The sequence below is a fragment of the Ambystoma mexicanum genome, chromosome 1q (genome assembly GCF_040938575.1).
Source record: "Ambystoma mexicanum isolate Mex_15411 chromosome 1q, UKY_AmexF1_1, whole genome shotgun sequence".
NCBI lineage: Eukaryota > Metazoa > Chordata > Amphibia > Caudata > Ambystomatidae > Ambystoma > Ambystoma mexicanum.
The window spans coordinates 1,053,048,439-1,053,336,796 of record NC_090922.1 but is presented as its reverse complement, the minus strand read 5'-3'; positions in this window follow the sequence as shown (position 1 = coordinate 1,053,336,796).

Here is a 288,358-nt window from a genome sequence, read left to right as displayed (position 1 = left end):
ACAATCGCGGGGAATGGTGATCGACCTGATAGCCACGGACGGACACATTTCAATTGCCAAGACAATGAGAGAAGAGTACAAAAATATAAATCACCAATTTGACGTTTGGCATCTTGCAAAAACAATCAATAAAGAAATGTCGGCTGCAGGTAAAAAAAAAGATATGCAAGGTATTTCACAGTGGTCCAAGTCAATCAGCAACCATCTTTGGTGGAGCTCAAAAACATGTGGAGGGTCGTTGGAAATTCTACTGGAAAAATGGCGGTCAGTAATGCTACACTGTAGCAACGTTCACCGCTGGAACACAAACCAACATTTCCACAATTGTGAACATGGCCATTTGTCCACAGAGGAGGCACGGTAGAAGAAGTGGTTGATTCCTTCATCACCCACTCACAAAGCCATTGAAAAGATTGTATTTGATAAAACTATAACAAGAGATTTGAGGGGACTCACGGAATTCTGCCACACAGGAGATTTGGAGGTGTTCCACAATATGTGCCTAAAGTACAGGCCAAAACGATTGCATTTTGGCATGGAGGGCATGATAAATCGGACTCTTCTAGCGGTCTTGGCACATAACCATAATGTTGGCCGTCAACAAAGTAGGACGACCGGAACTTTAGGGACGCTTCGCTACAATAAGGCCTTCACTAAAAGAAGTAAACAATGGGTTATCAAACCAGTGTTTGAGGATACGCAATATGACTTTATTGAGAGACTTATTGTTGATGTCCTAGATAGGCACATACATGGAGTTGTAAACGAACCTGTGCAGGGGACAACTGCATTGCCACCCAACATTGCCTCTGTTCCATGTCCACCTAAAGAAGAGCTCATTGAGAAATACACATCACGGTTTAAATGATTGTAATTTGATTGTCTGTTCTCTCGAGTCTCCTCATGTCGCAGGCCCATTGAATATGTGTATCTATGTAATGTGTAAATAAAAGTGATTGCTCAGTGTACATGCAATGTGTCTCTCCACCGTTGCCCCTCCCTTCACCGTGCAGTTGTGCGAACCACCCGGGTGTCACCTGTGACTTTGCTCTGGAATCTCCTCATGTTGCAGGCCCATTGAATATGTGTAACTATGTATTGTGTAAATAAAAGTGATTGCTCAATGTACATGCAATGTGTCTATCCAACCTTGTTCATTAGCGCATTAAATTAAACCAAACAGTAATATAAATCATTTTTCAAAAAATATAGAATGTCTCCGTATTTATGGTTCTCTGGGGCTGCAAATGCACGCAGACAAAATGCAAAGATGGAGTGTAAATTTCAAGTCCTGTGAGATGGCCTTACACTGAATGTAGCTAACTAGGAATGTGTGCTCGTTCAAAGTGAAGGTCAGCTGCTTTGATTTTTTGCTCCGGTGCCGGAATGGCCCACGACTCAGTATAAGGTTCTATTGTTATTTGACCTTGACAGGCCGGGACCATCCCGAAAGACTTCTTTTTGGGGGTGTGGGGCAATAACGTAAGAAACGATAATGAATATAATTTCAGAAACGAAAGCCATTTAATGTTCGTTCATTAGAAGAAATAACGTCGGCATAGAAGGAGTGGTATTTCGGGGCTGCCCTGCGCACAGACACAATGGAAAATGCAAATATAATGTAAGTAACTCTTTAGATGAGTTTATACCGCAATTTAATTACTATACAGTAGCTTTAAAGACGGGTTAAGTTGTACTTGTTCGTTCTATGTGGCATATTGTTTTGTACCGCGCACTATCTTGAGGAGAACCATCTCCTTTTACGGAAGCACCTCAAAACCTTCCTCTTTGCTTCTGCTTTCTCTCTCCCTCTCCCCTGCTACAACTGGTCCACTGTCTGCGACCTCGGTCCTGGGCCCTTCCACTCTCCACCTGCACTGCCTCCCTGTCAACCCCTGCACTGGGGGACTGTCTCAGTATCCTACAGCCCCCCCTTGACGTATAATACCCAGTTGCACTGTCCTAGCTATGAAATAATTTCCCGACCTAATATATAAAATGAATAATTTTAATAAAGATCTGATGGTGAGACTAATTTCATTTTTTATATTTTTAAAACAGGTACATCCTTCATTATTGTATGTGTCACGGGTACCAGACACCGGCGGATGGCTTTTATAACCGCCAGTTGCTTCTCCGCGTGAACAACGTTACCACCCTGACCATTTTATGGGACGATCGCCAAGTACAAGTATGCCCTTACGCGGTACTAACGGCTAGATGCAACATACAGACCGTTGTGGTGGCCTAGTGCCTCGTTATTGGAACAGCCATGCGATTATCAGTGCGACCGAAGAGCTTATTTTATTGTAAACCAACACCCTGTGTACTGCACACGAACATCGCTTGCCTCAAGATGAACTATTTTGGATCGAGAGCAAAGAAAAATGCAAATCGCTGAATATTCTCAAAACATTTGATGTCAAATAAATGTACTTTGCCAAATGTACAATCTTGCCGTTTGCTTTTAAACCACAGTTTCATATTCCGAATTTTGGCGGTGTATTGTGAGATGATCTAAGACCCTGTGTAGAGCAAAGGAACATCGCGTGCCTCAAAACGAACTTTTTGGAACGTGAGCAAATAAAAATGAAAATCGCTGAATATTCTCAAAACATTTGATGTCAAATAAACGTACTTTACCAAATTTACAATCTTGCGGTTTAATTTAAAAGTACAGTTTCATATTCCCAATTGTGGCGCGCTGTGTTGTGTGAGCTCATCTGTGTTGATTTCCGGGTTCTGTGTGGAGTCACGTAGAAGACGCCTGGGCGCGTTTGCCTACACAGCTCAGTCACGTCACGGATAGAGGCGGGGAATATGAATGTTTTGATAAAGTCTGTTTCAGGGGCGGGGGATTTGATTTAGTGCCGCAAAAGCAGGTGAGCCAGGGCGATGGGGGGAAATGATAGGATTATCAGAAAATGGCGGCTGATTTCGAGTGCGTTAATGGACGAAAAGTCGGGTAAGGTCCATAGGAAAGTTTTCTACGATCTACCGAGTTATGCTTAAAAACACATGGCCGAACCGTAGGGACAATAAAAAAAAAGTCCCGGAACTATCCTTTAACACTATTGCAAGAGATTGGAAGTACGGAGGAGGAACTTGAAAATAAACCAACAAAAAAAATGACTAAAAGAGTATTGTGATAGAACTAGTAAATACAACAGGAAAGGGTAACCCTAAGGGCCAAGGAGATAACTATTATATCACGAACTAGCCTGTATTTGGAATAAATGGAGCTAGCTCCATATCTGCCCCTATGTCCCAATTATTTAAAAGCTGGGTATGGTGTGGTCATATATTTTTACATTCCCAAAGGCATCTTGGTGATCAAACTCCTATCCCTGAATTGATAAAAGAGACACAAACAACTTAAATTGTGGTACAGCAAGAAAGTATCAAGTTAGTGGCAAAAAATAGCATAACGCTATAAGTCTCAAGCGTATATACAGGAGTACATTCTACTAATGTGAACATGGAGCAAAAGCAATCTGCCACCCCATAGTGCCAGTCTCAAATGGGGCTGTCAAAAAGACGATATGAGAGCCCAAAGATTATGTAAAACTATGTAAGATGTAACGTTTTTTTCAGAAATCTTAGGTCATGATGAAAAAGGGTCCTGCACAAAAGGGAATTATGAAAAATGCAGCGGATCACGTAATTCACCCTCGCCTTAATGGGCAATCAATGTAAGGCACACAGATCAGGGTAGTAAGGCACTCAGATCAGGGTAGTAAGGCACAGAGGTCAGGTGACCCACAAGACTACGCCATTTGGCTGATCCTCAGTATATGTAAAGTTGTAAAGGGAAGGCCAGGATAGACAACATTACATTAGTCTACTTGGCTCAAAATAAATGTGTTAATCAGCTGAACTCCATAAGGAAAAGAACAATAATTCAAGATTCTATGTAAAGAATGGAGGTGGAAAGAACACGCTGTGGTAAGCTCGCTATTGTGTTGCGCGAAAGACAAAGATGATTTGAAAAGAACACAAAGATTGCCTACTTGTGATACTGAAGATGGGCAGGTGCCTGGGGAGTTGGGCCAGAGCTTTGAAAACCAGAATTCCTCAGTCTTCAACAGCAGGTTTTCCGCAGTCCACTGAAACAACACTACTGTCATAATAAATCTTTGCTTTATGCTCGGCATGCTCAGTTATCTTTAGTTCTTATTCTGGTTGACTTCTGTTGCTCATCACCTCACCCTTCATTCCAATTTGTGTTGATTAGGGTTCACTGCTTCTTTTCTGCAGTGGTTTCAGTGCTACTCATTTTACCACACCTTCTCTATTTCCTGTGCAGGAAGTGAGTCTTCCCCTTTTGCTCTGCAAGGCGGTGTTTCCGGAGGGTTCAGTTCTTGATCTCCTTCTTTTCTCCCTTTGTTCTACTCTGCCTTCCTCTATTGCTGCTTCATTTTGCCTCCTGTGTCACGTCTATGCTGATGATTCACAAATCTGTGTTTCCTTTCCTTCCTTTGCATTAGTTCTTCCTTCCACTCTCAGTCAATGCTCTTCTGTCGAGTCCTTGATGCATTTTCCTTCCTGCATCTTAATGCTTTCAATACAGAGGCCCTCACCCTACACCAAGTGTTGACATCCCACGTCCCCCTCATCAACTCTCTCCTCCTCCACCCCTCTGTCATTCTCTGCTTGCAGTCTGGGGGTTGTTTTTGTCCCTTCCCCATACTTTTTCTCTTCACATCTCTAATATTGCTCATTCTTGCCATTACCAACTTTACATTTATAATGCCTATTCCTTTCCTTCCTTTCATGCTTACACAATGCTATGTTCATCTCTTGTCCTAACTCCATTACTGCTTAGCTCTCTTAGATGATGGCCATTCTTTCCAGCTTGCCGAGCTACATTCCCTCTTTAAATCAACTATTCACATTATTTTTCGACTTTCTAACCTGACCTTTATTATTTTGCTTTCGTTCTGTTTTTCTGGCTTTTTTCGATTCCTGTCTTCTTTCCCTCTGCATGGTTTGTCAATACATTCATGGCCTTGCCCCTACGTGTTTATCATCCCTAGTTACTATGTGAAGTCAAACGTGTACTCTACCCTTTCTCCTTTCTCTTGCCTACCCTCTCTGCGCTCAATCACACTCTCTTCATCACATTAAACACTGGAATTACTTGTCTGTGGCTATTTGACCCTCTCTCTCTCTGGAGAATGTGGTTATGGCTCTTCAACTCTCGGTAGAAGAGAAATAAACGCAGTTTTCTGTCGAAAGCAGAGTTTAGACTAGACCTTAAGAACGTTCTAGAGTGCACATGGATTGTGCTTGATTAAAATAAAAAATTCAATCATATTAAAAAGACTGTAGTACAAAACCAATATATGAAGCTGCAAGTGATGGTAACATCTCATAATCAGAATTAATTAACTCATCATATACCCTCACTTGTTAAGAGAAAATTATGCCGGTTTGGCGTCATTTAAATCACTCAACGTTTGTGTGCTTCGAGAGTACGTTACACGTTTTCAGAGATTTATTCGGAAATATTAAAGTTTTGTCCAGGTTTGCTGTTGATATCCCCTGCATGGATTTATGTCCTGCCATATCATGGTAAAGTGCTTTCTGCATACAAAGCAGACATCCAAAAACAAGCAAAATAACCTGTCAAAATGAAGGGTTTAACTGGCCCCTTTACCAAGTGTGCAATGCAAAGCAATTAACTAAGAGAAGGGGGGGCTGGTTCCATATCATGTCAAACTCACTCCCAACACCACCTGCACTTATGCCAGCGGAAGCATGAGGTGTACACCACGTTTTCATCATGTTATGCCTTGGGTTACTTTGCAAAGTGGAATGTAGGTTTGGCCCTTGAAAACCACACAAGGTATGAAAGCAAGGTATATGTGCTTCATGTGTACTTCATGCTGTTAAGGTGCTTCACCTAATTTCCAGGCTTCCACAGAAACAAAGCGGAGCCCAAAGTGTGCATATCATCAGGAATCCCTTGACAGCCAGAAGTATAAATACAGTCACTGCTCACACATCATGCCCAGCATCAGCAGTTTTTCTTCTCCTGACAATGAGTCTGCCTACATAAGCCCATGGAGCCATTAATTGTTGTTGCTTACACCCTGCCCCCTGGGTCCTCCTGTTGATTTCTGACTCTCCACCCTTGACCACTATTTCCTCCCTTTGACTACTACTACCGCACTCTGCCGCCATGGCCGATATGGCCCCTCTTGATGGCCACTACACTGACCCTGCCTCCTTAATTGCTACTATACCCTTGGCCAGTACTATACCCTCTGTAACAGTGTGTTTCCCAATTGACTGCAACTACCACCCTTGAGACCTACTCTTCATCACTACCCTCTCTGCCCACTGCATAATAAGCACCCTTAAATTATATTACCCAATTTGACCACACTACTCCCCTCTCCGTGACCATGTCCTCCTTACTACTACTAACTACTTCCTTCAAAATGTTGACCGCTTGAGCACTCTTGACTGCAAAAAAGCCCTCTCTGGCCACCATGGGCCTCATTACGACCCTGGCGGAACGGGTTAAACGGCGCCGTAAAAGGTGACAGCGCCGTTCAACCCGTTCTGCCACATTACGAGGTCGCCTCGCGGGACACGGTAAGCACGCCTGGGAAAACCAGGCGTGCTTACCGGGTCCCGCGAGGGGAAGAGGGAGCAAACAACGGGCCATCTCGTAATGGCCCGTTGTTTGCTCCCTCTCCCATCCCCATTCTGCCCTACAGGGCAGAATGGGGATGAGGAGTACGGCATTACCGTCACCCGCGAATGGACAGTTACCGGCCCATTCAACTCGTAATGGGCCGGTAAGTGCCCATTCGCGGGTGACGGTGACGGATGCGAGTTTGGCGGTAGTCGTGCCTGTTATGTAGGCAGGGCTACCGTTCGAACTCGTAATGAGGCCCCATGACTGCTACTACCCCCTTGATGGTTATTAACCCTTCCATGCCCTCTGTGATCTCTCTCAACTGTTAATTGTATCCCATCCCTCCAGCCTCCCACCTGCCTGCTACTGGCACCACCACCTGGACCTTGCTGCTGCAAACATCCCAGGCTGGTCCTCAGTTGATGTCCTCCCCATCTTCAATCATCCACCACAAACACCGTTACATATGCCAATGCAATGCTCCTGCACCCAGATTGTGTGGCCCACTTCCTTCTTCACCGGTTTGCCTTCTTCTTTGCTCCTCACCATCGGGAAACCAGCTGGTCATGAAATAGAGAAGATGGTCAACGTTCATTGACAACCACCCTAAGGTGCTCATATGATATGATATGATGTGATGTGGCCTTTATAACGCGCCTGTGCACAAGTGTTTCAAGGCACAAAAAGACAAGGAGGGGGAAACAAGGCAGGACAAAATAACAAACTTACTAGGCCTTGTGTCATTCAGATCGCACAAGTACGAGGAAGAGGGAAGGGGAAGGAGAGAAGTGCAAAGGGTGAGGGGAAGGCAAAAGTGCAGTTAACTCACAAGTGCAGCCAGCGGATGGCTTGTAAGTGTAGAGAAAAGGGACTGTAGGATTGCAGATACAGACCCTTAAGTGCTGCGGAGCCCAGAGGCAGTGCAAGGGAAACTGGACATGTGGGAGTCTGGGCCCGAGTTCAGAGGGTGACCAGATGACCAGTGCGTGGAGCATTCAGGTGCATCAGCAGGGGAGAGGAAGAGAGAAAACTGAAGCGAAAAGGAAGGTCTTGAGTTACTTACGGAAACAGAGGTAGTTCTGCTCAAGTTTGAGAGAGGCACAGAGGCTGTTCCAGAGGGAGGCCCCAGCCGACGAGATAGATGTGCCCCCAACTCTCTGCTTGGAGAAGCGTCTGACACTCAGAGTGTTAGAGGTAGATGAGCGGAGAGCTCGAGAAGGAAGATGTTTTGGAAGCGAAAGTTGCAGGCCCCGTAAAGCCTTGTGGACAATGCAGAGGGTCTTGATGTTGATCCTTGAAACCACAGGGAGCCAGTGAAGAGATTTCAGAATTGTAGAGATATGAACCCTGACCTTCAGGCCAAGGACAAGTCTCACAGTCCTGTTCTGGATAAGTTGTAAAGGTCGAAGAGTAGAGGCAGGAAGATTTAGAAAGAGGCTGTTGCAATAGTCTAGCCTAGAGAGGACCGGAGCTCTGGAGACAGTGAGCTTCTGGGAGAAAGTGAGAAAAGGAAGAACACCTCTGAGGAGGTGCAGCTGATAGTTTGACTTCTTAGAGATGCCAGAGGTGTGAGGAGAGAAGGAAAGGGTGGATTTGAAGATGACACCATGGTTCTTAGCCTCACAGGAAGGAGGAGGAAGAGGGCCCAGAGTGGGCAGCCAAAGAGAGAGAGGAAAGGAGGGAGAGGGTGTCCCAATGAGGAGGATCTTAGTCTTACTAGCATTAAGGCATAGATCATTGGTGGCACACCATTCCTGAATTGCAGCCAGGCAGTCTGGTATGAGAGAAGAAGCAGAGGTGGCTGAGAGGAGCCTGAAAGAGAGCTGAGTGTCATCTGCATAACATTGAAAATGTGGACCAGATAGTAGCGATGCGGTGGGCAAGAAATGCCAGGTAGTGGTTGAAGGGCCAGGGAGAGAGTTCCACTTCTGAGCACCTGCATTGGGAAAATGAATAGCCTAGAACCATCTGAGGAGCTGTCTAAAACACTGATTTCTTCCTTTGACAATATTACTATTTCTATAGCGCCTCTTAAGAGGAAATTTAAGAAAAAGATGTCTCCAGAAATGCCTGGTTTTCGGAGGAGATCAGGAAACTTAAGACTTATATGCACAAGTTTTTTTATGCCTGGAAAAAGAGCTTAGCTCCCTCGTCCTTAGTCACGCAGTAAAGGGCTGTCAATGAATATAAACATGCTGTTATTAATGTCAAAAAAATAGCCTTAACAACAGAATCACTAATGCACAATGTGAAACTAAGGAACTTTTTTAAATTCTAAAAGAGCAAGCAACACCATTTGGGCAGGACACCCCCTCTACTATTAAGGACCCTGCTTGGTGCACATTGATTCACAAAGCAATGCAGGGTAAACTTAACAAAATCAGATCGGACATTGTCAGAAAAAAATAAATGTACTCTGTAATCACTGAAGTCTCTGCTTCCCTGGTCACTAAGTCCCAGGCCCCTGAGTTTAACTTCACTCCGATAACTGTTGATGAACTGGCTATTATCATCAAGAAACTTAAGACTACCTCTTGCAAAGGTAACCTGTGTTCTGCATTTATCATTCAATCTTGCTCTGTCACTTTATATTAGATGCTATTTGCAAGTTTATCAATGCTTCTTTTGCAGAGAATTCGGTTCCATTGGATATAAAAAAGGCCTGGATCACACCTATTCTCAAAAGACATGGGTTGTTTGATGATAATCCATTGAACTTTAGACCAATCACCAACACCCCTTTTTTATTGAAGATTCTCGATATCTGTTCATCTTAATTCCTATCCAATTCTTCATCCATTGCAGTCAGGTTTCTGGCAGGGATTTGGAACCGAGTCCGCCCTCTTGGAACTGAAGTCAAGATTAGTAGATCGCCTTGACAAAGGCTTGCCATCCCTTCTTATGTTTTTAGACCTATCTGCCACCTTTGACCTGGTGGATCACTCTATACTGATCCCCAGGTTGAGGGAGGTGACAAACCTTTCCGACAAGGCAGCAATGTGGCTCTCTTCTTTTTTAAATAATCAGAGATGTAGAGTCTACTCTGGTGAGTCGGAGTCTCCCCCTACAATGTTAGAATATGGTGTGCCTCAAGGAGCCTGCCTCTCGCCTTGTTTGTATAACATTTTTACTGTCCCATTCTTTAAACATCTTAAGCTCAATGGTATAGAATTCACCAATTACACTGACAATACACAGTGCCTTATACCATTGTCTGGTAATCATGTGAAGGGCAAATGTTATCTTAATAAGGTCTATACCACCATAGAAAACTGGATGGTTAAGAATAACCTCCCCTTTAAGAAGAAAACGACAGAGCTCATAGTTGTGGGCTCTAAGAACTTGATTAATAAACTGGGTCCTGCTTATGATAATTTTTGCCTACAGGACGTTAATATCGTAACACAAAAAAAGGTTAAAACTCTGGGTGCAGTGCTGGACCAACATCCTAATATGAAAGATCATGTTAACGTCTTCGTGTCATCTTCTGCTTATTACATACATCTCTTGACTCATCTGCACCCCTTTGTTACCCAAGAGAATGCAGAGACCATTGCTAGAACAATAGTGGGTGCAAAAATAGATTACTGCTGTAGTCTGCTGGCAGGTATTAATAAAGCAGAATGCAAGAGACTGCAGGTTATACAGAACAGTGTGGTTAGAGTAGTTACTGGCACCGCTCGAATCTAGACTTCTGTATCGTCTTGTTCTAATTGTACATAAATGTCAGTTGGGAAAGATGCTGATGTACCTTCTGGCCCTAATTAAGGAAAAGGGCCACCTTAAGTGCCTTAGGTCCAACAGCGGAGATCTGCTCAATGTTCCTAAATTCAATACCATTAAGGCCAGTAAAACAGTTTTTTTGCATGCGGCTCCTAGAGCTTGGAATTAATTACCTCCTGATCTCAGGGTTATTGAATCTACTGAAGTTTTTAAAAAGAAACTGAAGACTTGGCTTTTTAATTAACTTGTTATCTCTTCTAGCCGTTTGTGTGGCTCTGCCATACCCCCGATGTGTATGCTTCTGTGTAGTTCTGTGTATGTTTCAGCGCCCTTAAGCCTTCGGGTCCATGGATTGCGCGGTACAAATTATTTAAAGTAAAGTAAAAAGTTGGACTCCTGGGGAAACCACAAGTAGAGAGAGAGATAAAGAAGTGAGAAAATACCCCAGTTGGACCTGAGAGGGTCGGTCGGTAAGAAAGGACATCAACCAGGCCAGGGCCTGATCAGTAATACCATGGTTGTCCCGGAGAAGAATGAGCAGGATGGCATGGTTGACCGTGTCAAAAGCAAAGGATAGATAAAGGAGAATGAGGACAGAAGGGAGACTAGAGTCAAGATTGGAGAGCAAGTCTTCACGGGTGTTCAGGAGAGCAGTTTCCGTGCTTCTGGCAGCTCTAAAGCCAGACTCGTGATCATGGAGGCAACCAACAGATTAAATATGTAGATTAAACTGGGAGATAGCTAACTTTTCCTAGAGTTTGTCCAGGAAAGAAGTGATGGAGATCGAGCGATAGTTAGCCGGAGAAGAAGGATCGGCTGAGGGCTTTTTTAGAAGGGGGTGCACAATAGGTCCTGGAGGCCTTACAATCATGGCCAACCAGCACAACAAGTTCTGTGGAATTGTCCTGTAAAAAGTAAATCCAGTGACACCCACCCCATGCTGGTTGTCCCAGATACAAAAGTCCTGGGGAAATCTAGAGGAATATCTGGAAGCTGGTCATGAGACACCACAAGGAGTGCCTGGCTGCAGGACATGGCAAGCCCTCAATAGAGCTGTAGCTGCAGTCATGTGTGGCACAGGCACTGACTAATTGATCACTGCAGCTTTGGGGCAATTTGAGGAGTTTAGACGGCTGTTAAAAATGAGGACACAGCATGCACACAATACAAAATGTTATAATGTGATTAACAAAGAGCGTGCATTAGTAGAACAATGTTGCCAGTGGCAAAGTGCACAGTTGCTGAATTAAACACTAAACCAACCAGATCCCTACTCTCATGGAAATGTGATATTGCCAAGGGATGCTCACCGAAGGCTTGTCCTCCTGTCACTTTGCACATGGTTTGAGACACGCATTTCCACCTGGCATGTGCAAGTAGCCAGAGGTTGATTTCATATGCATTAACATGTCTATCACCACATCCTATAACACTGGAGCGCCTGAAGACATTTACTGTTCCAACTGAGTATATTCACTGTTGACATTCATAATGGGAGAATCACTTCAGCCAACGAAAAACTCTGGACCATTAATGTGTGCATTTTCCAAAAGCATATGCAGTAACCACCTAACCCTACTTTACCGAGGAACATGGCATTGTGTATGCCTCCATCTGCATAGTGTGGTGCCTGTGATGACTATTTACCAGATGGTTGTCTAGCTACATGTAAATAGCCATAGGAGGTCAGTGCAACCAGCTGGCAAAAAGCTTGGATGGGTCCACAGATATATGCCCTGTAATGTACTGAACTTCCCTCTGTGCAATACTTGGTACCGCAACAAAGTGCAAACAATGGGTCGCATTATGAATTTGGCAGTGCAGTAAAAAAGCAGTGGTAATTCCGTTATTTTGCGGGGACCGAATAACCAGAGTTTCTAATGCACTGCCGAATTCCGAGATTGCAGGAAACATGGAGGGTTTACCTCCAGAAGAAACTGGTGGTAAATCCTCCACGTTTCCTCCAAAAATCTGTGAAATTACCACAGGGGAATTCACACTCACGGTTTTTCTGTGAAATTCTCCATGGAGCACTATGGACTCCAAAAATAGGGATTTACACCAGCCTACCACCATGTGTAATCCTGCTGTAAATTTGCGCTAGCAAGTCGAAGTAATGGTACTCGAATTTGCCAGCATTTCGGCGGATTTGCCACTGAAATACTGACAAACTCGTAATGAGGTCAGTGTACGGTCATACCGGTGGACATGTCTGGATATTTATGTTTTACACCTCACAGTACAAACAAGTGAACACTCTTTGTGCTACGTATGCATGGTTAAAAACAATCATCATGGTTTCCCCATGGAATCATCCACTTTTTAGCATCCGATAGAATTGAATTCACAGGAATACATGTATGTATTCCAGAATAAATAACTCATGCTGGAGTAAAGGCAATCTTTCATGCCATATAGAAGTGAATGTAGAAACCTACATTTTGTTCTGTGCCACTGCTCCAGTTAAAAAACGGATCACAATACCATGCATCATTGCATGTATGAAACCATGTTCACACCTTTCATGCATGTTAACATGCATTCTTTAACACTCTAGGAACTTAATAAATACGTCTAAATGCGTGTATGCCAGGAGTGTAATGTCATGTGTGCTTGTGCCACACCTCAAACTGAATATATATTGAGTGTGCATGTACTGTGTGATGACATAGGAGAAATGACAGGGTCAGCTGTCTTTACAGAGATCATGCCATCACTCACCTGACTAATACATACCCACTCTGTGTGCTGGTATAGGTATGATTTGTCTCCAACAAGCAGCCCATTTTGAGTGTTCACCCATCAACATGAATGTAGAGTGCCCTGGTTGATGCCACACAGCGGGGATAAAGTGAGAGGGACATTAACAGGACACGATTTCATCAATGCCATGTCCATCCACAGTAGGCTGAATGTTAAACGCCATGCTGAGATTGCAATAGAAACTTCATGTACAGGCATAGCAATGTTGGGCAGCTGGTATATATTGAGCACAACCTCTACCCATACTGACACTGCTTCACAACATAGAGTCCAACAATAGTGTACCAATATAATCACATATGCAGAGAGGTAAAAGTCGATAAGTCTGACATAGATGTAGCCTTCCCGGAGTCTCTAAGTGCTGACATACCAGTCTACCTATTCCATGACCTCGCAGCATCCAGCTCCCTGGATTGCATATGTATGTGGCACTGGAGTGGGATTGTGACCTCTGCCAAAGGGTGGGGACAGGAACATGGAAATTACAAGGGTGATTTTGGTGTGCAGCCTTTCAATGGCACGTGTGCAGGTGCATCTCCCTGAGCAGCATTAGCCAACGTCACTGTACATCATATGGTTGGAACAGAAGCTTTTATCTGATTTCCGATGCATGAACTCCAAGTTTTCCTTTGAGGTCCTATTGTATGTATAAGATGATGTGCTTACAAATCTTCACTGTCTATATTTAGTGCAGTTATTTTTTCCAAAATACCAAACAATAACATTAGCATGTTTGTGGACCAATGTTGCTGCAGCAGTATACCATAAAGTGGAAGCTAAAAAGTGGGAGCGGATGTGAAGCAGATAAAAGTGGTATGCACGTATCTATGCACACTAACTTGCTACGTTCACTCACAGGGACACAGTGGGACAACCTCAAGGAGAGAGAAGATAGGAAGGTGCTGATGATGAAGAATGCACGAAGGAGCAGTCGATCCTGGTCCAGACGTATTGGGATGCATTCCTACCACCTACCCTCAACACAAAGCCCTTGACCACCTCCAGCAAAAGATGACAGTTGCACAGCCATAGTGATGCAGACATATCAACAATGTACATATCCTTAGATATTGTCACTTTGGCTGAACAGTCGATGCAGCATACTAGTGATGTTGGGAGACACGTTCTATGGAGCAACCTTCCCCCAACTAGATAGGGAGCTTGCCCCGCCTTATTCAGAGCCGCAGGGATGAGTTACTACCCAGAACTAAGCATACGTTTTTCCCCTCTCAAATTATCAACACATTGCACGAAGGCAGCTCAATCACATGTCGAGGAGAATGGGAGGGAAGCTTGTTCCTCAATGGCGCAATTATGAAAAAAATATCCACCTGTCCTTCATAAATTTCCAGTGTGAGTTGGAGACACCCAACAGGCTGTTGGAAGAATTGCCAGGGGAGGTGTGCGCAGCAAAGCAAGAGGCTAGGGAAGCAGGTTGGTTGATGTGACTAGGCTGGGAGGATGGCCAACTGGTGCAGAATTATGCCTCTGCTTATACCTGTGCACAGGTGATGGAGGATACTCGACGTGTCTGGGAGAAGACCACCAGCCACAGTCAGGCTGCTTTTCATGGTGCTGATACTTTCTTTTCAGTGATGCACCACTTAGTCCTCAATAATGCCACACTCTGCTGCCTGAAGGTGGAGGCCATCCTGAGCCACACCTAGTTACACATTGGCATGACCGGGCTGCTTAGCTGCCAAAAGCTGTCCCATCTCCATTTGCAGAAGTATTTAGTGAAGGATTCTGCCCCACCACAATTTCCACCCTCCCTTTCTGTAATGGTTGTTAGCACAAGGTTCATAACATGGCTCAAGCATCTACTAGGAAACACCTACCTTGTTACCTCTTGTGGGACCAATCTCACAGGGGTGCGATGTAAATGAGGAAATACCTAGAAATCCCTCCACAGACTCATACTAGAAAGACCAGCCTGTGGTGAGACCTCCAGGGAAAACCCCCGTAGGGGAAAAAACCCTGCGCAGAGTGGCTAGAGTTCAAAGTCTCCTGCAAGCAGCTCTCCGGATGTGGTCTGGACTACTGCTGCCTCAGTGATTCCCGGAACTTTCTTCGGCCCGGTTTCGGCTATGGACATTTAGTGGAACAAGAGAAAAGATAAGAAAAAGAGGAAAGATATGAGCGGAGGAAAAAGCAGAGGGATAGGAGTAGATCTGAACAAGGCTTACCTGGATTTCCAGAAAGAGGGGCTCCGGACGTCGCAGATGGCATACCCCACAATCGTGGGATGTAGTGATAGGGAGAGACAGAGTGCCTGCAAGTATGGAAAGAAGTGAAATTGTTAGTGAAAGATCTAACACAGAAGAGAGATCTCTAATATTCCCGGATAACTATGGTGGAACCTTACCCCCAGATAGAAAAAGTTCAGGCCAGTTTGTCTTGTAGGCTCCTCCCGAGGAGATAATAGAATGCGTAAGAAATCCCTCTGGGTATTTCCTATGGACTTGCCTAATACAACGATAATAGAGTTAAAGTATTAACTTCTAGTTGTCCCAAAGACAGGATGAGATTGGAATGGAGCCGTTGGCCAAGAACACACGTACCCCGTAGATAAGAGAATGCTACCGGAGGAATCCTTTCCTCTGCGTAGTTTACACGGAAGTGAACCAGTCCCGTTACGAACTTCCAAAGGGGGAAACTAGCCAGATCAAAGACAGAACAAAGAGTCTCAGACGGATGACAGATAGATCTTATATAATATCCATTAAGGGTCAGCAAAGTGAACAAGAAGAGGTAAGCGTACTTAAGAAGCGTAGCTGGTCTCGAGCGAGGGAAGCAACACATCAGGTTGAGCTCCGAGTTTCCGGATATGCATTGTGCGAGTCGGGGGGCGTGGTCACCGACTCGTCTGCAACAGCCTGAAACACTAGACCGCGGTCTCCAGTATCCAAACCAACCATGTTACGTGGATGGAAAGGATTCCACGCTGCAAATCCACCTCGTTGTTGCGGTATCCAGACAGCGTTTGTCACACTTTCATTGCTCTAACATCTGCACAGCAGTCCCCTGCTCATCCGGCTTCAGTCTGGCTTCAGATCTGGACAAAGCACGGAAACTGCTCTCCTGAACATCCGTAAAGATCTGCTTTCCAACCTTGACTCTAGCATTCCCTCTGTTCTCATCCTACTTGATCTCTCCCCTGCCTTCGACACGGTCAACCACACCATCCTGCTCAACCGTCTCCGGGATAACTTGGGGATCACCGATCAGGCTCTGGCCTGGCTGACCTATTTCCTCTCTGATCGACCCGCCTAAGTCCAACTTGGGTCCTTCCTATCATCAGTCTTCCTCTCCACCTGTGGTGTCCCCAGGGGTCTAACCTCTCGCCCTGGCTTTTCAACCAATTCCTGGCAACTCCCACCCGCTGTATTGCCATTTTCTGCTCAAACTTCCAGTGCTACGCAGACGACACTCAATTCATTTTCAGGCTGACCTCGGCCACCTCCTCCACCTCTCTCATCACTGATTGCCTAACTGCCATCCAAGATTGGTGTGCCGCCAACGATCTTTGTCTTAATGCCAGCAAGACATATATCCTCCTCATTGGCACACCATCACCTTCCTTTCCCCTCACTCTCTGGCCGGCCTCCCATGGCCCTCCTCCTATCCCCACCTGCGAGGCCAAGAACCTTGCTGTCACCTTTGATTTCACACTCTCCTTCTCCGCCCACATCGCTGATGTATCAAAAAAGTCAAACCTCCTACTGCACCTCCTCAGAGGTATTCTTCCTTTCCTCTCATTCCCCCAGAAGCTCACTGTCTCCCAAGCGCTGGTTCTCTCTAAGTTGGACTATTGCAACAGCCTTTCTTAATCTACCTGCCTCTACTCTCCGTCCTTTACAACTTATCCGGAACAGGACTGCGAGACTTGTCCTTGGCCTCAAGCCCTGGGATCGTATCTCTCCAGCTCTGAAATCTCTCCATTGGCTCCCAGTGGATGCAAGGATTAAATTCAAAACCCTCTGCATTGTCCACAAGGCTTTCTGGGGCCTGGATCCAACATACCTTTAGCTATCCCTCTGCAAAAACCTCCCATCTCGAGCACTCTGCTCCTCTACCTCTAACTCCCTCAGGGGCAGTCGTTTCTCAAAGAAACGAGCTGGGGGTAGATCTCTGTCTTCGGCTGGGGCTCCCTCTGGAACTGCCTCCCTGCCACTCTAAAACTTGAGGAGAACCATCTCCGGTTCGGGAAGCACCTCAAAACCTTCCTCTTTGCTTCTGCCTTCTCCTCCCCTCTCCCCTCCTGATTCTACTCTCCCTCAGCTCCATGCAACTGGCCACCCTCTGTCCTCTGGGCCCAGGTACCTGCTCATCTTGCCACCCTCACGCACTGCTTCCCAACACTGGGGTCTATATCTGTACCCATACAGCTCTCCCCTTTTCTTCCTGCACTTTCAGACCTAAATGGCCTGCTGCCATAAACCCAGCACTTGCCACTTGCTGGCTGCACTCCCATTGTTTGTTGCCTTTTTATTTATTATTTTATTATTACTTTTGTTTTTGTTCCCCCTTCCATGCACTTCTCCCCCTTCTCACTCTACCCTGCACTTGCACGTTCTCAATGTCACTGGGCCTAGTTAGATAGTTGTTTTTGTTCCCCCCTGTTCCCTTTCCCTGCCTTGTCGAGCTCTGAAATACTTGTGTATGAGCGTGATAGAAATAAAACATCAATCAATCAACCAATCCGACCCTCTGGCGCCTTTCCTGCCATCAGTGACTTAGCCACCTGCAAAATGCAACTAAGCAGAGCCCAGCAATGCCATGGCAAGAGACATAACGCATCTTCCCATCTCCCCTGGCAAGTTTACCATATCATTTTTCGCAATGTATTCAGCCTGTATTTATGTTCCATAATTTGAATCTTTGGATACATACAGGACTTTCTCTGTAAGAATGTAAAGATAGACCTTTGTTTCCCCCAAAATCATCATACTCTTTCTGTGTTGTAACCTGTCATTTGGCCATGATAATTTGGAGAATTTTGCCTCAACCACAGTGAGGTAGATGCGATCTTCCCACCATTACATATTAGACAGATGTGTGTTTGTTTCGGAGTTGGTCTGGTTTGTTTGTTTGTTTGTGGATTTTGAAATGAGGTAGGGGCTTCGACCATGGTATCGTTCATAGAGATGCACTAACCTCTAAAAGAAGAAGTTGTTGATGACTTCCTTCTGCACGGCCAGGCTATCAACTTTCTGATCTTGGTGCTGAGGCCCTTGTGCTCTTCGTCACAGCCATGGCCCCATCACCACAGTCTGGATCATCCTATGCTGCATTGGGCGTGGTCACGTTCAGTCAAATGTCAATTTTGTGACACATGTTCTACGTTGGAACAGACCTTCTCCAGCCGGTACAGATACCTAAACTGGTTCCACAGTGGTGTCATCGGGAAAGTGGGCATGGTGTATTTGGTGCCACCTGTGGAGCTGAGATTATGGAAGTGATGATCATTCTAATATGTCTGAGGGTTTAAAGGCTGGCTAAAATACCCTTCTGGGGGCCCAGGAGGAAATGTTCATGGGAATCTCATAGAAAACACGCATACTGGTAATCGACAGTATGATAGGCATCCTATGTGGCACAGCCAGATTTCCTGGCTTTGAAGTGTTTCATGACATACATGAAAGGGAACTAATGTCCTCTGCATGCTTCAAGATCTGTAACATGAAATAATATGTTAAGTTGAGAATTATACTGTGCACCGTCGTCATCAAGCGAAACGCGCACGCGTGCGATACAAGGAAGGCGCTGTGCTAGTTTCACGCTGGCCGTGCGCCAAATCCATGCATGTCGCACATGGGCACACACGTCATCAAACAGCGTGCGCTACGCGCACAGCAAAAGCGCACATAGCGCGGCGCACACAACAAAAGTGGGCAGAACAGTGGGCGTAACACGCGGAATGGGGAACAACGCGTGAAAAAGAAGGCGTAACTGGGGAAGTACTCCAGGGAACTACACGGAACGCCCACACGCACGCGAACAACCCATATTCATGGATTTGAATACGTGAAACCCGCGCACGGCAAGAGACGCACACAGGCGTCAACTCGTCCGCCACACGAATGCAGGCGGAAGCGTCCCCGCACAAAGTATAAAAGTGCGCGCAAACAACAAACACGTATATACAGCTACGATGAATGCCCCATTTGTCGCAGCACTGATCGTGGGACACCGCAGGAGGAGGAGAATAGCCAGGGCACGCATTTTCTCACCACGGACAAGCCTTTTTGGGATGCCTGACGACCAGGTCTACGGCAGGTATAGGTTTCCACCCCACATCATCCTAGACCTACTCAGGGAGTGGGAAGATGACCTTACATCCCCCACCCGTTGCTCCCAGGCATTGAGCCCCTTGGAGAAGGTGCTCAATGTCCTGCATTTTTTGGCCACTGGGTCATTTCAGCGGACCACTGCCATAGTGGGGAGGTCTCACAGGCCACGCAGTCACGCTGCCTACACCAGGTCTTGGCAATCATGACAGCGCGCCCCTCAGTCCGCAGGCACATATACATGCCCAGAACACCCGCAGAAAGGCAGGCCGTGGCCCTGGATTTTTACAGGGTGGCACACTTCCCCAAAGTGCTCGGTGCCATAGATTGCACCCATGTGGCCCTACGTCCACCTAGGGCCACTGAGCACATCTACCGAAACCGCAAGCACTGGCATTCCATCAACGTACAGGTGGTATGCGATGCAAAGGGAATCATCACCTCTGTCTATGCAAACTACTCTGGCTCCACCCATGACAGTTTCATATACAGAATGTCCACCCTGAGCCGGGCCCTGGAAGCTGGGCAGCATGGTGACACATGGCTCCTAGGTGAGTATAAAATGCCTGTGCACATGCATGCAAGTCACACACAGACAAATACCCAAACCCTAATAATCTCAACTATTATGACCTCCCCAGGGGACAGTGCCTACCCTCTGAGCAACCACATGATGATGCCAATCTGGAACCCCACCACACCACCCCAGGTAAGATACAACGCGGCCCATATTGCAACCAGGGCCATAGTGGAGCGCACATTCGGAGTGCTCAAGTCACGCTTCTGCTCCCTTGAACGCTCTGGTGGGCAGCTACTCTATGCACCCCCACTAGTGTGCAGGATCATTGTGGCAGCATGTGTCCTGCAGAATGTTGCAACACGGCAGGGCGTCCCGGTGGACATGGTGGTGCCCCCACATCTCCAACCACAGGCCCAGGCGCTGCCCATGGGAGGGGATAGGGCACGTGACGAGGAAGCCCGGACCCAGCTTGTGGCCACATTTTTCACCTAAACTCCCACCCCTGTGGATTGCACACAGGCCTGGCACATACCAGGTGACAATCGATGATGACAAAGAGACAGTCAACTGTCACAACCTTACCACCCTGAGATTGTTGCCATGGAAGTGCCACATTGTGTGCATCCCTAGCTACTTAAACACAAGCTATCCTGTGTGACCAAAAGACACACATATGATATATGATATGATATGGCATTTGTAACGCGCCTATACACAAGTGTTGCAAGGCGCAACGAGGCAGGGAGGGGGGAACAATGGAAGACAGACAGCGATCCTACTAGGCCAGGTGTCATTTAGATAGCGCAAGTGCAGGGGTAGGTGGAAGGGAAAAGTGCAAGGGGAAGGGGAGGGGGGGAGTGCAGTACAGGGTAAGTAGAATAAAAAATAAATAAATAGGCCAGCTGGTGGCAAGTGCAAAGGTAAGTGCAGACAAGTGCTGGGAAGGGGGGGCTGTAGGGATACAGTGACAGCCCCGCAGTGCAGGGGTTGCCAGGGAGGCAGTGCAAGTGGAGAGTGGCTTGGCCAGGGACCGAGGTCGATGAGAGTGGCTCAGTTGCAGATTCAGTGCAGTTTCAGTGAAGAAATTAGCAAGGGAGAGGGAGAGAGAAAGCAGAAGCATAGAGGAAGGTCTTGAGGTGCTTCCTGAAGTGGAGATGGTTCTCCTCAAGTTACAGGGAGGCAGGAAGGCCGTTCCAGAGGGAGGCCCCTGCCGCGGAGAGAGATCTACCCCCAGCTCGTTGCTTCGAGAAGTGGCTGACCCTGACATGCAAGGTGTGAATCACACACACCTGCAGAACAGTCCATGACCATCACTGTTATGTCACTCAAACCCTCCCAAACACAACATGACATGGCAAGCAATAGCCATACACCAACACAGTACCAATAAGGTACACATTGCCATGTGAAAAATGTAAATTGGCATCAGACAATGATGCCTGACATGGAATCAGATGAAATGATTGACCAACAACCTCCCACCCAAAATAAGTCATTCCCAAATGCATCACAAAAGTAGTAGCCACAACATAACAAAGAATGCCTGTCTACATGCACATTGTGCATTGCAAAATCAACACTGCAGCTTCTGTGTGCTGTGTCCAACTCCTGCAACACACTGCTCAGCGCACAGCACAGTGAACAGCCATTGTGTGTGATGCACACCCTGAGCATCACATCTAAGCGACAAACCACATCAAAAAGGAAAATAGGCATGTACAGGATCCATAATTGGTCACTGAAAATGTGCTGCAGGGACACAGGGGGCAGCAGAAGGCAAACAGAGTGTACATGTGGATATCGAAGAGTGGTTGTACATGTAGTGCATCATAGTGCGAGTGTGCGTGTCAGCAAGGGCATGCACTCAACATATGCATGTGCAATCAATTGACCATCAGTGTCCTCTACACATCACATGTGAACATTCACCATGTGTACACCCCAGCATGTCAAACCACAACTATCCCCTCACACCTGAAAGGTAAATACAACACATGAACATGCATTGATCAGCACTACACATCATGTGCATAGGATACCACAATTACAATGTCAGGGTTCCCATCACACTCCAGGGCAACGCAACTATCAACACCAAAACCCCCCCCTCCCTCACAAATGACCATGACCCACTGAACAACTGCACCTGGGTCATGGAGCCTTCAACGCTCAATTTCACCTGGCCACAGGATCACCATTCCCCTTCGTCACCATCTCCCACCTTGTGTGACAAAAGTTGCCTGCACCCTCAGAGTCCACCTTCATTTGCAAAAACACAAAATCCAAGGCAGAAAAACGAACCAGAACAGCCTCCAGTAGATGTCTTGAAGTAGCAATACCTCACAAAATCCAAGTACTACCACAATGATGTAACAGCCAAGGTAGCACAGTAAAACAATGTCACAACAGGATGTGAACCATGTGTCGTACATAACATAGAATGATGCACCACGAACGGATGTGTACTGTCACAGCTCCCGTGTACATGCGCAGGAGTGGCACGAAACAACCAACCCCACCGTGGCCTGGGTGCCTGCAAGGTCAAACTCACACAGGCCTCTGAGACCCTGGTGGGGAAGGAGGGTCAGGGATATGCAGTTGGGACAGCCGTTGGCATACTGGATAACTGGAATGAGGGGCAGGAGAGGGGAGTATGAATGCCACGTGAAAGTAGGGAATGCACTAAAATGGAGTACTTGCATTAACACATACACAATCATAACAAACTTGTACATCATTGTCAGGGCCTTCCAGAGTCCAGGTGCAGGAGTGGCACGAACCAACCACCCACTCTAGGGTTTTGGCGCCTGCAAGCTTGGGGCTTACACAGGCATACACAACCCCAGCAGGGAAAGAGGGTTAGGGAAGGTTGGTTGGATAGGTACGGGAAGCAGGAACACCGGGTAGAGGTTACAGGGTTTAGAATTGGATAGAACTCGGGGTGATTATTGAAAAAAAAAACATACCAAATTGAATTACACATTCATCCATGCAACATTGCACCCCCCAGCAAGCCTATGTAGAGCAGTTTGAAAGAAAAACCACAAGACACTCAGCTCTGGTTTTGAGTGCTGGCCCCCTGCCTGCGCACTCTCAGGTCCGGTTACAGGAGCACTTCAATGCTGCAAAGAGAGCCACAGTTAATAATCAGTGCGTGCCCATAACACACAAACACACCACCAAATATGCCCCATAGCAACAAACTACTTTACAAACAGACAATCTGGTGTGGATGCTTCGTACCCATACGTAACATTCCCCCTGTGATGGTTCATACACAGTCAATGCAGTAAGTCAGGCGCCGTGGGTGCATGGCAAATGGAACACCAATGTGTCACGATTCACACAACATGCAATGTTCCCTGGGTAAGCCGACAGACGCATATGACAAGGTATGACTTCAGAAAAAGTTGTGTCCCACCATGACCATAAAAGAATTGGCAGTTCATGTTTCAAAATGTACATGGAAATGAAATGCACTGCACCCGAGTCTGTCCCTTGCTGTATGTCCGTGTGAGCTGCTCCTTTCCATGTCTTGGAAGGCAGCATGGGTGATACAAGTGCCTCAATGGCCCATGATGGACCGGAGGGTATGTGCCACTGCCCCTGCAGGTGCCCCAGACAACCTTACAATCAACTAGCCATCAGTCCACCAACACATCTGAGCTGTATTGTGTGCTTCAACACCAATATTCGTCCAAGCTCACCCTCAGTGCTGCTACTAAGCCTGCATGTGCAACTGGCCTGGTGTAAGCTTTGCTGTGTTGTGGCCCCCCTGTGCTGCTCACCTTGCCTGGAGTTCCTTGGAACACGTCAAAAGTTCTAGGATGTATGTCTGCAATCCCTGTGCCTCTGCTTGCGCACACATGTGCATGTGGGCACCAACAAACGTGTCCAGAATCCAGACGTCCAATGGGCCATGTCTGCTGGCAAAGGTGGTCTGGAGGCTCATCCCCCTGCAGAAAGGGCATGAAACACATGATTAATGCTTTAGAGTCATCTGTGTGTGTCTCTTCAGGCATCTCATTACTGGACCATGTTAGAGACGTACATCAGAAATCACACCATCAGTCCGTCTTTCACATCCAAATTGTGGAACACACTATCTACGGCATGAATTGCAACAATCACGTGTACAGTAAAGATAAGAAATATACTACACAATGCATAGCAAAGAATGTACACATTAATCATGAAACACCCCATCTAGCAAAAGCAGAACAGTGGTCAATAACACCGCAATCATCCGCACTAGGGGTGTTAACACAAGTTACACAGCACCATACATGCCACAGATATGACAGTCCAAAGCCCTTGTGTAATAGGCTGTTACACCGAACCATCCTTGCGAGCCCATGGATAAGGGAGGCAGGAGTGGCATATGTGAGTCAAGGACCCCAAGCAGCAAACACATACACAAGGCAAGCCTGAAGGGCCCAGCTGGAACAGACAGTGGATGCTTTCAAAAGCCACAAAGCACCGCACCGTCACATGAAAGCACAATAGACAAGCAATTTTAAACTATATTAACTAATTACACTAACTATGAAAAACCTACATTACCTAATTAAACTAACTATCAAACAGAAACTTAACTAACTAAACTAAAAGAAAAATCAAAAAAGGCCACATACGACCCGGGGGGAGGGGAGGCACCCAGGAGGGGGGAGGTACAGGGTGCTGCTCAACACCCACATGTGATGATGCTGAGCCAAAAAAAAAACCTCCATGGGCTCAACGCCTGCACAGCCCGACCTATGTGGGAGATAGATGGTCGTCCGAGTCTGGCTCATCCTAGAAAGGAGGACGTGGCACAGTAGCCTGGCCACGCCTAGCCGCAGCTTGCCCCTCGATGGCAGCAAGTCTGCCGGACGGGTGAGCCTGGTTCTGTGTGGCGATGTGACGTAGGTCTGCATGCAGAACCTCACGTGATACACGTGCTTCCTCTTGCAAGGTAGCACGTGTAACACAGAGTTCCTCCTGCAAGGCCTGGCTGGACAACCGCTGCACCTCCCGGCAAGCCTGTAGCTCAGCTGAGATGGTACGCTCAAGCTGTGCAAACCTTTCCTCTGCCCGCTGCCTCTGGGACATCAGAAGGACACCCAGAGTGGATTTGAGGGAAACATACTCCTCCCTCAGGGCATCCATGTGCGCCTCTGCATGAGCAGCAATTGCTTGACGCAGAGACGACATTTCAGCCTGGCGTGCCCTGTCTGAGGCCGCCATGCCCAGCTTGAGCGAGCGGGCCGTGGACCGTGCCGCCTGCTGCCGGAGAAGCACCTGCCTAGCAGGGGAGAGCACAGATCGGGCCACACGCTCCATGCTCTCAGCGATGTTCTCCATTGCTGCCCCCTGCCGTTCTGAATTGGCAGTCATGTCTTGCTCCCACTCAGTATACTGCGGTTACGCGCGGCGACCGCGTTGCTTGGCTTGACCCCTGCGGGACCCAAGGACCGGGTGTCCTCACTGTGTTGGCACTGCCCGCGGCTGGACGACTACATGCCCCCGTCGACGTGATGTCCCAGGCACATCAGTGAATGGTGTGGAGGGTGACCCTGCATCCCGATCCACCACGGGCGGAGGAACCAAGACTATCTGACCCCTCAGTGCAGGTGTCGCGGACAGAGGAGTGTCCACATCAGAATCACTCACTCCTGACACATAGACTTGATGCTCATCCAACTCGACATGGACGTCAGAGTAGTCATCAGGGCTGGACTCATAGGCAGCCAGAGACAAGATGGACTGTAGCACTTGGGGGTTTTTGTGGCCTACCACCCCACAACCCCCACTTGTGCCGGGTTGATGTAGTGGTAACAACCCTGTGTCTGGCATGACAACACCATCCTCCGCCTCCATTGCGTCATCACCTGAAAAATAGAGAGGAAAAAGGTCACTACACATGTCAGAAGCACACAACACACACACACACCAACAACAAACACATCAGGCAGACATGTGACACACAAAATAGAACCTGGCATGCATGCTGGGTCGACTTTGAATTGCTTCTGTGATCAGACCTGTTGAAAGGTGGCAGTTTGCATAGTAGTGGGTCTATGCAGTGCAGCAAATGTGTATGTCACTCACTACCTACATGTACAAGAACTCCATGGTGTGTGTCAGGAAATGTGAAGGCAGTGCAAGGTCAAATTCAGGCATCACGTGCACTGTGCATTCAATGGGTAGCATATCTACAAGCAAAGCACCCCTCCACCCAAGTACAAAAGCAGGGATGCCTAGCATTGTATCAAAAGGCTGACCATAGACCTGTGTATTGACAGGCAGTGTTTACTGGCATCAACAGCTTAATGTGATTCAAGTGACAACACTGCAAATGATGATGCGACAGTAAGCAGGACACATGATGAAAACTCTGGAGGCCGCCCACGTATGAAGAAGACACTACAACAGTCGGACAGAGTCATTGGCCATTAAACAGGCTGAGACCTGTGACCCACACAGATTGTCAGACCCTAAACACGTGTGCAACGCAGTACTGAGCCACAGTTGACATGGGAAGGCTGATGAGATGCCATGCAATGTATGTCACCCAGGACTTGTATTACAGTGATCATCCAGTCAAGGACACATAGGGGCATGCGTGCAATGCACATGGAGCATGAATGGGCACTCATGTCCCTGCGGGGCATCTGACCTATGCACAGTACAAGTGAGATACCCTGCATCAAGTACTAAGGCTGTACCACACAGCATATGTCTGGCAGATTGTACGCTGGAAGTTAGCATGTACACAGGACTCATGAACAGGAAAGTACACAATGGCAAGATTGAAGGAGACCAGTGCAAATGTGGAACTGGGGTGCAGAGTGGCGGAGGAGGGGCAAGGGAGCATGCCTACATGGAGTACCCGCATGCAGGCAGAGGACACATGCACGCCAGTCATGCTATGACATTGTGCCTGGGCTGAGAGGAAGGTCACCCCATGCCACATGCAGAATGGCCAGTGAGCTGGAACATGGACCGGAGGGGTATACTGGTAACCAGCATGTGAGTAGGGTGCAATAGTGGGGATGGGGACAGTCCCCGTCTGCTCCACATGTCCACCATCCAGCAGAGCAGACATGCATCACGGATGCATTGCATTACTTGCACATCAGAACCATGTACACGTCACATGTGGCAATCATGCACAACACATCCCACAAGTAAAATGCACACGTCCTCAACAAACACGCATCAACACTCACTGGACTGGGCATCAAAGTCCAGCATCTCTCCCACTCCTTCGACCGATTCAGGTGGTATGAACTCTGCAACGAGTGACTCATGCGGAGTGAGCTCTTCCTCCTCTGGTGCAGGCCCACCGCCAGTCACCAGAATCAAGTTGTAATTTGAGGCACGCTTAGCCTTAGCGCTGCGTTTGAGGTCATTCCAACGCTTTTTGCACTCTTGCGCCGTGCGCACCTCATGGCCGAATGAACTGACATGTTCTGCAACATGCTTCCAGTGGGTGTCACGGTGGGCAGCCGTAGTCTGACTATTGGCACCCACTACCATGTCACGGCTGTGGCCCCGCACGTAGTCCACGAGGAAGTCCAGTTCCTGCTTGCAGAAAGGCTTCTTCCTGACGTGCAGGAGGTCGTGGCTGTGTGTGGGGTCCCAGCCTGTGCTGCAGGTGCAACCTTCCTCCTCTTGGACTGTGGCGCAGACCCTGGCTGGCTAATGCCGCCCTGACCAGTATGGCCAGTGGGTTCGGTGGATTGAGCCAAAGGAGTGGCAGGTGGAGGGACGACCAAAGGCCTGACTTGTGTCAGTGGCAGCTGGGTGCCTCATCTGCCCCTGCACTTGCCAACACCCGGCTGTTCGGGGCAGCAGATGACATAACTGCCCCAGGGACATGTGTCTTGGTCACAGCAGCCCTGCATGGCCCTACGGTTTCCCTCCTGGCCTGTTGTAAATCTTCCAAGGGCTCCTCAAGTGCCAACGCAGCCTGCGCTGGCAGACCCTGAGCCTGGGTGGCGGTGTCCACAGCTCCACCTGCAGCTACCACTACCCTTGGGCCCGTGGCAGTCGATGGAACGGACTGCCGGGCCACACGGGCACCGGTGCCAGATGCAGAAGCTGCATCTCCCGGAACCAGAGGGGGTGGTGGCATGACTGCACCGACACATGGCACAACATTGTGCTCAAGTGGCGCACCCCTGCCTCTTCCCCCTCTGTGGCCGCCCTGGACACCCTGGAGTCCCCCTACTCCCTGGTCACCACAGCCACGTCCCCGACCACGCCCGCCATGAGGAGTACGCCCAGCCGAGGCGCCCCTCACCTTTGCTGGCCTCCCAACCATGGCACAGATGGAGTAGTGCCGGCACATATGGAGTAGTGCCAATGGGAGGTGTACAGCACAATTGACCTGGGCAATTGGGGTGAAGGGGGTGGGAAGCAAGATGTTAACAACCCCCCTGCACCTGTAAGGCTATATGTGACCACGGTGATGTAGTGACGGGTCACGCAACGCTCAGGCACCCCAAAACTTCAGTAAAACCGTGCACGCAACCCTGCAGCCTACGTGCGTGGAATCAACCTCCCGCAGTACGCGGTGGCACCCAGTAACACGAATAACGCGTACGCGTGGGACACGCAGGCTACTATGACCTTGAAAATGGGTGCGATACACAGGGGCACCCGCAGTGGGAAAAATAGCGTGTGCGTCTCACCGTCTGACTAGTGCGATGCAGAAAAACACGCGTAGCCAATACCCCCGCCAAAAGAAGAGATACGTCCTTGATAGCTGTGAAGTTTTGATGGCATGGGAAACAACAGGAAGCAGCAACACACGTCGGTCTCCACGAAAGGCACGTACAGCGAAGTGCTGCTCCCGCTCACCTTTAACCCGTGCTGAGGGAAACGCCCGCGCGCGTCACATCACTTACGCGCATGGGCCCTTTCCTCGGATTACACGCATTCACACACAGACGTGCAGTTTTTTCACCATCTGAACCACTAAGCTAATGTCACGAGGGAAACACCCGCGCACACCCGCGCACGTCACCTCACAGAGGCGCTTTCGCTTGAAGGGCCTTTGGTCCAATGAAAGCGCGTACGAGTGCTGACACGCTTACGCACTAGGGGCCTTTCCTCGAATCACTTGCTGACGTGCACATTTTTCACGTGCCAAATCACTCCGTATCAAGCTGGCCACACGTTCACACACAGAAGACCACGCTCCTGCCCAAAAGGCCGAATCACTGCCCCCCAGAACCCCGAGCACGCTCCCACCTGCCATCTGCTGCTGCCTGACTGCCTGCTGCCCACGTGCCCTGCTATTTGCTGCCTGCACATCAGCCAGGGGTGCAGTTGCTGTGACCACCCCTGCTGGAACAGAAGACTCCCGACTGGGATACCATCGCTCCACAGCCCAGCCCCAGGACCCAGTTGCCCACCCACTCGTGCCTCTGGGATTGCCATGTCGGGCACTACACCATCTGGCACCACTGGCAACCCCCAGCCAGAGAGGCAGAGGGCCACCAGCTTCAATGCCACCGAAGTTGGTGTCCTGGTGGAGCAAGTCCTGGGGCAGTATGATGCCCTCTTCGGAAGTTTGCGCGCCGACAAGGAAGGACAGACTCAGATCTGGACAGACATTGTGACTGCCATCAACGCAGAGGGGGTGGCAGTCCGCGACTTCCAACATGTCAAGAAGCGCTGGGAGGACTTCAGGTCCAGGACCCTCAACAAGGCCCGGCGCCTCTTGAAGGCAGCGGATGCTAAGGGGCGCCGGGCCACCTGTCGGAACATCAGATGAGGGTCCTGAAACGCATATTCCCAGCGCTCCACGTCCATGTCCTTGAGAGGCAGACCCGTCCGGAGTCGAGCGGTAAGTGTACATGCATACTGATTGGAAGCTGTGCCAGTAGTATGCAGGTTGTACATGTGTTTTTCTAGGGCCATCTATGGATGTGCATGTACAGGGCTGTGAGGCAGACACATGCAATTCCTTTCATGTGTGAGACACATGGATGGTGTATGTGTGGGTAAGCATGCAAGCCAAATGCAGATGTGTGAGCACACATGTTTGGATTACTGTGTATGTCAGTTGGCATGGTTGTGGTGTCACACATGGATGTTGGTTCCAGCTGCATGTATGTCCACCGTGTACATGTGCATGTGTGTCTTTTTGACAAGTGTGCAACAGTGATGCAACATGGATGCATGTGACACTGATATGTGGAAAACTGATTGGCAGATGTGACATGGATGCCGATCTCAACACGGCGACAGTTGGCGGAGGTGTACACATTCATGTAAGTGTGGTGGCGTGTGTGCATGTGTAGTGCACTCCCTGTGTTTCATGTGATGTCTGGCTCACCTTTGGCTGCTCATGCTGTTGTATGTGTATGGATGGTGCTGGCTGTTGCAATATGGCTGTGGAATAGCTCATGTGTGTGAGTCAAAATGACATGTGTGTTCGGGATTGTGATGCCATGTCTGAAGTTTGACAATGCCACTCGTGTACAATTGTCATGTGTGTATGAGTCCATTGTACAGTGCCCTGATGCCTGTGTTTTTATTTCTCCCTGTCTGCAGCGTCAACTGATGAAGAGGGCGGGGGGCGTGGCTTGGAAGCCATGTGAAAGGACGTTCCTGTATGGGAGCTCCCGCTGATCCGTACATAATCCGACTGATACCGCGCAAGGACCGCTGTGATTTGGCGAAGATTGGGAAGACTGTGTACATGAAGTTCGGCTGCATGCGAGGACACATTTTTACACGGGTTCGTTTTGCGCACGTGTACTTAAGAGCCGAATGAAGCACTGTTGGCGAGACCTCGACGGACGACAAAATGGCCGCCGCCGCTTGACGAGGGGACAAAGGAGCGGTAGATCGGGACCACAGCATACGTGCGCCCCCTCAGCGGTACGAAGGGGGCAGCGCGACCCTGCCCATCTGGGGGGAGCGCTGGACAACAGCAGTGCCTGAGACTGTTGGGCGAGCTGGGACTCTCAACTGAGTTGTGGCGTATGGGCATAGTGCCTCCCTGGCCTGGACCGGAGCGTGGCCAGAAGGACGCTCCTGACTGGAGATATGTCGAACAAGCTTCTGAGGGCGAAGAATAAACAGCCCACGCTCGACGAATACGCCAAGACGCCGCCTGGCCCGGAAGGTGCCAGGAGCAAGGATAAGGCTCAGACCAAGGAGATGGCCGCCGGAGGTGCGAACCAGGAGGTCCTCGCTGCGATCGCGGACCTGAAGGCGACGTGGGAGACCAAGCTCCAACTTGCTGTGGCCAAATTGAAAACTGCTATGGAACTACAGGTTGGGGCGGTGCAGGAGGACGTGAACCTCCTGAGGCAGGATGTGCGAGCCCTGGCTGAGCGCACGGAAACTTTGGAAAGGGAGATGGGCCCTACTGTGGCGGACTGCACTGCACATAATCGTGATATCCATGCCCTGGTGCAGCGGGTGGGCAACTTGGAAAGTAGGGCTGAAGAGGCGGAAGGACGTGCCCGGAGAAATAACGTTCGTATCGTGGGCCTGCCGGAGGGGGCTGAAGGCCAGAATCCCACGGAGTTTATTGAGAACTTGCTGCTGCAGGAGATCACTGGGGGAGCCCTGTCGCAGGGGTTTGCGGTGGAGAGGGCGCACAGGGCCTTGATCAGGAGACCACCGCCGGGGAACCCACCTAGGCCTGTGATCGCCAAGATCCTCAATTATCGGATCGGGAAAGGATCCTCGAACACTTTCGTAAGGGGGGCACCATACGGCGAGGAGAGGCGACCATTACTGCTTACCCCGATTACACCTTGCAAGTGCAGCGCAGTCGCATGAACTTTGGGGCGGTCAAGAGGCGATTGCGGGCAGCAGGGTACAAGTATATGTTGCTTTACCCGGCCAGACTGAAGGTTTTCTTCAAGACTAAGATGCTGTTCTTTGACACTCCGGAGGAGGCCATGGAATGGCTCGATGCACAAAACTGTCCTCAGGATCCAGATGAGCGGACGGCGGATGGAACGGGAAGAGATAAGTGACGCTGCGGGCCCGGTTGGGCTATGAATATTGGGACTGGAATATAGTCGGTGTGACTTTGTTATGGTAGTGTATGCGTTAGGACTTTGGAACATGGTCCATGTGCGCGGATACGGAAGTGCGGGAGGGGAGCCTCCGGGGGCTGTTCTTTCTACCCCAGTTTGAGTTTAGGTTAGTCACTGTGTGTGGGGTGACACCCTGTCGGGTTCTCTACTTGGGTTCCAGAGAGAACCGAACACAGGGATGCCTGAGATCCAGGGATGGAGCTGGGCAGTTGGTTGGGCTAGGGGGGTGGGGTGGGTCAGTTTTTATATGAGCCTGGGAGAGAAACTGGGAATGGGGGTTTTTGGGGTAGGGGGGAGGCGAGTAGACCTGGGAGGGAGGAGGGAGCTACTGATAAATCATGGGGGACCTTAGGATACTAACGTGGAACGTTAGAGGGCTTAACAGCTACCTTAAGCGTAACAAGGTCATGTTGTACCTAAAAAGGCAAAAGATAGATGTCGCCTTGTTACAGGAGATGCATCTGACACGGGATAAACTGGAACTGGTGGGGAGAAAGTGGAGAGGGACAGTAGTTGGATCTACATATTCTGCCTATGCTAGAGGTGTGCTGGTTTGGGTTGCACCACATGTCCCGTTTAAGCTACTTGGGGAGGTTGTGGAGTCTGATGGGAGGCTGGTCATGGTAAGGGGGCTTGTGGAAAATAAAGTAGTGTGTATTATAAATACTTATGCTCCCAACCGTGACACGGCGACATACTTTAGGACACTGATCACTAGACTTGGTGAAGGGATGGGGGGTCCGGTGATTTGGGGGGGGGACTTTTATTGTGTACTAAACCCCAAGGAGGACAGGTCGGATGACAGGGTGGTCAGGCCCAGCCCGGCGGCTAGGGTACTGCAGGCGCTGCTGGTAGACCTTGGCCTGGCAGACGTGTGGAGGACGAGACACCCTGGCGTGAGGCAATATTCGCATTACTCGGCCCCGCACCAGCTACACACAAGGCTGGATTATTTTTTCGCCACTCCGGACGTTGTTGCGGAGTGTGACCAGATAGACTACAGGGCGAGAGTCCTTTCGGACCACTCGCCCCTGGTCATGAGATGGCAGCTTTGTCCCCCACGTGCGCGAATTCCAAACATGGTGCCTTAGGGCAGAAGCGCTCAGGGATCCAGTCTTCAGAGAGGACATGAGGGAGGAGATAGTTGCTTACTTTGAGGCGAATACAGGCAGTGCCAAGTCGGCTGGTACTTTGTGGGAGGCCTTTAAGGTTGTAATGAGGGGGGTTGCCATTGCGAAATCCAAGGGATTAATGGGAGGGGTCCTGGCTGATCTGCGTAAAGCCGAGATTGACTTGGAGAAAGAGCTGGGGGAGGGTGGGATGGATACGGAGGAGATCACTAATCTGCAGCAGAGGTGCGCAGAACACTGGGACAGGCTCTGTAATCTGAATTACAGGAAGTACATTGAGAGGTTGCATGCCGGGGGGGACAAGACGGGCAGGCTTGTTGCTTGGCTGTATAAGAGCGAGACCCCAAGATCCCCGATCCGATCAGTTATCACTGAAAAGGGCGTGGAGGAGGACACCCAGGAAGGGGTGAATGGGGCATTCGCGGAATATTATCAAGCATTATATGAGGATCGAGAGGGGGGAAGCCGGGAGGAGATAGAGGTAGTACTTGAAGACATAGGCCTGCCCAAGATAAGTGACGAAGAGCGAGAGGAGATGGATGCTCCGATCACTCTGGAGGAGTTGCAGGACATTGTGCTGCAGCTACCCACTTGCAAGGCCCCAGGAGCGGATGGGTTCCCCAGTGAATTTTATAAAGCGTATGGAGAGGAGGTGCTCCCGCCCATGCTGGCGATGCTTAATGAAGCGTTCGAGGTGGGGCGGCTGCCGGAATCGCTCAGGGAGGCGATTATAGTACCGCTCCCCAAACCCAATAAACCGGGACATGATTGTGGCTCCTACCGGCCCCTGTCGATGCTGATCCAGGACGGCAAGATCCTAACAGCTGTCCTGGTGGCCAGAATGCGGAGGGTGATAGGCAAGCTGATCCATCCTGACCAGACGGGCTATGTCCCGAATCGGAATATTACTCAGAATCATAGACGCCTTCACAGGGTGGTCGAATGGGGGTGCAATGAGGACAGCGAAATGGCGATAGTGGCGTTGGACGCGGTTAAAGCGTTCGACTCTGTGCGATGTCCGTGGCTGCTGGCGGCTTTGGGGCGGTTTGGACTGGGACCAGGCTACATGAGGTGGGCCGAGCTATTATATAGTGCGCCTCTGGCTAGGGTCCGTACGGGTGCAGTGGTGTCAGATAGATGGCAGTTAGGTAGGGGCACAAGGCAGGGGTGTCCTTGGTACCCAATGTTGTACATACTGGCCCTCGAGCCCTTAGCGATTTACCTCCGGCAGCAGTACGATCCGGTGGTCATAGAGGTGGGAGGGGAGTGCCATCTTATATCCCTGTATGCAGACGATATGCTGTTATACCTGAAACATCCGGAAGAGAATTTGCAGTATATCTTGGAGGTATTGGAGAGGTACGCCTGGTTGTCCGGCATAGCGGTCAACCCTCAGAAATCCGCACTATTCCCGTTAGGCAGTTATGTGGGGATACCGGTGGAGAGGTTGCCAGTGCTGCGGATCCCGTGGGCGACGAGCTCCTTCCGGTACCTGGGCATTGACGTGTATCACACGACCGAGGAAGAACACAGGCATAATACTGAGCTAGCTGTGGGAAAGATTGAGAAGTGCATGAGGTTCTGGGAAAGATTGCCTTTAGCGATGATGGGTCGTGGAGCTATGCTTAAAATGGTGGTGCTGCCCAGGCTCCTGCATTACTTTAATAACATCCCGTATATGATACCTAGGAAGTTTTTTGCTAGGTTACATAGTGTATGTAGGAATTTCCTATGGCACGGCACGCGCAACAGGGTCGCATTGTGGAAATTGCAGAACTCTTATGAGAAAGGTGGCGCGAAGCTGCCGAACTTTGAGGCCTATTATATTGCGGCGCAACTGCAATACATGGCCAGGTGGCTCTTAGATGAAGAGACCTCCGAACACAGGCTGCTAGGGAGAGACTGTTCCCCCTTCTATCTGCGGGAGGTGATCTGGGTGACCGGTTCATGGATGAGAGAGCGTCCTAAGATGCTAGCCCTTGGCAGGAACATATGGCGGCGTGCCTGTCGGATGATGGGTGACCCCTTGCCGTGTATGCCGCAGTTACCTCTGGTCGCCCTGGCGAAGGAAGACGGGCAGCTGAGGGCTATTATCCGGTCATACTGGGAGTCAGTGGGGTTGGTCACTATGGGCGACATCTGGCAGGATGGGACCCTGATGGAGTTCGATGAACTGGAGGCAGGGTCGGGGCTACACAGGGGTCAGTATGTAACATATCATAGGGTGGTCCGGGAGGTCCGGAGCACGTGGCCCGAAACTACTTTGGCCGATGAACCGGATGCCACGCTGGAAATAATGTATGACGCATCAGAGGGTGGGCACGAGGTCTCTAGGTTGTACGAGATGTTGATGACAAAGGTTGGGAAGGATTTGGGGCACCTGAGACTGGAGTGGGAAGCGGAGATGGGGGCCTCGATGTCGGATGGGATGTGGGAGCGCGCCCTGGGGTACCACAAAAAGGTATCGAGGAACGCCAGGTTTAAGCAGATACAGCTCTATATTACGCACAGGGCATATATGACCCCCCCTTAGAATTTCCAAATTTCTGGATAATGGGCGCCAGGCGTGCCCCAAGTGTAACGAAGAGAATGCAGACATGATACACATGTTCTGGGCATGCCCAGTGATTGCAACCTACTGGGGTGAAGTGGCGCGGAGGCTGGCAGGGAGGGGTATCACACTTAAGGTGGATTCGGCTTGGGCCTGTCTGCTGGGAGGGTATCCCAGGGCGCGTAAGCTTTGACATGTTGAGAAACTTAAAGATCTGGCCTATGTGCTTGCCAAACGTAGGATAGCCATGGGGTGGAAGAAATGTCATAAGCCGCGAGTGGAGGTCTGGTGGCGAGATCTCCAAAAATGGGCTGATGCCGAAACGACAGTGTGGCAGGATGGCAGTATGGCAGGGGAAGAGGAAGAAATAGGCTCTCTCACGGCATGGAAGTTATTGTTAGCTGAGCTGTTTGGTGCGGGGTCGGCCTCGGCTGGACTTGAGAGCGATGAGGCCCCATCGCATGGAACGGGCACTGATGGCGGACACTCTACAGGCTATTAGGGGGGAGGGATGGGGATTGCAGTGCCTTATTTTTTGTTTGTTTGGTTTTGTTGTTTGATGTGTTTTATATATGTTTCGTTGTAATGTTGTTTGGTTGAGATAAAATAAAAATATATTTAAAAAAAAAAAAACTGATGAAGAGGGCGGAGAGGGTGCTGTGGAGCACAGCGGCAGGTATCGCACCGCCAGCCGGAGACGCAAGGCCCGGCTCCCCTCCCAGGTTGTCATCTCGTCGGGGAGTGAGGAGTCCGGTGCCGCATCCCAGGGAGGTGGAGGTTGGAGTTGGACTCCTCGGCAGAAGAAGGGGCAGCTGAGACCCCACAGGGCCCAACGGAGGAAGATGGCATGGAGTCATCCAGGTTGGTGGGGGGTTTGGTGGAGGAGGAGGCCGTGCAAGGGACAGAGACGGGGTCTGGAGGTGGGGATTCCACTGGTGCTAGTGGTGCAGTGCAGGACCAGGGACAGGAGGCAGCACAGGCCGCCACGGAGGTGCCTGTGTGCAATCCTGTCCCTGATCCTGTCACTTCATCATCTTGCACCAGCAGGGATGCCTATGTCTAGACCCGTTCTCAGGGAGGGGATTGGCTTACACCAACTGGCCTTCCTCTCCCTGCGTATGTGGCTATCCGGCACCAGGTTGAGCCTGTCCTGGGTGGGGTGGCGTTGCGTCAACATGCCATGCGAGGTGACCTGCAGTCTTTTCATGAGGAGACTGCACGTCTTCTCGCATGGCTCGTTGACCGCGGTGACCCACTGGGACAGCTCACCAGGGCCGGATTCCTCCGTTTTCTGGACCTTGTTCAAACCCCCTCCTCAACTGAACCCCCTATGCCCCAGTCGTCCTCCATGCCATCTTCCCACCCATGTATCACCTGGGTGCCCTGTGGAGCTGCCTCTGACCCTGCAGCCAGGCTGGTGGACAACAGATCCCTGCCACAGTCGGGAGTCGGACGTCAGCAGGGGTGGCCACCTCCACAACTGCACCCCAGCTGGAGGAGGATGTGCAGGCAGCAGGAGCCAGGGCACAGGCAGCAGCACAGCAGCAGCAGCAACAAGGTGGGAGCCATGATGGCTCGGGGCCTTCATCATCGGAGGGGCAGGCATCGGCCGGAGGGCAGGAGGGCCCTGGACGGGAAGTGTCTTCCGTGTGGCAGTGGTTGGGCCATGCAATAGATGCAGAGCGGCAGCGGGCGGAAGAGGCATGGCTCACGATGGTCAGGGCGGAGAACTCCATGCGTAGGGCCCTGAGGCGGGCCGAGTGCCTCAAGGCCATTCGCAGGGACCTGGAGTTCCAGATGTCATCGTCCCTGCGAACCCTCAGGGCCATGGAAGAGGACCGCCTCCGGGACATCGAGCAGGAGTTCGATGATGCCCTGACCCGGGACATCAACATGTGAGCCGTTGGACTTGCTCGCTGCCCTTGTAAATAGTTGGATAGTATTAGGTTTCCTTTGGTTTTTTCTTTATTTGGGACCTTTAGGACAATGGACCACATGTTTGTATATAGTTTTTTTTTATTAGGTAGGAGTTAGGGTTTCATTTCTTCAGTTGGGATCATGGACCCTGGATTTTTCATCTGTATATAGTTCACTGTTGGATTCTACTTTTTTGTTTGGATTTCCCCATGGAGCAATGGTTTTCACTTAAGTTTTTCCCTTGGATTTAATTTTTGGAACTGTGACTTTGGACGCCTTTCCTTTGTTTGTTTGTTTGTTTGTTTATTTATTTATAATACGTTCCAGACCTATAGGTTACCGGGCGCAGCAGCAAGTATATGCAAGACTTACAATGTTACAATGTTACATGAATAAGTTTACAATATTACAATATTACATGAATGTACAATTACCGGTTGCAGTATTTACATGAATGTACAGTTGGCAATATACAGAGTTAGCAGTTATAAACATAGGGTTACACACATCTGAGTACATTAAGTAGGGCTACACTTGTGAAGGTTCATTACATGTGTCTAGTCATTGTTAGCGTTAATGTGTTTGATGAAGTTCCTTCTGAAGTGTGGGAAGGGTTGGTCTACTCTTAGGTTGGGTGGCAAAACGTTCCACAAGTTGGCAGCTCTCACAGGGAAGCTTGCGCCACCGATTTTAGCAAGTCTAAATCTGGGTACTACCAGGCAATTGGAGTTGGCGAGTCTCATGGGTCTAATAGATGTTTTTCTTTTTATTTTGTCCGTCAAGTAACTAGGAGCAGCATTATTTAGGGCCTTATGGGTCAAGGAGATCATGTTTATGTGGATTTTATTATCCGCTGATAGCCATTTGTGTTGCCGCCTAATAGAGGAGATAAGCTCCCTCTTCTTTATGCCTAATGCAGCTCTAAGAGCATTGTTTTGTAGTGTTTGGAGTCTTTGGGTGGTGGCTTTATTGGCACCACTGTATAGGGCATTACAGTAGTCGGGAAAGTATTAAGGCTCTAGCCAAGATTAGACAGCTGGTATTGGACAGGAAGGTCTTGCCTGCTCTTATCAATTTACAGGTGTAGGCAGTAGTGGAAGCTAGGGAGTTGACCTGTTTAGTGAAGGACAAGGTAGAATCGAGGTAAAAACCAAGTGTTTTTACTTCCCTCGAGACTATGATAACATTTCCATCTATGCTGAAAGCTGAGTAGTCCGGGCCCAATTTGTTAATATTGGCTTGTGTACCCAGAATGATCAACTCTGTCTTATCATCATTCAGGCAGAGACCATGAGTAGCCATCCATGCCTGAATGATGAGGTACACTCTATTCACCAACTCCCTGTCCCTACTATGATCCCCAGAAAGTGGGAGGAGAATCTGTGTATCATCTGCATAGTTAGTGTAGGTGATACCAAGATTGTCCAGATCATCGAACAGAGGTTTGGTGAATATATTGTATAGAGTCGGGGAGACGCAGGATCCCTGAGGGACTCTACAGGTGATGGGTATAGGGTCTGCTGCTGCCGATGGGGAAAAAACTCTCATAGTTCTCTCACTCAGAAAGGATTCTATCCAACTGATAGCTTGGGTGGAGAAGTGAGCGGCAGAGTCCAAGTGTCTGCAGAGGACCTTGTGGTCCACAAGGTCAAACGCAGCTGAGAGATCTAGTAGGAGGAGGAGGGCTGTCTTACCTTGATCTCTCAATTCGTCTATTTGGGTCTTTAAATCGATAAGGGCTGTTTCCGTTCCATGTAGTGGGCGGAAGCCAGATTGTCTAGATCCTAGTATTTTATGCAGTTCAAGGTATTTTGAATCTGTGTATAGGTCACTTTGTCCAGGATTTTCAACAGAAATGGAACTGTAGTGATTGGACGGTAGTTAGTAGGGATGAGAGGGTCAAGAGTTTGCTTTTTGAACAACGGGAGCACCCAGGATTGTTTTAAATTAGCTGGGATGATGCCTGTGGCGAAGGATGCGTTGAGAAGTTTGGAAATAAACGGTGATAAATCTCTGGCAGCGTCTTTTATTAGCTGTGCTGGGCAGATGTCACCTTTGCAATTCGATGGTTTGAGGGTGAGGATGCTTTTTTCTATCTCTAGTGTGGTGGTTTTGGTGAAAGAGAATTTGCTAGACTGGGGCTTGTTGGTAGCCTTGGGTGGTGGCAGAGTAGGAAGGTTGAACAAATCTTTTTTCAGTTGAATTTTATTTTGGAGGGTGTTAATTTTGTTGGTTAGAGCATGTTGGATATCTGTGCACCAGGTCTGATCTTTAGTACAGGTGTCTGGTATGGCAATGGGTGACTCAAGTTCCTTCAGTATGGAGAAGAGTTCCTTCATGCTTGAATTAGAGTTGGCGATACAATCATTGTATGAATTCCTCTTAGCCAGACAAACTGCATTTTTGTATTGTCGGGAAATAGATGTTAGGTTGGCCTTGTTCTCATCAGTTGGGCATAGTTTCCAGTTAGATTCATATTTTCTCTTGGTGAGGAGTAGGGCCTTGAGTTCAGGAGTAAACCATTTATTTAGATGGGCTTTAGGTTTGCTTGTACGCATTTTAAGTGGGGCAATTTTGTCCATAGTATCAGTCATGATTTTGTTATACTCATGCACTAATATGCTGGGGTCTAGGTTGTCAGGCAGTGCATTTAATGTTGGAAGAATAGCGGGTATGACATTGTCTATTGTCATATTCTTTTTATTTCTTGTTGGGCATGAAAGTGCCATGGGGACGACTGTAGAGGATGGTCGGGAGGTTAGGAGGTTGAAGGACACTAGTGAATGGTCAGTCCATGATAATGCCGAGATAGATGAGATAACTGCTGTACAGTTTGAGTCAGCGACCCAGTCTAGTATTCTGCCTTTCGTATGGGTTGTTGACTTTTTGGGAGAATCCTAAGGAGTTAATAGCGTGGGCAATGGTCGCGGCGTGCGCATCTGCTTGGTCATTAAATCCTAGGTTAAAATCCCCTAGTACCAGCAATTGTGAGGTGGTTTTGGCATTGAAGGTTAGTAGCTTTTGCGGATCCTCTTCGAAAGTCCCAAGCGGACCTGGAGGTCTATAGATTAGGTGAATGGTTAGGGATTGATTATTGTTTATGAGGAGTTTTGCAGTGAGGGCTTCACAAGATTGTAGAGTTTGGGCAGGGGCTAGTCTTAGCGAAAGACTCGATTTGGAAATGATGGCAATTCCGCCTCCGCGGGTGCCCTCTCGGTCTTGCCTACATATAGTGTAACCGTCAGGGATGGCTAGCATAAGTGATGGTCCTGCTGCCTTATGATTTGTTGTTTTTCATTATTTTACAGACATGCATCTTTTCTTTTTTAATTTCCATTGTAGTTTGTTTGATTTTAATTCCATTCATGTTGCTTTTAATACATTTTTTTCTTCCAACTTCGATGTGTGGTATCATCTCATTGGTTTCATGCATGTCATGATATGGGTTTTGACATTCACTTGCACCCTTTGTGTGTATGTGACGGACATGTGTTCATTTAGATACTTGGCATTGAGGTTGTATCATGTAATTGGCATTTCTAAGTGGGTGGATGCAATACTTGGGTGGGTGTTTGGCATGTGGAGGCTGCCCATAAGGGCCAGGGATCTAGATTGTGATGACGTGTTGGCTGGGGGACATGTGTCGGGGCCTGCTGGCAGGTGCCCTGCACTGCTTGGGGGGTGGGGGGTGCAAGGGGACATGAGTGGGGGCCTGCTGGCAGGTGCCCTGCACTGCTGGGGGGTGGGTGTGCAAGGGGACATGAGTGGGGGCCTGCTGGCAGGTGCCCTGCACTGCTTGGGGGGTGGGGGTGCAAGGGGACATGAGTGGGGGCCTGCTGGCAGGTGCCCTGCACTGCTTGGGGGTGGGGGTGCAAGGGGACATGAGTTGGTGATCAGTGGTGCAAGCGGACAGGTGGCTTGTCTGTGGTGCATGGCCATGGTGGATATGCTGCCTGCGGGACATGCCCAGGGGTGCGGGGTAGTGCCCTGTGGTGTGGTCTGCCTGCAGGGGCCGTGGAAGGTGTAAAGGGAACACCTGGGAGGACCCACACTGCCAATTCACATGTAGGAATCCCCTGCACCCCCGAAATACACGTACCCCACTCGCACAGGCCTATCGCGTGTGGAACTTCCCGCGCACCCCAGAAATACACGTACCCTGCTGAAATTGCGTGGTAAACTTGCCCCCACCCCAGAAATACACGTACCCTGCTGCAATCGCGTGTGTAACTTCCCACGCACCCCAGAAATACACGTACCCTGCTGAAATCGTGTGTTAAACTTGCCCGCACCCCAGAAATACACGTACCGTGCTGCAATCACGTGTGGAACTTCCCACGCACCCCAGAAATACACGTACCTTGCTGAAATCGTGTGTTAAACTTGCCTGCACCCCAGGAATACACGTACCATGCTGCAATCGCGTGTGGAACTTCCCACGCACCCCAGAAATACTCGTACCCTGCTGAAATCGCGTGTTAAACTTGCCCGCACCCCAGAAATACACGTACCCTGCTGAAATTGCATGTTAAACTTGCCCGCACACCACTTGTGCACTTAATTCTATGAATTACCCCCATTGTGTTCACAAAACCCAACAATGGTGTCAACTATAATTGATAAATGAACCATGAGCACTCCAAATTGAAGTAGGTGAACACTGGATCCAGCGCCACTGTAGTACAGGGTTCAAAACCCCCCACACCCGCCCCTGCACTCAAAAAAGCATACTTTTCCAAAACTGGGACTGCAGGAGCTCTGTCCTTTGGAACCCTATACAAAGGCAGCAGGAAAGATAGTAACAAGCAGAAAAATATCTATAATTCATGGATAAATTAAAGTGCATAAGATAGCACAGAGATTCAAAGTTCCGTCAAGCTCCAACCGCCAAACCCAATTATTTGTTTTGTAGTTTGGCTAGACAGCCATGTGCAGTTTTGAGTGTTTCAGTGGGTTGTTTCACTAGCCCTCTGGGTGTGTTTGATAGGTGAGAGTTGTGGGGTGTGGAAGAGAGAAGGGGGGGGGTGATTAGTGAGTTTTGGGTGGTCTCTACATATTGTGTACCTATATTATTGTTTCTTTCTGCAGGTATATTTCCTGCATTTTCATTGTTCTGGGCTTTCAATTTGTAGAAGCGGGCATTGTATGAGGCTGGGGTCTGATTGTGGGGGTGGTTGTTTTATAGTTGGTCTATGCTTATATCTGCAAGTTGAATAGCCAGGTGTTTAGTTGTTTCCTCAAGGTTAAGTGCTCTTCCGTCTTTCTTATTTCCTTCGGGGGTTCAAGTTCCATAGTTTGGCTATCATATGGAACAAGGCGGTTCCTCAGAATGTTCTTTTCTTCTAGTGTCTTGTTTCTATTTTGGAGTGCAGTGCTAGATCTTAAATCTCTTCTCAGTTGGTATCCTGTGATTTTTGCTTGGAAGAATTCAGCTCCTTGTACATTTAGCGATGTATTGGCAATGCAGAGGGCTTTGCATTTTCATTACTTGTAGCCAATATAGACTTCTCAGGGCCGGTGCAATATGTTCTCTTTTATTTCATCTCAGGATTAGTCTTGCGGCAGTATTTTGGCTGAATTGTAATATTTTGGTGAGGTGTTTAGGCATTCATAAGTAGAGTCTATTTGCATAGTCTATTCTTGATAATACCAAGTAAATGATTGAGAGGGTTCTGTGTTGTAACTTGCCCCTTGGCCTGGCTAATTTGGAGAACTTTGCCTCAACCACAGAAAATGATTGAGAGGGTTCTGTGTGGGAAATTGAGGTAAGTGGAACTCCTCTTATTTACTGTAGATGGCAGAAACATGTTTTTTCTATTGTGTTGACTGATCGTTAATTGTCTTGTGATTGATACGGGGTACCACAAGTCAAAGAGTGCAAGGAATCGTACCTGGATTGGGTGGCCTACTCATGCATGGCAAGGGGTAGATGGAAGACCAGTCATGTGGTGAAATAAGTCTGATTTGGAGATTTTAAATGTACAGGGTGTGCCCCAGCTCTGACACAAGATTTCATGGGGCCCTGGTCCATAAATAACAATTAGGTTGTCCACCATGACTTATTTTTCCATTAGGCCTGTGGCACTATCAGAAGGTGAACACCAACAGTCTGTATGTCTGTTCATGAATGGAGATGCTCATGTAACATGCAATTGTTTGGTTCTTATTCTGGCCCAGAATCAATGTTCCTTGTGAGAGTCCAATGCCAGGAATGCAATGCTAGATGTGGGCAGGCCATGTACCAGACCAAAAGACTTTCTAGAAAGGAAGGTTTTTTGGTGATCCACTTTTTATCACTGTTGGCCAACTGATATATCCCATGTGCATCAATATGTATACCCGTCCATGGCTCCATTTTCATATCCATCAAGCCCTAGCAATGACACCTGGCCACCGTGTTCACATCCTCAGTCACTGCCCAAAGGTAGCAACATGGCCCCTTCCATTTTGAATATTAGTATATATGTTGCTGTTACCATGTATCACTTTGTTATTATTGCGTTGAGGAGGGGCTGCTTATGGATTAATCCATTAATTATTCCTAGTATCCTCTATTATATATGTCCATTGCAGAGACAACCATCTCCATGAACTGAAGATACATATATACAATGTTTCCACTTTATGATGGCCTCTGACGTGTGCCAATAAATGTTGCCTTCACATATTGAAACAATAACAGGATTGACCTAGAATGGAACTTAGTCTTGGCAAAGCCTCTATGTCGGGTAAACATTAACCCTCACCCCTTCTCAACAAGATCTCTATTTATTTTACAGAAGAAGTGCATTTCTGTTTCTGGTAAACCTCAGAGTGCCTCCTGGTTCTTGTGTTTATATTTAACATTGCATTGCCTTAAGAAGTCTGAATCAGACCATAGTGTTGGACGATCACAAACATTAGTCTTATTAGCAAAGGCTGTTTAATTGGGCTGGTGCAGTGAACAGTGCAAAATATGCTTTTGAGACTGAGCCTTACTAGGGCGCCCGACCTCATTTTGACAAAGAATGTGCATCAAAACTCGCTGAAAAGATGATGAGTGACACAACTGCTCTTCTGCAGTAGATGTTGCTCGTGCAGCTTGTTTGTAATTGCATCATCGGTATGATATATTTGTAGTTACAGCATTTGTTTTCTAAAGGAAAAATAAAGTACAGAACATTCATTGTGATATTTTTGTAACTTATAATTATATTGACATATTTCTATTAGAATTATTGAACACAATTAGTTGTGCTCATTGAGTGGGATCACAGATGCCATTGCATACATTAAAAATCATACATACATACTAATCAAGATTTTCTTTCAAAAGAAGGCTTTGGAAACTGAATTGATCTATTGTGGTTCGATTTCATATTTACATATGAATATTTTGTATTTGAGTGATTCATGACTGCTGTTGATGGATATTTAAATCACAGTTCTACCATATTTTATTTCTCTTTCATGCTGGTAGGGAAAAAAGTTGATTAGCTGCTTACGATTCTCAGGCAGCCCAAGACACTTCACAAATATAGGTCTGTGACTTGGTAGCGCCCATCCTTGATCTTGTAAGCCATTAAAAGCAATAGAAAAGAAAGTCATCAGTTCGAACTCATGGAAGATTCAAGGAAGCAGCCCTCCTTCATCACACCATTTAGGACATGCACACTTTTGTGAATGTCATTTGGGCTTGAGGCAAAGGTCAACCAAACAACGATGCACTGCCTGTTCCAAGAGGGCAAGGGAGTAGAATACTTCCCATGTTATGCTCTCATTTTCACAGACTCTGTACAATTATGTGTTGGTGTTTCCAAGGAAGCACTTTTAAGAAAAAGGATTGTCATTAAAGAAGAAAAAGTCAAGGTTATTTTGTGGATCTGTGGTATATACAGGTCACAGTATGGCTGCAAATGAGTGGAGATGGTATGAATCTTAATTCTTGGGCCAATACTCTTTGCTGCAAGTCTACAACAGTGGCACAACAGTGGCAGATGTTATTTATTTAAGTATTTATTTATTGATTTACGGGAAGGAACTATGCTCTTTTGATCTCAACAGGACATACAATAGATGAGATATCAGAAAGTGACGGGAAACAGTGTGGTTCTTACAATGTGTTGAGTTCAAGTGCCGTTCTGACCAAGTTGTGGTGGGATAAATGGACTAGTCACTGAGGATAATACATGAGTGGAATTTTGTAGATTTAGGACAATCAACATTAGACATTTCTAAGTGCAGGTAGACAGTATAACCAGCTATGTTAGGCATGTGATTATGATGGATGAAGAGTTACAGTGAAGGCAGAGAAAGAGAGGGAGAGAGGCAGGTTAGAAGCAAGGGAAGCATGTTTGCTTAAAGGCAGATGAGTGGTAGTTTAAGAGGATACCTAGAAGCAAGGAGGTAGGCTTTCAATTTGGCTTTGGACAAATTGGTGTGAACTATTTCTCAGATGTTCAGGGGAAGATAATCCCAAGCAAATGGCGTAAGAATAGAGAAAGAGCAGAAGTGAGAGGAAGTACAGGGAGGGCGAGATGCCACAGGAACAGTTGAGAAGGCAGAGTAGAGATTACAAGAAGGCTTGTAGAGTTGAATAGAGGAGGATAGATACAGTGGTGCCTTAACATGGATAGATTTGTGAAGACATTTAAATCTGGCCCTGTTTCACATCGTCAGCCAGCCAACCTGGTGGTAGTAAGAGGAAGTAAGTGTGAGATGAGGGAGTTCAAAGAGAGGACAGAGAGCATATTTGGGGAGACCAAGGAGGATGATGGAACAGTAGTCCAGTTTAGAAAAGACAAGAGTTGTCAAGAGATGCTTGGTGATGTTGAAAGGAAGGCGGTGTCTGATTTATCTAATATTTAGGTGGTTGAGGTGAGCCAACTTTGCATATTTGTTGATGAAAGTAGAGAAATTGTAAAAAGAGACATAGTTGATGCTGAGGTTTCTAGAAGAAGATGAGTAGGGGAGAGTGTCAGGGGGTATTGTACAGGCAGGGGAGAAGATGAGAATGAATATTTGGCAAGATAGAGCACCTCTGTTTTGGAAGAGTTTAATATACATCTAATATGCAATGGCAGAGAGACATTTGGACATTTTGATAGAAAGATTAGAAGAGAGTTCAGGAAATGAGAAGACAATTTGAGTGTCATCTGCAAAAAGTTGGTATGAGAACTCAAAAAATGAGAGTAGTGTCCCAAGAGTAGTGATGTAGAGTCTAAAGAGCGGAAGGAGGTCCCAAGACAGACCCTTGTGGAACACCAAAAGTTAGAGGAGTGAGTTGAGAGATGATGTTTTTTCCAGGAAACAGAGAATTGGTGAGGTGCAATGAAGGATTCAATCCAAGCAAGGGTTTGATCATAAATCCCAAGAAGAGAGCAGAGCCAAGGAGTTTGAAGACATTCATTAGAGCAGTTTGTGTGGCATGACAGGAGTAGAAACCTGCTTCTAAGGGGTCTGGAAGGTTGTGGATACCTATGAAACTGGTGAGACAGTGGAACACAACCCTTTCCAGAACTTTCGAGTAGTGTGGACTCAGAGACACATAGCAAAAATGTGCTGGCAAGTTCAGGTCAATCCCTTGCTTTTTTAAGAGAGGGATGACTGTCGCCATTTTGAAAATAGAGAGAAAGCAAGCAGAGTCGAAGGACAAGTTGAAGTGTTCAGTGAGGTAAGAGGCCACTAAAGGAGTAATGGCTTGACTAGCTGAGGGGCACGTGGGTATGATGGGGCAAAAGAGGGGTTAGCCATTATCTATAGAGATAAGATTTCTTCAGTATTAGTGTGACTAAAGTAGAAGATAGACGCAAAGAATAATGTTAGACTAGGTGGAGTGTAAAATATAGAAGGATGGAGTGTGAGGAAGGTAAGGCAAGAGCCTCTTATTTTGGACATTTCTGCAGCACAGTATTCAGCTAGTTCATTATCTGTCAGAATGGAGTTAATAGTCATAAGTTTAGGAGTAGTGAGGCACTCCCAAATAGAAACAAGACACATCAAGAAAAGAACATTCGTAGGAACCACCTTGTCCCATCTGATAGCCAAACTATGGAACTGGAACCCCCGAAGGAAATAAGAAAACTGAAGAGCACTTAACCTTGAGGAAACAACTAAAAACTTCAGTTTAGAGTGCCACACAAATGCCTATCCCTATCATTACAAGCAACAAAGTGACAGTGGTCAATACATTTAATTTCTTAGGAATACTTTCATATTCCTAGTTGGCACAGATTGTGACTAATTACGTTAATTGCAGCTTTGGAAGTTAAAACAGGTATGCTGTTGTCGGGCTCTTTTATCATCACGAAGTTGGCACTCCTGTGATTACCCAAGGCCAATTTATGATTACCTTGCAGCACATTCAAATTAGCTTACCTTTCCTTCAGTGGCAGGATGTCATTCAACAATTGACCACATTTAGCCATAATAAACTAAATAAGGACTATCCCCTACTTAATTGGAAATGGGGAATTAATACAAAATTCGAAAATCAAAGTATGTCCCTATAAGAAAGTTATTTAAGCATTGGAATGCATCCCCATTATTTTATTAAAGGCATGGTGGTATTGGGGCATGTGTTTACTTCAATGCCTGTCTGATTAGACTCAATAGCATAAAGATCTTGCAATAGAACAAATTAATCTTTGTTACAATTCCCATAACAACCAAAGAAAAGACACATTTTTATTTTTCATTGATCAAACGTACATTATCATTAAAAACAAGACAGAAATATACATCACAATGGTGTCCAAATGTGTAGAAAACAATCACAAATGTATACAATAACTGTGGTATCAAATTAGGCTAAACAAAGAGAAAAACATTATTATAAGAGCAGGCTCAAAAATGACACTGCATACAAGGCAATATCAAGGTGCTTCTTAATGGTAAAAACCATCCATTGAATCATTTGAGGGGCTTTCTTTCATGAAGTTAAAGAATCTCGCCCCTTTAGTGAGTTTGGAGCCTCTGGGGTTTACGTCAGTCTCTAGTGCTGCAAGTCAGAGACCCTCAGCCTGTGGTGGCAAGTATCATTTGTTATGCAGGGCTGGTTACGTTTTGGTCGTGCCTGACAGAATGGTTCCGCCCTCCTCAGGCCCAAACAAAGAAGAATTTGGAGCAACCCCTGAGGAACAGAAATACAGGGGGATTACTGATATGTGGGTTCTTCAGCATGACGCCAGAGGGAGATTGTTAGAAAGTATCTTGTGCCCACTATCACCTGATTCAAAAACCCGGTAAGGGGAAAAGAAGAAAGAGCAGATGGTTTGCTTGCAATCTGAGACCAAATAGACTTTGCTTTAGAATTTCACATTTAGCCATGAAGCAGTATGCTTTATTTGGCATTAGGAGATAGGATGCAAGATACTGTTTCAAATGTTCTCATACATTGATGCTTACAATGGACAGTGATTTACCTCACTACGATATTTTTAACACCTAATAATAATATATTACCAATAGCATACTAATGGTGTATTTGGAAGAAAACTCTTAATTTGTATGAGACAAGTATAGCATGAGTCGTGTAATAACAGACATCCATTTTTGCCTCAATAACTCTCCCCACTTAAGATTAGAGGCACCTTGAATCATAATAATTCTGCCATAGAGTCCATGAAACATCTTATGCTATGTGAAAAGTTAACTGGTGATAGACTAAATCATTTTAAGGATTATTTTCTGAATTCTAGATATTGATATATTTACTCCTTCATAAACGTTCTACCTTTATTAAATTATGTTTTTAATATACATGTTGCTTCAACAATTTGTTGTATGCAGACAAAATATGTCGATAGTCACAGAGAGACACATATGTCTAGTCTAGCTCAATTATTACCACTGACCTAGACAAGTTTATGCAGCTATTCGCCTTACCCAAGGGAGAGGAATGAATAGACACAAATACGAAAACAGTAGAAATAAGCAGGAAAGAAGAAAGGGGAGGGCACATCAAATCAACCCAAAGCTACATTTCATGATACATGTCACTCGGACTCCCAGTCCATATATTTAGATCAAATCATTTAGAATTTAGACTGATTGGTTTTCTATGTGTGCATGTATGTGTGGATAGGATTTAGAAAATAAAAAAAAACATGCTGGGAAGCAATGAAATGCTTACCATTGGATAGAAAGGGGAGCCAAGGGAAGAAGAAGGAGTAATCCATAGGGAGAGAATGAGGTTTGAGTGATGTGATCAGTAGATCAGTGTTGTGTTTGGAATAATTTCCATTGGAGAGTAGGGTCTACAGGTCCTTGCTGAAGTTTAGTATGGTGTGGGCCAGCAATATCTGTACATTGATTTTGTTCCACAGAAAAAAGGCATAGCCGCTTATGCATCTTGCATTTTCCTAGATTTTCCTCTTCCATTTGTTTCTTTCCCAACTGGCAATGTTGTTTCTTCTGGTTGTACACTGGCTTCTGGAAAGGGGGAGTGTCACTTCCTGTTATAGTGATATTTCCGTTGTAATTGTTTATAGTTAATGCATGAATGTAGAGGTAGCCTTAGGGATAGGGGTCATGTTGTCACATTTCCTGTGATGTGGCATGCTGCACCATGCATGATGGCTTTCATATGGGACAAGATGGCATCTGGGACTCCTGCAAGTAGGGTGTTGTAACCAACCAGGTGGCAGAGAAACAGGGCTTGGACAATGGTTTTAAAAATAGTGGAAGGTATAGAATGTGTGACTTTGAATGGGAGCACAAGCTGTTACCACGCTGTTTGAATTTTTACTGATGTGTGTTTTGAATGATGCCAATGTTGAAGGTAAATCTGACAGATTACCACTAGCTAAAGGTTTGTGCAATTCATCAAGTGTCCCGTCAGTCAGCCAATTTTGAACTTGGGCATGCTTGGTGGCATTTCTTGGGGAATTAATTTGGTCTTCGTCAGGTTGAGCTTCAAGTAGGCATTGTACATCCAATTGTGTGTGACGGACACTCAGTGCGTGGGTTGATGGATGTGGTTTATGAACTTGATCTTTAGAAAAAGCTGTGTGTTATCTGCATGCTGGCATATCTAGGAGTCAGTGTTGGCAAGCAGTTCCCCCAAAGGTTCCATGTAGTGGTTGAAGATAATAGAGGACAGGATGGAGCCTTGTGGAAGTCCACAGTTTACTGTATTGCACTGAGATCTGTACTGACTCAACTTGATCAGTTGGGAGCTTTTGCACACAAAGGAGGTGAACCATTGTAGAACTTATATGTCTCAGCACATGCCCATAGTGAGGATGTTGGGGATAGCATCATTGTCAATGTACCCAAGGCAGCAGAGAGGTTGAGTGGGAGGATGCTAGGCAGGGGTCTCCTTTGTCCAGGATCTGCAGAGCATTATTAATGACTTAGATTAGTGATGGTTGTTGTGCTGTATCATGCTCAGAGACCAGATAGGTCATTGGGTAGGATATTGTTCTAATTGATCCTTTTGGGAAATTAGATAGCAGTGGTCTTCTCAGTCACTTTCACCTGGAAGGGGAGATGTGTGCTGTGGCAATAAATGCCCAAGTCATCCAGGTTGAGTGTGGACTTCTTCATTATAAAATAATCTGTTCTGTTTTCAGTAAATTTTACCTTGTGAAACATCTGCTGAGTTTTACTTTTCAGTTGCATCCTTTCCCCGGTGTTGAGATCGTGGATGCACCAATAAATCTGACCTGGGGTCAGCTAAAACAGTGCTGCAAATAGTTCCATAATCTGCTGGCAGTCCTGCAATTGCTATTCAGTAAGGTCCGGGGAGATCTGTGCTCCCTTTAGAGACCCATCAGTGGGTTTGGCATGTACAAGTTGGGAAGGGGATAAGTCTCCTCTTTAATCTCATCATCAGTGGCCACAGCAGTCTGAGTCATCTTGGCTGTAATAGGGATTCTGACGGTTGACATGAAACACCTGATGCGTCTGCCTCTGGGTCTTGGAATCAATAGGGTAGTTAACCTTAGTGAATTTTTCCAGCGCCACATTGAGCACAGTCAATTTGTCATGCAAGGCACTGGGTTGACTGGTTCCATGATCCATAATTGTGGCTTCCTGGTCACGCCAGAGCTTAATGAGCTCCTGGCAGGCCTTCAGGTTCTGGGTGCTCTTCTCTCTGTACTTAGCCATCTTGGATTTAAGGCCCAGCAAATAGTTGACTATATCAGGGGAAGGAGTTCAGGGATTTCTCTCCCATTCTCCCCACATCAGACTTAGCAGACCCCTAACAGAATGTTTGTCCCATCTGATAGCCAAACTATGGAACTGGAACCCCCGAAGGAAATAAGAAAGACTGAAGAGCACTTAACCTTGAGGAAACAACTAAAAACTTCAGTTTAGAGTGCCACACAAATGCCTATCCCTATCATTACAAGCAACAAAGTGACAGTGGTCAATACATTTAATTTCTTAGCAATACTTTCATATTCCTAGTTGGCACAGATTGTGACTAATTACGTTAATTGCAGCTTTGGAAGTTAAAACAGGTATGCTGTTGTCGGGCTCTTTTATCATCACGAAGTTGGCACTCCTGTGATTACCCAAGGCCAATTTATGATTACCTTGCAGCACATTCAAATTAGCTTTCCTTTCCTTCAGTGGCAGGATGTCATTCAACAATTGACCACATTTAGCCATAATAAACTAAATAAGGACTATCCCCTACTTAATTGGAAATGGGGAATTAATACAAAATTCGAAAATCAAAGTATATCCCTAGAAGAAAGTTATTTAAGCATTGGAATGCATCCCCATTATTTTATTAAAGGCATGGTGTTATTGGGGCATGTGTTTACTTCAATTCCTGTCTGATTAGACTCAATAGCATAAAGATCTTGCAATAGAACAAATTAATCTTTGTTACAATTCCCATAACAACCAAAGAAAAGACACATTTTTATTTTTTATTGATCAAACGTACATTATCATTAAAAACAAGACAAAAATATACATCACAATGGTATCCAAATGTGTAGAAAACAATCACAAGTGAATACAATAACTGTGGTATCAAATTAGGCTAAACAAAGAGAAAAACATTATTATAAGAGCAGGCTCAAAAATGACACTGGATACAAGGCAATATCAAGGTGTTTCTTAATGGTAAAAATCATCCATTGAATCATTTGAGGGGCTTTCTTTCATGACGTTAAAGAATCTCGCCCCTTTAGTGAGTTTGGAGGCTCTGGGGTTTACGTCAGTCTCTAGTGCTGCAAGTCAGAGACCCTCAGCCTGTGGTGGCATGTATCATTTGTTATGCAGGGCTGGTTACATTTTGGTCGTGCCTGACAGAATGGTTCTGCCCTCCTCAGCACCAAACAAAGAAGAATTTGGAGCAACCCCTGAGGAACAGAAATACAGGGGGATTACTGATATGTGGGTTCTTCAGCATGACGCCAGAGGGAGATTGTTAGAAATTATCTTGTGCCCACTATCCCCTGATTCAAAAACCCGGTAAGGGGAAAAGAAGAAAGAGCAGATGGTTTGCTTGCAATCTGAGACCAAATAGACTTTGCTTTAGAATTTCACATTTAGCCATGAAGCAGTATGCTTTATTTGGCATTAGGAGATAGGATGCAAGATACTGTTTCAAATGTTCTCATACATTGATGCTTACAATGGACAGTGATTTACCTCACTATGATAGTTTTAACACCTAATAATAATATATTACCAAGAGCATACTAATGGTGTATTTGGAAGAAAACTCTTAATTTGTATGAGACAAGTATAGCATGAGTCGTGTAATAACAGACATCCATTTTTGCCGCAATATCTCTCCCCACTTAAGATTAGAGGCACCTTGAATCATAATAATTCTGCCATAGAGTCCATGAAACATCTTATGCTATATGAAAAGTTAACTGGTGATAGACTAAATCATTTTAGGGATTATTTTCTGAATTCTAGATATTGATATATTTATTCCTTCATAAAAGTTCTACCTTTATTAAATTATGTTTTTAATATACATGTTGCTTCAACAATTTGTTGTATGCAGACAAAATATGTCGATAGTCACAGAGAGACACATATGTCTAGTCTAGCTCAATTATTACCACTGACCTAGACAAGTTTATGCAGCTATTCGCCTTACCCAAGGGAGAGGAATGAATAGACACAAATACGAAAACAGTAGAAATAAGCAGGAAAGAAGAAAGGGGAGGGCACATCAAATCAAACCAAAGCTACATTTCATGATACATGTCACTCAGACTCCCAGTCCATATATTTAGATCAAATCATTTAGAATTTAGACTGATTGGTTTTCTATGTGTGCATGTATGTGTGGATAGGATTTAGAAAATAAAAAAAAACATGCTGGGAAGCAATGAAATGCTTACCATTGGATAGAAAGGGGAGCCAAGGGAAGAAGAAGGAGTAATCCATAGGGAGAGAATGAGGTTTGAGTGATGTGATCAGTAGATCAGTGTTGTGTTTGGAATAATTTCCATTGGAGAGTAGGGTCTACAGGTCCTTGCTGAAGTTTAGTATGGTGTGGGCCAGCAATATCTGTACATTGATTTTGTTCCACAGAAAAAAGGCATAGCCGCTTATGCATCTTGCATTTTCCTAGATTTTCCTCTTCCATTTGTTTCTTTCCCAACTGGCAATGTTGTTTCTTCTGGTTGTACACTGGCTTCTGGAAAGGGGGAGTGTCACTTCCTGTTATAGTGATATTTCTGTTGTAATTGTTTATAGTTAATGCATGAATGTAGAGGTAGCCTTAGGGATAGGGGTCATGTTGTCACATTTCCTGTGATGTGGCATGCTGCACCATGCATGATGGCTTTCATATGGGACAAGATGGCATCTGGGACTCCTGCAAGTAGGGTGTTGTAACCAACCAGGTGGCAGAGAAACAGGGCTTGGACAATGGTTTTAAAAATAGTGGAAGGTATAGAATGTGTGACTTTGAATGGGAGCACAAGCTGTTACCACACTGTTTGAATTTTTACTGATGTGTGTTTTGAATGATGCCAATGTTGAAGGTAAATCTGACAGATTACCACTAGCTAAAGGTTTGTGCAATTCATCAAGTGTCCCGTCAGTCAGCCAATTTTGAACTTGGGCATGCTTGGTGGCATTTCTTGGGGAATTAATTTGGTCTTCGTCAGGTTGAGCTTCAAGTAGGCATTGTACATCCAATTGTGTGTGACGGACACTCAGTGCGTGGGTTGATGGATGTGGTTTATGAACTTGATCTTTAGAAAAAGCTGTGTGTTATCTGCATGCTGGCATATCTAGGAGTCAGTGTTTGCAAGCAGTTCCCCCAAAGGTTCCATGTAGTGGTTGAAGATAATAGAGGACAGGATGGAGCCTTGTGGAAGTCCACAGTTTACTTTATTGCACTGAGATCTGTACGGACTCAACTTGATCAGTTGGGAGCTTTTGCACACAAAGGAGGTGAACCATTGTAGAACTTATATGTCTCAGCACATGCCCATAGTGAGGATGTTGGGGATAGCATCATTGTCAATGTACCCAAGGCAGCAGAGAGGTTGAGTGGGAGGATGCTAGACAGGGGTCTCCTTTGTCCAAGATCTGCAGAGCATTATTAATGACTTGGATTAGTGATGGCTGTTGTGCTGTATCATGCTCAGAGACCAGATAGGTCATTGGGTAGGATATTGTTCTAAGTGATCCTTTTGGGAAATTAGATAGCAGTGGTCTTCTCAGTCACTTTCACCTGGAAGGGGAGATGTGTGCTGTGGCAATAAATGCCCAAGTCATCCAGGTTGAGTGTGGACTTCTTCATTATAAAATAATCTGTTCTGTTTTCAGTAAATTTTACCTTGTGAAACATCTGCTGAGTTTTACATTTCAGTTGCATCCTTTCCCCGGTGTTGAGATCGTGGATGCACCAATAAATCTGACCTGGGGTCAGCTAAAACAGTGCTGCAAATAGTTCCATACTCTGCTGGCAGTCCTGCAATTGCTATTCAGTAAGGTCCGGGGAGATCTGTGCTCCCTTTAGAGACCCATCAGTGGGTTTGGCATGTACAAGTTGGGAAGGGGATAAGTCTCCTCTTTAATCTCATCATCAGTGGCCACAGCAGTCTGAGTCATCTTGGCTGTAATAGGGATTCTGACGGTTGACATGAAACACCTGATGCGTCTGCCTCTGGGTCTTGGAATCAATAGGGTAGTTAACCTTAGTGAATTATTCCAGCGCCACATTGAGCACAGTCAATTTGTCATGCAAGGCACTGGGTTGACTGGTTCCATGATCCATAATTGTGGCTTCCTAGTCACGCCAGAGCTTAATGAGCTCCTGGCAGGCCTTCAGGTTCTGGGTGCTCTTCTCTCTGTACTTAGCCATCTTGGATTTAAGGCCCAGCAAATAGTTGACTATGTCAGGGGAAGGAGTTCAGGGATTTCTCTCCCATTCTCCCCACATCAGACTTAGCAGACCACGAACAGAATGTTTGTCCCATCTGATAGCCAAACTATGGAACTGGAACCCCCAAAGGAAATAAGAAAGACTGAAGAGCACTTAACCTTGAGGAAACAACTAAAAACTTCAGTTTAGAGTGCCACACAAATGCCTATCCCTATCATTACAATCAACAAAGTGACAGTGGTCAATACATTTAATTTCTTAGGAATACTTTCATATTCCTAGTTGGCACAGATTTGACTAATTACGTTAATTGCAGCTTTTGATGTTAAGACAGGTATGTTGTTGTCAGGCTCTTTTATCATCACGAAGTTGGCACTCCTGTGATTACCCAAGGCCAATTTATGATTACCTTGCAGCACATTCAAATTAGCTTACCTTTCCTTCAGTGGCAGGATGTCATTCAACAATTGACCACATTTAGCCATAATAAACTAAATAAGGACTATCCCCTACTTAATTGGAAATGGGGAATTAATACAAAATTCGGAAATCAAAGTATGTCCCTATAAGAAAGTTATTTAAGCATTGGAATGCATCCCCATTATTTTATTAAAGGCATGGTGTTATTGGGGCATGTGTTTACTTCAATGCCTGTCTGATTAGACTCAATAGCATAAAGATCTTGCAATAGAACAAATTAATCTTTTTTACAATTCCCATAACAACCAAAGAAAAGACACATTTTTATTTTTTATTGATCAAACGTACATTATCATTAAAAACAAGACAAAAATATACATCACAATGGTGTCCAAATGTGTAGAAAACAATCACAAATGTATACAATAACTGTGGTATCAAATTAGGCTAAACAAAGAGAAAAACATTATTATAAGAGCAGGCTCAAAAATGACACTGGATACAAGGCAATATCAAGGTGCTTCTTAATGGTAAAAATCATCCATTGAATCATTTGAGGGGCTTTCTTTCATGAAGTTAAAGAATCTCGCCCCTTTAGTGAGTTTGGAGCCCCTGGGGTTTACTTCAGTCTCTAGTGCTGCAAGTCAGAGACCCTCAGCCTGTGGTGGCATGTATCATTTGTTATGCAGGGCTGGTTACGTTTTGGTCGTGCCTGACAGAATGGTTCCGCCCTCCTCAGGACCAAACAAAGAAGAATTTGGAGCAACCCCTGAGGAACAGAAATACAGGGGGATTACTGATATGTGGGCTCTTCAGCATGACGCCAGAGGGAGATTGTTAGAAAGTATCTTGTGTCCACTATCACCTGATAAAAAAACCCGGTAAGGGGAAAAGAAGAAAGAGCAGATGGTTTGCTTGCAATCTGAGACCAAATAGACTTTGCTTTAGAATTTCACATTTAGCCATGAAGCAGTATGCTTTATTTGGCATTAGGAGATAGGATGCAAGATACTGTTTCAAATGTTCTCATACATTGATGCTTACAATGGACAGTGATTTACCTCACTATGATAGTTTTAACACCTAATAATAATATATTACCAAGAGCATACTAATGGTGTATTTGGAAGAAAACTCTTAATTTGTATGAGACAAGTATAGCATGAGTCGTGTAATAACAGACATCCATTTTTGCCTCAATATCTCTCCCCACTTAAGATTAGAGGCACCATGAATCATAATAATTCTGCCATAGAGTCCATGAAACATCTTATGCTATGTGAAAAGTTAACTGGTGATAGACTAAATCATTTTAGGGATTATTTTCTGAATTCTAGATATTGATATATTTATTCCTTCATAAACGTTCTACCTTTATTAAATTATGTTTTTAATATACATGTTGCTTCAACAATTTGTTGTATGCAGACAAAATATGTCGATAGTCACAGAGAGACACATATGTCTAGTCTAGCTCAATTATTACCACTGACCTAGACACGTTTATGCAGCTATTCGCCTTACCCAAGGGAGAGGAATGAATAGACACAAATACGAAAACAGTAGAAATAAGCAGGAAAGAAGAAAGGGGAGGGCACATCAAATCAACCCAAAGCTACATTTCATGATACATGTCACACGGACTCCCAGTCCATATATTTAGATCAAATCATTTAGAATTTAGACTGATTGGTTTTCTATGTGTGCATGTATGTGTGGATAGGATTTAGAAAATAAAAAAAAAACATGCTGGGAAGCAATGAAATGCTTACCATTGGATAGAAAGGGGAGCCAAGGGAAGAAGAAGGAGTAATCCATAGGGAGAGAATGAGGTTTGAGTGATGTGATCAGTAGATCAGTGTTGTGTTTGGAATAATTTCCATTGGAGAGTAGGGTCTACAGGTCCTTGCTGAAGTTTAGTATGGTGTGTGCCAGCAATATCTGTACATTGATTTTGTTCCACAGAAAAAATGCATAGCCGCTTATGCATCTTGCATTTTCCTAGGTTTTCCTCTTCCATTTCTTTTTTTCCCAACTGGCAATGTTGTTTCTTCTGGTTGTACACTGACTTCTGGAAAGGGGGAGTGTCACTTCCTGTTATAGTGATATTTCCGTTGTAATTGTTTATAGTTAATGCATAAATGTAGAGGTAGCCTTAGGGATAGGGGTCATGTTGTCACATTTCCTGTGATGTGGCATGCTGCACCATGCATGATGGCTTTCATATGGGACAAGATGGCATCTGGGACTCCTGCAAGTAGGGTGTTGTAACCAACCAGGTGGCAGAGAAACAGGGCTTGGACAATGGTTTTAAAAATAGTGGAAGGTATAGAATGTGTGACTTTGAATGGGAGCACAAGCTGTTACCACGCTGTTTGAATTTTTACTGATGTGTGTTTTGAATGATGCCAATGTTGAAGGTAAATCTGACAGATTACCACTAGCTAAAGGTTTGTGCAATTCATCAAGTGTCCCGTCAGTCAGCCAATTTTGAACTTGGGCATGCTTGGTGGCATTTCTTGGGGAATTAATTTGGTCTTCGTCAGGTTGAGCTTCAAGTAGGCATTGTACATCCAATTGTGTGTGACGGACACTCAGTGCGTGGGTTGATGGATGTGGTTTATGAACTTGATCTTTAGAAAAAGCTGTGTGTTATCTGCATGCTGGCATATCTAGGAGTCAGTGTTGGCAAGCAGTTCCCCCAAAGGTTCCATGTAGTGGTTGAAGATAATAGAGGACAGGATGGAGCCTTGTGGAAGTCCACAGTTTACTGTATTGCACTGAGATCTGTACTGACTCAACTTGATCAGTTGGGAGCTTTTGCACACAAAGGAGGTGAACCATTGTAGAACGTATATGTCTCAGCACATGCCCATAGTGAGGATGTTGGGGATAGCATCATTGTCAATGTACCCAAGGCAGCAGAGAGGTTGAGTGGGAGGATGCTAGGCAGGGGTCTCCTTTGTCCAGGATCTGCAGAGCATTATTAATGACTTAGATTAGTGATGGTTGTTGTGCTGTATCATGCTCAGAGACCAGATAGGTCATTGGGTAGGATATTGTTCTAAGTGATCCTTTTGGGAAATTAGATAGCAGTGGTCTTCTCAGTCACTTTCACCTGGAAGGGGAGATGTGTGCTGTGGCAATAAATGCCCAAGTCATCCAGGTTGAGTGTGGACTTCTTCATTATAAAATAATCTGTTCTGTTTTCAGTAAATTTTACCTTGTGAAACATCTGCTGAGTTTTACTTTTCAGTTGCATCCTTTCCCCGGTGTTGAGATCGTGGATGCACCAATAAATCTGACCTGGGGTCAGCTAAAACAATGCTGCAAATAGTTCCATACTCTGCTGGCAGTCCTGCAATTGCTATTCAGTAAGGTCCGGGGAGATCTGTGCTCCCTTTAGAGACCCATCAGTGGGTTTGGCATGTACAAGTTGGGAAGGGGATAAGTCTCCTCTTTAATCTCATCATCAGTGGCCACAGCAGTCTGAGTCATCTTGGCTGTAATAGGGATTCTGACGGTTGACATGAAACACCTGATGCGTCTGCCTCTGGGTCTTGGAATCAATAGGGTAGTTAACCTTAGTGAATTTTTCCAGCGCCACATTGAGCACAGTCAATTTGTCGTGCAAGGCACTGGGTTGACTGGTTCCATGATCCATAATTGTGGCTTCCTAGTCACGCCAGAGCTTAATGAGCTCCTGGCAGGCCTTCAGGTTCTGGGTGCTCTTCTCTCTGTACTTAGCCATCTTGGATTTAAGGCCCAGCACATAGTTGACTATGTCAGGGGAAGGAGTTCAGGGATTTCTCTCCCATTCTCCCCACATCAGACTTAGCAGACCCCTAACAGAATGTTTGTCCCATCTGATAGCCAAACTATGGAACTGGAACCCCCGAAGGAAATAAGAAAGACTGAAGAGCACTTAACCTTGAGGAAACAACTAAAAACTTCAGTTTAGAGTGCCACACAAATGCCTATCCCTATCATTACAAGCAACAAAGTGACAGTGGTCAATACATTTAATTTCTTAGGAATACTTTCATATTCCTAGTTGGCACAGATTGTGACTAATTACGTTAATTGCAGCTTTTGATGTTAAGACAGGTATGTTGTTATCGGGCTCTTTTATCATCACGAAGTTGGCACTCCTGTGATTACCCAAGGCCAATTCATGATTACCTTACAGCACATTCAAATTAGCTTACCTTTCCTTCAGTGGCAGGATGTCATTCAACAATTGACCACATTTAGCCATAATAAACTAAATAAGGACTATCCCCTACTTAATTGGAAATGGAGAATTAATACAAAATTCGGAAATCAAAGTATGTCCCTATAAGAAAGTTATTTAAGCATTGGAATGCATCCCCATTATTTTATTAAAGGCATGGTGTTATTGGGGCATGTGTTTACTTCAATGCCTGTCTGATTAGACTCAATAGCATAAAGATCTTGCAATAGAACAAATTAATCTTTGTTACAATTCCCATAACAACCAAAGAAAAGACACATTTTTATTTTTCATTGATCAAACGTACATTATCATTAAAAACAAGACACAAATATACATCACAATGGTGTCCAAATGTGTAGAAAACAAAATGTATACAATAACTGGTATCAAATTAGGCTAAACAAATTGAAAAACATTATTATAAGAGCAGGCTCAAAAATGACACTGGATACAAGGCAATATCAAGGTGCTTCTTAATGGTAAAAATCATCCATTGAATCATTTGATGGGCTTTCTTTCATGAAGTTAAAGAATCTCGCCCCTTTAGTGAGTTTGGAGGCTCTGGGGTTTACGTCAGTCTCTAGTGCTGCAAGTCAGAGACCCTCAGCCTGTGGTGGCATGTATCATTTGTTATGCAGGGCTGGTTACGTTTTGGTCGTGCCTGACAGAATGGTTCCACCCTCCTCAGGACCAAACAAAGAAGAATTTGGAGCAACCCCTGAGGAACAGAAATACAGGGGGATTACTGATATGTGGGCTCTTCAGCATGACGCCAGAGGGAGATTGTTAGAAAGTATCTTGTGTCCACTATCACCTTATAAAAAAACCTGGTAAGGGGAAAAGAAGAAAGAGCAGATGGTTTGCTTGCAATCTGAGACCAAATAGACTTTGCTTTAGAATTTCACATTTAGCCATGAAGCAGTATGCTTTATTTGGCATTAGGAGATAGGATGCAAGATACTGTTTCAAATGTTCTCATACATTGATGCTTACAATGGACAGTGATTTACCTCACTACGATATTTTTAACAACTAATAATAATATATTACCAAGAGCATACTAATGGTGTATTTGGAAGAAAACTCTTAATTTGTATGAGACAAGTATAGCATGAGTCGTGTAATAACAGACATCCATTTTTGCCTCAATAACTCTCCCCACTTAAGATTAGAGGCACCTTGAATCATAATAATTCTGCCATAGAGTCCATGAAACATCTTATGCTATGTGAAAAGTTAACTGGTGATAGACTAAATCATTTTAGGGATTATTTTCTCAATTCTAGATATTGATATATTTATTCCTTCATAAACGTTCTACCTTTATTAAATTATGTTTTTAATATACATGTTGCTTCAACAATTTGTTGTATGCAGACAAAATATGTTGATAGTCACAGAGAGACACATATGTCTAGTCTAGCTCATTTATTACCACTGACCTAGACAAGTTTATGCAGCTATTCGCCTTACCCAAGGGAGAGGAATGAATAGACACAAATACGAAAACAGTAGAAATAAGCAGGAAAGAAGAAAGGGGAGGGCACATCAAATCAACCCAAAGCTACATTTCATGATACATGTCACTCAGACTCCCAGTCCATATATTTAGATCACATCATTTAGAATTTAGACTGATTGGTTTTCCATGTGTGCATGTATGTGTGGATAGGATTTAGGAAATAAAAAAAAACATGCTGGGAAGCAATGAAATGCTTACCATTGGATAGAATGTGGAGCCAAGGGAAGAAGAAGGAGTAATCCATAGGGAGATAATGAGGTTTAAGTGATGTGATCAGTAGATCAGTGTTGTGTTTGGAATAATTTCCATTGGAGAGTAGGGTCTACAGGTCCTTGCTGAAGTTTAGTATGGTGTGGGCCAGCAATATCTGTACATTGATTTTGTTCCACAGAAAAAATGCATAGCCGCTTATGCATCTTGCATTTTCCTAGATTTTCCTCTTCCATTTCTTTCTTTCCCAACTGGCAATGTTGTTTCTTCTGGTTGTACACTGGCTTCTGGAAAGGGGGAGTGTCACTTCCTGTTATAGTGATATTTCCATTGTAATTGTTTATAGTTAATGCATGAATGTAGAGGTAGCCTTAGGGATAGGGGTCATATTGTCACATTTCCTGTGATGTGGCATGCTGCACCATGCATGATGGCTTTCATATGGGACAAGATGGCATCTGGGACTCCTGCAAGTAGGGTGTTGTAACCAACCAGGTGGCAGAGAAACAGGGCTTGGACAATGGTTTTAAAAATAGTGGAAGGTATAGAATGTGTGACTTTGAATGGGAGCACAAGCTGTTACCACGCTGTTTGAATTTTTACTGATGTGTGTTTTGAATGATGCCAATGTTGAAGGTAAATCTGACAGATTCCCACTAGCTAAAGGTTTGTGCATTTCATCAAGTGTCCTGTCAGTTAGCCAATTTTGAACTTGGGCATGCTTGGTGGCATTTCTTGGGGAATTAATTTGGTCTTCGTCAGGTTGAGCTTCAAGTAGGCATTGTACATCCAATTGTGTGTGACGGACACTCAGTGCGTGGGTTGATGGATGTGGTTTATGAACTTGATCTTTAGAAAAAGCTGTGTGTTATCTGCATGCTGGCATATCTAGGAGTCAGTGTTGGCAAGCAGTTCCCCCAAAGGTTCCATGTAGTGGTTGAAGATAATAGAGGACAGGATGGAGCCTTGTGGAAGTCCACAGTTTACTGTATTGCACTGAGATCTGTACGGACTCAACTTGATGAGTTGGGAGCTTTTGCACACAAAGGAGGTGAACCATTGTAGAACGTATATGTCTCAGCACATGCCCAGAGTGAGGATGTTGGGGATAGCATCATTGTCAATGTACCCAAGGCAGCAGAGAGGTTGAGTGGGAGGATGCTAGGCAGGGGTCTCCTTTGTCCAGGATCTGCAGAGCATTATTAATGACTTGGATTAGTGATGGTTGTTGTGCTGTATCATGCTCAGAGACCAGATAGGTCATTGGGTAGGATATTGTTCTAAGTGATCCTTTTGGGAAATTAGATAGCAGTGGTCACCTTTTATCTTCCAAAAATTTGAGATCTATGCCAGATGAATGTCGTTGGTTATCCATAATGGCTGATCGAAATTTTGTCATGGTAAATGGTTCATTGCAAGGGGATTTTCCTCCCAAAACCACATGGCACAATGCTGGTAGTCATGCAACTTTGGATTACATTTTTGTGAATGATCACTTCCTGAACAATATAACTATGTTTTCTGTCAATTCAACCATCATGAGTGATCATAGCCAGCTGCGGGTGATATGTGATTGGCCTAAAATTAGGAAACAGTCTCAAAATATTAATATGTCGAATTTACAGGTCAATAATGCTGGTAACCGTGTAAAATGGTCCAAGTCAAGACTACGTCAGTTTAGAGAGGTCTTGTGTGAGCGGTATACTGGTGATACCGAATGTGAAAGCGGATATTATGTTCATGCCATGCAGCTATTTACTACACAGGGGTTGCACCCCAAACGAGGTATACAAACTCACCCTCATGCCTTTGACCTTGAAGTTAAATGCAAGAAAAGTGAATTAAGGAGGAATATAAAAAAAGTATCCAATGGGTGTGGGTCAAATCCTATGACAATTCATGACAAAATAAAACAACTAAAAAGGGAGCACAAAAAATGGTTAAGTGGACGTCGTGCCTCCCAATACCAACGTGACGGAGAGGTAATGATGCAACAGATCATCCTTAAATCCTCAGGGGGTATATGGGCCCTTCTAAATAAAACCGCGTTTAAAAATCAGCCTTCCCTAATGGTGAATTCTATCTCTCAACATTGTTGGAGGGCCTTTTTTGGCAATATATATACCACACCAATCACAAATATGGGATTAAACTGGGACAGTATTGTAGCCGACCACAATGTGAACTCCGATTGTGATGACATACTTTTTTTTATATCGAAACTGAGCGTCTCAAGAGCAGCCGGGCCAGACGGTTTACATAATGCTATAATAAAACAAAACAGACATTTATGGTCTACCATATTACATCTCATATTTAAGAATATAATGGCTACAGGCTCCATTCCCCTGAATTGGAAAACATTGATTGTTCTCCCCATATTTAAAAAAGGCGACAGGACTAATCCGGCCTCTTATAGACCTATTACACTGTTAGATTGCCCGGGGGAAATCTTTGCCCGTATGATATTAGGTGAGTTTAACAAATGGCTAAATCATCTAAGCCACAGAGATCCTTTTCAGACAGGGTTTGTTCCCGGTTTGGGAACAGCTATTAATTTAATAAACCTGAACTCTATTATTCAGCAAAACAAACAGTATCATCAACCGTTATATGTAGCATATGTAGATTTTAGGTCGGCTTTTGATCTTGTTCCCAGGGAATTACTCTTTAAGAAATTGATGGACCTGGGGTGTCCCTGGCATATACTTAAATGGATAATTGAGCTACATACAAATACATCAATTCAGATTCGCATGAATAATGATGGGTTGCTCTCTGAACCCATTGACACCTCGCCGGGTTTGAAACAGGGTTGTCTGCTGGCTTCTGCATTGTTTAATTTTTTCCTTTTAGATTTTGGGCTTAGTTTCAGGGGGTTGATTATTGACCCACCAAAATTGCTTGGAATAGCCATTAATTGGCTTCTTTATGCCGATGACATGGTTCTTTTGTCTAAAACACCAGCAGGCTTGCGCACTATGTTGAAGGCGCTAGATACATATGCCAAGAAAAATTATATTAGTATTAACACTACAAAAACACAAGTGATGCAATTTGGTGTCAAAATAAGACAAAAATCATGTAGTTGGCAATTACAAGATACTGATCTTTTGGTTGTAAAATCATATATTTATCTAGGGGTATGTGTGAATAATCATACATTTGACAAACCATATGAAGATTATCTTCAGATGAAACATCTCAGTGCAATATCACAAGTCTGGATAATTCGGGCAAAATATTGTAAATTCACTATAAACCCCATGATTATATATTACAGGCAAAAATATATCCCCACAATTCTGTATGGGTCAGAAACAAAAAAATGTCAAGCTTATCATTATTGGACCAAATATGAAAGTGCTTTTTGGAAAAAATCACCCATTGTTACCCAAATCCAAATCCATGCCGATTATTAGACATGAAATGGGTTTAATATCAATCTATGCAGTATATAAATGGAAAGTCTGCCAACTATACAGAAAATGTATTATGAAAGATAATACTAATGGGTTACTCGCCATTATATCTCAATATCTACTGCTAGCAAATGATAATTTTGCAAAAAATTGGCAAAACTGTGCTAAAAACTTTCTAGATGGGGCTGATATTACTGAAATTTTACTTATTGAAAACCCAGATAAAGCCAAATCTAAACTGTGGAGATCGGATTGGATTAAGACCAGGGAAGCGTGCATGAAAATATCGAAATTCAGTTCGAATCCGTTTGGTTTAAAATCACAGGGACTTGTAGAGCAATACCTGAAGCAATCCCCTGGTCCTGATCACCGTTCAGATTTCCTACGCTTTAGATTAAATATATGGCCCACAAGAGAGATATTACACAGATGGAAGAAAATATCAGACCAAAGTTGTCGGTTTTGTAATCAAGAGGTCGAGACGCTAAAACATTTGGTAGTTGAGTGTGTCAGTTTGTTAACAAAGAGAATATTTTACTTCAAACATTTGTTTAATGAGACTGCAGTTATTATGCAGGAACAATTATGGTTAGTATTGTACACAGGACACTCAAAAAAATCAAGGTATGCAGTTGTAAATTATCTAAATTCCCTGAAAATTAAGATACATGATACAGCCGATGGCTAACCATGTAATTTATACTTATACAACCGTTATATATGTGAAGTTGAATGAAAGCGAGAGCGATTAATGTAATGATGATCAATATTTTGGTTCATTGATGTATTAATGTACTAATCTGTGTAAGAAATTAGAAAATGTTTTTGTTTTTCTTACATTTTTTTTGTAATAAATTTGTTGAGAGGTCGGGTTTAACTGACCAAAGCAACAATAAAAATAAAAAAAAATAAAAAAAAAAGATAGCAGTGGTCTTCTCAGTCACTTTCACCTGGAAGGGGAGATGTGTGCTGTGGCAATAAATGCCCAAGTCATCCAGGTTGAGTGTGGACTTCTTCATTATAAAATAATCTCTTCTGTTTTCAGTAAATTTTACCTTGTGAAACATCTGCTGAGTTTTACTTTTCAGTTGCATCCTTTCCCCGGTGTTGAGATCTTGGATGCACCAATAAATCTGACCTGGGGTCAGCTAAAACAGTTCTGTAAATAGTTCCATCCTCTGCTGGCAGTCCTGCAATTGCTATTCAGTAAGGTCCGGGGAGATCTGTGCTCCCTTTAGAGACCCATCAGTGGGTTTGGCATGTACAAGTTGGGAAGGGGATAAGTCTCCTCTTTAATCCCATCATCAGTGGCCACAGCAGTCTGAGTCATCTTGGCTGTAATAGGGATTCTGACGGTTGACATGAAACACCTTATGCGTCTGCCTCTGGGTCTTGGAATCAATAGGGTAGTTAACCTTAGTGAATTTTTCCAGCGCCACATTGAGCACAGTCAATTTGTCATGCAAGGCACTGGGTTGACTGGTTCCATGATCCATAATTGTGGCTTTCTGGTCACGCCAGAGCTTAATGAGCTCCTGGCAGGCCTTCAGGCTCTGGGTGCTCTTCTCTCTGTACTTAGCCAACTTGGATTTAAGGCCCAGCACATAGTTGACTATGTCAGGGGAAGGAGTTCAGGGATTTCTCTCCCATTCTCTCCACATCAGACTTAGCAGACCCTTAACAGAATGTTTGTAGTGATTGAAGAGAAAAAAGCTACTGGATGTGTCTGGTTTGAAAGATTTCTTTCAATGATGACAAAAGTATTGGGGAAAAAATATCAGATTTTGTGTACCCCTAACGGGATGACCAAACAGAAGCTTGAAGGGACTGAACTCAATACCGTTTTGTGGCACCTTGCAGTAGGAGAACAGAAGGCATGACAGGAAAATATCCCAATTTCAAGCCACATATCATGCCTTTGAGGGTTGTGTTGAACCGCTTAACAAGCCCACTGGTCTATGGGTGGAGGTCTGTGGAGAATTTGTAGAGTATGAAGTTGGATCCCCTGAGAGAAATAACTTCTTTAAGGAAATCTAGGTGAGAAAAAATGCCAAGGTACTTGGTGGCATGATCTACCACAGCCAAAATGTACCCATTTCCTGAGCAGGTTTGGGTATCCAAAAGATCTACCATGTCCATACCTAGAATTATGGGGGCCTTGGTGGCTCTGCCAACTTTGCTGGAAGCTTGGAAAGTGTGGCAAGACTGCACACATTCTTTGATCTTTGGCCCCACCTGAGGCCAGGAGAAATGAGTAGACAGACTGTTGGTTGTCTCAGCCATCCCTAGGTAACTTGCCAATGGAATGCCATCAACTAGGTGCAAAGGAAACCTCCCGTGGCACTAGGGAGCACCAAGAGAGGCTTGGCCCCTGCATCACAGTTCTAGGGCTCACTGAACATGAGACCATTCTCCCAGTACAGCCTGAACCTGAACATCCCAGAGCATTCCCCCTGCTTCTATGCCTGCTCACAGAGATCTGCCAAAGCTTGATAGTCGCACTGTGGCTGGCAAAAGTCAGCCTGACTCAGGCCCCCACATACAGACAAGTCACTTAGCTTGTTGAGACAGTTGCGGTGTGAAACTACAGTGTACCCCACCTCAGGTCCTGGTTCTATACATGCAGGCAACCCTGAGGCCAGTGAGACAGATGCCTCCGCAGCAGGAAACTCAGTGGCCACTAGACACTCTATGGCTGGAGCAGGTGACTCTGTGGACTCTGGATCAAGACTAGGTAGTACTGGCAGGGTTGGTCTTCCACCATATCCAGCCGGAAGAGCTCTTGGACTCATGGCCACCAGCGCGGCTTCCCACGCTGTTCCCTATCGCTAGATCCTGTGATTGTGGCATTGATTTTGACGTCAAGTTTATAATTTCCTAATAGACAGTCTACTGTAATGGCATCATTACAGAGACACAGAACTATGAGGATTCTCCTCTCCAACTGAACTCCAAGATAGCAGTGGACATTGGGTGAAACCATTGAATCCCCTGACTAAATTGGCAGGACCAGGGAGTATCTGGTCCATGCACACCCACTGTTATCGGACAGTGGTGATACTCGCAGTGGTATCACAAAATTCTGGGGCTCTATTCCCATTGATAAACACACGATCCAAGAAGATAGCTGTATTAACAGAAACCGGGACCTCTATGGGAGACACAGTACTTTTCCTGCTCAGTGATACAAGGGTACATTGAGCCAGCACCTTGCCTAGAGGGAATTCATCATCTAAGATGCCCGCATTTACAAACTCTTCTTCCTCCTCCTCCGTGAGAGTAGCGCAAACTACTGCTGGCTTGGCTCTTCCCTTGCAGGCAGGATCTCCCTTCCTATGTCTCCGGTCTCCATATGAAAAGGCAGCCCAAGGGGACTGTGAATGTGGTTCCCCAGTGTATTGGCTGCCCTCACTTCTCCTTTCTGTTGGAGCGGAAGATGCAAGTGACTGGAATTTCCCCTCAGGTTTTTGGGGCCTTTATTAGCAGGAGGGTCAAAATCCTTGGATATAGTTTTCTGAACCTCTTTGTCATCTAGTTTGGATACAAAGGCCACTGTCATTTTCTGAACGCAAATTGCCACAAACTGGTCGGCTGCCTCTGAAAGCTCCGTAGGGTCTGCAGTATTCTTGTCTACTAAATGCTGGTGCAACTCCATCTCACATTGTTTAAGGATGCTCTCATATGCAATCAAATTTAAGATGCCCTCAAAAGTGTCAATGCCTCAAAGGTTTGACTCTGCTTTTTGGTGTACTCTCTAAAGCTCTTGGGGTATTTGTCTGGGGTTTTGCAGAACGTGCAGAGGACTGTGGCCTTCATTTTGGAATAAACAGTTCTCTCTTCAGGAGTCACCTGATTGAATACATCAGTTCCAACAGTAGGTGAACGTTTCATAACTGTTGTACCGCACAAATCCTCTTCTACATCCTTGAGGTGGAAAGCTAATGGTTCTATGTGAGATTTCTGCTTTTTGTAGGTCGTCTACCAAAAAGACTGATTTATTGTGGCCAAATTTTGGCAGTCCGCAAAAAGCAAAAATATCACATTCATTTGACCCAGACCAACCCACGCTGGCAGGTGTATTAGAAGTTGAAGGGTTTCACCCCGAACACCTCCCTTCCCACTCAAACATTCCCCTACCCTATAAACACACACAAACCCCACCACACAGACATGCTGCCACACACACACAAACACACACACAAACACTCACACCCACATAATCACTCACCTTGGTCTCCTGTGACTGCTCTTCCTGGCCCTGACGTGTCAGCCCCTGCGTGCACTCGTGGGCATGACACTTCTATTTAGAAAGACTGCTTTAAGCAGTCTTTCTAAAGCAGCCTTTGTTTCCTTTTTTTAAAAAACTACCCTTTCACTTAATACCAAGCTAACTCCAGCTTTTTCCACCAGTTGAAAATGTCCATTCCCTCCTTATAAGGTTGGACTAAGTCCTTGAAGAAGTGGCACTTAGGCTTTTCTTAGGAGCCACTGCTGGGGACCCTTCCCTCCGCACTAGACGCTTTGCCGTTTACCTTCTGAGCCTCAATCTCCAACTTGCACAACATCACATAGTCCTGCTGGTTCTGTGCAGAGAGGGCTTCGGTGCATGCTGCTTCTGCTCTGCTAAACATGCCTCCTCCCTCTGCTTCCTTCCAAGAGTTAGAGCCTATTGGAGTCACCCTCTCGGGGCTTCCCTGTGGCAGAGCAGATTTTTGGGACCAGACTGAAATATGGGATCTAATAGATGAGTACCATTTTTGGGAGGCTTGTGATCCTTGCAATACCACAGTGCATGCCCTGTGGGAGGAATTCTGTGAAGCGTTATCGCTGTCTATTTCCGCAGCTGATTCCACATCCCCTAGAAGGCTGGGCAATAGGTTTAGGGAGTCCAGCTCACTGTTGGCCCCCTGGGAAACTTTCTCCCGCTAGTTTTGTTGGAAGCTCGGAGAATTTTTAGAAGTTCGACTTTCATAACCTTATTTCCATGAGTGAGTCCCCTCTCTTGCCAATGTTTGCGCACAACACTTGCGTTCAAGTTCTGATTGGTGCTCATGTTGAGTTCCATAGTTGTAAATATACCTTGGACATGAAAACTAACCTTACATATTATGCACACTTTTACTTTGTCTGGCCAGCTGTAGGCATCCTCTGTCTCGAATCCAACTGCTGTCACCAGTGTGATGAATTGGATTCAGCTCCACAGGAGTACAATAGGAGTAGCGGTAAAATGGTCCACTCTGTCCTCATACAAACAACACAGTAACACAGTCCGAAATAAATGGAATGTCCTATCAAGTTCTATGAATATATATGTACTTTAATTAAACACACCACCTGTAATACAAATAGATGAAAAACACTATACAAAAACCCATCCCTGTGAAAAAAGAGAGAAATGCAACAGACCGAAGAAAGCACCACTATGAGTGAGAGTACAGTGGTGATAGGCAAATAATAACCAAGGAAGGGATATGTCTTAGGTTAAAGAAGGTGGTGGAGTGACCTATCCAGTCTCTAGGTTCCCAATGGACCGAGGGGGTAGTTTGTGGTCAATAGTACCTGGTTTTGGTTCTTTGGTGGGTTGACAATGTCAAACCCTGTGTCGAACATTGATGCAAGGAGATCAAGACCTTTTCGGTCATGTTGTGTGGTCCCAAGCAGCAAGTGGGCACCAGGCAGGGCCAAAGGTGGTCATTCTGGGTATTTGAAGGGGGTGTTCAGTGATGCAGCGTGTGGCATTCTCTAGGATCTCATCAAAGTTGGGCAGAGTCAGAGTTTTAGTTGCCTGGAGGGGACGATGCGTGATGCTCCAGCGGTTTGAGTCAGTGGGTGACGATCGTTGAACTTCTGATCTAGGTGCTCCAATGTGCGGGTCAGTGAGGTGGCCATTCAAGGGCCAGTCAGGTTGAGCCATGGTTGTATCCCCTGGCCAGAGTCAGCATCTGACTCTGTCGAGAGACAGATGAATATGTCATTCATGACAACTGTCCCTCCTCCACCCCAATATTGTAAAGGCTATACACGCTATTCACTAAGACACTAATCACCTATATCCCAAGGATGTACAACAAATGATGATGAGAAGAACCAGACATGAGATAGAAAATACATGTTTACAATAGAGACAAAGCACATATGCACTCACCATGTAGATACACGAACATTAGGTCAAAGATGCATTTAGACACAAAGAATATTGCTTGCACCATAACGACATGAAGAACATTACAGAAGCAATGTATATGCTGAAATGTAACACGAACAACATTTTTAAATAACTTGCAGGCGTATAAATGTAATACTAATGAGCAGACATCTTTTATAAAATGGATGACATAGCTGCATTGGACTGAATGGGAAGACTTCAAGTTGCAGGGAAGCTCAACTTACTAAATTCACTGAAATACAGATCCGTTCAGGGCAGACAGTAGATGGGTGGCCCCTTTTCAAAGTTACAGAGAAATTAAGGTGTAGATGCATGGTTCAGGAAGGAACACGAGATAATCATTCCCAATGCGTAAGACATGTTTATCTGAGATTAAGTAAGGGACAAGCAGCTTTTGAATGGTTCAGATTAATATTAAGCTTAAAACTAAATAAGGGACAGATCAACAAAGTGTCAAGTAGTTGAGAACATGATAACACTTGCACACAAATTAGCTAAAATCTTAATAAATGCAGGGTAAAATGATTAAAAACATGATCTTCTCACACGTGACCTATAATCCGAAGACACTGTCTATTCATTACTGCCAGATACTGATAAGCACCTGCATCGACTCTCCACAAATTCCCAGAACATAGGCTCCCAGCAGGCCAAATACAAATCTAAGGGCCCTGGCTCATGGTCTAGGAATAAGAGATGGTATTTTCTTTAATTGAATAAAAGCAATCCACAGACCATTGTCACCCTACTCCCACTTTAGCTGTTCTGTTGATGAACTGTCAAGTGCTCAAGGTTGGTAAGGTAGATTCAAATCATTCAGGACTCTCAATGTTTTGCCACCCAGTACATTATGTACTAGCCAATCAGACAGTTGTAACCAATGAAAAGACTAGCCCCTATATTTTCTATACATATACAATTCCCTTAACCAATCCCTCAACCCCGTAGGTTTTTGTAACCAAGATTGTAGTATGACATCATTAATGACGTGTTTTTAATTTATAATCTGTTGTTCAGTGTGAGAATCTCGCCATTCACTTTAACTATTTCCATTATTGGTTGTGTGATTTTCCGGCCTATCTGTTCCACTTAGACTGGGGCTATACAGTCAACCTTTACAACTCTCCAGTGGTTTGGATTGGGTCACAGTGTTGAACAATTTATTCGGGCCTATCAGGTGATGGGCTCAGCCAGGGCATGATGCAGCTTCTTGCTGATTTGAAATGAGAGCAACAATTTGGATGGGTGGAGAAGCGCAATAGTCAGTCCCAGCCTAATGCCTCTTGTTCAGGGTGCAGTGAACATAGGGTGACCATTTCAGTGCGGCCAGGAAGCTTCAACTGGTCTGGCTATCCAGACACTGTTGGGCCCACTCAGAGGGACTCATGGACAGGATTGTTCCATTTAGGGTCTACTTTCCAAGCTTCTTGGGATTCTGGTGCAGAGTGGTAGTATCTCATCCACAGCAAAAATCACCCCCAATGTACCCTTGGAGTGGGTAGGGGGCAAAGCTTGCTTCTGCCTTGAACAGCTCTTTCTTCACCTCAGGAACATTCAACCTTTTCAAAGGATGTACAGTGAGTTCTCCTAAGGTGTTGTTTACGAGTGAATCTTCAGAAGGGGTGGGAGACCCCTTCTTTTAAAGGCCTAAGTCCCTGGATGATTGGAATAAAGCTAGTCTTCCCTAGTAGTCCAATTCATTGCCCTTCATTGCCCTTCAAAGATGTGGACTTTACCCTTCTGCTATCACACCAAAGATGCTTTTCTCCAGATGAAGTGGACAGGACAGAAAGCAGAGAGAAAAGCAGTGAGAAACAAAATGGTGGAAGTCTCCTTCCCATGAACCTAGTCCTTGTGCCTACTCTAATCCCACCCCTTCCCTTCCCACTAAGAACAAAGGTCTTTAGAGAAGCAGCACCTGGGTGTGAGGCTTCTCCTTTTGAATGGGTGTGCCCCTTTAATGCCCTGGCCCAGGAAAGTGGCCTGCTGTGTGGCTTTCTCTGCTAGAGGGTGTTACTTGCCCTCACAAAGAGATCGAACAAGAGGCATGACCATTCAGATTCCTGTCTTGCCATTTGGCAGTTTCAACCCATCTTGCCAGAATACAAAACATATTCCACAACAGAGCTGACTCACAGGAGCTGACACAATTGTGATACCAATGTGGATGTGGTGGTGATGAGAGGGTGCCTGGAATGCCCCTCCTCACCCCCAGGAACATGACAGCCCAAAGAGTTCAGAACGCACAAAGCAACTCACTATTCGGACAGCCCCCAGGAGGGCCAGTGACATCCACATATGCAGAAAGATAACCTCTAAGACAACCATTCAAACTCTATCCAGTGAATTTGTTTTTGGACACAGGTGCCTCAACACTAGTTATGGACCCAAATGCCTCAATAAATGATGTTGACTAATGCTGAGAAACCAGTGCGCAGATGTCATTAGTGACACCACAACATTACAATGTTAGTCACAAAGTAGACTCGCAGCCATGCACTAAGTTACACGAAGATACACATGCACACACGAAGAACATGCTTACACAGTTCTGTAGATACTGTCAAAAGCTTTTTATTACTTTTTTCATTAGCCAAGTGCAGAAACACTGAACACAAGGCGAACAAAGAGATGCAAAGAAAGATTGCACCTGCTTATCGCACCTAACCCTCTGGAACTACATGATCATGCAAGGAGCCTGGAAGGAAACATACGACTAACCTAGGGGAAACATAGCATGGTATAGACATGTAGAAATCATAGTATAATTATAATGAGGATTACAAGTCACAGGATGAGAGATGAGGGAAAGTAGAACCAAGCTGCGCAGAACAACAGGCCAGGGCTCACAGCCAAGGTCAAAGACAAACAGCAAATTCCAATCCTAAAACGATAACGAGCCAGCTGCAGAAATTAATTTTCATAAATTGCAGACCTGAGGGCTTGATGTCATGGTCCTCAAACTCGTGAGGCAGCCAAACTAGACAATGTTCATTCACCCTCAGTGGGAAAACAATCTGTTCTCAGCAACACAAACATGAAGTGAAACATGGAATTGTTAACAATGTTGCAACACTGAGGGCACTCTCACAGGCAAAAGTGGTAGTACTAACAGTTACATTAGGGACACATTGTCATTCCATCACCTTGAGAAGGTGCAAAGTGTACTGAGAACAGAGCTGACTAACAGGCCTCGGGAGGTCAGCTCCAGCCAATCAGGGAACAGCAATACAGGGGTGGATGGTAAAGGGCAAGGGCCATGGTAATCCTGCGACCCTGCAAAAAATGTAAAAGATAGTTTCTTGGGGAAGGAGAAGGTCAGCCACCTGACATGTGAGGATCAATAACACAATATCTATATAGGTGTAGTCCATAAGTGATACCACCCAAATCACCCAACCAGGCATTCTATTAGGTGTCTTGGGAAGTGATCATGTTGTGATGTCAAGATGAAACAGAACGGCCTGACACGGGCTCGGGAGCTGTGATTCTGGGAAGTTTCAAATGTCCGGTATGATCCCTGTCTGTTTACAGTTCTAACTTGCCCTTGGCTGAGTTTTCCATTTGTTTACTGGGGAGGGTTATTGGACCCTGGGAGCTCAGATGGTGAGCCTGTGGTAATGGTGCCGGTGCCGTCAAACGCATTCTGCACTATTACAAGGTTCCCTTGCAGGACCCGATGTGGACATCCTGTGGACATCCTGTTTATCCAGACATCCATAGCAGGTCCCGCGAGGGGACCCAGGAGCTAACAACGGGCAGTCGTAATCGGCCCGTTGTTAGCTCCCGCACCCATTGTGCCCTGTGGGGGCTCAAATGGGAATGGGGAAGGTCCGGGCCCGGGTTCCCTGAAGGAGGAATTACCGGGCCATCTGAACACGGAATGGCCCGGTAATTCCCCATTCAGGGAACCCAGCCCCGATTTTGGAGGCAGCCATGGTGCCAATAGCGCCATGGCTACCTTCAAAGTTGTAATGACGCCCCATTACGGCAAGGGCGCAACACACCTGTGACTATGTACTTGAAGTACCTCAAAAAGCATAATGACCAATAAACCCATGTCAAAAGAATGGCCACATGAAGACTGGAACAATGGGAAATGCATAATCAGACATTCTACTTTCTTTGGAGTGAAAGTAATATGCACACTGTTGCACTATAAATGAACACTGATTTTGATATATTCTGATTCTCAAGTCCTTTCTGAAAAGAGAGCAGAGTAGCATCTACACCAAAACGAATGATTAGCATGCTTGAGAACTATGACAAATTAACAATGTCTTAAAATATATGACAATAACTAGAATCTCTGGTTATGTATTTTTTACAACCTAAGAATACTACAACATCACCAACACCATTAACATACATTGCTCTGGCTCTTTAGCTAGACTAAGGGCGTGCAACCCGCACTGCTGGCTTTCACTAGCCAAGGTCCACAGTTCTGCCATTATCTTGAATAACTCGTGTGGAGGCATTTTTCTAGTGGATATGCACCCCTCACTTTTAACCAGAATTACCAATAAACTTTTGAGAGTATTGAACATACCCATAGCGGTGCCCGCTCAAACCGAGAATGTAGGAGTTGTATTCATGCCCCTTTTACTGTGTATGTTTTGCAGTCAAATGCATCCATACCGTTGGCCTTTGGAAGCACATCGTCTGGAACCAGGCACCATACTGATGGAAAAGGACCCACTCATCAGTTCTGAGTTGAGTGAGCTAATGGTAAAGAAGCGTCTCCACGGCACTCACCTTGATTTCCATTACTAAGGCTGATGGCGACGCCAGCGTCTAAAAGGTCCTGTGTGATCTGCTCACATCCGGCCGGAAGCTCAAGCATGTGCCTGGTACCTGGACACTGCACGCTAAGTGCTCTTTGTCCCTTCGAGTGCTTTTCAGGCAGGTAAGCAAAGTCCACCTAACGTTTCATTATGTGAAGAGTAAGTTAAGGACTTCTTATAAGTATGAATAATGTAGTGTAGCTGTAAAGTGCCAATGAATAATGCACTGCTTGTTTTTGATTACAATAGCGAGACAGCGCCCGTCCTTTGAAGATGCCAGTAAATCATCCCAGGCCACTGTACAGCAGTGAGTACATGTGGCACAAGCATCGGTCAGGCATCCATGCTGTATTCACAGGTTGTCCATGTGCTCGTGTGCAATCCGCAGGCTCTGTACTGAGGCCCAGGATTTGCAATTCATTGCTTCTCTGGCATTTAAAATTGAAACTTGTTTGGAATAAGTGCAAGTGTGCAATGCAATTATTCATTTTGCTATTAGCATATGATGCATGCGCGATGCTGCATTTCTGGTTTCTTTGCTTGAGCAGAGAAGGTGTGAGTCCTATATCGGCAGAGTGCATAGTGTGCCACACCACACCGTGTGCCTGTCTGCAAAAAGTACAGTTGCATGATGCGGATCACATCAACGACTTCGCTATCCCGTCTGTGACAATGCATCGTGCATTATATAATAAATAATATGATATAACATAATGTAATGTAAGAATAGGCCTCTTGGCGCTAAATGACAAAACACGGTATGTGATGGTGCGATATGTTAAGTAATACACTCTGTCATCAAACGCACTGCAATTACAAGGGCATCTGCGGCTGTACGCATGCATACACCAGCATCGTATATCAATGAATGCATGGCAAATTGCTTTATTGGTGGTTTCTAGATATGAGCTTCACCCTCATCTGTCACTCTCACCAGGCGAGAATGCTGATGAGATGATACAATAAGTGACCATGCAGTATTGTTTCATTTCACTGTCACCAGTGCATGGCACTTGCAGCCTGGGAGGTATATAGGAGTGGTGCATTAGCAGAATGAATTGCTTCAGGAACAAGGAGCCTACTACCTGAACACTCCTCCTCCTTCTGAGCATGACCTGACCTTCAGCTCACAAACACTCTTGTTTTCTGCTCAGTATGACGTGTCATCATTGATATCCTGATGTCCATTGTTATGGGGGCAAAGATTGGACAACAGTAGCACGTGCTTCTCCTAATACAGAGGCGGGCCAGTGGAAACAAGATACACATGTTCAACACACAGTCTCCATTAGGCTCATTAGTCTGTAATTCAGACCAGGAGCTGCTCTGAACATAAGACTGATCATCCAGGGCTTACTACAAACAAACATAAAATGTGTAAATATTGTAACCAGGCATCCCTTAAGATAGTCATGTAACAAAGGAGATGCAATCTTTATGCCTGGACGCTGCCCTTTGGGTGGTAGCAGTGCATGATATAAATCAAAATAACATAACATAACTATGTGAATATTTATCTAAATGCTTCTTAGCTAAGGAACTGTTAGGTTCGAGTGCAGTGAGAATTATAGACAGTAATTTGGGTTCTTTTTCCAAGTCCATTTTCCTTTCATGTCAGGAACCTTTCCTGAGCTATTCTCTAAGGCCCAAGTAGGCCACTGATAAATGCAGGGCAGGGGTCCTTGAGGCCTGTCCTGGCTCACATATAGGTAGCAATGTCTGAGCAGTCAAGGTCAAGCACTTAGGATGGGAGCTATAAGCCACTTATTTGGAAGAAAGATTGCGAGAGGCAGGTGTCTCAGATGGGCATTGCATGTTTCTGGATGGCAGCAGTCCTCTTGTCCTATGAGGGAACCATGCATCATGGTAGACTGGGATCACATCTGTGATCCACATGGATATGATATGATACGATATATTTTATTTGTATCGCGCTCATACACAAATGTTTCAGAACGTGATGAGGCAAGCGCGGGAACAAGGGAGAACAAAACAACGATCTTACTAGGCCCAGTGACATTGAGAATGAGCAAGTGCATGGGATAGGGAAGGGGGAAAGTGCAAGGGAGAGGGGAGGAGTGAAAAGTCCTGGGCAATGGATAATACAAACAACAACTGGTAGTGCAGCCAGCAGGGTGGCAAGTGCAATGTTAAGGCGCAGACAAGCGGTGTCTGATAAATTCAAGTGAGGGAACTGCAGTGTTACAGATACAGACCCAAGTGCAAGGGTTGCCAGGAGGCAGTGCGGGGATGTGGCTGGGTGGGCAGGGGCCTGGGCCCAAAAATCAGAGGGTAACCAGGTGCCTGGTGCCGAAGCAGACAGTTTAGCAAGGGAGAGGAAGAGCGAAGGCAGAAGGCAGAGGAAAGTCTTGAGGTGCTTCCGGAACCGAAGATGGTTCTCCTCAAGTTTCAGAGATGCAGGAAGGCTGTTCCAGACAAAGGCCCCAGCCGAATACAGAGATCTACCCCAAACTCATTGTTTGGAGATTCGATTGACCCTGAGGGAGTTGGAGGTAGAGGAGCGAAGGGCACGAGTAGGAAGGTATTTACGGATGGAGAGTTGAAGGTATTGCGGCCCTGCAGGTTGAGTAGCTTTGAGACATGGATCTCAAATGCTAAACAGGAAGTGACAAGGTGAGCTCATTCGAATGTGTCTGGTTCCAGTTTCAGTTGCAGGAGGCTCAGAAATATCCGATCTGCTTTTGTTTGCAGAAGGCTACCTTAAATCACGTCAGTGAACCTCCCACCTAAATGCAAGTCATCCGGGAAGGAGGAGGAGGTATAGCATGGTACTCACTCCTTTTCATTGTTCGCCAAAGTGCTGGCACCCAGTTGAGTCCTGTCTTCTTAGGTCCTTGGAACATCAACGGTCAGAAAGAGAAATCTGAGTGTTGTGTTTCCTTCCTGAGAGGTGTTGTTCTTTCACTCTCCAAAAATAAATGTCCTCTGCAGAGTAACAGTTTATATACAATATGTCTCATTGCAAGTAGGTCAACACCTATTTGCAGCAAATGTTATGAAACTCAAAGAAATACCTACTTCTTTGGGGTGAACATGCTTCATACACCGGTAGGGCTATATGCTCTATATGAGAATGGTGAGCCAAAAAGAGGGTGCTGACTAAACGAAATTCGATGTTTTGTTTTTTGTTTTTTACTTTCAAACACAACAAGGTTATTGATGGACAAGATCAAAAGGGGCGGGATTTCACGCATGGGTGCATAACATAGAGCATGTGGACCCACCTAAATCTTTCCCATCAAAGGGAGGAGCTAATATGTATAGAACAAATCCTGAACGGATGGTTTGAGGGGCAAGGCCTTGTGAGCAAAACAAAGAAACTTGAATTGGACTTGATCCGGAACCACTAGTCAGCGAAGATGAGGTGGAATTGGAATTACACGACTCACTCTCTTAGCACTGGAGGACAGGCAGGATGTTATCTTTTGTATAGTCTGGAATCGTTTAATGAGATACGCAGGGATGCCAAGATAGAGCATTGCATAGTCCAAATGCTCAGAGAATGCACACGTCACATGTAAGATTTGCTCTAAAGCAAGCAAGAGTAGAAAACAATTGTGCATAACCTAATCATTTGAGCCACTTGCTAATTCATAAATGTCTATGACTAGTGACGGGGTATGATCAACTTTCAAACCTATGTTCATTTCCATGGTAACAATGACGGGGAAAACTCCTGTCAATGAAGGACAATAGGATGGAAACTAAAAGTCTTCACTGTACTCCATGATCAACGTTTCAGTTTGATCAACATTGTAATTTAACACAATTGCACTCATAAAAATATCAATGGTTGAGAGACACTGATAAAATGTATTATCTAAGCGTCATCAGCAAAAAAACAAAATCAAAGAGGAAAAAGTGTTTGATGAATCGGCAAACATGGATGTTGCATACATCTGGAGTAACCGAGAAGTCTTGAACCCCACATAATTGAGGTAATAAAATAAGATTTGAATGGGGAGATCAGTAACAAACTGGGTCAACAGCCATTTCCTAAGACATAATTGGGCATACCAGGGCTTTGTAGAGACTGTGCGTATAACACTGCGGCCCATGGGTTTTGGGCCTTCTAACAAACCTGATGATTTTGTCATATTGATGAGCTGCTTATTAATGTGTGACCCCCTCAGGCAATTGTTTTTGAAATCTGATTCATATTCCTCAACCCTGGGTCTCATACTCCTTGTCTGAGTACACAATGTTTAATTTAACTTGAAACATGTAGAATTGCAGAAAACTAGGTTCAGCTGCATGTCCGATTTCTTTCTGTTCATCATTTGTTTTCGTTCAATCATTCACTTGTCATAGACATTTAAACATTGATGCAATAATCATTTGTGTTATTACGGGACAACGTCCTCTGCCTATGAAAAAATCCCAGTGTTCCTTCTTTCTGCTGGAACGTGGGACAACGGCCCGGCAGCTCAAGTTATCGGCCCAAGCGAAGCGATTCCTTCCTACAACAGGATGCGTTGAGTCCTGTCATCTTAGGTCCTGCCAAGATGGCTGCCATGGAAAGGGAAGGCGAGGCTTCCATGGCAGCCTGCCGGAGGTGAAGGGAAAGCGAAATAGGGTAAGGTAAAGTAAATTTAAGGTAAGGAGTTGTGTGGGGGGAGCACATGGGTGATGCTGCCAATGGATGCAATGGAAATTGTATGAGGGTTCAGAAGGAAGTCCCTCTTTCATTTCTGTGACTGGGGAACAAACAGGTGGTGTTCAGGAGGAGGACGTGGAGTGCCTCAGGGGACTGGGATGGTGGCTGATACAGTGCCTCTTCATGGAGGTCAGAAAGAGAGGCGCAGGGATAGGGTTGGTGGATGGTTAGGTGCTTGGCAGCATCAAAATGGGGCAGGGAGAGCAATGCTGCTAGGCATTTGGAGTGTTCTGATCAATGGGAATGCATGGGTTTCAGCCCACACACTGATTCCTCTCTCACATAATTAACGACTGCCTTATTTGTTATCATGGAGTATTCGCAGAATCCGTACAAGATATTTCTCCAGAGAGGTGTGCAGGTAGGTGACCAAACGTTTTCATTTATGGTAGATACAGGTGCTACAACATCTTGCATGTCAAGTAAAATTAGGGACACACAGGGATTCTCTGGGGCAATGGTGTTGGTTCCTTACACTGAAGATCTACGTATTAAGGTGGGCACACAAAATGTATCTGATCCCTTGTTATATTGGACACATACCCCAGTGGATTTCTTGGGCTGCGATTGCTTAAGTAAGCTCCACATGCTGATCGCTTTCACAGATGAAGGTATAGTATGCTTAACTCCAGGTTTGTAAACAGTAAAAGAAGTGGCACGTGTGCATGCATACTGTAGTGACAGCGTGATAAGGTGGCAGCCTGTACATTCAAATGTGTTTCTTTATGGGGGTGATGTTTTTTTTTAGTTAGGTCTCAGGAATCAGAGATCAAACATGGCAAATAGTGATTGAGTTTTAATTTCAGCCTTTTGCGCCACAGGAGGTAATGACATGCAAAATGTATTTATTTATTTGCATTTGTATAGCGCACTTACAGCCCAGTGGCATAGAGGTGCTTTTACAGGAAGTTTGTAGGAAATTTTGATTAAGTGGATACAGGTGACGCACGCATGGCTTGGGCATGGCTACGTGTTACGATTCCCTTTGAAGCAGTAGTTATCAAGAAGAAGAGGCACTGATGAGGAAGGTTTATGCTGATAGATAACATCCAGCAAGGCCATAAAATAGTGCAGAAGGCTCTTCAGGAATCCCAAGAGAGACTCAAGATGTTTGCAGAACGCAATCTTACCGCCACACCCGAGAGTAAGGAAGGAGACAAAGTATGGTTGTCCTCCAGGTTTCTGCCACGACATTTGGTACCCTCGAAATCATCTCCCAGGTACTTCGGCCCCTTTTGAGTCTTGTCCAGGGTTGGTACAGCAGTATTTAAACTTCGACTCCCAAAATCATGGTCCTGTATCCACCGGGTATTCCATGTCTCTCAATTAAAACCAGAAAAATGCAGCCAATTTCATCGGAGAGTTACAAATCAACCCCCTCCGATTCTTACATCTTCAGGCCCAGAGTACGAAGTCATGGAAATATGTGATTCCTGTTATCATAGAGGCAGGCTACAATACCTGGTAGACTGGAAGGCTTACTCGCCGGTAGAACGCACCTGGGAACCAGTTTCAGCAGTCCATGCACCTCGCCTTATTTGCATCTTTCTTTGGTGCCACCCGGGCAAGCCGGGGGTGTGCCCCTAGGAGGGGGCATACTGTGATGAAGCCTCTGCGTTTACCTCGTTCTCGTAGAGCACAATGAACTATATTGACGGAAGGCAGGACTCCCAACATGGTGGCATCTGTTCTGCAGTGTGACGGTCTAGTGGTGCATCCACACCAGGTCACGCCAACAGAACCGGAAACAGGATATCATGACAAGCAGGACGGGCAATGTTGCGTTGCTACTCTCTGACAGGAGGAAATATGCTCAGTAAATTCTTTGAGCGCTGTCGTCTATTTGACAAACCTTTTGTGTCTACTTTGGCTTTGTTTGACTTCCAGTTTACTCACTATCAGTCTATTAATTCCCTCGCAGTCTTACTTTGCATACCGCGGCAACGTCAGTGCTGTGCAGGTAGAAATTTCTGTTTTGGTGTTAGTTACGTGTCAGCTGTTCAGAACTGCAAACGCAGTTGTTTCGCAACCCTGGTAGCCAAACTCTAATATAGTTAAACCAGACGCCTCTTGCCTTGTATTTCCCTAACCTTTCCTTTCTTTCTCAGCCTACCCTCCAAGTTTACCTCTTTGTGGAACCAGGTTTCCCATAACTCCCCGGGGGAGGTTACCAGGCGTGACTTCAGGGAAACGGTTGTTGAATTTCTATGCACATCAGGCAGAGCCACTGACACGCATCTGGTACGTGTTTACATCCAGAGGGATTCAGGGTTTAGGACTTGCCACACATTTGTGTCTGTCTTCCTTTGATGTTTACTCTATATTTTTCACTGTACACTTCTTTTTTATGTATAAGGATCGCTCATCTCATACAACTCCGGACTCAGTCTACTGCTTCGTTCCTTCCACTGCGGAGCCTACAAGAATGGCTTGCCTGGGTAACTGTCCCTCTCTGGCTACCCACTGTCCGACTGAATCCAGCCGGAACTATAGTAATCTGTGCCTTGTTTCTTGCTCCAGGGAATTAGACACACAGTATGGTCCTCTGCCCCAATGCTATATCCAGTCCATCGGGAGACATAGGACCTATGCACCCTAGCAGCTCACCCCAGAGTTTTTCTCCGCCAGGAGGGTTTCCATGGAAACCCCTCTTCAATCATGGTTTCTCAGGATGACAGAGGGGTGACTAAGTGGATTCTCATATCGGCTATTTCACCATCAGAACCAGGTAGGTGGCTTCCACTGACTTACAGCTGTTGTATTCAAGTGTGGTACTTTACCGACTCCTTGGGGTCTCAAAGCATAACAATGTGTCCAGTACAGTAATACAGTACATGGACAGCTTGCCAGTCCGTAGCACTTCAGAAGAGCAGTGTCGAGGAGATTCAATAATGCTCCTCATCCTGCTTGCAAAGAAGGGGTAAAAAGTGGCCAAAAAATAATTGCATTACTGTCAGACATAGGTATGATGACCCTAAGAGTTTAGAGGTGTGAGGTTATTCTATCGAATACATCAATACATCCCATACAGTGTCACCTAGTCAATCCTGTGACATTTGTAGCAGAGTGTCATGCCCGCACCACTGGCGCACGCATTGGCAACCATCATGGACTACTTGGTACTCATTGATCCTTCTAATACTCTTTGAACAACTCCTATTCATGCCTTGGTCTTTTATTTCCATTTGCTCAACTTTGGTTCTTTCTTATTTTATTCAATTAACTACATTTACCATAATGCACCTGGCTACAGTCCTCAATTCCTGGCTATTCTCATTCATCGTTATTGGGACCACAATCCCCAGAAGCCCTAGCGGCCAGTGCTGCTTCCACCTGCTCAGGACCAGAGAGGGAGGAGGCAGATTGTCTTCAGGTGTGCTGCTCCAGGTGCTGTCAATTAGCCTGCCTCAGAACAGGGCAGGGCTGTATATAAGCAGCTGCCTGCAGGAGCACAGTGTCTTGCATCTTGAGATCTCCCCTCTCCTGTTTGCCTTGACCCTCTACTTTGTATGCTGTTCCTGTTGCTGCATTATCCTGTTTTGATCCAGTGCCCTTTCCGGGCTCCTTGCCTTTCAGCCTGCCTCACTCCAGCTGCCTACAGTCCTTGTCATCTGGGCTCCTTGCCTTGCAGCCTGCCTCACTCCAGCTGCCTACAGTCCTTGTCCTCGGGGCTCCCTGCTCTGCAGCCTGCCTCACTCTGGCTGCCTACAGTCCTTGTCCTCTGGGCTCCCAGCTCTGCAGCCTGCCTCACTCCGGCTGCCTACAGTCCTTGTCCTCTGGGCTCCCTGCCCTGCAGCCTGCCTCACTCCGGCTGCCTACAGTCCTTGTCCTCTGGGCTCCCTGCCTACAGCCTGCCTCACTCCGGCTGCCTACACCCCTTGTCCTCTGGGCTCCCTACCTTGCAGCTTGCAACCCTCTGCTTTCTCCAAGCCCTTGTCCTCTGGGCTCCCTACCTTGCAGCCTGCACCTCTTCGCTGCCTACAGCCCTTGTCCTCTGGGCTCCTTCCTTGCAACCTGCTCCCTCCGCTGCCTACAGCCCGTGTCCTCTGGGCTCCTTCCTTGCAGCCTGTCTCCCTCTGCTGCCTACAGCCCTTGTCCTCTGGGCTCCCTGCCTTGCGGCTTGCTACACTCCTCTGCCTTACAGCCTGTTTTACATTTAGCTGCCTACGGCCCTGCTCCTCTGGGCTCCCTACCTCGCGGCCCTATTCTTTTGGGCTCTCTGTCTGTCGCCTAATACTAATCTCTCTCTGTCCTGTTCTTATGGACTCCCTGCCTTGCAGCCCACTACAGTCCTCCACAGTCCACTACAGTTTGCCTGCACCTAGTACCACTCTTGACTGCAGACCTGCTTCCTACTTTGCAGTCCTTCTGTTTTTCTGACTGCTGCTCCCTTGTTCTCTTCCTTGAGTCCTCTGTACTCCACCTTTGGTTATCTACTTCAGTCTAACTGTCTTTCCTTCTTTTCCTTCTGCTACATTGCTCATTGACTTCCTTTTCGCTGGATATATCTGTTCTTGTCTTCTCATGTGTCTTATGTAATCCCTTTGTACAGAGCTTGCCTGTTGGTTTCCGGCAGGCAACCTCTGCCCCTTACCTTGTCGCGTTTTCAGTGTTACAGACACCCACTGCTGTTGTTCCCAGCCATGAGCATACAGCGTGGGCCTTTGTTATAGAAATCTGTGCAGAAGGCTGGAGTTTCCTAAGGTTCGTGGAACACTCTTTCCCATTTCAGCATACACCCCAAGAGGGAATCCAGTTTGTTTGTACCTTTGTATCTTCTGCCCCTTTTGGCTCACAGCTACAGTTTCCTACTCTTCTTTCTTGTTGAACTTCCTGCTGTGTGTGCTTATCTGCTACCTTACTTCAGCACAGCCACCCAAAACCTACCTGGGTACCCTGTGCCACTCTTGACAGAGTGCCATTCTTGACACAGAGCCAGTGAAACCTGGTGACATTGTCCATGATTGTGCAACATATGACGGAGAAGAGGAAGGGAGGACGAGTGTTAAGGAGGATGATTGGAGGGAGGTGAGGTACATTATGTTGATGGGCCCTCAATAATCAATCAGGACACTGGTGAGAGGCATATGGGTGCAGCCGTTGTGGGTTTTGTGCATGGGGAATACCAGCTAAGACTGAAGAAATGGTTGCCTTTGCATTACTATGCACAAGCGGTTGAACAAGTTGCACTTATAGAGTAGCCTCCACGGTGCATTCAAGGTTATCAAGGTGGCAGAGAAGAATGTTCAGGAGATCTGATGGGACCCCTGTCCAGCATGCTGAGCTGCTATCCAATGTAATCAACGCGATAACCCTTTCCACAGAGGAAGCAATCGTAAAGTGTGCGGTGTACACTAATCGTACTAACTCAATAGCACTTGGAAATGATGCCACAGATAGGGAAGCAAAGGAAGCTGTATATTTGCCATTTGCAGACTCCTGGAAAATGGAAACTCTGTTCCAGCAGGTACAGTTGTCAGCTCCGTACACTGCAATCCCTTTGCTTCAAATCATAGCAATGCAAGGTAAAGCACCTAAAGAGGAACAGGAGTGTTGGCCAAAGAGAGGATGTGCCTTCTCGCCCACAGATTTGCTGTGGAGATAGGAACTGACAGGGAAATTAGAAATGCCTATAGAACTGTTTTTTGTGGCTCTTGAGCAACTACACCACTCACTGCACACTTCTCCGTGACAAATCACAGCAGTGTTCCAGTTGGAATGCTGCATACAAATCCTCCAGGAACAGGTAAGTAGATTTGTAGGAACTGCATAGATTGTTGGGAATTCAATCCCGGAAACACCATGATGTCAATAAGGGGAGTTTTGCCTAGGACCTCTGGGCCATTTCAGGATCTTCATTTTGTCTTTGTCTATATGCTTGTGAGATGTAACAATTACTGGTACCTTATGGCCATGGTTTGTTCATTTCCCTGGTGGATTGAGGTTGGTCCCTGAGTACACCCTGATGCTACGTCTTCAGCAACATTATGTTGAGGAGGTATTTCTATGGTGGGGATTTTTTGAGGTCTCAAAGTCCGATAATGGAATCCACTTCTTTAATGCTTTGTTCTCAGAAATAACTTTGCTCCTGAGCATCAAACACAGATTGTGTTCATTATACCACCCACATGCCAACGGATTCATGGAATGATTAAACAGGGGTCTTATGGTCTGGGTTGGCAAAATGTGTAATGATTTAAGTAAAATGTGGTTGCACTGTCTGCCTTTGGTATTGTTTTATTTCAGGATTCAGATATGGGAAAAAGCCTCACCTTCGCCCTCATGAGAACATGATGTGGTAAAGATTACACAGACTGTTCTCACATGCACGCACAGCATCAGATGCACAGAAATTAGCAGGGGTCCTGGGTGAGGATTTTAGGGAGTACCTTAAGGCCTTAACCAAAAGTGTCAAAATTATATCTTCACAGGTTGTGTCTTCTCACCAACAGCCTACAGAAGGAAGCGGCAAAGAATCTGATGAACTGCACAAGCAACCGTTATTCCCCAGGTGCAGATTGCTATTTGTATCTTCGTGCGATGCTGGAATGAGCGTCATTTCCATGGGATGCACCATATGATTTTCGCAAACTGCGACTGCTGTGAGGGTGGAGGGCAGCAAGTGCTGGGTCCATATCAGTGAAGTATAAAGGGATACTGGTGTCCCTTCACCAGCATAGGAGCAGGACCAAAGTTAAGTATACCTTAAGGATTCACAGTTCATTTCAGTAGAAAAGGGGGTGCAAATGAAAATCAGGAATTTACATTTTTTAAGAAGAAGAAAACTTTGAATTTATAATGTATATTAGAATGATTGTTTATGATGTCTTTTTTGTTTCTTTTGTCATCATATTCAAAGATTGCAATTAGTATGGCTGTGAATGGTTTAAATTCATCTAGTGACATATTATTGACTTCACAAAGAAATGTTGATGTTGATTTCCTGGGCAGTGTAGACAATGAAAATATAGACCTGACAGTAGATGCACATGGTTTTGCAGCAGATAATGTATGGTATATCCATAAAATGAGAGTTGGGAGAGAGAGAGAGAGATATGTAGGATTTTGCTACATCTGCACTCTCATCCCGCATGCTTCTGGTGTGCCTAGGTGTTTATCCTGGATTAAATAGAGCTCGCTTCGCATTGTGTCTAATGCACCTAGCTTTGTGTACGGTCCAAGGGCAGTTTCAAGGAGAATCAGTCACAGCATCTATTTTACCTGCTGACGAAGAATGTTCAGCTACAGATCATAAATAGCAAAGTAATGTTCAGTGTACGCAAAGAGTCCACTTGAGTTAAAAGGGGCTATTATCACATATAACCGATGGGAGAAATGGGAACTGCAGCTGCATGCTTCCCATCAGTGATCTGGCTGGAGGTACATCTGTGTGCCTCAATGTTTTTTGGACCTGTGGACAGTTAGCCTACAGACAGTTACCTCCAGCCGGGCCAGGTGTGTGCATTTTTACCATGTTATATGTGCCTGTCCTTGTTATTCCTGAGGAATGTTTAATCCTTGCCTGCCTGATGCCCAAAGCCACATCCGTGCCCCCTTTGTACCCTGTGCCCCTTGCGTACCCTGTATCACCACACATGGACACATCAATGACTCTGTCTGACCATGGAAAGGAGGGGCTATGGCGACGGACCAATCAGTCCAACTATCTTTCAGCGGCATCTTCAAAAGCATTAATGGACATCTCTGAACACTATGTTTGTCATACAGAAATCTTCTTTTCATCAATTTTGGCACCTGGAATCCAAACTGCGGCAAAGTGGCTTCAGATGATCCGATACAAACTCTTGTCAATTCTTCTGAATCAGCTTTCAGTGCCATCAAGGAAGAACTGCTGGCCCTGAGACTCTTAGCCTTGCAGAACATGTAGATCCTTGACCTCCTAAGAGCTATGGTGGGAGAGGTCTGTCAGTAGATAGGGAGCACTTGTTGCACATTTGTGCCTGCCATTGATTTGGAGAATGGGACGCTGACACAGACTGCTGCCGCATTGCAGAAGCTCAGAGTGATCACGGAGAACGAGGAAGGAATTACAAATTACCCTTGGTTGGACTCTTTTTTTCTTGGGTGCAATCCTGGGTGAGCCTGGCTGTAAAAATCCTAATGCCAATTTGTGTCTGTTTCCTTGTTATGTTTTGTCCATGGCAAAAGCTTGTATGATTTTGTTCTGCCCAGTTACCGAAAGCAGCTGCCATGATGACTGTGACCCTGTCCAAAGCTAGAACCTCTACAATTTCATATCACATGGGTACTCAGACAGAAGCTGTCTTGTGTCCTCCACCAAGTTGGGATAGTTGTCTGGAGCAGCAGGTAGATTGCAGAAATGGTGGGGGGATGAGTTGGTGTTATTCAACGGGGCTGCATGCCCATATTGGGACCAATAGGAGAGATGACTGTCAGGTTGTTCCCCCAGCAGATGGTTTTATAGAACAGGAATATGATCAATTAGTTAAAGTATTAACTAAAGGGGGGAGTATTGGGGTGGTCAGGAAAGGTCCAATTGAGGAAGAGGGGTTCATGTTGCACGTGGTATATTTGTGACTGGGGATGCCACAAAGTTGGCACGATGTTGCAATTTTATATGTATCCAATGCAGTTACTGTGAATGGGAAGTGTTTAGTGTTACTTTGTGTGTAAATTGATACATATTAGATTTGCATGTGTTCAGCAAGATAAATGTCAAAATCACCAATTAAATATAAACACAATATAGAAATGTTGTGCTATGATGTGCCTAGATGCTGGGCAACAAGGAGTTTCATAATGTGCATATGAGGAAAGGGACTGGTCATGGAAATCCCACTGTGAAGAAGACAGAATAGATATTAATGCACACTGATATAAACACATAGGGAATTTACAAATCCTCTTATAGTGGGCTCTTTTCATAAATTATTCAAATTCTGCAGTCAGGGTTTTGCAAGGCAAATTCTGAACGACTTGGAAAAACTGGTTTTGTAGTGTTGTAGGCCCGAAGGAGACGTAATGATTAACCAATCAGATTGTCAGGTGCCAAGCTGGCCAGTGTTTCTCTAGCTTGCAAGTATCGCAGAAGCAAGATGTAATCTGTTAAGTGCATGGGACCTTGCTATTTATTTTTTAGGCGGATTTGGCCATTTTATTTCGACCAGCAATAAACTTGGGGTGAAGGGACACTCGAGGTCAGAGTGACTGATACTTCATGAGTTTGAATTGGTAGTTGTTTATATTATAGGTTTCCAATGATACCAGCCAGTTGGGGTGGGTGAGATTGTTATCACTAGTTCAAAGGGAACCTGTTTATTCTTCCCCTCTTAATATTGTTTGCTATACTCTTGCAAATTATGTGAAATTACTCTGGGGTTAGGTCTCAGCCCAGCTGAGACTTGTAATAAAGTATAGGGGTGTGTAGGCATTGCTAAGTGACCCTGCATCACCTCTACTAGGAGTTGTTTTTATGTAAAACGGTTTGGATATGTTACACTGGCTGCATCCAGTCAGGAGATGACTGTAACACCTAACCAGCCTGATAAATAAATACAATGTACAAGATTATCTCCCCACAATAGTGTGCTCAGTGTCTACTATTTCTCAATAAAACAGCGCACAAAATGAATATGTCTCTCCAATGTATTTGGTTTCATTTGATTGATATTTTAAGAATATGGATTCAGATTCAATAGATACATAGTCTTGTGATTAATTCTAAGAATATTAACTCATATTCAAATAAAGCATGTTACCTTATAATATAGCCAACAATAACCTTTTGACACTCGTGCCTACTATTTTGCCATTCCTTTGGCTTCCTCTAGATTATGTCAAAATGTTTTGGTCTGTACCAGATGACTCAGTACAGTATTAAAAAACAACTGTATTTGAACACATTTATGTTAACCATTTCCTATTCTGTGACAGAATTACACACATACCAAAAACACATTTGTGATTACATGAACATTTATGCAACACTTTAGAATTTCAATCGTGTACGAGAGTGGAAAAAGTACAAATGGAATTTGTGAATTGGAGAAATTATCAACTTATCATTTTGTGCATCTATTGGTGTTCTTATGCTTAGTGCATACACAATTCACTACTGATAATATCTGATAATATCCCTTTTGGTATACTTTTGCTTCTTGTGTAAATTGATATGAACATTCCGTTGCCCTGTTAAGAATATACTGAAGGCTCGCTTCATTGAGATTGGTTCAGTGAAATGCCCCATTTGTTAAAGTCACATTCATCTCATATCCCATGTCATTTGGTTGGTCACCCCTAGCTCAGACATATTTAGGACGTCGTTAGGACCGCCGCTGTTTGTGAAATGGTCTGATTCAGGCCATTGCGTACTTTGCATTCACTTTTTAAATTGCATATCAATCTCTAATATTGCATATCCTATATCTTTAATGCATTAAATTAAACATGTGTGCATATTACCTTATGTGTATCCCCATTGTTTGTCCATCAAGGGTCATTAAAAAGCAAGTAATTCACCTTTAAGCCCCTAGGAATTGTTTGTCAGTTGTGCGATCGATCCTTGTAACATAAATCATTGTGGGGGTTTAGTATTAATTATGTGGCCACTTGTATCCTGCCTGGGTTCATTTATTAGTGAGAAACCCTTTCATATTTACCTATTTATAGTTTGCAGTTCAGTCCCCAGTATTGGTGGGTTCTGATTAAAATACATATTGAGCTCCTTCTTCCATGAATCAAGGGCATTCCTTGTATTCTTCCTGGTGGATTTACTTGTAATATATGTTCCCAGTTAGACATTAACAAATGGATTGGGGAATGGGTACATAACTTGTCTGTGTGTTTTCTTACCTTGAATTGTGTCAGTGTTATTTTTAAGATGTCGGCAGCGTTCCACTTGGTGCTTCCACCACCACCATCTTGAAAATTGCTTTAATGGCTAATCAACTTCGTGTTCACGTGACATCATCATGTTCAGTTGTGAAGTGTAGCACAGTTTGCACTAGTACATACAGTCTGGACCTTGAGTGCCAGTGATGAGTTGCAATTTGGTAAATTCCACAATTTGCTTGCTTGCTACACACTCCATGTCTATCCCAAACCCCACATGCCTGCGAGTGCTGGCATCTAAATTACATTACATAGCATGCTTCACTTGCAATACTAAATATAGTCTTACCTTCTGGTATCTGATCTTCACCCTTAATCTAATCTAAACAGTGTTTGACATATTTTTCTTCATGTGCATTTATCATCCCTGTGTCTGAGTTGATCTGGTGGGCGTGGCTCAGTGTTTTATGGATGTCCAAGGGCACTTATCCAATGTATGTTTATACTGGGTTACTACTACCAATCGATTCTTACAAGTCTCAATTCCAGGCTGCACTCAGCTTATATTATGTTGTTGTTCCTCTTTGTCCTTAGTCCTTAGCCCGGTAGTGCCAAACGTTCCATTACTGTTGGTATTGTTCACTTGTTGATTACTAGATTTTTGTTAATAAGACACCTACTGCTGTGTTCTTGTTCGATATCCATGGTGATTAGCATACATCTATATCCATGTGCATCTGTCTTCATCATATTTGTGTGGGCCACATTGGTGCTCTACATCATTCATGAATCCCTTTCAACACCTTGCCTATTTAGCCCCTGGTTATTGCCTATGAGTTATGGGAACTGAATGTTTTCTTATTCAAGTTTGCTACTGATTGTTTGGTCTAATGCTTCCAAATCATGATTACATTGAGCAATATTGGTGTGGACCTAAATCTGTAACCCTCATATAGTATTCTGATCCGTTCCCTTATCATTAGGATTTATTCACTTCAATCTGCATAAATTGAACATCTATTTCTTACATGGTTGATGGTTTATACATATACCAATGGAAAGAAAAAACATATTCACCCCAATTCCATCCATTTTGTCAAGAGCTATTTGACAAGAGATCTCTGAGATGTTATATGGATAGAACGAGTCATTTAAGAAAGTTCATAAAATGATCTGCATATCATCATCCTTGTTGAGACTTGTTAGAGTGTTTATTCATTTGATGTTTCGTAGCCCAATGCTCTTGGAAAGGGCGTTTCCTCTCATTGGAGTTGGTGACATTCATTTTCAGGTGCTCCTGTATCCTTAGGCGCAGTTCTCAAATTGTTGAACCCACAGAATTTATTACATATGCAGATAATGATGTAAATTATACATTATGTTCTGCAATTGATCACATCTTCTATGCCTAGTATTTGTCCTTGGACTCAAATACCTTAACATTATTCAGTGCATGTTTACACATAGTGCATGTCATACATTTAATGAAACTCAGGCTCAACTTTGTTTTTAGTGTTGGAGCATTGGTGTACACAAAATCAGGACGGTCGGACATATAACCCTTTAAGTCTTCATCAAGTAGTAGTATGTATCAGTGTTTTCTAAAGATCTTCTGTATTGTGTTATTGTTACTGCAGAACCTGATAATCATGCGTGTCTTGTTGTCAGTTATCGTGTTTCTCTCTTTCGGACTATGCAGGGTGGGTCTGTCTAACGTATCCACTTGTTTTCTCGCTTCTCGTATGTGCTTGACAGTGTACCCTCTCACCACAAATCTTTGCTGTATGATCTGTGCTTATTCATGGTAGTCCAAATTCAAACTGCAATTTCTCCTTGCTCTTATTAGTTCTCCTTTCGGGATGTTGGTTAATACAGATTTCTTGATGACAACTTAATGAGAGTAATACTGCGTTCAGTTGGTTTCCTAAAAGTATGTGTTTCTATTTTGTCTTCTACTATGTCAATATACAGGACCAGAAAGGTGATATGATGGGTGGTTCTTTCCAAAGTTAGTTCAATACCAAACATATTCTGGTTCAGATAATGATTTAAACTCATTAATCTGTCTTCATTTTCCTTCCACACCAGGAAAATATCATCTATGAATCTGACCCATGTGTGGACTTTATCCCAAAAATCTGGATGAGTCGAAACATGTTCACCTTCATATACACCCATGAAAAGGTTGGTCAGTGCAGGTTTAGAGCTGGCACCCAGAGCCACTCTTAGGTTTGTCTATACATTACATTATCGAACAAAAATATATTGTTTTTCAGCGTGAATGCCAAGAATTCTTTCAGCAATTCAATTTGTAGGACAAATTAAGCTTATTTTTCATTGTAATAGAGATCTCTTGTGGTCAGTGCTAAACTGTGCTCAGTGGAAGTGTATACCGCTTTCACGTCCATGGTGCAGAGTAAGTATTGTTCCTTCCATACAATTTTGCTCGTAATGGCAAGGACATGCATGTTCCTCTTATGTATGATAGTATTATGTGTACCTCTGGTCTCAGTACCTTGTCTACATATATTGACATGTTTTCGGTCATCCATCCTTTCCCCCTATCGGACGTACCTCAGAAAGTATATCGTAATTCTTGTGCACTTTAGTTAGAAAATATATAGTGGGAACTTTCGGATGATCTGTGATCAGAAAACATTTCTCATCATCTGTAAGAAGTGTGGACTGATGTCATTGGACAATCAATTCTTTCAGGGCTTTGTTGATGTTATTGACACAATTGGGATTGATTTTTTCATACTACCCTGGTAGAATCAAATGCTCCTCTGCCATTGTGATAAACTCAGATTTGTTTAGAACTTGCCCATTCGTGGGTGCCGGAAAATAATGGATACCAAGGCAACCATGCCTGTACTACAGGCACGGCTACCGCCAGCCTTGTAATGAGGGCCATTGTGTGTATGTCTTTAGTAACTCCATGATTAAATGAATCTATCAAATTGCTCTGTGAAGGTGGTAGTACAAACTTGGACATCGGTTTGAGCTTGGTATCTTTCATGATTGTACTGTCTATGCCTAATGTATCTATCAGTTGTTCTATAGGCATTAGTTGTCCAGTTTCAAGGCACATAACCAATCTGGTGTTGTGTAGATCCTTGACTGGTAGTGGTGTGATTTCAGAGTGAAATCTTTCATTAGCTGGCCTCCAATTGGTGTGAAAATATTTGTTCAGTTTTAATATTCTCACCAATTTGTATGCATCCATGTGTACCTGTGTTTTCAACATCAATTGATGGAGCAAAGGAAAATCCCTTCTCAAGCATGGCTTGTTCATGTGTAACTAATATTCTGTTTGACGGATTCATGACTAAGTTGCTTGCTTGTTCACTATGTGGATTCATCTCTCTCTCCTGTAGTCTGCTCTTGTTCTCATCCCTGTTCTTATTTCTTCTCCACTTGTTGGAGTTACCCATACCTCTCTTACCTATGCGGTGTTTCTGGGTGTTGTCATATCTGTCTTTAAGGGATCTTGCAAACGTACATGTTTTGCAGGGGGATGATTTCCCTTTGCGATACCTCTGTTTCTGATCTAAACACTTTTAACCTGGTTGAGCAACATCGTTGCTAGTTGTCTGCTGGCCTAGATTTCTCTCATTGTCGCTGTCTGCATCAGAATTTATAGGGGAGGTACCTTGGCGTGCTCTCCCTCGATTGACTGTCCATTTTCTCATCATATTTTGGCTGAAAGGTGTAGACCCTGTCCAGCTGATAGTCTTTGCTGTATCGCAACACTTTCGTTGCTTTGCAAAACTTCACCTCATCCTGGTGTCGTTTGATAATCCTATCCATTGTCTTGAAGTTCTTTTGTTTAGTTGCAGCAGGAGCTTCCATGTTCCGTATCTTCTGTTCTACCACTTCTATCTCCCATTCCACTCTCTTGTGTTCCCTGTCCACATGTTCTGTTAGGAGTAAAATCATTTTCTTGGAGCTTAGCTTAAGATTGGTTTCCCACTGTTTAGCTAATTCTGAATCCTCATTGTTACTAAAATTAGGAAATGTAGTGTATCCCAAATCGACTCGGTATCTGGTGCTGTTCCAGATAATTTACATTGTTGCCTTTTCATGATATTTCTTTACTTCTTTCAAACATAATCGTTTCCAGTTTGACAAATGTGTCCCTTAGTGTTTTGTTACTGGGCCTTTGATTCATGAAGGGTTTGGTTGTGTTACCTCTTGGTGTAAAGAGTGCCCTCAGCTATGTTAAGTCTGTAAGTATTCATTGTGCAAGGTCTGTCAGCAGTGTCACCTTAGATCTGAAGTAAATTGTAGGGGTGTGTAGGCATTTCTAAGTGACTTTACACCAGCTCTATTAGGAGTTATGTTTATGTAAAACGGTTCGGATATGTTACACTGTCTACATTCTGCATACAATCGGGAGATGACTGTAACACCTAACCAGCCTGATAAATAAATACAATGTACAAGATTATCTCCCCACAATAGTGTGCTCAGTGTCTACTATTTCTCAATAAAACAGCACACACATTTCTCTCCAATGTATTTGCTTAATTTGATTGATATTCTAAGAATATTGATTCATATCCAAAAGATACATATAGTTTTGTGATTAATTCTAAGAATATTTACTCATATTCAAATAAATCACGTGACCTTGTGCTATAACCAACAATACCCTTTTACCGCACATGCCTACTGTTTTGCCTTTCCTTTGGCTTCCTCTAGGCTGTGTTAAACATTCCTGATCTGTACCACATGACTCAGAAACTACTGTATTTGAACACATGTATGTTAATCATATCCTGTCCTATGTCAGAATTATACACATACTAAATGCACATTTGTGATTACATGAACATTTATTCAATACACTTTCATCTGTGAGCGAGAGTGGCAAAAGTAAAAATAGAATTTGTGAGTTGGAGAAATGCAACAATTTCTATCAGTGTTCTTATGCTTATTGCATACCCAATTCATTACTGATAATATCCCTCTTGGTATACTTTTGCTTCTTCTGTTCATAAATCGTTTAAGTTAATATGAAAATTCCCTTGCCCGGTTAGGAATATTCTCAAGGCTCACTTCATTGAGATTGGTTCGGTCACATGCCTCATTTGTTAAAGTAGCATTTGAATATTCCATGTCATTTGGTTGGATATATTTAGGACTTAATTAGGTCTGGCCGTTGTATTTAAAATGGTCTGATTCGGGCCATTGCATACTACAATACTGTTGTAATGGCAATACCAGCATGGATTGGAAACCTAAAGAGGCCCGCATAAATACATTTAAAGGGGCCCCATATTAAACATTTTTAGCAAGCCCAACTCTTTCCTTATGAGAAAAATTGGAAATAAAATCGATAACCAAAGAAAAAGAGGCCCAGAGTTCCCTGTAGGCAAGTCCAAACCTGCAATCAGCACATATAACAATCCGAAAAGGCTATAATCTACAGTGTTCTATGAAAAATTTACCAATAATTTACCAATATGATTTCTTTCAAAACACATACTCCCTTTTAGCAATGGGTGGCCCCTTTACTCAGATGAAACCTTTTAACAATACATGTAAAAATAAAAACCCACAGATTCATTTTAAATAAGTTGCTTTTAAAGGTTTTGAGGAAAACACAAGTTTACTTTTCATCAAGTAGCTCATGCATTGGTCTTCAGATTTTCATTATTATAAAACTCCTTGGCTTTTTGTGCAGCTTTAAATTAAAATTCAAATTGAATGAAACATTTTACAATTGGGGAACATTTACTGAGGGAAACTGAAGGGGACAAACCAAATCGCCCACATATTTCTATTGGTATACTGTTTCTGAGCCAGGGACTGGAAGGAACCCAATGCCAGAAAGAGAATTAGAATGAATCGACTTCCAGCGCAAGATTTTCTGGGTGCCTGACAGAATATAGAAATAGTTCAATGAAAGTGCAGACTACAAAATGGAGACCCATCAACAACTTTTTATAGAATGTCCGGAGATTCGACTTTTGAGGGAGCTCCACTTTTCCCGATTTGTACACGATTTGTACACAATAAAGCTCGCATTTGGTCTATGAATTTCTGAAAATGGATGTTAAATTGGAGGCAAACTTCCCTAACCATTGATGATGTAGATTATATTTTTTTACATTTTTGGGGATGTATAGTTTTGTTTAATTATATACATTTATTTATTTTTCTTGGTGATTTCTTCCTTTCGTTTGAGGGAATAATGAACTGCAAACATTGTTTTGAGTTTTACTTTGTTTTTAGTGTGTGTGTGAAAGGTATAAACCAATTGACAATATCATTTTAAAAAAGAAGGCCAGAAAGTAGAACACCATTGAAAATCATAAGCAACAAAAACCGTGATATCAATTCTTTCTGAGTTAAGGTACAGAGAGTTAATGTTCACACAGTTAAATACAGCATAGAGGCAAACTTAAAAGCTTACAAGGCAGTAGTATTGGACTTCCACCCCCTTCCAAATGGATGAAGCCCTGGATGTCATAGGCACAAGTAAAAACATAATAACCAAATGTAGCAATAAGAGCAACAAGAGTCTGAAAGTAAAGATTGAATATAAAGAGTAGAAAGTAATTAGCCATGAGGAACATCACACATTGTTGGAACAGGGGTAAAGGATTAAGGAAAAACAGAAACAGATTGGCAATGGTCAGAAAGTGAAGAAAAGATCCAGGAAAAAGATAAATGAAAAAGCAGAGTCAAACATGCACATGTAACAAAGAAAATCAAAAAGAACACCATGGCCAATAATGTCACAGACTGCTAACAGATTGAATGAGAGAAGGCCAATGACACTGCCACCATCAACCAGCAATTTAATATCATCCAGGACAGCCAGGAGGACAAATCCCATGCCACAGCCAGGACGAAAACTAGCTTGGAGATGAAGTAGGCAGGCCCACTCAGGTAGTCCTACAGCTGGGATGTGATGGCACCTCGTGAATCTTGTCAAGAGCAAAAATAATGAAATGGGATGGTAGTTAGAAGAAATATGAGGGTTGTAAGGGAGCATAAGTAGTGGAGAAACTGTAGCAGACTTGAGAGACTGAGGAACAATACTCAGAAAAATAGAAGATTTCAGAATAGGAAGAAGTGTTTTAGAAACAACGGGAATAGATAATTGTAGCATTTAATTGGTGCAGGGTTCCAAAGAGGAAATAGACTTCAATTAAGAAAGATGAAGAGATAAGTCATCCAAAAAAAGGGGAGCAAAGGAATTAAAGAACAATAATGAAGCAGGACAAGACTCAGGGGTAGAAAAGATGGACAGAGCCAGGGGCAAAGTTGCTTTAGGAATAGTGCCAAAAATATAGTGTCCCAAAAATAGCCATCATGAATTAAATATCTTCCGGTGACATGAATAGATGGACGTAAATTCCAAAGATGAAAAAAAGTGCCTCAATATACTGCATCACATATTAGTCTACTTGAGCATGGCTCTATGCTGAACTACTAAAATGCGGATCGTGCACGTTCTCTCAACGCCAGATTGTGAGATTAAATGGATATTGCACCGTTAATATTCTTTTGAATGAGCTGCTTCCCTACTGCGGCATGGTAAATCAAACCGCACAAGATCTTAAAACACAGGAAACTTACTTGCGATATACGGAGGCGTTCAAGCAGCCAAAGTTTCCGCTTGAGTTTGCATGTTGAACTCTGTGCCCAACCTCATCCGGTCACAAGCGTGTGTCAAGTTAATCTGATTTTAAAGAGAGCGGCATGATGTATGACGTGTGTGCCTGCTAATGAACTAGACCGTGAAGCCTAGCTTAAAGGAATATTCTCAAGTCTATCTGTAAGGTGGGTCGAAAGGCAGCAATAGTCAGCAATCTAACTAATTAAATGTAAATAGTCAACATTCAAGCGTCAATGCCATTTGAATGTTAGACTTCAGTAATCTGAGGCAGGTTGTACCAAGTGTATCAGGCACAGTTTAAAAGACTGGAAATAAAATGCCTGAAAGGAAGCACACAGGACATTCAAGGTCTGCCACGCTAGTCATTGATTTAGGTTCTACAGAATGGTACTGCAGAATAACACGGATTGCATATACAAATCACCTGTGTTAAATAATAAAGTAATGGAAAAAGGCGTGTTGTCCTAAAATTGGGCAGTGGCATTCGCAAATATGACAAAGTGTTCAATGCTGGCCATCCTTCTTAGATAATCTCAATTTATGAATGGAGGAGATGTAAACATCTAGGCATTTAACCCTTTTAGTGCCACCGGTCCCCCGCCCCCCCCCAGTGCCTAGGCCTTTTTTGGTGACTTTTTTGTTACATGAGATATCTCAGCCAAATTTGGACACTTTTTCTCCCACATGTAGGTGGTCGTAACGCCCCCCAGGAATCCTAGGTTGCTGTAGGGGAGTGAGAAAAAATAACCAAAACGTGGGAAAATGTGGGTTTTTTCCAAAAAATGCCAATTAAACGTTGTACAAAGAAGCCTGTGGTTTTTTCCTTGTAAGAGCTAGGAACAAATGGTTTGCTGTGCTGAATTCCCCAATTTCCTGGCTTTCAAGACCAGGTTGAGTGGAAACAAAAAATAATTTATTTTATGTGGTTATCAACCGTCTTGTGAGAGGTAGAGGATTTTGGCCAATTTAGCCAATTGGACATGCGTGGATGGAATGGAAGAAAAGGGTAGGAAAGCCGAATTGGAAGACAGAAAGGCATACATTTCTGAAAAGTAGACAAAATTCCAAGTTTAGGAAGGAGTGATTTGCACAGGTCAGGCAATAACTAGGTAGGGGAAAATTCCATAGTTTGGGGAAAAAGCGGGAACATGACCAAAAAAAAGGAATGTGGTGGACATGGTTGGCTTGGTACGCCAATGACTTCTATACATTTTGAGAAAAACAATGCTCCGCTACATTCCCCCGACTCTTACAGTTAGGAAATAACACATTTTTTTGTAGTGTCTCACAAAACAATCAATACCACAAGCCAAAAACAGAGCCATGGTACACAGGAGTTTTATGCTTACGGCCTGAACCGACGTACTTAGCATGTGTAAATCAGGAAAAGGAATGTGGTGAGGAACGGCAAGCATACATTTTTCGAAAGAGTACAGTCAGACGTTACAGTCAGACTTTTCCAAGGTTATGTGACTTGTGCAGGTTACAAAAGTGTATGGTGCCTAAAGCAGCGACTAAATGTAGGGCACATTTGGCAAATGAAAGGGTTGTGTGACAAAAGGCACCAGCAAATGGGTCGAGACTTTATGAAAACCATACAAACACAACAAATGTCATACCTTCCCGAATTCCGACAGGTGTCCCGATGAAAACGGTACCTCACATGTGTGGGTGCAGCTACCTGAGCGCCAAGAGGAAAGCTGAAAACATGGCTAAACCCAAGTCTTTTCCGAGAGCTGAATTTCAGGATTTTTTCAGAAGCGCACACCATACAGATATGGGCCTAGGGAGTCCAAGCCACCAAGGAAAACAGGGAACCCCATGCATTTCTGAAAAGAGGACTCCCATGGGAATCCGCAGAGGTCTGACTTGCGCAAATTGGCCCAGAATTCATTACCCGGAAACCTCAGCAAAGTCTGAAATGTTGCAAAAAAAACTATTTCCACATATTTCACTCGGCTAACCCACCAAAACACGCCACCAACAACAAATGGCCTACCTTCCCGCATTCCCAAACGTGTTCTGATGAAAACAGTACCTCACATGTGTGGGTGCACCTACCTGGGCGCCAAGGGGAAAGCCTAAAACACAGGTAACCCGAAGTCTTTTCCGACAGCTGAATTTCAGGATTTTTTCAGAAGGGCACACCATACAGATATGGGCCTAGACTTCCCAAGACACCAAGGAAAACAGGGAACCACATGCATTTCCGAAAAGAGGACACCTGTGGGAATCCGCAGAGGTCTGACTTGTGCAAATTGGCCCAGAATGTATTACCCAGAAACCCTGGCAAAGTCTGAAATGTGGCGAAAAAATCCCAATTTCAAAACATTTCACTCGGCTCACCTACTGAAACACGCCGCCAACAACACATGGCCTACCTTCCCGCGTTCCCACCGGTGTCCTGATGAAAACGGTACCTCACATGTGTGGGTGTACCTACCTGGACGCCAAGGGGAAAGCCTAAAACACGGCTAACCCCAAGTCTTTTCCGACAGCTGAATTCCAGGATTTTTTCAGAAGGGCACACCATACAGATGTGGCCCTAGGGTGTCCAAGCCACCAAGGAAAACAGAGAACGCCAAGCATTTCCGAAAAGAGGACACACGAGGGAATCTGAAGAGGTCTGACTTGCGCAAATCGGCCCCAAATTTATTACCCAGAAACCCCGGCAAAGTCTGAAATGTGGCTAAATAAAATCAATTTCCGCAGGTTTCACTCAGCTCACACACCGAAACACGCCGCCAACAACACATGGCCTACCTTCCTGCGTTCCCACACATGTCCCGATGAAAACGGTACCTCACATGTGTGGGTGCACCTACCTGGGTGCCAAGGGGAAATCCTAAACACGGCTAACCCCAAGTCTTTTCCGACAGCTGAATTTCAGGATTTTTCAGAATGGCACACCATACAGATATGGGTCTAGGGTGTCACAGCCATCAAGGAAAACAGGGAACCTCATGCATTTCCAAAAAAAAGACACCCGTGGGAATCCCCAGAGGTCTGACTTGCGCAAATCGGCCCCGAACATATTACCTAGAAACCCGGCAAATTCCAAATTTGGGGGTAAAAAACACAATTTTCAGACATTTCACTCTGCTCACCCACCGAAACACGCGGCCAATGCCACATGGCCTACCTTGCCTCGTTCCCACAGGTGGCCCGATAAAAAAGGTACCTCACATGTGTGGGTGCACCTACCGGGGTGCAAAAGGAAAAAGGCATCACCACTTGTAACCCCCAAAGGGTTTGGGAAGACAACCTACAGATTTGGGCCTAGGGTGTCGAATCCAGCAACGAAAACAGGGAACCCCATGCATTTCCCAAAAGAGGACACCCGTGGCAATCCACAGAGTTGTGACTTGCGCAAATCGCCTCAGAATGTATTACCCAGAACGCCCAGCAATGTCCAAATTTGGAGGGAAATAACACAATTTCGCACATTTTACTCTGGTCACTCACCGAAACACGTCGCCAACGACACATGGCCAACTGTCCTGCATTCCCACAGATGTCCCAATGAAAACGGTACCTCACATGTGTGGGTGCACCTACCTGGGCAACAAGGGGAAAGCCTAAAACACGGCTAAGCCCAAGTCTTTTCCGACAGCTGAATTTCATGATTTTTTCAGAATGGCACACCACACAGATATGGGCATAAGGTGTCCAAGCCACCAAGGAAAACAGGTAACGCCATGCATTTCCAAAAAGAGGACACCTGTGGGAATCCACAGAGGTCTGACTTGCGCAAATCGGCCCAAACCGTATTACCCAGAAACCCTGGCAAATTCTGAAATGTGGCGAATAAAATCCATTTCCGCACATTTCACTCGGCTCACCCACCGAAACACGCCGCCAACAACACAAGGCCTACCTTCCTGGGTTCCCACATGTGTCCCGATGAAAATGGTACCTCACATGTGTGGGTGCACCTACCTGGGTGCCAAGGGGAAAGCCTAAAACACGGCTAACCCATTTCAAGGGCATGATTCAATTCCATTTCTCTGAGCCTGAGCTCTTGATGCTTTGTTTCAGTTTAAGCTTGGATTATTTTAAGTTCTAACTCCAGTCTCGTCTTTTCAAGGGAGACAAATTCAGGACATAGGTTTGGCCCTAATCGGGTCCCAGTGGTCAAAGGTTGAGGCATATGAGCAGGTATAGGTAAAACAGGGCCTACATTTGAAGACTCTTCTTCCTCATCTAACTCATCATTTGAGTTACTCTCAGAAACCTTATCATCCTCATCAATATCTTCCACATTTGCTGCAGGTGTGGGGGTTTCAGACCCACTCCTCAGTCTTTGGTATTCTAACAACTTTTCTATCAATTCAACCTTTTTGCCTTTGACATGGAGATTCCTAGCTTTACACATTTCTCTCAATTGATCAACAGTTAAAGTCACTAGGGTCTCCTGTCTGTAGCTTTCCATATCATCATGATAAAACAATTGCTTTACTAGTGTTGCTTAGCCTTGTGAAGATTATTTGAACAAAAGTAAAAGTACCACTCTAAATGTAACAAGTATACTTTAGCCTCACCGCTGTACACCATTGTTGGGCAGAATCACATGCAGTACCCTTTGGGAACACTACAGGCAATTAGGACTACAAGTGTAAGAACAATCTCACCTTTGGTACAAGCCTACACTACACAGTAAAGTGGTAGCGATGCCTGAGCAGCCAGACTTATCTCAAGTGTTTAAGTGAGCAGTAGAACAAATCACACAAAGGACCAATAATACAGTGATTCAAATAGACACTTACTCAAGGTTTCTTGGTAAAAGAATATATATTTATTTACACATTGACTTAGAAAACATTACACTAGCACAAGCAGCTCAATATCACACACTAATAAACCACAAAAATCCAACCGGAAAGTAAATAGCTCCAAAATGAAGTGAGAGCAAAATGCCACTTCTAATACTTAGAAAAGGGAGGAAAAGACAAGGTTATGAGAATAGACAGCCCAAATACAATCATATGCAGGACAAAGGGTTTCAGTTAAATACAACCAGCAATTCTTCTCAACAGGCCTTGGCCAAAGTCAATGGTTCAGTGTCTTTTGTATAGGATAGCACAGTTCTGGTAAATAACGGTAAAGTCTTTGCCACAGATTTTTAAAGGATTTGTTTGGCTAGGAGAAAAGTTTGACGAATGTTTAGAGAAGGACAAACCTTCGAAGGTGAGGAAAGTTTCACACACTTTCTCGATGGCGGAAAATAGCACAGTACCTTTTTTTACGAAGAAAGCTGTAGCTCAGGCAGTTGTTCCTGGCAGGTCTTGCAGGTCTCGCAGTTCCTGGGCTTCAGTCATGGGGTCAAGAAGGAGGACTCCTAAAACAACTGTAGAGAGAGATATTTTGGGATCAGAGTTATAACTACAAACTTCATGTGTCATAGCAGTAGTGGCTTTCCATTAGCCACTTACATAACAGAGTCTCCCTTGAAAGCTTTCCACGTAAATGCTGAATTGTATTGGTCGCACCACTAGTATACTTAAGTCTTCCTTGAACGCTTACCATGTAAATGTTGAATTGATTTTGCAATTCATAATGACATCTACTTAGGTGTGTAGAGATAGGGGTGTTCTTTGGGATGATTGTTAAACAAAATTATTTTTGCTTTCCAGTTCTAAATTTGGCTCTTGAAGAAGAGAATGGATTCTCGAAACACGTCAGCCAGCTTAATTGTTTATTTACCTACAAAATCCTTTGTTCCTTTGTGTTGATCTTCTGCATTCATGAAACTAATGTGATAGAAATCAAATAAATAATTCCCTTGTTTTATGAAGATAATGTTTTGAAGGTCATATGTTCAAAATATGCTTATTTATTGATTAACAAACACTTTTGATATGAATAATTATTGACCCGTTTCATTTACGTACTAGCAATAGTGTGCAGAGGACGGGAGAGCTCCAGAATTTTGGACCTTCTTTTCTCTCTTTACAAATTTGTAGTAGTGGACCTGTGCCAGATCCACTTTTCCTCCCCCGCACCTTAAATAACTTCAACATTTTAATATTTAATTTTGACCTCTCACTGTAAAAATTTTGGAGTGCATCCACATATTCTTTCTTGTCAAGAAGGAGGACGTCGGGAGGTTCCTGCACTGCCAAGGGATGAGGTCAAAAGCTGTAGCAAGACGTCGCATTAAGGTGTGAGTGCCTTAAAGACCACTAACTGGTTTCCTTCCCAATGGCTATCCGGTTTTCAAGCAGCACTCTGCTGACATTTCGACCAGTCAGGGACGGTGTCCAGGTGGCTTGCGAGTTAGTTCTTCCCACCAAAATCAAGGGACGAAGTTAACCTTGAAGGGCTTCTCTGTCGATTGGAGTTTCAGGCAATTCTGACCTGCAGCAGGGCTTCACCGGTCGTCCAGGAGTTGCAGCAGTCCTCTTCCTTCAGCTCGTCTTTGGTTCTTTCATTCCAGTGGTCGACTCTGCTTTCCAAGTCCCAGAGACCTGCTTTTAAGCAGTTTTCCCCCATTCATTCAGCCTGGTTGTCATTCACCCAGCAGGGTGGTTGTCCTTGCCCGACAGTCAGCCAGCCAATCACACAAGAGTGCATTCAGGTCTCCTAGGAGACTAAGCACAGGGAGCTTTGGGCACCTCCCTCACATCCTGTACACCCCAGACACTATGGCACCAGAGGAGGGCTTCAGCACAGAGGTCAGCCAAAGGGCACGAACAAAGGGACCAAACCTGGTTTGGCATGCAGAGTTAAACACAAGAAGGACTTTTCCTAAAAGAAATGATGAAAAAAGATGGCCGGAGTCTGTTTTTACAGATAGGTCTGGGGTGCCGTTTTGAAAAACATGGTTACCCCTGATTTTGAGCGACCATTGTTAGCGGTTGCAAAAAATATTGGTAGTTGATCTAAACCACTACCACCAGACATTTAAAATAGGAAAATGTAACATTTTACTGTTACATGTGTGTTTTGACTCAGTGGAAGCTAAGCAACCCCTCCAGCACTCTATTGGAAGATAGTGTGTGCTGGGTCAGTAAATTTAAAAAGACTAGTAAAGCCAATTTAACCTTACATGTTCTGGGAGACGGTAGTCGGTCCCAGAGAAGTTATTTAAACCTTGGGAGTCTGAAAGACACCCTTGTGCCACTGCACTAAAGGTGCTGTTTGACACACAGAAAAAAGATGATGCCACTCGAGTTGTTTTCAAACTCCATGACCAAAGAACACAAAAGTAAAACACACACAAAATACATGGAAGAGTGGGAAAAAATAAAATCCCAGAAATCCGGCAAAGTTGTTGGTGGGGGCTCACAAGATAAGGGAAATTAGCACATTCTTGAGAATTCTCCCTAACATGCACCTACCGGGGCGCGAAAGGACGAAGCCGAAAACATGGGTAACCAAACCACTTTTCACACAGCAGGATTGCATGATTTTGACTCATGTGCACACCATACAGATTTGGGCCTAGGGTGTCCAAGCCACCAAGGAAAACTGGAAACCCCATGCATTTCTGAAAAGAGGACACCCGTGGGTATGCACAGAGGTCTGACTTGCGCAAAGCGCCCCAGAATTTATTACCCAGAACCCCTGACAAAGTGAACATTGTGTTTTTTTCCCCACCAAATATCACACTTTGTCAGGGATTGTGGCTAATAAAAACTGGGGCAATTTGCACGATGCAGACTTCTGTGGATTCCCACGGGTGTCCTCTTTTCGGAAATGTATGGCGTCCCCTGTTTTCCTTGGTGGCTTGGATACCCTAGGCCCAAATCTGTGGGGTGTGTTCATGCGCAGAATTCCTGAAATGATGTGGTGCCGAAAGACTTGGGGTTAGCCGTGTTGTAGGCTTTCCCCTTTGCGCCCAGGTAGGTGCACTCACACATTTGAGGTACCGTTTTTGTCGTGACACCTGTGGGAACGCGGGACAGTAGGCCATGTGTTGTTGGCGGCGTATTTCGGTGAGTGAGCAGAGTGAAATATGCAGAAATTGTGTTTTTTTCCCCCAAATTTGGAATTTGTCAGGGGTTCTGGGTAATACATTCTGGGCCGATTTGTGAAAGTCAGAACTCTGCGGATTCCCACTGGTGTCCTCTTTTGTTAAATGCATGGGGTTCCCTGTTTTCCTTGTTGGCTTCGACACCCTAGGCCCAAAACTATAGGTTTCACACATGAACAAAATGTGTTGTGCCGAAAGGCTTGGGGTTAACAGTGGGTTAGCCTTTTCCTTTTGCGCCCAGGTAGGTGCACCCACACATGTGAGGTATCGTTTTCATCAGGACACCTGTGGGAATGCGGGAAGGTATGACATCTGTTGTTGGCCATGTGTTTCGGTGAGTGGACAGAGGGAAACATCTCTTGAATTAGCAGGAAATAAACACAATTCTCAGACATTTCGCTCTGGCCACCTACTGAAACACGCTGCCCAACAAAACATGGCCTACCTTCTCGCGTCCCCACACGTGTCCCGATGAAAACGGTACCTCACATGTGTAGGTTCACCTACCTGGGCACAAAGGGGAAAGCCTAAAACACGGCTAACCCCAAGTCTTTTCCGACAGCTGAATTTCAGGATTTTTTCAGAAGCGCACACCATAGAGATATGGGCCTAGGGTGTTCAAGCCACCAAGGAAAACATGCATCCACATGCATTTCTGAAAGGAAGACACCCATGGGGATCCAACGATGTCTGACTTGCACAAATCTCCCCAGAATATATTACCCACAATCCCGCCAAAGACCCACATGGGAGAAGGGTGCCCACGGCCAGGGATATTACCGCTGACTTTGCTGGAGCTCTGGCTGGCCTGCGTTACAGCTTCTCCCCACCAGGGAGTCCCAGCAGTGTACCAATACTTCCCTGAAGGGAAAAGCTGTAATGCAGCCCAGCCGCAACTCCAGGATGGTTGGAGGTGATGTCCCCGGCTTTGGACATCCATGTACCATATGGGTGTACTGTCCCCTAAGCACAGCTGCAGCTCCAGGGAGCCCCGGGAGGATCCCCTTCCTCCCCGGAGGTGACACCTGTAATGTAGCACAGCCAGAGGTGCAGCCTGGCCTTGCGGATGGACAGCCCACATGGGAGGCATCCGCTCCCAGGGAAACACCAATGTTCTGCTGGCATGGGGGCAATTTGTGGCCTATCCCTATAATTGTGTCCCAGCCCACCAAAATATCTGCCCAGACGGCCCATTCCATTGCTCGCGTAGAAAAAGCTGTAAAAAAATCAAAAAACATGTGTTACCTACGGTCACCCCAGCAAAAACAAATCTACACTCATACTTTCCACGCATGCCCCCTTGAAAGCCATCCCTGGTGTTTTACTGAACCTCACCCTCCCAGTGAAAACGCATTTGCCCCTTCCTACGGGCAGATATCTGCCCCCAGGGAGGGCTGCATGAGGTGCCCCCCACACTCCATTTGAGTAGGTGGGAGAAGGCCACCAAAAAATGTGGGACAGGCCCCCAAGTGGGTGGGGCAGTAAGGTTTACGCACCATGGGGTCAGATTGGCACTCCAATGTGCCCATCTGTGCCAAGGCAAGTTTGGTAAACAAACACAAAAATTGAAAATGGCAGGCTGCACTTTATGGGGGCTCAGGGCCACCCCTAAACTGCCAGGGAATTTTGTAATATAAAGGGGGGTGCACCTCTCCACCCCCCCAAATGGAGGGGTGGGGCATCTCTGTAGCCCTCCCTGGGGGCAGATAAGGGGGGGCTGTCATGCACTCCTCCCTGGGGTCAGGTGTCCCTTCCTAGGAGCAGACATCTGCCCCCCGGGAGGGCTGCCTGACATGGGCCCCACTCCATTGTGGATGGGGGAGAGGGGGCCACCACCCCTTCCCATTAGAAAATTCCCTGTCAGTTTGGGGTGCCCAACAGCCCCCCCCCCTAAAATTCTGTCTACCATTTTCACTTTTTTCCTTTGGTTACCCAACTCCCCGTGGCGCAGATGGGCACAATAGTGTGACATTCTGCCCCCAGGGTGCCCAAAACCTACTGTCACATCCATTGGTGGGCCTGTCCGACATTATGTGGTGGCCCTCCCCCCCACTCACCTCAAATGGGTGGCGGGGGCACCTCATGCAGTCCTCCCTGGGCCTCCTACAAATGGCTGTGTGAGGTACATCCCCCCTCCATTTGAGGTGGGGGGCAGAGGGCCACCAAAAAATGTGGGACAGGTGTCCCTTCCTAGGAGCAGATATTTGCCCCCAGGGAGGGCTGCATGACATGGCCCTGATTCCATTGTGGGTGGGGGGCCACCACCCCTTCCCATAAGAAAATTCCCTGTCAGTTTGGGATGCCCCACAGCCCCCCTTAAATGCTGTCTACCATTTTCACTTTTTTCCTTTGTTTACCCAACTCCCCTTGGTGCAGATGGGCACAATAGTGTGCCATTCTGCCCCCAGGGTGCCCAAAACCTACTGCCCCACACACCGGGGGGCCTGTCCGACATTTTGTGGTGGTTCTCTCCCCCCTCGCCCCAAATGGGTGGCGGGGGCACCTCATGCAGGCCTCCCTGGGCATCCTACGAATGGCTGCGTGAGGTACACCTCCCCTCCATTTGGTGTGGGGGGGAGAAGGCCACCAAACAATGTGGAACAGGCCCCCCAGTGGGTGGGGCAGTAAGGTTCCAGAACCTTGTGGGCAGACTGGCACACCAATGTGCCCATCTGCGTGAGGGCAAGTTTGGTACACAAAGAAAAAAACGAAAATGGTACACTGCACTTTATGGGGAGTGAGGGGTAGCCTAAACCGCCAGGTAATTTTGTACTGTAATGGTGGGTGACCCTCTCCCCCCACACCAAATGCATGGGGGGCATCTCATTTAGCCCTCCCTGGGGGCAGATAAGAGGGGGGGTTCTCATGCAGCCCTCCCTGAGGTTACATGCCCCTTTCTAAGAGCAGATAACTGCCCCCAGGAAGGGCTGCATGACATGACCCTCTTTCCATTGTATTCTATTTTTTTTTCAGATGCCCTCAGGGGTCTCCATACATGTGGACCCATGCTTTGGGGCCTCGGGGGGAGGGGGCCGCTTACCTAGTAAGCAGTCCCTCTCCCCCGCATTGAAAAGACATCCCTGGTGTCTAGTGGCATTACTAGCCACAGATTGGGCGCTCTGCACCCCGATCCGAGGCCAACAATGCTGTCACACAAGGTGTCGTTGGAAAGGGGAGAATCTCCCCTTTCCAACAACACATGCCTCGATATGCGGCTTGAAATACAGCCGGAGATCGAGGCAGAGCAAGGTGGAGTCTCACCTTGTGTTTTCACCGTGGCAGCCGAGAATAGCTGCCGCAGTGAAAATACTTTCACTTTCATGTCGGCGTGCATTACGCACGCTGACGTGAAACTGAAGGTAATCCAGCCCCCGGGCAGTGAGGGGGGACCGCTCCCTCACATAAACCAGGGGCTGGTTTACAGTTTTGTGTGACACCTGCAGGGATCAAACAAAACAATGTGCCTAAAATCTGGAGGTAATGTCAAGGGCGAGATACCTCGCCCTTGGCACTTAATTAATGCCTAGATGTTTACGTCTCCTCCATTCATAAATTGAGATTATGCTCTGCTTAGGGCGATAGGTTAACATCACTCTCCCAGTTTAACATCCATGGGGATACCCTGACTTTGTGATTACATGGGATGGGTGTTTCCCCTTTAAAAAGGCACTATTCTAACAGCATTGACGCTTGAATGCTGACTACTATTTACATTTAATTAGTTAGATTGCTGACTATTGCTGCCTTTACGACCCACCTTACAAATGGACTTGAGAATATTCCTTTAAGCTACGCTTTACGGTCTAGTTCATTAGCAGGCACACACGTCATACATCATGTCGCTCTATTTACAATCGGATTAACGAGACGCACGCTCGTGACCGCATGAGGTTGTGCATGGAGCTCGACGTGCAAACTCAAGCGGAAACTTTGGCTGCTTGAATACCTCCGTATATCACAAGTACGTTTCCTGTGTTAAAAATCTTGTGCGGTTTGATTTACCATGCCGCAGTAGGAAAGCAGCTCATTCAAAAGAATATCAACGGTGCAATATCTATTTTTATCTCACGATCTGGCATTGAGAGAACACGCAAGATCCTTGTTTTAGTAGTTCAGCATAGATCCATGTTCAAGTAGACTAATATGTGATGCAGTTTTTTTAGGCACTTTTTTCCATCTTTGGAATTTACGTCCATCTATTAACCATGCTGGATGACATTTTATTCATGATGGCTATTTTTTGGGCACTATACAAATATGTTTTACCTTCTGGTTTGTCTTTTGGTATGTAGGACTGTAATTGTAGCACAGTACCATGGCATCCACTGGGGCACATTTTCGATTGTAGAGCTTTCCACACCAAGATGATGCTTTCACTGAAGTTATTTCCTTCTGTGTCTATCACAAGTGATCGAACTTGAGCACCTAATACAGGTGAGTTTTTGACAATTCAATTCACAGCTAGAATGGGCCAGGCGACTTAGCCGCTAGAGCACGCGTAGTCAACTTACTTCACATTCGGCTATTAGGGTATTGGTTCCCAGTTTAAGCATATGTCCTTGCATTGTGTCTCCACAGACTCACTAATTGGGGTCTGCGTGCGGTTTGGCTTACATTATTGGAAGCAATTATATGACATTAGTTCCAGCCCTTTTGGTCGAGAATATGGTATTTATGTTTCTCCCTATATACACTTATGTTCTTCTGTACTTTTTTCATTGGCGTAAGTTTGTTGGTTTAGACTCATTCAGACCCAGTTTTAATGTGTGTATTTGTTTTTCTCTTTTATAGGCTTGACAAATATTGATTCAACTCCCTGTCTGCCCTACATTTATCTAAGAGCGCCAGAGGACCACTCGGTGGTGATAGTGCGCGGTACAAATATACTTTAACATTAACATTAACATTAATGATTTGTTGTATCTGAATCCATTTATATTATGTGAAACTTAACACATAACAACGCCGGTGGGTTTCCCGCCACCCGAAGACCGCAGAACGCTGGACGACTCGACGCCCTTGCTGGCCTAAAGTTCTTCATAGACTCATTGCAGCAACAAACCATTGTTGTCGAGGTGCACCGCATGTCTCGTCTTTGCAGGACATCCACGACCGATCATCGACGAGCACCGCCAGGACCATAGCTGCTGCCTCAACACCATCAAACCTTTTCATCAACGACTCTCAACGCCAAGGTTCACCTTCTTTGAGGCCTACCGATGATCCGTCGCTCCTGCCATAAAGGGGGCCACTCAAGAAGGATCCATCAACGCCTCATCGAAGAACTCTGCTATTCCAGGTACCTTGGGTGAGTAGAAGTATTTAGAAGGAAATAAGACTCATAGAAACAATATATGGACTGTGCTTGTATTTTGTCTTTATTTACAGGTTGCCCAGGTGGGGGGATCCTCATACAGAACTGTGCCTGGTAGTAGAGGCCCAATATTCTGCCTATTGTTTTAACCAACCTGCTTTCCTTTTTGTTGGTTCACTTTATTAATTGATTTGTACGACATTTGCACAGAGCACAGTTGATGCATTTTAAAGGAATCAAAGCATAATTGTGGTACCCCATAGAAACTGTATATATTTGCCATTGTAGATTAACTTGAGCACATTATTATTGTGATTGTGTATATGTATTGAACCTTATTTATATAAAGACTGTGTTATCACTAACATAGTGTGTGGACATTCCTTTGTAGGTACTTGGGGACTACACTGTACTTAAGAACCAGCCTGCATCACCTCCTGAGAGTTTAAGCCTTGATTGCTCGTCCACGTTTACCAAATAGAGAATCTTGGCTGGGTGCTCTGTGCCTCTACTCTACTGTGCCATACAGAGAGCAGGAGTACAGATACCCCCTCCATTCTGTACAGTCTTTCTCCAGAGTCAGATGAAATACTGTTGGGACTGAGAGCCACTGGTAGAAGACTGTAAAAGGGGAGGGTCAACACACGGTCATTATGGGAGATGTATTTCTTTGTTTTCTTGCTGCTATTGGAATAAACAAGAAAAGTGAAGTACATAATACTTGCCACCTTTAACTGGGTGATATCCAATTCAGGGGATGTTTCCACACACCCCAAGCCAGGTATGCACAATTCTCGTTTATTTAACAAAGTTATTATTTTTTTTTTTTATGAATCTGGAACCCCAATGTAAAAGACTTGATTTCCCCATAGCTTACTTCCCCTGTTGGGACAAGAAACACACAGGGTTGCACAGAACATATATTTATGAACCAATTAGAAATAATTGCATATGATTACAGATAAACAAATGGTTTGCTCCTTAAGACCAATGATAAGCAATCATCAACACACCAGTCACTTTAGTTTCCAATGCCACGGATATGAAAATAGAAACTTTTGTAATACACACTTCACCATAAGAATATATGCATTTAAGTCATAATGAGCATGCAGGCATCCTGGATAGAGTGCATGAAGGTCCAGGAGGAATTTTTCATTTGTGGAAACAACAAATTATTTTAGAATATCCATGGCCGTCCAGTTTACACTATTTCCCTTTTGTGCAAAACACCACCCCCAATTACTCAGTAGACGGATCAGACTTTAAACTCAATTGTAAAAAACTATTGGACCTTCGGGTATGTGAATTGCTTGTAATCAAAGAAAACATATGCCCAGCACTGTTGGCATTATTCCTACAGTGATTCTTCTATTTGGTTACCGTGTAAAATGTACCTTTCTCGTGTTCAATCGGCTCCTTGAACAGCGAAGAAAATGTATGGCAAATAATCACCCTATACCTTTTTATCTTGATTAGCCCTGTATTAATATCAATATTCTGCTAGATTATAAACCCAAGAATTACCTCAATTATCTTCTTTTTCTAGGTATGCACACAGTAAGATGTCCATTTAACTCCCTGATAATTCTGCTGTGCTAGACGTCATTACACAGAGAAAGATTGAGGGGGGTCCCACTGAAGACACACCATGGCACTTAATCTATAAAATATATCTTATTCCAGAAGCACATACACTTCTGAAATGTTCCCTAACTTCTCAGGAAGCACAATTAATATATCTATTGCCATCCTTCAGTTTTAACAAATTATAGGGACCATGATGTGTTCTAATTCTCTGGATAGGATTACTCCCGACACAATTATTTCCCTTTTAGATAATACTCACATCAGGATTTCAATTAGCTGAATCACAGACAGGTGTGGGTCCACCCTTAAGGACTAGTTCCATTATACCCCTCTAGGAACAGGTGAGTATCAGCTAGTGAGAAAGTATCAGCTTTCCTCCACAGTCTGTCTGCTTTCTCTTCCACTGAACAAGGCCTGGGACCTTAACTCCTGGTTAGCCCCACTTTCAATCTCTACCAATAATCCATCAAAGGGTCTAAAGGAAAGCAATATATTATTTTTCCTTCCTGGTGTTATCAATTCTTCCTTCTCTCCATCAGTGAGTGAGTGAGCGAGTAAGCTTGTTTTTTAAGTGTCCATGAGTGAGCCCCCAGTGTCTCACATGTTTGACCTTTTATAGAACAGAAAACCCCTCTTTTTTGAGGTGTGTATATTTTCCCCAATCTAATTGGTCAATGGATATGATTGGACAATGTTCTAAACGTGATAAGTGACATCACAGTAGACATACCCTCTGCAGTCATTGGGCATATTAATGAAGAGGGCAGTCTGATGGGAGTAACATCTACAACCGGTTTCCCTCCCATTCAATGTGAAGTCATCTCAGGGATTTGTTGCATTAAAAATTGCCACATTCTAATATGTCAGCTTCCCACTATGGGACCGATTTAACAATTTGCTTACTAGATTCCTCTCTCTGAAACAAATCAATTGATGCAACATTTATCATTACAGCATAATTCATTTCTGCGTTATAGATTTTCCCCTTTATCTCACTTCCTTCTACATGTATATTCAAATGTTTTACCATCTCAACATAACAGGCCTGTCACTGTGAATGCTAGGATATGTCATTCATTAACGTGAACCAATTGTTTGTAACCAAATCCAAATGTACATAATTTGCCTATTAAAACTACATTTCACAAAAATCGCTTTTTATTTAATTTAGTTGAGGATTTTCAGCTGAACGTTCGAACGACTGAATGAGATCTCTAAGAGGTTTGGTTCCAGAAGTACAATTGATATAAACACTTCAAAGTACATTGTATAGGTCATTTTCTTTGATTCAAAAATATAGTATTACAATAATGTTCTTCTGCCTGGATACAACACAAGTAACATGGTAATTTTCTACTGAGCCACTGCTGGAAATCTGCTCTTGTTGACTCAGGCCTGCTCATATGGACTTTATGGCTCAGGCCTGGCTGATGAAAAGAGTCTTTGTAATCTGAATATCTGTGGATTTTAGTGTGACTTTTATCTCCTCTTGAGAGGTTTCCAGACATATGGACTTTTTGATTGATTGATTGATTGTTTATTTATATAGCGCCTATACACAATGTGTTTCAAAGCGCTTCAAGGAGGGAGGGAACATAGGAAAATACAGTTACATTCAATAAAAGTCCTTGAAACAATACAGAATGTGAAAAATAACTATTGTAATAGTCCTGATGACATTTCTGATAGTGCAAGTGCATAGAACAAATAAGGCAAAGAGGGAAAGGAAAAGAAGGAGAACAAAACAAGCAGTAACATTACTGACGACAATTGATGTAGTGCAAGAGGTGAACAAGAGGAGGGGTGGGGGCGGGGGGGATAAGAGAGGGGAGAAAGGGAATAACAAGACACGCTACTGTGCAAGTTTGTCAGCGACAAATTAATAGAGCAGGGGAAGGAGAAGACAAGGAGGGGAGGAGGGGAGACAAACAAGCTGCTATCAAAAGTCACAGGAACAAATGATAAGAGTAAGGGCTAATTGGGGGGGAGTAAGAGAGAGGCGAGAAAGATAGTGGGGGGAGGTGTAGGAAGGTGGTGAAAGAAAAGAGATGAGTGGAGGGGGTAAGGGATAGAAAGGAGGTTTAGGGGAGCAAGGGGGCACACAGACACTCACGGCGGGTAGGGGGCACACAGACACTCACGGGGAGGTAGGGGGGCACACAGACACTCACGGGGGTGGGGGGCACACAGACACTCATGGGGGGTAGGGGGGCACACAGACACTCACGGGGGGTAGAGGTGCTCACAGACACTCATGGGGGGGAGGGGGCACACAGACACTCACGGGGGCGGCGATCCGGCGTCCCGGGGTGGACAGTGGTAGACAGGGCCTTAGGAGTGGGCCTTCGATGGTGTGACCGGCTCCCGCCTCCCGGTTGCTGCCATTGGCTTAAGGGGCCTATGGCAGACAATGTGACAGGAGGCAGGGGCTGGCCCACACCAAGAACAAAAGCAAATTTGCAAACAACGTGCAACACGGCCATCTTGAAGTGGCCTAACAAGGCATGGTGGCACAACACATTTTCAAATTTAAATACAAAAAGTCTGAGTGCGAAATGAAATTAACACACCATGCTGGTAGCACCAGCCAACATAGGCACAGCACGATAAATAGTGCAGGATCCAGGCAAAAAACAGGGTCACTCGCCGAAGTCTGATTTTACACGCAAATTGTTTAAATCCTTACCCCCAGCAATGCGCATCATGAAAGGAAGTCCAGGCGCGATGGAGGAGGGGCTGGGAGGCATAGGGAAGAAGGCTCCGTCGGGGTGAAGATGCAGAACGGAAAGAGCAGGATGGAGGCAGGGCCCAGAAGTGAGCCTTCGATGTTGTGGCCGGCTCCCGCCTCCCGGTTGCTGCCTTTGGCTTAAGGGGCCTTTGGCAGCCAATGGGAGAGGAGGCAGGGTCTGGCCCACACCAGGAACAAAAACAAATTTGCAAACAACGTGCAACACGGCCATCTTGAAGTGGCCTAACAAGGCATGGCGGCACAACACATTTTCATATTTAAATACAAAAAGTCTGAGTGCAAAATGAAATTAACGCACCATGCTGGTAGCACCAGCCAACATAGGCACAGCACGATAAATAGTACAGGATCCAGGCAAAAAACAGGGTCGCTCGCCGAAGTCTGATTTTACACGTAAATTGTTTAAATCCTTACCCCCAGCAATGCGCATCATGAAAGGAAGGCCAGGCGCGATGGAGGGGCTGGGAGGCAGAGGGAAGAAGGGACCTGCCAAGTGTTACATTCTTCCCATCAGGAAGACCTGTGAAATTGGGTTAATAGACAAAATAGAAGAGGACCGCAGATTCAAATGAATTAAAATGATTTGTTTAAATGTTCAGGCCTAAAACACACACTTGCCAAATAATACAATTCGACACTAAACGTTCTCGTGGCCTGATTTGCTTTGCTTGTTTGACAAAGAATCATTATCTGCAATTAGCTGGCTTCAAAAAGTTTATTAGCTTGAGAAGGGAAATTATCTGTCCTCCCTCTTCTATGCTCGAGTTCGGGGGATGTCTTTGCAAGTTGAAAGGATTCCCTTATGTCAGAATTCAATGCTGGCTCCAGTTACAATTGGTTTCTTACCCCGATTGCAGCTTTTAATGTGTGTTTTCTTGTTCCACTTGATTTAAAATGTTCCCAAAAACACTGCAGCATTAAATATTGTTTTTCTTTCTTTAAAATACTGTTCTTTCTCCTCATGTTACCCATGTTAACAAGAGTGGCAGGATATTTTCTGATATGTAAAATGTTCATCTCAGGCCTTGTCCATGAGTTTTGAGTGGCTGCAAAGCATTGCACATTTTGTTTGTGCATGTGTTTCCCAACTGCTATGCACAGGCTGCGGATTTTAATATCTTTTTAAAATGACACCTTGCTCTGCATCTTTTCTCATGCATCAATATTCCCTACACACGGTGCCATTAATAGAATCATGATCCTCTGTCGCAACCTTCCCACAGATAATCAATACTATTCAAAACAATGGGCCTCATTCCGACCCTGGCGTTAACCAAGGCGCTATTAGCACCTTGGTTGACGCCGTTATTTTTCCGACTCCGCCATGGTGAATGGCGGAATTACAGCCCCATTCCAAGGTTTGCGGGGTCGGTAATTCCCCATTCACCATGGGCCCTTCCCCATTCCCATTTTTGCCCCATAGGGCGCAATGGGAATGGGGAAGGCGCTAATTACGGCACCGTAAATTACGGTGCCGTAATTAGCTCCTAGGTCCCTTTGCGGGTTGGTTTTTTAACGCCTGCAAAAAGCAGGCGTTAAGTATCAACCCGCAAAGGGAACTCGGAATAGGGTGGTAAGGGATGAACGGCACCGGTCTCGTTACCGGTGACCGTTAACCTTTACCGCCCTACTCGGAATGACTCCCAATGTGTTTGATGGCAGGGGACTATATCTGATTTATTTCGTTTGCATTTTTAAAGCACTCACACAGCCGTGGGCACAGGAATATGAATCTTAGTTGGTATTTATAACGTGATTAATAGTCGGAGGTTTTCAAGTGCAGACCCTGGAATCAAACCTGTGTTGCTTCGTGTCATCTTGTTTCCAAGGCAAGCACACTGTTGCTGAGCTATCCTCCTGGGCAATGATTTGGGGTCTGCACCTCATTGTGGCTGATGGTAGCTTATGATGGTGACTATGATTGATGTTGGATTGTCGGATAATGACAGTCAATAATACAGCAATTGGTTTAAAATGTTCTTTGACCTCTCTTTTCCCATGGTGGTTTACTGTCTCTTGCAGGGTGAAAGTCCCTGATTGGTTTGATGGTGAATGCTTTTGATTTCTGCTTTTGATAGGGTGATTGTTTCTCCTGGGGTAACTATTGATGCCCTAACGAAAAAATGCAACTAAGCACCACATGTAGGGAGACCGGTGGGTAGTTATTTAATTCTGTGAAACTAGAATGTTCTGTTTGTTCCATAGGTTTCTGTGCTTAATCTGTTGATGACTATCTGCTCTTCTTGTCAGCTCAGAAAAAGCAGTTGTAACAAGCTATTGTATACGTTTTCTGAAGTGACCTTCGACCTACGGCGATAAAGGTAACAGCTGGAGCTTGGAAAAATAAGGGCAGTAGGTGTGATGCAAAGGGTGGGTGGTAGTCTTATACTGACAGGTCAAGTCAACGTTTTGAGCCACCAGATTTTTAACATTGAAACACCTTGATGATACCAAAATGCACGAAAGATATTTGTAGATTTATTACACATTAAGGTTAAAGGATATTTGAACTGCACACTATCACCACCAGAGTGGTCCCCGGCGCTCTAGCGTTCCAATGTTTTAACTTTATCATGAAAGAAGAATGTGGCTGTGGCTGGAGAAGAAATCTCAGAACAGCCACAATGACGCGTTCCAATCAATAGAGGTTGCCATATTCAACAGTGTTGGACCTGTTCCCAATGTTTAATGCACTTATTTAATTACGTTCATGGCTTGCTGTATCGTTTTTATTCGTTCAGTTTTAGATTATTTGTTTGTGCTTTAAAAGCACACAGACGATGTGAACAGTGGTACCACGGCGTGCGCCTGTGTGTTCAGCGAGGCTCTAAGAAACCAAACTCCTCATCCATGGATGCAGAGGTAGGACGGGTTGATGAGGCCTCGGGAGGGACCCTGCCTCCCCACCCCTTTCCTCAGCATAGCTAGGAGGAGCAAGGCAGTTTGCTTTGGACCATTACAAAGCAATCTGTCGACCAAAAAAAAGCAAGGTACACACATTCTCCGAATTTTCTTGAAAAAAACAGTATACGTTCTATAGATCTATAGCAACGAACCCCATTAGTCGTTCAAACTAGATGTGAATAGTTTTTAAAAACCTATAATTGACGGCGCAAGAAGCGTTTTCCCAGAAAGCACAGATGAATGTTTGAGCTGGAGGCGCTGCATAACCGACCCAACTGTCATTGCTTCGGTACTTCGTGTCAGCCAGACTAAACTCGGTCATCCTTCAACCCAGTTTAAATTAACAGGTAATTTGTAAATGTCACTTCAGGTTAGGGCGCTCATTTTGTTTCTACTCTACCAATGCAAAATCCGAGACTAATTTTTCTTGTCTTCTTTTAATAGGATTTTCATTTATAAATAGAATTATGTTCTGAAAATAAATTACAGTAAGTGATGCACTGAACTGCGAGCAGGGAGGACTTCCTCAGAATTTCAAGCACCTCCACTTCTAAGGAGATTAATAAAATACTTCAAAGGATGCTACATTCGATTTAAGTGAAGGCCGTTTTTTGTCAACTCTTTAATCTAAGAAGCTGAAATTATGGGGGGGCGGGAGAATGAATTTAAAAATCTAAATGAATGTGCAAGCAAAACATTTTTTTAATTTGTTCTAGTAATATCCTTGTCTAAAAGTTTTACAATTTGGTAATATAGACCATGTCATAGCCCTTTTTAATGTGGCATATATGAATACATATATTTCACTTAATCAGCAGTGTATTGAAAGTACAGTTCAATTATTTTACGTGGACGTCTACGAGCACACAATTAAAAAAAAAGACAATTATAAAGACTGTGATTAATTACAAGATTTTTTTCAGTCAAAATGTGTCAAAATAAAACCTGGTGTTGGTAAAATGTCCAGTATTTGATAGGCCGCATTGTAGGCAATAGAACATGTCTGACGTCTAAAATCGGATCTAATTGAAAGAGACAGATCTATGAAATGCAAAAACAACCTTGTTTCCTAATACATAAACAGTGTCTGTAGCCTTTTTCGTACCTTAGCAAATGCAGGATGCAGACCTCCCTTCTGGTTATCATCCGCAAACTCACTCCAACAATTCTTTCTGAAAATGGACTTTCATTGCTATGTGACTCGCTTTAAAGCATACCCTGCTCTAACTAATGCTGTACAACACTGCCGCGGAGAAACAGACCAGACTCATGTACACAGCCTCGTGCATTAAAAGAATGCCACAGACAGAATCAGAGTCACCATCAACAAAGGGGCTTTCCAAAGTGGCTAGGTATTCCATGGCATGGTCTCATAATGTTATGATATGATATGATATGATAGTTTATTTATATAGCGCCTATACACAATGTGTTTCAAAGCGCTTCAAGGCAAGGGAGGAAACAAGGCAAAATACAATGACATTCCATGAACAGTAAGGATGTGAAATTAACTATCGTACTCGGTCTGACGACATTTGAGATAGTGCAAGAGCTAAGACATAGATAAGGAAGGGATATATGTTTGATTTTAGTTCAATCTAAATTAATTCAATCTGAAATTAAGATTAGTTCAATCTAAATTATTTTATGAATTTCCAGTACGTGTGCAAGGACAATTCATGGTATTGCTACTTAATTGGTGAGTTTCTTTTTGGGCCTCCTGCCCTCTCTTCCCCTTTCTCTCGGTCCCCTCCCCCGGCCCTTGTTTACTTTGTGCGCTTCCGCATGCACCAGCATATGTTTTCTCCCGCTGACCCCCACAGGCCATCCCCACCCTCATCAGGTAACACCATCGCCAACTGCTCCGGCGATGGGGTGAGAACAGGTGTTCCGTGGCACAGTGTGTGCCCGCTCCCCTGTCCCTTTGTCCCAGTAGCTTCCTTGTTGTTGGCCCTCCACCCTCCCACCAGGCTCCCATTGGTTGGTGGACTGTTTAAATCTGACACCCAAGGCACCCCCTGCCATGGCAGCCCCTTCAGCAAAAGAACAAGAGGCAAAGGACAGCTCCAGTGGTGTCTGCCGGTGTGCACTGTGGTAGCACGTGGCCTGCAGCTGTCGACCCACTGCAACTGATCAGGTAAGTCGAATCTGGGTGTGTTGTATTGTGCTATGCTCAAAAAAGTGCCTTTTTCCCCCTTCTAGGAAAGTCGAATCTGGATGTGTTGTATTGTGCTGTGCTCAAAAACCTAGCTTTTTTTCCACTTCTAGAAAAGTAAAATATGGGTGTGTTGTATTGTGCTGTGCTCAAAAACGTGCCTTTTTCCCCCTTCTTGGAAAGTGGAATCTGGATGTGTTGTATTGTGCTGTGCTCAAAAACCTAGCTTTTTTTCCACTTCTAGAAAAGTAAAATCTGGGTCTGCTGTATTGTGCTGTGCTCAAAAGCTTGTCTTTTTCCCCCTTCTGGGAAAGTCGAACCTTGGTGTGTTGTATTGTGCTGTGCTCAAAATCCTAGCCTTTTCCCTTCTGGGAAAGACAAAACTAGGTGTTTTTCACATTCTGGTAACTGTGGCATTGTTGCTAGTTCTCTCCAGGTCCCGACCTAGACCCCGACACCCACAAGGAGTGTCATTCATTGTTGTGAGTTACTTGTTCCCCTCCTGTGTCTTCCTTAATTGTGACCCTGCCCCCTTCCTCTTCCTCCCCCTGCGCATTCTATGTTTTGTACCACATGACTGTGCATCTCTCTCTCTTCTCTCACACCATTCTCCTCCATCTACCTCCTTTGCACCACATATGGTGCTCTCTGTCTCTCCCAACTTCTCTAACTGATTTCCACGGTGCGCCACAGAAGACAGGGCATACGAGGTGGGTGGCTTCAGCACCCGCTGTCTCTGCTAAACGGGTGGCAGTTGCCCTGGCACCTACAACGGCTTCATGAACGCAGACGTATCATATCTATGGCCGGACACTCGCGTCGGGTAACACGTTCATTGCCATGGTTACCAGGACACGAGGGATCGCTGCCGTGATGATAAGCTTCTGGTATTCCATAAAGGCGTTCCCCCTTCCGGTGGTGCGGCGCTTATGATTAAAGTTGCTTCACAACGTACTGACGGCTTGTTTCATCCAAAACGCTTTTTTGAATTACTTTGCATCGGCAAGTGGATTCCTATCCAACCTTGCTACCTCTCTGTTCTTCCCTGCATGCAGAAGTATCATCAGCTTTACCTGCCAGTCCCTTTACCTGGTTCCTTCGTTTGCATCTGCAGTGAAGTGAGAGGTATCTGCCTCCTTCAGTTTCTCTACGAACAGTCTGATTACTCAGCGAACACTCGCCACCTTGAACTGAAAACGGACTGCTCATACTAGATTGATTCAGATTTGCCTGGCTGTGGATTGTTTATCTAGGGTTCCTTCACTTCTGCTACACAGCATTTCAACCTGGTTGCCTTGCGAACACCCACCTCCTTCAACTGACCCGGGACTGCACTTACCGGATTGGTTTGGATTCCCTTTGGCATTGGATTGTGGAGCATCACCTTTTTGTTTGTATTTATTCTTTCCTTGAAAATTGGCAGACATCCCAAAACCTACCTGAAGAAGCATCTCCCAGGATAGATGCTTTGCGTAATTCTGGGGCCCACTACAGAGCCGTTACAGCATCCTCGTCCATCCGGGTAGGTCATTACTATCCTTCCTCTTTATTATTATTTTCCTCCACGTTCTTGGATGTTTGTCAGTTTGTACCATTGACTCAACTGGGATTCTGTTCTCTGAGATCAGAAGGGATACCTATAGAACAACACCCCTTACCATATAGGATACCAGCTTGGCTTCCCCGCCATCGGGTTTGTCCAAATACTGTTATTATCGCCTAACCTCCTTAAAGATACTAAAATCTTTGTATCCTTCTTTTCAGCCTGCTGCACACCAAGGCAGTGTGAATTTCTCTTTTGCTCTAACCACAGCTTTATCTGTCATCTTAAACAGACAGAGGGGTATTTAGAGAAAAAGTTCACCCTGTTTCAGGAGAGCCCAGTTCACTTGGTTTGCGGCACTATACGATTTAAAATATCCCTTTCCGAAGTCTTGTGAGTATCTTATTCAATAGTGGTGGCCACAACAGAATCGGAAGCCGCAAATGGATGCCTCAGAGGCTTTGGCCGCTGTCACCCAGTTAGTGGTGGAATTACAAAGCAACATGGTAACTGCCCATGACAACCTTCGACATGGCATGGACGTTAGGCGTTCTGGTGTACAGGATGGCACCCACGCCGGTTCTTCGGCATCTGATTCACTCTCCACTGTTTCGGGCCAAACGCTTGTATCGGTTTTGATGTCCACTCAATTCTCTTTGGCCCCATCTGAAAGATTCAATGGCACCGTGAAGACTTACAGGACCTTTGATAAACCAGTTTGAGCTGCATTTTCTTTGCCGCCCTGCCTTGTTTCCTGATTCCACTACCAAGGCAGCATATGTGCTGTCCTATCTCAGAGGGGTGGAGGCTGCATGGCCTAACCCCTTGTTGGAAACAAATAGCTATGTGCTGTATGATTGTGATGCCCTGATCACTGCTTTGAACTGTGTTTTTGATACAAAGTAGAAAGAGGCAGGCCACTTATTTAGAGTTCCTTAATCTTAGCCAAGGAAGTAAACCCTTGCTTTCGTATTTGGATAGGTTTAACCAATTAGCTGGAGAAAGCGGATGGCCAGAAGACAAGAAGGCCACCATGTTTAATAAGGTTTTATCCAAAGGGCTTAAGGATAGGCTTTCTACGGTCCCTGTAGAACTCATTGGTTTTCCTGAACTGTTGAATTTGGTTCTACAAATGAATGCAAGATGGGCCGAAAGATTGGGGGAACAAAGAACCAATGTTCCGACAGTTGTTAAACCTTTGGATATGGCAGCCAGTCATACTGATTCCGTACCCATGCAAATAGGGTCAGTGCATGGTCCATTGTCTAGTGCCGAGAGGGAGCATCATTGCAAGGTGAACTTATGTATGTACTGTGGCTCTGTAGATCATATATTATGCGATTGTCCCAAAAAACCTGTTAGGAAATCCGAAAACTACAAAACCCGGCCATAGAAGGAGTTCTCCTGCCGAGTAACTGCCCTTTGGACTCCCAGTTGGTCCCTGCTCTGTCGCTGGTTTACTTGCCCATTACTTTCATAGATAGCCCCTGAAGTTGTTAACGCAATAGATGGTACCACACTCATATCTGGCTTGGTAACAGAACAAACCAAGCTTATTCAAAAGTCTACTAAGTCTGGACATCAAGAACGTATTGCATTTGATCTTATACCAATGCCACTATACAGTGTTATCCTAGGTCTACCCTGGTTGCAAGCTACAATCCTCAAATTGACTGGGTGACACAGGAGATTGTTTTTCTGTTAGCCTTTAGTGGTTCTCATTGTCTTTCTGGGGTTTCCTGTCCACGGTCTCCCTATACAGCTATAATTGATTCAATCTTTTTTGAAGGGGCTACCATTAAAAAAACCGATGCCCCCATCCCGGATGTGTATCTAGACTATTCTGATGTATTTGACAAAAAGAAAGCTGAGCAGCTACTGCCTCATCGCCCGTATGATTGTCCCATTGACCTGCTCCAAGGTTCTAAAGTCCCATAATGCCGGGTATACTGCCTTACTGTTAAGGAGAATGAGGTGCTCAAGAAATACATCCATGAATCTTTAGCCCATGGGTTCATCCGCCCTTCTAAGTGACCTGCTGCCTCTCCACTGTTTTTTGTACCAAAGAAGGGGAGTGACCTGAGAGCTTGTATCGACTACAGGGCACTCAACACTATTACCGCGAAGAACCAATATCCACTGCCACTTATCTACATCCTGCTGGACCAGTTGGGTTCCTCTGTAATCTTCTCCAAGTTGAATCTCAGTGGGGCTTACAATCTGGTCCACATACAAGACGGCGATGAATGGAAACCGACATTTAAAACACACTATGGTTTATGTGAATACACAGTAATGCCTTTCGGGCTGTACAATGCACCCGCCACATTCCAGTTCTTTATGAGCAATGTCTTTCGGGACATGTTGGACCAATTTGTTGCCATTTATTTGGAGGGCATTCTGATGTATTCTCAGTCATATGATCAACCTATCGAGCATGTTCATTCAGTCCTTCAAAGGCTAAGAGACAACCACCTATACGCCAAACCAGAAAAGTTTGTCTTTAACACTAATGTGATCAAATTTCTGGGTTATGACCTAACGGACCAGGGTGTAAAAATTAACAACTCTAAGGTTAAAGCTGTACTAGACTGGCCTGTCCCGACTTCCAGTCTTTTTTAGGCTTTGCTAACTTTTATCGTTCATTCCTTTTCCTCCATTGCTTCCTTTAATGGCTCTTATGAGTACTAAGACGCCTTTTCATTGGATGTCGGCTGCTCAGCAGGCCTTTGATGCTCTCAAGTCTGCTTTTACGCCATCTCCTGTGCTACAGCATCCGGATCCTTTGCAACCGTTTTTGGTCACAGCCGACGCTTCGGGAATTGCCATAGGTGCTGCTCTGTCTCAGAAGTATCTGGGGATGGAACGGATCCATCCAGTTGCCTTTTTCTCCCAGAAACTGACCCCTTCGGAGAGGAATTATACCATCACAAAGCATGAACTTTTGGCAATTAAGACGGTCTTTGTGGAATGGCAGCACCAACTGCTAGGGGTGCGACACACGTTTACCATTTATACTGATCATTGCAACCTGTTAGCCCTAAAAACAATCAATTGCTTATCTGCCAGGGAGGCTCGTTGGCATTCTTTCTTTTCTTTGGTTGATTTTGTTATCACCTACCGTCCAGCTACTTATCACTCTAAAGTTGATGCTCTCTCCTGTATTGGTGCCCCTGCTGCTTGTCCAAGAGAAGACCAGTACTTCTTGCTGCCTCATCAGGTGGCCTGTGGTTGCATGCCTCATTCAACGCTTAGGTAACTGCTCCAGACTTAGGTCCTGAAATCTCTGAAAGAACTCACTGACCTGAATACCAATGTTATTAACAGGCTCCCTTACATTCAAGGGAAAATCTACATCCCTACTGAAGAGACTAGAAGGATTGCTCTCCAGTGGTGTCATGACTCACAAATAGCAGTGTTAGGGAGAAGACTCCAGAATGGCTAATTTTCCTTACCTACTGAGCCCTTCAGCAGCTTTGCTGGATTTCTAGGATTTATGCTGTGTGTGTTTAACATTTTTGTGTTCATAGACTATGGAGCTTCACCTACTCCATAGACATCATCATTTTACTGTGTGTTACACACAGTGGCACAGGGTTGTCTTTTTCAGACTTCCCACTTCAAACTCCATTTTCTGGGACTGACTACTGTCTCCCAGAACATGTAAATTTACCATTGACTTTATTAGTCTTTTTAAACTCACAAACCCAGTACACACTAAGGGTTAATAGTTATCCCTTTTGTTTCTGTTTCTCGCGGAACATTATTTCGTTCCCCTTTCTTAACGATTTGACTGGTGGCAGTGGTATCTACCCTATTTTTCCTACTGCGGTCTATTTAAATAGCCTTGGTACTCTTTTAGTAGCCTCAAACTTAAATCCGCTGGACCCCATTTACTTTTATTTGGTTCTGGTTGGGTTTATTCACCATTTCTTTTTGTAAAGGTCTTTCTCGTGTTTTACTCTGGGCGCCAAATCAGGTTTGGTTCCTTTGTTTGCCGCCCTTTGACGGGCTTCTGCACAGAAGCCCTCCTTAGGCACCTGAATGTCTGAGGGGGACAGGATGTGAGGGAGGGGTTTGAGACTCCCTGCACAGGGTCTCCTTGGAGACCCATGTCACACTCTGTGTGATTGGCTGTGTTAGCCACCCTGCTGTGTCATTGACAGCCAGGCTGTGTGAATGGGGGAAAACTGCATAAAAAGCAGGTCTCTGGGACTGAAAAGGCAGAGTTGCCACTGGATCGAGAGAACCAAAGAGAAGCTGACAGAAGAGCACCTCTACCACGACTGAACCTCCTGGTAAAGCCCAGCTGCGGTTCCAAACTTCGATGACAGGGAACATCTGCAAGGAATCTTCTCCCCTTGAGCTGGTGGGACCAACCAGTTCGCCAAACTGCAAGCCAGGTCTCCCTCCTCCGGTCGAATTTGCTGTGCACAACTACAGTGAACCGGATAGCCAGGAGGACCTGACCCTGCATGGGTTTTAAGGAGCACACCTTTTATTTGTTGCTTTGCTCTGCTGCTGGTTGCTTCCCTGGGCAGTGCAGCACCTTCCACTCTTCCTACTTCGTGTCAGTCCGACAGTCACTTCAGGAACCGTGAGCCTGTAGGACCTGCCAGGAACGTCTGCCTCAGCTACAGCCTTCTTCTTCATTTAAGGTACTGTTCAAACCCGGTTGTTTGTTCCGTCTGACCGCGGTGAAAGTGTTGGAAATCTTTTGCCAATCCGAGGGCTTGTCCTTCTCTACTCTTTTAAGTAACTTTTCTTTCGACCAACTTCGTTTTGAACTCTTGGCAAAGACTTAACCACAAACTACCCTGAACTATTTGATCCTCTGCAAAGACTCTGTACCATTAACATTGGCACAGGCCTATTGATTTGAATCCTCATTAAGCAAGCCTTTTCTAGATTGCCCTGCTAGTTACTTGTTGGTGCTGCTTAATTTTGTATAACCTTGTCTTTCCCTCCCTTTTTAATTGCTGGAGTGCCATTTTGCTCACACTATATTTTGAGCTTAACTTGTCCAGAATTCTTTGCGTGGGTGTAGTATATTAAGAGTGTGATTGTTCTACTGCTTTACTTTGGTGAATTGTTTTACAACGATGTGTAAATAAATGTATATTCTTTTACTCAGAAAGTCAGTGTTTGTTTAAACCATAGTAATTGCTGACCTTTGTGTAAATATTGGTACTGCTCACTTTACTCTCTGGCTGCTCAGCCATTGCTACCAATTTACTGAGTAGTACAGGCTTGTACCAAAGGTGGATTTGTACTGTCACTTGTAGTTTTATTGTATGTGGTGTTCCCAAAGGGTACTGCATATGATTCTGCCTAACAAGCAGTACATCATGGCAGACAAAATTCCCTGGAGCTGCTAAGAAGATGGTGTTGGTGGCCCTCCATGAAACATGATTTCTTGAGTATGTTTCTACATGCTCTGTATGTGTTCAGTGCAAGAGTCGATGCACAACACACATGGGCCTTTTGCATCCTCTTCCGATTCCCCACAGACCTTGGTATATGGTTTCCATGGACTTTATCGTGAAACTCCCTCCTGTAGGATTATGACACCAACTGGTCCGTCATTGATTAGTTCACTAAAATGGCCATATTCGTTGCCTGTAGGGGAGTCCCATCTGCTCCAGTGTTAGCAGACCTGTTTTCTAAACATGTCTTCTAATTCTTTTGACTACCCTTTATCATTATGTCTGACAGGGTGTCCCAATTCACGTGTCCTTTCTGGACTGTTAACCGCCTCGCTTGGTATCGAAGATCGGTTGTCTAGTGCTTACCACCCACAGACTGATGGGCAGATGGAGCGACTAAATGCCACCATTAAACAATATCTCTGCTGCCTTTGTTTCCAATATCAGTGCAGTTGGCTGTCTGTCTTGCCTACGGCTGAATTTTCTTACAATAATCCAATGCATTCTTCTACCCAATAATCTCCTTTATATGCATTATATGGTCAACGTCCTAGGTCCATTCTGCTGGATCCGTCCCTGCCAATGGACAATCCTGCTGCTGCTTTTTGTGTCCAGGACCTGACTTCATTGCATTTCAAAGTAAGGGAACATCTTACACGGGCACAGGACCAGTCCAGCAAACATACTGATACTCCTGCACTCCTGCTCCCTTATATACAGTGGGGGCAAAAGTATGTCTTTTGACTAAGCCCCTGAGATTGTCCGGGAAGAAAAAAACTGCTGCCCCGGTATGTAGCTCCCTATGTTGTCTTTCAAGTCCTGAACCCTGCTGTAGTTCGCCCAGATCTCACTAATCATTGAATATCCACTCAGTATTCCATGTTTCTTTATTGAAGCCTTGCCTGCTTGATACCCGGATACGTGAATCCACGGGCCTCGTGTTGGTGGCCAGTTATGAGGAGTTTGAGGTACACGCTATTTTGGGCACGAAAGTGTGTAGAGGCATTTGTTATTACTACATTGAGTGGAAGGGGTACGGTCCGCAGGAAAGGTCATGGGTAAGGGCGGAGAATGTTCATTCACCTCATTTGCTGGCTAGATTGCAGGCCTCCCACAGCATTTCTGGCTCTTTGTATGAGGACACTGCTGTCCTGGCACCTAAGGCAGCATCATGAGTGCAGATGTATCTTATCTATGGGCGGACTCTCCCATCGGGTAACGCATTAATTGCAATGGTTACCCCAATGTGAGGGATCGCCGCCATGATGATGAGCTTCTGGTATTCCATAAAGGCATCCCCCTTCCGGTGGTGCTGCACTTCTGATTAAAGTTGCTTCACAACTTACTCACGGATCGTTTCATCCTAAACGCTTTTTTTTATTACTTTGTATCGGCAAGTGGATTCCTATCCAACCTTGCTACCTCCTTATTCTTCCTTGCACATGGAAGTATCCTCAGAATTACCTACGCGTCCCTTTACCTGGTTCCTTCCTTGGCATTTGCAGCTGAATTGAGAGTTATCTGCCTCCTTCAGTTGCTCTACAAACAGTCTGATTACTTGGCGAACACTTGCTACCATGAACTGAAAACGGACCGCTCATACTAGATTGATTTGAATTTCCATGGTTGTGAATTGTTTATCTAGAGTTTCTTCATTTCTGCTACACAGCATTTCAACCCGAACACCCACCTCCTTGAACTGACCCCGGACTGCAGTCACCGGATTGGTTTGGATTCCCTTTGGCATTGGATTGTGGAGTATTGCTTTTTTTTGTTTTATTTATTCTGACCTTGAACATTGGCAGACATCCCAAAACCTACTTGAAGAAGCATCTCTCAGGATAGACGCTCTACTGAATTCGGGTGCCTACTATAGAGCCGCTAGAGAGTCCTCGTTCTGCCATGGTAGGTCCTTAACCTTCCTCTTTATTATTTTTTTCCTCCATGTTCTTGGATGTTTGTCTGTTTCTTCCATTGACTCAATTGGGATTCCGATCTCTGAGATCAGGAGGGATACCTAAAGAGCAACACCCCTTACCACATGGATATCAGCTTGGCTTCACCACCATCAGGTTTGTCCAAATACTGTTATTGCATCATATGATCCTTACCTCCTTAAAGATACTAAAATCTTCTTATGCTTCTTTTCAACCTGGTGCACACCAAGGTGGTGTGAAATTGCTCTTTTGCCCTAACCACAACTTTGTCTGGAATCTTGAACAGAGAGAGGGGTATTTAGAGAAAAAGGTCACCCTGTTTCAGGAGACCCCAGTTCACGGGGTTCATGGCACAAAACATTTTAAAAACATCCTTTTTTGAAGTATCATGAGTATCTGATTCAATAGTGGTGGCTGCAACACTGCAACCCTACCTCTTACCCTATACCTCTCAGTATATCTGGAAGGAAAAAGTTCAAGAGGGAGATCCTGTTCTCCAACCCAGGCCTCCCTATCACTGACACCTACACCAGTGCTTTCTCCAGACAGAATCTCACTGACATCCTCTTTGTCATCCCCTCTCCAGACCTATGGACCCTTCATATGGTCTCTGTTCTCTCTCCTTTTGCCTCCTCTCCCATTAACAGTGGAACTAGGTGGGAGGTCCTCTTGGACCCCTTCCACTACTCCAAGACCATCATTAATGTATATCTGAACGGCACCTTCTTGGTTCAGGGCCCTCAGCCCAATCTCCTCCTTTCTGATAAGCATTTCATGTGTCTTATCAACTTCCTCCGTTCTTCTGATACTCCTTACACCCCCTCTCTGGCACCTTCATCTTCCTCCTCTGCCCACCCCCACTATCCCACCCACAAGGTATACCTCAAGCATGTACCCCTCAACAGAAGTCTTTCAAATGTGGCAACCTGCTCCACGTCGCTACTCTTAACTCTTGTCCTGCTGTCAAAAACTCCTCTGACATCTGTCACCACCTCGAAGAACTCAACCTAGATCACCTTGCTCTCAGCAAAAGATGGTTTGTGGCCAGTTCTGTCATGAGTTTTGACACTCTCCTCCGTGTGGGCTGCAAGGTCCTCTCTGAACCCATAAACAATCGTCCTGGAGGTGGAGTAGCCCTGATATTTCCGAAGTCAGTCCTGGCCTCTGTCATACCTATGCAGACCTACTCCTCCTTTGAATGCCTGGTCTGCAGGCTCTCTATCTCTCCTACCCTCTCACTAACTGTGGCCAGCATTTACAGGCCACATGACTAGGTTGCCCTCTTCCTCGCTGAATGGGCCAACCTCTCCTCTTTTCTCAGTGCCTGTACTTTTCAACTTCTCCTTGGAAATCTCATCATCCACCTGGACGCTTCTAATCCCTCCTATGGGCTTTTACACAACCTCTGTGACACTCTCTTTCCATTCTATAGTCTGGCCTGACACACTCTGCCGGAAATACTTTGGATGTTCTCATCACCTCAGACATCCCTCTCTCTAACACTCTAACCCTTTCACCACTCCTCTCACTTGGACTGACCACTTTCTACTCTCCCCTCATCTGAAACTATCTATCTCTCAGGCAAAGCCCCCCTCCAACACTGCCCCCCAGCACTGCCACCTACCTTCTCTTTCATTCTGTCCTTGAAGCATGTGTCAGTGGATGCCTTTGCCTCTACTTTCTCTGCTGCTCCTACTCCTGCGACTGACTCACACCATGACACATCCCTTTCTAATCTGAATCTTTCTATTTACAACACCGTGGACATCCTTGCCCCTGTCATGAGAATCCGGCCGATGACTACCTCCAAGTGCAACTCTTGGTATGATTCAGACCTCACCTTCCTGAAATAAAAGTGCAGGGTGGCTGAGAGGAAGTGGAGGGCTTCGGCGCATCCTCTGACAAACTAGCCTGTTGCCTGCTCCAAAGGCAATACAGACTCTCCGTCCTGTCCAAAAAGAGAGCACACATTGAAGCCCGTGTCTCTGTGGCCTCTAACAACACAGCCACACTGTTTAAAATCTGCAAGAAACTGTTCAATCCTGTTGCAGTCTCTACCTCTCCTGTTCCCTTCCAGGTCCTCTTTACGGCTCTGGCCTCTTAATTCTCTGCTAAAATTCAGGACATCCTGTCCTCTATTTCCTATTCCTCTCTCTGCCCCCCTTTGGCTATCTCTCTCTCTCCTCCTCCTTTCTCCCCTTTCTCTCTGACAAAACCTGTCAAGAACCATCAAGGACCATATTGACACCTTCGCTCCAGCTTTGGCTGATTTCTGTAATCACTTTTTCGCCACTTGAACTTTCCCCTCTCTCCTTAAGCACTCCCTTGTGCACCCCCTCTCCTCAAGTAGCCGTCTGCCGATCCTACCTGCCCGAAAGTTATCACCCAAATTCCATCACCCCTTACCTGGGCACGCTCTTGGAAAAGCTGGCCATCCCCCAGCTTACTCTCCACACTGAATCTGTTGGTTGTCTCCAAGACCATCAGTCTGGCTCCAGAGCTGCCAGAGGCATGGAAACTGCTCTCCTGAACACCCGTGAAGATCTGCTCTCTAATCTTGATTCCAGCATTCTATCCTCATCCTCCTTGATCTTTCCTCTGCTTTCAACACGGTCAACCACATCATCCTGATCAATCGACTCCATGAGAACCTAGGAATCACAGATCAGGCCCTGGAGTGGCTGACCTCCTTCCTCTTTGACCGCCCCTCCCAGGTCCAATTTGGTCCCTTTCGCTCCACCACCTCTCTCTCTACCTGTGGCCTTCCCCAGGGCTCTATCCTCTCACCCTGATTGTTCAACTTCTCTGTGGCTACTTTGACCCACCTGATCTCTACTTCTACCTTCTCCTCTAACTTTCAGTGTTATGCGGATGACACCCAGCTTTCCTTCAGTCTCCCCTCAGCCTCCTCTCGTCTCTTGCTCATACCTGACTGTCTATCCATGCGTCTCCAACAATCTCTGGTTTAATGCCAGTAAGATGGAGATCCTTCTCATTGGGACCCCTGCTCCTACTTTCCCCTCTCTCACTCTGGCTGCTCACCTTGGGCCCACTTCCTTCACCTTCCTGCGAGGAAAAAAACCTTGGTGCCATCATCTACTCCACTCTCTTTCTCTCCTCACATATCAGATGTCATTGAGAAGTCCCACTACAAGCTGCACCTCCTCAAAGGGATGCTTCTCTTTCTCTCTTTCCCCCAGAGGCTCATTGTCTCCAGAGCCCTGGTTCTGTAAAGGCTGGACTGCTGCAACTGCATCTTTCTCAATCTGCCTTCCTCTACACTCCGCCCCCTGCAACTAATCCAGAGCAGGACTGCAATACTTATCCTTGGCCTCAAGCCCAGGGACTGTATCTCTCCAGCCCTTAAATCTCTGCACTTGCTCCAGGTGGCTGCAAGACCCTTTGCATTATCCACAAGGCTTTCTGGGGCTGGGGCTCACACTACAACCAGAGCTCTCTTCCAAAATACCTTCCTACTCAAGCCCTCCTCTCAAATACTTCCAACTCTGTAAGGATTAGATGCTTCTCCAGGCAGAGAGTGGGTTGTAGCTCTCTCTCCCCTGCAGGTGCCTCCCTCTGGAATGTCCTCCCTGATCCTCTCAAATTTGAGCCCGACCACCTGAACTTCCGGAAGCAGCTAACACGTTCCTCTTCTCCTCTGCTTTCTCTCTCTCCCTCCCCTGCTGACCTACCTGTCTGCTGTACCGACTGGTTGCTGCCCTGTTTTCCTCTCTTCTCTACCTTGCACTTCCCCCTCTCTTTCCCCTTGCACTTCTCATTCTCGAATTTGCACAAGCATAATGACACAAGGCCTATTAAGATCATTTTTCTTGTCCCCCCTCTCTTGTCTTGTCACGCTTGCATGCCTAGAAATGCTTGTGTACAGGTGCGTTATAAATGACTTATCTAATCATATCACATAACTTCCTGCCTTCCTTCCCTTTCAGTCTGCCTTGGTTCCACCCTCTGCCTGCCCCCCCCCACACAGGATTGGTGTTCCTCTAGGTCAGGTGACCCAAGAACACATACACACCATCCAGTTTTAAGAAATGCTCTTTTACGCTACTACTGGTATATGCAAGGACTTCACATGATTCTGCTGCTTAATTGGTGCATTCCTTTTCGGACCTCTCTTCCCTTTGTCTCACTCCCTTGCCCTTATTTACTTTGACCACTTCCACATTCTTCCCTGCCTCTCTTCCCCTTCAGGCCACCTTTGTTTCACCCTCTGCCCACCCCATGAAACCGAATTGGTGTTTTTCTGGGTCAGTTGACCCAGGAACATATGCACACTGTTCAGTCTGAGGAAATCATCTAGTTCATCGCTCTCGGCATGCGCAAGGACTCCTCATGGTCTGATACGTAAATGGTGTGTTTCCAGTCCGCCCTTTTGCCCTCTCTTTGAATTTCTCCAGCTCCCCCGCCCTTATTTACTTCATGTGCTTCCGCGCACTGCCCAGCCTCCCTTGCCCTTCAGCCCGCCTTGGTTTCACCCTCTGCCCACCCTCTGACACCTAATTGGTGTTCCTCTGTGTCAGTTGATCCAGGAACACATACACACTGTCCAGTCTGAGGAAATCCTCATTGTCACTGCTCCCGGCGTGTACAAGGACTCCACGTGATTCCTGACACACAACGGATAAGTTTCTTTTCCAGACTTTTCTCGTCTCTTCCCCTTTCACTCTCTCCCGTGCCCTTCTTTACTTTGTGTGCTTCCGCACTATGCCCTGCTTCCCTTCCCCTTCAGCTCACTTTGGTTCCACCCTCTGCCCACCCTCCTGACACCAGATTGGTGTTCCTCTCTGTCAGGCAACCCAGGAACACAGCTCTTTAAGAGCAATTGACTGGAGAGCCTTGCTGGCAAAGGGCTCAGGCTAAGAGCATTTTCTTAGGGCGCCTTCCCTCCCTGTTTGCCTGTTTGCCTAGAGCCATAGCTCTGTGAGATGCAATGTTCAGATAAACAGCTACATCCAGATAAGGGACGCCTTACTGTTGAATCTCGCCACTGTTGCATTTTGCCACACTTGCATTTCACTTCTCCGAGTGTTCCTAATGTAGGTTTGCCACAGTGAATCTCACCAGTGCTGTACTTTGCCACACTTACGTTTCACTTCCCAGTCCCAGGGTGTTCCTAATGTAGGTCTGCTACCTTGGTCTCGCAACTGTCGTATTTTATCAGACTTGCACCTTTCTCCCCATAGTGTTCCAAATTTGGGTTTGTTTCTTTGAATATCGCCACTGTTTTATTTTGCCACACCTGCATTTTACTTTCCAGTGGTGGGTTCCTAATGTAGGTTTGCCACTGTGAATCTTGCCACTGTTGTATTTTGCCACACCTGCATTTCACTGCCCAGTGTGTTCATAAATTAGGTTTGCCACTGTGAAGCTCACCACTGTTTTTTGTTGCCACACTTGCATTTCACCTCCCACAGTGTTCCTAGGGTAGGATTGCCACTGTGAATCTCACCACTGTTGTATTTTGCTACTTTTGCAGTTTGCTTCTCAGAGTCCTCCAAATATAGGTTTGCCAATATGAATCGTGCTACGGTTGTATTTTGTCACCCATTTATCTCACTTCACAGTGTGTTCCTAATGTAGGTTTGCCAGAGTGAATCTTGCCACTGTTGTATGTTGCCACACTTGCATTTCACCTCCCACAGTGTTCCTAAGGTAGGTTTGCCATGGTATCTGGTCATTGCATCTAATGCAATTCCATCGAGTGCCATTCCATCAAAATGTTTCCTTCTAAAAAATGTGCATCAAACGCATGTTTTTGGGGGGTAAAGGGTTAATTTTTGTTCAGGTTGATTTTAAAGGGTAAAAAAACAGGGGTATGGGGGGAGACCCCCAAAAAAAAGATTAAAATTTGATGCACATTTTTTAGATGGAAAGAATTCGATGCAAATGCATTTAGTGTCATGTCACGCGGGAGACTGGGGTCTGCCGCTCCCATTTCCTCCTGGCGAGTCTACCCGCGCGTTCGCGTCTGGGGACTCGCCGGGAGGGGAGCAACGGATTACAGGGCCGGCGGCCTTCGGCGCATGCGCGGAGGTCCTCTCTCTCGGTTCCGCGCATGCGCCGTGGGGGCTTGCCTTCCAAGCCTCGTTCTGGGTTCGCCGGCGCCCGGAAACGGAACGGTTTGCGTTCCAGGCCTCTCGGGCGCCGGCGGCCCATAAAAGAGGCCGCTAGTCAAAGCTGCCCGCGTCTCAACGCGGTTTGCTTCGCTTTCCTCGTTGTTCCTGCTCAGCCTTACCTGTGGCCTGTCCTGGGCCTACCTGCCTCCAGCCTTACCTGTGGCCTGTCCTGGGCCTACCTGCCTCCAGCCTTACCTGTGGCCTGTCCTGGGCCTACCTGCCTCCAGCCTTACCTGTGGCCTGTCCTGGGCCTACCTGCCTCCAGCCTTACCTGTGGCCTGTCCTGGGCCTACCTGCCTCCAGCCTTACCTGTGGCCTGTCCTGGGCCTACCTGCTTGCCTCCAGCCTTACCTGTGGCCTGTCCTGGGCCTGCCTGCCTCCAGCCTTACCTGTGGCCTGTCCTGGGCCTGCCTGCCTCCGGCCTTACCTGTGGCCTGTCCTGGGCCTGCCTGCCTCCAGTCCTTACCTGTGGCCTGCCCTGGGCCAGCCTGACTCCAGTTCTTATCCGGGTCCTGTCCTGGGCCTGCCTGCCTTCAATCCTCACCTGGGTTCGGCCCTGGGCCAGCCAGCCTCCAGCTACTACCTAGGTTTTGCCCTGGGTCAGTCTTCCCTCAGCCCATTCCGGAGTTCTGTCCTGAGTCATCATTGTGTAGAGGGGACTTATCCCACACTAGCCTGCATTCCCCCTGTTCCATCTTGGGCACGTTCCTACAGTTCTCTAATTGGCCAGACAACTAGTTCCAACTGTCCTCACTCTTTCCTGTCTTGCCTGACTCCGAATCTCATCCTGTGTACCATTGGAACTATCTGCACCAGCCAAGCTCCTTTGCCTACTACGAATACCTTTCTGCTACACTGGTCTATCTATCAACTGTCGCTGCACTGAGGTTCTTGGAAGATTCATGGTCTGGACAACAAGCTCTACCTGGACTATGGTTCCCTCCATCTGAGCCTACATCCTCTTGTCACGCTTACCTGGGAGAGTGCCTTTGTGACATTGGGGGTTGGTCCATCCTTCACCCAGTTCCTCATTTGGGTGGTGGAGAGGCTGATTCCTCGTGCCGCTATCTCATCAGTTCCTGGACTCCAGACTGGCGACCTCTGCGAGACCAACCACCAAGACTACAGGTACGCGGTCCTCTCGGGCCAATCAGCTTGACAGATTGAGACGCCTTCCTCCTGATTCAGAGATGGATGAATCGCAGGACATGAGGAACGAGTTGCTAGCGCTCAGGGCCGAGATGACCGCCCTGCGTCAGGAGAATCAAACATTACGACAAATGATAACGCAAGGAGCACCTAGTACCTCTCAAGGAGAGGGATCATTGGCTCATACAACACCCATCAAATTCGACGGAGACCCTAGACGGGTGGCGGAGTTTTGTAACCACTGCAGAATACACTTTCTCTTCAGGTCTACCTACTTCAACACTGATAGGGCCAAGATTGGTTACATCTTGGGGAACCTAACTGGGAACGCATTAGCTTGGGCAACTCCGTTTGTGGTTACGAACAGTCCTATTTTGAATGACTTTGCTGCCTTTGAAAAGGCCTTTCTTGAGGTATTTCAGACGCCGAACCTGGCCTCCGTTGCACAGAATCAATTGATGGACTACAAACAGGGAAGCAATGACGTCATCACCTACATCAGCCGTTTCCGACTTTTGGCTACTGACTCCCAGTGGCCCGAAATTACACAGAAGACACTGTTTCGTCGAGGCCTGAGAGAGGAGTACAAGGATGAGTTACTTCACATCCCTGAACCAGAGAGCCTTCAACTCTTGATCGATCAAGTACTCCGTATTGACCAAAGGCTAGCCGAACGAAAGGCTGAGAGACGTCGGCTTGACAGAAGCGGTCCCCGGACAACCAACACACCTGCTGGTTCGTTTGGGTCGACCGAGTCCGGACCTGAGCCCATGCAAGTAGGAGCCATGAGGGGACCTTTGACGGAAGAAGAGAAGAAACGAAGGAGGTCTTTGCGTTTGTGTCTTTACTGTGGAGCAGCTGGACATTATTTGGGTACGTGTCCTTTGCGTCCGCAGAAGAAGAAGTCGGGAAACTAGGAGACCTGTCGTATACAGGAAGGGCAACGACAGGTCCCATTCCTTCCTCAGACCCTTCTGTTATTTGTTCTATACGTCTGCCCATGCAACCAGCGGTACTACAGACCCTGAAGGTCCGAATTAAACTACCAGACAAGAACCTGGAAGTATCCGGTCTATTGGACTGTGGGGCTTCCGGCAATTACATCGACGAAACGTTCGTCACCAGACATAAGATACCACTCGTTTCCAGACACACGCCTCTGTCGGTGGAGCTTATTGATGGTACTCCCTTGTCTTCTGGACCCGTTAGTCAGTTCACAGTTGGACTGGCCCTTCTGATTGCTGATCATTACGAGGAACTAGCCTTTGATGTTATCAAGTCACCGAACTACAAGATGGTTTTGGGATTACCTTGGTTGCAACACCACAATCCTTTGATAGACTGGAGAACCCAGACCTTGACCTTTTCATCCGAACGGTGTGCTCAAGAATGCAAGCTACCCGTTCCCACCAGGACCGTCTCGACTTCTCTAATAACGGACAGCAATGGGGTTCATCTATGTTCCACGTCTCTGGTCCCACAGGAATATTCCGAATTCAAACATGTGTTTTCTGAACCTGGCAACATACCCCTTCCTCCACACCGTTCTTTTGATTGCTCCATTGACCTGCTACCGGACCACGTTATTCCCCATGGGAAACTATATGCTTTGACACGTGACGAGAAGCTAGTTCTTCAGGAGTATTTGTCGGAGAGTCTAGAAAAGGGGTACATTGTGCCATCGAAATCGCCTGCAGGATTCCCCCTGTTTTTTGTAAAGAAAAAAGAAGGTACATTGAGACCCTGTGTCGACTACCGGCAGTTGAATGACATAACAGCCAAGGACCGGTATCCTTTACCCTTAATTCGCAGCATCCTTGAAACCCTGCATACTGCGCGAATCTTCTCCAAATTGGACCTCCGCGGAGCTTATCATTTGGTGCGCATCAGGAGTGGGGACGAGTGGAAGACAGCTTTCAAGACATCTTTTGGGCATTTTGAATACAGGGTTATGCCTTTCGGCCTATGTAATGCTCCCGCTGTTTTTCAACGATTCATGGACTACATCTTTGGTGACCTGTTAGGGTTATCCGTTTGGGTTTATCTGGACGACATATTGATATTCTCTAAATCCTTAGACGAGCATGTGGAACATGTTCGTGAGGTCCTTCATCGGCTGTCCGTCAATAACCTGTTCGCCAAAGCGGAGAAATGTAGCTTTCACCAACCCAGCATTGAATTCTTGGGATTTGTTATCAATCAAGAAGGCATTGGGATGGATCCCAAGAAGGTGCGAGCCATACAAGAATGGAGACATCCACACGATATCAAGGCTCTCCAACGCTTCCTGGGATTCGCAAACTTTTACAGGCGCTTTATCCCACAGTTCTCACAGATCTCGGCGCCCCTCACCAGGCTAACCAGCAGCAAGATCACGTTCGAATGGGATCTCGTGGCTTCCCGGGCTTTCGACGTATTGAAGTCGGCCTTTATGGCTGCCCCGATCCTGCGCCATCCCCAGGAAGAGTTGCCTTACATAGTGGAGGCCGATGCTTCCAGCTTTGCTGTAGGGGCAGTCCTTCTTCAGAAAGATCCTATCACGTTGGTAGAACATCCAGTAGCCTATTATTCTCGCAAGTTGAGTCCCAGCGAACGAAACTACGCGGTGATTGAAAGGGAACTGTTAGCCATCAAGACCGCATTCGAGGAATGGAGACATTTTCTCCTCGGAGCACGCTTTTCTGTGGAGGTGCGGACAGACCATCGCAATCTGCAATATCTTCGCTCTCTGCAATGTCGGACTCCTCGTCAAGCCCGGTGGGCCTTCTTCTTCTCTCCGTTTGAGTTCCATGTTACTTATATCCCGGGAACCTCCAATACGAAAGCGGATGCGCTTTCCAGGTCCCTGGAAAACGTAGATGGGACGCCCTGTCCAGAACAGCCACTGATTTCTCCTCGCCATTTTCTGCTGGCCTTGTCCTCTCACCTTAAGTCCATCGCGGAAGCCACTCGGTCGGATCCAGAAAGAACGTCCCTTCTTAGTCGGCAACTAGTATCAGAACGAGACGGACTGTTGTTTTTTCGAAGAAGACTCTACATACCCAGAGGAGCCATTAGAAGGGGCATTCTACACGGATTCCATGATTCACCCATAGGAGGACATCGCGGGGTCAGAGCCACTCGAGAGTTGATATCCCGACAGTTCTGGTGGCCTGGTTGGGCGACCGAGGTCCAGAAGTACATTGACAGCTGTCCAATATGTGCCCAGTGCAAGGTTCCCAGAAGACGACCATTGGGTTTGTTAATGCCCACCGAAGTGGCTCCCTATCCATGGCATACCATCGCCACCGATTTCATTGTGGATTTGCCTCCATCTGAAGGGTACACCTGTATAATGGTGGTTGTGGACAGCTTCACCAAACTGGCCCATTTCATCCCATTCCGGAAAATCCCTACAGCTACTCAAATGGCTTCAGCGTTTCTGCACGACATCTACCGGTTGCACGGCCTACCGGAGAAAATCATATCGGATAGAGGTACCCAGTTTCTTTCATCATTTTGGAGACAGGTGTGTGGTCATCTGGGAATACATAGAGCTCTAAGCTCAGGCTATCACCCACAGACAAATGGGCTAACCGAAAGGACCAATCAGACTTTGGAGGGGTACCTCCGCTGTTTTGCCAATGCCACACAGTCTAATTGGAAAGGTGGGCTAGATCTGGCCGAAGTATCCTACAACAACACTGTTCATGCCTCCATTGGAGTCAGCCCATTCTTCTGTTCCACTGGTCTACATCCTCGGTTAATGCCTTTTCAACCAGTTCCGTCTAGTACTGTTCCCTCTGCTGATGGTCTGGTCTTACACATCCGGGAACAGCAAGAACTTGCACACAAGATCTTAAGTGAAGCCAAGGATCGGATGAAGAGACAGGCAGACAGGAAGAGGAGTGCAGAACCTAATTTCCAGGAGGGCGACAAGGTGTGGTTGTCCTCAAAGAACCTGCCTCTCCGCAATCTGCCCGTCAAACTGGCCCCTCGATATTTGGGACCCTTTGTTATCACCAAACGGTTGTCCTCTGTAGCCTTCCGTCTTCACCTACCCTCTTCCTGGCGTGTACATCCCGTTTTTCACGTGTCCCTGTTAAAACCCTATGTGGTCGATGATTATGGCCGCACCTCTCCTCGTCCGGCCTCTGTTTTGGTGCAGGGGGGCCCTGAGTTTGAGGTACACGAGATCTGTGATGCCCGGTACCGTAGAGGGGTGCTCCACTATTTGGTTGACTGGAAGGGGTACCCGGCCTGTGATCGTACCTGGGAACCGCGCCAGCACGTGCATGCTCCCCGGCTGATACGTGAGTTCTACGTACGGTTTCCCTGGAAGCCTGGGGCCCCGGGTCTTCCTGGGAGGGGGCATAGTGTCATGTCACGCGGGAGACTGGGGTCTGCCGCTCCCATTTCCTCCTGGCGAGTCTACCCGCGCGTTCGCGTCTGGGGACTCGCCGGGAGGGGAGCAACGGATTACAGGGCCGGCGGCCTTCGGCGCATGCGCGGAGGTCCTCTCTCTCGGTTCCGCGCATGCGCCGTGGGGGCTTGCCTTCCAAGCCTCGTTCTGGGTTCGCCGGCGCCCGGAAACGGAACGGTTTGCGTTCCAGGCCTCTCGGGCGCCGGCGGCCCATAAAAGAGGCCGCTAGTCAAAGCTGCCCGCGTCTCAACGCGGTTTGCTTCGCTTTCCTCGTTGTTCCTGCTCAGCCTTACCTGTGGCCTGTCCTGGGCCTACCTGCCTCCAGCCTTACCTGTGGCCTGTCCTGGGCCTACCTGCCTCCAGCCTTACCTGTGGCCTGTCCTGGGCCTACCTGCCTCCAGCCTTACCTGTGGCCTGTCCTGGGCCTACCTGCCTCCAGCCTTACCTGTGGCCTGTCCTGGGCCTACCTGCCTCCAGCCTTACCTGTGGCCTGTCCTGGGCCTACCTGCTTGCCTCCAGCCTTACCTGTGGCCTGTCCTGGGCCTGCCTGCCTCCAGCCTTACCTGTGGCCTGTCCTGGGCCTGCCTGCCTCCGGCCTTACCTGTGGCCTGTCCTGGGCCTGCCTGCCTCCAGTCCTTACCTGTGGCCTGCCCTGGGCCAGCCTGACTCCAGTTCTTATCCGGGTCCTGTCCTGGGCCTGCCTGCCTTCAATCCTCACCTGGGTTCGGCCCTGGGCCAGCCAGCCTCCAGCTACTACCTAGGTTTTGCCCTGGGTCAGTCTTCCCTCAGCCCATTCCGGAGTTCTGTCCTGAGTCATCATTGTGTAGAGGGGACTTATCCCACACTAGCCTGCATTCCCCCTGTTCCATCTTGGGCACGTTCCTACAGTTCTCTAATTGGCCAGACAACTAGTTCCAACTGTCCTCACTCTTTCCTGTCTTGCCTGACTCCGAATCTCATCCTGTGTACCATTGGAACTATCTGCACCAGCCAAGCTCCTTTGCCTACTACGAATACCTTTCTGCTACACTGGTCTATCTATCAACTGTCGCTGCACTGAGGTTCTTGGAAGATTCATGGTCTGGACAACAAGCTCTACCTGGACTATGGTTCCCTCCATCTGAGCCTACATCCTCTTGTCACGCTTACCTGGGAGAGTGCCTTTGTGACATTGGGGGTTGGTCCATCCTTCACCCAGTTCCTCATTTGGGTGGTGGAGAGGCTGATTCCTCGTGCCGCTATCTCATCAGTTCCTGGACTCCAGACTGGCGACCTCTGCGAGACCAACCACCAAGACTACAGGTACGCGGTCCTCTCGGGCCAATCAGCTTGACATTTAGATGCAAGGAATTCGAGGCAATTACCATAAACCATTTGCCACTGTGAATCTGGCCACTGTTGTATTGCGCTACACTTGCCTTTGACTTCCCAGAGTGTTCCAAATGTAGGTTTGCTACCTTGATCACTCCACTGTCATATTTTGCCACACTCATATTTTGCTTCAGAGTCTTCCAAATTAGGGTAATCTTGCCATTTTTGTGTTTGCCAAACTCACATTTTCCTTCTCTGAAGTGTTCCAAATACATGCATGCCACAGTAAATATTGCCACGGTTACATTTAGCCACAAAGGCATTTTGTTTCCCAGTGTGTTCAAAATATAGGTCTGCCACTATGAATCCAGCAACAGTGGTTTCTTGCCACACATGCATTTCACTTCCCAGAGAATTTCTAATGTAGGTTTGCTACCCTGGTCTCTCCACAGTTGTATTTTGCCACACTTGCATCTAACTTCTCAGGGCTCTCCAAATATAGGTTTGCTAATGTGATTCTTGCTGCTGTGGTATTTCGTCATGCCAGCACTTTGCGCCCGAGTATTCCCAATCTGAGTTCACTACTTCGATTCTCACTACAGCAACACTCTACCATACTTTTCTCCCAAAATCTCACTGACATAAGTGCACCAATTTAATTCTATCCCTATCAGCGTTATTTTGCTGCATTCTCATTTCACCTGTGGCACCACAAGGTGTGGGTTCCTGGCGGTCACCTGTCCGGAACCAGCTAAAGCTGCCTCAACCTCATTCTTCTTCCCCATCAGACCCCAAATAAGTTACTCCTACTGTACCAATAGCATGGTTTGAAATTAAGGTTGGATAAGCGAGAGCTAAAAGTAGCTTGTGGGTATCCAGCACTAACCAGTGACCAGGAGCTACCAATGGGGAACAAGGAGCTACTACATAAGATTGAAATTTATCAATTTGTCCATTATTTATGGCGTTTTATGTTTTATATGTTTTAAAGATCTGTCCTAATACTTACTTTGTCCCAAAAACAAAGTTACATTTGTTTGTTTGGCTTCAGTGACCCTGGCGAGCCAAAGTAGCTCCTGGTAGCTGTTGGTAGCTGTTGGCGTCGGCTAGCTAGGCTACAATCAGGAGCTAAATAGATCCCTTCTCCCCTCAATTTCAAACCTGGCACTAAGCTAAACACCTCCACACTCACAGCCTCTCACTATGGCTAACTGCTCCAACTGGTGCAGCAGAAAGATCCCTATTCACCTGGTTAGACACCATCCTTCCATGTCGCCTCTCTCCTCCCAAACTAGCACTCATGAGAAGCAACAACCAACACCCCCTTCCCGCAGAGACATCCCTCAACTTAGCACCCATTCAACCATCTGTGAAAACATAAAAATAATATGAGGCCGGAAAGCCCAGAAAGAAACACACCAACAAGTGCTTTATTTAAAAGCTACAACAGTTACCAAAGTCAATTGACAAACGGATAGCTATCCGGCTCTCAGAGTAACGTAACAAACTTCAACGAAGGTTCGATGCATTAGTAAGGGAGACCGTACATTGGAATACTTGGGTCTTTTATATGATTTGTCCAGCCCTTGGCCAACCCTCTCGCGGGTTAACCATTATAGGAGTCGGGCCTATGGGTTCCTAGCCAGGTCAATCCTATAATTTATGCATTTTGATTAGTTTCACTGATATAGTTGTACATTTACACATAGGTCAACAATAGGACGAGGTCTCAGTTCGCGACCCCGACAAGTGGCCTGCAGGCATATTAATTATTTGTGTGTACGGAGGTCACAACGGCCAGAATCTTACTCAGAATGTCACATTTTGATGTTCAGGGTGACTTCCACATTACAAGAGAACCGAAAATGGCGGCTTAATCCAAGATGGTGACTTACATTACTTTCTCTAAGGTCAAAACCTTGCCGCAGAGTTCGTTCGCATATGATGTTTTAGACAACTTGGCGTAGGCCAATACTCATACAATTGCTGCGATAGGAGGCATAATATTGTTTCAATTCCGACAAACCCTCCTTTTGGCCTATGCCAATTGCTAATATCACTTCTAATACTCTCGTAAATAACTCCATGCATTGTCGTCTATACATCCTGAATCATTATCTGTGATGTCTATAGCCATTAGGTCGTTCATCAGAACCTCTTGTAACACAAACTCTTTAGATGCTGTATCTGGGGCATACATTTTGTGCCCTACTGTGTGCCCTACTGTGCTCACCGCTTGAGCACAACACCCCCCCCTAGCATTGCACATATACTAGGTAGACATTGGAAACAGCAACAAAGGAATAGCAGGATTCCCAAAATAACCAAGATAACAGAAAGCACCTTCCAACCCCAGGATCGTAGGGAATCCCAGAACCAGGCGCTAATATTCCAATCTCCCACAGGAACATGCACCTCAGAACTAAGGATGTGCAAGTTCTGTATTGCTTTAAAAATTGTCGGTGAGGAGTCTGGTACGAAAACACAGCAAGCGGACCCCACTTATTTGCATAATCCACCACGTTCTGCCAGAATGACATCTAATGCCATCCGATTTTGGAGTGCTACCAATCTTATTGCCTTTTGTTCTAGTGTCATATTGTAGAGTATATCCGTGGTCCGGTTGATGGTTCTCTCCAGTACTCTTGCTAGTCCCCTAATATTTTCAGAGTTTGATATCTGTCCCCAAAATGGCACAACTGATTTCGCTATATCTCCCAATACTTGCCCAGGGGTATCCCCATCCTCGTCCCGCCATGGGTGAGCCTTAGAAACTTCCAATGTACTAGCTACAAATACCTCAGGTAACAGGATTCCTAAATAACAGGTTCCCTGCCAATCCTTGGGCAACCAGGGAAATGCTGAACTACCACAAACGAAATAAACAGGCCCCCCTACGTACAGAGGCCTGTTCTCCCCAGTGAAATTTACAATGTTCACACAACCTTCAAAATCTCCCATTGGCCGAGTGCCATTTCTTTGTACACAAAAGGGGACTGAATCGGGGCTATGAATAATAGAGTAGGAAGGGGGCACAACGTCCTTATTGCCTATCGGAGCCATTTTAAAGGAAATTAGAGTTTGGAAAGGAAGAGATAGTTTATCAGATGGCCTAATAGAAGCAACATTAGGTCTACTTCTATTTGCAAAAAGCGAGCATCCCAGGGGAGTCAATTCACGTTTCTCAAAATCATTTAAATTAATTCCATCAAAGTTCCCTGAGACGCTATCATTCCAACGGCCAAAGAATAGTGCTCTCAGAGAAGCATAGCAAGCAGTCGTTAAAGGTAAAGGGTGAATATACCATCCTAGCCCCTTGTTCCCATGTTGCGGTAAATGAGTGCAAATCCAGCAATTACTCTTATTAAAAATGGCATGCGTTGCATTCATTACTGTTATTAAAGTGTTATTATGATACTTTCGTCTATGCTGGGAGCCTCTAGGTGACAAGGTGTGGAGGTGTACAGAGGGAGTCAAAGCAGTAGGTACAATCTCATTTGGCAGTAGAGGTTTTAGAGGGTAAATTTCTTCGAAGTACCAAAGTCCCACAGCAGTAATTACACAAATTCCAATTATTATTAACACAACACAGCAATGCGATTTCGGGGCCCAGGCCCATTGTTCGTTGTCCGAGTTGGTCTCCCCCTTATTTACAAGTCCAATGCGGGGAGCAGCGGTGGAGGTGGCACGCATCGTAGTTTCTCAATCGACGACCCCAACGTTTTTTGCTGGCGACACTACGGTCGCGCGACTTCTTAGTCCTTCCCAACCCTAGCCAGCAGAATCCCTTTTTTTTCCTTTTGTTCGAAAGGAACTTTCTTTTACAAGAGAAAACTTTCAATCACTTCTTCTATCCAAATGCACGGGAAAGACCCGTGCCGTAGTTCTATTTTCTTCGTCGAAGGTTGTACCTGGTGGTACCCAGAACTGTTTGATCCGGAAACAAGGCGACGTCACTTCCTGAGGGAAGCGACGTATCAGAGGCGACGGAAGCCGCAGAACTTGAAACAATGTTTTCCGGAAGTGACTTTTCCAAAGAGTGCGGAGACGGAATGGACTGTTCCCCAAGCTCCACGGGCTCAGAAATTCTCCGACACACTCACAGTGCTGTTTGCTACTCCAGGAGCAGAGATTGTAGCATCAGCGAGGGGTTCTGCTTCTTCTGTAACGTGCAGCGTCGGGTGAGGAGGTTTCTTGACATCCGTCACGTGGATCCAATGTTTTTTTCCAGCCACCCACACTGCTGTCTGAGTGACCAACAGCACCTGGTAGGGTCCCCTCCAGCGAGGAGCGAGACAGGAAGACCTTTCGTAGGCCTTCACTAGGACCCAACTTCCAGGCTGAATTTCGTGTCCTGGGCCCGTAAACCGTACAGGTAAAGCTGATTGGACCTGATGATAAATGAGATACAGATTTTTAGTCAACTGGTTACAGTAGTCTACAAGCAATACATTTTCTACCTCCCTCAATGCTTTAGGCTTCGGAAGACCCCAAATGTTAGCAGGTCTCCCCATCACTACCTCAAATGGAGAAAGCCCAGTCTTAGTTTGAGGTGTGGTACGCATAGCTAACAAAACAATAGGTAAGGCATCTGGCCATTTCAATTTGGTATCGGCACATGTTTTTGCAAGCTTATTCTATAAGATACCGTTATGTCTCTCTACCAACCCAGCACTTTGAGGGTGTCTAGCCGAGTGAAATCGCTTTTCAATGTGTAACGCTGTGCATATCTGCAAAATTACTGCTGCAACAAAATGGGGACCATTGTCCGACCAAATTACCCTCCGAAGCCCAAATCGTGGAAAGAATTCTTTTACCATAGTCTTTGCAGTGGCCATGGCAGTAGCATCTTTAACGGGGAAAGCCTCGACCCATTTACTAAAAGCACAAATAATCACAAGAATATATTTTAGATTGTTGCACCGTTCCATCTCAATAAAATCAAAGTGGATGACCTCGAAGGGAACAGAAGGGGGCCCAAAGCTTCCCCTTGGAGTTACTGTCCCCTTCCCCACATTGTGCTGTAAGCAAATCATACAATTCTGAACATGGCGCTGTGCAATCTTCGAAATTTTATCATTCACCCATACTTGTTCTAACATTTTCGTGATCTGCTGAGCACACACATGCGTAGGACCGTGTGCCATCGTAACCATTGCCAGCACATATGAATCGGGGAGCAACCATTTTCCTTCAGATGTATCCACCCAACACCCATCATTATCCAGTTTCCCCATTCCTTCGGCAGACCTTTTACACTCTTCTATTGTGGCATCAGTTTGAATATCCCGCACAGACCCGATACCCTCATCCATTACATAGGCATCTTTTGTTTCCCTTAGAGCATACATGTCTGCGCTAAGGTCTGTGGCCGTTTGCCTGGCTATCTGGTCAGCGTTCCCTTTTCCCACATCATCTATAACCTCACGATGTGCTGCACATTTCATGATCGCTAACTGCCTAGGGAGTGAGAGTGCCGACAGCAATTGCACTATCAGGGGACCGTGCTGAATCTTGGTCCCATGTGAGGTTAGGAACCCTCTTTCCGACCAGAGCCTCCTGAAGTTGTGAGTCACCCCAAAGGCGTACTGGCTATCAGTATATATGTTTACTATACACCCTTCAGAGAGTTCATAAGCTCGGGTGAACGCTATAATCTCTGTGGCCTGCACGGAGTTATGCGGAATTCTCTTAGTTTCAACAACCGTACTCAACGTAGTAACTGCGTAAGCAGCTGTAGATGTACCATCTGGAAGTTTGAAGCAGGAGCCATCACAAAACAGCTCCCCTTCTGCATTGTCCAAAGAAGTATCTATAAGGTCTATCCTGCCCTTCGTTTCCTGTTCAGTGGTATACAGGCAGTCATGTAATTCTTCGTCACCGCAAACAGTATTTTGCGGGAAAGGTAGAAGTACAGCCGGATTAAGAACACAACACCTCTTAATTTGAATGTGAGGGGCAAACAGAATTAATTCATACCTTGTCAGTCGTGCAGAGGTGAGGTGTTGTGTTTGAGTCTTATTCAGTAGAACATCTACAGAGTGAGGTACCATCAAAATTAAATCATGGCCTAGGACCATTCCCTCACTCTGTTTTACAGACGCGGCAGCAGCAGCGAAAGCTCGCAAACATCTCAGCAAAGCACATGCGACAGGATCAAGGGCGGAGGAGTAGTGGCTGCACGGCCTATTCTTCCCTCCATGTTCCTGCGTTAACACAGCCAAAGCACATCCATCACATTCATGCACAAATAACACAAAGGCCTTGTCATAATTTGGAGTAGTGTGTTTAAAGAGGAGACAGAGCTATAATGTAGATGCCACACATATAAAGAGCTCCCATTGGGAGAGCCACAGAGGGACCAGTCGTTGTTAAAATGATAAACATCAGATTTAATAGAATTATGACCTAAAAAGTGATTAAATAGTGTGGTCCACAGTACATACAATTCATAAACATTTTAACATATATCAAACAGTCGTTACGTGATAAGCTAGGATTAGCTAATTGACAGTGTATCAAAAACAGGGATACACTCAACATCAAGAGGTACGCTTTACAGAAAGTGCAACGTACTCTACAGTAATTAGAATCAGTATGTCAAAAACTTAATAACTCTGGTGACAGTACAGAGTATTAGCTCGACATGTTTCAGTTCCTACAGTTATTATGGAACATTCATCAGGAGATATACAGGTGACCACGTAACCAAGACAACATTCAAAAACGAAATGATGACATTTGAAGTATTCGTAGCATCTGCAAAGTAAAAGACAAAAAAAGAGCAAAACATGAGCTTCAAATTAGCCATTATTGTTGCATGTTCAAAATACATGAACCAAGGCATCTAAATAGAGGGAAATAAATACCTCCACTGATGCCTGTGGGTGCTCTCTACTCGAAAGGTAGTAGGCGGAGTAGAACTGAGGGTCGTCCCTACCTAGGATATAGAAAAAACATCCAAATGAGCGCTGAGTAGTAGCTCACTATAAAAGCAGGATATGTGCTTAGGCTTAGCAAATAGCGAAACTAGTATCGCATAAAAAACATATGAAAAGGTGTCCGGGTGAGAGAAACCCAGTGCAGAGAGACAAAACGAATTATCCACAGTGTGCCCCATATAATTCCAGAAGTTGAGAAGAAGTCGGTGACTAGAACCTAAAGAGGTAGTTCAAGGTATAGTCTCTAATCTCGTGTGTTTATAGAAGACAGAAAGAAGGCGGCTAGTAACACTCAAAAGTAAACAACTACCCAACAGGCAATACCTTCAAGTTGGCAGTAAGAGTGTCAGTCGTGACCAAATCCGACGGCCCCAGGATATAATCCTGCCGCCAGCGCTAGTGCTGTGTGGATAGTACGGAGTGTGCCGTCTGTTATGCGGGCAGCAGTGCAGCAGGAGTGGGCGACCGATGTGTGAGTGGTAGTCAGGGAAATACAGTAGTCCTACAACTATGTTGGAAGAGAAAAGAGATGTAGAGCAAAGTGGTTAGTCATGGCAGCCATCATGGAATGGCTCAGACCGGACAAGGAATTAGTACACTAAGTAGCACGCAGTCTACAAAAAACGATGGTAAGGGATCAAGTGAGTGTAAGCGATTATATGTTGTACCATTCAATAGATTCGTTAAGACCCCTGATATCACTCTGCAGAGTATGTATCATCTTTTGTTCCATATAAAGCAATTTTTTCTCCTGGGTGGCATAGTTAGATCCTTTAAGTGATAACAATATTGTCCATTTGAAATCCTCGTGATGATGCTTCAGAAGATTGAAATGTTTCACCATGGGGGCATTTTCAGTTCTGTTCTTGAGACAGCTCCGGTGTTCCATGATACGAGTTTTGGCTTTGCGGGTTGTTTTCCCTACATAGTGCAGTCCACATTTACAAGTGATCAGGTACACTACAAATTCGGTGTTACAATTAGTCAAGTTTTTCTGTGTCCAGAGCTTTGACAGGCCAACATCTACATTTTTAGTTATAGAGGTCAATTTACAGACCCCGCACGAGCCACAAGGATAGTGACCGGTAGGTTCAGGCAGACCCCATAGGGTGGTTAATCTGGGTTCCTGGGTAGGGATAGGTTTAAGTTTGCTGTTACTAACCCTGTTACCTATCGTCGTGCTCTTTTTATAAGCAAAGATCGGCACACTCATAGAGGGGGAGGTCGTTTGAAAGATTTTCCAATTCTTCTTAATGATGTTGGTGATCTCAAAGCTCCGCTTAGAAAAGGTATTCACACACACAATACGATCATCTTTAGGTTTAACTGGTTTTGGTTCCAATAGTGCTTCTCGGTTGTTATTAAAAGCCCTTTTGGCTGATTTTTTCACCAGTTTATTAGGGTACCCTCTCTGTCTCAGTTTTTTCACGAGAGTGTTCGCCTCCGCCTCGTATATTTCTTTCGTAGAACTATTCCTTTTAAGGCGTAAAAACTGGCCAAAGGGAAGGTTATCACGAAGATGTTTAATGTGATGGCTGGAATAATCAAGAAGGGAATTTTTATCGGTGGGTTTATGATAAGGCTTAATTTTCAAGACTCCATTGGTTGCAAAAATGGTTAGGTCGAGAAAATTAATAAACTCGTTACTAGACGTCATAGTAAACTGAAGGTGAGGATTAAGATTGTTAAGCCAGTTGAAAAAATTGTTAGCTTCAGTCAAGTTGCCTCTCCATATGACCAAGATGTCGTCAATGTAGCGACTCCACTTCACGATGTTATTACTATAGGGATTGAGGTTGCTGTAGACGTTGCTTTTCTCAAAGGTCTCTACGTACAAGTTAGCAACACTCGGAGCCATAGTGGCGCCCATCGCGGTCCCTTCAACTTGTTGGAAAATCTTACCATTGAACTCAAAATAGTTGCGTTTTAATGCCAGTTCAACGCACCAAAGGATAAACGAAGTAGGGACCGGATCATTATCAATGCGGCCCAGAAGTATTTCTTCAATCGCATCAAGGGATGCTTGTTGGGGGATATTGGTGTAGAGGGATACGATGTCAAAACCTAGTAGCAACTGGGTATTTGTTTCGAAAGCCAAGTTTTCATAACTGTTAATAACATCTCGAGAGTCTTTTACATAGGATAGCATGTTTTGCACAAATCCCTTCAAATAGTGGTCCGCAAAAGTAGAGAGGGGTTCAAGTACAGAATTAATCCCTGCCACAATGGGTCGACCTGGAGGGTTCACCAAGGTTTTATGCACTTTGGGTAGAGTGTAGAAAGTGGGGATGCTTGGTTTTTTATTGATGAGGAAATCCGCCTCTTGTTTCGAGATCCACTCTCGGTCTTTAGCTTTAGACACTTTATCTGCAACGAGTGCCATGAGTTTAGGTGTCGGGTCTAGAGCGAGAGGGCGATAATAGTGGTTATCACTAAGTTGTCTTCGCATTCCGTGACATAATCGATGCGATTAAGAACCACAATACCTCCACCTTTATCTGCTTTCTTGATGACAATTTGGGAGTTTTTGGCCAAAGAGTCGAGTGCTTTAAGTTCTGAATTAGAGAGATTGTGGAAAGGTCTAGATGGTTTATTTTCCAGGGCTTTAACTTCTGCGATCACTTTCTTTTCAAAGACTAACGAATCAGGAGAAAAACTCTGAGAAGGAGGGTAGAAAGTGGAAGGTTTACGGAGTCCCGTGCAGTTGAGAGGTTCTTCCAAGGGGATAACGTTATCAGCAGAGAAGAATTCTTTCAGGTGGATTTTCCTCATTAGTTTTTTGAAATCAATTAGAAATTCAAAAGGATCATGTCGTTTCGTCATCACGAATCCCAAACCTTTGTTGAGGACTTGTTGTTCTATATCTGTGAGAGTATAATCAGATAGATTAATCAAAAGCGATTCCCGCTTCTGGTTTGTTTTGTTCCGTCGTCCCAGCTGCTTCTGTTTGGGGCCTGGTGTAAAAAACGGCCCTGATTGCCTCTTCTTCGTTCATTTTGTCGTCGGGATGGTTGACCTCTTCCTCTTCGGTTGGGAGTCTTGTTCCCAGAGGAGGTTCCTTCACCTACATCGTCAGGGTCACTACTATCATGACTGGATGACTGGTACTGTATGAGGTGTTACGAAAACGGACTCGTCTATTATATCTAGTTGGACCATTAGTTTGTAATGTTTTGTTGATATAATCTTCTTTAACATAAGGAAAAGCTCTCTCATGCGAGAAACGGGCCAAGTCTTTTTTCATACGTTGGATTCTTTCATTGGTATTTATACTTTTAAATTCCTTCATCTCTTTCTCAATTTCTTCAAGGCGTCTCTTATTGTAATGATTCTGTTCTAGTATTTGTAGTTTCCAGAAATAATAGTGGTTCCCTGTAAACATGCACCCACTGACCTGATCATGTAGCCCGGATGTGTTGAAATTGAGAAGCCCCCCGGGGGAATCCCCTCCTATCCCGTGATAGCTTGCACAAGGAAGGAATGAACTCCCCAGGGAAACCCTCTGGGGAAGAAAACCCTGACCGCCTCAGTAGTTGGAAGTCTTCTCTGTGAGTAGGGAAGGGCGAGTCTGTAGCACAGTTCCAGGTGACTGAATGCAGGTATCGCAAAGAAAAATAACAAAGGCATATATTAGAGAAAGGTAAGTTTGCACTGAAATACAGAGTAGATGCGGGATATCAGTTGCCTAATAGTTACCCGTTATAAAGGAGATTGTGATCTACGTTGTCTCACGATTGCATACATTCGGATTTCATCTGTGAGACACTGAGAGTGAGGACTCGTGGATAACGTGATGTAACTTCGGGAGTCTAATACGATATAAAAGGGAAACATGAAAAGACCAGAAGGTAGAAAACAGGCAGTTCTTTCTAAAAACGAAAACAGAAGAGACGGAGAGAAGGGTACCTGGCGGCAGATTAGATTTGAAGCAAAAACCTTATGAATAACGCAGCTGGGAAATGAGTGAAGCAGCTGAATAGAATCAATGTATGTAAAGTGTCCAACCCGGTGCGAATGGAAGCGGTTGCAGTAGAAGGGAGAAGGATCTGTTTCGAGCTGCACTGGCATTCGAAAATAAAGGTTACGAAGCGGAGTCTCTGCCTTTGGAGTGCAACAAGAAGGCTTCTAAAAGACAGAAAACAGAAGAAGATATTTAGCAAGGTACAATTGAGAATTCAGGTAAGGTTAAGCCTAGGGACGAACTTACGAAGCGCTGACTGGGGAGAGAAGCAACGCACTCGAGCGTTGTGCTTGCCGCAAGATAACCGGATCTCTGCTGAGGAGGAGGAGCCTCAATAGCCAGCAACTCTTGCAAGGCTGGAATACCGCCCTCGGATGGCGCCTCCATCTTGGGAGAAATAATGGCCGCCACCCGTGATTGGGACCAACGGCGCCACAACGACCACCTCCTTCTATGGAATATGACAGTATGCCCCCTCCAAAGAGCAGACGTACCCGGTTTGCCGGGATGAGAACGATGAAAGCGGCGAACCAGCTGTGGAGCATGAACGGCAGAAGCCGGTTCCCAGGACCGTTAAGCCGGCGAATACCCCCGCCAATCCACCAAGTACTGAAGACGGCCCCGGTGGTAACGGGAATCGCAAATGCCGGCAACTTCAAACTCCGGCCCCGAAGGAGTCGAAACAGGAGGAGGACGAGCAACCAGATGACGAGCAAAGCGATCCGCCATGTTCCGCTTAAGCTGAGAAACATGAAATACTGGGTGAATCCTAGACCAAGAGGGAGGAAGACGTAGACGATAGGCCGCCTCACCCAGACGTTGAAGCACAGGAAATGGACCAAAGTACTTAGGAGAAAGTTTGGAAGGCACCAGATGTCGAGGGAGAAATCGAGAGGCCAACCACACCTTGTCCCCGGATGCAAAAACCGGAGCTGGAGAGCGTCTGCGATCAGCAAAACGTTTAATCCGTTCCTGAGCGTTCTGAAGAGAAGACAGAGCCTTCTGGTGACCTTGTTGGATATCCTGCAGCAGACAGACTACATCCGGGAAAGAAGATGCAGACGATACCCCCACAGGGAAGCAGGTAGGATGGAACCCATAGGAACAGTGAAAAGGACTGGATCCCAATGATGTGTGATGCGCATTATTATAAGCAAATTCAGCCAACGACAATAACTCCGTCCAATTGTCTTGAGATGCTGAAATATAGCATCTGAGATAGCCCTCAAGGGTCTGATTCAATCGTTCCGTCTGTCCATTAGTTTGCGGATGAAAACACGAGCTCAAGGCGCGGGTAATACCAAGCATCTTGCACAGTTGCTGCCAATATCTAGACGTGTACTGGGGACCTCTATCCGAAACAATAGTATCCGGTAAGCCATGAACAGAAAAAATGTGCGTAATAAAGATCCTTGCCATCTGCGCTGAGGTAGGTACTTTAGGCAAGGCCACGAAGTGGGCCATCTTAGTGAAGTAGTCAATAGTGACCATAATGGTCGTACATCCCGCTGATTTAGGAAGGTCCACTACAAAGTCCGTGGAAATGATCTGCCATGGACGAACCGGCACGGGCATTCTCGTGAGTAGACCCAAGGGGGAACATCGAGGTGCCTTTGATTGTAAACAGATGGTACAGGCAGCCACATATTGTTTAACATCCTCCACAAGACTAGGCCACCAGAAGTTGCGGCGGACCAGTTCCATAGTATTGTTGACTCCTCGATGACCAGCCATGAGTGAGTCATGACACATCGTAAGAACAGTCTTTTGGAGTTCCGCCGAGGGTATAAACAGTTTCTGATGTCGGTAAGCACAATCCTGAAATACTGTGAGTCCCAGTGCCCGAAACAGGTCAGGGTTATCCTGTTGGAAAACCAACGTAGCGCTTGCTACGGACTGAAGAAAACTAGAAATCACATGCACAAAACGAGCATTGGGAAATAAAGGTTCGGCCCGGAAGTGAGCCCACTCGGTAGAATCCTTCCTAGATAAAGCATCAGCCTTTAAATTACTTTTGCCAGGAATGAAGGTAAACACGATTTCATAAGGAGAGAAAAAATGAGCCCAACGGGCTTGTCTGCTATTCCGAGTTTGTGCATTCTGAAGGGCTCGAAGATTGTGGTGGTCTGTCCGAACCTCAACTGAAAATTGGGCTCCTAGCAGCAAATGTCGCCATTCCTCAAAAGCCCGTTTGATGGCAAGTAGCTCCTTCTCAAGGACTGTGTAGTTCAGTTCTGAAGGAGAAAGGGTCTTAGACATATACGCAATGGGACACTCCACCCCCTGTCCATCTTCTTGAAGAAGGATAGCTCCAAGGGCAAAGTGGGAGGCATCCGACTCTACAATAAATCGCTTTCCCTGATCAGGAGAGAGTAGAATAGGCCCTGTCATGAAACAGTCTTTCAGGGAGGTGAAAGCTTCTTCTGCTTGCCTGGACCAATGGAACGGAACCCCTTTCTTGAGGAGAGCCGTTAACGGTAAAATGATCTCAGAGAATCTGGGAATAAATCGCCGATAGAAGTTGGCAAACCCCAGGAATCGCTGGATATCCTTAACACAATTTGGAGAAGCCCAGTCTCGGATAGCAGAAACCTTCCGGGGATCCATAGAAACCCCCTGAGCGGATAGAATGAATCCCAAATATGCCACACTGTCTTGATGAAATTCACACTTGTCCAGCTTACAGAACAAATGATTATCTAGAAGGCGCTGTAGTACATCCGTAACATGACCAATGTGTTCAGTGGGGGTATTAGAAAAAACCAAAATATCATCGAGATATACAATAACTGAATGCAGGAGAATGTCAGAGAATAGATGGTCCATAAAGCGATGAAACACTGCCGGTGCATTGGACAATCCAAATGGCATCACGCGGTACTCATAATGACCAAATGGCGTCCTAAAGGCCGTCTTCCATTCATTTCCCGATTTGATACGGATGAGATGGTAGGCTCCTCGCAAATCTAGCTTGGTGAAAATCCTGGCACCTTTAATGGCTTCAAGGATGTCAGCAATTAGGGGCATCGGATAACGATCAGGAACCGTAATCCTGTTCAATCCGCGAAAGTCTATACAAGGTCGGAGTTCAGCAGAGTCTTTTTTGGGAATAAAAAATAAGGAAGCCCCAGCAGGGGAGGTGGATTCGGCAATGAGACCATTGTGCATATTCTTGTGAAGATACTCTTTAAGAACCTCCTTTTCTCTTGCGGATAGCACATACAATCGACCAAATGGGATAGGGAGGTCTGGAAGTAAATCAATGGCACAATCATCCCTACGATGAGGTGGCAGTTCAGCATATTCAGTATTGGAAAATACTTTATGGAAAGATTGATAAGGTTCAGGAATCCCCTGAATCTGATTTAGCACAGTGGTTCTCAATCCCTCTTCCTCGCGAGACGAGGCAGAAAGTAGTTCACCAGTACCACGAATAAAACAATGGGCTTGACAGTGAACAGAACCCAGAAAAAATGTTCCAGCTGACCAATTGATGTAGGGGTTGTGCACTCTAAGCCAAGGTAAACCCAATATCACAGGATAATAGGCAGTCCGGATAATGTCTAACGTGATGACTTCCCTATGATTAGCAATAGACATATGTAAAGGAACTGTCTGTTCCTTAATGGGACCTGAGACCAACAGACTCCCATCAACTGACTCAACGGGAATAGCCATAGATTTGGAAGAGCGGGGAATTCTAAATTTGGCCGCCCAAATGTCGTCAATAAAATTGCCTGCTGCCCCACAATCCACCAATGCTGGAACCTCGACTAAACCCAAGGAATCACAAGAAAAAGTAACCTTTAGAACCAACATAGAGGTATCAGGGACTTCCGTACTGTGTGATGAAATGGAGGAAGAAGGGGAACCGCTCACTGATTCCCTAACCGCGGCTCCCCTGACGGTAGGGTTCGGGCGTTTCCCTGCTTCCGAGAGAGAATGATCGGACAATTTTGTAAAGAATGCTCTTTGGAACCACAGTACATGCATAGCCCTAAGGTGCGACGTCGAAGTCGCTCCTCAGCGGATAAAGGACCCCGAGCAGCACCTACTTGCATTGGTTCGTCAGAGAAGTTTCCCTTGGGGGAGATCATTGCTTTGTCAGGCTGAGATCGAAAATTCTTTTGCCGTCTCTTTTCCTGACGTCTTTCCAAAATTCTATAGTCCATCTGCATAACCATCGATATTAATTCGGCCAAATTAGGCGGGCGAGGAACTCTAGAGACCTCATCCTTAAGTTCCTCACTTAAACCCCGCCTAAAAAGCGTAATCAAGGCGTCATCTGCCCAAGACGTTCCTGCTGCCAATTGTTTGAAACGAGTAATATAGACCAAGAGATCCAAAGAACCCTGATGGAAGTCTAATAGTTGTTCTTGAGCTGACACTGTGACCTCCTGCCTCCCGAACATGGTCTTAAGACTATTCACAAAGGCGGGATATGAATCTAGGATTGGATTATTTGAAGTAACTAAAGGGGTAGCCCAGGCTAGAGCGGGACCGGTAAGGTGAGCAATCATGTGTCCCACCTTATCCCTATCAGTGTGAAAGAATGCAGTCTTAAATGTAAACTGCACTGTGCAAGATTCTAAAAACTCTCTCAACTTATGCGGGTCTCCATCAAAGCGTCCCCCTGGTAAAGGTCCAGGAGGAAGTTCGGAACAACTAGGGGACCTCCCCATGTGTTGCCGTAACACCGCATTCTCTTGTTTAAGTGCCTGGACTTCGGCCGTTAGTGACTGGACTGCCGCCAATAATTGTTGTTGTTGAGCCGGATCCATTTCAGTGGGAGCGTAAGGGGAAAAACAATTATGTCCGGAAACAGAATGAATGTAAGAAAAGAGACTAAAATAATCTCTATATGTTCCTTTTTGGGCGTTGCTAACTGTAATGATTCTGTTCTAGTATTTGTAGTTTCCAGAAATAATAGTGGTTCCCTGTAAACATGCACCCACTGACCTGATCATGTAGCCCGGATGTGTTGAAATTGAGAAGCCCCCCCGGGGGAATCCCCTCCTATCCCGTGATAGCTTGCACAAGGAAGGAATGAACTCCCCAGGGAAACCCTCTGGGGAAGAAAACCCTGACCGCCTCAGTAGTTGGAAGTCTTCTCTGTGAGTAGGGAAGGGCGAGTCTGTAGCACAGTTCCAGGTGACTGAATGCAGGTATCGCAAAGAAAAATAACAAAGGCATATATTAGAGAAAGGTAAGTTTGCACTGAAATACAGAGTAGATGCGGGATATCAGTTGCCTAATAGTTACCCGTTATAAAGGAGATTGTGATCTACGTTGTCTCACGATTGCATACATTCGGATTTCATCTGTGAGACACTGAGAGTGAGGACTCGTGGATAACGTGATGTAACTTCGGGAGTCTAATACGATATAAAAGGGAAACATGAAAAGACCAGAAGGTAGAAAACAGGCAGTTCTTTCTAAAAACGAAAACAGAAGAGACGGAGAGAAGGGTACCTGGCGGCAGATTAGATTTGAAGCAAAAACCTTATGAATAACGCAGCTGGGAAATGAGTGAAGCAGCTGAATAGAATCAATGTATGTAAAGTGTCCAACCCGGTGCGAATGGAAGCGGTTGCAGTAGAAGGGAGAAGGATCTGTTTCGAGCTGCACTGGCATTCGAAAATAAAGGTTACGAAGCGGAGTCTCTGCCTTTGGAGTGCAACAAGAAGGCTTCTAAAAGACAGAAAACAGAAGAAGATATTTAGCAAGGTACAATTGAGAATTCAGGTAAGGGTAAGCCTAGGGACGAACTTACGAAGCGCTGACTGGGGAGAGAAGCAACGCACTCGAGCGTTGTGCTTGCCGCAAGATAACCGGATCTCTGCTGAGGAGGAGGAGCCTCAATAGCCAGCAACTCTTGCAAGGCTGGAATACCGCCCTCGGATGGCGCCTCCATCTTGGGAGAAATAATGGCCTCCACCCGTGATTGGGACCAACGGCGCCACAACGACCACCTCCTTCTATGGAATATGAGTTGTCCAAAGGTAATATTTTCTTTATATTCTCTTCAATTTTAAGAAGTTCGATTTCAATTTTAGTAGATGTTTCTTTGGCTGTGTCTATAATCAAAATTAACCAATCACGACCACACCGATTAGCTATATAGCTCCATTGTACTCGAAACTTCTCGTTATCAAGAAAAAGTCTAGGTTCATTCTGGACTGTCAGTCCTTGTGGTAAAGCTTTGTGCTTGAGGTATTCGAGCATAATTGCTCCATGGAGTTCTGTCCTCGTAAGTCTTTTCTTTAGCTGTATGAGTTCATTCCATTCATCTTTATCTCTCAACACATCCACCGTGTCTTCGTGGTTCAGAATAGAGATAGCGTTCATAAGGGCTGCAGCATAGTCATCGCTATAAGCTAATGTTCTGTTCTCTGCCATCAGGAAAGTAGTTCAAAGTACAAAGTTGGAAAGAAAAAAATAAAAGAAAAAAAATATAAAAAATAAAAAAGGGATTCTCAAAAGGGTGCTAAGCGAAGGCACAGTCTCCAACCCACTTATAGAAAATTTCCTGTGACCAATCAGCCACTATGAACAACTTAAATGGGGAGGAAACCCGGTATACGTTTAACTAAGATAGGTTAGCAACGTATACTCTGTCTGAGTCCGGGAGGACAAAGATCCGTGTTTAAAGAGGAGACAGAGCTATAATGTAGATGCCACACATATAAAGAGCTCCCAATGGGAGAGCCACAGAGGGACCAGTCGTGGTTAAAATGATAAACATCAGATTTAATAGAATTATGACCTAAAAAGTGATTAAATAGTGTGGTCCACAGTACATACAATTCATAAACATTTTAACATATATCAAACAGTCGTTACGTGATAAGCTAGGATTAGCTAATTGACAGTGTATCAAAAACAGGGATACACTCAACATCAAGAGGTACGCTTTACAGAAAGTGCAACGTACTCTACAGTAATTAGAATCAGTATGTCAAAAACTTAATAACTCTGGTGACAGTACAGAGTATTAGCTCGACATGTTTCAGTTCCTACAGTTATTATGGAACATTCATCAGGAGATATACAGGTGACCACGTAACCAAGACAACATTCAAAAACGAAATGATGACATTTGAAGTATTCGTAGCATCTGCAAAGTAAAAGACAAAAAAAAGACAAAAAAAGAGCAAAACATGAGCTTCAAATTAGCCATTATTGTTGCATGTTCAAAATACATGAACCAAGGCATCTAAATAGAGGGAAATAAATACCTCCACTGATGCCTGTGGGTGCTCTCTACTCGAAAGGTAGTAGGCGGAGTAGAACTGAGGGTCGTCCCTACCTAGGATATAGAAAAAACATCCAAATGAGCGCTGAGTAGTAGCTCACTATAAAAGCAGGATATGTGCTTAGGCTTAGCAAATAGCGAAACTAGTATCGCATAAAAAACATATGAAAAGGTGTCCGGGTGAGAGAAACCCAGTGCAGAGAGACAAAACGAATTATCCACAGTGTGCCCCATATAATTCCAGAAGTTGAGAAGAAGTCGGTGACTAGAACCCAAAGAGGTAGTTCAAGGTATAGTCTCTAATCTCGTGTGTTTATAGAAGACAGAAAGAAGGCGGCTAGTAACACTCAAAAGTAAACAACTACCCAACAGGCAATACCTTCAAGTTGGCAGTAAGAGTGTCAGTCGTGACCAAATCCGACGGCCCCAGGATATAATCCTGCCGCCAGCGCTAGTGCTGTGTGGATAGTACGGAGAGTGCCGTCTGTTATGCGGGCAGCAGTGCAGCAGGACTGGGCGACCGATGTGTGAGTGGTAGTCAGGGAAATACAGTAGTCCTACAACTATGTTGGAAGAGAAAAGAGATGTAGAGCAAAGTGGTTAGTCATGGCAGCCATCATGGAATGGCTCAGACCGGACAAGGAATTAGTACACTAAGTAGCACACAGTCTACAAAAAACGATGGTAAGGGATCAAGTGAGTGTAAGCGATTATATGTTGTACCATTCAATAGATTCGTTAAGACCCCTGATATCACTCTGCAGAGTATGTATCATCTTTTGTTCCATATAAAGCAATTTTTTCTCCCGGGTGGCATAGTTAGATCCTTTAAGTGATAACAATATTGTCCATTTGAAATCCTCGTGATGATGCTTCAGAAGATTGAAATGTTTCACCATGGGGGCATTTTCAGTTCTGTTCTTGAGACAGCTCCGGTGTTCCATGATACGAGTTTTGGCTTTGCGGGTTGTTTTCCCTACATAGTGCAGTCCACATTTACAAGTGATCAGGTACACTACAAATTCGGTGTTACAATTAGTCAAGTTTTTCTGTGTCCAGAGCTTTGACAGGCCAACATCTACATTTTTAGTTATAGAGGTCAATTTACATAATTTGGAGTACCCAGAACCGTTGCAGAGCATAACGCGGTTTTCAGAAGCTCAAATGATCGTTGATGATCCGATTTCCATGGCAGTGGCAGAGAAATGCCCTTCTTCGTCAAAGCATATACAGTGCCTCCCTATATTTATATTGGCCTAAGCCCAATCGCATTACACAGAAAACCGTGTTGCAAGGTTCCAATTTTGGATCGACTTCGCTGCCATTTTAAGATTCATCCACCATTTTGATTTCTGTTTTGTACGATTCTCTGTTCTAAAATGGTGGATTGTGTTTTCAACTTGCAACCAAGCCTCCCAACCTTGGAGTCCTGTTAATGTTTAGGCTGCCCGAGAGCTGACTGTTTAGATTAGGTAAAGAGACCTTGCGCTCCATATGAACTGTCAACTAAGTATTGTCTGCGCACATAGGACTCATCCCTGTATAAACATTGGGACAATAAAGAACAAACCTCAACTGTATACTCAGGCCGAACTGCATTGTGCGGAGATGTAGAACAAGGCTTACCGCGGGATCCGAGAACATACACCGATATTGTGCCTTCATGGAAACACAAATCTGTGTAATCCTTTTGCATATTATTGTATGAGCTGTATGTGAACTAGGCACGAACTCTAGACCACGAATCATTAACATGTAGAGGGGCTGGACAATATTTCAGAAATTGTATAAAAGCACAAATGTTTGGATGTCCAGCACTCTCTCTCCTCTCTTTGACGGGCTGGTACTCAACTGTACAGTAAAATAAAGATCTGTGAATCTTTATAGCCCATGTTTGGTGTATTTCATTTGTGGTACTCAGCTTCAATATTTCTTTGCTTTTACAGATGGCGCCCGAATAGGGACCCTCAAGATTGATGCCACCTCATTGAAGAGTTGCCGCCGCTATCGGACCGGGATCAGATGGTGAGAAAAGGGGGCCCCTTTTTGGATGAGATGTGATACCTCAACAGTACTGCACAATCCGATCCCTGGACGGTGGCACGCGATGCGAGACAGCGTCTTGACGAGGGTCCACATATCGAGGCCGGCAGTTTTGCTGAAATCACCAACCACGAGGGTCCTTTGTTGTCTTTAGTAATCTGATTGGCCCTCCCTTTGTCCTTTGATCAGGTGAGTCGTGCCCGATTCCTAAGTATCCTGACATTTGATTTGGTGCATTGTCCTCGCGAGCACAATTATTGCCAGGTAACACCAGTAATCTGATATGCCTGAGAAATTGTCTTCCAGAGACAATCTTTGATATTTGGCTGACCGGCGCCACAGGAGGGGTCGCTGGCATGTCTATGAACTGTAAGAACGGCATTTGGTAGTAGAGTATTCGAGAATATTTGGCACAGACAAACTAGACATGTTTCTGAAATTCAGTGGTCAGTCAATAGTAATTTTAGGATTGCCCGAATGCTAGACCTGCAGTGTTTTTAATGCAATACAAAAGTTAGAAAAGAGAAGCTATGTAGCAACCTGAGAATAAATAGAAGCATGCATGTCGTCATATGTTAAAATTCTGGTGAAAACCATTATGTATGATCAGAGTTTGTTAGGAACATAGATAAGGTGCTTTGAAAACTCGATGTATAAAGAATATATCTGTCTAAACATTTTTATATCTTAGATGAACTAATTTGATAAACTCCTAAATAAACGAAGGTCTGGTGCCACTGCACCACCTCCTTATGTAACTATTCCTGCTGTTTTACCTCTTCTTGCTGTTGCTCCTTTTTTCCCATAGCAATTCCTGTTCTTCCTGTTGTTCCTCCATCACTAGTTATTGCTTTATTTTCTAGTGTTGTTTCTCTACCCGTATCTCCACCTTTTCCGACTGTTACTGTTCCAGAGAGTTTGTCTTTTGTTGCTAGTAGTAGTATTTCCCCTGTTTTTTGTATAGGATTTGTCTACTCTCTTTCTTTCCCAAGCGGTTTTGCTCCGCTTATAGCCGATACAAGTTGTAACAAAGGATATGGTTTCCAAAGAGAAGAGAGAAATAAAGATTTGAATGCATGGGCTAAGCAATATATAGAGAAAAGCAAAAAAAATGCTGTCTTAGTTTAATTTCTTTTCTAGAAAGTATTCCCGATCAGGATGTCTTTATTAAGAGGATGGGGATACATTTTGTTGAAATATGGAATAGATTGATGGATGCGGACGTCCCACAAGGGTCAAGGGATTTGAACGATTTAGCTTATTCGAGGAATTCTGCGGAGAAAGTACATGGGCATGTCGAGCGGGTTTAAATTAAGAAGGGAGTTAGAACGGTGACAGAATGAGGAAAAAGATGGTGATAGTTTGGACGCTTTTTATGCGCAGAAACAGTTCCTTCCTCCTTGTAAACCAAGGAGTGAAGACACGTGAAATATCCACAGGAATGTGCTTAGATGGATTTTTTGAATGTGTTGATGTCTCCCACAGAAGTATATGCTACGTATAGTCAGTATACTCCAGAAATGCACAGTCAAGTGTTACAGGTAATGGTGGATTACCTGAAGGATGAGTGTATAAAAATGAGATTTGTTGTCCCGTGGAATCGAAGATTGTCTATAAGGGAGCCCTTTCTTGCATCCGATACTATTCCTATTACCTTTTTAGCATTTTTAATGCTTAACTAATGTTTGGAGTTACCTACTTCTCAGTTACCTGTGAGAGAGGTTCCTCCGACGTTTGTCCCTAAAGTCGAGGTTACGGCTAATGCCGCAACAAGCCTTGCCGCCTATGATATTGACGCACATCATTTATCATAGTTTGTTCACCTCCCATTCCCAAGACCAGAAGTGAATACCATCAGACACTCCATTCCAGATATTAGGTAGAATCCAACAGGGCTCTATAAAGAAATAGAATCTGTTTTGTAGTCGTCAGTTTTCACTTTGGGTGATATAGATTTGTTGTTGCCCGTGCTCCTACCTGCTGAATTATGGTAACAGATTAGGACTGTAGATGGTGTAGCGGGGTTGGGTGACACAAGGGATAGTTTGGTCAGACAAGATAGAGAAAGGAAAGTGGTGAGAAACCTCCACAGGTGATACTGACTTTGTCTGATAGAATAGCAACAAAATTAAAAACCTTAATTCCCTGACAGAAGGATAATTTGGGACAAACTTACTGTTTGTATCCAAGGAAAATCTAAAGGTGTCACCGAATTCTCTGATCGATTTGAACAGTTATTTTTGTATTTTAGTGGATAGGAATTAAGCACCAAGTCTGGAAAAAAAATATTTGTGGTCAAATTTGTGCATGGATTGTTGCCTGATATCCAAGCACAAATTATGACTTCTGCGAGTGCTTTGCAAGCTAAATCGCAGTCCGAAGTGTTGCATGTGGCTCGGTATTATGAGTCAATAATGAGAAAGACAGGATTGAAAAGAAAAAAGGAGATCTGAAAACTAAGGTATTGTTGCAACAGAGAGTTAGAGGGCCTAGAGGGAGTAGAACACAGTCACGGGGACAGTATGTTCCACAGGGGAATGTGCCGTTGGGTCTTGTACACGCGAACCCACGGGCTTATTGCAGATGAGGGTCATTGGCGAGCAAAATGCCCGATCCTTCAGCAGAGGTCGAATAAAACATATGGTGTCATGGGTAAGCGACCCAGAGGCCGCCCTGGGGTGGGGGGTCTTGGTATAAACCAGTTTGCGCAAAATTCCCAGTCCTTTTTGCAAGGAAACCAGCAATCTTATGTAGATAGTAAAAATATTTTTGATAACGCTCCTACTGCCTATTTTTCTGAGGATCTTCCCTTCGAAGGTATATTGTTCTGTTAGGTTAGCCCGAAGCAGGGTCTAGGACCGGTGCCTGTTCCCGTTAATTAAAGAAGTCTCTACGATGAGATAAAGGTGGGGAATAGGGAGCATCTATTTTTCATAGATAGGGGGGCACAGAAGTGTTCCATTGATCATTCACTGGTCCCAGACATTTTACTGCGAGGGCAGAATGACGTTTTCAGAATTTTATGGTACGCTAGTGGTTAGTTTGATTTCTTTTCCGGTACTGATTTTACAGGATACATTTGCGGATTATTGTCCGTTTCTTTTGACAAACAAACTGTGGAGAAAATTTGTTGAGGTTGAATCTGTTGAAGGAATTTAAATGCGGTAATTTCATTGTTCTTCGGATGGAGTGCGTTAGACGATTTCACCACAGCAATTTTCTGCCTCACAGTTTCTGACTAAGACCTTTGCTGCCGGAATTTAGTGACGTTCCGGAGTGGGTATGGGCAATTGATGACAATGATGTTGGTAGTTTACAAATTGATTCTGTTAAAATGGTTTTGAAACCTGGAGTTAAGCTGCCACGAATTCCATAGTATAAGATTTCTGTTGATGGTGAGCAAGCTTTGAAGAATATAATTTCTGATTCTGTACATCATGGAATGATTGAGGAAATTGCAGGAAGTTTGTGCAATAGCCTGATTTTACCAGAGTACTAGAAAAGGGGATAATGCAATTCTATTCCATTTCATTTTTGATTTACGTGCTGTCAATGAGATTGTAGCTCCGCAAATTCCAATAGTGCCTGATGTAACAATGATACTGACAATGATTTCAACTTTTTGCTACTCCTTTCAGTATTATGGATCTTAAGAATGTCTTCTTTAGCATTCTCATATGCATGGACAGTAGATATTTGTTTGCTTTCACGCTAGGGGGGCGCTAATTTACATTCACCCGTGCATCATAAAGGTACATGGAGAGTCCGAGCATTTATAGTAGGGCTTTGAAAGGGCAGTTTGATACATTTGAGTTGCCTTTCGCTTGTACATTTTTTGTAGTATATTGACGACCTTCTCTTAGCTACAGACATGGAAAGTGTTTGCAAAGAGAGTTCTTTGTAAGTACATATTCATCTAGTAGAACATAAACATAAAGCTTCATTTGGAAAAATGTAGTACTATTGACAGGAGGTTGCCTATTTTAGGCTATCTACTGTCAAAGGAGGGAAGAAGATTGATGACGCAAATACATTAAATATAGAAGTATAAGAAGCATTTCTAGCATGTCTGTCCCAAATACACAGAAAGAAGTTTGAGGTTTGATAGGAATGGCTTCTTACTGTAGATAGTGGGCCCCAAAACCAATGTTGGGATTTACAGTAAAAGGGCACCACTTTGTCATTGCCGTAGAACTTGGAACACCAGAAAGCTGTAACGCTCACCTGATTCCCGCAGAGGCGCCGGTCTTGACTGGGTGAATGCCGTATCTTCAAAGGTGATGTGTAACACACGGTTGGCTCTTTGGGCTGGACCTCTGTGCACTGTATGTCTGACTCGAAGAGTAAGATGTCTGCAGATAGAAAATATGGGATTAATGAACTGGAGTTATTGGGTGCCTCTCTCCTCTTCCCTTTCTCTTCTCCTGTAGAACCCCAAAGGTTAACGCCCTCACCTTAGGTAAGTGAACGCCGAGCTCTCCATCTGCCTCGGGGCAGGGTGCCGTAACCAGTTTCTTCACTGGATAAGGGTGCAGGCCTCTTGACCTCAGAGGACTGCTGTCCGTCGTTAACTGGACGAACGGTAAGTTCTGGGCACTTCAAATGTCTTAAAAGTCTTTTGTAATGATATCTCTTATTTTGCAGGGTTCCGGCGATGGCGGATGGCGGGCTGATGAGAGTTGAGGATCGAACCCGCGTGAGGAATAGAAGCGCCTGGAAGCACGTAAGTAAGCGCTTGTAGCCTGCTTCACGATGCGCACTAACTGTCCCTTTTATCTTGCAGGTACAAGTTCGGAGCTTTAGAGAAGCTGAAGGGTGCTGGAATACCCACTGGATTCGGCGTGGGAAGGAGTAATGGCACGTGAGTAATAAAGTTGCCCAATGTCTTTAAACGCACCTTCTTTTGTCTTTCAGATGCGGGATGCAGCGCCGAAGGCCTCCGGAGCGTGCGAAGAGCTGGTAAGCTTTTGTCTTTCAGATGCCGGAATGCAGTGCGAAGACCTCCGGAGCATGCGAAGAGTGGGTAAGCCTTTGTCTTTCAGATGCCGGAATGCAGCGCGAGGCGTTGGTGACAGCCGATGGACCAGGTAAGAGATGCGCTGCCACTGAAGACCGTAGTGCTAACCTGTTCTTTCTTTGTCTTTACAGGTGCTGCTGAAGACTGGATTCCAGGATGGTAAGCCTTTGTTCCCTTAGGCCCAGGATCAGAAGCAGAAGACACGATGAGCGTTCTGCTGCAGAGAATGCAGAATAACACAAAGCAAGATTCATCCATCGGGTGTGGTTTAAATAGCCTCCTGTAGTGCTTAGGTGTCTCCTTCCACAGCCACGCCTAGGTAAGAAAAGAGTTCCTGCTTTCCAGAAGAGTTCCAGTGTTCTGAACCTAGGGAGTGGCTCCTGCCCCACCCAACAGGAAAAGTAGTCCCAAACAGAAGAGGATCAGGGGTTCAACTGGCAGGTAAGTAAGCAGCATGGTCTGCTGCAGGTAAGTCCACCCAAGCATTATGAGCCCGGCGCTTCCAGCGCTGGGACTGGGCATCTTTATGAGCCTGGTGCCACTGGCGCCAGGACAGGGTCCAAAAGGTCCCAATTGGGACTGGCTGGCACTCGGAACCGGGGTTATGGGTCTGCTTCCAAGGGAGTCGGGCAAGTCCTGATCTTTTGGAAGCAGAGATCATGACAGCACCCCCCTCAAGGCCCCTCCCAAACCGGGCTTCTCCGGGGGTTTGGGCTTGTTAGGAAATGTTCGATGAAATCTTTTGATTAGACGAGGCGCGTGGACATATTCTGCAGGTTCCCAGGATCTTTCTTGGGGACCGTAGCCTTTCCAGTCAATCAGGTAAAATAGTTTAGATTTGGAGATCTTGGAATCCAGGATGCTTTTGACTTCAAACTCGAGTTCTCCATCAACTAGAATAGGTTTTGGAGATGTAGTTAGTCGGGTTTGAGGTTGCACAGGTTTTAATAGAGAGACGTGGAAGACCGGATGTATCTTCATGTGAGGGGGCAAGTCCAACTTGACCGCTACTGGATTTACTATGGTAGTGATGGAATAGGGACCAAGGTATCTTGGGTTGAATGTGCGTGGTCCTTTTAGAGGTAGATATTGGATAACCAGACTTGATCTCCTACTTGATATTGGGGGGCTTCCTTCCGATGTTGGTCTGCTCCTTTCTTGTATTGTTCTTTAGCCCTTTGAAGGTGAGAAACGGCTTCATTAAAGGCTTGGGTGATTGTAGAATGCAGGTGGTCTACTGCTGGTGTTCCAAGATCTTGGAGTGGATCCAACTCCGAGGTTCGAGGGTGACTACCGTATAAAAGAAAAAACGGGGTCTTCCCAGTTCCCGAGTGGACAGAGTTATTGTAGGCATATTCGGCTATCCAAAGGATATCTTTCCAAGTTTTTTCAGTTTGTTGTAGCATGCAGCGCAAATACTGTTCCAGAGTTTGATTGGTCCTCTCGGTTTGTCCGTCGGTTTGAGGGTGGTGGCTGGTCGAAAGTCTCACATCAATTTGAGCCGACCGACAGCAACTTCGCCAAAAATGAGAAATAAATTGACTACCTCGATCCGAAATTAGAACTGAAGGAAAACCGTGCAGTCGGACGATGTTTTCGAGAAATTCTCGGGCCAGAGTTGCTGCTGTTGGTAAGCCTTTGAGTGGAATGAAATGCGCCATCTTGGAGAATAGGTCCACGATTACTAGGATCGTATTGTATCCGGAGCATGGAGGTAGATCGGTGATGAAGTCCATAGAAAGCGTATGCCAAGGGCGAGGCGGGATGTCAATAGGGCGTAAGAGGCCGGCTGGTTTTTCCTTTTGACTCTTGTTTTGGGCGCATACTCCACAGGACATTATAAAGTCTCTGATATCTTTTTTCCAAGACGGCCACCAGAAATAGCGCTTGATCTTTTCCGAGGTCTTGATCATACCGGTTTGTCCTTCCATTAAAGAATCGTGATAACAAGAGATTACCTTTTTCTGTAAATCTGTGCTGGGCAGGTATAACCGTTCTTGGAAATATAATAGGTTGTCCTTCACCGTAAAGTCCTTTCCCTGCAGATGCCAATTCTGTATGTCTGCTGGAGTTACCAGTAGCCTGGCTTTATCCTTAACTTCCTCTATGGATTGTGTGGCGATTACACCTAGAATTCTTTGTTCGGGAATGATAGGTACAGGTTTAGGATTGATCAAATGTTCTTCCACTCCCATCCGAGAAATGGCATCAGCTTTACCGTTTTTTGTACCAGGTCGATAGGTAATTATGAAGTCAAACTCGGCAAAGAATAGTGCCCAACGGAGTTGCCTAGAGGATTGAGCTTTTGCGGTTTTCAAATATTGCAGGTTTCGGTGATCTGTAATCACAGTAACGGTGTGTCGGGCCCCCAGAAGATAATGCCGCCAAGCCTTAAAGGCGGACTTGATAGCTAGAAGTTCCTTATCAGTAATAGTGTAATTGATTTCAGGAGGCGAGAATTTGCGGGACCAAAATGCCACGGGATGCAACTGATTGGTTACTGGGTCCTTTTGTGATAGAACTGCCCCCATGGCAAGGCTCGAAGCATCAGTTTCAACGATGTAGGGGAGTTCTGGGCGAGGATGTTTTAAGATCGGTGCAGAGATAAATCTAGTCTTCAAATTCTGGAAAGCTTGTTCCGCCTCGGTAGACCATTCAAAACGTTTGTTTTTCTTTAACAAGTCGGTGATGGGCTGGACTATTCGAGAGAATTCGGGGATAAACCTGCGGTAAAAGTTAGCGAAGCCTAACATGCTTTGAACACCTTTTACGGAGGATGGTGATGGCCATTTGAGAATTGCATCGACCTTCTTTGAATCCAAACGCACTCCGCTAGGTGATAATATGAAACCCAAGAATTCAACTTCAGTCACGTTGAAAACACATTTTTCCAATTTAGCGAAAAGTTTGTGTTGACGCAATCTCTCGAGGACCATTTTCACGTGTTTCCGATGTTCAGTTTCCGATGAAGAATAAACGAGGATGTCGTCAATGTAAACAACAACACACACATCTATGAGCTCTCTGAGGACATCGTTCATAAAATATTGAAAGGCGGCCGGGGCATTGCAAAGTCCGAAGGGCATGACCTGATATTCAAATAGCCCATACTTGGTGCGGAAGGCCGTCTTCCATTCATCGCCCTCTTTTACTCGTACCAAGTGGTAGGCTCCTCTAAGATCCAGCTTTGTATATATGCATGCTTTTCTGACTTGGTCCAGGAGTTCAGGGATCAAAGGTAACGGATATCTATTCTTAACGGTGATCTGGTTCAGGGCGCGATAATCTATACAAGTTCTAAGGTCCCCTTCTTTTTTTGGAACGAAGAACAAAGCTGAGGAAGCAGGGGACTTGGAAGGACGAATAAACCCATTCGCTAGGTATTGATCCAGGTATTGTCGGAGGTGAAGATTCTCAGGCTCGGTGAGGGCATAAATTCTACTACAAGGAGGAGTAGATCCAGGTATCAGGTCTATCTGGCAGTCATAAGACCTATGAGGAGGTAGAGAGTTAGCCTGATCCTTCCGGAAAACATCTTGGAATTCTAGGTATTCAGGAGGTAACTGGGGAGCCTCCGAGGAAATTGCTGCCAGTGCAACACCAGGTCGAGGGTGACAAGTAGAGACACATTCTGGAAACTGAACCGTTCTTGCTCGCCAATCGATCTGAGGATTGTGCTTCTCTAACCAAGGAATTCCTAGAATAATCTGGAACTGAGGGGCCTTGATCACATCGAACACGATCTTCTCATGGTGTCCATCTTGACTTACTAGCGTCACTTCTTGGGTGGTATGCGTTACTGGTCCGGAGGCTATCTCCGTACCATCCACCGTAGTAATGACGTCCTTTACAGCCTTTGGACAAAGAGTCAGATTCATCCTCAAAACCATTTCATGATCCACATAATTGCCGATGGCACCGCTGTCGACGTAAGCTTCAATCGCATGTAATCGATCCGGATGTTCAGGGCTAATGAGGACCATAGGTATCACGAAATGCGAGGTCACTGAACTGGTTTTAACGCTCGGCAAGAGGACCTCTATTCTTGTCGGGCGACGTCGTTTCCCTGCTCAGAGTTTGTGACCCTGGTAACTGCAGCTCCTACTGCCTTCTTGGCTGGTTTCACCGGACAGTCTCGAAGAAAGTGCCCCGAGTTTCCGCAATAGAGGCATAATTGCAGCTGTTTTCTCCTTTCCCGCTCCTTTTGTGTTAGTGGTCCTTTCAGGCCCCCTATTTGCATGGGTTCCCCGGAGTCTACTCCTTTGGTAGGAGTTGGTGGTTTGGAAAATACTCGAGCATCAAACTTGGAACGATCGGCCTTCCTGTTCTGCAGTCTGTGGTCAATTTGAACGACTAAGTCAATATAGTCCGAACAGTCTTGCGGGGGATTCACTACTTGGGCTAACACATCTTTGAGCTCTCCACGTAGACCTCTATAAAACAGCGTAATCCTTTTGTCCTCAGGCCATCGAGTTTCCACTATCAGTCTGTTGAAAGACGCAATATAAGCCAAAAGGTCTTGATTACCCTGTCGCAATGAAAGGAGCTCATTGTCCAAGGCCTGCCCCTGTGAATGTCTTGCAAACAGTTTTTCCATACTGAGCTGAAAAGCTTGAAAATCAAGGAGAACCGGATCATCTTGATTAACTAGAGGGATCGACCAGTCTGCCGCATTGCCACTAAGGTACGAAAGCACGAAAGCTACCTTAGCTTGATCAGTTGGAAAGGCTGCTGGCCGGCATAAGAAGTGCAACCGGCACTGATTAATAAATACTGCAAACCTCTTTGGGTCACCAGAAAATCGTTCGGGCGGAGCCAGAGGTACATTCCCAGGTAGGTTGATCTGCACTGGGTTCGTAGAGGATGTTGAAGGAAGATTTGCCCCTGATGCGGGTAACGGAGTTTGTCCGGCTTGTGACTGTAGCAATTGTCTAGCGAGATCGTCTGTTCGCTCCTTGGAAATAATCAGTTCCCTTCTTAGAGCATTCGTTTCCTGACGGGCTGCATGCACTTCTGCTCTTAGTTCCCCAAGTAACTGGGCTAGCTGGTCGGTATCCGAGGTTTCCATAGCGCCTGGGTGGGAGTTTTGTGGTAGGCTTTGTGTTCTGTAACGCTCACCTGATTCCCGCAGACGCGCCGGTCTTGACTGGGTGAATGCCGTATCTTCAAAGGTGATGTGTAACACACGGTTGGCTCTTTGGGCTGGACCTCTGTGCACTGTATGTCTGACTCGAAGATAAGATGTCTGCAGATAGAAAATATGGGATTAATGAACTGGAGTTATTGGGTGCCTCTCTCCTCTTCCCTTTCTCTTCTCCTGTAGAACCCCAAAGGTTAACGCCCTCACCTTAGGTAAGTGAACGCCGAGCTCTCCATCTGCCTCGGGGCAGGGTGCCGTAACCAGTTTCTTCACTGGATAAGGGTGCAGGCCTCTTGACCTCAGAGGACTGCTGTCCGTCGTTAACTGCACGAACGGTAAGTTCTGGGCACTTCAAATGTCTTAAAAGTCTTTTGTAATGATATCTCTTATTTTGCAGGGTTCTGGCGATGGCGGATGGCGGGCTGATGAGAGTTGAGGATCGAACCCGCGTGAGGAATAGAAGCGCCTGGAAGCACGTAAGTAAGCGCTTGTAGCCTGCTTCACGATGCGCACTAACTGTCCCTTTTATCTTGCAGGTACAAGTTCAGAGCTTTAGATAAGCTGAAGGGTTCTGGAATACCCACTGGATTTGGCGTGGGAAGGAGTAATGGCACGTGAGTAATAAAGTTGCCCAATGTCTTTAAACGCACCTTCTTTTGTCTTTCAGATGCGGGATGCAGCGCCGAAGGCCTCCGGAGCGTGCGAAGAGCTGGTAAGCTTTTGTCTTTCAGATGCCGGAATGCAGTGCGAAGACCTCCGGAGCATGCGAAGAGTAGGTAAGCCTTTGTCTTTCAGATGCCGGAATGCAGCGGGAGGCGTTGGTGACAGCCGATGGACCAGGTAAGAGATGCGCTGCCACTGAAGACTGTTGTGCTAACCTGTTCTTTCTTTGTCTTTACAGGTGCTGCTGAAGACTGGATTCCAGGATGGTAAGCCTTTGTTCCCTTAGGCCCAGGATCAGAAGCAGAAGACACGATGAGCGTTCTGCTGCAGAGAATGCAGAATAACACAAAGCAAGATTCATCCATCGGGTGTGGTTTAAATAGCCTCCTGTAGTGCTTAGGTGTCTCCTTCCACAGCCACGCCTAGGTAAGAAAAGAGTTCCTGCTTTCAAGAAGAGTTCCAGTGTTCTGAACCTAGGGAGTGGCTCCTGCCCCACCCAACAGGAAAAGTAGTCCCAAACAGAAGAGGATCAGGGGTTCAACTGGCAGGTAAGTAAGCAGCATGGTCTGCTGCAGGTAAGTCCACCCAAGCATTATGAGCCCGGCGCTTCCAGCGCTGGGACTGGGCATCTTTATGAGCCTGGTGCCACTGGCGCCAGGACAGGGTCCAAAAGGTCCCAAATGGGACTGGCTGGCACTCGGAACCGGGGTTATGGGTCTGCTTCCAAGGGAGTCGGGCAAGTCCTGATCTTTTGGAAGCAGAGATCATGACAAAAGCTTTTTTGATCTGCTCAAGACTTCACTGTGTTCAGTACCAGTTTTGGTCACACCAAAGTATGATAAGGCCTTTGTGTTGTATGTGCATGAATGTGATGAATGTGCTTTGGCTGTGCTAATACAGGAATATGGAGGGGGGAGAGAATAGACCGTACGGTTATTTTTTCCTCCATACTTGATCCTGTTGTATGCGCTTTTGCTGTGATATCTGAGAGCTGTTGCTGCCGCTGCTGCGTTCGTGAAGCAGAGTGAGGGACTGGTTGTAGGTCATATTTTTCCTGGCATAACAGCTCACTCTGTAGACATTCTATGAAGTAGAACGGAAATAAACGCAACACCTAACTTCCGCACGATCAACAAAATAGGAACTGATCTTATTTGTACCGCATATCCAAATTAAAAGGTGTTGCGTATTAAATTTGGCTGAAGTGATTTCTCTTCCGCAAGATATCACTTACGGTAACGAAATGCACATGACTGCCTTTTATACAGCAGAAAAAAAAAAATTAAAGGCGGGATTGATTTAAATGATGCACCTTTGAAAGATCTACAAGGGGAGCTGTTTTTCAATGGCTCCTGTTTTAAAAACTTTCGGCTGGTACTTCCAATATTGCTTATGTCATTACTATACTAATCAAGATTGTGGAAACCAGGAGAACCTTTGCATAATTTCGCGCAGGCCGCAGAGATTATTGCTCCAATTTAAGCTTGTGAACTTTTAGGAAGTTTTATAGTGAAAATGTTTACAGATAACTGGTATACCTTTTGGGGTGGTTCATAACTTGGGGTTGACAGAGGGTAGAGCGATGTTTCTTGAAAAAAATCTAACGTGGTACCCAAATAGTTCAGCTATCCTCAGCACTTGCGCTTCCTACTCAATTAGTAATCATGAAGTGCATAGCACATTACAAGGTAGTAGATGATGTAGGGAGAGGAAATGCTTTTTTCTGACAGGATAGCTGAACAGACTTCTATTGATTTATATTTAGAAATGTATGGCAGGAAAGAAACCATAAATGTATAGTAGATGAAGGGATTGTTTGGCAAGGAATATTCAAGCTGATGCCACTTCAAGATAATTTTAGATACTGGGCTACTGGTTTTAGCGAGTTTGGATGGGGAAGGGTGTTGGGTAGGCAGTAAAAATGGAAGTAGGACACTACCCGATACAAATACCACCTCCATGCTCACTATGGCTCGTGGTCCCATTTATACATGTTTTAGAAATATCCGTAAAATATTAAAACATATCTGGGTAAACGCAAGACATCTCAGTAATTCGAAGTAATTTTATAGCTCTATTTTTCATATGGACGTCCCTACAGATTAGAACTAGAATCCCCCCGAATTAAATTATAGCGGGGAGGCCAGTTAATATTTGAAGCATGCCAAAAACCTAGAGTATTAAACATGTGTGGAGTATTTGCTTCTTACTAAATGCTGTGACCAGTTAACTCAAAATGTGTATTTGATTTCTTAACAGGTGCAAGAAGCCCTTCTAGTTAAGTACGAGGGGCCAGGTCACAGAATTCGACTAGGTAGGTGAGTGCTCCCAAAGTCATTTAAGAGAGCATCCAGTCTCGCATCACACAAAGAAGACCGCTCCAGGTCCCGTTGGCCACACAGACAGTTGTACGAGTAGATGGGGAAAAAGGACATCGGATCGACACACAACAGGAAAATGCTTTACTCTTTTGTCATGTGACGGAGAAGGAAAAGAAGAAAAACTACTTGCCACGTTTCTGAGGTTCAAGCAATCTTGAATGACATCAATGGTATGTCGGGGAAACATCCTGAGCCCTTGTGGCCTGGGGAGACAGCTGCTTTGTCTTTGAAACGTTCTTTGGATCTTCCTGCACTCTTGAGCAATATTTCCCCTGTGTTCATCATTTCCATCAGGAAGCAACGACGCACTGTCCGCAGATCAGACAGTACCAGGAGTCACAAGGTACAATCTGTGTCCACGGAGCTAGACTTACTGCATACAGTTCGGTTGTGCCCACAGGGGAGTAACCACAGAGCTTGTCCTTTGCCACTCTTTTTTGCATTTAAGGAACATTAGGTGGCTGGGGACTCGGAAAGACTAAGAAATCACGTGATCAGCAGATCACCAGCAAATGGACTACAGTGTTTTTCGCAAGAGCTTTTTGGGGAAGAGCTGTGAGGAACAATGCCTATCGTTATCTTTACTCATACGCAGCAATTGCTTGATTGTGTGGCTAACAAGGACATTGGACGATCAAATACATAGTCCATGAGGACGTATTGTTTTCTTGTAACCATGTTAACCAGTCTTACAGTATTGATTACTTTTAGGTTTTGGTATATTGAAAAGGGGTGCGTCCATTTGAAACTTGGATGTCCGTTGATAAATGTTTCTATTATGTCTTCTTCTTTCGTGCATCTGCACACTCTATTCTCTAGGGATTCTAAGCACAGATGGGGTTATTATAACAAGACACTTCTGTTTATTATGAATGTAAGTCAGATAATTTTGACTAGAATTAATGAATGTATATGTTTGCCTTTGTTATGATAGGTGGAAGAGGGTGAGGAAGATATATCGATTCTTTGCTTTAAAAACTACTGTATGCTATGCCTCTCTGAGGGCATTATTCTTTAATTATGTGAATGATAGCATCTCAGGAAATTTTCGATGGCACTAACTTGAACGAGTTTAAGGGCGAGTTCTGACGCCACTGGGATGCCCTCTTTTTTTGTAAAGAAGAGCAAATTTAACATTGCTTTATTCAGGCCTCTTTTTTATAGATTCCTAGACCTTTCTAGTCATTAATTCCTTTTCGGGGTGGAACCTGTAGGCAACCGGGATGCCACGTCCCCTTCTCTGCGCTATTAATTACAGCCCCTATTCTGTTTCCTTCTACATACAGAGAGATGGTTCTCAGCCGTGTTACAAAGTTCCAATTTTGGATCAACTTCGCCGCCATTTTAAGATTCATCCGCCATTTTGATTTCTGGTTTGGACGATTCTCTGTTCTAAAATGGTGGATTGTGTTTTCACCTTGCAACCACGCCTCCTGACCTTTGAGTCCTGTTAATGTTTAGGCTGTCCGAGAGCCCACTGTTTAGACTAGGTAAAGAGACCTTGTGCTCCATATGAACTGTCAACTAAGTATTGTCTGCGCACATAGGACTCATTCCTGTAAAAACGTTGGGACAATCAAGAACAAACCTCGAGTGTATACTCAGGCCGAACTGCATTGTGCGGAGATGTAGAACAAGGCTTACCGCAGGATCCGAGAACATACACCACCATTGTGCCTTCATGGAAACGCAAATCTGTGTAATCCTTTTGCATATTATTGTATGAGCTGTATTTGAACTAGGCACGAACTCTAGACCACGAATCATTAACATGTAGAGGGGCTGGACAATATTTCTGAAATTTTATAAAAGCACGAATGTTCAGATGTCCAGCACTCTCTATCCTCTCTTTGACGGGCTGGTACTCATTGTGGGGTGTTGAGAGCCAGAAAGCTATCTGTTTCTTTGTAAACTGTACAGTTAAATAAAGATCTGTAAATCTTTATAGCCCGTGTTTGGTGTATTTCATTTATGGTACTCAGCCTCGATATTTCTTTGCTTTTACATCCCACTAAACCTATCCGAATGTTGACCTCTCCACATCCACTCCCATAAGCATCACTTCCCCACTTGCTCCACAGCCACCCCATTCAGATCCCTCCAACCCTTAGTGCATGCCCCCAGGTCCCTCAAAATACCCAAAGAATAGACTTATTGCCTCCTGCTCTGTTTTTATCGAGCAGGCCTACCCCTTCCTACCTCCCAGACATAAAAATGACTTTCACACCTTAATGCAATGCTTCTCCTACACCCTCTATCCCAGCAACATCACTCCCTAACCTGCTAAATAGCCCTCAAAGCCCACACACCAAGCACTCCTTCCCACACACCTCCAGGAGACTGTCACCGTATTCCACCTTCCAACTGGAAATCCACTACATCTCAGAGACCTTGCACCCCAGTCTCCCTCACCAACATTACAGAAGCTACCTTCACTAACCTATGTTCACTAATACACACACTCTCCTGCATATACTCCCACCCCTTGTAGCCACACCGCCATCTGACATCTAGAACTCCTCCACCATCCCATCCCTCGCTACACATCCGCCAATAATGGTTATGGCATCTGTCCTCTCACCCTCCACTGGTAACAAATTGCCCCCCACAAACCCCCCCGCACACACATCCCAAACCATGCACCGATATCAACCTTCCACCCCTGCAACAGCACTAGCCAACTGCCAGACAGCATTTTCCAGAACCCCATCACAACCTCCATCACTGAATTGTCCATCACCTTCCCCCACCTCCCCATCAAGCCAACCCCATCCCTCAGTGCACACGCCACCCCCTCCTGCAGCACTCACCCAAAATCCAACCACCCCAATTTCAAACAACTGAACAGTCTTCTGTACTGCATTCTCATCAATGCCAGATCTGCTGAAAACATTGTCACAATATGACCTAATCTCATCTGAACACCCTGATATCCTCTTCATAACCAAACCCTGGTTCTCCCAAGACCTCCAGCCTTCTGAACATGAAGCCTTCCCAATTGGATATAAATCTTTTGTACAAAACTAGGCTAGCAGCGCAGGTGACAAAGCCAACCATCACAAAACATACCTATACACCTCACATGCTGGCAAACAGAACCGTAACACAGACTGGTAAAATCCATGCTCTCACCCTCTTATACTTACAGCTTCTTGCTCATCTATTGAACCCAAGGATACCATAGAAGCTTTGTGGAATCCCTAAGTGACTCCATCTGGTTCTCTCACCTCCATGTCATAGTATTAGGCGACTTCACCATCTGGTTCGACATGCCACATAATACTGGACAACCTGGAAACCTTGCATCTAACACAGCTAGTCTCAGGCCCATCCCACTCAGCTGGTCACAACCTAGTTGCAGTTTTTGGTTGAGGATATCTCCTCAACACACTACCAAACTACTACCACTCCATCTCGTCCGGTCTGACCTCCCTGCCATCCTCTTCCTGCTCAGGTAGAGACCCTACTCACCTGCCCGACCTCCGCCACCCTCTATTCAGATCAGATCATGATCTTTAATTTCGATCACTGGCTTTCAGACGCACTCAGCTCTGGATTCACCCCCGCCCTAAAAATAAAGAACACCTTGAACTATATCCTCAAGCGTAGATGGCATGCAGTCACGTTATCATCCAGCAAAATGGCCTACACCTTACAGCTTAAGGTTTACCACACAGAAATACACAAAGTCCAAAAATCCTACTATTGGAACACTTTTCAAACTCATCTCTGAATTCAATGCCCCTCCCTGACCCACCAACACTCCCAGCCACACCCTCTATGACTACCTCTCAACCACCTCAACCACATAGCCCAAGAGAGACACAATTCCACTGTCTCGAAAATCTCATCACTCTTACCTCTCGCCCGCACCTCGTTCACAACATAAGAACCACCCTCCATCCTCCCTCTCATTGTTACCTTCTAAACACTGCCACACCCCAGAATTCCTTAAGCAACTATCACTCAGCCGGGCCTCATTATCCCCTGGGGAACCTTGCCCCCCTTGCTGCTACAGAATTCTTGACAGCCACCTGTACCATTGACCTAGCAAGAACTAGTGTCAACTCATTACACACTTTCAAAACTTTCACAACAGAATGTATGACCTCGTACATCAAGCCTGTCTTCAAAAAGAACTCCCCCAACCTTCATGTCAGGACCAACTAGTGACCTAGCTCAAAAATCACTTCAGAGCAAAAATTGTTTACCGAGCAGAATACTCACAACTATGCCGCTTCTAAAAATCAAACAAGATCCTTGTTGCCACCCAATCTGGCTTCAGACCTTTATGAGGAGCTGAATCATGCCTAGTCTCCAGTTGGGACAATCTTAAAAAACACACGATGCAAAAGGTTGCACTGCCCTAATCCTAATCCCCCAGGCAGAGTTCAACACCATAGAACACTCCATCCTTACCAAGCGACTACACACGCTTAGCATCAGGGATACTGCTCTGAATTGGATATCCTCCTTCCTCTCCACTCCTTTTTAACATTTAACTGAGCCTTTTACATGCACTCATTTGATCCCATGGTCTTTCGTGCTACAATTACAAAGACAACACCCAAATCATCTTCAAAATCCCAAACAGCCCTGCATCTGCCTTACCCGATATCACAGCCTGCATCCCAGAGATCAAATGACAGCCACCAACCTCCTCCTTAACCCAGGCGAAACTGAAACCTGGTTTGGTGGGAAGAAAGCCCACTTCCCTTAACCCACCCCGTGGAGAACTCCGTCCACCTCCAACAAAGTAAAAAATCTGGGATGCATTATGGACACAGTCTTCACCCTATCACATCTCATCACATCAACTCTGTGGTAAAGTGCTGTGACCTACACAATTGCATCCTCCGCCACCTCTTTCCGTACACACCTTCCTACACAAGTCCCTGCGATCATTGCTATCATTCTTTCTATGTGCAGACTATGCTAATGACTCATACCTAAGGGCCCCTGCATCACAGCTAAGACAACTCCAATGAGTACAACACACTGCTGCAAGGCTCCTCCTAGCCATAGGCCTTACAGAACACATCTCAGCCACCCTCCATGCCCTTCACTGGCTTCTGATTAGAGGGCAATATTTCTTCAAGGAAATGTGCATCACCGATCGAGCCTTCTACAATGAAGGATTGGAATACCTGCAGCATAAATTCACACGCCACACACCTAACAGAAACCTCAGATCAGGCTCAGCACTTTTTCCTCATCATCCCCGTGACAAAATCAACATGCATGGGTGGTGCCTTCTTCTCAGACCAAGCAGCCACTGTTTGGATTGATTTTCTATAGTTTTGCCTTGTGGACAGGTTTATAGGCGGCCAACCTAGTATAGTGACAGGGACAACTCTGGGAGCTGTCACCAAACCAATTGAAGGCAGGTGAACGAGTTGTCTAGGCTAAGTCTCAAGAGGCGGTGAGCTTGTAAGGGGTTCTCAATGAGTACACATAGTGACAAGTCAGGGAACACAGACAATCAGTTATACAAATATTTATTTATGGGCATACAATATTGTGTAGAATGACTACTAACATGCAATGTTAGCACACAACACTACGTAAAAGATACATATATGTAATCACTGGAGTAGGGCAAAATACACATAAACCCCTGTAAAGGAAGGTAAGTATTCGCATGCAGCACTACCCATAATTACAACACTAGCTGAAGTCCATCCCTAAAATGTATGGGGCCTTGTGCCCAAAAGTTCACCAAAGTTCCATATAGTTTGTGAGACAGGGTAAAAATTAGTGTAAGTGTGCTGGGGTCCAATGAAGAGTTCCAGGTGGCATAAGCCAGGTTGTTCTAACTAACAAAAGTGTTCACAACTTTCACAGTGCTTGCACGAACAAGCAATAACAAAGCAAAACTGTTGTGAAAGTTTCAAAAATTACCCAACTTTTAAAAGGGGAGTTAGGCATTCAGGTAAGTATCGTTACGGCTCACACCCCATTCTCTGATTTTTCGTAGGACTTGGAAGGTTTCCTGAAGAGGGTCCGAGGTCTGTTTTCCCACTGTCGGCTTCAGCCCTTCATGTCCAGGGACTGCAGGTTCAAGCACTTCTCCGGTTGGTAACAAATGCTGGTGCAAGGTCTTCAGGTTGGAGAATGCTGCAGAACTCGATGCAGAGCCCCTCTCAGCACTGGACTGGTCATATGAAGCAGTTTCAGATGATGCTACTGATGCACAGTGATGCAGGAGGACTCACTTGTGGCATTCAGACTCTGCCTCCATTCTCGAGGGTCCCCTTGATGCTGGAACTGTGGAAATTCGCAGAGGTGAGTTTTATATCCCGAGCTGAGTATCCCTCAAGTTCCAGGCCTCAACTTGGAATAGCGACGTCTGCAGCATGGTAACGAAAACTCTGAGCTGATCAGCCACTGGGCAGTCCAGGAGCACTTCCGAAGGCTCTTCTTTGCAGGACTCCGAACTGACATCAAGAATGGATGTTCCCCCTACTCCAAGGGCTGCAGCTCCTTTGCAGGGCTGCCGGAGCTCTTCAACAAGATTCCCACTGAGTCCAGATTTGAAATAATATTGTGGGTAGACCTCATTTTGTGTATGACTGTTTGGTACAGCCCTTGGCTGTGGAGGTTAATTTAAATTGGATGACTAAAAAAATGTATTAAGTGTTACACCACATGTGTTGCTGCTTGAGACGCGGAAGGTGGTGGTATATCACATCTGTAGGTCTCACACTTGTTTGACAACGGGAGATTGGCACCTACTTCCTGGTACCACTATTTGATAAACTACGCACAGGTGTTGCACCAATTTTGTATTGAGTTTTTTGATGTTTGGTGTCATTTCCAACATAGACACAATCAGTGTCACAGAAGCCCAGATTCAGATGGCAATAAGTGGCCCCTCTATCTTTCTAAATGTATGCACGGCTATGCCTGGTGAATTATCAATTAGTGCAGAAAGTCTTATTCGTATTAAGAAGAAGCACTTTCACACCCAATCGCACAGGTACCCTACTTACGGAATATCTGCGGGCCATTATCATACCTTTTGGCCTGCAGATACAAACAGCGCCAGTACTCTTTCTTGAGGATGAGGAATACAAGAGTGGGTATAGCCAAATAGGCACGAAATGCAGTAAAGATCTTATCTTACATACTATTCAAACGACAGAGAGATTTTCTAATAGGATCCAACAAGAATTAGAGTTATTGGAACAGGCATTTCTGACTAACACCTTAATTGTTGATGTTAAAGCAAAACTAGAGACAGTCAAAAAAGAGGTGGAAGAATTCAAGGCCTTCAACCTGCAGAAAAGAAATCATTAAAACTTAAGAGAGCGCATATTCATATTTACTGCCAGATTATGCGCCCCCACAGTTTTCACATTTTTCAAACTCTTCCAATACAGACCCAGAAAAAGGTGGGTTATGTTTTCATATACGAGTAGTTGCTCTAATGAGGAGGGACCCATACGGGAAGCACAAGTAAAGGATTTAACCTCGGGACACGCTTTTCAGGTTAGGCTTTACATCAGACCACTGCCCCCCCCCCCAGGAGGGGCGTAGAACAACAGAACCAACAATACCAAGGCAGGCTACACCCAATCTATACTCATTCGACACCTGGAGGAAGAATTATCCTAGTTCAAAACACTGATCTTTAATCTAGCCAGGATCACATTAAGTACAGCTCAAAAGAAGGTATTAGAAAAAGGACTGAGTTTTGTCCCAACACAGTTTGTGACATCTTACCAAACTGAAGTAGAACTGAAGAAATTCTTTAGGACCATTAGACGTAGAGCCTTTTTTTCAAGGACATAACATGATGAGGAAGTGCCATTCACAAAATGTAGACACAAATCTACTTTCACTCCCAGTGACTCAGAAGTTCCCCCAGAAGTGATTACCTTTGAACCAATGGTAGCCAAAGATCTTCAGAAGGTAGATCAGGAGAGGGACCGTTGCAGACATTAAAGCAATATGACACTAATGGAAAACCAGGCCTTAAAGCAATTAGCAGCAAATGTAAATCTTATTATGAAACCCGCCGATAAGGGTGGCGGGATTGTGCTATTGAACAAAGAAATGCATATCAAGATGCTACATACTGTAATACTAAATGAGGAGCATTACACTAAAATACACTCCAACCCCTTGGATCAGATTTTGAACGAATAATAAGATCTAATGACAGGGGTTGAGAAGAAGGCTTCCTGACGAGAAAAGAAGTTGAATTCTTGACACCGACTGAGTGCAAAGTACTGGCATTTTATGCCTTACCCAAAGATGCATAAATCTATCACAGACTCACCAAGCAGACACATTGTGGCATTATGTAGGTCAATATTGGAACCTATGGGACAATATCTTGACACCTTTTTAAAAACCTTTGTTAAATCGACTAGATTAATCGCTTCGAAGGTCTAGATTTTGACCCGACTGTCCAATGGATAGTTACCTTGGATATAACTGCCCTATACACTAATATCCCACTGCCCTGCTGATCTGCTCTTTCTTGGCACTGATCACCCGGCTTACCCTCTGACTTTCGAGCCCAGGTATCTGCTCACCTTGCCACCCACCCGCACTACCTCCTGGTGATCCCTTGCACTGGGGTCTGTATCTGTAACCATAGAGCCCACCTTTTTCTGCACTTATCAGACACACCCCGTCCGTTGCCTTATTCCTAGCACTTGCCATTTACTGGCTGCACTATCACTATTTATTGCTTTTTTACTATGTATTTATTCATCTATGTATCTGCTCTCCTTTGCTCAGCACATTCCACTTCACCCCCCCTCTCATGCACTTTCCCCTTTCCCCTCTCCCATGCACTTGCGCGTTCTCAATGTCACTGGGCCTAGTAAGATCGTTGTTTTTGTACTCCCTTGGTCCCCTCCCTTTCCTCGTCACGCTAGCAAACACATGTGTACGAGCACGGAATAAATAAAATATCAATATCAATATCTCAGGAGGAAGTGCTGGCTGTGATTCAGAAAGTATTAGACTGTACAGTAACACCACATGATGAGCCCATTACGTTTATCCTTACACTAGTACAACTAGCAATTTCTAACAACTTTTACATGTTCAACAATGATCAGTTTAGACACAAGAAGGGGACGGCTGTGGGGGAAGCTTTTGCCCCCAGTTTAGCAAACCTATTCATGGCTGAATTTGAGGTGTTACACATTTACAGAGAGAATCTTTGTAATGCCAATGTTTCCCACTGGTCCAGATACATTGATGGCACTGGCTTTATATGGACAGGACTAGAGACAGGCTTGTTGGACTTAGTTAGTTGGCTAAATGCACATCATTTGGATCTAGTATTCATTATGAATAAGATTCAGGATGCACTGCCCTTTCTGGACTTGTACATTAGTCAGAAGAATGGAGTCCTATGTACCAACCTCTTTTGAAAAACCAAAGCACCATAATACACTACGCGTGTATGATAGTCAACATCCAAAGACACTTAGGGACAATCTGCCCTACAGCCAGTTCCTAAGGGCCCAAAGTAACTGTACATCGATAGAGGATTTCAACTTGAAAGCACAGGAACTGTCAGCAAGATTGAGACAACGAGGATACCCATGGAATGTTGTCAGGCATGCAGCCAAAAGGGCCAGATTTACACAAAGAGAACTATTGTTGATGTGTACAGATCAGCCAGAGATGATTGACCGAGCGGTCTGTACCACAACATTCTACCCTATGAAACATTGGAAAATCATCTTGGAGACAGGGTAAACCTCACAGATGTCATTGTTTGTCTTGAAAAGAAGTTACAATGTATGTGACAAGTTGGTGCATTCCTGCATGATGTCCAGACGCCCTGGGGGCCAACCCACCATTAACACAGCATTACAAACAGTCCAGGTGCCTTTGAAGGGCCATCATCCCTGTGGAAACTATGAAACTTTTAAGTTTACCACAAAAACATCAACGTTTAAACATGGAAACTTCACATTGGGACTATGGAACATCACTACATGAAATTCAAAATTTTGTATCTACATCATAAGGTGTCCTTGTGACTTGGTGTATGTGGGGATGACAACCTGCAAGATCTCAACACGCATTGGGGAGCACCAGAGTCGGATTCAGGCTAACACACTGGAAGCACTGATGTTACAGCACTTTGGAGAATGTAGCCAAGGACCTGATGACATTAGGTGGGCAGTGGTGGACATGGTGTCCGTGGGTGAGCAAGCATCGTGGGTGAGGCCTATCCGGGGGTAGCCTGACATTAGGATGAACCAGCAGGGGAATGTCACACACCAACTATAGGAAGAAAGGCCACACATCAGGAGGAACCTCCAACCTCTCAAAGTTTCATCTGCTGGGCTCTGTGTGCTTACTTTTCAATAACCCACCTTCTGCTGAATTCTTTGCTTCACTGGAGGTGAACCCTCCCATTGGAAGCATGCCATTCTCCACAAGCCCCTCCCTGATGGTTTCTTTCTCTTTTGAGCCATACTTCTCTCTCACGTAGGGATATCCTCTACCAGCAAACTGGGTAGTTCAGGACTCCGATAAGACCCAAGATTTTGTGGCGGTCCTTCTTCCGAAATTGGATTAGGGACACTACCAACTACCTCAACCAATGTTGTATGTCGGACAAGGGGAATATTACCTTACCCTCTGCCTCTTTTACATACTCCTCTGGCCATGGGTTTCTCCTTAGGCCTAGGATTTCCCTTAGGCTTGGCTTAGGCAGCCTGATTCTGAGACCTAGTGCTTGAAGGGTCTAGTGACTGTCTATCAGGACCTAAGTCTTGAAGACTAAGCTCACCCAGAACTCTTCTAGGAACAGCTCTCCTAATATTGACAGATGCCCTGATCATTTCACTATTCACAGCTCTCATTACAGGTTCTACTGGAACATTGAGAGAGGGCCTACCAGCCAACTGAGTATCCCCCACAGGATCTCTGGCCAGAACCATTGGGTTTATCATGGAGCAAGCTACATCGGTAGGACTGGACCCAGTGCTCCTAACAGTAGAGGTACCTGCTACCTGAACACTATCCTCCTAAGAAATATAACTAAAGGACAGGACTGGGGTGGGAGCATATGCTCTAGAACTACTAGGTTCCAAAGAATCTAGACTAACTTCAGATCCTTCACCTGTGGGGAAGGAATCTAAAGAGACGGACGCCTCTGCAGTCGCCCCTCACCATACCACCTTACCACCATCCTGAATGCCAACGATAGATTAAGTTATTCAAAAACAACAAGATGAATTCATTAAGACATTGACTAACAAAGAAATGGAGAAGGTAAAGAAAGATCTGACAAATCTTGAGAAAGAGATCTGCTGACTTTATTGGCCATCTTATAACACTCCGAATAGAGGTTTGCCAGAAGTCCTAAGAAAAAAATGGGTCACTTTCTCGGAATCTTCTTCAGGGTTGGAACAAGAACTGGAACAATATTGGGAAGGAGGGCATTTCAAGAGAAGAGGAGAGGGACACAGGTTTTAGGAAGGGGTTGCTTCAGAAAGTAATTTAATAATTTTGAGAGTTTCACACATGGTCTAAATGAAAAGGATGAAAGGATAAATGGCATCCATTAAGTTATATATAGAGCTTAACCATTGGAACATACCCCCCAGAGTGATTTGGTTGGACTGCATTTTGATGGGTTTTTGTTATTCTCCACTGGAATGGGGATTATTTCATATCAGCTTCTATTGTTGCAATTCCTTCGGTTTCTATATAAGGTCCAGTGCTGACCATCGTTTTATACATATGGACCTTTCGTTTGCCCTGTAGTATGTTCAGAATGACATGCGGGTAATGTCTACTTGGTCAATGAATAAGTTGTTTTAAATCAGCGAGCATGGATTTTTTCCTTCATCACGTGGTTTTGCTTGTTTTTTTTAATTTTATTTTGACTGGCGTAACATTGTGCCTACTATAGCCACGTCATGCTAAACATTAGAGTGTACGCGGTAGGCAGCACACAGTATTATTTATATTCCGTGTTGCGGTCTAGTCTTTTTTGACTCACACTCTGACGCAAGTAGGCGAGCATGAAGTTGCTGCCATTAAGTCAGTTAATGTGCTGCCATAGTGGCTGGATTGCAGTTACATCCAGCAATTCATGGATTTAAAATGGCCACCGTCGTTTTTCTGCGTTTTCTGTATTCTTCTGCATGTTCATTCTTCCATTTCTGCTCTTACAGCAGTAACCTCCTCGTGGAGCATTGTTCCTGAGATGAATGCATGGGATGATGTTATAAAAGAAAAGAAAGAAGGCATCATGTCTCATTGAACTACTCAAACTGTGGAGGAATCTTGCCTTTACTAGAAAACAAGGCACAGTCTATGTTTTGTCATCCATTCAGCAGTGATCACGGTGGCGATACCTGCCAACATCTGATTTTACAGTAGGAACTGTAAGGGATTTTTCCATTAAGACTGAATCCTGTACAGGAAAAGGTTGTAAAACTTGAATATTTATGACATTTTCCAAGTAGTTCAGCAAATACATTTTTTCCTCCAAAATTCCCTTTTTAGTATATTCGCCCGTCAGAATGACACGAATGTAAGCTCTGCAAAATGGCAACTGGATGTTCATAATATTAGCATGTGTTTGAGCATACATGCTGTGCATTCTGCTAATACTTAGCCATTCTCTTTATACACACATCATGCAGGGTTGACTGGTATTCTGGCAGTCATTCCTTTTATTAGATACCTTAGTAGATTCTGCCTCATTCAAATAACTCAAATAAGAGAGCATGAGTGTATAACCATTGCCGATAACCCGTCCAGATTCAGGAAATAACTAAATAACTAAATAAAGTGTATAAAAAAATCTTCCCACGGAGATCTTACTTGATAGCAACTTCCTAAAATTCTAATGTGCTGTTGAAGAATACCTCTTGAGAAAAACCTTCCACGATTAAAACTAACCTTGAACATGCCAAAATGACTTACCTGCATATCCTATAACCCACCCTCCTGGTCTGGTCACGGATTTAGCTCTCTTTAATCAGCTCTCCTTCCTCCTTTAGAACTATATGTACATTGACCTCCCTTCCTCCCAGTAGTAGTCCTTACTCTCGAGAGCCTACTCATGATTTCACTTATAATGCTAACTTTAATGTATTGTATCGTTTGCTCCGTGTTACTATATTTGCCCCATTGTCTTATGTCTTTTGCTGATTATTGATTGTTGAGCAGGCACTACTACATAATAACTCGATAGCCACAAGTCATTGGTCTACTGCATTCCATTTTCAAATATAAAATACAAATAAATAACATTAGATTAAATGATTGATTATTTCTCAGGTTGACCCGGTATTGGAAGCGATGGGGATTTTAGATTTGAAATTGAATCGGGTGATCCAGGTATGATAGAAGTCCAGTTGTCAATCTGGGAGAAGTGGTTAGGGCCTTTGTGGTTCTATTCAAAGTGGATCCGATCAGATTCATGATGTGAAGACCAGCAGTGGGCTACACCATGAACACAAGTGAAGGCTTATAAGGGGGTCTGTCTGATGCTAGCTGCAACATATGAGAAGCCCTAGTCACTCAAGGATTCCTTCCATGCCAGTACAAAGCTTTCCAACTGCCACCGAAGGTATCAGGAATATGTAATACAGCAAGGGGAGACACAGCCCCTGGAATGAAGGTCACTTGCAAAAGACCCAAAAAAGGGCCAATGTATTTGTTATGCTAAGCTCCTAAGGCCAGTGCAGTGGCAGCAGAAAACCTGACACCTTGCAAGCACCCTCTGCAAACTCTTTCCAAAATGGAAGGTGAAAGGACATTACTTTCCACGATGCCTACATACATATTTAGAATATTCAGAACGTGACAGTCCATTTACTATTTAAACAAGTGCCTGTGAAGGATACATTATTTATTATTTCTTTACTTACAGGTTTTGTAAAGGAGTACAGATTAATGTTAGTAGCCCAGATTGGATATGGTGTATATTCACACGTTTGGCAAGGTACCTTACTTTATTCCTTTAATCACTGCTATTAATAGTATGTGTAGCTCTCAATATTTAGAATTGTATTAAGCATCTCCAACTAGCCTTGCTGCCCTTAATATATATTTCTATATGTATTAGAAAAGCAATGCACACTCACCTGATGATTCTCTGATCTAACATTTAATTGAATAGCAGAAAAATACAAATTCAAATCAAATAGTTTTTCCGGTACAATATATAATTTTCAAATGTCCTTCAAATATAATAAAAATGATTGAAATGTTCAGTCACAATACCGTAACAATTTAATCATAGTTAAAGAGACTGGCATGCTTTTAATCATGTATTCCGTCTTGATCAATGTGTGTTCCCATGTGTTTCTATACTTCTATTCTTCTTAAGGGAGCCTGGCCCTATTCATTAAAACAGTGGATATGTTTGATCACTGAAGGCTATTCTAAAAAATAAAATGTTTTTTTTGTTAACCTTGTCTCCTCATTTCATTTCAGTGAAGCGATATGTTCCTGTTGATATAATAACTAGTTACTAGTTTCAAGCATGCATTATTGTTTTAAAGTGCCTGAAAAAAATAAATAATACACATTAACAACTCTAGGTTAAATGTTGCAAGCATTGCTCAAAAGAACTCTAGACTATCTATCGAACCCTAGTCTAGCCTCACAGAGCTGGAACTCTCTACTTCCTTCTCACACAAAGGGAAACACGTCGGGGTGTCTCCATTTACCTTGTCTTCACTCTGAGCATCTAAGTGTCTAGGTCAAAGAGTCCTCCAAGGTTCCCGCAGCAATGTCCCTTTTGTGCTGCAGGGATGGAAGGGGAAGGTTATGCTCTTTCCTTCGACCAGCATCTAGATCTTTATGCCTATGAAAGGAGACTTTAAAAGAGACTGTCAATAATTCATCCAGGTGATCATGGCCTTTATGAACTTTACTATGGCATCAATAGGGTCAAGAGGGTAGGTTATGGAAGATGATGATAGATTTAGAAATCACATCTAAAGTATGTGGCCGGATACCCTGACACCTGGGTGCAAGGTGTACTGAGCAGATAGGAGCCTCTGACTCAGATAACAGAGAGCTCAACTTGCTTGTCACAGCGTGTTGTGTGTTTTCCGCTGTTGTGTTCAGCCTTTATATTTTAGGTGTGTCTTGGCGGTCTTCATGGGCATTTTCCTTGTGAACATACACCAAAAGTGGCTTGGTACACAACTCCATATGTTAAGTGGCGTCTGGAAAATGGAATTGGCCATCACCAACAGGGTGGAGTAAATCAGAATGTATAGATATTAATGTTTAAAACGAATATGAAGACAATACTGTATGCTCGGGCTATGGCCCATGACCTGTCACAGCTACTGAATGATCAGAGTGCAGGGGAATTGCTGAAATGTTGTGCAGGTTTTCAATGTATCAGGGAGAATCTGGGTGAATATGCATGCAATTCCCATGAACCCTGTTGACAAATAGAAACATACGGGATGTTTGGGTGTTTCTGCCTAGAGGAGAAAGAGATGTAGACAGTGTAATTGTGATATGAATGCAATCTGATATGTGTTTCCCCCCTCCCTGTGCACTTCTCCACTCCCCCTAGCCCCCCTCTTGCATTTCTCCCCTCTCTTCCTCCTTCTTCCTGCACGATCTGAATGACACAAGGCCTAGTAAGATCGTTGTTTTCTCCTTCCGTGTTCCCCCTCCATTTCTTGTCGCGCATAGAAACACTTGTGTACAGGCACGTTATAAATGCCATATCATATCATTGCGAATGGCTAAAATGCCTTTGGAAAAAGTTTTAGCACCTTTTTTGTGGGAGCACATAATTCATACAAAGGACAATGCCACAATGCCACTTTTGATGGCAGGGTCTACCAACAGGGTCGCTTGAACAGTTCACAACATGTGCATATACAATGCATGTAAATACTTAACTGGAAAAAAGTAACGCATCGTTGTTTGTGGTCGTTTTTTCCTTTATATATATACATTTGCACGTCTGCCGATAGATTTCTTTTTAACATTTTATATTTTTTTATTCTGTCACAGTAAAGTGTCCATAAATAACATTCAAAGATCTATAAGCTTAATAAGTATAAAACATGCTGCATAAAATGAATGTGGAAAAAAGAATAACACGCTCATACCACACCAGTCCACCCCCTAAAGAATTCCCCCCCAACCCGTCCCCGAACATACAGTACACACACAGATGAAAAGAACACAATGTTGCACATTGTCAGGTTTCTGGACGCTTTACAGGCAGCTTTTCAAACAAGGGCATTATGCAATGAGAGCAGCCAAATCCGACAAAGAATCCTGCACATCACATGTGGGAGATCCGTTTACAGCAGCTACGCTCATGGCACAGATCGTGGACACTGTAGGGGGGGGCATCTACCTTCCAAATGAGAACAATGATCTTACGGCTGCGAACATCGTGCTATGCATGAGTTCCCATGTCAGTAGATCCTCATGCCGTTCCACCTCATCAGCACCAAATAGCATGGTTCTAGGTGAGAGTTCTAATCTGGAACCGCGTATACGCGATATGTGCCTGTGTATTGTGTCCCAGAATGAGACAATACGTGGGCCTGTCCAGAGTATTTGTCCCATAGTGCCAATGCGCCCACAGTGTCTCCAACATGATGGTGAGCTCAACAAGCCCATGCGATGTAATTGCAGAGGTGTACAATAGACACGTTGAATTATCTTGTATTGAATTTCTCTATCCTTAAGATTAAATGACAGAGCAGGAATTCTCGCAAAAGAATCATAAATATCCCTGCTATCAAGTGTAATACCAAATTCGTTGGACCATGTGGCCGTCAGGGCAGTGTTTCTAGCTAGGTTATTCAGGATACACATGCTATAGTATGTGCGAAGTCATGGGAATAGTGAAAGGTCTCAGCCAAATTCCACCTTCAAGTCAATGGTTCACTGATAGGAGATTTCGATGTAGTATGGGTATTCATTTCTTCTAGTAGTGCCGTGTAGTGAAGACCCAATGTAGATTTAGCGTCACTAAGAGCTAGATGTTTTTTCTCCTAGTACAGGTCCATGACTCTTACTTGTTGCCAGTCCATTTCCTGATTTCGATGGAGTCAGCCCTTGAACCCATAAGAGAGTATGGTTCAAATACTAATCCATGGTAGGTAGTATGTATGTAGGTCCCTGTCATGATGCATATTTTGTGCCATTGAGAGAGCGGGGCCAATAAAGGGATGCGCCTTGAGATGATTAAGATGTTTTGATGGGGGAATAGCTAGGATTTCATGTAGTGAGTATGGATGAAATAAGGATAGCACTATCCACCGGCAGCTTGATGAGTCATACCGATTCTGCCATCTTTTGGCCCAAAAACTTGAGCCATGATGTGATATATTCTCCACGAAGCCAGTGCCAGGTTTGGCTGCTTGTAAGATTCTTAAGATGCACTTTTTTCCTGCACCATATAAACCTAGATAGATTCGCGTCTAACACAGCAAACATTTTAAAAGAGGGTGCTGTCGGTATTATGGTATCTAAATATATATTAGCTTGGGCAACAAGTTCATTTTAAAGGTGCCAGAAAGCGATAAAGGTATCAGCTCCCCCTTGGGTATATCCTGTTTAATTGTGTGGAGGACAGGTGTGTATTTTAACCCCAGTATGGCTGTTATATCCGTAATATACAGGCATTGTAGTCTGAAAGGTGCGACTGCTTCAGGTCTCCCATGAGACGTCTGCTCTTAGGGGGACAACCTCTGACTTGTCCCGATTCACTTTACACCCAGCGATGGGTCCTGCAATATGGCCTGAATGCGTTTAAGGGATGCTGAATGCAGATCATTTGTGTAGAGCGATACCCTTGCTTCCTAAGAGCCTTTGTCAATTCCTGACCAGTCAGGGTCACTACCGAGTTTTTGGGCTAACGATTCAATTGCCAACGCACATAAGAGGGGCGACAGGGGACATCCCTACCACATTCCATTCTATAGGAAAAATAGCATGGATTTGTGACCGTTTGTCACATCGAGGCTTTAGGATTATTGTACAACAATTTGACTAACCACACAGTGTTCTTTTAACCTAAAACTGTCCAGCGCTGCAGACATGTAGTCCCACCGAACCTTGTTGAAAGCCTTTTTGGCATCTAAAGAGGGAATCACGACCTCAAGTTCTACGTCCCCTGCTAAAATATACAGTAGTCATCTTAGATTGTCTGAGAAGTGTCTCTTAACAATAAAAAACGGTCTGATCATTATGATAAGTGACGGCAGTACCCTCTAGAGACATCGAGTTAGGCACTTTGCTAGGATTTTAGCATCCATGTTTATATGTGAAATAGGATTGTAGGAACTACATTCCCCAGCATCCCGATCATTTTTATGGAAAACCATTACATTTGCTGTGAGCATAGACTCTGGAAAGTGTCCACTCTCTAATGCTACATGAAACAGTGATTCTAGAGCTGGGGCAAATGTATTGGACAGCACTTTATAAATATCTATTGGCAGGGCATACGGTTTAGTCGCCTTTCCCGGTGTAGGGCTTTTATGATACGGGAAACCTCCTTGGCGGTGATCAGGGTGTCAAGATCCTCCGTCGGTATGTGAGGGGGCTGAATGGCTTGGAGAAAAGAGTCTACCTGTTGGGAGTCCCAATACAGAGGAACAATATTCTGCAAACCTAGCATTTGTATTGATATCTCCTACCACTGGAGAGCTTTGTTTGTCCCGCATTGAGTCAATTACGTGAACCCGTTGTCGACCTTTCAGCACCAGATTCAACAAATGGAGTGGTCTATCACCCTTGGCATACATGGTATGAGACCAGCTTGAGAAGGATTTTTGGGCGTGCAATGTTGACATGTGGCTGACTTCAGAAAGTAGTGCGATTACTCTGGCAAATACTGCAAGGTCCTTTGAGCATTTGTGTGACTGTTCTGCGTTCCGAATGTCAGAGGTCAGTTGTTTCTCCCTCAGCAACCACGTTTTCATTTTAAATGTGATCTAGAAATACACTGCCTTGGCAAAAAAGACCCATATGAGTCCCAGCAGCTGTGGGTGGTGTAGTCCACCAACAGGTTATCTAGCCAGAAAACTTTGGTGTCCTGTATGAGAGGTTCAACGATTTATTTATTACATTTGTTGTACGCCCAGACCCTGAGGTATCATGGCGTAGTTACAGACAAGAGCAAGTACAATCTTGGTGTTGATCACGACAGTATGACAAAAGATACAGGTTTACCTTTCTACATTATATACAATTATGTACATTTATATACATGAAGATGCAGAGTTGGTCTTGGATACAAGTATCTGGGATCAAGTTAGAACTGGTTGAATAACCACGTTGTTAGTAATTTTTTAAATAGTGGGAAGGACTTTTCATTCTTAATGTTGATAGGTAGGACATTCCAGTGCTTGGGAGCGAGTACTATGAAGCTACTGCCTCCTGCTTTTTCTCTTTTGTATCGTGGGATTTCAAGGTTTTCGCTGTTATTTGATCGAGGAGTCTGGTATGGGATTTCCTCTTGACTGTATTGAGAAAGTATTTGGGAGCTCTGTTGGTGATTCATTTGTGGGAGATGCTAAGGGCTTTAAAGAGTATTCTGGCTTTGATGGGAAGCCAGTGATCTTGTCTCCTGATATTGGAGATATGATCAGACTTTTTATACCTAATGCAGCACAGAGGGATTTATTCTGCATGAGTTGGAGTTTGGATAGGTTGGTGTTGGAAGTGCCTAGGAAGAGGATGTTACAATAGTCAAGCTTTGATAGTATGAGTGCTCTTGCTAGTATAATGTAATTTTCTGGTGTCAAGAATTTGCGACTAAGAGAGATCAGTTTGGCTGTGTAGGAGGTAGAGAAGGATAGGGTATTTACTTTCTTAGACATGGTGAGTGTCGCGTCAAGGTAAACTCTGAGTGTCTTTCCTTGTTTAAGTACTGAGATTGTGATGCCATCAATAATGAACGATGAGTAAACAGGCTGAAGGGTGGCAATTTTGGAAGATGATCCTAATATGAGTAGCTCTGTTTTGTAATCATTGCGACATAGGCTGTTGTTGGCCATCCAGATTTGGATTAGTGAGTAGATTTTATTAATAAGCAAGGAGTATTGTTCATGGTTACCTGTTAGTGGGATAAGGATTTGAGGCATTGTACAAGGTGGGGGAGAGGCAAGAACCTTGAGGGACGCCTACCGAGACTGGTATGGGATCTGCTGATTCTTTCCCAATGGCAACTCTTGAGGTCCTATCTGCGAGGAATGATTTAATCCACTCTGTGGCATTGTTAGATAGGTTGAAGTTGTTATTTAGGGTGGCACAGAGTTTGTCATGGTCGACCAGATCGAAAGCTTCGGGGAGGTCAAGGAGCATTAGCAGGCAGAGTTTGCCTGATTCTCTCTTGGCATCCATTTGGATCTTCAGGTCGAGTAGGGCTGTTTCGGTACTATGGTTGGGGCGGAACCCTGACTGTCGGTCCCCTACTAATTGATGGTGTTCTAAGTGGATTTGAATTTGGGAGTATGCTATTTTGTCGATGATTTACAGTAGAAATGGGACTGTGGTTATGGGTCGGTAGTTGGTTGGGATTGAGGGGTCCAGGGTCGGTTTCTTGAGGAGGGGTGTTACCCAGGCTTTTTTAATGCTAGCAGGAACTGTTTGAGCTGAAGGATGTGTTAACAAATACAGTAATGACTGGTGATAAGGTATGGGCGCACAGTTTGACTAGATGGGAGGGGAATTGGTCTTCTTTGCAGTTGGAAGCTTTGAGTTTCATTATGGTGTCTAGTACTTCTTTGCTAGTGACTGGGGTGAATTGAAAAGGGGTGCAGGTGGAAGTAGTGGGTGGGTTGGAGGTTATGTTGGGAAGCATTTTGTCGGCAAGGAGGGTTTTTTTGCTGTCGATTTTCTTTTGTAGTAGTATAATTTTAGAGGCTAATGCGTCTAGTATTGTGGTGCACCAGGTTTTACTGGAATTATAGGGTGCTGTCACTTGGCTTGGGTTCTCAAGCTCTCTGAGGATGGAGAACAGTTCTTTACTGTCAGAGTTGGCTTTGGTTATACGCGTGTTAAGGGCGTTGGCTTTATGCGAGATTATGGCTGATGTGTATATTTTGTTGGCTGTTTTGAAAGTCTGCGCTGATTCACTGGTGTTAGTTTTCCTATGTAGGTGCTTGAGTGATCTTTTAGTGCATCTGACGGAGACTAGTTCTTCGTCATACCAGAAGTAGGAGCGTTTGTCAGGTTTCCGAGGTTTGGTAGTGACGGGGGCGAGTGAGTCAATGGTATGGGTGAGACTTTGTTAATAACAGTCTGCTAAGTAGTCAGGATTGTTCGTGTTAAGGGTGACATTGGCTAGGACCAAGTGCATGATGGGTGAGAGGTTGTCTGCTGTGAGATTTTTTTATATTTCTGGATTGAAAGGTGTCAGGGGCCTTGGGGCTGGTGGGGTCCGTGCTTTTATATTCCTGGGTGAAGGTGATGCTAAAGTGGTCTGACCATTCTACGGGAAGGATGGAATCTACAGTGATTTGAGAGTTGAGGGAGAGGATCCAGTCCAGCGTTCTGCCTTTGGAGTGAGTGGGTTCATTAATCAGCTGGGTAAATTTCATATCCGACATGCCTGTTTGAAAGGCGGCAGCGTCCGTGCCAAGGGGGTCGCTGTAACCGAGGTTGATATCCCCTAGGATGATGAATTTAGTCTTGGGCTTGATGAAGGGAGTAAGCAGTAGGGGGATGTCTAGGTTGGGGTGGCTGGCTTTATTGGGTGATCTGTATACTACTAGAAAATTGGTAGTGGTTTTAGGGTTAGGGGAAAATTTGACTAATAAGAGTTCATAGCCCTGTAGTTGTTCCAGTGGGCAGGCTCTGAATTGCAGTGTGGTTCTGGCTATTGGGGCAACTTCACCTCCTTGGAGGTTGTTCCTGTCTGTTCTAAGGATACTGTACCCTGGGGGGATGGCAATGGCTAGTAGGCGGCCTGCGGCCGGATGTCAACAGTTGAAATTGGGTGAGCCAGTCGGTTGTGGCAACATTGGGCCGTTCACAGTATGGAGAAAACGATAAAGGCTCATTCAATATTGGCGCAGGTCACAATGACAGGCAAGTGAGAGTTATATGGCGATGTATACTGTGGCCGTTGAGGTGACTAGTGAATTACGCTACACAGTGTTTTCAAGTGCTTCTGAGGGAGCAGGCATAATAGATGCACAATTTAGTTACAGATTAATACAATACTTAATGTGGCAGAAATTGGCTGTTGTGGATAGATGGGGCCAGCTGAGATACAAATCATACTCTAGGATGAAAGCAATGTCGTTTCAACAAAGAGATAACAGTATAATTTTTTCAGAAACGATCTGGTACTGATGGTCAACCAGTCTGTGATTATGATAGGTACGAAATCTGCGTATGAAGCAGGTGAGGATGCCACTTCTGGCTGGCGTTATATTCTGCCAGTCGGGTGCAGTAACCAAAACAGATGGAGGGCTAGTGAAGTCAGGCAGGTGAATTCTTGTTGGCCATCTTAGATAGGTCAAGTCCTCGTGTGTAACAATGGAAGCCTATGCAGTGAGGCTCACGGCAGCTGAAATCAGGTTCAAACACCAACGGATGTAATTCGATTACAGATTATCATGGGAATTTGTAAATGCGGCACGGTCCGCATGAATGATGTCTGGATGTTTAAGCATTGCAGGTTTAGTCTCCAGGGTGATGCCCATCTTGGCGCATTGGGAATTGTGATATGAAGGAGATCCGGAACATGGTCCGATAGGGTCACAGATAAATTAGTACAAGTATCTACCATGTATATCAATTTGGAGGGAAGAAGCCAATAATTTAGTGTGGAGTAACTAAGGTGTTGGTTTGTATAGAAAGTATAGTCTCTTTTTCTCTCATTTTTACAGTGCCATGCATTGACAAGACAGAGCTTATCCATAAGTGTGCAGAGCGTCATTTTTTAGGAGTATTATATGAAGAGAGATTGGCACTTTTTCTGTCCAGTTGATAATTGAGTGTCACTGTGAGATCAGCACCTATGATCGTTAAGTGGCACAGGAACTACGCACACGTCACTAGTGTGTATGTAAAGAAGCCTACTGTGTCAATGGCCGGTGCATAAATATTGAGTAACATCTCGACCCTCCCTATCTGTCTTAGTAGCTTTTATGCAAATATCGGGAATTTGCTTATTAATTAGTATGGAGACCCCTTGTTGTCTCTGGCATGGTGAATGGGCCACCGTACCCAAACTCTTAGTGAGTTTCTTGTAAAAAAAATGCCCCCCCCCCGAAGATTCCTCATGTGACTGACCATCCTGCATCACTTGATAGGGTGGCTAAGGCCTTGAACATTAAGCATGATACATGTAATCAACACCATTACTCAAGGACCATGGGCACAAAGAATCCCATGCCTCACATTCATATGTTGTGCACAATACATCAGTGTGTGTCTGACAGAAGAGTCTGTCTCTATGTGTGTAGGGAACATAAATGAAAATCCCACCTCAACTGCAGAACCAAGAACCAAAACAGAAACAGAAACATTGGTAACCGGTAACAAGATCCCAAAAAGAAGCTATTACAACCCAGGCACCGAGAGTGGAGGATGGACCAACAGGTCCACAACACAACCTTCTGCATACTGGTAGCCCTGGAACACATGCTTCACGGGTCTATGTTCGGTCATCGGCTGTGCATAGGTGAGGAGCATGTGACAGCATTGTCAGTGTAGAATTTCTACTCAGTAGATTTCCAGTTTTCCTTCTCATTCTACATCACACTGCCTCATGGTTATCTGCCAATGCTCTAATACGTTATTTGTTGTCCATAGTGCATTCGCATACAGCATCCAGTTTGTTGTCAACGTCTTTCAGTTCTTTCATAATATCCTGGACGGTATTGTTGGTCCCTTGAGTGCGCTTGCCAATGGTCTTGATTTCTTTGAGGATGAATTGCAGTTGTGTTGGACGACTGAAAAAATCAGGTGGGAACAACCTGACTAATTTTGGTGCTCTCAAATTGCTCAGATTGAGCTAATACTCATGTTCGTGTAATCAATAGATTCCCTTTGTTTTTGAATATATCTCATGACGAAGTAACTTCACTCAGTACAAAATCAATCAAATTGTATAAAAGTCAATTGACATCCAGTTTTCCAAAAAATGGGCATGTTTTATTCACACGATTGTTTGAGGCAACGAAAGACCAATGGTCTATTGAGAAACACTATTGTGCCAATGCATTTCAGTGCCACGCACCGTCTTCAGGGCTGGGTATCCCCCATAATCACAATTTACATAATTTTCAAAGCAAACAATGTTTAGATATTGCATAACACAATCAATTCCCATAATTTTTCAAATGATCACAATATTTCCAAAAGTACATACCCATGATGTTTTCAAAGTTCCACTCCATTCACATAAGGAAAAAACGAAAACAAGTGCATTATCGGAGTATTAGTTCCAAATCATTCATTGTTAAATGCTGAAATGCAGTTTCTGCCAGAATCAGACACATACCCTAGTGTCCACGCACGGGGTTAAACTGTAGATCTCTCACTGGAAATCTTATATTGTCAAAGCTGCCTGTAATACATACATTGGTAGATCAAAATCCATTCTTCGTTTAGGTATATAGAGCAGTGCACTAACTACAGTAAACAGACCCGCTCACCTCCTGCTTCTTCCTTACTTGAGCCAGTGCTGCAAACCCCCATGGGGGAGTGCACATGGCTCCCAAGGCTTTATTAGTCATTATGGCGACCCTAAAGGGGCCACTTGCCCGCTGTCTGTTGCTGCACAAAGCCCTCCTCGTGTCCCACCCTCCCATAGCAACGGGAGGATGGGACGTGAGGTCCCCATGACGATCCACTCGTGCATCTGCACACCAGTGGGAAATTATTATAAAATACACAGACAGCACCATGCTGTCATATTCATACATTTGGTGCTACACTTGCAATACCAATGCCGCCTCAAAAGGGAACATTAATATGTATGCACACCCGCATTTGTACGCACGAGTACCGTGAAGACAAAAAAACTATCCAACATACTCGCCGTATTCCTCATGTAAATGTATTTAAAACTTAAAGCAACCTACTCAACTGTATCGTGCACTGGTATATGTATTTTTGTCCTGTATAATCGGTCACTCAAAGGGTGTGATTGCCATTCCTATGATAACAATCCCCACAATTTGATACAAAGATAAGAGTACACAGAGTGCACCCAGCAGCCCCTGTTTATCTCTATTTTATCTGGCCATCATGTCAATATGCAAACAGTACATTCAAAATATGCATACCACAATTAAGCAGCGGAAAGTACCTATATGCACACATAATTCCATAAGTACCAAAATTCACACATGTATAATTGCATCTGTCCTGTTAATAAAAGTGTCCACACACATCAGAAAAAGTCGCTATCAAGATCTCAAAACCTGTGTTACTGAGTTATTGAACTGTGCCCATGCATGGGTAAAGATTTAGAGTTGGCAATTCTAAATATAGGACAGGCAAAAGAATAGCCTCATGATTCTATCAATTTTAACACTACTTACTCATATCACACATTGTCAGAGACCACTAACATCTGAATCATAATGGATAGGTTTAGCCTAATTGCCTTTCACATAAACACATAAATTGAGTCTCTAATCTAGTCCTTACAATACCACTGCTGACTCCTTGGTGTTGTGCATCTCTGGAAACCATACCATACACTTGTCCATTTTTGTGACTGAGAATGTTATTGTTTCCATTTTCTCATAAGAAGCATGCAAAATTGATCTCCTCATTGAGTCCTTTTGGTGCCAATGTCCCCAGCCTGTCTATCCAAAAGGACTCTCTTTGGTCCAGTCTTTTCTGTATGTTCTCATGTGGTCATTTCTTCTTTATGACTTCCAGAACTTGGAATTTGATTTGTGACAAATTGTGTTTCTTCTCGCACCAATGTTGTGCCACTGCAGAGTTAATGTTATGATTACGTATGCAAGACCTATGTTCGTTCCATCTTACGTTTGCAGTCCTTTTGAACTGGCCAACATAGTAAAGGCCACATGGACATTTGATAGAATAAATGATTTTTGATGTCGCACAGGTTGCAAAACTCCTTAATTTTAACTTCTCTACTGTGTGCGGATGGTTAACGATATTTCTTTTCAGGATGTATACACAATTACTACTATTAAGACAGGGATATGTACCAGTACGCTCTGTATCCTTCTTTGTAGTTAGATGTTGGGTTTTGATCAGTTTGTCTTTTAAACTTTTTTTGATAGGCAAAGGTTAGTATCTCTCTGAATAGTGGTTCAACCCTTTCATCACATGTCAGCATTCTCTAATTCTTTTTTTATTATACTCTTGATCCGATAGCTTTGTCTGGAAAATCTGGATACAAACACCATTGGTGTTGCTTCTTTTGTTTTTGGTTTGGGTTTCCCTCTCATGAGCGGCTAATCGTGTTTTCACGTGTTCAATCAATCTCTGTTGCGGAGTATCCATGTTTTAGGAATGTCTCTCCATTCTTGTTATCTCTTCATTATAATCTGCTGGTTCACATACGATTCTCTTCACTCTTAACAACTGACTGTACAGTAAGTTTTTTATGAGGCTTGGCTAATGGAAACTTTATCTGTGAAGGAGGTTATTCCTATCAGTAGGCATTTGATACACATTTGTCTTGTAACCTGTGGTTGTAGTATTCATGTTCGCATCCAAAAAATGGATATTTTCTTTCGAATACTCCCAGGTGAACTGTATTTGTGAATCTATTGTATTCAGATATTAAAAAAAACTGCATAAGCTTTCTTCTGTGTCTTTCCATATTCCAAAGATATTGTTTATATAACGAATCCACAAACCAATGTTGTGTTGCCATGTCTCATGTCTCAAAACATTATCCGTTTCAAACTGTTAAGTATTTCAATCAGGCGATACACCCTGGTCTCAGCCTAGTATGCAGCGCACAGCTTAAATGCTTATTTTATTATGTCTATAGGTTCAATATAATATTCTGAGTGATATACCACTCATATCAAACCGCTTCTCATATACCCGAGGTCACAATGGACCAGGAATCAGGCTGGTTGGTAAAGGTAATATTTATTTATTTATTTAAAATCCAAATCAATCATACACTTTTTAATAGGAAGCAGCAATCACCAATGTGGTGACAATAACAGATAGGAAGGAATGTAATGCACTTAATTTCACTCTTTAGCAACACAAAATATAAAACACCAGAGAAAAGAACACTTTTGGCTTGTTTAGAAAGATAGAATTTAAGTTAAGATTTCCCCCTGCAATATTCCTCAACCCACAAATAAGCAATTCTAAATATATATATGGAAGCAGCAGGTAATCAGGAATAAGGAATAGAAGATAGAATTCAACTCAGACCTTCCCTCCCCAAACAAGAGAGAACAACGGGTTTGAAATCTTACACTTTAAAATTACATTTCGGAAATGGCTGTGTAAAACAATGAATGTGTGCAAAAAGCCTTAAATCAGTACACATTTCTATGGGAGCAACATTGGAAAGATGCTAACAATCATGAGCTATAGTTAGAGCAAAAGTAAACACTTTGAATCTGAAAGGAAGGTTGAAAATAATTTAGAACAAAAGTCACAAATGTAAAACTTTGCAAAAACGCGGATTCCATCCTAAAATTAACCAAACTGGTGTTGGGTTGGGATGTAGCAATAGATCTTAGGTATAATCCAGAGGTGAAATTAAGTCTCTAGTTATTAAACTGATGAAGATATGCAAGGTTGAATGAGAGGCGTTTTTAGAAAAATCGGGTAGTGAAAACAGAAAAGAAACTCGGTTTGGACAAGAAAAGGTTTACTATAGTTTTACTCTATCACTAGAGCATTCCGGCTAGAATACCAAGGAGGGACCTAGTAAGCTCTAGAGTTGATTCATGACTTCAACAGTAGATCCTTAGTGTCCTCTCCAGCGGAACCAGTCGGATCACTCGAAGTAGGATGAATGGTTTAAGATTTACACAAGATAACAAGGACTAAAGACATGGTGCTTAACAAGATAAATTCAGAACAGGATGGCAATAAGGATTCTGACAATGTTACAAGTTATTAAGGTTAGGATAGGATTGTTTAGAGATTGGGATCAGACAGAGCAATGCAAGGTATGCTATGATTTTCTATGCTTCCTATTAATACTTACAGTCCACTTTAATTTCGGATTTTGGACCGTCAAGGGTTCTGGTCTTCACACGGATCGGGTCTAACCAAGGACAGCTGGGCAACTCGGTGGGACAGGATCATCTGGACTGTTCTGGTCACCGGACTGCGCTGGACTGGGATTGCACTGGATTGGCCCTTTTGGTTACTGGAGACTGAGGATCAGTTGGATGGTGAGTTTGCAGAGATGCATTTAGTAATAGCCAGCAAGCTGGATCAGAATGCTTCCCTTAGGGTTTTGTGATTTTTTGAGTTTGAGGCCTAGCTGAAAAAGGGTTCAGCAATGCATATGCCTTGGCTTTGCAATGAAATCTGGAATCAGGATCAAGTAGGATGAAGAATTCAGGAACAGGACGCCGCATAGGAAATAAGGAAGAAAGTCAGGAAGCAGTTTATTTGTGTGTTGTCAGGTTCTCTTACTTATCATGCCAAATGACATCACTAAAGTATATGGCAGGGGCAGGCTTACTGTCCACACCCATAATGCTAGGATTGGGCAAGAGCATAGTTTCTGCCTTGCTCTTCGCTGATTGGATCACAGAAAAGGATGTCATGTTTATGGTATTACTTTTACAATGTCTAGAAACCTCCCCTAGCCACTGGAACAAAAATCTGACTTTCCCACAAATACATATTTATGCATTTAGAACCTTTGAGAAAATCAGATACACAGGTTACATATTTTATGGCTCACATTTCAATCCAAATCCCAAGTCTGTGGGACCTGGTTTTGCCTTTCTGCCACATTTTGGCAATTTCAACCATGAAAGATTTGGCCTAACATTTCCCAACTTTGTACATAGATGTGCGTTTACCACTGGGATGTGTGTACAAATTATTATGCAGTAAGGATTTCTACCAAGTCTTCAATGAAAGAGCATAACATTAGATTTAAAACTATAAATTTTCATATTTTTCCTCATTGTTGCTGCAAAATTAAATGTCTTTAAAGTTCAGTTACAAATAGGCTTTTTAAAACTAAATTTCGCTTGTCAATTTTTTTTTCACAAGTGTAAGCAAGTGTCAATTCCTTTGAAGCAGAATGAGGGGCCTCTCCCTTGACTGAAGTCTCCTACCCCTCCTACTTGAAAGATGAGAGTCTTAGCCTGCTATTGTCTCAGCCTTGGGCAGAGACAAATGTCTGATGCAACTTGGAAAACCCAATTGTCCTGGGTATTCAAAGCCTCCAAGCTAGCAATTAGCCTTTCCTGTGCCAGCAGTTCACGGTGTCACCCTTTCTCAGAGCTAGCACTGGCAGAGCAGGTTTTTTCTTATATATAATTTACCAATTTATCCTGGGTTTAGCTTTTATTTTCTCATTTTAAATCTTGCCTGAAACCTAGGTATCAAAACAGTTTATAGGAGTACTTTTACAAGCAAGACATTTTTTTTACATTTCTAAATGAGCATGCCTTTACACCACAATGTACTTTTAAATAGGCAATTTTGCTCTTCATTCAGGAAAAAACACATTTAACTTATTTCTTTAAATTCGATTTTCATCTGCAGCAAATACACACTTTGTGCAGCTCTACTCCCTTCCTTGAGTGCTGGAGGTGTCTGCAGCATGGATACATGTATCAGGCATCTGTTTAGAGTCTTCCTCTTACAGCTGATTCTTTAGATACACTTGCAAAGTTTTAGCCATGTTTCCCGTGTAAATGAAAAACAAAGCCCCTTTCCAAAGATACTTTTGACTGAAACTGTGATTCAAATGAGGCCCGGTTCCTCTGAGCCACAATGAATGATCCTGGGCATTGCAGGGCCCTTTAATCACAGTGGTTCAGGAGAAATTGATGGGAAAGGGTCATTTTAAAGAGGCATTTTGGGTTTTCAGCAAATAATGCTGCTTCTTTCCTTTCACTTCATGTTAAATGTTGCAGAGCACACTGGCACATTTCTGCAGTGAGTACTCTGTTTTACCCCACCTGAAATTTGTGTTGGCAGGGCAGTGCAGCCATTTTCTGTTTGTTGAAAAATGCAGTTTAAGGATCTTGGCATGCACACGGGTCAGCACGGCCATTTTGTGTTTTTTCTTGCACCAGTGCAGTAAAGTAATGTAGCATAGCACAGTTGAGTGGGTCAAAATATCCCACAGAACTTATGCATAAATGCGTGAGCATAAGCTGGGGCCATTGTCGTGTCCATAGATGTTCCGGCTATTTGCAAATAGAACTCATCCTTGTATTAGAATTAGGAATTCACGCCAATAAACTCTGGAAGTGTCAAGATAAATTCCTTCTGTGCTGGAATGTCGCCTTCTTGAAGTAACAAACATTCTATCGCTTCTGTCCCTTGGTCGTGTGGAATAGAAATATATAGGCTCCTTACATCTATTGTGAACAGGATGTTGTTAACATTGTATTCCACTTCATTAAGATGTTGCAAGAAGTGGGTAGCATCCTTCACATATGTGCATGTTTTTTTGTATCAGAGAATGCACACACAAATCTGTGTAGATCCCCAATGGTTGTAGGATGCTGTCAATCCTGATTGGTCTGCCTGGTGGGCTTGTGGGGTGTTTATGTACTTTGGGCAGAGTGTAGAGATGTGGAATGCTAGGATAGTTGTTGGTCAGGAATTTCCGTATATGGTTGTTGATCCAGATCAGGTCTTCGGCTTTCGTCAGTAATTCCTCCAGATTCTGTTTTATTCCCATGGTTGGATCAGTATCCAATTTGGCATAAACGTTGATGTCACTCAATCACTCAACTGTCTTTTACACTCCTTATAGTAATCCTTTGTGTTCAATATAACCAATGCTCCTCCCGTGTCGGCTGATCTTATCGTTAGGCTTTCGTCTCCATACAGTTGTTTAAAGAATTCCAATTCATGAGGTTTCATGTTCTTATATCCTTTGCTCATGAAGTTCATTTTCTCCAGATCTTTAATAGTTTGTTTCTGAAGCATCTCAATGGATGAAACACGAATGGGTGGAATGAACCCACTCTTACCCATGAATTCCTTCAAACCATCTTCCTTTCTGTATGTTGTATCAGGCTCTTCTAATTCATTAAAAGAGACCTTCAATTTAATTTTTCTTACTAGTTTAAATAACTCGATCCTGGTATCGAAGAGGGTACTATTGTAGGTGGGTACAAAACTCAACTCCTTATGTAGGATGTTGATCTCTTTCTTTGTCAATATTCTTGAGGACAAGTTCAAAACTAAACTTTCTTCTGTTTCTGTCTTGTCAATGGTGCCTCTTTATGCCTTCCTCTTCCCCCTCCTTGTTCTCCTTGTCCTATGTCTAAAAAAGGAACACTTGACATGCTTGGTTCTGAGCTTGACGGCACTCTCACTTGATCATCACTCCTTGGTTGATTCGGGTATATATTGTTATCAGATCCTGAACTGGATGTTTCAGTGGTATTGTTTGGTTTTGGTCTAGGTTTTCCTATTGGAGGCCCATACTTGTCCATCCAGCAGTAAACCTCTTCCTTCAAATAAGCATATGTATCCATACAAAATTCCCTCACATTCTTAGCCTCAATTCCGATTTGTAATTTTCCAGTTTCTTATTAATATCTTCCAGGATACCTTCTACTTCTTCCTTACTCAGTTCTTTTTCGATCTCTTCTATCTCTGTCTTAAGCATTTTCAGATCATTAGGTAATTCCTATATTGTAAGCAAAATCAAGTCTAGGGAAAATGTATTCAAAATGGCTTACCATTTTCTTACAAATTCTTTGCTGTATTTACACAAAGTCTGACGCAATTGTATGCATAAACGTCTCGGAATCCTTTGGTTCCTATGGTATCTTCCTAATGTGATTGCATGCAATTTGTGATTGATCTATTTCCTAATCAAATACTCTAATTGTTTGATCCTCTTGGCAGAGTCTTGTTTTGTTGTTTTATCTGTATTAAATGCAGAATCAGTAATCAGACCTAATATCCTATTTGCCTCTTCTGTGTAAAACCCATAACCTCTGCTTTATTTGCTGTTAAGGCTTCAATGTCCACAAACGACATCACAGACTCTGGACACAAATTTCTCTGTGTGTACTTGCATCGACTTAGTATTGTATGTTAGTATCTCATCAACTGCGGGTGCATCCACCTCAATTGTGTCGAGACAAAAATCACATCCTTTGGGTGACCGATTATACAGGACAAAAATATACATAGCAGTGCGTGATACAGTTCAGTAGGTTGCTTTAAGGTTTAAATACATTTACATGAGGAAGACGGCGAGTATGTTGGATAGTTTTTTTGTCTTCACAGTACTTGTGTGCAGAAATGCGCATGCGCATGCATATCAATGTTCCCTTTTGAGGCGACATTGATATTGCAGATGTAGCACCAAATGTATTAATTTAACAGCGTGGTGCTGTCTGTGTATTTTATAATCATTTCCCACTGGTGTGCAGATGCACGAGTGGATCGTCATGGCAACCTCACATCCTGCCCTCACGTTGCTATGGGAGGGTGAGTCGCGTGGCGCGGCTTGGGCAGCAACAGGCAGCTGGCAGGTGGTGCCTTTAGGGTTGCTATGATGACTAATAAGCCTTGGGAGCCATGTACACCCCCGCGTGGGGGTTTGCAGCACTGGCTCGAGTAAGGAAGAAGCAGAAGGTGAGCGGGTCTGTTTACTGTAGTTAGTGCGCTGCTCTATATACTTAAAAGAAGTATGGGTTTTGATCTACCAATGTATGTATTACTGGCAGCTTTGACAATATAAGATTTCCAGTGAGAGATTTACTGTTTAACCCTGTGCGTGGACACTAAGGTATGTGTCTGATTCTGGCAGAAACTGCATTTCGCATTTAACAATGAATGATTTGCAACTAATACTCAGATAATGCACTTGTTTTCCTTTTTTCCTTATGTGAATGGACTGGAACTTTGAATACATCATTGGTATGTACTTTCGGAAATATTGTGATCATTTGAACAATTATGGGAATTGATTGTGTAGTGAAATATCTAAACGTTGTTTTCTTTGAAAATTATGTAAATGGTGATTATGGGGGGCACACAGCCCTGAAGATGGTGCATGGCACCAAAATGCATTGGCACAATAGTGTTTCTCAATAGACCATTGGTCTTTTGTTGCCTCAAACAATCGTGTGAATAAACAGGCCCCTTTTTTTAAAAACTGGATGTGAATTGACTTTTGTACAATTTGATTGATTTTGTGCTGAGTGAAGCTACTTTGTCATGAGATACACTCAAAAACAAAGGGAATCTATTGAGTACACGAACAGTGGAATTAATGAGTATTAGCTCAATCTGAGCAATTTGAGAGCACCGGAATTAGTCAGGTGGTTCATCTTGATTTTTTCAGTCACATTGTTAATTGAAGGCCCTTGTGTCAGAGGGCTTTTTTTCTTCTGGTTGTTCCTCGAATACACCTGAAAGGAATTTGAACGATATACGTATATGATTAAAATATTCAAATGAATGCAAAAAGTAGTGCCCACTTCTGCCCCTCTTTTGGTTGTGGTTGTGTAGGAACATCCATTTTGAGAGGCTGTCTGGTGGACCATGCAACGGTGTAGCTTCTGGGCTAGAGCTTACCAGAGTATCTGTATCGGATTTCAAGGGAGAGTGGGACATATCCCAATACAATGAAGTGATGGACACAACGCGTGGAGGCAGTGGGTGTCAGTGAGTGCATCAATGGTCACACATAATCCTGCAATGCATTTTTCAATGTCCATTTTGAATCAGAAGCAGGTGTTCAACAAATGAGGCACACACATTTGTTGTTTCTATGGCTCTCACAGTGCATGGATGGTGAAGCCTACCTGTGAGTGGTAGTGATTGGTATTCAGGATGGGTGCACTGTTTAATTACATAGGAGCTGGGCTCTTTGAAAACCACAGTTACCTTACTTCTGAGGAAGGTCTAGTATGGCTTAATTTATCCTGCCCCAATGGAATGACATGGCTAGTTCACTGTCCCTCAGGCTCTCCCTCAGCCACTCCATGCAATCAATCTACCATAGAGCATGTTTCCCTCTTGGTGCAAGCATTGTCTCTTTAAGGCATATTACACTTTAATTTATTGCTGGCACTCTCCTTCTGGCCTGCTTCCGCACCTCCCTTCGCTATGTCGCTCCATAGGAAAGGGCGCCCTGAAACCCAGGCATCAATTGCAGCCCATTCATCCAATGAGGCCTGGAAATGGTGGAAGATCGGCGTGTCTGTATATGGGAGCACAGACACGCTCCCATTGCAGCCTTATATGCCTTGTCAGAACCTCTGGGGTTAGAGGGTTAGAGTGTGGAATCTAAATCACAGTGGCGGCCCACTGCTTCTGTGGCTCACAGGCATCACACGCTGCAGTTCCTTCATTCAAAACCTCTGGTCTCACTGATCACAGCGGCCTCATCTCAGAGCACCTGCTTCCAAGTACTGTCACTGCAGCATTGCTGTGATCAGGACCGCTAAGCCATGCCTAACAATGGCATAAAAGCAAATAAATCAGCTCATCTTGAATGGAGCCTCATTACCCTGCATCTATCTTGCTCAAGCTCACGAGTGCTCCCCTCCCCCCCATAAATGTTTTTTTTATCTAACAGTGTGCACGTTTCTTGCTTACACTATGGGCCCCATTCATGGAATTGGGTGCATAAATGGATCAAGAGCTGCACGCCGAGAAGGACCCTGCATGAGCCATGGTGCAGAAAAATTATTGCGCGCCCCACGTATTCATGGATTCATAAGCGCATTACTAGCCGTCGTGCAAGTAAAAACAAGCTGCGCAAGGAACGCCAACAACACACCTCCATGCACACCAAAAAGCAAGCTAAATTCCAAAGCAGGTGCAAGCCTCCGCGTCCACCCCAGACCCACCATCCAGTACCCCTGTGAGAATGCCCCGCCCTCCCCAGCAAGCCCAGGCTGCACTCCAGCTAAAGCGTGCTCCTCACCTCTCAAGACCAGACTGCACCCCTGTGAAAATGTGGGCCTTACCTCTCAAGGCCAGGCTGCACCCCTGCAAAAACATGGGCCCTCCTTAGCAAGGCCAGGTTGCACCCCTGCAAAAAAGCAGGCCCTCCCTCACAAGGCCTGACAGCACCCCAGCAAAATTGTGTGCCTCACCTCGCAAGCCCAGGCTGCACCCCTGCAAAAACGCAAGACCCCCATTACATTCTCGGTACCCATTCTGGCTGCATACCCCCCTACTCCACATCAACCGCCCTAGCCCAGACACCACCCGCCAGCCCCCTCACCTGTGACAACCTCCAAGACAGCCCCTCCAATCTGGATACCACACACCAGCCCCCTCCAGTCTGGACACCACCCACCAGCTACCCTGACATGTGACACCCCCCGAGGCAGATTCCTCGAGTCTGGACACCACCCATCTGCCTCCCCTTATCTGTACACCCCGAAGGCAGCCCCCTCCAGTCTGGACACCACCCACTCGCCCCCCTCACCTGTGGCACGCCCCCCCGCCAGCTCCCTCCACTCTGGACAACAGCCACCAGCCCCCCTCACCTATGACAATCCTCCACCAGGCAGCCCCCTATAGTCTGGATACCACCCACCAGCCCCCCCACAGCTGTGACCCCCTCAGACAGCCCTGTCCAGTCTGGATACCACCCACCAGCCCTCTCCAGTCTGGACATCGCCTACCAACCCCCCTTCAACTGTGACACCCCCCAGGCAGCCCCCTCCAGTCTGGACACCAGCCCCCCTCACCTGTGACACCCCCACAGGTAACCCCCTACAGTCTGGACACCACCCACCAGGCCCCCTAACGTGTGACAACCCCCAAGTGGCCCCTCCAGTCTGGACACCACCCATCAGCCCCCCTTACCTCTGACCCCCCTGGGAGCCCCCTCCAGTCTGGACTCCACCAACCAGCCCCCTAACCTGTGACAACCCCCAGGCAGCCCCCTTCTGGCTGGACACCACCCACCAGCCCCCGTTACCTGTGAAACCCCACCCATGCAGCCCCCTCCTGTCTGGACACCATCCAACAGGCCCCTTCCAGTCTGAAGCATCATCTGTCTGTTTGTCATTTATTATAGTTCTTTGTTCTCTGGTCAACTTTTTAGCAAAACTTAGTTATGTATAATAACTTCAAACCTATACGAGCCACCGCCATAAGAAATAGACGGTTTCAGGGGGTCGTAGGGAATTAGGCAAGCTGATCGCCAACTCTGTGTGAGATACCATGTCCACTTGGCACCTTTTTGTCCTTTTCATGAAATGTATAGCAATTATAACTCTGCAAATAATTAAGCATGGTCATAGTCTCATTTTCCATATTTCCAACAATTTTCATATTTGTCCCATTTATATATCAACCAGAAACAAGGCTTTACCAGCCATTTCAGTCCACAAAGTCTTAGGAACATGCACTTAGTCTCTGAACAACCTCCTGGACATTGCATGGACAAATAGCATAAAACAAAATTATTTTTTATTCTGAATGCTGGGAAAAATGGCTAAAATGAATCAATCCTTCAATGTCAATTTGTAGGATCTGTCACATCTGGGAGGGCGGTGCATCATCCCCCACAGCCAAATGTCATCCCCTGGCTCGGCTTGCAACAAAATACATTTATTACACCCTTTGAAGTTTGGTAGTGGGTGCGGAAGGAATTCACACTTCTTGGTCAAGCTCTGGCCGCGCTTGCTTTCTTTGTCCTCCCTGCTAGTACTGCCTTCCAGTCTGGCATAGCAGAGAATTATAACGCCCTTGGCCACATCACATGTCATTGCGGAATAGTTCACCTATAGCCGCGACTTCCAGTGGGAAGCAAAACTTTCAATTGAGTTTTATGCCTGAGCCCAAAAACTGTTTTTTCTGGTATTCTGAGCCTCAAGGTGATTGAAGACTTGTGGGGGAGAACATAATGTACATGACTTTAGTCAACACCCCACCCACAACATATTTCACTGACATTTTCTATGCGAGCAAAGTTCCCTTTCACAATGGTTTTTAAGTCCTTTTACTTTATTTCACATGGGTGCAAGCGATTTTTCATCTAATGTTGAAATGCGATTCTGTAGGTCGTGAGTCTAATTAGACACACCTGCTCAACAGCCTCCCTGATGATTATTTGAGATAAGAAAGCGCTAGGAGGAGAACAACTACAGACCACAGAAATGCAGCCGAGGGATCTAACCCTGTTATTACTGAGTACCTGATTTGCAGCAAGGGATCTAACCCTGTTATTACTAAGTACCTGATTTGCAGCAGAAGGGATCTAACCCTGTGAATTTTTGTCCATTTTGGGATTTGACCCAGCTACTTATTTTTTACAACAGGTTCAATTGACCAGGACCGGGAGTGCGCGCCTCACCCACCTTCTTTTTTGTACTGAATGCTATGGGAGTCCCGGGCTCCAGAGGCAGCGCCACGGGGTGACTGTGCCCCACTTTGGAGAATCATAAAGATGGTTCTCTCCCCTCCCCCAAATTTGGGAAGGACTTGTGCTTTGGAGGGGTGTCGGTTGCTGGTCACCTGAACAGAAAAAAACGTTTTCACTACAGCTACCAGAATCCTTTGAGTCTAATTAGACACACCTGCTCAACAGCCTCCCTGATGATTATTTGAGATAAGAAAGCGCTAGGAGGAGAACAACTACAGACCACAGAAATGCAGCCGAGGGATCTAACCCTGTTATTACTGAGTACCTGATTTGCAGCAAGGGATCTAACCCTGTTATTACTAAGTACCTGATTTGCAGCAGAAGGGATCTAACCCTGTGAATTTTTGTCCGTTTTGGGATTTGACCCAGCTACTTATTTTTTACAACAGGTTCAAAGCCCTTTTAAAGTTCCTCTGGGCAGGCAAGAATCATAGGATCTCCTCTGATGTACTCACAAGGATTATGGAGGATGGTGGAGTGGGGTTCCCAGATCTGGACACATATTACAGAGCCTCCCAGTTGAGAATATACGTGGACCACTTCACCCCAGGGACGGAGAAGCAATGGGTAGCCTTGGATAATAGGTTGCTTGCTCCAGTAACACTGGACGAATGGCTGTGGGCCCCAAGGGCGCACATCCCCAAAAGAGTCCTGCAACATCCGGTATTAGGGGTCTTATGGTCGGTGTGGAAGGAGGGGGGATATTCAGGTGGCTTACGACATGGACTTCCCCATTGAGCTGCACATGGGCCCCTCCTATCTGGGACAAAATAGTGGACCCAGGTGCGTTTCAACAATGGTATGAGGCTAGTCTCTGCAGGGCGGGCCAAATGTGGTTGGGAGGTTCTTTTGTGCCTCTGGAAGAGCTGGAGGAGGCCCTGGAACTGAGCAACCTCTCCCCGTTCCGCTAACTCCAACTTAGGGAGGTGCTTTCTGAGTCATCTTGGGGGGATACCCTTAGAAGAGAATTAACAGATTTTGAAAAACTTTTTATTTCTAGGTGGGGTTCAAGGGGAGTAATATCCCAACTTTACAAACTCCTCCTTTTCTCAGTCCCGAGAGACCCACCACCAGCAAGGACACAGAAATAGATGACAAGAGATGGTTTATAATGTGTAAACGTGGCAACTGATCAATAGCCTCTCTTCATTTTCGACACCAGGCCTTAAAGGTGTTACACAGATGGCACTACCCCCCCACTGTAGATAATCAGGATGAAGGAGGGTTACGACCCCCACTGTTGAACATGTAGGGTGGAGAAGGGTGACTACATACATATGTGGTGGAAATGCCCACTGGTGCTGGTGCACTGGGGAGAGGTGCGGTCCTGGATTAAGGGGGTAGATGGGGTGGAGAGGACCCTGTGCCCATGGCTCTTCCTTTTTGGAATAGACGTGAAGGGAGATCTGGAGGGAACCCAGGGCCACATGCGTCAGGTGATGCTTGTGGGCGCCAGGTGTTGTCTAGCTCAGAAATGGAAAAATCCATGCTTGCCAGGGGAGAAAGACTGGGTCGCCAAAGTCCGGGCTATCTACGACATGGAATTCTTAACACACCTTATTGATGAATGTAAGTCAGACATCTAAGGGTTATGGCTTCCCTTTTTTGAAAAGGACGGACACTTGGCTTGACATTGGTAATAATGTACATGGCGTGAAACCCAGACATGGAAGAGCACCAAGAACTGTAAACTGCTATGACTAAAGGTTATGGGAGGAATGGGCCATGGAGTGAAAAGAGTCAAGCCCAAGACCTCACTGTGTAATTGAATATAATTCTGACTGTATACTGAAACACTATCTGTGGCTCTACATATGCGGCTGTTATTAGTGCTCGATCAATGGCTGTGGGAAAGAGAAGGGAGGTGGGTGGGGGAGGGCTACTGTTATAATTGTACTTTGGAGAAAAAAATTGTTGATTTATAATGCACGATGTTATAACCTGAAAATGTTAATAAAACTTTGATTTAAAAAAAAACAAAACATAAAGACCACATAACATCATCCAAGAAATGAATTTATGATGGCATTTATGCAAAGTGAGAAATCGTGAATGTACATAGAAAACATCCCTGTCCTATGATGACAAATGTTTAATATGATTAAGAAGTTATCATTTTGGTAACGAGTGTAAGAAAATAGTGTACTTCCGAAATTGCACAGTAACAGACCAACAGACACCTCTTGTGGATATGTTTCAAGGAAGGAAATTAGATGTTTCGAGTTTGGTTGGTCCTTGTGGGGAGCGGTGGTGGTTCTTTTCTGGAAATCTATGATTACCTGGATAGATACAATGTTATTTCTTTGAAAGCTGTCACTTATTTCTCTATGAGGTATTGGGACGAACTAGGGTTAGCTCTGCTCTTTCTTAGTGAGGTGAGCTTGGTTATTTGAACATTATTAAAATATTGTATCTGAGTCTGTAGTCAATTAGTTGTGCATTAGCCTGGATATGTATATACACATGGCTGGCTCTCCCTTTTTATCCTTTACTGACATATCGAAGCCACATAGTTTTCTTCAGTAACAGTCAGGAAGTAAAAATTGAAAAGGTACTCTATTTGTAGACTTAGGGTCAAGTCACATCATATGAAACATATACATAGCGGAAGACACAGGCTTGAAAGAGAGCAATCCTTTCTGTGCATGAAGATAATCATTAGGGTTATCAGCACTTTCTCATAGTTTTATTTTTATTACTCTACCTTCCCTGTATATGCTCATATTTGTATACATTATACTCACTCTCCTTTCCTTTGGGTGCAGTCACATCATGTGATACACATACATGTGGTAAGTAGCAGCTTTGAAACAGAGCAATAGTTTCTCTGCATAAAGACAATCAGTTAGGTTATGAACTCTTTCTGCTACTGTTTCTGCTTTTTTGTTTACTTCACTGTCCCTGTATATACTTGTATGTGTTGTTGTCTCTTTGTGTTTTGTCTGTAATAATTATGTATTAAGTGGGTTTGATTATCTACTTATTACATGTTTAACAGTACGCAAAACTCTAATAAGAAAGCAGTTATCATTTCAGTATTCAACATGGTAAGATTATGAATATGGCACCTTCATCATGTATGCTACTGTCAGGATTAGTCAGGCGAGTACTAAGGCAGCGAATATGGCAAGGGAAATGTGCACCCAGGAACAACGACTCAGGTATGCTAGAACCCAGGAGTGCAAAATAGAGTGTGACATCAAAACCAATATAGGAAAAGGGATGTGGGGTAAGCACCTGACCGCGAGGAAAGTCGGCAAGCGCCTTACCCCCAATTGCTGTTACAGGTACTGACAGCGCTAAACCCACGTGGAGGGCCAGCAATGACAGGATCTGTGTACTAACACTCTTGATGGTATTACATAAGGGAACTTAGGAACTGTACTCACGAGGACGAGATACACCTCTTGAATGTCAGCTAGCCCACGAATCCTGTTGATGAATCTGGGACCCAGAAAGGCTATAACAGCAATGGGAGAAGTAGGGAGGTCCAGAGGACAAGGGCTGAAGGCAGCCGGAATGAGGCAGGCTGCCGGGCAGGGAGCCCAGAGGACAAGGGCTGAGGCTGGGAATCAGCAGAGCGAGATCCGCTGCTATGTGGAGAGCCCGCAGGGCAAGGGCGGAGGCTGGAAGGCAGCAGAGCGAGATCCGCTGCAATGTGGAGAGCCCGGCAGGACAAGGGCGGAGACTGGAAGGCAGCGGAGCGTGATCCGCTGCAGAAAACTAAATACCTAAGTAGGAATAGGGATTACAAATAGTGGGGAAAACATAAGCATTCACACAGGAGCTAGCTACCACCACACACCACACCTAATGATCAAATGGGAAATGGATGCAGAAGTGCAATGGAAAACATGGAATGGATCCTCTAGAAAGTAAGGATCAGGAGCAGGGAAAAACGAAATAACCTATGCAAACTTCTCCCTACCCCTCCAAGGAAAAGACAGGAAACTAAACTAAGAGGAAGGCTAAGGCAAATGGGTAACAGCAGCAAAGGACAGAGTCAAAGAAATATAGAACACAGACAAACTGGGCTGCATCTAAAAGGGGAAAGCACTGAGAATTGCTGCCTGCAAACAGGGGAAGACAAAAAGGGAAATCAAGGGAGCAGAAATCAATTAGCGCATGAATCCGAAATTCAGGGCGGAGGAAACAAGAAAACAGGAACAAGGAAGTAGGTACAAAGGCAAGGAACCAAGGACCAGGGACTAGTCAAAAACAGGAACACTGCAAACGATGACCAGCGCTGGACTGAAGTGAGACTGAGGCTTTTAAAGCTGTTTAACGAGCACACGCCTCAGGTGTGCTGACTGCTGCACCTGCAACCACAGGTGTTGCCTATCCACCACCCAACCTTGTCCTGCAAGGGTGGAGGTGGAGCAGTGGGCCAGGCATTCTGGGAAGCACAGTCATTTGGTTAAAGAAGCATGCTGGCTGCCAAAAACCTGGAATGGATCCGGAAGGGAAGTAGTTTGGAAAACAGGGATTTAGCGCTCCCAATTCATTACAGCACTGTGGCATTAGGTTCGGAGGAAATGTCCAGCAAGGAATAAGCCCCAAAACATGCCCCCAAGTGGCGGGAACGGGAGCGAAGGGAGCGAGTCGTGACAGTATACCCCCTCCTACGGCCCTCTTCGGGTGCCCGCCACCCGTACGAGACTTCTTCTTTCCATGATGGGAGTGCTTTTTCTTTGGAGGTGGCACTGATGGAAATGGTGGCTTGTGGGCAAAGGCAGATGGGCTTCCATGATAGGAGTGTGTTGTCTTTGGAGGTGATACTGATGGAAACGGTGACTTCTGGTGAGGAAAAGACTCATGGTTCGAAGAAAGGCATGAAGAACTTGCAGGACCTGGAGCAGAGTTGGAAGGTCCAGGAAGCTCAGTCACTGGGAGTGGACCCTTGTAAGTCTTTGAGGAGTGAGGCAGGCTGGTGCAACTTGCCTTAGACGTTGGTAGAAGTTCTGTTAGCCTTTCCGCCGAGAGCGGACATGCGGGAGGTGAGGAAGTTGCTGGCTTCAGGAAATGTTCATGTTCAGCCATTAGAGAAGGTGGCGGCTGAGGTAGAGGTTCAGATCTTTTTCTGTCATCCATCTGGGAAAAGGCTTGTGGTTGAAAATGATTAAGGTTTGACTGCACATATTCTACGCCTTGGATGCCTGGAAGTCCCATGGGTTGTACGAGGCTGGTACTCCTGGTGACAGTCGTGTAGCCACTTTGTTGCACGTTGGATACAACAGCAGGGACGTTTGGCATACTTATAGGAGTGATAGACACAGTACTTGGTATTTCAGGCACACTCGCAGAAGGAGCAATAACAGACACTTCTTGAACTGCAGCAGTCATTCCCTTCCTTTGGCTACTAGCACCCAACTGGTGCTTCTTGGCGGAATTCTGTAGCACAAGTTCTGTAGGTAATACGCCGGTCTGCACCACCCCCTGTGCACACCCAGGTGAGTGGTTCTGACTCACCACTTGGTCCAGCTTGATGACTCTGAAGCGGGAGCTGGCAAAAGTCTCAAACTCTGATGCTGCATTTTTAGGAGGCTCTGATGCTAAAGTGAAGCAGTTGGGAGAATCGTCTTGTGGAAAAGGCAGGCATTCTGGTGCTCCTCCTGAAGCAAAAGAAAGGCAATCTAAACGTTCATCGACAGTAAATGTTTGGGATTCAGGAGGACTGTCTGGAGCAGTAGAAAATATAGCAGGATCTGATGGTGTAGACAGGTATACCTCTGATGTTGGAAGCGAAGCTAAGCAGGATACCGGTGTATCATGAACTGAAGGCAAACAAGCAATAAACTCTGGAACTGAAGACATGCACATATGATGGACTACCGGAGGCTCTCTGGCTGAAGGATGATCTTCTGGATGAGTCACTGTAGCTGAAGACAGGCAGGCCAGAGGAAACTTTGAAGCTGAAGGCATGCGAGTTGGAGCCGTCTCGGTAGCTGAATCCAAACATGTCAGGGTCTTTGGGACTAACCCCGTGCATGGTGGAGGCTCTTGATTAAATGGCAGACATGGCAGCGGTTCATTGATTGAAGACACGTGTACCAAAGATGACTGCAGGGCTGTGGATTGGATCATAGAAGAGTCAATGGTTGTAGGAGGACACACAGAAGTCTCAGAAGTTGATAGACACATTAGTGGCTCAGGAATGGAGGGCACCTTTAGGGCATTAGACTCCTTGGCTCCAGTAACCAAGGACTGAACTGTACCCTTGCAGTCCTTTTCTTTAGTGGGTGACACAGAGTCTCTTTCTTTGTGGAAGTCAAAATCAACCAGTGGAATCACCATAGTAAAGTCTCTGTTAATCAGGATTTCGTCAATTGTCCATTCCTCTGTCTTAGCTTCTGAAAGAGGCAGATTAACAATCAACAGTTCAGGAATCGCCTGCTGGTCTTTTGGTTCTGTATACTGTGGAATGAGTTCATCAGAACATGAAATCTGTACTGTCTCTGACTGTTCGTATTGATCAGAATAGGCAGAAGGAAGAGTGAACCCAGAGGTAAGATCGTCTTCCACTTCAGCTTTAACATCTATTTCAGTCTCAGCAGCTGTATCAAGAGCAGGACCTAAGCCTACTGTAGTGACTGAATCTGTGTATGCCACCTTTGTGTATTGTGTTTGGAGATCAGAAGCTTGTATGTGTGCTAGCTCAGAATTATGACAGACTGCTACACAGGAAACTTTAGGTAAAGGAGTGGCTTGTAAATCTTCAGCTAACTGCAATCCCTGACAATCAGCAGAACAATTGTTAGAAACTGTGCCTAGATTGAGCGCTGTGCTAGAAGAAAGACTTTCACTTCCAATAGATCTAACATATTGGCAATTATCATGGTTTACCAAAGTCTCTGCACTCAGGGGCTGAACTGTGTTCACTTCATCAACCTCAATGGATAAAGTCTGAGGTGTATTCAGGAATGCGTGCAAGATCTTATTCTCCTCTTGTAAAGAAATGAATTCTTGTGTTAACTCCTCAAGCTTAGCTCTTAGCATGCCCTGCATTAACTGTACATCACTATCAGTAGGCACAGGGGGAGGCATAGTGGCATCAGGGCTGGATCCTGCACTAGCAATCTGGATGTGCACCGATTGTGCATTATCCTCAACTGCTTTCAGGTTCTGAGATTTATACTTTCTCATACTAACTTGGTCTGTGTTACCCTTAAGCAATCTATTGACCTTAGACCTCTTGACATTAGGGACTACCGTATGTACTTGTGCAAAGAAGTATTTGGACTGAGGGTAGAAAACTGAAGTTATGCAAGGAACCCCTCCATTCGTTATGTTTGTACCATGAAACTGTTCTATCTGAGGTGAAGCACAACTGGAATCATGGGGTTCAACAACAGAGGTACTCTCGTATAATAAGTCTAACAGTGTGTTGTTTTCTGCGGCTAAGGCTTGTGCTGACATAGAATCGGGATCAAAACCAAAGATAGAACTAGGATCAGGCCATGTAGGATGTGCCATCCTATGGGAAAAATACTTTGCACGTAAATGCCCATTCGTGACAAGGAGTTCATTGGAGTCCGGACTAGTGATTTGATTGTCACAGGTAAATGTAGGGGAAGCTTTCTGTACAAACTTGTTAGAGGCCTTGCTGCCTTTCTTTCTTAAACTTGCCATATTCAATGGGAATTTTGGGCTGGTCATACTTTCAGGATTAGTCAGGCGAGTACTAAGGCAGCGAATATGGCAAGGGAAATGTGCACCCAGGAACAACGACTCAGGTATGCTAGAACCCAGGAGTGCAAAATAGAGTGTGACATCAAAACCAATATAGGAAAAGGGATGTGGGGTAAGCACCTGACCGCGAGGAAAGTCGGCAAGCGCCTTACCCCCAATTGCTGTTACAGGTACTGACAGCGCTAAACCCACGTGGAGGGCCAGCAATGACAGGATCTGTGTACTAACACTCTTGATGGTATTACATAAGGGAACTTAGGAACTGTACTCACGAGGACGAGATACACCTCTTGAATGTCAGCTAGCCCACGAATCCTGTTGATGAATCTGGGACCCAGAAAGGCTATAACAGCAATGGGAGAAGTAGGGAGGTCCAGAGGACAAGGGCTGAAGGCAGCCGGAATGAGGCAGGCTGCCGGGCAGGGAGCCCAGAGGACAAGGGCTGAGGCTGGGAATCAGCAGAGCGAGATCCGCTGCTATGTGGAGAGCCCGCAGGGCAAGGGCGGAGGCTGGAAGGCAGCAGAGCGAGATCCGCTGCAATGTGGAGAGCCCGGCAGGACAAGGGCGGAGACTGGAAGGCAGCGGAGCGTGATCCGCTGCAGAAAACTAAATACCTAAGTAGGAATAGGGATTACAAATAGTGGGGAAAACATAAGCATTCACACAGGAGCTAGCTACCACCACACACCACACCTAATGATCAAATGGGAAATGGATGCAGAAGTGCAATGGAAAACATGGAATGGATCCTCTAGAAAGTAAGGATCAGGAGCAGGGAAAAACGAAATAACCTATGCAAACTTCTCCCTACCCCTCCAAGGAAAAGACAGGAAACTAAACTAAGAGGAAGGCTAAGGCAAATGGGTAACAGCAGCAAAGGACAGAGTCAAAGAAATATAGAACACAGACAAACTGGGCTGCATCTAAAAGGGGAAAGCACTGAGAATTGCTGCCTGCAAACAGGGGAAGACAAAAAGGGAAATCAAGGGAGCAGAAATCAATTAGCGCATGAATCCGAAATTCAGGGCGGAGGAAACAAGAAAACAGGAACAAGGAAGTAGGTACAAAGGCAAGGAACCAAGGACCAGGGACTAGTCAAAAACAGGAACACTGCAAACGATGACCAGCGCTGGACTGAAGTGAGACTGAGGCTTTTAAAGCTGTTTAACGAGCACACGCCTCAGGTGTGCTGACTGCTGCACCTGCAACCACAGGTGTTGCCTATCCTCCACCCAACCTTGTCCTGCAAGGGTGGAGGTGGAGCAGTGGGCCAGGCATTCTGGGAAGCACAGTCATTTGGTTAAAGAAGCATGCTGGCTGCCAAAAACCTGGAATGGATCCGGAAGGGAAGTAGTTTGGAAAACAGGGATTTAGCGCTCCCAATTCATTACAGCACTGTGGCATTAGGTTCGGAGGAAATGTCCAGCAAGGAATAAGCCCCAAAACATGCCCCCAAGCGGCGGGAACGGGAGCGAAGGGAGCGAGTCGTGACAGCTGCACACACTGCCTATGTTTCTGCATGAGTAGCTTAGTATACTGGATAGAACTTCATAATAGAATGCTATTTATATCAATGCATTGCTTAATAATGATCCTTGACAGTTTTTGGTCAGCATTATAAGAATCCCTTGTACAGAGTTTTTATGAAAAGTAAATGCACATGTGATGTCATCAGTGATGTCATCAATGACATTTGTGATGTCATCTTTGATGTCCTGGGTGTTAGTGTTAGCAGTGCACGGTGGCGCAAGTTATGGTTGCTTATGTTACCATAACTGCCGAATTTCAGGGTTTTTTCGGTTTTACTTTGAACCATAACGTCCCTTTAACAAAGTTTTTTCACTGAATTTCATAGGTTTTTAGTAGCGCAACTTAACCATAACGTCCCTTTAACAAAGTTTTTTTACTGAATTTCATAGGTTTTTAGTAGCGCAACTTAACCATAACGTCCCTTTAACAAAGTTTTTTCACTGAATTTCATAGGTTTTTAGTAGCACAACTTAACCATAATATCCCTGACTTCATATACATGTAACATAGAACATACTAACCCCCTCGTAGTGATTTTCATGTCCGCGGACTACCGCCATGTCCGCGGACATATCGAAAATCGGAGCGTGGTGAATGTAAATTTAAATACTGTGACCCATTTCCCCTTTGAAGTTGGCTCTGACAGACACCTGTTATTTTGTATTTTTTTTCTTGTTTTTTTTCTTACTTTACTCCTAAAATCTTCACATAACCTTCACCAAAGCAACCCTTACATTCCAAAATAGAAAGGCATTTCCCGCAAAAGATAAAGAAATGCCATCTTCTTTAAAATTAACAGCATTACTGGCATCAATATTCTCATTATTACAGAAGAACATACCAGCTCTAAGCATGAAGGCACACATGCCTCGGTTGATGACACACCTAGCAATGTTTTGATGAGGACAAAAAACTGAACTATTGTCCCATATTGCCCTAGGTAGTAATCCAGAAAAAATTATTTTCGCATTTGGAAGGATCTTCATTACGGCTTGAACCAAGCGTTCCAAATCAGCCAACAAAGTCTGACGTTGCCCAAATGGAAAGCACCATAGTGCAAAACTACCACATGCGGACTGTTCATCGTGGCCATATCCTCGCAAACTTGTACAATTCCCTGTACATTGCAATCAGGCACAATGCTCCACACCACCTCCACTCCTTTCACATCAAAGTTCTTTGCAAAATGCCTGCATTTAGCATACTGCTGTAAACCATGCACAAACATATCTCCGAGCACCAACACCCTGACTTTCTCCACTTCTGCCATCTTCACTACACACAGTCTTTTTCAACACAAATCCACAACCGCGACATCTGATTGGCGGATCCGTACAGTCTTCTTTCCATGTTGGATTTCCTGGAAAAACCCGGATGTAGCACGCCCTGTCCACGAACAGACGCGGTGCCCGCGGACGGCGTCCACTTTACTCTCTGTGCCATTCCCTCATTGCATACAGCTAAGCAATCACACAATACGAATAACGTCCTCAGAACAGCCCCATTTTGTGAATTTTCAAACATTTCAGGACAATTATCATTTCATTATTCAACATATTAACATTACAAATATTATACTTTCATCTTGTACTCTGCACACAATGCTATGTTTCTCCATTAGTAGCTCAGTATACTAGATAGAATCCCATAATACAATGCTATTTATATCAATGCATCGTTCAAAGCACTAATAACGGTATGATATTTATTGCAATATCCTTGACACTTTTTTCGCAACATTATAATAAAAATCCCTAGTACACAAATTCCATGAAAAGTACATGCACATGTGATGTCATCAGTTATTTCATCAATGACATTTGCGATGTCATCTTTGATGTCCTGGGTGTTAGTCTTAGCAGTGCACGGTGGTGGCGCAAGTTATTTTTCATAGCTTACCATAACTTGCGATTTTCAGGGGTCTTTCGGCTGTACTTAGAACCATAACATCCCTTAAACAAACTTTTTTTAATATCACGCAAACAATATACAAACATGACGTGCAAAAACCAACTTCTCACAGATGGCTTTACACAGAATGTTGCAAAGTAAGAATTAATGCTCGTTCACAGTGAAGGTTAGCTGCTTCCATTTTTTTCTCGGGCCCCGGAGAGGATCACGAAGCGGACTATAAGGTTGTATTGTGTTTTGACCTTGACAGACAGAGATTGTGATGAAAGACTTCTCTTGAAGGAGTGTTGCTAAAACGTAAGAGAAGATAAGGATGACATTTCTGAAACGAAACCACTTTTATATATTATATCACTATGCGAAAGATCGTTCGCACACGCGGAGTTGTATTTTGGGACTGCACTACTCGTAGACAATGGAAATTGCAATTGTACTGTAAGTAACCCTTTAGATTATTTTATACCAAATATAATTACAATAGCGTAGCATTAAAGACTGCTCAAGTTGAACTTGTTCGTTGAAAGTGGCATAATGTTTTCTACCGCGCACTATCACCGCTGAATTGATCCCCTGTCGTTTAGAGGGCTCTGAAAAAGGCAGACGACACAGGGTGGGTTAATAGAAATAATTTAACCGGTCTATAGGCGGTCAAGCACTCTACGTAGCCTGTCAAGTGGCACAGCGAGTGCAACGCTCGCTTTGACATCTGTGCACACCTTGCTAATGCAAGTTCGAATCCCGGCAAGGCCAAACTCAGCCTTTCATCCTTCCATGGTCGATAAATGAGCATCACACACCGTGGTTAATAATAAGCACTGCTTAGATACCTCTCGGTTCTTAGCGCTATATGAATGGGAAAATATTATTATTTTATTATTAACATACTCCGTTGCACTATCTTCGATAGCAAATAGTTTCACGCCCTAATAAATAAAATGATGATTTTTAATGAAGATCGGCTGGTGAGACTAATTTATGTTTTTAAAACAGGTATGTGGCCCCATTTTGCCTATGTCACGATTTACAGACTCCAGCGGATGGGGTCTTCAACTGCCAGGTGCAGGTCCAAATATGCAACTTCATGACCCTCACCATTTTATGGGACAATCGCCAAGGATCAATATGCCCTTACGCAGTACTAGCGGCTACAAACAACATACCAACCAATAGGGTGGTCTAATGGCTCGTTGTTGGAGCAACCTTCCGATTATCAGAGCGACCATTTACTGCTTTTATCATAAACCAACAGCCTATCTACCGCAAAGGAACAATGCGTGGCTCAAAATAAACTTTTGCTGATCGACAGCAGAGACAATAGCAAATCGCTGAATATTCACTAAACATTTCATGTGAAATAAATATACTTTACCAAATGTACAATCCTGCTGTTTACTTTTAAAACACAGTTTCATATTCCGAATTGTGGCGCACTGAGTTGTAAGCTGATCTAACACCCTCTGTACTGCAAAGGAACATTGCGTGCCTCAACAGGAACTTTTGCGGATCGACAACAAAGACAAATGCAAATTGCTGAATATTCTCTAAACATTTGATGTCAAATAAATGTACTTTACAAAATTTACAATCTTGCTGTTTGCTTTTAAATCACTGTTTCATATTCCGAATTGTGGCGCGCTGTGTTGTGACATAATATGTGTTGTCTTCCGGGTTCTGTGTAAAGTCACTTAGGACTGCAGAGGACTGGGCGCGTTTGATGACGCACCCTGTAACGTCACGGAGAGAGGCAGGGAATATGAATGCTTTGATAATATCAGGCTTAGGGGCGGGAGATATGACTTAGTGTCGCAAAAGCAAGTCAGCCAGGTCAATAGCGCCAGTCATAGGATTATCACATAATGTCGGCACACACCAGCCGGATTTATCGTTTCTTTAGTGGACAAAAAGTCGGTTGACACCCATAGGAAATTGTACTATTAGCGGACAAAAGGAGTGGTCTTAAAACACTTTCACCCTGACAACGAACAATACAAACAACGTTCTCAGAACACCCCCATTTTGTGTAATTGCAACCATTTCGGGACACCGCGAGTGTTCTTAGAACACATTCAACTAGACAGATTACAATACGGACAGCGTCCTGAGGGCACCCCCAGTTTGTGTATTTACGAACAATTAAGTACATCGCGAGTGTTCATAGCTCATTTTTACTTTCCTTGCAAACAAAAATGACACATACTCCGTCCTCTAAACACCCCACCATTTAGTTTATTTACAAAATGTCAGAACAGCCGTGTTCTCCGCTGACAAATCGAACGCAACAAACACGTCTAGCACATAAAAAACAAAACATTGAACCTATCTCATACTCCCCCACCCTCCCCAAACACTCTTACACACCAACACACGGCACTAAATACAATTTTTTATCCACGTTTCACCGCGCTGTACGCGATCGACGGCAAATACAAGATGGCAGGCACCACAGAAAATCTGACGCGCTCCACGCCCCTCGCTGTCCAATCAGCGAACACGTTGCATGTCCACGGACATGACGCAAGGCCATGGGCCAATCGGGGTGCTGTCCGCGGAGCAAACAGGGAAGTCCGTCCGCGAAGTGAACACAGATATCACAAATTTTTTTGCCTTACGTTTTGGTCATTTTATAAAAAACTACTGGACGGATTTACACCAAATTTGCAAAAGCACGCTTTCAGGACCAAGCTCCCGCCGCAAATTTGGTGTAAATCCATCCAGCGGTTTGGCCTGTGGCCGTGCACAAAGTTTTTTCCCATTCAGTCTATGGGGAAAAAAAATGTTTTGGGACCCCCCCTATAACTTTGCCCCCCCTGGACGAATTCTCACCAAACTTTGCAATAAAATTCAGAGTGACCCATATACTTTTTTGAAACCCATATACTTGAAATATATATTTTTTGTTTTTTTGAATCCCATATACTTGAAATATATATTTGAAACCCATATACTTTTTTGAAAAGAAAATTTTGGGACCCCCCCTATAACTTTGCCCCCCCTGGACGAATTCTCACCAAACTTTGCAATAAAGAGTGACCCATATACTTCTTTTGCACAGTTTGGTGAGGATCCGTCCAGCGAGAGCGAAGTTATAAGCCGCCCAAAAAGTGCTCTTCCTATGGAAACAGCAACTTAACCATAACTACATGGCCACTGCTGTGGCCATGTAATGTATATATATATATAGTAAAACGAGGAGAGGGGCCACAACCTTCTCAGCCACTGGTGTTCTCCTCTGACCGGTTTCTGTGCTTTTACACGTCATCAGGGAGGCAGTCTTAACTTTCAGCTCACAGCAAATGCAGGTGATGATAATCAATGATGATTTCTGCTGCAAGGGCTTCTGGTAGATGTAGGCATCAGGTTATCAAGGAAAAGGTTCACGCCCAATCCCACAATGGAGAAAGGGGGGGGAGTAGCCTGCAGTGAGGCACTCCAAAGCAGGGCATATATCACCCCGGTGCAGCACCCTATCAGGTCTTGAAGATTCCACCCTTCAAAATCCTGGAAATATGGTAAAACGAGGGGAGGGGAGCGCACTCCAGTTCCCTGCACAACCTTCTCAGCCACTGGTGTTCTCCTCTGACATGTTTCTGTGCTCTTACACGTCATCTGGGAGGCAGTCTTAACTTGCAGCTCACAGCAAGTGCAGGTGATGATAATCAATGATGATTTCTGCTGCAAGGGCTTCTGGTAGATGTGGTCATCAGGTTATCAAGGAAAAAGCTCACGCCCAATCCCACAATGGAGAAAGGGGGGGGAGTAGCCTGCAGTGAGACACTCCAAAGCAGGGCATATATCACCCCGGTGCAGCACCCTATCAGGTCTTGAAGATTCCACCCTTCAAAATCCTGGAAATATGGTAAAACGAGGAGAGGGGCGCACTCCAGTTTCCTGCACAACCTTCTCAGCCACTGGTGTTCTCCTCCGACCAGTTTCTGTGCTCTTACACGTCATCAGGGAGGCAGTCTTAACTTGCAGCTCACAGCAAGTGCAGGTGATGATAACCAATGATGATTTCTGCTGCAAGGGCTGTGAGTGGACCCTAAGTGAATTATTGTAAGAACATATTTGAAGCATAAGTCTACAAATATAGTACTTTTTGAATTTTTTGTTCCTAACTGTTACTGGCCAAGATATATCACTAAAGGAAAAAAGTGCGAGTCAGACATGTGATGTCATCAGTGATGTCATCAATGACATTTGTGATGTCATCTTTGATGTCATGGGTGTTGGTCTTAGCAATTCATGGTGGTGGTGCGAGTTATGGCTGCTTAGCTTACCATAACCAGCGATTTCAGGGGTTTTTCGGTTTTACTTGGAACCATAACGTCCCTTTTTTTTTTAACAACTTTCTTTTTCTTGCACACAGGTAATACAAGTACTTGGTGGCAATGCTCATTGGTCCATACATTATACATAATCAATTTCTTTCTGAGTCTGAGTGTTCTTGCTCAGCCTTTTCCAGCAGGTATATTTTGTATCTTTCCCATATATTCTTTGGTCTAGATAAGGGTAACACTGAGTCTATGTATAATTCTTCCATATCATTTGTCCATACCATGTCTCTATCCCAGTCTGCCTTGGTTGGGGGGTTTGCACTTTTCCATTTCATCAGGATCACCCTTTTGATTATGAGCAGACTTAGGTTTAAAAGTTTACGCCATATCGGGTTAATTTCTTCCACTACACCCAGCAAGCACATCCGGGGGGACCATTCCACTGGTTGATCTGCCATCCCGTCTAGGGCTTCACACACCTCCTCCCAATAACCCCTCAGTTTCACGCATGCCCACAACATGTGATAAATGTTAGCATCTTCTGAATTGCATCTCGGGCAAGTCCCGGACATGGTTGGATATATATGTTTGAGCTTTTCAGGGGTGTAGTGAGTCCTTTGTATTATCTTGCAGTGAATTAGTCTGTATCTGGAATTACATGAAATTTGTTTGGTAAGTGCACAAATTTGGGACCATTCCTCGTCGCCAATTTGCTGTCCCAGGTCTTTTTCCCACTTAGTCTTAGTTGTGCGTTTCTCTATTGGACGTGTCTGGAGTATAATCTTATAGAGTGCTGAAGATGAGACTTTTTGGAGTCCCCCTGTCATGTTTAACGGTGGCTCATTAGGGAAGGTAGGGTATATACTTTGTATGACTGATTGTATACGGATATATTGTTGTCTGTGCCTATGTGTATTCCCCACTGCATCTTTGATGTCCTCCTACTGAATGAAGGGCCCGTCAGAAAATAGATGGCCCCATTGGGTTATGCCCTTGAAGGTCCAGTGCCGTGACACTTCTCCATATATACTGAAGGGTGTTTGGTGGTCGCCCCAGAGCGGCATACTTGGGTGGTACAGTCTGTCAGTGGCAAATATTTCGACTATTTTAGCCCATGCCGTAATCACCACCTTCAAAGGTTTCATAGTTTTGTAATGTTTGGGGGTTGGTCTTGTCATTTTATGGAGCGCCATAGTGGCTTCCTTTTCAGACTGGCATAGCAATGGACTGGAAGGGTTCAGGAATAGTGTAGCCCATTGGGCGGTGTATTGTGCCTGTGCTGTCAAGTAGTATAATTCCAGGTCTGGTGCCATCAGACCGCCCCTTGGGTAAGCCTCGGTTAACATCTTCCAGCTCACCCTCGGATGCCCTCCCCATACGAATGAGACACATGCACTAGACATTTTGGTGAACAAGGCTAGACCCCGCCAGACCGGTACGGTGCTGAATAGATAAAAGAGCTTTGGGAGAATTATCATTTTTATTAATGCAATCCTTCCCATCATTGAGATAGGGAGGGCACTCCAGCTTTCATCTTAATACATAGCATATCTGCCAGCAAGTTATAATTCAGAGCTTGCGATAATTGGGCCGCTCTAGCAATGCGTGCACCTAAATACAGAATATTTGTCGGGCTCCATAATAGGCCATGCAAGTGGCGGAGTTTAGTTGTGTTTTCTGTAATGGGGAATATTTCCGATTTGCTGGGGTTCAGGCGTAGGCCCGATAGTCTACCAAACCGCTCTACTACTGGCAGGACCCTCCCCAATGTCCGGTCTGGATCTTTTAGGCATAGCAAAATATCATCTGCGTACAGATTTATAATATGTAGCTTGCCCTCTACCATAACGTCCCTTTAACAACGTTTTTTACTAAATTTTATAGGTTTTTAGTAGCGCAACTTAACCATAACGTCCCTTTATCAAAGTTTTTTTTACTGAATATACATATGCATAGTGTGAATTTGATAGATGTTTACTGGGATTCCCTTACTTTATATACATGTAACATAGAATATACTGAACCCTTCACTAGTGATTTTGATGTCCGCTGACTGTGCGTATGTCCACGGACAGACGCGGACAACATCAACACTACCCAAAAACTCAGGGGGTATCTTAGATTGTTCTATCATGCCATATAAACACTGAACAAGTTCAAAATGCAGCACATAACACATTATATGTAATAATAAATAAGAAGTGGAACCTATATATGTAACACATCAAACGTCCATTTAAATAGCACATGTACTAAAATGGAATATACCAAAACAAAAAAGATATGCCTCCAACATAATTACCTCACAGAAACTGCACAGCAAGAAGCAACAATACACCTACACAACAGTAACAACAAAACTTACCAGAATCTAGTAAGTAAACTTCATGTTTCTTAAATATTTCTAAACTTTCTGTATTAGGTACACTAAATGTAATATATTTTTCTTTTAGACAGAAATGTCCAGTACTTTGGAATGGCTTGTAGAAAATTTCCCACGTGAGGAAATGACTGATACTAATGGTAGACACTTCTCTATATAGGCAAATTAATAATCATTACTTTATGTGTACTTAACCTATTTGTTTTAACAGACCATACAAACAGTGACAATAATATATCAAAAGAGACATTAGAAAATGCTCTGCAGTGCATGGAACAAAACATGGATATGCTTATGGAAAATGTTAATCTTTTAAAACATTTTGTGGAGGACCACATTAAAGAAAAAATTAAATATCATTGTACCACATGCACTTGTTTCCCCTCTCCACGTCCCAGTCAACTATCCCCAAACCCTCAGTACCTAGAAAAACATTATCATGACACTTCAATCCATTCATTCCCTTCCATCCATCCTCTCCAAACCCCTAATTCCCGTGTATTTGGGTCAGTTTCTGCTTCCCCCTCTCTTTCATAAATGTTATATTTGTATTTAATAAAAAAAAATATTATGGGTGTTTTAATTCAGTCCTTTGTGTCTTATTTTTTTTAAAAAGGCAGTTGCGGTGTCCGCGGACAGCGTGGGTGTCCGGAATGTTCGCAATTAACCAAAATTGAGGTGTCCTAAGGACACTATACCTGTCCATACTGTCCGCAAGCAAGATGGAACTGTTCTTAGAACACACTCGGAGTCCGGAATGTCTGCAAATTAACCAAAATGGAGGTGTCCTAAGGACACTATACCGGTCCGTACTGTCCGCAAGCAAGATGGAACTGTAGAAGTCCCTACTACCAGCAATCGCCATGAGTCTTGGGTGTGGCGGTTGTTTACCACTCTTGATGGAGTGCCAAAAGCATGTGCGAATAAGGTCACCTGCAATCAGTGCCACATGGCGCTGAGTCGTGGGAGGCCTGGTGCGTACAGCTTTGGTACGACATCAATGAAGCGATACCTAAGGTTGTTCCACGGTGGGGCTTATTCGCAAGGTTGTACCTTGTGATAAACGTAGTAGGTTGAGTTCCTTTACAACATCCTCCGTTTCCGCTCCTGTCACCACAAGAGACACTTCTGTGGGAAAGTGCATCCCTCCAGCTGTGTCACAGGCCATTCATGATGCTGTTGACCCTTTTCTTTCGAGGGTCACAATTGTGTATGTACTGAGACGCAGTACTCTGCAGGGGGGAGAATCTTCAGAGTGCTTTCGAGACTGCGGTCAAGGATCACGAGAAGGTCTGCCCACTACCTGAATAATGCCCACCCTACATCTTCCTCTCTCCACCTGCCCTTTCTTATCCCTGTGGTTGGTGTCCCTTCCATACCCTCATTTACCCTCCTTTCCTTGTGTGTCGTGTGTAAAAAAAATAAAAAAATAAAACAAAAACCAAAAAAAGGCTCTTTTCAGAGCCACCTTTCACAGTTTAAAAAGAGAAGTGACAAATAAATAGTGTAGGGCTCTGAGCGGACATTTATGTTTTGGGGTGCTGCCCTATCATAACCATTGCACTTTTCTATGGGAGGAAGTGGTGGCTCTGAAAAGAGCCTTATGGCGGTGTTTTTTTGTGTTTGAAAAACTTCAAAAACTTCAATTGGTCAACACCTACTTCGAAATGGATGGCTGTAGTTCCAAAAAAGGTTGCAATGCATTTTGTACATTTCTCAGAAAAATCTGATTGCCAGCATAAGTAAGACAGACTCCATCTTTGGGAAAAATGTATGTGCTACAAAACATAATATTTTCATTGTGAAAAGAGGACATGCCAACATCTCTTAAAAAGGCACAAACATCCTTATTGACATTGTACCTTGCCTTCTCCATTTGTGGACCAAATGAAGAAGAACGCAGCCACATTTACCTCTGCACAATACGAGAAAAAATTACTTGGGAATTTGGAAACATGTCCATGACCTTCCCAAGTCCTTCTTTCATTGCAAATTGCAAAGAAATTCCAGACACATGTCCTGAACTGTTCCCTCCACAATGAATTATAATTATGTCTGGAAGATGCTGTGTCTCCAAAGTAGCACAGAGAGGAACCAAGTCCAGCCACTTCATTCCACGCATTCCATGCCAGTGCACTTCCACATGAGGGAATCCAAGATCTGCAGCTACTCCACATTGTTCTGCATGTACCTCCAACACATGTATCCATGAGTCTCCCAAAATCCAGATAATCTGTTTTCTAAAACACACAGCCATAGCAATCTGTTCTTCTCTCAAGAAAAAGACTTTCTGACAAACTCTCTCCTTACACAACACACCCAGTAAACGTTATTGACCAATCCCTTGCTCTACTCTTTCTCATTTGCATGCCTCTCCACCCCAAAATCCCTGTATATAATACGCGCTGTCCGCGGACAACCGCTATGTTCGCGGACATATCAAAAATCTGAGCGTGATGAATTTAAATTTAAATAGTGTGCCCCATTTCCCCTTTGCGGTTGGCTCTGAAAAGAGCTCTTTTATTTTTGGGGGGGTTTTTGCAGATGCTTGACAGACACCTGTTATTTTGGATTTTTTTTTTTCTTACTTTACTCCTAAAATCTTCACATAAGCTTCTCCAAAGCAACCCTTACATTCCAAAACAGCATGGCATTTCCCATAAAAGATAAAGAAATGCCATCTTCTTTAAAATAAACAGCATTACTGGAATCATTATTCTCATTATTACAGAAGAACATACCAGCTCTTAGCAAAAAAGCAAACATGCCTCCGTTGATTGCACACCTAGCAATGTTTTGCTGAGGACAAAAAAACAGAACTATTGTCCCATATTGCCCTAGGTACTAATCCAGAAAAAATAACTTTGGCATTTGGAAGGACGTTCATTACTGCTTGAACCAAGTGTTCCAAATCTGCCAACAAAGTAGGGGCACTGACATAGCCCAAATGCAAAGCAACACAGTGGAAGACTACCACATGGGGACTGTTCATAATGCCCATATCTTCACAAACTTGTACAATTCCCTGCACATTGCAATCAGGCACAGTGTTCCACACCACCTTCACTCCTTTAACATCAAAATTGTTTGCCACATGCCTGCATTTAGCATACTGCTGTAAACCATGCACAAACATATCTCCAACCACCAACACCCGACTTTCTCAACCTCTGCCATCTTCACTACACCCAGCCTCTTTCAACATAAATCCACAACCTCAACACCTGATTGGCTAATCCCTACAGTCCCCTTTCCATGCTGGATTTGCTGGAAAGCCCTGGATGTGGCACACCCTGTCCGCGGACAGCCACAGTGTCCACGGAGCACGTAACTCTTAGCCATTCTACTATTTCCACTTCACTCTCTGTGCCATCCCCTCATTGGATACAGCTAAGCAGTCACACAACCATTCATCAATCACATTCAAGGTCTCTACATCTAACTCCATCATCATAGTTCAGCACTTCAAATGTACTGTTGATCACTCTGAGTACAAGTCTCATGTCATTGGGAAGCACCTACTACAAAAACTGCTGTACAAGTCTCCAAGATTTCTACTTGCAGCTGAATGTATATCCACATGCATGGATACAAACTACAGATATGCATATTTTATGCACAGCACAAAACTATATATTGGATCAGTAGAACGGGTTGACTCTGGCAAAATTTAGAACATATCACATTTTATTTAAGTTACTTTATTACAAAAATATATCTTTGATTTCATAAGTACTCTTAAAAATCCAACAATTCATCGCCTCATTCATACCCTAATACACTCCCCATTCTAACATATCTATCTAAAAGACACCAAAATCTATCCTGCTCTCAATTTTTGGCAGAGCATCCACTATTTATTGTTGTTTTATAGCATATTCAACAATGACCCAGTCCATAATATCAAGTGTCATTATGTAGCTGATGTGGTATTTGACCAGATATCTTGTTTGTAGAAAAAACGTCGATACGTGTTTCGGTCAGAGACCTTCTTCAGGACGCCGGGCAAGAGGACAATACTCCGCCCTATTGTAAGCTTGTATAGGCCAGGATTCAATCTAAAAACAATCAATAAAAAACCAGAATGTCAACCCTATTTCTTTTAGAAGGTGACATATTATTGTCACATTTATGTCAAAATTAAGTAAAGACACACGCCTTACTCACCCCCAAGAAGCAATTCCTAGGATCGTGAAAAAGGACCACAGGGATTAATCCTCCACTGGCCTCGGTATTTATATCGAGCCTGTGGAACCAACACACACCAAAAACACTTAATACTTGAAACGTATGCCATGATAGGACTTATAACTGTACATATATCAAGATAGAAATGATATAAAAGCCACTTACATATATCTGATGGTACAGAGAGCAACTCGTGCGGGACCTACACGGTTGTGCAGGCAGGACGTTCACTAATGTACTGAAATCACTAGATCCTCAATGGACCCCTCGATAACTGTAGCAAAACAAACATACACAGATCCAAGTTATCACCCGTAGATAAATACCGAGGCCAGTGGAGGATTAATCCCTGTGGTCCTTTTTCACGATCCTAGGAATTGCTTCTTGGGGGTGAGTAAGGCGTGTGTCTTTACTTAATTTTGACATAAATGTGACAATAATATGTCACCTTCTAAAAGAAATAGGGTTGACATTCTGGTTTTTTATTGATTGTTTTTAGATTGAATCCTGGCCTATACAAGCTTACAATAGGGCGGAGTATTGTCCTCTTGCCCGACGTCCTGAAGAAGGTCTCTGACCGAAACACGTGTCGACGTTTTTTCTACAAACAAGATATCTGGTCAAATACCACATCAGCTACATAATGACACTTGATATTATGGACTGGGTCATTGTTGAATATGCTATGAAACAACAATAAATAGTGGATGCTCTGCCAAAAATTGAGAGCAGGGTAGATTTTGGTGTCTTTTAGATAGATATGTTAGAATGGGGAGTGTATTAGGGTATGAATGAGGCGATGAATTGTTGGATTTTTAAGAGTACTTATGAAATCAAAGATATATTTTTGTAATAAAGTAACTTAAATAAAATGTGATATGTTCTAAATTTTGCCAGAGTCAACCCGTTCTACTGATCCAATATATAGTTTTGTGCTGCATAATACCTGAAGGATCAGGGACTATAGTGCAGGTCTACCCCTTTATTTTTTCCTTATTTTATGCACAGTACATGAACAACTCTTATATATGCATATAAACAGAGTAACTGCCACTTAACCTGTATAACCTATAAAATGAACTTACTATTATTTATCCCGTCTGCTATAATCAACTGTAACTTCCAAACCTGTCTGCTATCTAAATTCTTTTTTTACACACACAGCTATCTAAAAAATTATAATATTAAAAGATGGGAGAAAAAACAGAATAATTGTAGAAAAACACTTAGTAGAGTATTATAAAATTACACGCAGCCAGGATAAGTTCATGCATCTTTATACACTCACACAGATAGACACTATCATTGAAAAGCTCCCAGCTGAAATAACACCACTGCCTGTACATCACATTCTTCTGCTTTATTACCCACACCTTCACAAATACATACATTCCATGCTTTTCTATACATTTTCTGCCATTTGCCTTATAGAAATTGCAAAATAAGTATATCATTATGTCTATCTCCTAACATCAATAACACAGCCTTAAGAAACCAAGTGAGTTTCATACACTTGGTATTATAACCATTTGCAAAGCATGTTGAACTAACAGATTATAAGTAAAATATAAAGGCTGCACATAGTCAAAGGAAACTGCATGCACAAACTATTTTCAGTTATCAAACAACAATACTACTACAAAAACATAAAAATCAATTTCTAAATTAACTTCAGTGCTATAAACACACATATTCACTAACTTGTTTCTTTTACAATTGCATTGAAGACCACTCTCCTGAAAAGCAGCAGCATCTGAAGTACAAACAACAACTCAGAAGAAAACTGCTAATTCCAAACAAAAAAAATAAGTACAAAACTACCATAATACTCTAACTGTTACTCAAACACACTGTTGGGTTGATTCGTGGAATTTGTGCGCTGAAAAACAGGGATTTGTGTGCCATTCTGCCCACAAATCCCCATTTGTTAAACAGGGATTTGCGGCCAGAATGGCCACAAATTCCAGTTTTTCTGTGCACAAATTCCATAAATTAGCTCTTAGAATGTTAGTATTGCAGAACAAATAACTGTTTTAATTCTATAGCATCAGATTTAGTGCTTATCCTCACGACTAGCTTACTTTCTACTGCCATCTGAACCCCAGTATAGTAACACAGAAATACAAGAATAGCCTTACCAACTAGTTGTATCTGCCCAATGCACAATCACACACCTCCACATACATCCTTACCATCATACTCAGACACTTATGCACACAGCACACATACATTGCAGAACAGCCCAACCCATACCTTCTTTTTTTTTTCAACAGACCCCAAAGAATGCCTACCAAGAAGCAAGTCTGTAGAAAGCAGCGCAAAAGTAGAGCAAATGAAAATAAAAGTGTCCAAAATAAGCATCCATCTCTAACAGAATTTGTACAAAAAGTTCAAACAAAAGATCTAATAGAGTCATTAAGCGAAACAAAACAAGCTTCCAGTACAAAAACGTTGCCTCCTCTTACAAAATGTAAAACGAAACAGAAAGTGATTAACAAGAATTCAGCTACCACTACTGCTAACACTGATCCTATAAATCTTTATGTAGTGGCAAGTAAGCATACCAAAAAATGTCCTTCCCCGAAATATCGTAATGGCATAATACAACTTTGTTTCAATTTGTGGATCACAAATGACATAAAAGCAAGACGACGTCTTCTGAATGTAGATCAAAATTTATGTCGGTTTCGTAAAGTTGACACTATTCCTGAAACTTTCATGCACCTGATTACTGAGTGCCCAATGATTAGGGCTAAAAAAGAAATTGTCTTCACAAGACACTGTGACTACTTGGGGAATTTAGCCCAAACTGAATGTTGGGCGGTATTGCTGGGGTGCAACAACATGCCAATACAAATTGCAGCTGTCAACTTTCTGAATAGCTTCAATTTGGAAGATGAGGAAAAATGATCAGATTGAAAACGGCTGTTAAAATATTAGTACTATGTAGTCTGTATTAGTCATATAGTGAGGTTGTTGTTCCTTTTTTCTGTTTTTTCTTTTTTCTGTTCTTATTGATCTTATTATGTTTGTTTCACTATTGTGTTTATGAAGCGTCTCATGTTGAGAAATAAACAGTAATTTAATTAATTTTTAAGAGATATATTTTTATGAATGATATGATATGATATGATATGGCATTTGTAACGCGCCTATACACAAGTGTTTCAAGGCGCGACGAGGCAGGGGGGGGAACAAGGGGAGACAGACAACGATCTTACTAGGCCAGGTGTCATTCAGATCGCGCAAGTGCAAGGGTAGAGGGGAAGGGAAAAGTGCATGGGGGAAAGGGAGAGGGGAAAGTGCAGTACAGGGTTATAAGCATACAGCATACAGGGTAAATAACAAGGGCCAGCTGGTGGCAAGTGCGAGGTAAGTGCAAACAAGTGCTGGGAAGGGGGGCTGTATGGATACAGACACAGTCCCGTAGTGCAGGGATTGCCGTGGAGGCAGTGCAGGGGAGAGTGGCTGGGCCGAGAACGGTGAATGGCCCAGTTGCAGATTCAGTGCAGTTTCAGTAGTATTAGCAGGGGAGAGGGGGAGAGAAAGCGGAGGCAAAGAGGAAGGTTTTGAGGTGCTTCCGGAACCGGAGGTGGTTCTCCTCAAGTTTCAGGGAGGTAGGAAGGCTGTTCCAGAGGGAGGCCCCTGCAGTGGAAAGAAATCTGCCCCCAACTCGTTGTTTGGAGAAGCGGCTGACCCTGAGGGAGTTGGAGGCGGATGAGCGAAGAGCTCGAGAAGGAAGATATTTAGGAAGAGAGAGTTGAAGGTATTTTGGCCCAAGGCCCCAGACGGCCTTGTGGACAATGCAGAGGGTTTTGAACTTGATCCTCGCAGTCACTGGGAGCCAGTGTAGTGATTTCAGTCCTGGAGAGATACGGTCCCTGGGCTTGAGGCCAAGGACAAGTCTTGCAGTCCTGTTCTGGATGAGTTGCAAAGGGCGGAGAGTAGAGGCGGGCAGATTAAGATAGAGGCTGTTACAGTAGTCCAGCTTAGAGAGAACCAGGGCTCTAGAGACAGTGAGCTTCTGGGGGAAGGCGAGGAAAGGAAGGATACCTCTGAGGAGGTGTAGCTGGTAGTGTGACTTCTTAGATACGTCGGATATTTGAGGAGAGAAGGAGAGTGTGGAGTCGAAGATGACTCCAAGGTTTTTTGCCTTGCAGGTAGGAGTAGGAAGAGGGCCCAGAGAGGCCGGCCAGAGAGCAGCAGGGAAGGAGGGAGTGGGAGTGCCGATGAGTAGAATCTCAGTCTTACTGGCATTAAGGCAGAGTTCGTTGGCGGCACACCATTCCTGGATAGCAGAAAGACAGTCAGAGATGAGGGAAGGAGAAGAGGAGGCCGAGGGTAGCCTGAAAATGAGTTGGGTATCATCCGCATAGCACTGAAAGTAGGGGCAGAGAGCGGCGATGTGGTGGGCGAGAAGTGCCAGATACTGGTTGAACAGCCAGGGAGAGAGGTTAGATCCCTGGGGGACACCACAGGTAGAGAAGAAGATGTCAGAGAGGAAAGACCCCAGTTGGACCTGGGAGGGTCGATTTGAGAGGAAAGAGGTCAGCCACGCCAGAGCCTGACCAGTGATACCGAGGTTATCACGGAGACGGTTGAGCAGGATGGTATAGTTGACAGTATCAAAGGCAGAAGAGAGATCAAGCAAAATGAGAACACATGGAATGTTAGAGTCAAGGTTCGAGAGCAGGTCCTCACGGATGTTCAGGAGAGCAGTTTCCGTGCTTCTGGCAGCTCTGAAGCCAGACTGATGGTCATGAAGACTACCAACACATTCAGCATGGAGATTAAGCTGGGAGATGGCCAGTTTCTCCAGGAGCTTGCCCAGGAAGGGAGTGATAGAGATTGGGCGATAGTTAGCTGGGCAGGAAGGGTCGGAAGAGGGTTTCTTAAGAATGGGGTGCACAAGGGAGTGCTTGAGAGGGGTTGGGAAGACTCCAGAGGCGAAGGAGTGATTGCAGAAGTCAGCAAGGGCAGGAGCCAAGGAGTCAATGTGGTCCTTGATAGTTTTGGAGGAACAGGGGTGGACCTGTTTTGATGAGACTTTCATAGATCGGACTTGTCTTGAAACCTCGTCAGCAGAAAAAAGGGGAAAGGAAGAGAAGGAGAGAGGAGGGGTGGCTGCAGAAGAGCCAGAGGAAGGGCAGGGAATAGAGGGGGGGAGGTTATAGGAGGAGAGTGAGGACAGGATGTCCTGAGTTTTTGAAATGAAGTGAGAGGCCAGTGCCGTGCAGAGGGCCTGGGAGGGGACAGGAGAGGTAGAGACTGCAGCAGGGTTGGCCAGCTCCTTGCAGATTTTAAAGAGTTCGGCCGAATTGTTAGATGCCGCAGAGATGCGGGCTTGGATAAGGGCTCTTTTCTTGGTGAGAACGGAGAGCCGGTATTGCCTTTGGAGCAGGCGACAGGCCAGTTTGTCAGAGGATGAACATGAAGCACGCCATTTCCTCTCTGCCACCCTGCACTTGCGCTTAAGGGTGATGAGATCCGAGTCATACCAGGAGTTACATTTGGCTTTGGGCTTCAGGCGGATTCTCATGACAGGGGCAAGGATATCAAGAGTATCAGATATAGCGGAGTGGAGAGTGGAGAGGGCTGTGTCAGGGTGGGAGTCAGCCGAAGGGGGAGGAGGGGGCAAGAAGGTGGCAGCGAAAGCCTCAACTGACACGCGCTTCATGGGTCGGATGACCGAGAAGGAAGGTGGCAGTGATGGGGGTGGCTTTGCCTGTGGGGTAGGGAGGGTGAGGTGGGAGGAGAGGAGAAAGTGATCACTCCAGGAGAGAGGAGTGGAGAGAGGGACAGAGAGGGGAAGGTCAGAGGAGATCAGGGCCTCAAGAGTGTGCCCTGCAGAATGAGTCGGCCCAGACGGGAGAATAGAGAGTGAGAGAGAGTCGCAGAGGTTGCGAAAGAGTCCAGAGGGGGGACAGGAGGCATCCAGGTGGATATTGAAGTCTCCAAGAAAGAGGAGTTGAGTGGTTGAGGACAGGAGTGAGGAGGAGAGGTCCGCCCACTCGGAGAGGAAGGAGGAAATTTGACGAGGTGGCCGATAGATAGTAGCCACGCCACGGTAAGGGAATGGCTAGGAGAGAGAGAGAGTCGGCAGACAAGACATTCAAAAGAGGAGTAGGTCTGCATGGGAGTAACAGTGGCAGGAATCCACTCAGGGAAGATAAGGGCCACACCTCCCCCCGCACGGTTGGGCCTGGGCACAGAGAGGATCTTGTAACCGTCGGGTAGGAGTGTGTCAAAGCTGGTGACAGAGCTGGCCGTGAACCATGTCTCAGTGAGACCGAGTACGTCAAGGTCAAGTTCCTCAAGAAGGCGGCAGATATCAGAGGAATGTTTGACGGCAGAGCGAGAGTTAAGAGTGGCAATGTGGAGAAGTTTGCCATCTTTGAAGGACTTCCGGGGAGGGGTACAGATCAGAGGTACGCCCTGCGGAGGTTAAGAAGGAGCATGAGAGGGGGTGGGGAGGGAGGGAAGAGGCAAGTTAGTCGAGGACAGAGGAGGGGGCACAGCAGGAGAGGAGAGGAAGTTGATGAGGCGTGGGAAGCGTCTATCGAAGAGGTGAAGGTTGGCCTGAGGGCCTTGGACCAAGACGGTCCCATTAGCATAGACATTAATGATGGCCTTAGAGGAGTGAAAGGAAGCCAAGAGGACATCCCAACGGGTGCCACCATTAATGGGGGAAGAGGAGAAAGGAGAGAGCACAGAGACCATATGAAGGGTCCATAGGTCAGGAGAAGGCACGAAAAAGAGGATGTCAGTGAGAGTTTCCTTGGAGGAGGCACTAGTGTAGGTGTCAGCGATAGGGAGGCCTAGGTTGGACACCAGGATGTCCTTTTTAAACTTTTTCCTACCAGATTTAGTGAGGAGAGCAGGATAGTCAATGGAGAAGCAGTTAGAAAAGATTGGTGAGATAGAGAGCACCATAGAATAGGAGGGAGTGGGTGGGGGAAGACAGGACAAGCGCAAGTGGATAGGAAGAGAGCGGCAGGCGTTCGTTTACCACAAATTCAGAACACAGTAAGGGGTATCAGGTACACAGTGGAGAGGCCAAGTTTGAAAATCCTGCAGAGGATGATTGCACTATTGTATGTTTGAATGCATTTTTGAAAGGTTGATTAAATTCAGCCAAATAAAATATATATGTATATATTTTACAAAAAAAATTCTGCCACAGAGTCCTTTAGAATCGTGTAAAAACAGGAGAGAAATCATGCACAACCCTTAAAACCTACCGTAGAAAATTAATCTTAGAAGCTCTCATAGCCAGTGCAATCCTTCTCAAAAGGAAGTTATTTATTTTAGTATTAAACAGAATGAAACCACTAGCAAAACTACTATATTACAAAAAAGACTTCTCAATAAACGGAATGTCAACAAAAATAACTTCTTAAATATCTGTGGAGGTAAATGGAGCCACACCACGAGCACAGAACCATATTTCAATGAAGAAGCATACAAACAAAAGCAAACAAACACAATTGCCATACATAGAAGTGGACGAGGGTATGAAAAACCTAATAAAACCATAATGAAACAAGAGACGCTGCTTATAAAAATATCCCCAGAAAACTCAGTATCACCTCTCCATCCGACTGAACCAAAACATCCAGTGTACAAATGGCTGTGTACGTCAAATCTTTACGCCAGTTCCTCAATCAATATGTAAAAGACAAAGACAAATTCAAAATGAAACTTCTACAAAATATGGATACCTGTCCAATGCGCAAATACACAGGACTACAAGCACATTCATTAGCCTGCATTTCAGGACCTAATTGCAAAAGCACCTTCCATCATATCAAAATGATATCAACACATCATTGAACTATGAGAAATCTAGTCAATATACTTTACTGTGCTAAAAGTCCAGCTTTAGCATTAGGCAATTTAAATAACAATCTTCTACATGGAACAGCCAAAGACCTACTCGAAGTAATAGAGCATATCCAGAGAAAATATTTTGGAATTGAAAGCCACTTACCAAATGCAATAGTTTTACAACAGACTAGGAACAATTCTACAAATGGCAACCTTCTACTACAAACATACAAACAAGAAATACTAACATTTAAAAGTACATCCGTTGAAGTACCAAACCATGTGTGTGTGTGTGTGTGTTGCCGCAGAACATTTTATAAAAGTAGCACAAAAACTGTAGAAATAACATACAAAATAGAAGACAGTGAAGATTCCAAATTGTTTGAATTAGGTCTCTACCTTATAGCAGAAAACAAATACGAAATAAATGACCCCTTAATACTTTGCAGTTACTGCACTGCAAAACTTGACAACAACCAAACTCCTTCACAAGCTATCACAAATAACTTGGAATTATTCCCACTACCAAAACCCTTGCAACAACTCAATTTATGTGAGAGCATCATAATTCAAACAGTGCATCCATTTCAAGCAATAATACGCCTTCATCCAAAAACAGCAAAATTACCTCCCTGAGAATTAGTGAAAGGCATTTGTGGCAAAGTAGTTTATTTACCATTAGATCTGAAAGAAAATGTACACACTCTAGGAGTGCAACGTCCAATAGAGCAATATTTAATTGTCTTAGTAAATGGTGTACCTACAAAAGACAAAAAAAATTGGCAACTACTCGTAGACTTACATAAAGTTAGACAAGCATTGCAATATCTAAAAGACAATAATGAATACTACAAAGAAATTAATATTGAAGAAAACCTGAGGGAAACCACGGAAATAGTTCAAGAGTCACCAGAAAGTGGTCAATTTAAACTTCTAGATCCTGCTACTGTATCCAATATTTTAGACCATTATACCATTGATCCATTACACTCTAAAAGGCACCATGGATGATGCACTAGAGACATACCAAATGCGACAAACCAAAGGATCCCCAATCAGCATATGGGAAAAAAGTATAGAAGTATGTGCTTTTCCTCTCCTACTGGGAAAGGAGGAAGGTACGATGATAGACACACTCAGATAACAGCATCAGAATACCGCTCATTACGAATGTATTCGAAGATCTCAGATTTAGACTAAATGTGGAATACATATTCCACCTACTCTTTGAAAGTGAACTAGCAACTCTATGCTACTGAGTTGCACACACATTGAAATCAGCTACCCATTTTCAAAATATGTCAGCTAGGCAATTACTACAAAAAGTGCAAGAAAAAGATGAGGTTTTACAATCAAGCATTACAAATCTGTTAGCAAACTTGAGTGGTACTAAAGAGTAGTGGTTCCGAAGTCATGGAGATGTACGTTGTATGATATGAAACCTTGGCCCACCCACTTGGTTTGTTACATTAAGTTGTGCAGAATATGCATGGGAAGAATTACATGATTTCCTATGCATATCAAACAAAACCAAAACAAACATAGATAAACTAACACCCGGAGAACTAGATCCTGTTAATGTTTCAAGATATTTCCATCATCGCTTCATTGATATGCTACACTTTATTTGTAATAAAACTGTTCCTCACCTCGGAGAAGTGCAACACTTCTTTTGGAGACAAGAATACCAAGCCAGACGAGCACCATATATCCACATGCTTTTATGGATTAAAGATGCTCTTAGATTTGGTCAAGACAGTGATGTCACTGTTTTACAGTCGAAAAATATGTCACTTGTGAAATTCCTTCAGAAGCAACAAATAGTGATCTTCATGCACAAATGTTACAATTTCAAAGACACAAATGTGGGAAATACTGTTGTTGCAAATACAAAAACAAAGGGAAATACTACACCAAATGCTGTTTTGGTTTCCCTAGACCAGTTACAGCAACAGGTCAAGTAAACAACTTATGTCTTCAGTTAGACATTGGGCCTCATCACGAGTTGGGCGGTAACCCTTAAAATCGTCTGTAACGCTATCAGCTCCAATTTTAAGGGTCCGTCGATCACGAGTCCAAATACCGCCGGTGCCTTTACAGCCGGCGCAAGTACAGCCGGCTGTACAAGTGTCGGCTGTAAAAGTGGCAGTATCCATTCACGCTATAACATAGCAATCACGAGTCTGGCGTAGGCGCAATTAGCGCCAGACAAGTGGCTGACAATCCACTGAAAATACCCACAGCAAAATGTGGAGGTAAAAGAACACAGGCCACAGCAATAAGGGCCCAGGTGAAACCAATGCAAATCAGAGGCCTACAAAGGACCCACCCATGCACAACACACCCTCCCCAAACCATTCTACCAGCAGGAGCAGGGACGAGACAGCAATAAGGGCCTAGGTGAAACCAATGCAAATCAAAGGCATACAAAGGACCCACCCATTCACAGCACACACTTCCAAACACCATGCTGCCATTTGGAGCCGGGAGCCTTGATGTGGACTTTTACCTGCTGCGCCTGGAGCTACAGAGGCCAGCCAACCAGGCCAGGGCCCTGGGAGAGCAGGGGGTGGTGGGGATGAGGAGAAGGAGGAGGAGAGCAGCACCAGCAAGGCGGCCAGCCATCACCAGGGTCAGGCCAACACCCTGGGCCCTGACTGATGGCCAGTTTGTGTCCAAATATCAGCTGGACAGGGCAACCATCACCCAGTTGCTGGACACAATCCAGGCTGACATCGGCAGCCGTATAGCCATCAGCACAGCAGTATCCCCGCTTGTGAAGCTTGCATCCGTGCTACAATTCCTCGGGACTGGCATCTACCAATACACCGTTGCCATGATGCATGGCATGGCCCAGTCCACATTCAGTGCCATGCTGGGACAGGTGCTGGATGCACTGTTGAATCATGTGAATGAGCACATCGCATTGCCAGCCACACAGGCACAGGTGAACCAGCTGAAGGGTCAATTCCATGCCATTGCCCAAGTCCCGAATGCAATAGCAGCCCTGGACTGCACACATGTGGCACTCGTACCACCCCATGCACATGAGGCAGCCTACAGAAACCAGAAAAATGACCATTCCCTGAATGTGCAGATGACATGTGGCCCTGCCCTCACCTTCAGCCACTGCTATGCCCGCTACCCAGGATCCACCCACGACTCCATGGTCCTGCGCAACAGTACCCTGTCAGCGTACATGGAAAGGCACTGAGGGCAAAACACATGGCTGCTGGGTGTGTACAAATAAATACCGTAATGCATGTCAATCCACATCTGATGGGGCTGGTCACACACAATGAAATCCCTGACTGTTAATAGGCAGCACCATCAGTGCAGCATTTCCATTCAAGCACCTTGCACGAGAAACATTGGACATGTCCAACACAGCAGAAGACACCCATTCAGGATGTAAAAGACATGTGCAGCACAGTGACATATGGAAGGCCTACCACCACAAAGCCTCCTGTGTGAGTAGCACTATAACTTGCCACACTGACACAGTACAGACATCCCACCCTGCCCAGTAGTCTGATTAATGCCAATGTACATCCCACAAACACTGTCCCGTGATTGGCCAATGAAATGCCTGGAGATCAGTACACAATAGTGACAACCAGCAAATGCAACAGCAGCCAAAGGGAATGGCAATGACACATGAGGTAGCCACTTCTCGCATGAACAAGCAGATGGAAGGGTCCCCTTCCCCAGTGACAAGGGAATGAGTACTGTTACATTCTGAAACAGAGGCGTACCAATTTGTGAGTACTCTGTTGAAACAATGCTGCTCGTAGCACAGCACACTCCACAATGTTAGTGACCAAATGACAAGTATGCCAAATGACACTGATGACTGAGCCCTGTACACCCACTGAACTTACCTTCTCCCCAAACCTGCTTTCTCTCCCCTGCAGGTGATTCTGGATATTCCCAGTACACATGGTTCATGACCCCTGTGCGTCATCCACACACTGCAGCAGAGCGGGCATACAACATTGCCCATGGTCGTACACGGATCTGCGTGGAGAGGGCATTTGGACTGCTGAAGGCACGCCTCCGATGCCTAGACCGTACAGGAGGGGCATTGATTTATGCACCTGCAAAAGTTGGAAAAATTGTACTGACATGTGCCATGCTGCACAACATCTGCTGTCGCAGGAATGTGCCACTGCCCACTGATGCTCATGTGCAGCCACCTGAGGATGGGAGTGAAGTTGATGACGTGCCTGAAGGTGTTGCACATGCACAAAGGGTTGGGCTGAGGGAGGGGAGGTTGGCCAGACAGGGCTTGATCAGTGTTTTTTTTTTATACGGGTGACGCCTACATTTTGCACATGTCACTTCAACATTAAAGAACACTTAATCACAATCATTACTGTCCATTCTTTGTGAATTTTGAAACATGGTTTATTCTCAGTTTCACAATCCCTCTTCCCCGCAGTGAACCCCCAGCACACTGTCCCCCTCCCCCCAGTGAACACCCAGCACACAATCCCCCCTCCCCCCAGTGAACACCCAGCACACTGTCCCCCTCCCCCCAGTGAACACCCAGCACACAATCCCCCCTCCCCCCAGTGAACACCCAGCACACAATCCCCCTCCGAGTTACAGACACCGATCTGCTACGGTCGGTTCTGTCTATTTCAATTGATCTACTAGCCTGTGTGCGCGTCTCTCTCTCTCTAGCCTGAGGAAGGGCACACAATCCCCCCTCCCCCAGTGAACACCCAGCACACAAACCCCCTCCCCCAGTGAACACCCAGCACACATTCTCCCCTCCCCCAAGTGAACTCCTCACAAGAGTGCAGGTAGGTGCATGTTGGTTTTCAGGGCACCCACAACGATGCCATTTCCAACTACGATGGTCGTGGGTGCTTTCCATGTCCAGGCCCCTCTGGTGTGTGTGACCTCAGGTGGCGCATTGAATGGTGCCTAGGAGAAGAGAAGGCTCAAGGGATCCCTCCGTTGGTGTAGTCGAGGTCGATGGGACTGACCCGGTTGCTTGCATATGCTGACGAGAATGTTGTTCCCCTCCCTTGTCTGCTCAGCAAGTGCTGATACTGCCTCACACAACTACCTCACCCTTTGACCAAACCCTGTCAGGGCTGAGGTGCATTGCTCCACCACTCTGTGTGTGCACGCATTGTCTCGTGCAATGTACTTGCATCCATGGCGTATGGATGCACTGATGGCCTTGATGTGCCGGCTGTGCACTTTGGCCATGGATTCAACTTTGGCCTGTTTGGCCTCGATCACGTCCAGTGGTCCCATCATTGCTGTCCCCGGGACAAAGGGTACCCCTGGTGTGGCAGGTACCGGCCTGCCACTTGTGCGCTGTTGGGGGGGGCTGCATGGGGACATGTTGCCGGCTGGGATTGGGCTGCCGGGCTCTGAGTGCCAGTCTTCAGGGCTGCCATATGATGGCGTGTCTTCGCCTGGCTGTGGTGTGCAGACACAAAGTACATGCACAGGTAGGGTTTGTGCTACCTGTGTGCCTGGCCCTGGGGTCCCCTGTGGTCTGCCCATCCCTTCAGCATCACTGCTTCCGGGTGAATGAAGACATCCTGTCTGATGCGCACGTGGAGGTGTCACTCCCACGTCGGGCTCCGATCCACAGGTCTGGATGGGCTGCGTTGTGGTGATGTGGGATGTGGCCTGCGTCGGTTCCCTTCTGTGCGGCCCCTTTGTGGGTGGTGGTGCTGGTCGAGGCACGCTGCCTCAGGCGCCGTGATGGTGTGGCCTCCTCCCCATCATCATCATCCCGTGAGGTTGCCGTGTGCCTGTGGGGTACATAGGGTGTGGATTGAGGATCAAGGCAACCTACATAAGTATCAAGCATTCATGCCATCAAGTGGAATTGTAGGCAGTATCAATTATGCATTCAACTTGCATTTTGTTCAGTCACCATGTGGTGATTGGTGTGATGTGTGAATGTGGAGGTGCACTGCATGGGAATGTTTGTGTGACAAGATCACATGCAGAGTTGCGGTGCATTGTTCTCAGAGTCCTGGGGGTGTATTCTTGCACACTCACACTCTACGTAGCTGCCCCATGGCTATGGATGTTTGTCCCCTGCCCCTTCTATTGATGCACTGCATGTGCAGGGTAGTCTAGGCAGCACTACGGTTCAATGGATCAAGTGGTCACTTATGGGTGTCTGCAGTGCATCACACGCATGTCTTCACATTCATTCACTGCATGTGTGGTACTTTCAGTTACATGCATTTGAGGTGGGACTCACCTGCAGTTGGATCAATGGCAGTGCCTGCCTCTGCTCCACCAATTGCCTCGATGGTCCCAATGTCAATCAGGGCACTCATCTTCTCCTCCCAGGGTGTGAGTTCGGGTGGGGGTGGTGGTGGCCCCCCTCCAGTGCTCCTGCTTGCACTCCTGTGCTGTGACAGGATGCCGCGGACTCTCACACGTAAGTCATTGAGGCACTTGTGACAATCTTCGCCATCCCGGGGCTGATGTTGTGCCAAATCTGTGCTCGGAGCTGGCCACTGGTCTTGTGCTGCTGCAGCTCTTCCTGGTGGATCTCTGCCTCCTCCACCAGTACAGCCAGCTCCTGGTCGCTAAATTCAGGTTTCCTCACCCTGTCCAGGGGACACTTGCCCCTAGTGCGCTCCTGTGACATGATTCTGTCTTCCCAGGGGTGGATGGCTTCCAGGGGATGTGATATCAAACGGATTGTGATTTCCAAGATGGCCACCGCTTTGTTTCCTGTTCCGGCGGTGATGTGTTTCCCACACGCTATTAGCGCAGTATGGCGGTAGCGCACGGTGTGCCGGATTTACGGTTTCTTGGCCCGTTTTCCTGTCGAGCGCTCTTTGCGCTAACGCCATGACCCTGTGCACGTGCACGAAAACTCGTGATCTGGCGGACTATCCGCCGGGGGGCTTGGCGTTAGCGCTATTTACGCTCAACAGGAAAACCGCTGCATTACTGCCAAACTTGTGATGAGGCCCATAGTGTTAAAGGTAAATAACCTAAGAACACGTATCACATAAAAAGGAATGCAAACATAGATGTGCAGTACATTGCAGACAATTCCACTGCAGCTGCACGATATGTTACAGCCTACTTAACCAAAGAAGAAAAAACAGAGCTTCAAGACCTCTGGGATGACCTATCATTGGACAAAACACTGTCTCAGAAATTGTACATGTTAGGCATAAAAATGCTTTCTCATATGGAATGTGATTGCTATGAAGCTACAGACTGTTTAACTGATAATGCTTTGTATGGAAAATCTGAAAATATAGTATGGTTAAGTCTTGGTCCTGCTAAATCTAGAAAAAGAGTTCTCAAATCATACGACGACATAGAAACAATAGCAAAAAATGATCCCAACAGCCAAGATATTTTGAAAAACAATTTGCTAGACACATATTACCCAAACAGGAGTACCTCTTTGGAGTACCTCTTTGGAAACCATGTGTCTATACTACAAAGCCCAAAATTTCACATACAAAAATAATATAAAACCAGATGAAAACAAAGGTAGATACAGAGTGACAAATTGTGAAGGCAGCTTAGTGAAACTTACCAAAGAAAGCTTAATTAATCATATCAAATTGTCATTAAAACTCCTCAACATAAAGAACTATATTACATGTCCCTGCTACAACTTTTTAAACCATGGAGAAAAGAACAAGAGTTACTCGATATCTATGACTCCTATGACGATGCTTTCAAAGCAAATAAAAGCACTATAACCGATGTAAACTTTACACAGTACAAAAAAATGTTGCACAATGAACAGCAACACGAAGAAGAACTCCAGGCCCAACTAAATAAGGACACTCCCGACAGTAGTCAATCTTCTGCAACAGGAAGCCAAGAACCACTGGGACAGCCACTAATAGCAAATGATGCAGGGGTAGCTATGACAGAAGTAGAAAACAACATGTGTCACTATGAAGAAGATGCAGAAGACTTAACTGTACTGCAATCAAAACTGAACAATGAGCAGCTCAGCATTTTTCAAGAAGTAACAAAAGAAAGTGCACATGGTGTACAACATGAAAATAAAGAATGTACCTGTCAAAATTACAAACGTATACTACTATACATCAGTGGTCAAGCTGGTTCAGGCGAAATATTCTTAATCAAAATCATCAGCAAGTTCCTTCAACAATTGACAAACAACAAACTGTCAGCTGTTGTAACTGTCCCCACAGGTTTAGCTGCCTACAATATAGGTGGTGTCACTTTACACCGATTACTACTCCTTCCAGTAGAACACCAAAACAAATTAGAATATTTTTACTTTTGTTTGCTAAAAGGGAGAAGCTGAATACAGCTGTTATTTTTTCAATGGTATCTTTCCGTTTTCCACGGTGCTCCAGTGTCACATCTCTTGGTATGTTCTTAGCTCTCTTACGCGCCTGCTATACTAAACGTATGGGGTATCCTCTGTTCAGTAGCTTGGTGGTCAGCTGGTTAGATTGTTGGTCATAATCTGTGAGGTTTAAGCACTTCCTACGGTACCTAAGGAACTGACCAAATGGTAAATTATTTCTCAAACTATCAGGGTGGTAACTGTTGAAAGTCAGGAGCCAGTTCCTGACTGATGGTTTGTTGAAGACTGTGCTTACAATCATCTCGTTCCTTATTTCAAGGTTCAGATCTAAGAAATGCACGGCTCTCTTGCTATGTGTTTCAGTGAAGTTCAATAAGGGGTTTTGCTCATTAAGCCATTTCATGAAGGATTAGAGTTCTGTTTCATTTCCTTGAAATATTAGCAGCACATTGTCGATGTACCTGCACCAGAGTTCTATCTTGGCATTCCAAGGGTTATTCTCATGGTAGATCTTTCTTTCTTCAAAATCAGCGACATAGAGATTTGCAAGGCTTTCTTAATACAAGGGACCACCGTGCACCCACTGACACAATCTCTGGATGTGTGCCTGATAAGACGCATATCTGTCGGGTTCACACCACAGAGATCTGGGCTAGGGTTCATGTTGTGAACCCCAGGAAAAATCTGTCCGAATTGAGCCAGACATCTTCTGCATTATCTGAACTGGATAACACCACATCTTCAAATAGTCTTTTATATCAATAGTTGTGCATTTTGTATGTGCCAGGAAATTTTACTAAACCAGTTGGCAGAATATCAAAGTTGCCTTGATGATAGACAAGTTTGGGACTCTTACAGACACCTGAGGGACATTCCAAGATGGCGGCCTCCATCCACAGTTTGGGCCGCCATCTTTGTTGTTCCCTCGTGACACCCAGAGCCTCATAGCAACAAGTATACATTCGATCTGACGAGCCGCCACATTCTGAATTCATGCGCAGCTCACCCGATCCTGCACAGCTCGCCCGATCCTGCACACGCCTTACTAAAGAATAGAAGGTAAGATCTCTGCATAACCCGTTGCACGCCCTCTCACTCCCCCTTCCTCAGGCTAGAGAGAGAGAGACACGCACACAGGCTAGTAGATCAATTGAAATAGACATAACCGACCGTAGCAGATCGGTGTCTGTAACTCGGATGTTATTTCGACGCGAGCTCACGCTACTTAGCGCGGCTCGTAACAAGACAGAAAACTCTGTTAACTGGTGATAAAATAAGATATATACTTATGAAATGCTTAATGCCTTGCCTGAACTAACATGACAACTGGCTGATGTCTGGTCTCTGGCCCTTAGGTAACAGAGTTGCCAGATTTACCAGGCACCCTGCAACAGTGGCCACTCCTGAATTTACCAAGAAATAAACAATCATGGAGAGGGTAAGCAACAATTTCTGGTACAGTTTTTATACCATAACAGACAGGCAGTTTTGTGACTAGAGATATGCTATGTGGGATGTGCATCTTCTCCACCCACCCCTCCTGTTATCTCTACAGGTGAAGAGTAACAACAACTGCAGACAATGCTGCACTAAAAACAGATAAGGCACGTAGACTGGCGCCTTTTCGATAGCCTTGAAGAAAGTGGAATATCAACAATATTTCACTGAAACCGGTCAGCTTAAGAACAATCTAGTCGAGTAAAATTTAAATAACGTCACAGCAAAAGATTGCTCTTTTTCTTTATATCTCTTCTGAAAGAACTGACAGAGATACATTATGAATAGTACAAAATTGAACAGAGTGACCTAATGACGAGTAGGAATCTCTGGTGTCTAAGTGGGGTTGTCCCTAACTTTACAAAACCGACAACCAACCATATCAACTGCAAGTAGTTCATACAGCAGTGAGCCCTCTGTAAAGGTGTACGTACGAATCCTTCAACTAACACCGCACAAGAGGACGAACTGTCTTTCACTCCTTGTTGTAGACAACATTTTTGAAAACATTTTTTTTGGTTCTTTTTTATCTTTTGACTTTTAACTGCCTCCGATAGACATAGAATCCAGAGTAAAAATTTGGAATTATTCATTGGAATAGCAGACGACACATGCCTAGTTTTCCCAATTTAGCATGTGCCTTTTAGCACTATACTGTTCACAAAGGCAAGATTGAGAGAATGATAACACACGTTGGCACTTTTCAACTTGTAGAACTAATTGACCTGTGTGGTTCTTCAGTGATACAATATAATTGGGCAACCCACAGTTGGCCACCCCAAACAGTCCCCTTGTGTGTTTTGTGTGTGCACCAATGTGGGCCATATCCTTAGTGTTTTTGATTTCAAATGGTGCATTGGAGTATATTTCCAAAAATGTTGGGATCCATGTTCTAATAAAGGTGAATGAGTTATCTGCATCCTGTTTTTTGGGATCCCAAAGAATCATACATATCCAACCTGTTTTTATCTTGCATATCCATTCAAGTGAAGTCCAGGAATCAAACCCCAATTGGGAGTGGTTCCATTCTCCCCATTCATCCTAAGGGCTGCTGATGCTCTCTTTGGCTTCATACACTCTCCCTGAAAATACATTCTTTTGATGTGGACCTTTTTAATGTCTTCTTGATTGTCCTGGAACTAGGTAAATGTAACTTTTTATAACTACAAGGATATGTAGGAACTTACTGATATGCTGTGTCTGTTCACTTTCTGAGAGGTGTGTTTCTGATTGTTTCTGGAGCAAGATCCTTTAAACTGTGAATTGGTATGAGTCTTGAAATATATTGGTGAACATTATCTTCTCCATCCCAGAGAATCACCTTTCCTTAAAATAGTACAACTTGTTATTTGTTCTCATTGGCTGTTGGGAAGTGGTGCACTTACAGATTGCAGAGGCATACTTCCCAGTGTAGACTTCACAAAATGTCTATGTATATTGATCTTGGCTTTAATGGATCACTTGATGGTTAGGGTATAGAAAGTAGAGGGCTCCTTCCGGAATTCCAATCGACTAGGTGCTGTCTATCAATATGCATTGGCTATGGTTGTGTTTTATTTCTCAAAATAATCTTGAGGGATACAGTAAAGAGGCTAAGGTCTATTGTTCTCGGTATTGAGTAGGAGTAGAAGTAAAATAGCAGTGAAGATGTGTTCTTTTGTTTTCTTTGTGTCAGATTAATCTTTTGCCAGCTATGTGTGCTTGAAGCAAAAATGTTGTCAGTCGTGATGTTCAGGTAACGGGTTTTGGGGTTTAATAAAGTGTGAGCTGAATATTGCAAGCATTAATTGATTGTTTCCTAACATCCCAGTTGTCCTAATGAGCCCAGTCGGTTCTCTGGCCATCCTTTTTATTACCAGCATGTGTCCTTTGTATGCATTTTATATGCTTGTGTGAGGGCAGGGCTTTTTCTTCTCCTACTGTCAGTAATTTCCTAATGAGCTGGTAGTTCTTTGCTGTGTGCCAACAAGCCACATGTTTCCACTGATACCCTTGCCTTCCATTTCCCTTGCCTGAGAAGACTCTCCAAAGCACTCCAGTACACGTGGGTGTTATCGAGCCAGAACCATGTTTGTTAGTAGAACCTGGAACTCTAAGTTCTGAGTTTAGTGATGGAAGATCAAATATGGATTCATGGGTTAATCCACCTTATGTGGAATTACTCCCAGGCCAGCTCCATTGTTGGAGACAATAAATAATCCTTCCTCCCCTAACTTTCACACTTGTCTGAAACTTGAAGCCAAATCTTCCCTCCAGTCCATTTCAGATCCCTCCTTACCAATAAACCAGGATCATAATTTAACCAGAGTAAATTCTATTGTAGTCACTGACATAGGTTTGTCTTCAAATAACAAACTAATTACCCCTGTATAAAGTCCTCAATTGTTAGATAACCAAGATTCAATTAACAACACACTATATCTATCTCTGAGTGTTCCTCCACTACAGATCCTTAAATGTGCCTTACTGAACGCTAGGTCGTGAACAAGCATGCTTCTGATATTCATGATTATATCCTGGAGCTTTACTTAGACTTTCTATTCCTAACTGAAACTTGGATCACTGATATGAGTGGTTCTATGATATCTCTGGCAACCCTTGATGGGTATTTTATCACATGCCAAAATCGGGTCCTAGGACAGGGTGGGGATGTTGCAAAATATATAAAACTCCCCCAGTCTCCCAGCTCCTGTCAAAACTGTGAGACGTTACATCTAAAACTGACTCCAACTCCATTTAGCTGTGTGAATTTTGTTTTAGTCTATCGTCCTCCTACCCATATGCCCAGCTTCAACTCTGATTTTGGCATCATTACTCAGAGAGCTAAATGGCCCAAACTGCTCAACCTTACTGGCTGGTGACTTCAATCGATGGCTAAATAATGAATCCGATAAAGAAGCCTACACACTAGTTTCTACCTTAAACAACATTAATTTTGTTGTACTTAATCATGATCTCACTACATTTTATGGCAACACACTTGATTGGTTTGCAGCTAAGAACCTTGTTATCCACATCAATAATACAACCCCTTGCATCAGGTCAGATCATTATGCCATTGACTTTTACATCATTCTACCAGATCCTCCCTCTAAAACCAAAAATCTGCTAATCCCGGTTATCAATTGCAATTTCAGTAAAATTAGCTCAACCGTCCTGCAAACTTGCATCAACCAAGTTATGTCGTCCTCGGATGTCCATGGAAATGATTTTCAACACAGTTGTCAGTGATATGTTCAATAAAGTCATCCCACGCAAACCCAAGTGTATCAGAGAAAATGTAAATCATCACACATTGTTCACACAAGAATTGAGCCTCCTGAAAATGGATAAAAGAAAAGCTGAACTAGATGATGAAAAGATGATTCTTACACAAATAAAAGCATTTGGAAGACTTGTGATAAAGTTGATCGAACAGCCATCCTGGAAACTAAGAAGAATTTCTTCAATAAGCATATTGATGAAGCTAAAAACATTCCAAAAAAACTCTTTGAGGTACTTAGTCTCCTGGAGAAACCAAAAGTTCAAATAACAACAGTTACTCCTTCTGACCTACAATGCACTAGAGTTCAGCTTGCTTTTGAGACTAAAAGCTTGTGACCAAGATAACGGCCTGCATGAAAAGAAATTGAACTCCATTCAGGCTGTGAAATCCCCAGTCATGGGGCAACAGCGTTTTTACTTTCATTTGATTTCAGTCACTGACATGATCAAACATTTATCTGCAATGCACCCCTCATCCTGTCCTGAAAATGTCATTGCTCCCAAGATCATCCTTGACAACAAAAACATCTTTGCCCCCTTTTTGGTTAGATTGGTTAATTCCTCTTTATATCATAAGACAGTACCAGAGATCATTAATGCTGTCACTGTTATCCCCCTCCCAAAGAAACCAGGTCCAGACCCCAGGGATGCAAGCAAAGAGACCCATCACCAACTGTAATTTGTTACTGAAAGTCTTGGACAAAATCGCTACAGCTCAACTTCAGGAATTTGTGGAGGTGGCCAAAATCATGCAATCCTATTGTGGCGTCCCACAGGCAGCATGTATGTCTCCCTTATTATTTAATCTGTACATTAGACCAATTTGCAGCATCTTGGAAGATCTTGGGGTATTCTTTACCAATTACACCAGCAACACCCAACTGGTGTTGCGAACTATCTGGTGACTATAATACTGACTCACATCAAATTGGATATATCTACTCCTTCATTGAGTCCTGGATGAATACCAACTGGATGTGCCTTCATGGCAATAAAATGGAGTTGTTGATATTTGGATTACCTCAAGCTAAATCCAAATTAGATCCCAAATTTCAATAATTTCTATTTGATGACTGTCATTTATTAATCATTACAAAAGTTAAAATGCTAGGTAATTTTTTTTGATTCCACACTCTCATCTGAATTTCATACTAATCAGGTAACAAAATATTTGTCCTACTATCTTCATTTGCTAAGGAAAATATAACCATTTCAATCTGAGAAAAAACTTGCTTCTATTGCTCTAGACTCGATTATTGTAATTCTCTTTTGATTGGTGCCATGAAGAAATCCATCACTTAACTTCAAACTATTCAGAATGAAGCAGTGCGCATAATGAAGAACAATTCAGGGCAAGAACACATTTCTACGTGTAGGCAGGATCTTCATTGTCATCCAATTGCTGTTTATATCTCTTTTGAAGCTGCAGTATTGGTGCATAACTGCCTTTATAGCTCTGCTCCTACTTATTTGAAAACTATGATTACTCCATATCGCCAGACCAGATCATTGCGATGAAGGCTAAGTTAAACCGTTATGTTTTAAGTGGTACAAAGGATTAGTCAAATCCTTCCCAGCCATTTCAGCTAAAATCTGGAACGCACTTCCTCTCGATCTAAGGCTCGAAAACAAATTCCGCTCTAGGCTAAAAATTGCCCTGTTTGAATAAATCTCCCCTTTGCTCTCTTCTGCTTGCCTCAATTGTCCTGTTTTTTATTGTTTGTCTCCTTGTGTTTGTGTCTGGTGCACTTGAATGCCTGTGGGCTTCTGTGACTTATAAATAAATAAACAAATAAATAAATGTGCTACTGTCTTCTTTCACAGATTCTCCCTTATAAATGTATTTTCTCGCTCTTTAACAGTTTATATATACTTCATGTACTTTCCTTCTCTCATCAAAGTGCCATATTTTAAGTCCCTTAAAGAGGGATAAGGGAGAGTCCAGGGTAGTGCACTAGGATTAAGCATTAGTTTTGCAGGGAGCTTGACAAGCCTCCTGTTTATAAAATGTTTATCTCAGATATGATATGATAGGATAAGTCATTTATAAAGCGCCTGTACAAAAGTGTTTCTAGGTGCGACAAGACAGGGGAGGGAGACGGAGGGAGGACAAGACAAACGATCTTACTAGGCCTTGTGTCAATCAGATTGTGCAAGTGTGACAATGTAAAATGCAGGGGGAGTGGCAGAGAGAGGGGCGGGGAGTGAAATCAGGGCATCCTTGCTGTGAGTAAGTGCAGACAGGGCATAGCGGCCCCTGGGTAAGTGCAAGGAGGCTGTAGGGGATACAGACACAGCCCCTAAGTGCACTGCGGTACAAGAGGCAGTGCAGGGGAGACTGATAATGCAGGAGCATCATACCCAGAGAGACTCTGAGGGTACCATGCAACCAGTCTGTGCAGCAGTCAGGTACATCAGCTGGGGAGGGAGAGAGAGAAAGCAGAGGAGAAAAGTAAGGTCTTGAGCAGCTTCCGGAGTTTAAGGTGTTCCAGCTAAAGTTTGAGAGGGACAGGGAGGTCCTTATAGAGGGAGAACCTGAAAAGGAGAGCGATCTACTCCCAATCTCTGCCTGGAGAAGTGTCTAACCCTCAGAGAGCTGGAGGTAACTGAGCGAAGGGCACAAGAAGGAAGTTATTTTGGAAGAGAGATTTGGGTGTAGTGGCGGCCCCGGTCCCAGAAGGCGTTGTGGACGAAGCAGGGAGTCTTGAACCCTGGAGGCGCACCAATCCTGAATCACACATAGACAGTCAGGAATGAGCAAGAGAGGAGCGGAGGCTGAGGGGAGCCGGAAAGGAAGATGCGTATCATGCTCATACACTGAAAGTTGGAGGAGAAGGTGGAGATCAGGTGGGCCATAGGGGCCAAGTAGACATTGAAAAACCAGGGTAAGAGGGTACTCTTTGATTCTTACTATGTTTTTATATTGTATTATTATCTCCGTCCTTCCTACTTCTCTCTGCTTAGTGCTAACCATTTGGTATTTTGGAATACCAGAGGTTTGCCACTCCTCCAAACTACGAATTGCAGTACTGAAACTCACTTTTACATCAGCTTTCGTGTGGAGGTAGTTGCCTCGACAAAAAAGCATTACCGCATGCAGTAATTAGCACATGCATTAATGAGAAATCCCTGTGGATTCCTATGGAGCTCTTGATGTATTTTATTGCCTTGACTCTAAGGTTGTGTAAAATCTGAGGGATTCCGCCACTTCCCCCGATAATATGTTGAAATGTTCCAGTTTATCAAATTAATGCAAGATGTTCCCCTTACCCGAATACTTCTATCACATTCACATGAGTCTATTCTTTGTGGTAGGCATTAAGGGACCTTAATTTCGAAATGATCTGATTGCACTGCAGACCTTGCTTTCTTGGATATCAGGTTGGGAAGTTTTAATGTATTTCTTCAGACTTTCAAACAATTCAAGATTGTCCATGGTCAGCCCCCTCTCATTGTTGTGATGCTTGCCTCTGAATGCAATGTTACATATTGTTTGGTTGTGTTGTGTATTGCATATAATTGTGGGCTTCATTCCTTCGAACCTCCCATGTGTTGTTCTTTGTGGGACAGTTAGGCTGGTTTTCTAAGGTGCACGCCAGTAGAGGCATCCCTCTACCCTGGATTTATTTACTTTATATAATTGACTCCTTAAGGTCTGTCTGGGACTGTAATTAATGTCCTATATTTGTCTGAGGTTCATCAATAACTTTCTATGTTAGACACATGAGGATCTATTTCTTGTATTGCTCTGTTTAACACTAATCGCTTCCTTAGCGATATTCCCAATGCTATCGGGCTGCTGGTTAAATCGGTCGGATCATCTGGTCTTTTTTGTTCTGCATCTGATTTATTTAGAAATATTAGAGAATTGTATATTTTAGGAATTGTACAGGGTAATCGAAATGTGACTGTCTGAATGATCTGAGTTAGTTTTCCTTTTGATTTCCGACCCACATTGTAATGTCCCGGGTGCTCTGGACTTTGTCATATGTGACTTTCTTGCTGAAGATTCAAATGCTAGTCTGCTGCTTCCTTTGAGGTTTTTGCTTCTGGTCTCTGTGTGCTGCTCACTTCCTCAGATCACTGGGACTTCTATGGCCTTCACCAGTCCACTACCTTTTCTCCCCTGGTGCCTCGACCCCCGTGCACCTGGCTCCATATTGAGTTGATTTCCTTGCATGTGTACACTGAGTACCCTTAAATTGATCTCTGGCTATGTCAGTCCTACTTGCTCCTCCTGTTTCCATTTTTCCTTTTGGCTCCTGCAGCACTCGATTCCACTGCCTCTTCTCATCTGCAGAGATATTAATAGATGAGGTGTGTGTGCTTTCCCCAGCTCAAGTGCTTATCAAATTGCTACCAGGTTCAGGTTGACTTGATGATTCTGATATTTTGCTGTGATTTATTTCCCACCTGCATTACAACAAGGTTGAGGTATTGTTGAGCTTACGGCTTCACATTGCCCTCATACATGTAAGTGTAAATCTATGATAAATATCTGTCGTGCCCCACAGCATCAATTTGGCCAAGATACTATTCACCCCCACCGTTTTATAATTATATGATTTAATTTAATGTACTTTCATTTGACTTTTTTTCTATGTTTCTGTTGCATCCTGTCTCAATGTATTTCTAGAGTGACAGTGAGTAGCTGATATTACAGGTGGGACGATGCATGTAATCCTGGTCATATCAGAGGTAGGTGTTTTCCATGAGTGCCAGGCACTGCTGAGACCTCTGTCGATGAATGTGGGGTGGGTGCTGCTGCTGATATAATCTTGATGCTGCTATCGGATCTGATGGTAACCTGCAACTGAAGACTACTGGAATAAACCACATCGGGGATCCTACACCAGCTGCATGTGGTCTCTTCACTACTGCGTGCATCCTTTTATTAAACAATATAACATTTTTGATGGATAAATGTCATTAACACAGCAGCAGAACGAATGAGTAGGAGAACAAGATAAAGGAGAATGTAGCAAGGCACTCCTGAGCTCATCGGTAGTTCATTTATAAAAATTGCATTTGTTGGTATTGAAGTCGGGCATCTTTCAAGCTTGTTCTTTCTCAATTTAATATTTGGCATTCCCCATGGCCTTTAAAAGTGCCCTGCTGCTGCAAAGCTTAATTTGACTTAATGTGACTTTGTTTTTCAAGAATTGGATTGCTTCTTGTTTTTTGTTCATTTACACACATGTATGTTCCAATTTGGTTTATTTATTTCCATATTTATACCGTTTTTTGGTGCTATTTTGTTTCATGGATTTTTGTCATTTAGTTTTGCCTTGAGAAAGACCCAGGAAAAAACCATGTTGGCAGATTTGACAAAATGTATTAAAAGTTTCCTTGCAATTTTGATTCATTGCAACCAGTTATATTGATTTAGCATGTTACGGTTTATCTAATAACTAGTATAACCTATCAGGCTAGCAGTGCATCACTGTGGACACACCATCCCTTTTCAGATGTCATAAGGGCAGAGAAAAATGAAAAATTAAAAAATATGTGTTGATTGAAAACATATGAGGTCCCAGCAGGCTGACCATACAATAGAATATGTATAAAATAATGGAGAAAAATAGTTGCTTTTGATACATTAAAACCAAAATATATAAAAAGTTTTTTAGGAGGCAGGGACATTAAAAAATTAAGATAAAATGTAGTTTGTTTAGAAGGCAGGTGAAGATTACCAAAAATCCGTAAACAGGGTTTTAAGGGGAATAGGTTGGTAGGAACTGTGTTAATAATATAGACATGTTGATTTTTCAAAGGAAACTCATTCAGCTTTTATTTTATAGTTGTACAATGAGGGACTATGTGGCTCGGAAAATTGGTCAACTACAAGCAGAGAAAGGTCATCAAGGAACCCAACTACGTGCCCGAGATCCAATTAATGTGTCCACAGTTGCTTTCTGTAAAAACTCCCCCATCCTTCTGTTTCCTGGATTAAAATACCCCCTCTTTTGAACTTGGTCGAAAGAAAAAAGAACTATGAATACGAGTGCTCTATGGAAAAAGGAGACACTAAAATACGAAGTACCGGCCTATGAAAGTAAAGTACCTGAGGACGTGCTGCAAGGCAGCTCAAAAGGAGGACAAAGTCAACAGGAAACAGACAGTCCACAGATGCCAAACCGAGATGAGTCGGGTGGAAGATTTACCAGCAGCAAGAAAATAAAAAATGAACTTTATGTCTTTTAAGAAGATGCATGGACAAAAACAATGGGAGCAGGGAAAAAGATGTCGTGGGGTGAGAGTAGCAGAAAGGATGTGGACGATGAGTCACGATATGGCTAAAATGTATGCAGATGATGGGATGTTGGGTTACCTCAAGTAGTGACTGTCTCTCAAAAAAGGCATAGTGGCTATAAAATTATCTGAGACATGTAGTTAGTTTAAAGTAAGTAAATAAATGCAGTTTTAGGGACACATACATGTTTAGATTAAGAGAGTATAATGTGTTAGTACTGACATTTAGAAATGTGTTAGGATACCTCTTAGATTAGAGTGAATACATTATAGAAAAAGGTGATTAGGTTAGAAAATAAAGGTACAGAAAAATTGATGAGGGTGGACATGGGTGTAGTTGTTAGTATTGAGTAGATGAATACATACTATACAAGATGGGGGAGTGTATAGGAATAAGACCCCCCCTTCAACTGAATTTAGTGGAGATAGACCCCTTCTTCCTTAAACCAAGCAAAGCTAACTTGGTGGGTGATCTATGCCTTCAAATGTGCAGAAAACTAGAATTATACTGCTTTGCAGCAACATTGCTTTTAAAAAAGAGTTATGGTTATAAAGTCAGAATGTTTAAATAATGGAAGACTTATTAAGTAGTACATGATAAGTATATTGTACTAAAAAACTAGGTTTGAAATGGACCAGGTGTCAAGATATAAACAGAAATAGGGTAATCCACCATTTTGTGATAGATCAGGCATTTTGTAATGTGGACAGCCATCTAAAATGAATGCTGTGCATTTAAATAGTGAATTTCTGTGAAACCATGTTGAAATTAAAAAATAATTACCTCTTAGTGGTTCAATGAGAGTTCAGTAGCCAGAGACAGGTTTTTCCAGACTCTTATCTCTAATATTGTAGGAACGGTGTAGCAGTCAACAGAAGATAGTGAATGTGCATTTGGCTGGTTTAAGTAGCAAGGAGAACACAGCTGACACCCATATTTGGGCCTATGGGACAGGAAACCATGTGGCTGGTGCCAAAATGATCTTAGAGTTGTGGTTTACTAGGGTGTTTTTTCTCCCCTCGCAGGATTCTCAAACTTAGGTGGCCCGGTACCTAATACGCATTACTGTTTTTGCTCTGATTTGTGGTATACTAGGGTGCTTTTTCTCCCCTCGCAGGATTCTCAAACTTAGGTGGCCCGGTACCTAATACGCATTACTGTTTTTGCTCTGATTTGTGGTATACTAGGGTGCTTTTTCTCCCCTCGCAGGATTCTCAAACTTAGGTGGCCCGGTACCTAATACGCATTACTGTTTTTGCTCTGATTTGTGGTATACTAGGGTGCTTTTTCTCCCCTCGCAGGATTCTCAAACTTAGGTGGCCCGGTACCTAATACGCATTACTGTTTTTGCTCTGATTTGTGGTATACTAGGGTGCTTTTTCTCCCCTCGCAGGATTCTCAAACTTAGGTGGCCCGGTACCTAATACGCATTACTGTTTTTGCTCTGATTTGTGGTATACTAGGGTGCTTTTTCTCCCCTCGCAGGATTCTCAATCTTAGGTGGCCCGGTACCTAATATGCATTACTGTTTTTGCTCTGATTTGTGGTATACTAGGGTGCTTTTTCTCCCCTCGCAGGATTCTCAAACTTAGGTGGCCCGGTACCTAATACGCATTACTGTTTTGCTCTGATTTGTGGTATACTAGGGTGCTTTTTCTCCCCTCGCAGGATTCTCAAACTTAGGTGGCCCGGTACCTAATACGCATTACTGTTTTTGCTCTGATTTGTGGTATACTAGGGTGCTTTTTCTCCCCTCGCAGGATTCTCAAACTTAGGTGGCCCGGTACCTAATACGCATTACTGTTTTTGCTCTGATTTGTGGTATACTAGGGTGCTTTTTCTCCCCTCGCAGGATTCTCAAACTTAGGTGGCCCGGTACCTAATACGCATTACTGTTTTTGCTCTGATTTGTGGTATACTAGGGTGCTTTTTCTCCCCTCGCAGGATTCTCAATCTTAGGTGGCCCGGTACCTAATATGCATTACTGTTTTTGCTCTGATTTGTGGTATACTAGGGTGCTTTTTCTCCCCTCGCAGGATTCTCAAACTTAGGTGGCCCGGTACCTAATACGCATTACTGTTTTGCTCTGATTTGTGGTATACTAGGGTGCTTTTTCTCCCCTCGCAGGATTCTCAAACTTAGGTGGCCCGGTACCTAATACGCATTACTGTTTTTGCTCTGATTTGTGGTATACTAGGGTGCTTTTTCTCCCCTCGCAGGATTCTCAAACTTAGGTGGCCCGGTACCTAATACGCATTACTGTTTTTGCTCTGATTTGTGGTATACTAGGGTGCTTTTTCTCCCCTCGCAGGATTCTCAAACTTAGGTGGCCCGGTACCTAATACGCATTACTGTTTTTGCTCTGATTTGTGGTATACTAGGGTGCTTTTTCTCCCCTCGCAGGATTCTCAATCTTAGGTGGCCCGGTACCTAATACGCATTACTGTTTTGCTCTGATTTGTGGTATACTAGGGTGCTTTTTCTCCCCTCGCAGGATTCTCAATCTTAGGTGGCCCGGTACCTAATACGCATTACTGTTTTGCTTGCTCTAATTGTGGTAACTTGTGCTTGCCGCTCACTTCCTGTCTGCGTGCTCTCGTTTCGTCTGTCTCCCCCCCCTCCCTCCCTCCTACTCCATGGTGCTCTCCGTCTCGCCTATCTTCTCTAACTGCTTCTCCATTGACTATCCTTCTCTCCTCACTAAATCTGGTAGGAAAAAGTTTAAAAAGGACATCCTGGTCTCCAACCCAGGCCTCCCTATCGCTGACACCTACACTAATGCCTGCTCTAAGGAAACTCTCACTGACATCCTCTTTTTCGTGCCTTCGCCTGACCTATGGACCCTTCATATGGTCTCTGTGCTCTCTCCTTTCTCCTCCTGTCCCATTAATGGTGGCACCCGTTGGGATGTCCTCTTGGCCCCCTTCCGCTCCTCCAAGGCCATCCTTAATGTCTACGCTAATGGGACCGTCTTGGTCCAAGGCCCTCAGGCCAACCTTCACCTCTTCGATAGACGCTTCCCACACCTCATCAACTTCCTCTCCTCTCCTGCTGTCCCCCCTCCTCTCTCCTTGGCTACCTTGCCTCTACCCTCCCTCCCTGCCCCCTCTCGTGCTCCTTCTTCACCTCCTTCTTCAATACCTCCGCAGGGCGTACCTCTGATTTGTACCCCTCCCTGGAAGTTCTTCAAGGATGGCAGCCTTCTCCAAATTGCCACACTAAACACTCGCTCTGCCATCAAGCACTCCTCCAATATCTGTCACCTTCTTGAGGAACTGGACCTCGACGTCCTTTGTCTCACTGAGACATGGTTCACAGCCAGCTCTGCCACCAGCTTTGACACACTCCTACCTGATGGTTACAAGATCCTCTCCGTGCCCAGGCCCAACCGTGCAGGGGGTGGTGTTGCCCTTATCTTCCCTGAGTGGATTCCTGCCACTGTCACTCCTACGCAGACCTACTCCTCTTTTGAATGCCTTGTCTGCCGACTCTCTCTCTCTCCTAGCCATTCCCTTACCGTGGCTACTATCTATCGGCCACCTGGTCAAATTTCCTCCTTCCTCTCTGAGTGGGCTGACCTCTCCTCCGCACTCCTGTCCTCAACCACTCAACTCCTCTTTCTTGGCAACTTTAACATCCACCTTGATGCCTCCAGTCCCCCCACTGGTCTCTTTCGTGACCTCTGCGACTCTCTCTCACTCTCTATTCTCCCATCTGGGCCTACTCACTCTGCTGGGCACACTCTTGATGCTCTGATCTCTTCTGACCTTCCCCTCTCCGTCCCTCTCTCCACTCCTCTCTCCTGGAGTGATCACTTTCTCCTATCCTCCCACCTCACCCTGCCTACCCCACAGGCAAAGCCACCCTCTTCACTGCCACCCACCTTCTCGGTCATCCGACCCATGAAGCGTGTGTCAGTTGAGGCTTTTGCTGCTACCTTCTCGCCCCCCCCCTGCCCCTTCGGCTGACTCCCACCCTGACACAGCCCTCTCCATGCTCCACTCTGCTATATCTGTTACTCTTGATATCCTTGCCCCCGTCATGAGAATCTGCCTGAAGCCCAAAGCCAAATGTAACTCCTGGTATGACTTGGATCTCGCCACCCTAAAACGCAAGTGCAGGGTTGCAGAGAGGAAATGGCATGCTTCATGTTCATCCTCTGACAAACTGGCCTGCCGCCTGCTCCAAAGGCAGTACCGGCTCTCCGTTCTCACCAAGAAGAGAGCCCTTATCCAAGCCCGCATCTCTGCGGCATCAAACAACTCCGCCGAACTCTTTAAAATCTGCAAGAAGCTGGCCAACCCTGTTGCAGTCTCTACCTCTCCTGTCCCCTCCCAGGCCCTCTGCACTGCACTGGCCTCTCACTTCATCTCTAAAACTCAGGACATCCTGTCCTCGCTCTCCTCCTTTCACCTCCCTCCCTCCCTACCCGACCCTTCCTCTGGCCCTTCCGCGGTCACCCCTCCTCCCTCTTTCTCTGCCTTTCCACCTTACTCTGCTGACGAGGTTTCCAGACAAGTCCGATCTATGAAAGTCTCGCCTAAACAGGTTCACCCCTGTTTCTCCAAAACTATCAAGGACCACATCGACTCCCTGGCTCCTGCCCTGGCTGACTTTTGCAACCACTCCTTTGCCTCTGGAGTCTTCCCTTCTCCCCTCAAGCACTCCCTTGTGCACCCTCTTCTCAAGAAACCCTCTTCCGACCCCTCCTGCCCGGCTAACTATCACCCTATCTCCATCACTCCCTTCCTGGGCAAGCTCCTGGAGAAACTGGCCATCTCCCAGCTTAACCTCCATGCTGAATCTGTTGGTAGTCTTCATGACCATCAATCTGGCTTCAGAGCTGCCAGAAGCACGGAAACTGCTCTCCTGAACATCCGTGAAGACCTGCTCTTGAACCTCGATTCCAACACTCCGTGTGCTCTCATTCTGCTCGATCTCTCCTCTGCCTTTGACACTGTCAACCATGCCATCCTGCTCAACCGTCTCCGGGAAAACCTGGGTATCACTGGTCAGGCTCTGGCGTGGTTGACCTCTTTCCTTTCAAATCGACCCTCCCAGGTCCAACTGGGGTCCTTCCTCTCCGACATCTTTTTCTCCACCTGTGGTGTCCCCCAGGGATCTAATCTCTCTCCCTGGCTGTTCAACCAGTATCTGGCACTCCTTGCCCACCGCATCGCCGCTCTCTGCCCTAATTTCCAGTGCTATGCGGACGATACCCAACTCATCTTCAGGCTACCCTCAGCCTCCCCCTCTCCTTCCCTCATCTCTGACTGTCTGTCTGCTATCCAAGAATGGTGTGCCGCCAATGACCTCTGCCTTAATGCCAGTAAGACTGAGATCCTACTCATCGGTACTCCCACTCCCTCCTTCCCTGTAGCTCTCTGGCCTGCCTCCCCTGGCCCCCTCCCTGCTCCTACCTGCAAGGCAAAAAACCTTGGGGTCATCTGACGTCGCCAAGAGGTCACACTACCAGCTGCACCTCCTCAGAGGTATTCTTCCCTTCCTCTCCTTCCCCCAGAAGCTCACTGTCTCCCGAGCCCTGGTTCTCTCGAAGCTGGACTACTGTAACAGCCTCTATCTTAATCTGCCTGCCTCCACTCTCCGCCCTCTGCAACTCATCCAGAACAGAACTGCGAGACTTGTCCTTGGCCTCAAGCCCAGGGACCGTATCTCTCCAGGACTGAAATCTCTACACTGGCTCCCAGTGGCTGCGAGCATAAAGTTCAAAACCCTCTGCATTGTCCACAAGGCCTTCTGGGGCCTGGGTCCTAAATACCTTCAACTCTCTCTTCCCAAATATCTTCCTTCCCGAGCCCTTCGCTCATCCGCCTCCAATTCCCTCAGGGTTAGCCGCTTCTCGAAGCAACGAGCTGGGGGTAGATCTCTCTCCGCGGCAGGGGCCTCCCTCTGGAACAGCCTTCCTGCCTCCCTGAAACTTGAGGAGAACCATCTCCGGTTCCGGAAGCACCTCAAAACCTTCCTCTTTGCTTCTGCTTTCTCTCTCCCTCTCCCCTGCTGAACAGCTAATTTAATTCCTCACTGAAACTGCACTGATCCTGCAACTGGACCACTCTAAACGGCCTCGGCCCTGGGCCCTGTCACTCTCCACTTGCACTGATGCCCTGGAACCCCTTTGCACTGCGGGACTGTCTCTGTATCCCTACAGCCCCCCCCCTCCCCCAGCACTTGTTCTGCACTTACCTCACACTTGCCACCAGCTGGCCCTATTTATTTATTTATTACGTTACGCCACTTACCTTGTACTGCACTTCCCCCCCTCCCCTTCCCCTTGCACTTTTCCCCCTCCCCCACCCCTGCACTTGCGCGATCTGAATGACACCTGGCCTAGTAAGATCGTTGTCTGTCTCCCCTTATCCCCCCCTCCCTGCCTCGTCGCGCCTTGAAACACATGTGTATAGGCGCGTTACAAATACCATATCATATCATATCATATCATGTCAGCAGCATCTCCAGTTGAACGTCAAGTACAGCACACTCAAGTTTTAATTAGTTGCAGGTGTGGGTTTGACGTCAATGAGGAGGCTTTTTTATAAAGAGTGCCTGCAGAGGACAAAGACAAAAGGTGGGGGCCAGGAGTGGCTAACACCAGATTAGACTAGGCCTGAGTGCCAAATGAGTCAGTTGAGTGGCAGAGAGGTCAGCCAATCACAGAGCAGAAATAGGAACAGCTCATTGATCATGCCATGTGAGTTAACAAATCATGGATAGGAAGGGGTTGTCTTTATGACCAAACCATTAGCTCACCTCCTTAGGACAGTATATAAGGGTGAGTGAATTCAGTGTTTTAGAGCATAGTTCCAGAGATGCCCAAGATGAATGATGTGTACCTGCCTGCTGGAGAAATAAAGCATGATGTCTTCTTGAAACCTGCTTCAGTTTCCTGCTTGATCCAGAGTCTCCTTTTATGCACCAAGAGATGCCAAGGCCCAGCAGATGGGGGTTCTGGGAGCTCCAATACATGTATGTACGCAGAAAACTAGTTTCTCTGTCTCTAGCACACGCAGTCACTGTTCATAAATCACAAGGGCTTACCCTAGATCATGCATTGATAGATATTGGCAGCACAGTGTTTAAAGAAGGCATGAGTTACATAGCACGGTCACGCCTATGTACACTTGAAGGACTATTTCTAGTCAATTTTGATGCAAGTAAAGTAAACACTGATATTCCTTGCATTGTAGAGTACAATACACTACGTGCACTCTATGCACCCCATCTCAAAATGTACCCTGTTCCTCAAAAAGGAAAACTTTATAAGAGAAAACTAGTGCAGACTCAATTTATACATGATCTCACAACAGTACCTCCAAAGAACTTAAAAGCAGCTGGTACTTCATCAATTACCACAACCAAAGAAGGATCTACTGAAAAAAATGCATACCCAACTGCACAAACAAAGCCAACTACCTCTTCAAAGAAACAACGTGCACTTCCATCAAATGACTCAGACACAGAACTGGCTGGTCCATTCACATTTTCCAATATAAGTGGTGTAAATTTCTATGCACACGTAGCAATCAATATTCTATTCCATTGCCACCAATTGTTGAAAACATTTACTTAAATGGCACAGACCAATTGTGTTTGCCAATGTTAGTCCTTCACAGAAAGGCAACAAATAATCCTGACAACACTTACAGTGTTTCTGGAATAAGGCAAGAATTGGACTGCTGTGCAGCAATGGTGAGATTCACTATAAACACACAAGAAGATCCACAAGAATTTCTAATGTTCTTACTAGTACTGGAAAATAAAAACATACCTATCAATGACATCTTTCATATTTCATACATGTGGAAACATACATGCACTCTCTGCAGCCATGTAATGCACAAACAAGTCCCTAATGAACACTTTTTGTATGTATCCATACCCAACTTTGAATCCATTCCATTTCAGCATCTTTTACAAAATGCAAACCATGTCATATTATGTAATACTTGCAATTCTGATAATCGTTCCACCTTACAGATACAGTCACATAGCGAATACGTAATAGTAATGCTTTTGTGTTACAATGCAGATGGTACCAAAAACAACTGCAAGCTGACTGGATTCGCACCTGGACAAGTGTCACTTTGCAAGAAAACCTTCACAACAGTAGGCAAAATCTACCACACAGGAGCCACAACCAATGCAGGTCACTATACTGCATACATTAAAAACAAAAGTGGGTGGTTTGAATGTAATGATACTTCCATTACTCTGAAACAGAGATTACTAGCAAATCTTGCAAACGTGTACTTAATAACATTCTTAAAACCAAAATGCATTCACTAATCTGAGTATGAGAGTCTACAAAATGTCCTCAATAACCTTTAAATCCACCAACTGATAGAATAAGGAAACAGCTATCTAACAGTGAAAATGTACATCCACCAACATGAGAAAGCATGCTTGAAAACATACCCTTCAGAAGTGAAAAACTGTAAACAGTTAGAATACGCCAACTGGTATCTAACTACAACCATAATACTGCAATATATGTTTTTCTGAGGAAACCCTGCAGCACTTATTACGTATAAACATAACCTCAACAACTTCGAAACTATCAACAGTTAGAATACGCCAACAGGTATCTGACTGCCCCAAAATTCGGGAACATTACTGTGCAATACCACAGTACTTACAAAAGATTAACAACCAAACAAATATATGAATACTGCTAAAATGCAACAAGAAATAAACAATTAGAATATGCTAACTGGTATCTAACTGCAACAATAGTACCACCAAAAACGCTACACCTTTTCAATTCCTTCTACCACAATCGACTGTACCATATTACAACAAATAAACGTAGAAAGTTTTTTTTTGATCCTGCATGGATTTATTTCCCCACAGACCCAATGATTATGCAAACAAACTCAGGAACTGAGCACATGGTACAGTACACTGGTTTGAAGCATAGTACTTGTAAAGTACTAACTATTAGGGTCCACAAAGTACACAAATGTCTGCTATGCAATGCAATAACACAGCTATCTAACAGTGAAAATGTACATCCACCAACATGAGAAAGCATGTAATCACAGAGAATGAAAAAACAATTTCTGCTACATTTTCCCATACCATGCAAAGAACTGCATACAGCCTCAACAATGAAAACAGTAATTATACAATGATTGGAGTCACAACATTCAGTGCATACCTGTATTATACTACGATAGTTGTAGCCAGCCATACAATATCATACACCCAACATTCTGAACACAGTCCAAAGAACCAACTGTCACACATCATGTCCACTTTCTTACAAATACTATTACACTACTGACAGCCAATGGACAAACTCTTGAGAGCATACCCCCTATGCAACCCACATTCCACTGTCAAAATGTTTGCTTGCATGGCTGTGTCATGCTGCAGTGGTTGTGGCCAGGGCCTAGAGTCTTGGGTGCATTGCCTCTGGCCTGGCACCCAAGAATCAAGGCCCTTGCCGGAACCACCTCAGCATAACACAGCCCTGCAAGCAAACACCTGTCCACTTACCACAACCCAAAAACATAACACAACCATCTCAATCCCTATCCACTTCACTTGACATACTAAACAGTAATTGCAGCCAATGCAGAAACTCTTTAATGCATACCCTCTCCACCCAATGCTCTACTAACTACCCAAAAGCAATACATCATAACATAGTTAAATACCAAACAATCTGCCCACTGTCGCTTTTGTCCGCGGACACCGTAATCACAGCACGGCCTTCTTCCACCTACACAAATACAACATTTGACCCATCTTTCACTCCCCCACCCTCTCCAGCCACTCTTTCTCCCAACACACTCCCCAAAATGGGATGTTGGCTCTGTTTGACGCTACGCTGTCTGCGGATATCCGTGGATCCAACATGGTGGGCGCATTCGGAAAATGTTGATGCACCTCACGCTTCACTTCAGCCAATCGGCGAGCATGTTATACGTCCGTGGACATGACAGTGCCTTTCTAGCCAATCAGAGTCTTGTCCGCAGAGCGAACAGGGAAGTGAGTCTGCAGAGCAGACCCAGATATCACTAATGTTTATTTCCCTACATTTTGCCCATTTAAAAAAAAAAAACTGGGTGGATTTCCACCAAATTGACAAAAGCACACTTCCGGGACCAGGTCCCTGTTCCTGCCACAAATTTAATGAAAATCCGTCCAGCGGTTTGAGCTGTAGGCGTGAGCAAAGTTTTTTTTCCATTCATTCTATGGACAAAATAGAAAATGTGGGCCCCCCCTATAACTTTGCCACCCTTGTAGAAACCTCACCAGACTTGCCAGAGACATTCAGAGTGGGCAATATACTTCTTTTGCAAAGTTTGGTGAGGATTCGTCCAGGGGGAGCAAAGTTATAAGCCCCCCAAACATAGGTCTTCCTATGGATTTACCAATTTAACCATAACTACACAGCCGCTACTGCGGGCCGTGTAATATATATATAATATTCAGTAAAAAAAACTTTGTTAAAGGGAAAACCGAAAAACCCCTGAAATTCATAAATTACGGTAAGCTAACCAACTATAATTCGCGCCACCACCGTGCACTGCTAAGACTAACACCCAGGACATCAAAGATGACATCACAAATGTCATTGATGACATCACTGATGACATCACTTGTCTGGATCCCTCTTTTTTCCTTTACTGATATGTCTAGGCCATTAAAAGTCAGGAATTAAAAATCCACTATACTATAGTACAAAGTACTATATTTGTTGACTTATACTTCAAATATGTTCTTACAGTAATTCAATTAGGGTCCACTCAAAGCATATGAAACATATACAAAGGGGAAAACACAGACTTGGAAGACGACAATGCTTTCTATGTATGAAGATAATTAGTACGGTTATCAACACTGTCTTATAGTTCTGTTGTTTTTTTATTACTGTACTTTCCCTGAATATGCTCATATTTGTACACATTGCGCGTACACTACTTTCATTAGGGTCTAGTGAGTTATACATAGGGAAGTAGTAGCTTTGAAGCAGAGCAATCATTTCTGCACATGAAGATAATCAGTTACATCATGAAAATTGTCGGGTAATACTACTGTTTTTTTGTTTACTTCACTTTCCCTGTACATGCTCTATTTGTATGTGTTGTTGTCTGTTTGTGTTTTGTGTGCAGTAATGCAATAATGTAGTAATTGGGTTTTATTAGCTACCTATTACATGTTTCACAGTACGCAAAACTCTAATAAGAAAGCAGTTATCATTTCACTATTCAATATGGCAAGATTATGAATATTGCACCTTCATCATGTATGCTGCACACACTGCTTATGTTTCTCCATGAGTAGCTTAGTATACTGGATAGAACTTCATAATAGAATGCTATTTATATCAACGCATTGCTTAATGCACTAATTAGCTAATGATATTTATTCCAATGATCCTTGACACTTTTTTGTCAACATTACAATAAGAATCCATTCTACATAGTTTTCATCAAAAGTAAATGCACATGTGATGTCATCAGTGATGTCACCAATGCCATTTGTGATGTCATCTTTGATGTCCTGGGTAATAGTCTATGAATTTCAGGGGGTTTTTGGTATTACTTGGAACCATAACGTCCCTTTAACCAAGATTTTTTACTGGATTTCATAGGTTTTTAGTAGCACAACTTAACCATAATATCCCTGACTTTATATGCATGTAACATATTGAACCCCCTGCTAGTGATTTTGATGTCCGCGGACTGTGCGTATGTCCGCAGACAGACGCGGACAACAGCAACACTACCCAAAAACTCAGGGGGTATCTTGAATTATTATATTGTGCCATATGAACAGTGCACAAGTTCAAAAACCAGCACACAAACACATTATATGTAGTAATAAATAAGAAATAGAACCTATATATCTAACACATCAACCATACATTTAAATACCATATGTACTAAATGGAATATACCAAAATAAAAAAAAAGATAGCCTTCAACATAATTACCTCACAGAAACTGCCCAACTAGGAGCAACAGCAGATCTACAGACCAGTAAAAACACAATTTACCAAAAGCTAGTAAATGTACTTTATTTTTCTTACATATTTCTAAAATGTCTGTATTAGATAAAATAAAAGTAATGTATCTTTTTTTTTTTTGCACAGAAATGTACAGTACTTTGGAGTGGCTTGAGGAGAATTTCCCACATGAGGAAATGTCTGAAAATAGTTATACTAATGGGAGACACTTCTCTGTATAACCAAATTAATAAGCATTACTTTATGTACACTTAACATATATATTTTTTTAACAGACCATACAAACATTGAAAATAGTACACCAAAAGATACATTGGATAAGGCTCTAAAGCGCATGGAAGAAAAAATTGACATGCTCATGGCAAATTTCAACCATTTGAAGAACTTTGTAGAGGACCACATAAAAGGAAAAATTAAATATCATTGTCCCACATGTATCTGTCCCCCCTCTCCATATCCCAGTCAATTATCCCCAAACCCTCTCCACGAACAAAAACGTTTTGATGAGACTTCTAACCCTTCATCTCCTCCTATCCATCCTTTTTAAACCCCCAATTCCCCTGTTTGTATCAGTTTCTGCTTTCCCGTCTCTTTCATAAATTGTACATCTATATATAATTAAAAAAAATATTATGTGTCAGTTATTTTTTGCGTTTTTTTTTTTTTAAAAGGCAGTTAGGATGTCCGCAGGCAGTGCGAGTGCCTAGAATGTCTGCAATTAACCAAAATGGGGGTGTCGTAAGGACACTATACCTGGCCGTACTGTTTGCAGGGAAGTTACAAATGTTCTAAGAACACACTCTGTGTCCGGGATGTCCGCAAAACCCAAAATGGAGGTGTCCTAAGGACACTATACCTGCCTGTACTGTTCGCAGGCAAGTTGAAACTGTTCTAAGAACACACATGGTGTCCGTAAAAAAAACAAATATGGAGGTGTCCTAAGGACACTGTTCCTGTCCGTACTGTTTGTAGGCAAGGTGAAACTGTTCTAAGAACACACATGGTGTCCGGATTGTCCGTAAAAAAAATCTAATATGGAGGTGTCCTAAGGACACTGTACCTGTTCGCACTGTTCATAGGCAAGTTGAAACTGTTCTAAGAACACAGATGGTGTCCGCGGACATTAAAAAGGCTATATGGCCTGGTTAAAATGTTTGATTCTATGGGTGTGATCTATGGGTGTGATATGGTGCGGGTGTGATATGGTGCGGTGGTTGTGGCCAGGAGCTAGAGTCTTGGTGCATGGCCAAAGACTCTAGCTCCTGGCCACAACCACCGCAGCATATCACACCCATAGATCACACCCATAGAATCAAACATATGTTTGATCTATGGGTGTGATATGCTGGGGTGGTTGTGGGAAGGCCTAGAATCTTGGGTGCATTTGGTGGCTGTGGTGAGGGCATAGAGTCTTGGGTGCATATGATGGTTGTGGTGAGGGCCTAGAGTCTTGGGTGCATGTGGTGGTTGTGGTCAGGGCCTAGAGTCTTGGGTGTAGGTGGTGGTTGTGGCCAGGGTATAGCAAGACCAAAGTTCTAGGTACCAAAGTTATAAGCATTCATGGGTGAGATATGCTGCAGTGGTTGTGTCATGGAGCAGTATTTATGAGTTATACTTATTGTAGTATACATACTGTTTGGTTTGGTAACTGCAGTATATATTCTTTGTCAATTTCTGTGATAAAAGAAAAGATCATGTTAGTATTGGTAGTTTGTAAGGACTTATAGCATTGAATAATAGACACTGTTTATTCATTTTGACCCTCATATTTAGTAGATTACAAACCAGTGTACTGTGCTATTTGCTCAGTTACTGTGTTTGTTTTTATAATCATTGGGTCTGTGAAAAAAAAATCCATGTTGGATTAAAAAAAACTTTTTTTGTTATGCTACAGTCTATTTGCTTGTTTTCAGAGTTCACTTGTTGTTTCTGGCTAATGTTCTATCTATTGGTTTGTTACATATTTTTGGAGCAGTTAGATACCTGTTGGTGTATGGTAACTGTTTATTTTTATTTATACTTTAGTGGTATTGTTTTATCTGTTTGGTTGTTGAAAATCGTGGGGCAGTTAGATACCTGTAGGCGTATTCTAACTGTTTGTTCTTTGTTATAATTTAGTGGTATTGATTTATCTGTTTGGTTGTTATAGAATCTTGGGGCAGTTAGATATCTGTTGACATATTCTAACAGTTTATAGTTTTTTAATTGAAGTTTTGTTAATGTTTAAGTACAGATTAGTTATCAAATTTTGGTTTTAAGAAGATCAACAAAGTGTTTGTAAGATTTGATGTTACTCTCTCTAGAATAATGGTACTATTATTACATTCAAACCATCCACATTTCTTTTTAATATATGCAGTGTAGTGACCTGCATCAGTTGTGCCTGCTGTATGGTACATAAAAAACCCTCTTTTGTTATGCTAGTGTGTATTTGTTTGTTTGTTTTTACTGTTCACTTGTTGTTTTTGACTAATGTTCTATCTGTTGGCTTGGTGCACATTTTTGGAAGAGTTAGATACCTGTTGGCATATTCTAACTGTCTATTTTTTGTTATAATTTAGTGGTATTGATTTATTTGTTTGGTTGTTGCAAAATATTGGGGCAGTTAGATACCTGTTGTCGTATTCTAATTTTTCATAGTTTTTTAACTGAAGTTTTGTTAATGTTTAAGTACAGATTAGTTATTGCATTTTGGTTTTAAGAATAATAAATAAGTGTTTGTAAGATTTGCTGGTAATCTTTGCTTTAGAGTAATTGTACTGTCATTACATTCGAACCAACCACATTTCTTTTTAATATATAGAGTGTAGTGACCTGCATTGGTTGTGGCTCCTGCGTGGTAGATTATACCCATTGTTGTGAAGGTTTTCTTACCAAGTGATACTTGACCATGTGTGAATACAGTCAGTTTGCAGTTGTTTTTGGTACCATCTGCATTGTAACGTAGAATGTATTATGTATTTACTATGTGTTTGCATTGGTATGGTGGAGTGATTGTCTGAATTGCAGGTAGTACATAATCTACCATGGTTTGCATTTTGTACAAGTTGCTGAAATGGAACAGATTCACAATTAGGTATGGATACATACAAGAAGCGTTCATTAGGGATTTGTTCCTGTGTCACATTGTTGCAGAGAGTGCATCTATGTTTCCACATGTATGAAATCTGGAAGATTTCATTTATAGGTATGTTTTTGTTTTCCAGTACTTGTAGTAAGTACATTAGACATTCTTGTGGATATTCTTGTGAGTTTATAGTGAATTACACCATTCCAGCACAGTAGTCTAATTCTTGTCTTATTCCATGAACACTATACATGTTGTCAGGATTGTTTGTTGTGTTTCCATGAAGTACTAACATTTGCAAACACATTTGGTCTGTACTGTGTAAGTAAATGTTCTCAACAATTGGTGGTAATTGAAATAGAATATTCATTGCTACATTTTCGTAGCAACTTACACCAGTTATATTTGAAAATTTGAATGGACCAGATAGGTCTGTGTCCAAGTAATTTTTTCAGAGTGTTTGTTGCTTCTTTGAAGAAGAACCTGAGTTACTTTGAGTAATAGGTTCTTCTTTGGTTGTCGTAATTGATGAAGTATTTGTTTCTTTTTGTCTCTTTGGAGGATTTGTGGTGAGATCCTGTTGCATTTCTGTTTAAATTATTTTTCTTTTACAACGTTTTCTTTTTTGTGGAACTGGATATATTTTTAGATGGGGTGTATAGAGAACATAGTCTATTGTATTCTAAAATGCAAGGAATATCAGTGTTTACTTTATTTTCATCAAAGTTGATTAGAAATAGACCGTCAAGTGTACGTAATCATGATAGTGCTATGTAGCTCATGCCTTCTTTAAAGACTGTGTTACCAATATCTTTCAATGCTTTGTCTAGGGTAAGACCTTGTGATTTATGAATGGTGACTGTGTAGGCAAGAGTTAGAGAAAATTGTTCTCTGCATACATACATGTCTTTGAAGAGAAGGAATTGAGCTGTTGAGCGGCCTATCCTTTTTATTTCTGAAAGTTTGTCAAAGAGAAAATTGACAAACTGAATGTTATTATCACGTGGGTATGTTTGAAAGCTACCAACTATACCCAGTGCTCCATTAACTAGTCCTTGCTGCACGTCAAGGTTACTTTTAAGCATTACTCTACAGTTTAAGGATAATTTTAATATTTTTTCCAAACCAGCTGTGTTGGAGATAGAATTTTCCAAGGTATTTAGTCTTGTTGTGGCATGTTCACACACGCTTAGTGTCATAACATGTACGTCCAGTTTGTCTGTTGCGGAAATTTCAATTATTAGTTGCATTTCTTTTTTCAACATTGTTTCATTGAATTTGGAACAGCTTACAAGAGTTGGCATTAAGGCCATACAATTGATATTATTGTGTGCTAATTGTTCCATAACATCAGTAGCACATGAGTTATGCTCATAAAGTGCATGGATGTTTCGTGGGTTTTTAACATTGCTTGTGCTTCTTGAGATAGTACACCAACTCTAATACTTTTTAAAATGTTGGCGTTGGTGAGGTCTGTAGACTGTTGCACATTTCCTATGCTACCAATAGTTTTCTGGTAGAGTTTGTGTCCTAAGGTTTTAAAAATTGGTTCAGCTTTCACTGGTGTCAATTGAAGAAGATCTCTGAAAACAATAATGTGTTTTCCTGCAAAAAGCTTCATAGTTTGTTTTAAGTACTTCTTGTAATCTGAGGTGAATCAAAGCCAACATTAGGTTGGAGACCATGCTCACTTCATCTATTGCAGCTTCTGTAGAAAGTTTGTAATATTCTAATTTGTTTTGGTGTTCTACTGGTAGGAGTAGTAATCGATGTACAGTTACACCCCCTATGTTGTAGGCAGCTAAACCTGTGGGGGCAGTTACAACAGCTGACAGTTTGTTGTTTGTCAATTGTTGAAGGAACTTGCTGATGATTTTGATTAAGAATGTTTTGCCTGAACCAGCTTCACCACTAACGTATAATAGTATAGGTTTGTAATTTTGACAGGTACATTCTTTATTTTCATGTTGTACACCATTTGCAATTTCTTTTGTTACTTCTTGAAAAATGCTACGCTGCTCATTGTTTAGTTTTGATTGTAGTGTACTTAAGTCTTCTGTGTCTTCATACTGACACATGGTGTTTTCTATGTCTGTCATAGCTAATTCTGCCTCATTTGCTATTAGTGGCTGTCCCAGTGGTTCTTGGCTTCCTGATACAGAAGGTTGACTACTGTCAGGAGTGTCCTTATCTAGTTGAGCCTGGAGTTCTTCTTCGTGTTGCTGTTCATTATGCAACATTGTTTTGTACCGTGTAAAGTTTTCAATGGTGATAGTGCTTTCATTTGCTATGAAAGCGTCTTTATCTTTTCTCCATAGTTTAAAGAGTTGTAACAGATACATGTAATATAGTTCTTTATGGTGAGGAGTTTTTAATGACAATTTGATATGATTAATTAAACTTGGTTTGGTAAGTTTTACTAAGCTGCTTTCACAATTTGTCACTCTGTATCTACCTTTTTTTTTCATCTGGTTTTATATTATTTTTATGTGGTATAGACACATGGTTTACAAAGTGGTACTTCTGTTTGGGTAGTATGGGTCTATTAAATTGATTTTTAAAATGTCTTGGCTGTTCGGATCATTTTTGGCTATTGTTTCGATGTCGTCGTATGATTTGAGAACTCTTTTTCTAGATTTAGCAAGACCAAGACTTACTATATTTTCAGATTTTCCATACAAAGCAGTACCGGTTAAACAATCTGCAGCTTCATAGCAGTCACATTCTCTATGGGAAAGCATTTTTATGCCCAAGCTGTACAATTTCTGAGACAGTGTTTTGTCTGATGACAGGTCATTCCAGAGGTCTTGAAGCTCTGTTTTTTCTGCTTTTGTTAAGTAGGCTGTAACATATCGTGCACCTGCAGTGCAATTGTCTGCAATGTACTGGACATCTATGTTTGCATTCCACAATAGGGCAATGATTGCATCGTAATAATTGATATATTTTGCTTCTTCTGTTCTTTTTATGTAATATGTATTTTTAGGTGATTTACCTTTAACACTATGTCTAACTGAAGAGATTAACTTGTTCACTTCACCTGTTTCTTTAACCGGTCTAGGGAAACCGAAACTGCATTTGGTGTAAGTATTTCCCTTTGTTTTTGTATTTGCGATGACAATATTTGCTACATTTGTGTCTTTGAAATTGTACAATTTGTGCATGAAGATCCCTATTTGTTGCATCTGATGGAATTTCACAAGTTACATATTTTTCGATAAACTGTAACACAGTGGCATCACTGTCTTGACCAAATTTAGGAGCATCTTTAATCCATAAAAGAATGTGGATATGTGGTACTCCTCTGGCTTGGTATTCTTTTCTCCAAACAAAGTGTTGCACTTCTCTGAGGAGAGGAACAGTTTTATTACAAATAAAGTGTAGCACAGCAAGGAAGCGGTGATGGAAATATTTTGAAACATTAACAGGATCTAGATAGCTCTCCAGGTGTTAGTGTATCTATGTGTGTTTTGTTTTTGTTTGATATGCGTAGGAAATCGTGTAGATCTTCCCATGCATATTCTGCAGAACTTAATGTAACAAACCAAGTTGGTGGGCCAAGGTTTCTCATCATACAACGTACATCTCTGTGACGTCGGAACAAGTACTCTTTCGTACCCTGCATGTTTGCTAACAGCTTTGCAATGCTTGATTGTAAAACTCATCTTTTTCTTGCACCTTTTGTAGTAATTGCGTAGCTGACATATTTTGAAAGTGGGTTCCTGATTTTGAAGTGTGTGCAACTCTGTAACATAGAGTTGCTAGTTCACTTTCAAAGAGTAGGTGGAATATGTATTCCACATTTTGTCTAAATCTGGGATCTTCAGAATACATTCGTAATGAGCAGTATTCTGATGCTGTGTAAACGAAAAGCATGTGGTTCTATACTTTTTTCCCATATGCTGATCGGTGATCCTTTTGTTTGTCGCATTTGGTACGTTTCCAGTGCATCATCTATGGTTTTAATGGATGAATTGTATAATGGTCTAAAAAATTGGATATTGTAGCAGGATCTAGAAGTTCAAATTGACCAGTTTCTGGTGACTCTTGTATTATTTCAGTTGTTTCTCTTAAGTTTTCTTCAATATTTATTTCTTTGTAGTATTCATTATTGTCTTTTAGATATTGCAAGGCTAGTCTAACTTTATGTAAATCTACGAGTTGTTGCCAATTTCTTTTGTCTTTTGTAGGTACACCATTTACTATGACAATTAAAGATTGTTCTATTGGACGTTGCACAGCCAGAGTGTTCACATTTCCTTTTAGATCTAATGGTAAATATAATACTTTGCCGCGAATGCCTTTTCACCAATTCAGAGGGAGGTAATTTTGCTGTTTTTGGTTTAAGGCGTATTATTGCTTGGAATGGGTGTACTGTTTGAATTATGATGCTCTCATATAAATTGAGTTGTTGCAGGGGTTTTGGTAGAGGGAATAATTCCAAATTATTTGTGATAGCACGTGAAGGAGTTTGATTTTTGTCAAGTTTTGTAGTGCAGTAACTGCAAACTGTTAAGGGGTCAGTTATTTCGTATTTGTTTTCTGCTGTAAGTTAGAGACCTAATTCCAACCTTTTGGAATCTTCATTGTCTTCTGTTTTGTATGTTATATCTATAGTTTTTGTGTTATTTTTATAAAAAGTTCTGCGGCAACACACACACACATGGTTTGGTATTTCAGCGGATGTACTTTTGAATTTTAGTATTTCTTTTTTGTATGTGTGTAGTAGAAGGTTGCCATGTGCAGAACTGTTGCTAGTCTGTTGTAAAGCTATTGCATTCACTTCCAAAATATTTACTCTGGATATGGTTGATTTCTTCGAGTAGGTCTTTGGCTGTACCATGTAAAAGATTGTTATTTAAATTGGCTAGTGCTAAAGCAGTACAGTTTATAGACTAGATTTCCTATAGTTGAATGATATGTTGATATTATTTTGATATGCAATAGGTCCTGAAATGAAGGCCAATGAATGTCCTTGCAGACCTGTGTATTTGTGCACTGGACAAATATCCATATTTTGCAGCGGTTTTATTTTGATTTTGACTTTGCCTTTCACATATTGATTGAGGAACTGGCGTAAAGATATGAAAGATTTTTTGGCAATGTTACACATTGACGTGCATGGCCATTTGTATACTGGATGTTCTGGTTCAGACAAATGGAGAATTGATTATGAATTATTTGGAGATATTTTTGTAAGCAGTATTTCTTGTTCCATTATGGTATTATTAAGTTTTTTATAACCTCGTACACTGCTATGGATGGCAATTGTGTTTGTTTGATTTTGTTTCTATGCTTCTTCATTGAAATATGGTTCTGTGCTTGTGGTGTGACTCCATTCACCTCCACAAATATTTAAGAAGTTATTTTTGTTGACATTCCGTTTATTGAGAAGCTTTTTTGTAATTTAGTAGTTAGTTTTGTTAGTGGTTTCATCCTGTTTAACACTAAAATAAATAACTTTCTTTTGAGAAGGATTGCACTCTCTATCAAAGCTTCTAAGATACATTTTCTACGGTAGTTTTTAAGGTTTGTGCATGGTTTGTCTACTGATTTTATAAGATTCTGAAGGACTCTACGGCGGAACATTTTTGTTAATATACTTTTTTTGGTATGGTTAGTTCCTGTTATATCAAGATTTATAGGAGCAGTTTTAGCAGTAATGGTACCTGTATTTCTGTTAACCATTTTCTGTTTTCTTTTACATTTTGATAGAGGAGGCAAAGTTTCTGCACTGGAAGATTGTTTAGTTTTGCTAAATGACTGTATTAGCTGTTGTGTTTGAACTTTTTGTACAAACTCTGCTACAGATGGATGCTTATTTTGGACATTTTTATTTTCATTTGCTCTATTTCTGTGTTGTTTTCTACGGACTTGCATTCTGGTAGGCATTCTGTGGGGTCTGTTGAAACAAAAAAATTGAAGGGATGGGTTGGGCTGTTGTGCAATGTATGTGTGCCTTATGCATGAGTGTTTGAGTATGATTGTAAAGATGTATCTGGTTGTGTGTAATTGTGCATTGGGCAGCTACAATTAGTTGGGAAGGCTACTCTTCAATGTGTGTGTTACTGAACTGTGGTTCAGATGATAGTAAAAAGTGAGCTAGTGGTGAGGATAAGCACTAATAGTAAATCAAATGGTATAAAATTAAAACTATTCTTTGTTTTGTAATACTAATATTCTACAGGCTGAGTTATGTTATTTGTGCTGTGAAAAATGGAGATTTGTATGCCATTCTGCATGCTAATCGCTGTTTATTAAATGGTGATTTGTGGGTAGAATGGTACACAAATGTTGTTTTTTTGGTGCACAAATTAAACGAATCACTCGCACAGTGTGTTTGAGTAATATATTTTAATAACAAGATGATAAATATAACACGTTAAATTATAACAGTAACAGTGGAAACAATTTAAAATTGAGAATCAGACCAAGAGATCAGTAAATAGACCAATTACAGTGAAGGGAAGAAGGTGAGTAGTGCAGTAGAAGTGAGAGGGAAGGGTGGGGAAGAGGAGGAAGAGGGAACAGGTGGGTTTAAAGGTGAGAATGGGGGGAGAGGGAAGGGAAGGGAGATGATTAAGGAGATAAGGCAAGGGGGAGGGTGAACTAGGTGGGAGGGGTTTCATGTTGGAGAATGGAGAAGGAGAGCTGTGAGTAAAGTTTAGAAAGGAAAAGGTAGAAATAGAGCGGAGTGAGAGAGGTAAGGAGTTCCAGAGCAGGGGGCTACGAGATGAAAGGAGCGGAAATGGGGTATGGTATAAGGGGAAGGAGGAACAGTGAGAAGAAAGTGGCCAGCAGAGTGAATGGGAGTGGGAGGTAGTGTAGAAAGAGAGGAGAGATGAGAGATAAGGGAGAGCAAAATTGTGGAGAGATTTAAAGGCTAGGCAGAGAAAGTATGGTATTATTGTACTTACTCTTTTTTGTGGAATGAGCAGGTTTCTTTGTAGTTGGTGTTTGTAGTTCAGATGTTGTTTTCCAGGAGAGTGGTCTTCACTGCAATTGTAAAAGAAAGAAGTTAGTAAATTTGTGTGTTTATAGCAGTGATTTTAATTGAGAGATTCATATTTATGTTTTTGTAGAAGTATTCTTGTTTGATATCTGAACATAGTGTATGCATGCAGTTTCATTTGACTATGTTCAGCTTTCATATTTCATTTACAATGTTAGTTCAACATGCTTTGCAAATGAGTTGAATATTAAGTGTATGAAACTCACTTGTTTTTTTAAAGCTGTGTTATAGGATGTTAGGAGAACGAAGAAATAATGATATATTTATGTTGCAATTTTTATAAGGTAAATGGCAGAGACTGTATAGAAAAGCATGGAATGTATGCATTTGTGAAGGTGTGGGTAATAAAGCAGAAGGATGTGATTTACATGTATTGCAGTTATTGCAGCTGGGAGCTTTTCAATTATAATGTGTATGTGTGTGAGTGTATGAAGATGCATGACCTTTTACTGGCTGTGTATAATTTTATAATACACTACTATGTGTGTTTCCACTATTATATTGTTATTTCTCCCATCTTATAATATTATAATTTTTTAGATAGGCGTGTATGTAAAAAAATAATTAGATAGTAGACAGGTTTGGAAGTGACAGTTGATTATATCAGATGGGAAACATGAAAGTAAGTTAATTTTATATGTTACACAGTTTAAGTGGTAGTTACTCTGTGTATATGCATTCATAAGAGTTGTACATGTACTGTGCCGAAAATATGCATACCTGTAGTTTGTATTCATGCATGCGGATATGCATGCAGCTGCAAGTAGATATCTTGGAGACTTGTAGAGCAGTTTTTGTTGTAGGTGCTTTCCGATGATATGAGACTTGTACTCACAGTGATCAACAGTACATTTGAAGTGCTGAACTCTGATGATGGAGTTAGATGTAGATATTGTGGATGTGATTGGTGGATGGTTGTGAGACTGGTTAGCTGTATCCAATGAGGGAATGCAGAGAGAGTGAAATGGAAATGGTAGAAGGACTGTCCAAGCTACGTAAGGCCGCGGACATGTCGGTGGTCCACGGACATTGCATATTACATACAGGGATTTTGGGTGGAGAGGCATGTAAATGAGAGTGAGCAGAGTAATTGATTGGTTAGTAAAGTTTAGTATGTGTGTTCTTTAAGGAGAGAGTTTGTCAGAAAGTCTTTTTCCTGAGAGAAGAACAGTTAGCTATGGCTGTGTGTTTCAGAAAACAGATTGTGTGGATTTTGGGAGACTCATGGATACATTGGTTGGAGGTGCATGCACAACACTGTGGAGTAGCTGCAGATCTTGGATTCCCTCATGTGGAAGTGCACTGGCATGGAGTGCGTGGAATGAAGTGGCAAGACTTGCTACCTCTCTGTGCTAGTTTGCAGACAGAGCATCATCCAGACATAATTATAATTCATTGTGGAGGGAATTTCTTTGCAATTTGCGATGAAAGAAGGACATGGGAAGGTCATGGACATGTTTCCAAATTCCCAAGTAAGATTTTCTCGTATTGCGCAGAGACAAATGTGGCTGGGTTCTTCTTCATTTGGTCCACAAATGGAGAAAGCGAGGTGCAATGTCAATAAGGCTGTTTGTGCCTTTCTAAGAGATGTTGGCATGTCCTCTTTTCACAATGAAAATATGTTTCGTAGCACATACATTTTTCGTAGAGATGGAGTCCATCTTACCTATGCTGGTAATCAGATTTTTCTGAGAAATGTACAAAATGCATTGTGTACTTTTGTGGAATTACAGCCATCTTTTTTGCAGTAGGTGTTGATTATTTCAAGTTTTTCAAATACAAAAAAACACCACCAAAAGGCTCTTTTCAGAGCCACCACTTCCTCCCAGAGAAAAGTGCAATCATTTTGATAGGGCAGCACCCCAACATTTTTGATGTTCACGAACTGTCCGCGGACTTCTAA